General features: G+C 41.4%; 4 protein-coding genes across 6 annotated transcripts; 3 read left to right on the forward strand and 1 right to left on the reverse strand.

Moving 5' to 3' along the window:
• Positions 1 to 26,638: 26,638 nt before the first annotated feature.
• TSGA13 (testis specific 13) lies at positions 26,639 to 49,229 on the forward strand (the record flags this gene model as incomplete). The annotated part of the gene is made up of 6 exons (XM_080932437.1): positions 26,639 to 26,740; positions 32,022 to 32,093; positions 33,051 to 33,257; positions 38,777 to 38,919; positions 46,760 to 46,887; positions 49,060 to 49,229. The coding sequence occupies 6 exons, from the start codon at positions 26,639 to 26,641 to the stop codon at positions 49,227 to 49,229; spliced, it is 822 nt and encodes a 273-aa protein (XP_080788563.1).
• A 317-nt stretch (positions 49,230 to 49,546) lies between these two features.
• Positions 49,547 to 189,751, forward strand: COPG2 (COPI coat complex subunit gamma 2). The gene is made up of 24 exons (XM_080932516.1): positions 49,547 to 49,643; positions 50,729 to 50,781; positions 51,372 to 51,452; positions 55,235 to 55,306; positions 67,303 to 67,382; positions 85,623 to 85,698; positions 86,653 to 86,745; positions 89,128 to 89,214; positions 90,915 to 91,072; positions 129,626 to 129,759; positions 130,150 to 130,217; positions 131,267 to 131,455; positions 149,392 to 149,487; positions 151,258 to 151,501; positions 153,761 to 153,836; positions 154,240 to 154,343; positions 155,120 to 155,245; positions 155,846 to 155,908; positions 156,356 to 156,495; positions 157,103 to 157,274; positions 186,349 to 186,446; positions 187,068 to 187,206; positions 187,485 to 187,583; positions 188,006 to 189,751. Exons 1-24 carry the CDS (start codon positions 49,607 to 49,609, stop codon positions 188,134 to 188,136), a joined length of 2,616 nt encoding a protein of 871 aa, XP_080788642.1. The 5' UTR covers positions 49,547 to 49,606; the 3' UTR covers positions 188,137 to 189,751.
• An 11-nt stretch (positions 189,752 to 189,762) lies between these two features.
• Positions 189,763 to 199,513, reverse strand: MEST (mesoderm specific transcript). The gene is made up of 12 exons (XM_080932107.1): positions 199,288 to 199,513; positions 196,761 to 196,915; positions 195,486 to 195,565; positions 195,060 to 195,137; positions 194,832 to 194,968; positions 194,647 to 194,705; positions 193,432 to 193,472; positions 192,926 to 192,996; positions 192,661 to 192,762; positions 191,522 to 191,598; positions 190,629 to 190,692; positions 189,763 to 189,898 (listed from the first exon to the last, which is right to left on the reverse strand). The coding sequence occupies exons 1-12, from the start codon at positions 199,311 to 199,313 to the stop codon at positions 189,781 to 189,783; spliced, it is 1,008 nt and encodes a 335-aa protein (XP_080788233.1). The 5' UTR covers positions 199,314 to 199,513; the 3' UTR covers positions 189,763 to 189,780.
• A 42,342-nt stretch (positions 199,514 to 241,855) lies between these two features.
• On the forward strand, positions 241,856 to 278,030 carry CEP41 (centrosomal protein 41; the record flags this gene model as incomplete). 3 transcript variants are annotated; one of them, XM_080931945.1, is made up of 11 exons in its annotated part: positions 241,856 to 241,888; positions 254,281 to 254,344; positions 262,389 to 262,436; positions 266,305 to 266,366; positions 267,400 to 267,469; positions 272,865 to 273,009; positions 274,857 to 275,008; positions 275,370 to 275,437; positions 276,353 to 276,467; positions 277,057 to 277,272; positions 277,891 to 278,030. In XM_080931945.1, 11 exons carry the CDS (start codon positions 241,856 to 241,858, stop codon positions 278,028 to 278,030), a joined length of 1,113 nt encoding a protein of 370 aa, XP_080788071.1. The 3 variants fall into 3 exon arrangements, with proteins under 3 accessions (XP_080788071.1, XP_080788072.1, XP_080788073.1); XM_080931946.1 differs by lacking the exon at positions 277,057 to 277,272; XM_080931947.1 differs by lacking the exons at positions 262,389 to 262,436; positions 277,057 to 277,272.
• Positions 278,031 to 286,602: the final 8,572 nt, after the last annotated feature.

Below are 286,602 nucleotides of genomic sequence, written 5' to 3' on the forward strand. Positions count from 1 at the left end.
TTGTACTGGATGGTGGAGGAAAGGAACATGCCAGGGCCACTGTATCCACCACGTCAGAAGCAGCAGGGGGCAGTAGAGTAAACCACACCTGAGTTCTTAGAGGCAGCCTGGTGCCAGATGGAGCCTTCCGGCAGCCTGCACAAGCCTGGGATAAAAGGTTAAGCCACTTTCTTCTCCTTTTTTTTTCTGGCAAGTTCTTCTTTCTTTTCTTTTCTTTTCTTTTTTTATTGGATATTCTCTGTATTTACATTTCAGATGTTATTCCCTTTCTCCCCAGTTCCATCCTCCTTCCCCCTCCCATTACCTCCATGAAGGTACCTCCTCTCTCAACCACCCTCTCCCACCTCAGCACCTTAGCATTCCCCTACACTGGGAAGACAAGCCTTTGCTGGGCCAAAGACCTCTTCTCCCACTGATGCCAGAGAATGCTATCCTCTGCTACAAATGCAGCTGGAGCCATAGGTCTCTCCATGAGAACTCATTAGTTGGTATTTTTGTCTCTGGGAGCTGTGGTGGATTTCATTAGTTGATAATTTTGTTCTTCCCATGGGGTTGCAACACCTTTCAGCTCCATCCGTCCTTTCTCTAGTTCCTTCATTGGGGTCCCCATGCTCAGTCTGTTGGTTAGTCTACAAGCATTTTCCTCTGTATCAGAATGGCTCTGGCAGAGCCTCTGAGGAGACATCATATCTGGCTTCTGCCAGTGAGCAATTCTTGGCATCAGCAATAGTGCTTAGATTTGGTGGCTGCATATAGTGTGTATCCCAGGTGAGGCAGTCTCTGGATGATCTTTTCTCCAATCCCTGCTCCTCTATTTGTCCCTTTATTTCCTCCCATGAGTGTTTTATTCTCCCTTCTAGAAAGGACTGGGGCATTCACCTTCTGGCCTTTCTTCTCTTTGAGCTTCATAAGTTCTGTGAATTGTTTCTTAGTTATTTCCAGCTTTGGGGGCAAGTATCTGCTTATCAGTGAGTACACACCAGGAGTGTTCTTTTGAGACTAGGTTACCTCACTCAGGAAGTTATCTTCAAGTTCCACCCATTTGCCTAGGAATTTCTTGAAGTCATTGTTTTTAATAACTGAGTAGTACTCCACAGTGTAAATGTACCACATTTTCTGTATCCATTCCTCTGTTGAAGGACATCTGGGTTCTTTCCAGCTTCTGTTTAAGCCACTTTTTAATATTTACTGCAAAAAGGGTGGCCAAGTGATCAGGAAAAAAGTTATTTCAACTCTATCTTTGTATTTATTGATAATGTCCTAGCCAATTATAAAATTATATTAATAGCTGAAGGTAAACAGATGTAACTGTCCTCATACCTACGTATGACACATGATCACTGAACAACAATAACAAAACAGAATTATTAATAACTAGTTTAAACTAATAATTCATACCTAGAAATGTAATAAAAACAAGACAATATTCTTTTTTAAGTTAATTTAGATTTTATTAAAGGTGATATAAAATTAAAATACACGTATCTCAGATATTTAGATAATGATGTTCTTGATTACACAATTTCTCAGTCTGAATAGTTTTAAAGCCAGTACTTCTATCGGCCCCAGAGTTTCTGAATAACTAGAGGAGAATAACTAAACTCTACAAGAATTTATATCTTCAATAAAATGTGATTGAAGGAAAGTGGCCGTAGGGATGACAGAGTTGATAACTGAAGCTTATGGGGTTTTTATCACAAAAAAATCATATCCCATCTCCAAAATTGAAATAACATTATAATCTATAATCTTATTGTGATATTTGAATACAACTATTATCTAGGATACTTTACATTACATAATAGCATTTCTACTATGCCCCTTCTTTATATTTTGACTTTATAAAAAATAATATACTAGCTCACAAAAATTTGTTACATGATGATATATAATGAATACAAAAATTGGTTTTTTTCTTTTCTTTTTTCTTTTCTAAGAAGGACTGAGGCTTCCACATTTGGCGTTCTATCTTTTTGAGCTTCATAAGGTCAGAGAGTTGTGTCTTAGTTATTCAGAGCTTTCTGGGGCTAGTATCCAATTATCAGTGACTGCATATTATGTCTGTTCTTTTGTGACTGGGTTACCTCACTCAGGATGATATTCTCTAGATGCATCCATTTGCAAAGAAATTTCATAAAGTCATTGTTTCTAATAGTTGAGTAATACTTCATTGGGTAAATGTACTTCATTTTCTGTATCCATTCCTCTGTTGAAGGACATCTGGGTTCTTTCCAGTTTCTGGCTACTATAAATAGGGCTGCTATGAACATGGTGAAGCATGTGTCCTTATTATATGTTGGAGAATTTTGGGTTTATATTCCAAGAAGTGGAATAGCTGGGTCTTCAGTTAGTACTATGTCCAGTTTTCTGAGGAACCGCCAGACTGATTTCCAGAGTGGTTGTGCCAGCTTACAACCCCACCAACAGTGGAGGAGTGTCTCTCTTTTTCCACATCCTCGCTAACATCTGCTGCCACCTGATTGATGTGAGGTAGATTCTCGGAATTGTTTTTAATTGCATTTCCCAGATAACTAAGGATGTTGAACATTTCTTTAGATGCTGCTTGGCCATTCATTATTCCTAAGTAGAGAATTCTTTGTTTAGCTCTGTACCCCATTTTTAAAAAGGATTGTTTGATTTTCTGGACTCTAACTTCTTGAGTTCTTTGTATATATTAGATATTAGGTCTCTATCAGATGTGGGATTGGTAAAGATCTTTTCCTAGTCTGTTGGCTACCATTTTGTTTTCTTGACATTGTCCTTAGCCTTACAGAAACTTTGCAATTTCATGAGGTCCCATTAATCGATTTTTGATCTTAGAGGCATAGGCCATTGGTGTTCGGTTCAGGAAATTTTCTCCTGCGCCTATGTGTTCTAAGGTTTTCCCCACTTTCTTATCTAATAGTTTCAGTGTACCTGGTTTTATGTGGATATCTTTGATCCACTTGCACTTGAGCTTTGTACAAGGAGATAAGAAAGGATCTATTTTTATTTTTCTACATGCTGACTTCCAGTTGAATCAACACTATTTTATTAAAGAAGCTGTTCTTTTCCATTGAATGTTTTTAGCTCCTTTGTCAGAGATCAAGTGACCATATATGTAAGAGTTCATTTTAGAATTTTCAATTCTGTTCTATTGATCTACCTGCCTGTCTCTGTACCAATACCATGTGGTTTTTGTCATAATTGATTTGTAATATAGCTTGAGGTCAGGGATGGTGATTTCAGCAGAAGTTTTTTGTTGTTGAGAATAGATTTCGCTAAACTAGTTTTTTTTTTTTTTGTTATTGTAGATAAATTTGCAAATTGCTCTTTCCAATTCTGTGAAGAATTGAGTTGGAATTTTGATGGGGATTGCATTGAATCTGTAGATTGCTTTTGGCAAGATGGCCATCTTTACAATGTTGATCCTTCCAATCCATGAGCATGGGAGATCTTTCCATCTTCTGAGATTTTCTTCAATTTCCTTCTTCAGTGATTTGGAGTTTTGTCATATACATTTTCACTTGCTTAGTTAGGGTCACACCAAGGTATTTCATATATTTTGTGACTATTGTGAAGGGTGGCATTTCCCTAATTTCTTTCTCAGCTTGTATATCCTTTGAGTAGAGGAAGGCTACTGATTTGTTTGAGTTAATTTTATAACAAACCACTTTGCTGAAGTTGTTTATCAGCTGTAGGAGTTCTCTGGTGGATTTTTTTTTTTTTTTTTTTTTTTTTTGGATCACTTAAGTATGCTATCATGTCATCTGAGAATAGTGATATTTTTACTTCTTCCTTTTTAATTCGTATAACTTTGACTTCCTTTTGTTGTCTAATTGCTCTGGCCAGGACTTCCAGTACTATGTTGAATAGGTAGGGGGAGAGTGGGCAGCCTTGTTTTGTCCCTGATTTTAGTGGGATTGTTTCAAGTTTCTCACTGTTTAGTTTGATGTTTGCTATTGGTTTGCTGTATATTGCTTTTATTATGTTTAGGTATGGGCCTTGGATTCCTGCTCTGTTCAAGACCTTTAACATGAATGGGTGTTGAATTTTGTCAAATGCTTTCTCAGCATCTAGTGAGATGATCATGTGGGTTTTTTTTTCTTTGAGTTTGTTTATATGGTGGATTACATTGATGGCTTTCTGCATCCCAGGAATGAAACCTACTTGATCATGGTGAATGACCGTTTTGATGTGTTCTTGGATTCTGTTTGCAAGAATTCTATTGAGCACTTTGCATCAACGTTCATGAGGGAGATTGGTCTGAAGTTCTCTTTCTTTATAGGAAGACTATATTTCTATACTCAGTAATAAACTATAAACTAACTAGATTCAAATTTAAACTCAAATACATAAAATTTTTATTAAAATACTATAAAACTCCAAAAAAGAAAGAAAATACCTAAGTAAGATTAACTAAATTACCTGCATTTCATATTCTTTTAAAAATGGTTCATGTATATGTATGTATGTATGTATGTATGTATGTATGTATGTATATGAGTGTTTTGTCTACATGTAAGTCTAACATCAGAAGAGGATGTTGAACCCTACTACAGATCAGAGTATTGTGAGTTGCCATGCGGGTGATGGGAATTGAACTCAGGACCTCTGGAAGAACAGTCAGTGCTCTTAACTGCTGAGCCACCTCCGCATTGCAAGCATTTTATATTCTTAAATGATAAATTTGACAGTAGGATTACTTAGTTATAAAGAAAACCTCTAACCGATATGATGAAAATCTAAAGAGAAACAAAATCCGTGCTTGTAAACTGCACAGCTTGTGGGGCGGTGGGGCATACTTTACTCAATTCCAGCACTTGGTAGGCCGAGGGAGGAGGATTTACTGTGTGTCCTGGTCTACAGACTGAGTTCCAGGGATGCCAGAGCTACATGGAGAAACCCTATCTCTAAAAACAAAACCAACAAAACCAACAACAGAACAGCCAACAGCAACAACAAAAATTAAACGTGAACATAAAAGTAGCATCGAGTTTTGTAACAATTTGTTGTAAGAGTTATTAGCAGGTATGAGTCTCAGACCAGTGAAATAGAATTTAGCAATGAAGTTTCCCAAACTTCATTAGACATGATGTTTTCCCCAGGAGATGTTGGGGAAGCTGATGTATTCTGTAGGAAAAAGGAGTGGATTATAAGCTAATACTGCATTGTTGTTTTGTGGAGAAATGGGACCTGGGATCCTTGAGAGGCATCAAATACAAAGTGGCAATGAAGGGAACACAGAGAGAGAGGGCAGGGCCATTATCATCAGGACTCAGATGGCTGAGCTCCCAGAACAGCCTCGCAAGCCCTCTCCCAACCAAGCCCATGGAGACAGAACTGTGTCACTGCCATCAGAACTCACTGCCTGCCTGCAAAGAGCCAAACACCCAGGAGCAAACTCCCTCCTGAGCCCATGAGCCCTCAGCCCCACAGAAAAGACAAGCCCCAGTCAGAGACAACAAGATCACCTAGAATCACAGGTAACAAGAGGAAAGCGCAAGAACCTAAGCATTGGAAACCAAGACAATATGGCAACATCAGAACCCAGTTCTCCCACCACAGCAAGTAGTGGATTTCCCAACACACCAGAAAAACAAAATTTAGACTTAAAATCATACTTCACAATGATGGTGGAGATCTTCGAGAAGCTCATGAGTAACTTTGTTAAAAAATTACAGGAGAACTAGCAGAACACACATAAATAAGTGGGAGCCCTTAAAGAGGAAACACACAAAAAAAAAAAATCACTCAAAAAATTACAAGAAAATACAACCAAACAGGTGAAGGAATTGAAAACGGAAATAGAAACAATAAAGAAATCACAATAAGAGACAACCCTGAAGATAGAAAACCTAAGAAAGAAATCAGGAGTCAGAGATGCAGCATCGCCAACAGACTCCAAGAGATGGAAGAGAGGATCTCAGGGACAGAAGACAACATAGAAAACATTGACACAACAGTCAGAGAAAATACAAAAATCAATAAGCTCCTAACCCAAACATCCAGGAGATCCAGGACACAATGAGGAGACCAAACCTAAGGATAACAAGAATAGAAGAGGGTAAAGACTCCCAACTAAAAGGCACAGTAAATATCTTCAACAAAATTATAAAAGAAAACTTCCCTACCCTTCAGAACAGGATGGCCACGAACATACAAAAAGCCTACAAAACTCCAAATAAATTGGACCAGAAGAGAAACACCTCCTGACACATAATAGTCAAAACACTGAATGTTCAATACAAAGAAAGAATACTAAAAGCAGTAAGGGAAAAAGAACAAGTAACATATGAAAGCAGACCAATCAGAATTACACCCGACTCCTCAATAGAGACTATGAAACTAGAAGATCCTGCACAGACATCATATAGACCCTAAGAGAACACAAATGCCAGCCCAGGTTACTATATCCAGCAAAACTCTCAGGGACTATAGATGGAGAAACTAAGATATTCCAGGTCAAAACCAAATATACACAATATCTGTCCAAAAATCCAGCCCTAGACACTAGATGGAAAAATCCAACAAAAGGAGGGAAACTACACCCTAGGAAAAGCAAGAAAATAATCATGCAAGAAAACCAAAAGAAGAAAAGAACACAAACATAATTCTAACAACAAAATAGCAGGAAACAACAATCACTATTCCTTAATATCTCTTAACATTAATGGACTAAATTCCTCAATAAAAAAAACATATACTTTCAGACTGGATATGTAAGCAGGATTCAGCATTTTGCTGCATACAGAAAACTCATCTCAGAGACAAAGACAGACACTATCTCAGAGTAAAAGGCTGGGAAAAAATGCTCCAAGTAAACAGCCCGAATAAACAAGCTAAAGTAGCCATTCTAATATCAAATAAAATAGATTTTAAAGCAAAAGTTACCAAAAGAGAAAATGAAAGACACATTTTACTCATCACAAAAAAAAAAAAAAAAAAAAAACTATCAAGATGAATTCTCAGTCCTGAACATCTATGCTCCAAATACAAAGGCAAAAATCTCAAAGCATATATTGCACCACACAATAATAATGGGAGACTTCAACACCACACTCTCATCAATGGACAGATCATGGAAGCAGAAACTAAACATAGACACAGCAAAACTAGCAGAGTTTATGAACCAATTGGAATTATCAGACATCTACAGGACATTTCATCCTAAAACAAAAGAATACCCCTTCTTCTCAGCACCTTACGGCACCTTTTCCAAAATAGACCATATAGTCGGCCACAAAACAGACCGCAAAAGATATAAAAAGATGAAAATAATCCCATGCATCCTTTCAGATCACCATGGGCTAAGGCTGGTCTTTAATAACAACAAAGAAAACAAAAAGCCCACATACATGTGGAAGCTAAACAATGCTCTACTCAACAATAACATAATTAAGGAAGAAATAAAGAAAGAAATTGAGGATTTTTTGAATTTAATGAAAATGAAGGCACAATATACCCAAACCTATGAAAGAAGTACTAAGAGAAAAACACATAGCTCTGAGTGCCTCCAAAAAGAAACTGGAGAGAGCATAAACTAGCAGCTTGTAGGCACAGTTGAAAGCTCTGGGGAAAAAAAGATATACCCAAGAGGACTAGACAGCAGGAAATAATAAAACTCAGAGCAGAAATCAACCAAGTAGAAACAAACAAACAAAACTATAGAAACAATCAACAAAACCAGGAGCTCTTTCTCAGAGGAAATCAACAAGATGGATAAACCCTTAGCCAGACTAACTAGGGAGCACAGAGAGAATATCCAAATTAACAAAATCAGAAATGAAAGAGGAGATATAACAACAGAAATGGAGGAAATTGAAGAAATCATCAGATCCTACTACAAAAGCCTATACTCAACAAAACTGGAAAATCTAAAGGAAATGGACAAATTCCTAGACAGACACCAGGTACTAAAGTTATGTTGGGATCATACAAACCATCTAAACAGTCCCATAACCCCTAAAAAAATAGAAGCAGTCATCAAAGTCTCCCTCTCCCAAAAAAAAAAAAGCCCAGGACCATATGGGTTAATGCAGAATTCTATTAGAACTTCACAGAAGATCAAAAACCAATGATTTCCAAACTATTCCACAAAATAGAAACAAAAGGAACACGACCCAACTCATTCTTCGAAGCCACAGTTATACTCATACCTAAACCACACAAAGACCCTACAAAGAAAGAGAACTTCAGACCAACCTCTCCCATAAATATTGATGCAAAAAATATTCAGTAAAGTTCTTGCAAACTGAATACAAGAACACATCAAAACAATAATCCATCAAGATCAAGTAGGCTTCGTCCCAGAGATGCAGGGATGGTTCAATATATGGAAATCTATCAACGTAATTCACTACATAAAAAAAAACTTAGATGCGGAAAAAGAGGAACACTCCTCCACTGTTGGTGGGGTTGTAAACTGGTACAACCACTCTGGAAATCAGTCTGACGGTTCCTCAGAAAATTGCACATAGTACTACCTGAGAACCCAGCTATAACACTCCTGGGCATAGACCCCAGAGACGCTCCAACATACAACAAAGACACATGCACCACAATGTTCATAGCATTTATAATAGCCAGAAGCTTGAAAGAACTCAGATGTCCTTCAGTAGATGAATGGATACAAAAATTGTGGTATATTTACACAATTGAGTACTACTCAGCTATCAGAAACAATGACTTTATGAAATTCCTTAGAAAATGGATGGAATTAGAGAATATCATCCTGAGTGAGGTAACCCAGTCACAAAAGAACAGACATAATATGCAGTCACTAATAATTGGATACTAATCTCAGAAAACTCTGAACACCTTAGAAACAACTCACAGGCCATATGAAGCTCAAGAAAAACAAAGGCCAAAAAATGAAAGCCTCAGTCCTTCTTAGGAAAAAATAAATAAATGTATAGCACCCCCTCAGAGTGTGGCACACCAGGACCTTAAATCATTAATAATCCAAGAGCTAAGATAATAGCCTTGTGGCAATTTTTGGTATTCAAAGATCATTATGCTTAATCTATACTCACCAAGAAAACTGCTTCCATGTTACATTCTGTCCTACATGTATTTTATGCTTATGGTAAGTAGTGGGATTTCAATGCATGCTATCAAACCTCTAAAAGGATTAAGTACTGACAAAAATATTTATATAGTGTTATGCCAAAATGCCTTTAAAATATATATATATATTTATCCCTCCTTTTTTAAAATAAAATAGTGAGAGAGAAAAAAAATACTCAAAGAAAAAAACAACCACATGATCATCTCATTCGATGCTGAGAAAAATTTTGACAAAATTCAACACCACTTCATGTTAAAAGTCTTGAAAAGAGCAGGAATCCAAGGCCCATACCTAAACATAATAAAAGCAATATTACAGCTTTTATTGTAACCAGTAGCCAACATCAAACTAAATGGAGAGAAACTTGAAGAAATCCCATTAAAATTAGGGACTAGACAAGGCTGCCCCCTCTCACTCTACCTATAAAACATAGTACTGGAAGTTCTGGCCAGAGCAACTAGACAACAAAAGGAAGTCAAAGAGATACAAGTCTGAAAAAAAAAGAAGTTAAAATATCACTATTTGCTGATGATATGGTACTATACTTCAGTGACCCCAAAAATTCCACCAGAGAACTCCTACAGCTGATAAACAACTTCAGCAAAGTGGTTTGTTATAAAATTAACTCAAACAAATCAATACCCTTCCTCTACTCAAAGGATATACAAGCTGAGAAAGAAATTATGGAAATGCCACCCTTCACAATAGTCACAAAATATATGAAATACCTTGGTGTGACCCTAACTAAGCAAGTGAAAAATATATATGACAAAACTTCAAATTTCTGAAGAAGGAAATTGAAGAAGATCTCAGAAGATGGAAAGATCTCCCATATTCATGAATTGGAAGGATCAATATTGTAAAGATGGCCATCTTGCCAAAAGCAATCTACAGATTTTATGTATTCCCCATCAAAATTCCAACTCAATTTTTCATAGAATTGGAAAGAGCAATTTGCAAATTCATTTGGAATAACAAAAAATCTAGAATAGCAAAATCTATTCTCAATAATAAAATAAATTCCAGGAAATCATTATTCTTGACCTCAAGTTGTATTACATACAAATCAGTCATGATTTTTAAAAAAATGCATGGTATTGGTACAGAGATAGGCAGGTAGATCAATGGAACAGAATAGAAGATCAAGAAATGAGCCCTCACACATATGGTCACTTGATCTTTGACAAAGGAGCTAAAAACTTTCAATGGAAAAAGGACAGCCTCTTCAACAAATGGCGTTGGTCCAACTGGTAGTCAGCATGCAGAAGAATGAAATTAGAGCCTTTATTATCTCCTTGTACAAAAGTTCAAGTGCAAGTAGATCAAAGATTTCATATAAAACCAGGTACCATGAAACTATTAGAAGAGAAAGTGGGGAAAGCTTGGAATACATAGGCACAGGCGAAAATTTTCCTGAACAGAACACCAGTGGCTTATGCGTTAAGATCAAGAATTGATAAATGGGACCTCATGAAATTGCAAAGTTTCTGTAAGGCTAAGGACACTGTTAAGAAGTCAAAACAGTATCCAACAGATTAGAAAGGGATCTTTACCAATCCCACATCTTGTAGAAGGCCAGTATCCAATATACACAAAGAACTCAAGAAATTAGACTTCAGAGAATCAAACAATCCTATGAAAAATGGGGTACAGAGCTTCACTTCTCAACTGAGGAATATCGAATGTCTGAGATGAATCTAAAGAAATGTTCAACATCCTTAGTTATCAGGAAAATGCAAATCAAAACAACCCCGAGATTCCCTCTCACATCAGTCAGAATGGCTAAGACCAAAAACTCAGGTCACAGCAGATGCTGGCGAAGATGTAGAGAAAGAAGAACCCTCATACACTATTGGTGGGGTTGTAAACTGGTACAACCACTCTGGAAATAAGTCTGGTAGTTCCTCAGAAAATTGGACATAGTACTAACTGAAGACTATCCCACTCCTGGACATATACCCCTACGATGCTCCAACATATAACAAGGACACATGCTCTTCCATGTTCATAACAGCCTTATTTATAATAGACAAAAGCTTCAAAGAACCCAGATGTCCTTCAACAGAAGAATGGATACAGAATATGTGGTGCATTTACACAGTGGAGTACTACTCAGCTATTAGAAACAATGACTTCATGAAATTTCTAGGCAAATGAATGGAACTAGAGAATATCAACCTTAGTGAAGTAACCCAGTCACAAGAGAACATACATGGTATGCAGTCATTGAGAAACAGATATTAGCCCCAGAAAGCTCTGAATACCTAAGAAAAAAAATTCACAGACCTTATGAAGTTTAAAAGAAAGAAGGCCAAAATGTGGATGCCTCAGTCCTTTTTAGAAGGGAGAACAAAACATGGCAGGAAATACAAGGTCAAATAGATGAACAGGGATTGAAGAAAAGATCATTTAGTGGCTGCCTCATCTTCGGATCCACCATTGCTGATGCCAAGCAGTGCTTACTGGCAGGAACTAAATAGAGATGTCTCCTCAGGGTCTCTGCCAGAGTTATACAGATACGGTTGTGGATGCTTGCAGCCAACCATCAGCCTGAACACGGGTACCTCAATGAAGGAGCTAAAGAAAGGAGTGAAGGAGATGAAAGGTGTTGCAACCTCATGAGAAGTACAACATTATCAGCCAACCAAACCTTCCACAGCTTTCACAAACTAAAACACCAACCATTGAACACTCATTGAGAGACCTATGGCTCTATGTGCATATGTAGCGAAAAACAGCAGTGTCTGGCATCAATGTGAGAAGAGGTCTTTGGTCCAGTGAGGGCACGTTTTCCCATTGTAGGGGAAACCAAAGCACTGAGGTGGAGACGGTGATTAGGAGCGAGTGCATCTTGTGGAGACAAGTGGAGGGGGAGGAGGGATGGGAGCAGATGGAGGAAGGGGATAACATTTCAAAGGTAAATACAGAGTATCTAACAAAAAAACCCGTGAAATCCATTTTGTGTTGATCAACTCCTACACTCTAGGCCCGCCCTACCTAGAGTGTAGTTGAAATATCCAGTTTCTCTCCATTAGAGAAAATTGATTTTTACCTTCCCTAGAAAATAACAATTATCTATTTACACTATTTACATTTCAAATGTTATCCCCCCTTTCCATGCTCTCTCTCCCCTCCCCCTGTGTCTATGAAGATTCTTTCATTCCCACCTACAAAATATCCAATTAAAAATAATCGTTTTTTAAAGATGGAATCTAGATGGTCTAGAGATTCAGATGTGAGAAGAAAGTGGCCAGCTGAAGAAAAGAGTATTTTGTGTTGTTGTTCCAGAACAAGATCTCTCTCTTTTAGATTCATTTATTTTATATGTATGAGTGTTTCACGTGGATGTGCGTGTGTGTGGCATGTATGTCCCTGGTCCACAGAAGTCAGAAAAGGGCACTGGGTCCCCTGGAAGAGGAGTCACAGAGAGCTGTGGCTGGGAAACAAAACAGTCGAGCATCAAGTGCTCTAACCAACGAGTCGTCGGCATTTCCGGGACAGACAAATGTAAACCACAAGACAGAACATCAGGCATCTGACTGCATCAAAATGGAAGCTCTCCAATATCTCCAATGCATAAAGTACCACCTTAGACTCATGGAGCGTGGTTTTTGTTTGTTTGTTGTCTTTTAATAGCAGGTAGCAAGCGTTTTCAAGGACGTAGACTTCGAATTGTAAAGGAGTTGGAACCACCACCCATTGCTGGTGGGAATATACAATGGCCCAAACACAGTGATAGACAACTTACTGCTTCATAAAAAGTTAAACAGAATTACCAATGGATCAGTCAAGAAAGTAGAAACAGCTCAAATGTTTGTGGATGAAGGAATGGAGAAATGAATTACAGTGTTTCCACACAGAGAGATTACTTAGCTATTTCAAAAAGGATGAAATACTGATAAGTGTTCTTAGTATCCATGTTCAGAATATGGATCTCTAAAGTATGTGTGTCAAGTGAAAGAATGCAGATATGAAGGAATCAGATTAAATGATTCAATCAATATGAAATCATGGAAATTGAGCAAAATGAGGCCCTACTGTGACCCAAGCCCTCAATGGACACAGGAGGATCAGAAGTTAATCCTCAGGTACATAGCCCAAGTGTGTTCCTCTTCCCTTTCCCCTCCCCCTTCGTGTGTGTGTGTGTGTGTGTGTGTGTGTGTGTGTGTGTGTGTGTGTGTGTGTGCTTTAAAGAAACAAGAAGGAGGCAGGCTAGAGATAAAGATGTGGATTTGTTTTCAAACAAATCATTAAGGAAATCATCTCAGGTAACTTTCCAGTCATCTGCCGGATTTGCTGATGCAGCACACATACATGTGCTGCATGTTGCCACTCAAAACCATGCCTTTTTCTTGGTGTGAGATAGGCCAGTCCATTTAGGAGATAGCCTACATGCTTCAAAATTGCATCTTCTAGATATATAAATATAGGAGACCTCATAGTTCTTATTTTCTGCGTGTTTGTACTTAGTCAAAGCTTTGAAGATATGTCTTGCTTTTTAACCTCTCAGTGTAGTGGACCAGGGTTGTTTTCTATTCAATAGTGAGAGGAGCAAGAGTCCATCCAGTCAGTATGATGGAAACCACACTCTATTTCAAGTGAAGGGCATTTAATCAACTGAGTTAGTTATGCATGCACTAGAATACCAAGCAAGCAACAAGAGAAGTTGCAGATTCCAGAGATGAATATCTTTAGACACAGCTGTCACTCCAGACCTAGAAACACATGTGCTGGATAGTTTTATGTCAACTTGACACAAGCTAGAGTTATCTGAAAGGAGAGAACCTCAATAGTTTTTCAAAAATTGAGAAAATGCCTGCATAAGATCTGACTCTAAGGCACTTTCTTAATTAGTGATTAACAGGAGGGGACCCATCCCATTGTGCATGGGGCCATCCCTGAACTGATGGTCCAAGGTTCTATAAGAAAGTAGGCTGAGCAAGCCATGTGAAACAAGCCGGTAAGCAGCACCCTTCCATGACCCTTGCATCAACTCCTGCCTCTAGAGTCCTGCTCTGTGAGTGTTCCTGTCCTGACTTCCTTTGATGGTGACTAGTGATATGGAAACATAAGTCAGATAAACTCTGTCCTCTACAAGTTGCTTTAATTATGGTGTTTCATCACAGCAATAGTAACCCTAAAAGGGGACCGAAAGTTGGAAAGTAGGAGGTCAGAATCTAGACAAGGTGATACTAGTCTTGCTAAGATTGGTGATGGGTAGAAACCAGGCCAGTTAAGGGGCCATGGTGAATCAAATGGTAGGTCTGCTGTCTCAGTAGTAGATTGCTCCTGAGAATGTTTCAAGAAGCCTGTGGCTAGAACCATAGCTGTGTAGTGTAAATGGTTGCTACTGGACTCCAGCTAGACTCACGAAGAGCCTCCTTCCTTCCTTTTTCTGCTTCCCTCCCACACTCAGTAGCTTTGTTTCTGCCAGCTTCACCCCACTTTCCTTTTTTGAATTTTTATTAATCATTCCATTTCTTTACATCTCTAATGATACCCTACCTCCCACTTACCCCCTCCACCAACCCCCATCCCACATCTGCCCTCTCCACTCCCCTTTGCTGTATGAGAGTTCTCCCCCACTCTCATGCTGAGGCATCAAACCTCCCTGGGACCAAGGGCCTCCCATCCCGTTGCTGTCAGACAAGGCCATTCTCTGCTACATATGTATCTGGAGCCATGGGTCCCTCCAGGTACACTCCTTGGGTTGTGATCTAGACTGAGAGAACTGGGTGGTCAGGCCAGCCTATGTGCTTCTTTCAATGGGGTCTCGATTCCCCTCTCCTCCAGTCCTTCCGGCAGCTCCCTACCAGAGTCCCTGAGCTCAGTCTGATGGCTGGCTCTAAGCACCCATATCCGCCTTGGTCAGTTGCTGGCCAGACCTTCTCAGGAACCGCCACACTAGGCTCCTGTCAGCAAGTGCCTCTTGACCACAGCAATAGTTTGGGGTTTGGTGTCTGCAGACATGATGGATCCCCAGGTGGAGCAGTCCCTGGTTGTCCCTTCCTTCAGTCTCTGTTCCATTTTATGTCCCTGTTCGTCCTTTGAACAGGAATATTTCTGGGTTAAAAACTTTGAGACGGGTATGTGGCTCCATCTCTCCACCAAGGGCTGTGCCTATCTACTGGGGGTGGTCTCTATCTCCCCCTTCTCTGCATTTTGGCTAAAGTCATTCCCATTTTCTAAGGGATTCATCACCAGCTGGGAGCCAGCATTGAAAATGTAAGTCTTTGGAAAAGACTTCGGATTCAAAATGTAAGTCTCCTGTTGCTTGAACCTAACCCAAAGCTAACTAGCAAAGAGTTCTAGGAAATAGTTTGCCGAGTCTAGTTCTACTACGGAGGAGTTATAGGAAGTTATAGGAAGTTCACATCTGATACACTTGTAGCAAGTGGTCTGCTAGATGAAAGCAAGTAGTGTTTTACTTAGCCAAGTTAACAAAATATTGGGGGAGTCTTACCTTACCTCCCAAGGGGTTATCAGCAGCTCCTTGTGTTACAAGTGTAGAGGGCCACTTGCATCTGTCCAGAGCAAATAGATCCAATGGTACCGAAAGTAAGACAGATGTGGAGAGGATTTAAGAAGGAAGGGGATGAGAAGCAGTTTTTCTTCGGAACACATTCTATCTTAAAGTATTCTGTATACACAGTTTAAGTGCATCCATTTATATATGGTGTACACGAATGGAGGCATGCATATACCATTATACACACATGGAGGCCGAGGTCAACTTTCAAGAGCCGGTTCTCTCTTCCCATCTCGGGAGTCCTGGAGGATGGTCATCAGGCTTGGAAGCAACTCCTGTTGGCTGCTGAGCCATTTTGCTGGCAGGTTGGCTGGGTAATTTTAATCGAACCTGAAGTTATGTTCCTCACAGGTGAATTTAGTTTATTTTCTTATTGATTATTGATTTAAATTACATTTACTTCTTTTTAAATTCGGTTTCCTGTATTTCTACCTGCTTTTCTTTTCTTTCCCATTTCCTCATTTATCTTGCATTGTGTTTTCTTTGGCCCTTTCTATTTTATTGAAACGTGTAAAGTTATTTTCAAACATCTCCCTCCTAAATCTCCTTTCCTGAAAGAAACAGATGCTGTATATGAAAATGCTTAAGCATGATTTTATTTCTTATTATTTTAAACAACTCCCCTCTCCAAACAAGTACCTGAACCAAACCAAACCATGTCAGTATCACAGACTCTAGTATTAGAAAGAAGGCTTTTAAAGGGCATTAGAAACAATGTAATTGTTAATATGTAGCTGGTCTATTGCAACAATGTGGCTGGCCCCTTATCACCAGCTACATCTGAAGCTCCCACTCCTTTGTCAATACTGTGCTTTATAACTACAAACAATTTTTACAGTTTTTACCTTCGGCTAGTGATAGGTGGAATTTAGATAAAATTATCACTACTTACACATCTTTAAAATGCATGTTGCATTGAATTCAAGAGCCCTGAGTACCAGTTTTTCTTAGATAGAAAACATTGTATTGAGAGATATATTCCAAGGATATGAGTATTTAAAAATCCAAGGAATACAGTAGTGAACATGATAGTCAGAAGAAAATATTTATACATATATTTAGTAATGATTAAGAGTTTTCAACATTCAAATTTTTCAAAGTTCATTTCAGATGGCAAAAGAGGGGGACTGTGTCTGTCTGTCCACAATGGCCTAGACTCATTCTACTGGGTGGCTTTCTGGACCCACAGTGGATTTTGTTTCCTTAGAATCTTGTCCTCGGACATTACCTGGACATATTCTTTGGGACGTGTGTTAACCATGCTTTCCCATCACCAAAATCCATGGCATTTTGAATCCACAAAAGGATACCCAACGTATCTTTTGATCTTTGTGGCAGGCTTCTCATCGAAATCCTCTGCAACCAACTGTCTAGAGTTCCTTTGATGAAAGGAGAGTATCCCAATTGTTTTCACTAAGACATTCTACCTGTCGCCATCAGAGGGCGACTTTCAATAATCTCCTAGGTCTAGGCTTCCTCTTGGGGTATAATTTCAAGTTGGTACCTTGTGTCGTTTCTTTTGTCTTCTATTAAAATTCCCTGGAGTCCATTCCCATCACAAACATCCCACAGCCAGAAGGCATAATAGAGACAGGATGTAATTGGAAGGGGCTGATTTTAAGGTGTTCCAGAAGTAGCAAGAAGTGGAAGACTGGGCTGGGGAGACGGCTGGGTCAGCAAAATGTTTGCAAAGCAAACGTAAGAACCTGAGTCCCATTCTCAGTGCTCACATTAAAAAAGGAGAACACAAAATTGGGTGGGTGGGGAAGGCAGCCTAGATCCAGGAGTTGGGGGAGGGGCTGAATCCAATCATAATACATCGTACAAAATTTTCTATAAACTAATAAAAATGAGAATTTAGTGAATCAATCAAATGGGGCAACCAGATCCAGTAACACATGCTCCACATACACACTAAACACTAAATAAAAATAAAATGGTTAAATAAAAATTTCTTGGAAGAAATAAGAAGCCCTAATTGGCAAGAGTGGCTGACGTGATAGGGGACCAGCAGGCGATGAAGGTTAGGGAGAGGCAGGGAGAGTCAGAGAATTTTTATACAAACAGGCCTAGAGAGTATGCTCAGCAGTTACGAGCATCTGTAGCTCTTGCAGAGGACCTAGGTTCGAGCCTTGGCACCTACATCATCTGTAACTCTAGTTCCAAGGGATCCAACTCACTCTTCAGACCTCCACAGACACTGCATGCACACAGGTACACCTGTAGACAGAACACTTAGACATGAAACAATCATTTTTTTACAGAATAGCAGTCAGTTTTAATTTGTTGCAAAGGTTTTGAGCAAGGAAAGCTCATGATTCTTTTACATGGGAAGCAATCATAGTAGGGGCCAGTGAGATGGCTCAGCAGGGAGGGGTGATCGTGAGTGAGCCTCACCATGAGATTTCAGTCCTGGGAACCCACGGAAGGTTGAAGATAAGCATCAACTCCACAGAGTTGTTCTCTGACTTCCACCGGTGTGCCTGCTGAGGTGTGTGTGACTCCTTTTACACACACACACATACACACACACACACACACACACACACACACACACACACACACACGGGTCATTTTTTTAAGTGATCTATAGAAATATTTTTTTCCTCTGTCCTTCCACAAGTCAGGCAGAGCTGCAAATTATGGGAAATGGTGTTTGAGATTATAGTTTCAGAGATTTTGGACCCAGGGAAAACCATTCAGAATTCTATCTTATAAATGGTCCATGAGTTCTTAGAGGAAGCAGAGCCAAGAACCGCATCCAGCACAGGCACAAGCCCTGCCTGCTGTTCATTTCCCACCATCACTTCCCCTCCCCCCACCCTTCTACAGAAATTCACACCCGTGAAAGCTCCAGTGTGAGAGGGAGCTTTGCTTGGCGCAGAACGGCTGAAAAGCATCCTGACTCCAGATTTGGAACACATTTGAAGGCAGGATCAGCGAGACTTGACAAAAGGCTGTTTGGGCGAGTTGTGTGAAAGAATGAGGAAATGAAGAATAATGTCAGAGCTGTCACTGTCTACGTGGCAGAATGGGTGGCCCTGCCACCAAGACAAGGAAGAGTGCGAAGAAACTGGGTTTGAAGGGGGAAGGGAATCAAAGATTTCTTAAAACTCTTCAAGTCTTAGAACTCCGGTTGCTTGAAACTCCCACGCAAAATCTAAGCTCACACAAGAATGGGCCGTTGCCTCTCCTTGTTCCTATATCCTTGGAACCTACCAGAGACTCTGGCACACAGTAGGTGGTGAATAAATATTTCTTGGATGACTGCGAGAACATGCGTCTGAGGCTTTTGTAGTTGGGAGTCCTGGATTACAGCCCTTGCTGAGCAGAGAGGGCCAGTTGGCAGTGAAAACTATTTATCAATAACCAGAATGCTAAGAGAAATTGCAGATGATCCAGCTGCCTTTGCCAGAGGGAGGCTGACAAGAACTGGAAAAACAGGAAGGGCTTCTCTTCTCCTTCAGTCGAATCTCTTTTTGACAGAAACTAGTAGGAAGTTCACTGAACAAGAGAACCTGGAAAGCGTAGTATCGCAGAGTGGGATTTAAAATGGGGTAAGGTTGAGAGAAACAAACAGCCCAGAAGGCCAAACTGAAGTTAAACTCTGGGTGCAGACAAAGAGGAATGGGGACCAGAGCCGGGACATGGGGCTGAGCTATACACTTCTAGACAAACTTACTACCCAGAGGCCTCGACTAGAGGAAAAGGAGGTATAAAAAGCAATATGAATTATCCTCCTAAGAGCAGCCGAGTGGAAGAAAGAGACTTCCCTGAGAGGCTCTCACCCCAGCCCCCTAACTCTAACATGGGTGCCCTCAGGGCTTTTGCCGGTAGTAAGATTCAATATGCTGTGAAAATTCAAGGCATGGACATATATGCATGATAATAGTTTGGTACAATTTTGTATGACTGGGTTAACTGTTGGGGGTAGAGTATGCCACACAGAACCTGGAGCCCCACCCCACCCCCAGTTCTGCCCACAGAGAGCATCTAAAATAGTTATAGGCTTGATGGTGTGGGTTTGTAATCCAACACTGTGGAAGTAGAGACAGTGGCAGGCCAGCCTATCCCAGTTGTCCAGTCCCAGGCCAGCCAGAGGCCCATTCTCCAAAACACAAGGTTGACAGCAGCTGAGGAACAACTGAAGTTATTCTTTGGCCAGTGCGTTGTAGACAAGGGCAAGGATGGAAGAAGCTCTGTGTTTTCAGCATCACCGGGACACTGATTAATTATTTCTAGTTGCCTAGAGTCTCTCCTGTGAGCAGAATCAATTATGCTCACTTGTGGCACAGATGTCTCCCATTATCTGGGAAGAAATCTCTAAGATTAATAATTTTCTTTCTTCCTTAGACAGTGATCCGCACTGATCGTCTGTTTGCTAAAGCATTCTGTATTACAACCGCGCCTTTGAAGCTCGCATTTAAAGGTTAAGAACTGCTACATTGGTTCCATTAAATTAGCTCAAGAAGACAAGAGCACATTGGAAAATGGAAGAGATGCCTTAGGTGGAAAGTACACCCACTGTTCCTTTTCTGTCCATCTTCTGTATTAGAAATTGACAAATAGGCACCTCCAGTCCCAAAGGTTTGCCCATCCATCCCTCTAGACCTTTGCCTGTGCACCGTGTACTTTAAGAACTCAGTTTTTTCCTTTATGCTTTTTTCTTGTTCCTTGAACCTCTGAAAGTCCAACACTAAGCTAATAGTACAGTGAAGAGGGGAGAGAGAATCTACTCTCATGGAAGCAGATTTCCCCACTTGTTAAAAAGATAGACACACAAGTTAAGGGGAGGACTCAGTGGTTAGAGCACTGACTGCTCTTCCAGAGGTCCTGAGTTCAAATCCCAGCAACCACATGGTGACTCACAACCATCTGTAATGGGATCTGATGCCCTCTTCTGGTGTGCCTGAAGACAGCTACAGTGTACTTGTATAAAATAAATACATCGTAAAAGAAAAAAAAGATAGACATACCAATGTATTCCTGGTCCTGACATATTCCCGGTCCTGGTCCCAGGTTTTCAGACCTGCCTCCATCATCCTGCTCAGTCTCAAATGTTCTCCATTTCTGCCTCAGCTTCGTACAGTGCCATGCGGGCCGTTGCTGCTGCAGGATTAATCCTTACAGAATGTATTAGCTTAGATACTCTTCTTCCAGTCATCATCTCTGGATAATACTAATTCTCTTCAGATGTGGTATTGTGGTGAATGAATTTAAAAGCCCCAATTTCAGTTTTTTCCCACAGATGAAGGCCAGGTTGCTAAGCAGATCTCCTTGCCCAGTCTCCAGTTCCTGTGTGTTTCCTTCCTTCCTTCCTTGCTTCCTTCCTTCCTTCTTTCTTTCTTCCTTTCTCTCTCTCTCTCTCTTTCTTTCCTTCCTTCCTTTCCTAAAGAGACATCTATCTAGAACTTTCATTTTCTTACTCTACAGTGTCTGAACCAATGTAATACATTAAAAGTATGCTTTTCCCCCAGCCAGAATATTGCATTGAGCATTTAAGATGTTCCAGTCACTTGTCTTTTCCACATAGGCTCCAAAGTAATTAATATGCATACACATGATCACTTAAGTGCAAACTCTTTCTTCTTTTCCCTTCTAGAAGGTGGCTTTGATACTGTGACTGGGTTCTGAACTGGAAGGACTGAGCTCTCTCTGATAACAACAACAACAACAACAACAACAACAACTTCATATGTTGTCTACAGCTATTTGAAAACAGGAGAACCAAAATTGGGAGGAAACATTTAGTTCCAAGCATTTACATCAGGCAACTCATGAAAGCCTACAAGTCTAGCTTCAGAGGACCTGACATCCTTTCCTATCCTAGGCACTTACACATACATGTACACACACACACACACACACACACACACACACACACACACACACGCACAGAGTGAGACAGAGAGACACAGGCAGACAGAGAGACAGAGACAGAGTTGGTTTTGTTTATTAAGACATTGTCTCACTGCACAGCCTGGTTGTTCTGGAACTCACTATATAGACAAGGCTGACTTTGAACTCACAGAAACCTGCATGCTTCTGCCCCCAGAGTGCTGAGATTAGGTGTGAGCCACCACACCCAGCCACACAAAAGTTTTTTAAGAAGTTGCCATGTGCAGCGTCACCTCTGGGACCCCATCATTCACACACAGATGTTTCTGGTGTATGGACTATGCCTGAATGTGGAATGTTTTGAAGATAAAAGAATGAGGAGCTCTGCCTTTGGCTCTCTCTCTCTCTCTCTCTCTCTCTCTCTCTCTCTCTCTCTCTCTGGCTTTTAAGACAGGGTTTTACTCTGTGTCTCTGGCTGTTCTGGTACTTGTTTTGTAGACCAGGCTGGCCTCAAACTCAGGGGCCAACTTGCCCCGCCTCCTGAGTGCTGGTATCAAGGATATGCACCACCACAGCCAGCCCTTGAGCTGTTTGTTCTTTAAGGCTTTGTTATCTTTGTGAAAGTGCTTCCTTGAGACAGGATCTCACGTAGCCCAAGCTCTTCTCAGATTTCCTATGCAGCTGAAGATGACATTGAGCTCCTTGGTCTTGGAAAATCCATCTTCTAAATGCTCAGATTATAGGCACGCCCTCCATAGCTTGCCGATGTTTTCAGTTTTCTGTAACATCAGAAGCAGCTGTTGAGACTCTGCCTCCAAGACAATGTCTCTTCTACTGGAGGCCATCATCCGGCGAGTATGTAGCTACTTTTTCCTGCTTCTCCTCCCCAGGCCCTGCCTTTCTTCTTCTGGGTTCCATAAAGAAACCATCTGTTTAAGGTCCTCAACATGTTTGTGTAATTCAGGGCTCTGTCCTAAGCCTCTATCTTTTCAGCACAACATCCTTTATCTGTGTAGCCTATCAGTCCATCATTCCAACTAGCACATACCCTTGTGACTGACTCAGAAATATGGAGTTGTATCCCAAATGTCTTAATCCAGTCCGTTATAAACCACAGAAATGTATCCCTCATGGTTCTAGGGTCTTAATGTTTAAGATCAAAGTGATGGTAGATGCTGTATCTGATGAGGACTCACTTCCTAGTTCTCAGATGATATCTAAGTTATGCCTTCATATGGCAGAAGGGACATCAATGTTTCCTACAGCCTCCCTTCCAAGGGTATCAATCACTTCCCCCAAAGGCTGTGACTTTTGATACCCTCATGTTGGGGTTAGGCATGAACCCATGAACTCAGGAGATGTAAAATTCTAATCTGCAGCACAAAACTTGTCTCTTCTAAGCTCTAGATTTATATTATATTTGATCTTACTTTGATGCTAGAGACTAAACTGGGGGTGTCACATACATGCTAAGCAAGGGCTCTACCATTGGCCTATACCGTGACCCTCAGACTCATCTTTTGAACCAATTACTTCTTGTCGCAAATAGTCAGCTGACAAACCCAAGCCATTGTTCGTTCCTCTCACTTGCTCAGTCTCTCTTCTCCTTTAGTTTGCTGAGTTGTAAACCGTGAAGTGTTACTGTTCCATGGCTTCCCAGGGCTAGTAACCCTACTGTTGTGTCACATGCGTTCCTGACCCTACCATCCTGATACCTTCTCTTTCTCTCCACAGCCGCTGTGTACTTTAGTGACAATATCTATTTAGGTATTTTTGTGGTTGTTGTTAAAGTAAAAAAAAAATATGAACTTTGATTAATTTAGACTAAAAAATGTTTATTTAAAAGGATATTGTCAAAGCCCAGACAATTGAGGGGAAGCTTAATAATCATACTTCAGGGAACGCTGGGTCTTGGGCCTTCCTCATTACCCCATGGCACCCTGAGCTTGTCTCTAATATGATGTCACCTTTTGTTGCATTTTCTTTATGTTCCTGTCTGGGTTAATCACTCTCATTAAGGTTGAAAAATACATGGAATTTATGTTTGGATGACCTATGATGGTGTCAGATGTATGATCACATATTTTAAAATAAACGTTGAGTGCTTTTACATTCAAAGCACCGAGTGGCTGAAAATAAATACAAATGTGATGGTTAGAAGGGGTGTTGTTTAGGGTGGGGGTGGGTATGGGGAGAAACAAGCACTCCCTGTGTGTATAACACACTGTGTTGAGAGATGAAGATGTTGGTTAAGGGACAGATGGAGAGATGCTGGCCAGTCAGTGGGAGGAAGATCGGAAGACCGATCTATGAAGATTTTTTTTTTAAATGTGTGTCTTTGTCTTTTAAATTCTGTCTTTGGAACAGAGTACTTCAGCATTCTAGATTGCCAATCCTTCAGAATGCAGAAGAGAACTGTTGCCTTCAACATGGAAAGTTTCCCCTTTAAGGACTTGTCTCTTCCTGAGATTTCCTAATGTCCTTAAAGGTACCGCAGGCCAGGTCAGTCTTCTTCCTCCCTTTTTCCCTTTGCCTCCTTTTCTTTCCGGCTGTTATTGCCTGCAAACCCTTTCTTTCTTTGTCATGGCCTTAACCTCCCGAACTCATGGTGTCCTTCTCCTTCTACCTTCCTAGTGGGTGGGACAACAACTCGTGTCACCATGGACAGATGTATCTTTCTATCTTGAATGTAGTTTTTATTTCTGTGTGATTCTCCCCCTTCAGCCTGGACTGTACACAAACAAGACACACAACTTCTCGCTGGTAGCAAATTTCTTATTTCAATTTTAATACATACTTAAAACTACAGAGACAGTTCTTGGAAAGGTAAACATGAACAAAAGATAAAAGAACTTATTAGCTCACTTCCCAAGAAGGGAACTTTCAGGATTTAATTCAATCTAGTCAAAGTCTGGACTTTGTTTGTTTGTTTATGTATAGATAATCAAACTATAAATAAATCCTAATGTGGAGAACCTACTGATAAGAATTTGGAACATTTTTCCTAATGGTGGGTTTTACCAATGTTCTTCATTTTTAATCCTCCCATAAGTTACCTCCCTTTATTTCTTACTACTCAAAACAACAGCAGCTAACCTTCCAGTTTGGGGGCTTAACACACCATCCTACAAGACTCTTCTTAAGTCGTGCATCCTTGAGAAAACCTCCTTCCCAAGCCTCATTAATCTCCTCTTCTATCTTTACCTGACAGGTTCCCTAAGCTTGTACACACATTTCTGGTAGTCCATATTAAGAAGTATAGCAGTAACTGGAGAGGTGGTTCAGCACTTAAGAATGTGCTGTGCTCTTGAAGCTCTTGTGGAGAATCTGAATTTTATTCCCAACACTCATGTCAGGTTTAACGCTCACAACTACCTTCAACTTTAGCTTGAGGGAAATCAGAGACCTCTGGCTTCTGCAGACACCTGCACTCAGACACACATGTTCCTCACACATAATTAAAATAAATCTGTTTTTAAAAGTATAGCAGCTCTACCCTATACAGAAACACACACACACACACACACACACACACACACACACACACACACTTCCCAGCTTCTCAGGCCTTAGCCGTGGATAAGAATGGTTGTAAATAGAAAGAAAAAGAAACTTAAAAGTTGGAAGTTCCTCAGACCTTCCGCTTCCGTTGTACATATGATTTCATTTCATTTAGAATCCTTAAATAGGTAAATCTCACCACTGTCACCAGATTAAACTGTCACCTTTAAAGCCTCAGTTAATGATTTAACTTTACAGATGAAATTGAGACTAAGAAATGAAGTCACTAATGTATTAGTGCGTACACTTTCTTTTTATGTTTCAGGTTTCATAATTACTTCCCTCCTTCTCCCGTCATTGGTTAAATAAATTTAATTTCTCAAGGGCAAGGATCACCCTGCTTTACTCACTTCACACATCTACAATACTGTTTATTAATCTTCTCTTATTTCTCACACAGGATCAAGATTGAGTCTGGGCACGCAGTGTGTGCTAAGAAAAGAATAATTTATTGACTTGAAGCCTTATAGACTGTGACTCATTTAGAGGCACTGATTTTAGGCTCAGTGAATACTTGCTGCACGTTGGTCCAGTTCTCAGTGAACAGTCATGGGCCCAAAGAGATATTTCAAGTAGGTAATCTTCTTTGCTAAGCTGTAAATACCAATTTCTACTAACTTTGTCATTTATAGCATCCTTAATGTTGTGAATCACAAAGTAGAGCTTTATTAAATATGTTTTAGTTGACTGTTTGCAGAAAATAGAGTTGGATTCATATTTTACGTGACAACAAAAGATTTCTTGCCAAAAAAGAAAACACCAGGCTGCTCAAGATGAGTATTAGGGATAAGGAAGAGCTTTTCCTGTAGTTCAAGGTTTAAAACTGACTTTGCAGAAGAGTCTGAGATCCTGTGCATATTTGTAAACACCAATTTTTTTAAGTTCTACAATAAAAATGATACAATAGTATTAACTGTCATATAATTACAGTAAGAGAATTCATCAAAAGGACATAGACGTTAAAATATTTAGACAAAGTGAACTTATTTAAATCTACCCAATAGGCTTGGGAGTATTTTTAAGCCCTTTAATCTGAACTTGGAAGACTAGGGATGTATCTCAGTAGTAGCAGAGTCAAGAACTCCAAAACACTTTATAGTCAGGCATTGTAACTTCCTCCTCTTCCTCAAGAGAATGGGTATCTGGCGGAGGAGAGAAGAGTAAAGGAACAATGGTTCATCACAAATGGTTGCCACTGGTTATTAATCTTACTACCCTAGCTCTGGAAAAAGACACTTTTAGATGTGGTTAGAAAAGTGATTTGACCTTCGGTCTAAGTGAAGCCAGCAAGAATCAGAAATTTCGTTGTAAAGTTCCCTAGCTATATTTCTTTTCATGACCGACCAGTTGGCCATCACTGGCCAAAGTCAGGGCCACTTCAATTTGAAGGACAAACAGGTATTTAAAATAGTAGTAAGATAGTCTAGAAAGAATTTTCTTGGGCATTCTACTACATCAGCCTCTTTGAGTGATATAAAAAAATCAACTTATCTGATGTCCACTTACCTCAGAGAAGGCCATGTTTGTGTAACTCTGAATCCTAAGTTTTTCTTTCCTCAGCATACAAGCTAGTAATCTATCAAGTTAATCTCCAAAATGTAATCTGAGAGAGTCTGTGGACCTTCAGAAAGACAGGACTCTTGAGTCAGTGATGCAACAAAATGTCCCACTCCTTTCTCAGGCCTCAAGGAAGCAAGGGGCCAAAGACTGTGGGAAATACCTCCATTAAATTTGACAAACAACTGAATCCAGATGATGAAGAGGTAAGAAAAATGTCACATATGTCCCCGTGTCACCTTTCCTTGGGATTGCTTAAACATCCTTACAAGTAGTGTGTTTATAAATGTCCTATGTGAAAGCAAAGGGGGGCAGACATTTACACACAGTGAGGTTAATTTATTCCATTTTTAAAAAAGGAACAGAGAAGTTGAGGTAACAAGAACAAATCATCAACAAATCAAGACCCAAAGCTAAAAATTAGTAGCTTAGGAAGTATTAAATCCTAACTCACCTAGAAAGACAGCAAGCTTTTTTTTTTTAATGTAAAAGAATTTTTTTTTCTAGACAGGGTTTCTGTGTAGCCTTGGCTATCTTGAAACTTATTTTTTGACAAGTTGTTCTTGAACTCAGAGAGAGACACTTGCCTCTGCCTTCTGAGGACTGGGATTAGAGGCATGTGCCACCACCAACCAGCTATGTCACTTTTTAATTGATTTTAAAAGCTACCACATGAGCTAGAGAAAGGACTGAAGGGGATGAAGGGGTTTGCAATCCATAGGAAGGACAACAATATTAACCAACCAGACACCCCTCCCCCCAAAGCTCCCAGGGACTAAACCACCAAGCAATGAGCATATATGGAGGATGTAGGGAGCCATGGCTCCTGCTGCACATGTAGCAGAGGATGGCACTGTCTGCCATCGACAGGAGGAGAGGCCTTTGGTCCTGTGAAGATTCATTTCCCCAGTGTAGGGGAATGCCAGGGTGGTGAGGTGGGAGTGGGTGGGTGGAGTGGGAGCATCTTCATAGAAGCAGAGGAGGGGGGATAACATTTGAAATGTAAATGCATAAAATATCCAGTTTTTAAAAATGGGAAAAAGTTACCATACAAAGTAATGTTTAGTTTTAACTGTTTGTTTTGTTCTGTTTTGTAGAAACTACATATAGGTCCTCATGTGCACCGGTCAATCACTCAGTCTCTGCACTAGCTCCGTACCTCTTGTCTTAGTTGGGTTTTATTGATGCCACAAAACACCATGGCCAAAAATCGAGTTGGGGAGGAAAGGGTTTATGGAGCTTACACTTTCAGATCATAGTCCATCCCTGGAGGAAGTCAAGACAGGAACGTAAGCAGGGCTGGACCCTGGAGGCAGGAGCTGATGCAGAGGCTGTGGACATCTTACTGGCTTGCTTCATAAGGCTTGCTCAGCCTGATTTCTTATCGAACCCAGGACCACCAGCAGCCAGGGATGGCTCCACCCACCACGGGTTAGGCCCCACCCACAATGGGCTGGGCCAGGGATGGCTCCACCCACAGTGGGCTGGGCCCTCAACCATTGATCACTAATTGAGAAAATGCCTTACAGCTGGATCTCATGGAGGCATTTTCTCAACTGAGGCTTGTTCCTATCTGATGACTCTAGCTTGTGTCAAGTTGACACAGAACCAGCCAATACAGTCCTCTCTTTACCTTTTAACACAGGGGGTTCACAAAGATGCCCAGTATAACCTTAAATTCAAAATCCTTTGGCCTCCTCCTCTGTCTCCAGTAGCCAAGACCACAAGCCTATGCCACTAAATGTGGCACAGTAATCAGTTTCAATATGACATTGAATATGCCACATGTATGTGTCAGTATAATTTATTCTTGTGCCCTTCCTGCCACTGTTTCTCCATGTTATCTAGCTTCCTCTTGCTAAGCACTTTCTTTTGCCTTAAATAGCACCCTCTTCTGTGTTCATTTCACCTATATTGTGTCATCTACTGTCCTGGTTAGCTTTAACTGTCAACCTGACACAGCCTTGAGTCGGGTAGTCTCAACTGAAGAATTACTCAGATCAGATTGGCCCATAGGGGACTATCTTGATTGTTAACTGATTGTAGAAAGGCTTAGTCCACTGTGGGCAGCACCATTCCCTGAGTAAGTAGTCTGTGCTAGAAAGCTAGTGTAGCATAATCCTGAGAGTAAGCCAGCAATTCAGTCATGGTTTTCTGCTACAGGTCCTTGCCCTGGTGGCCTGTGACTCGGAAGTCTACGCCAAAAGAACCCTTTCCTTCCCTAAGTTGCTTTTGACTGGTGTGTTTTATCACAGCAGTAGACAAGAAACTAGAACACCCACCACCATGAGCTCTCTTTCTCTCTTTAATGGTCTCTTTTCTACTTTAACACGCACACACACCCTTAGATCTAGTTTCTGTATATGAAAGAAAACAAGTGCTTTTATCTTTCTGATTATGGCTTGTTTTAGTTAACATAATAAGTTCATCCATTTTCCTGAAAGTGCCATAATTTCACTGTTCTTTAAAGCTAAATAAAATTCCCTTCTGTATATGGCCCACAATATCTTTATCCATTTGTCTGTTGGTTATCTGGCCTGGTTTTCACCTCTCGTGACTGTGAACGCAGTATGCACGGTGCACACACAGATGGTATCTGTTGATTTAGGATGGTACAGCCACCGTAACACGATTTTTACTTCTTTTGAGGAACTTTCACATGGACTTGCAGGGTGACTACATTAGTTCATACTCCTGTCGGCAGGGCACAACGGTTTCAAGGGCACAACTTATAGCAAAATTTCATTAGATACATTGGTTGCTTTTCCATGATTATCATATTCAAGCGAATTTTTAAAGCCAACTTTTATCTTACCAATGATAATGCAAATAAACATAACAAAATTGAAAATATATTCTAATTTTTAAACTTAGTCAACTGCTAGAGCCTAGTTTGCAACAGAGGGTGCAATTCCTCAGAAAATCCTAGAAGTTAGACTATGTTTTTTAGAGACATTTCACTCTAAAGTTAATTTTTAAAAACTTTAAGAAAAAAAAAGTCTTCAAACCGTTTTCCAAAGCAAAATTTTCTTAGTTTTTTAATATGTTTATGTGTATTTATGTGTATATATTATGTATATATAGCATATGTGTATGTATGTAGTATATGTATGTACATATAAATACACATAAACATATACATATATATGTTTCATAAAATACACTTGTAAAGCAGACTTTTCATAACTTTTGTTTTGAACAAATAGAAATTAGTTTTTCAAAAGATAAAAAAATGAAATAATCAGCTCCTTGGATCTGTCCCATGTTTGTCTGCACCCCCTCCTAACAAGTGCCTAAGCTCCCTCTCTCTGTCCCCATCTGGCCCAAAGCTACAACCCCTGGCATTGTTTTCCTGGAACATGATGCATTCCTCCTTCCTCGGTTCCACACCATCCTTCCTGTCTCCTTCACCTTTGCTTCTAGCTTTATTCACTTTGCAATGTGTGCCTCCTTTCCCCAGAACCCCACCTTCCCATACCACCTCTCTGGAGACAGGGCGTCTTCAGAGTTGATGATCCAAACACAGAATTATGTTTGTCTCCTTTTATTCTGTCTTCCGAGTCTGCTAAGAATGTAATTCACACTCTGCCTGCTGTGTTGTTCTTACTTTCATTCGTCCTCAGGTAACCCAGGGCTAAAGTCAGGGAGAGGAGCTCCTCCTCCACCAGCCCAAATAAAAACTACCACCAGTACAATGAGTAGTAGACAGAGAGACATCAAAGTTTAACTTTTCCAGACTGGACGGATGGCTCAGTGGTTAAGAGCACCGACTGCTCTTCCAGAGGTCCTGAGTTCAGTTCCCAGCAACCACATGGTGGCTCACAACCATCTGTAATGGGACCCAATGTCCTCTTCTGGTGTGTCTGAAGACAGCTTCAGTGTACTATTTATATACATAAAATAATTTTTTAAAAAATTAACTTTTCCACATCTCTAGAAGAATTATATTTGCAGAGATATTTAGAAATGCAGAATGCTCTCTCTTCTCTCTTGTCTGGTGAGTGTCAGTCCCCAGCTTTGTTGGCAGAGTTGTCCCTGGAGGCCCCTGGAAGACACTTCTTGGGTGGTTGTTCTTTTGTAACTGATTTTCTTATTAATGGTTAGCTCCTGTGTTGATGTCATCTGATCTTAGTCCTGTTTAGGGAAAAGGAAGAGGAAGGGTATGATTCCACCTGCCTAGTGCCCTTCAGTTTCAAGTGACATCATGTGTGTTTGTGTGTGTGTGTGTGTGTGTGTCTGTCTGTCTGTCTGTGTCTGTGTGTTTGTGTCTGTATGTGATGGTTTTGTAGAGAGCATTGAGGATGTGTGTGTGTGTGTGTGTGTGTGTGTGTCTGTGTGTATGTATGTCTGTGTTTGAGGGTCTTGTGGGGATGGTACACATGTATGTGTCTATGGGGACAGAAAATCATGCTCAGGCTAAGTTTCTTGGGAATTGTCTGCTTTGTTTTTGGAGACAGTCTTTCACTGGTCACAAGTCAGACTGAGCTGACTAGGCAAGGAGCAACCAGGGTTCTATCTATGTTTGCCTTCTTGGAGCCGTCGTTACAGTCATGTGCCCTGACACACAGCTTTTTGAGAGGTTACTGTGGATCTCTTGCTCATGTGACAAGCACCTTTCTGCACTGAGTTATTAACCTAGTCCCCTTACGTGGAACTAGGAAGGTCCACATCACCAACTACATCCGTTCCACTCCAGAATCCTGCTCTCCTGGCTCTAGACCTTGTTCCTGAAACACCAGAATACTACCTAGGCAGAATAGGTTCTCCTCTGTTAATGTCCAGAAAAGATCCTTCTAGTGAGAATGGGATGAGGCCATACTGTTTTGTGGGTGCTTGTACCACAGACATGAAGGACCTGAGGTCAGATCCCCAGGTCAAGGTTGGGAATGTGGCTCATTTGGTAGAGTGCTTGCCTAGCATGCACAGTGCCCTGGGGTAAATTCCAGTCTTGAATAAACCGGGTATAATGGCACACGACTAGAATCCTAGCGCTCAGGAAGTTGAGGCAGGAAGATCAGAAGTTAGTTTGGGATACAGGATACCCAATCTTAATTTTTTGAAATGTGGCAATGTGGGCCCATAGCTCTAGTATTTTGGGGTAACTGGACAGAGACAGGAGGACCCCTGGGGTTTTCTTTTCAGCCAGTCTAGTTGAAGCAGTGAGCTCTGGGTTGAGGGAGAAACACTATCTTAAAATAATAAGGTGAAGAGATTGGCCTATGGCCACCACCACTACCACCAACATCACTACAACCACCAACATCACCACCACTACCACCACCACAATAACCATAACCACCACTACCACCACTACCACCGCCGCCGCCACCACAACCATCACCACCATCACCATTATTACTACACACGCACACACACACACACACACACACACACACACACAGAGAGAGAGAGAGAGAGAGAGAGAGAGAGAGAGAGAGAGAGAGAGAGGTGTGACTTGAGACCACTAATTCTGTTCCTTGTCTTTAGATGTATGATACAACTATGAAATCGAAATTTGTCCTAAAGAACCTCAGACACTACACAGTCCATCCAAATGTGGTAGGTGAAAAGCATCCCCAGAGACCACTAAGGGAAAATTCCAGCAATGGGTCCAGAGCCCCGACTTCAGAGTATCCCCAGTTTCCAGGATGGGGAAACAGAACCACTTCTGGGGATACAATGCTGGGACTTGGTTGTGAGATGGGAGGAGAGACCTGGAGAGAAAAGGGTTCCAGTTCATTTTACTCTTCAGCAGAGCAAACATACTCAGGGAAAATGTATAATCCACACTCCTTCCTCCCTTCCCCCTCTAATTTTCCTCTTCAGAGAAAAGCATGCTCAGTGGTGACTGTCCCTTCCCCACCCACACCTGCAGTGACTCACTCTGCTTCGTGACTGACTTTGTCTGTTAACATGCTCTGGAGTTGCAATCCTGTGCCTGGAGAGAGGTGTTGGTGCATATAAGAGAAAAACTGAGTCTGGCTCCCACTCCCAGGGGATCCCCTTGGCCTCAGAGACAGGCATAGAAAGGCCAATCAGGCTGAGCCACTTACAACTCCTATTTGTGCCAGGAGGCTGAATGACGGCTCTCTTCTCTTCTTTTCTCTCCTCTCCTCTTCTCTCCTCTCCTCTCCTCTCCTCTCTTCCCTTTCCTTCCCTTCCCTTCCCTTCCCTTCCCTTCTCCTCTCCTCTTCTCTCCTCTCCTCTTCTCTTCTCTCCTCTCCTTTTCCTTCCCCTCCCCCTTCCTTCCTTTATTTCTTTCTTTCTTTTTGTGAATGACTTTAACCATCTTGTTCTGTTACTATGGAAACCCCTCTGCTGCATTTTCCCCAAGCCCCTAGTATATTTGCAGCTCCAAGAAAAGGCTGTGACAGAGAGCTTCTAAAAGTTTCAAATCAACAAATTTAGAGGCAGGTTTGTTTAGGCCCTGCTCACCCTCTCAGTCTACCCTGTTGAGGTGGGGGAAAATAGGCAATTGATTCCTCCATCTGCCTGGAAATCTTTCTCTCTACTCAGGCCAAATACTATGAGCCTTTGAAGCCCAGTAAACTGCAGAGATTCCTGACTCAAAAGAAGAAAATCAATAGTTTCATGGTAAAGGTGGCTGAGTATGATCAGGATATGACGCTATTGCTCATGACTAACAACCCATCACCCTACTCCATCGGTCAGCAGGAAAAAGATGGTCTTCCAATATACTTTCCCCCAGAGTTTCATTTGAAGGTAATTGTGCCCAAGAAAGTCTTCTAGCAACCCATGTATAGACCAGAGGGAGGCAGGGGTTAGAGTAAACACAGAGAGAGCCAGCTTAATCTAGAGAAGGATTACTAGGATGCTACCTACTACCTCCTCCTTAGGCCTGGGTCATATACTGCATGAGACCAGAACTGCTGAGTTTGAAGTTGGTGGGAATTACATAGCAAGACACTGCTGTCTTAAAATGACACATGAAAAATAATTGCTGAGCATCTTCAGTAAGCTAGAATCCAGAACAAGATCATAAAGATAATCATAGGGCAAATTTTGTCCTGATGAATCTTGACATCTAATAATCAATAAACAGTACACATTAGGACAATTCTACTGTATCAGAACACGTGAATAATCCAAGAATACTTAAAATACAGAAATTACATATACTAGAGAAGAAACTCCCTGTTGAGGTAAAGGGAGAAGGAACTAATCAAGGAGTTGACTCACTAGGACTGAATAGGAGAAATGTTTCGATCTGAGGGATGTGGAAGGCTTTGGGACCCAAGAAATCGAGGCAGGAGATAAGAAGGTGCAATCAGATTTTCATTTTAGAAGGAACATTTGCAGGTTGAAGGAAAGTGCATCAAATGTAGATGAGACAAAAACCAAAGAGATCAGTTGTGATGATACGTTAGTACTTGAGGTGAGCAATGCTGAAAATCTGAACTAAATTCAAAGGAGCAGAGGAGGTGAAGAAAGTTGATTTAGGGAAGATTTGGGAGTCAGGAGCTGAGGAAAATGTTGACAGCCTAGAGAGCAAACCCAATCTAATGGGGAGACTCTAAATAAGCCGACAGAACAGACAAAGAATCTTACCGAGACTTGGGATGGGGTAGCCCAAAGACCAATCCTCAGAACAAACTGAGGTGGAAGTTGGTACTAGACGGATGGCAGTGGGAAATGCCAAAACGCAGTGGCCCATCCTGAAAAGACCTCCTGGGCTCGTTGTTTATGGTCTCAGAATCTGTTCCCTTCTTCAGGAGCTTCAAGTGCTAATCATGACAGTGGGTGTAACACTTCAGAGAAACAAATACAAACGTAGCCAGAGCTGCTGTCCTTAACATAAAGGACGGGGGGGGGGGGGGGGGGGGGGGGGGGGGGGGGGAAGCCAGCATGTAACCTGAGTGCACAAAGAGCTTTCTTTCCAAAGTTGTCCCTTATGGGTCCCTGAGATCAGGGGCAGGACCTGATTGTCCTCCCAAAGATGTGGTCCTGGTGGCACTTTATTAGTGGGTAGTATTAAAGACCCAATTCTAAAGACTGGAATGGCTCTTTAACATTCCTGATGCACACACATGCCTCCTCTACTCTTTTGATCCTGGATTACATCGAAGAAACGTATTCTTTACTGTGCCTGGGCACCGTGTAGAGTCCAGCAGGCAAGCTGAGGGATATGCACATAAATGATTGTTGCTCTCATTCCCTTCCTAATGCCTCTGGCCCTGCTACTGTCTCCTATGAGAATGCCTAAAAACCTGTTTTATACACTATAACCACATCTCTGCTCCGAGTATGGACCAGATATCAGATTCCATGAAACAAAATGTCTAGGCTGGTAACTGACCTGTGGTGTAGACTGGTACCTCTCTAAACTCAAACAGGCTAAAACTAAACCCACCCCACTCTATTAAACACTAAATCACTGAGTAAATCACAGATTTTTTTTAAGTTCTAAGCACCTGAATTAGAAAAAAAGGCAATGGGAATGAAAATTGAAAGACCACACAGGGTGATGTCCTAGAAGAACCAACCCATGGGGAAGAATGGTGGCACAAGGGCCAGGAATGTAGCCACTTGAAGTTATAGGGAAGGGAGGGGACAGAAGTGGGGGAGGGAGATAGACATAGTCTTATAGACTGTGTCTCTTGTATATCTCTATCTGCATCTATATATGTAGGTTAGGAAAGGGCAAAGGGCTACAGAAGTTTCAGAGTTTGAGAAGAAGGAGGAAGGAAGGGAGGGAGGGAGGAGGAGAGGCAGGAAAGAGGAGAGTGGAAGACAAAGAAGAGAAGTAAGAACATAAAAGGGACTTGTCAATGATGTGTTATGCTTAAGACAAGATGGCAGCTCTCCATTTGTGCCACCTTGGCTTCTCAATAACGTTCAGTTCCTGCTTATTTTATTTGCTTTTAATGTTAACAAAAGAAAAGGAGAAAAAAAGGCTTCATTTCTGTGAGGAGATGTAAAATGATTTATATTATTTTAGCTAGCCCATATAAAAGCCACAGAGTCCTGGTATTGTAACTTGCTTCCCAGCCATATGTCCCTTGTTGGATGTGATGGAACAGGAGCACGCGCCCAAAGTGAAATGGACCCAGGCGAGACTCAGACAACCAGTGCCAAGGGGCACACAGCTGGGAAGTGAGTTAGAGCAACTCAAGACCTGCCCAGACCAGGTTTACAGCCCATAAATAAAATACCAGAATTGTATGTCTTTTATACAGGCTAGGTCAGATAATACAAATCATTTTACAAAGAGAGAGCATGGCATGTGGAGGTCAGAAGAAAACTTGCAGGGTCAGCTCTCTCCTTTCATTCTGTAGGTCCTGGGAATCAAACTCAAGCTGTCAGACTTGGTCACAAACCCCTTTATCTACCTTTACCTTGGAGTTGTCTCGCCATCCATTTTGTTTTGTTTTGGTTGTTGTTGCTGTTCTTAGACCTCGTTCTGCTAAGGTTTCTGCTGTTTGTAACGCCAGGGTCACTATCTACGTCTTAGTCTTTTGGTTGTTCTGTTTCATTAAGTCACCTATTAAATGATTTGCATAAGGTCCTATATCTTCAGACTAGAACAGCTTAAAGAGAAGGAATTCAGAATAAAAATGCAATAAGGTCAGTGGCAATACCAAGTATTTTTTAAAGACTTTCAAATTACGAAAGTAAAAAGCTTAATGTGTCAATTGATAGCTTGGTCACTGGCTCAACATCTCTCCTCCATTCTGTGCCAGGCCCTACGAAAGCTCAGAAGCTAAGGATGTATTGATGACTAATCTAATGTCTTTGCTTTACTGAAGTATAAGTCTAATGATTTAACTATCCTTGCAGCCTGCAGGCAGAGAAGCAACCATGCAGATCATATGTAACGTGACAGGTGCTTTGAAAAAAAAAATCAGAAAGGGGGAATGGAATGTGAGTGGGAGGCATAGATGATAGGATTCAGGGAAATATCAGCAGAGGTTATGACTATTCAATAGACATTTTAAAGGAGCCAGGGGAAGCAGCATGTGACTGCTGCTCTCAGCATACTGGTCTCCTTTTCCATAGCCTCACGTTAGGAAAACATGACTTGTAACTTTTTCTAGTGAGATAAATCACAAGAATTTCAAACTGAGTCAGGTGATGAATAGTTCAAAATCTTGACACTGATTATCTTGGAACCTAAGTGGAACCTAGTGGATATTTTTTTAAAATTGAGCTTGCTGTATAAGGAGGCACTAGATTCATTCTGCTTGAACTATCTTGGGAAAAAAAGATACAAGGAGGTATGTATTAGTTGATTAACTAAGATGAGCATCATTGTTGTTATGATTAGTGTGTTACACAGAGAAGGCAGAGGAATGGAGTGTGTATTAGAATGTATGGAAGTGGGCTGGAGAGATGGCTCAGCCACTGAAGGCTCACAACCAAAAATATAGGACTGTGTGGACATCAGAAGACAGTTTTGTGGAATTAGTTCTAGGTTTGGAACCCAGGTTTCCAGACTTCTACAGCAAGTGCCTTTATCTGCCAATCCACTTTACCAGCCCGTTAGCTTCGCTTGGCTTTGCATTTAGGTGTAAGACAGTCAGATCACTTGACCGGAAATTTATGGATGGGGTGTGAGAGCCAGATGGACAGTCAGACTGGATGACTGTAGTCTGAAAGCTTCCAATTATGTAACCTTTAGGAAGGCTGAAATTATGACTTCATAAAGCTGTTTATTCTATGGCCTTTCCACAGCAGGAAAAAAAAAAAAAAAAAAGAAGAAGAACATAGTAGAGGCGGCTCTCTCCAAGGAAGGAAGGTAGAATTTTGTGGGTCTGTTTCCCAGTTTACTCCTAAATATTTGGTTTCCCAAGCAATTCACAGATTGGGCCTGTTGTAAGTGTGCTACGTCAGCGACACAGACAGCCACACCTGTGTCTTTATCCAATGTCAGAATTTATTAAATAACAATAAACTCAGTCTTGATTTTACTTGATAGCTTTAGCTGGGTGCTGGCAAACACAGATTGTTTTTATTACAATCTTAACTATTAATAAAAACTCTCAGTTTTGTGCACATTACGTGTCATATGATGAACATTCATCCATCCATCTCTCCAACCATCCATCCATCTATTTATCCACCCATCTAGCCATTCATTCATCCATCCACCCATCCACATACCCATCCACCCACCCATCCTTCCACCCACCCACCCACCCACCCACCCACTTATCAATTCATCCATCCATCCATCCATCCATCCATCCATCCATCCATCCATTCATCCATCCATCTATCCATCCCACAAATGTGAAAGTTTCATAATGGCTAGAAAAGGGATATAGAGGCTTCAGAGTTTAAGAAGTTCAAAAAGATCTTTCCAGAGGCAGAGGCAGAGAGCTAGTATGGATTCAAGAAAGAATCACCACAGGTGGTTAGATAAGGTTAACAATCTATCTGGAGAGGAACCCAGTTTGCAAGTTACTGGAAGCACAGAGCTAAGTGGCATTGTTTCAGGGTCCAGCTGAACCTCAGAGCATTGGACTGGGAGTGCAGCGTGGGGTCTGGATGAATGAAGAAATGGGTGGATAGGGAGGGTATCAAGTAAGCCTTGCCAAGTAGTGGAGACAAAGCTGAGCCAAAGCCACAGGGTCAGTCAGCAGTTGTTGAGCTATCAGTACCTTGGTACACACACTAGTCAGATGACCCGTCTTTGGGGCTGACACCAACCTGGTGTTAGATGTCTTTACGGAGTTCAGGAGAGTCCTATGCCCTTCAGTTTTAGGAATAAGTTATTTGTCAGTCTAGTTCAGGGTTGGTGCTGAACAGAAGATAATTTCTACATGTGCTACAAAACACAGAATCATCCTTCCTGACGTTTGCTCTCAAATGAAGCCAAAAACTTCTGTGTTAAATGGTGTCACCTGAGGAAAGGTACAGCCAAAAAGTCACTGTTTTATACAATATGGAGTAACTTAGAGCAGGACACAGTTTTACTGACATAAACTCTTCCAACCCAGGAACTTCTTCTGCCATTAATTTTTGTGGGTCCATGACTAAGGAGTTCAGCCAGTTAGTCAGGAAATTGACTCAGTTTGGGGAAATCACCTGAAGACAAAATGGGTCTTTCCCCACTTCCCCTTTTTGTGGCCTTTGTGGTTTCTGAGTTTCCACTTTCCCTCTGATGGGTTGGGTCCACCATTTTAGCATTTCACACTTCATTGTGATTTAGTCCAGGAACTCAGTTCCACGTTAAAATTCTAGAGACTCAGCTTCCTTCCCCTTTACTCTTTTTCCCTCAGGAAATTCTCTATCAGTGTACATCCAACAAGAATGACTTCCTTCCCACAATGTCTCAAAAAAAGAAGTTAAGACCAGATCTGAAGCCAATCTTCGCTATAAAACGGACAGGTGATCCTAACTTCAAGGGACAACAATGGTTTAGGTAAAGTGCTAGCTCTTATTGGGCCTGTTGTTTTCTGTTTTCTTTCCCTTGTGCACATTGCTATATAATTTAGCAAGCACAAATGGAAACCCAGGGAGATTTAGGATAAGGTCAACTGGAATAGAATGCGCCGGAGAAGCTTCCCTGTGTAGTTTTGGTTTTAAAATGTCAGAACACATAAAAACCCGTTCTTTGTGTTCCATGATGTAAGTCTTGTCTTCAGCAATAGGACTGTAGTGTCAGGCAAGGGAGACACAGTAGGACTGAAACACAATATGAGCTCATAAAGACTGAGGCATCTTAGACAAGATCTTCTCAGGTTCAAGACAGAAGGGTCCCAGCACTGAGAGAGAGAAGTAAACACCACATTCTAGTTTCATAACCAAGAAACTATCTGCGATTGATACCTGTTGGCAAAGGTGAAATTGATGTTTTCCAATGGTATCTCACTGGGTGTATCAACCACATTTCAGGGTAGGCACCATGTTCAGGAGTTGTTGGCCAACACAACAAAACAAATTTAATGGTATTTTTGTAGACTTTTAATTTTTCTTTTCTTTATTTTTATTTTTTTTAACTTTTATTTTAAAAAACAAAGAAAAATGTACAGATTTTTAAGCATTTTTGCATAAAAGTATACAAATACATTTTTATAAGGTTGTAATTAAGTATTTGTGGGTACATATACATACACATATGTATATATGTAGCAATAATATAGGAAAAGAGGCTATTAATTTGAGGAGACAGAAGAGAAACTTGGAGGGGCTGTAGGAAAGAAAGGGGGATGTGATACAGTTCTATTTTAATTAAAAAATATTTTTTTTCTTTTTTTCTTGATCTTCACACAGTCTGTGGGTTGTTTCTGGGGTGTTCAGAGCTTTCTCGGGTTAGTATCCCATTATCAGTGACTGCATATTATTTCTGTTCTTTTGTGACTGGGTTATCTCACTCAGGATGATATTCTCTAGATGCATTCATTTTCTTGAGAATTTCATTAGGCTATTGTTTCTGATAGCTGAGTAGTACTCCATTGTGTAAATGTACCACAATTTTTGTATCCATTCATCTACTGAAGGACATCTGGGTTCTTTCCAGCTTCTGGCTATTATAAATAGAGCTTCAATGAACATTGTGGTGCATGTATCTTTGTTGTATGTTGGAGCACCTCTGGGGTATATGCCAGAAGTAGAATAACTGGGTCTTCAGGTAGTACTATGTCCATTTTTCTAAGGAACCACCAGACTGATTTCCAGAGTGGTTGTATCAGTTTACAACCCCACCAGCAGTGGAGAAGTGTTCCTCTTTCTCCACATCCTCCCCAGCATCTATTGTCATCTGAGTTTTGGATCTTGGCCAATCTGACTGGTGTGAGGTAGAATCTCAGGGTTGTTTTGATTTGCATTACCCTGATAAGGATGTTGAGCACTTCCTTAGATGTTTCTCAGCCATTCTATATTCCTCCATTGAGAAATTTTTGTTTAAGTCTGTACCCCATTTTTAATAGGGTTGTTTGACTCTCTGGTATCTCGCTTTTTGAGTTCTTTGTATACCTTGGATATTAGGCCTCTATCTGATGTGGGGTTGGTAAATATCTTTTCCCACTATGTTGGCTGCCGTTTTGTTTTCATGATAGTGTCTTTAGCCTTAGAGAAACTTTGCAATCTCATTAAGTCCCATTTGTCAATCTTGACCTTAGAGATTGAGCTATTGGTGTTCTGTTTAGGAAATTTTCTCCTGTGCCTATGAGTTCTAAGGTTTTCCCTACTTTCTCATCTAATAGTTTCAGTGTACCTGGTTTAATGTGGAGATATTTGAGCCAGTTGCACTTGAGCTTTGTACAAGGAGATAAGAAAGGATCTATTTTCATTCTTCTGCATGCTGAGTGCCAGTTGAACCAACACCATTTATTGAAGGGGCTGTCCTTTTTCCATTGAATGTTTACAGCTCCTTTTTCAAAAATCAGGTGACCATATATGTGTGGGCTAATTTCTTGATCTTCTATTCTATTCCATTGATCCACGTGCTTATTTCTGTACCAGTACCATGCAGTTTCAGCACGATTGCCTTGTAATATAGCTTGAGGTCAGGGATAGTGATTCCCGCAGATGTTTTCTTGTTGTTGAGGATGCATTAAGCTATTCTAGGTCTTTTGTTATTCTAAATGAAACTGCACATTGCTCTTTCCAACTCAGTGAAGAACTGGGTTGGAATTTTGATGGGGATTGCATTGAATCTGTAGATTGCTTTCGGTGACATGGCCATTTTTAAAATGTTGATCCTTCCAATCCATGATCATGGGAGATCTTTCCATTTTCTGAGATCTTCCTCGATTTTCTTCTTTAGAGGTTTGAAGTTCTTGTCATACAGGTCCTTCACTTGCTTAGAGTCACACCAAGGTATTTCATATTTTTTGTGACTATTGTGAAGGGTATCTTTTCCCTAATTTCTTTCACAGTATATTTGTCCTTTGAGTAGAGGAAGGTTACTGATTTGTTTGAGTTAATTTTATATCCAGCCACTTTGCTGAAGTTGTTTATAAGCTGTAGGAGTTCTCTGGTGGAATTTGTGGGATCACTTAAGTACACTATCATGTCATCTGCAAAGAATGATGTTTTTACTTCTTCCTTTCCGATTTGTATCCCCTTGATCTCCTTTTGCTGTCTAATTGCTCCAGCCAGGACTTCCAGTACTATGTTGAATAGAGTGGGCTGCTTTTTCTACTCCCTTGTTTTCATGGAAATGCTTCAAGTATCCCACTGTTAAATTTGAGGTTGGCTGTTGGTTTGCTGTATATTGCTTTAATATATTTAGGTATGGGCCTTGGATTCCTATTCTTTCCAAGACTTTTAACATGAAGGGGTATTAAATTTTGTCAAATGCTTTCTCAGCATCTAGTGAGATGACCATGTGATTTTTTTTCTTTGAGTTTGTTTATATGGTGGATTACATTGATGGATTTCCGTATGTAAAACCATCCCTGCATGCCAGGGATGAAGCCTACTTGATCATGGTGAATGATCGTTTTGGTGTGTTCTTGGATTCAGTTTGCAAGATTTTGTTGAGTATTTTTGCATCAGTGTTCATAAGTGAGATTGGTCTGAGGTTCTCTTTCCTTGTAGGGTGTCTGTGTGGTTTAGGAATGAGGGTTATTGTAGCCTTAAAAAATGAGTTAGGTAGTTTTCCATCTGATTCTATTTTGTGGAATAATTTGGAGAGTATTGGTATTATGTCATCAATAAATGTCTGATAAAATTCTGCATTGAACCCATCTGGACCTGGGCTGTTTTCGGTTGGGAGCCTTTTGATGACTGCTTCTATTTCTTTAGGTGTTATGGGATTATTTAGATGGTTTACCTGGTCCTGATTTAATTTTAGTACCTTGTATCTGTCTAGGAATTCATCCATTTACTTCATATTTTCCAGCTTTGTTGAGTATAGTCTTTTGTAGTATGATCTGATGATTTCTTGAATTTCCTCAGTTTCAGTTGTTATTTCTCCACTTTCCTTTCTGATTTTGTTAATTTGGATACTCTCTCTTTGCCCTCTAGTTAGTCTGGCTAAGGGTTTATCAATCTTGTCGATTTTCTCAAAGAACCAGCTCTTGGTTTTGTTGATTCTTTGAATGGTTCTTTTTGTTTCTATTTGGTCTATTTCTGCCCTAAGTTTGATTATTTCTTGCTGTCTACTCCTCCTGGGTGTATCTGCTTCCTTTTGTTCTAGAGCTTTCAACTGTACTGTCAAGTTGCTGGTATATGCTTCCTCCAGTTTCTTTTTGGAAGCACTCAGGGCTATGAGTTTTCCTCTCAGTGCTGCTTTCATTGCATCCCATAGGTTTGGGTATGTTGTGTTTTCATTTTCATTAAATTCTAGAAAATCCTTGATTTCTTTCTTTATTTCTTCTTTGACCCTGTTATTGTTTAACAGAGTGTTGTTTAGTTTCCATGTGTATGTGGGTTTATGTTGTCTTTGTTGTTGTTAAAGAACAGCCATAGACCATGGTGATCTGAGAGGATGCATGAGAGTATTTCAATCTTCTTATATCTATTAAGGCTCATTTTGTAATCAATTATGTGGTAAATTTTTGAGAAGGTGCTATGAGGTGCTGAGAAGAAGGTGTATTTTTTTTTTAAAGGAGGCTATGTTCTGTAGATATCTATTAATTCCAGTTGGTTTATAACCTCTGCTAGTTTTACAGTATCCTTGTTCAGTTTTTGTTTCCCTGATCTGTCCATTGGTGAGAGTAGGGTATTGAGGTCTCCCACTATTATTGTGTGGGGCGCTGTGTATTTTTTGAGCTTTAGTAGGGTTTCTTTTATGAATATGGGTGCTTTTGTATTTGGAGCATATACGTTAAGGATTGAGAGTTCCTCCTGACAAATTTCCCCTGTAATGAGTAAAAAGTGTCTTTCCTTATCTATTTTGATAAGTTTTGGTTGAAAGTCTACTTTATTCGATATTAGAATGGCCACTCCAGCTTGCTTCTTGGGGCCATTTGCTTTGAAGGTTTTTTTCCCACACTTTTACTCGGAGATAGTGTCTGTCTTTGTCTCTGAGATGAGCTTCTTGTATACAGCAAATTGCTGGGTTTTGTTTATGTATCCAGTCTGATAGCCTATGTCTTTTTATTGAGGAATTGAGTACATTTATGTTAACAGATATCAAGGAATAGTGATTGCTGTTTCCTGCTATTTTTGCTTTTGGAGGTTGAATTGTGCCTGTATGTCTTTCTTCTTTTGGTTTTCTTGCTTAGGAGTGTTCTTGTTTTTATTAGGATGTAGTTGTAATCGGTTTTCCACCTATAATTCGTTGTGTTGTTGGGTTTGTTGTTAGATATTGTATCAATTTAGTTTTGTCTTGGAATATATTAGTCTCTCCATCTATGGTGATTGAGAGTTTTGCTGGGTATAGCAGCTTTGGCTGGCACCTGTGCTCTCTTAGTGCATGATGTCTGTCCAGGCTCTTCTAGCTTTCATAGTCTCCGTCGAGAAATCGGGTGTGATTCTGATTGATCTGCCTTTATACGTTACATGGCCTTTTTCCCTTACTGCTTTTAATATTTTTTCTTTACTTTGGGCACTTGGAGTTTTGACTATTATGTGTTGGGAGGAGTTTCTTTTCTGATCCATTCTATTTGGGGTTCGGTAGGCTTGTTTTATGCTCATGGTCATCTCATTCTTAAGGGTAGGGAAGTTTTCTTCTATGATTTTGTTGAAGATATTTACTGTGCCTCTTAGTTAATATTCTTCCCCCTCTTCTATTCCTATTATCCTTAGGTTTGGTCTTTTCATTGTGTCCTGGATCTCCTGGACATTTCGGGTTAGAAGCTTTGTGGTTTTTGCATCTTCTCAGACTGTTTTGTCTATGTTTTCAATGTTGTCTTTGGCCCCCGAGATTCTCTCTTTCATCTCTTGTAGGCTATTGGAAATGCTTGCATCTGTGACTCCTGATTTCTTTTTTAGGTGTTCTACCTCTAGGGTTATCTTATTTAGTGTTTTCTTTATTGTGTCAATTTCTGTTTTAAATTCCTTCTTCCATTCCTTCATCTCTTTGGTTCTGTTTTCCTCTAGTTCTTTGAGTTCTTTGAGTGTTTTTCTTGTTTCCTCTTTAAAAGCTTTTAATTCTTTATGCTTTTCCTCCCGTTCTTGTTTAAGGATCTCTCTCATCATCTTGAGGTATGATTTTAGGTGTCGATCTTCTTTTTCTGGTGTGTTTGGCATTCTGCTGTTTGCTGTGATGGAAGAGCTGGGTACTGGTGTTGCCAGGTTGTGTTGGTTTCCCTGGGGTACGTTCTTTCCCTTTCTTCTTCCATCTTGTTGTCAGTCTTGTGTCCCTGGATCACTGCTGGATCTCCACTGGGTCACTGCTGGGTCACTGCTGGGTCACCGCTGGTTCACTGCTATTCCAGACCTGTGTCCCTGGATCACCACTGGCTTACTGCTGGCTCACTGCTGTTCCTGGTAGTGGGTGGTTTGAGTGTGTGTTCCTCACACTGTGTTGTCCTGCTGGGAATAGCCTGATGCAGGGTTACTGGTTCCCTGGAGCAAGCTGAGGCGGGGAGGGGGAAGAGGCGGACTGCAAGCAGGCTCACTGCTGACTCACTCTTAGTTTTTCTTTTCTTTCTTTCTTTTCTTCCTTCCTTCCTTCCTTCTTCCCTCCCTCCCTCCCTCCCTCCCTCCCTCCCCCTCTCTCTCTCTCTCTCTTTCTTTCTTTCTTTCTTTCTTTCTTTCTTTCTTTCTTTCTTTCTTTCTTTCTTTCTTTCTTTTGAGGTATGATTTCTCTGTGTAGCCCAGGCTGTTCTGGGAGTTGTTCTGTAGACCAGGCTGGCCTGGAACTCACAAAGTTATACCTGCCTTTGCCTCCTGATTGCTAGTATTAAAAGCATGCATTAGCATGCCCATCTTGACTTTAATTTTTGTTGGTTGTTTTTTTGTGTTTGTTTTTTTTTTGCTTGTTTTGTTTTTGTTTTTTATTTTTATTTTTTTTGGAGACAAAGAGAGAAAGTTGGATGAGTAGGATCAGGGAGGAATTGGGAGAGGGAAATCACTTTCAAATGTATTTTTTGTATGAAAATGTTTTATTTTCATTTGGTGTTTAAAGATAGTTTTTTTTTTTTTTTTTTTTTCTGTGTAGCCTTAGCTGTCCTGGAACTTACTCTGTAGACCAGGATAACCATATACTCAGAGATGCACCTGCCTCTGCTCCCCAAGTGCTGGGACTAAAGGTGTGCACCACCAGTGCTTGGCTTGTGTGAAAATGTTTTATTGAAAACATTTTTCAATAAAAAATTTAGAAATCCATATAAAATATAGCTTCCCAATACAGCCTATATTATCACTTATATGCTAATAAAAGAAACACAGCATGCAAAACTCTAGTTTTTCACTGACAATAATTTCAAGACTGAAGAAAAATGTACTTAAAGTTCTGAGATTTTTGTTTTTTGTTTTATTTTTTATGTATATGAGTGTTCTATCTGTATGTACACCTGCATGCTGAGAGACGGCATCAGACCCCATTATAGATGGTTGTGAGTCACCATGTGGTTGCTGGGAATTGAACTCATGACCTCTGGAAGAACAGTCAGTGCTCTTAATCATAACCTCGGAGCCATCTCTCCAGCCCTAAAAGTCTGTATTTGGAGGATACAGAAAAATAAAAGTGTGAGGTAAGGACCAGATGAGTAGACGCTCTGAGGATACAAAGAAGAGCAGAGTTTTCAGAAGCTGGGGAGATGACTCAGTAACATGCTCACTCCACACATGTGAGGACCATGTTAAAAAGCCGGGTGCTGTGGTGCAAACCTGTTATGCCAGCACTGGAAACAGGAGGGTCCCTGGAGACTCCTGGCCAGACAGTCTAGCAGACATCACCCCAGATGCAGTGAAAAGCCCTGTCTCAAAAAATAACCTGGAGAGTGGCATGAGGAAGCCACCCAAAGCATGCCTCTGGCCTCCACATGTGCATACACACATGCACACGTGCATGAACAGATACACACATGCACATGTGCATGAACAGGTGCATGCACACATGGGAACAATTTTTTTTAGCAAACATAAAAATGTTTTATTTGAAACTATTAAGAGGAGGTTTTTATTTAATATTGAGAAGACAGGATTCTAGAATTGGCTGCAACGTTTGTAGTGTGCAAGCTCTCAAACCCTCTCCCTCATTTTTTTTTAAAACCAAGAACCCCAACTTTCTAGGTTTTGTCCTTCCTTCTTCCTTGGGATCTCTGAGAAAATAGCTGAATAGCTGACTTTTATGTAACCAGTGTTATTAACGTGCAGCTTTAGACCAACCAAGTAGACCTTTTTTCTTTTTCTTTTTGGTTAAGGTTTTCTACTGACAATGATTTCAAGATCGAAGGGAGGTATTCTGAAGTCTATGCTTTAAGGAAACAGAAAAAAATGTATCCTAACCTCATCTTTGCTCCACCCAGCCAGAGAGAGACCCGGAAGCATGGTAAGGCCTCCTATTTCTGCACTGTGGTTTACTAGACCTAGAAGTGAGCCGAGGGAGAGTCTACTTGTCTGAGCCGGCATCTTTTGTGATGGGTCCAATTTTTCTAGGAGAATGAAGTTAAGATTGTACTAGACTATTTTAACACTCAAATTTCAAGAAGGTTCAAGAAGGTATAAGGGTTTCCTGCACTGTATCATCTAACACTTTGACAGTTTTTGCCATAATGAGGTATTCTAAAGGCTAAAAGCAAACAAATAAATTCCCCTCAAACTAAATAATGCCGTAACTGCTGACAACATGATTTTGATATTTAGGCATCTATAGGTTGAAATGTTTATTTGTACAGAGCTCTCATACTCTTTGGAAATTTTCTTTAAAGGGCCAAAGGTACAAGTGTGTATATTGCAAGTGGAATGCAGTGGCTCACACCTTTAATACCAGTACTTGAGAGGCAGAGGCAGGCAGATCTTATGACTGTGAGGCCAACCTGGTTTACTAGTGAGTTCCAGGACCTGTCTTAAAACATCACCACCAGCAAAAATATGTGAGTCTCAAAGGCCCACAAGTCTCTGGGATAAAAGTGAGACTGGGGTAAAGGAGGGACGGGACCAGGTCATCTGGAAGGTCTAGTGAGAACCCTCATGTATGTCTCTCATTTCCAAAGGTACAAACAGTCTAGACCAAGAAGACCTTGTGTTTTATATAAACATCTTTTCCATTGCCAGGTTTCTTGTCCCTGTCCCTACCTAACTCCTTAATGACTATGGTCCAAGGGAGAAGAGGGTATCTCCTCCAAAAGCTTGTTTCATTTCCAGCCACAGAACATAGAAGAGGAAACATTTATTTCTTTCATGAGAAATTCCACATGATGAGTATGGATTGGACTTCATATAACTCAAACGAGGCAACAATAATCATTAGCGTAGTATTTAACAATTTAAATTCGATCTATTCATTTTATTTTATGTATGAGTATCTTGCCTGTATACATGCTTACCACTTACGTGTTTGGTGCCCACAAAGATCAGAGGAGAGAGCATCAGATCCCCTGGAACTACAGTTACAGATGGTTGTGAGCCACCTTTTAGATGCTGGGAATTGAACTCAGGTCCTCTGCAAGAGCAATAAGTTCTTTTACTCACTGAGTCATTTCTTCAGCCCCTAGCATAGTACTTTTAATCAGGATGGAGTAACATCTTAAGTAGCGCCATTATTAAGGTTTAGGTACATTATTTACCTGAATCTAAATTTGGGAAATTTTTCTTTTTTCTTTTTGGTTTTCCAAGACAGTTCTCGCTGTCCTGGAACTTGATGTGTAGACCAGGTTGTCCTTGAACTCAGAGATCTGCCCGCTGGGATTAAAGGTGTGTCCTGGCATGCCCAGCTTGGAATCTTTTTAAGGAAATGTAATCTAATCTAGGTAAGACCTTTACTAATTTTGTAAGAGCCCAGTCTGTGACAGGATGAGCTAGATCTACATGTATAAAGTAGTATGTCAGCCTTCAGCACTAGTGTCATTTATGGTGACTACATATTCCCTCTCAGATATGAGTGCTTTACTTTTGTACTGACAGGGACGGACAGCTATGGTGCATTTCCTCAGCAATAAACAAATCTGCCAGGGTGTTTTACTAGTGGTGCCCCATCATTGTGTGATTGTGTGTACGTGTATGTGATCTAAGTAGAAGTTGTGAAGTTCGATTAGAAGGTTGCCCAAGAGGCAAACCATGCCCTCGACAGAGGACTGTAGTTAAGATCTTAAAGTTGACAACGCCCTAAGAACTGGGGAAGCTGGAAAGACCAACTAGAAATGTGATGCTTCCGATGCCCACGGTATTAAAAAGCGTGTTTTTCATACTCTGAGACGAGGATAAAAATGAGAAAACATTTGGAAAAGCACTGAGGCACGTGGGTGTCCCTTAAATTACTTGAGTGTAATCAGTATGGCTGCAAATTGAATCACCTGAAAAGGGTGAAAGCTACGAAGACTACACTGGTTTGGGGAAGAAGGAATCATAAGAGATTGGGAAGGCAGTCCCCAAATCTACCATCTTGGTAAGAGTTTAAGGACCAGCTTTCTAGTCTCTCCAAACAGAACACGTCATGCCTTCCTTTTAGTACAAGTCTAGTACTCTGAGTCGAACATTCAATGTGTCCTGTGCTTTGCTGTAGTTTCCATGAAGTCAGAGGGTGAAACACCCACTTCGCAAGTTGTTTGGGAACCACTGACATTTTCCAAGCTTCTAGAAGAGAAGCCTACAAGAAGTGTGCCAGGGGAGAACTTCTTTCGCCATGGAAGGGCCCAGCAGTGGGTTGTCAAAAATGCGGCTGTCATTAAGTGAAGAGAAATCCTTCAAAGCCCCCTCTCCTCGCTCTCCAAGAACTGAGGGGGCCTGGAGAAGTCACCAACTAAATAAAGTTCCATGTTTGTTGCCTCAGACCTGGGTTGCAGAGGTTGTGAAGCGGGGCGTGGCGAACCTCCGGGCAGAGCCTGGCCCCGCCCCCGTGCGGCAGTGGGCGGAGCAGAGGGCGTGCCTGCGTCCCTAGGGGGCAAGGGCGGCCGCGGAGGCCCGAGGGGGCGGGCCTTGGCCCCGAGTGACGGCCCGACGGCCCAACCGGTGTGAGAATACAGGGCCTGCCTTCCTGCAGCGTCTTCCGCTCGCCGGCTGCAACGCCTGAGACGGTTGCGGTGGGTCTGGGCGCTGGGAAGCCGTCCAAGATGATTAAAAAATTCGACAAGAAGGACGAGGAGTCTGGTACGCGCGGCGCTCCGGACGCCCACCCTCAGGCGCAAGGGTTCCCCCTTCCCTCGCCCGCAGCCACCTGCTCTGGGGGCGGCCGCAGCGGCGGGGTCTGCCTCAAGCCCCTCCCCCGGCGCCGGGGCCTCCCCTCGGGCCGCGCGCTCCCGGCCGGGAGTCGCCTTGAGCGCTCGGCGGCTCCGCCCCGGCGCGTCCCCGCCCCCCTTCCCCGCGCCCGCCCCCGACCGAGCCCCTCAGAGTCAGCCCTCCGTGGGGCCCTGTCGGGGGTGGGGGGCGAGGAGGTGCGCGCGCATGTCTTGGTAGTCTGGGGTTGCTGGTGGGATTAGGTCCCAGGGCGAGCACCCCGTTTTAGGGGCTGGGGTCTACCGGGCCAGGGTTGTGTGTGTATGGACTCTGAAGGGCCTTGATTCTCCTGTTCCCAGGGGTTAAGACTGCCCGGTGGGACACAACTCATTGAATGCGCAGGCATCCAGAAGTGACTTGGCGTGTTGATACCTGTCTGTGGTGCAGTGCAAGTGGGAAAGATGCCAAGCCTCTTCACAAAAAGAAAAAAAACCCAAAAAACCAAACTTCAGCTCTTCAGTGGTAGCTGCTCTCCCAAGTGTGGTGGAAGGTTGGGTTAGTGGACCTCCATGGCCTCATCCTGCATGGCCTCTTTACATTTGTGATTCTCTGCGAAACTGTTCCTTTCTGCTTCAGTGAATGTGTGAAACACATAAAGTAGGGCTTGCTTTTAGGGAATTCCATAGTGTCCTGCCATCTCATTACTCTTGGTGGTGGTGGAACCGACACATTTGTTAACATCCATGGGCTGGGGGAGGGGAAGCGGAGAGTGAAGGCACCTATGTTTGGACAGGGCTCCTATGTCAGGAGAAGTCCAAGATCTCTCGGTGTGGTGATGATAGAATGTACCAGAGTCAAAATTACTTCATCCAACTTATTTGCATATTAGTAATGGTTGTCTTTATGACTTCCAAGGGATCATTCTGTTTAGGTGAGATTTCCCAAGCATGCAATACCCTCCTTTAGAAAAGTCTTGGTAGGGCAGCTACTGAAGACCTTCTCTTTTTCTTATACTATAGGTAGTGGTTCCAATCCTTTCCAGCATTTGGAGAAGAGTGCTGTCTTGCAGGAGGTATGGTGTGGATGTGTTCAGTGCCTTATTGATTCTGTTAGGACGGTGGGTCTGTGAGGTACTAAAGTCAGGATAGTCAACTAACAATGAAGGATGACAGACCCACCTGGCAGTCTGAAATCAGTCTTCCCCCACAGTTAATCAAAACTAGACATTTGTTTTCATTTATATATTAAAAGGAGTATAAAAGTGTGCAGAGAATGTCCAGTAGAGGAAAAAGGAGAGTCTGGAGCTAGAGAAATGTACAGACACACAGACTCTGTCCTGTGCTGGGGACTTTAATGAGATGACAGGAGTAGTAAGTGCAAGGTTATTGAAGAACTTACAGATATTAGGCTCGCGGTATTCATATTAGAGACTCTGGTAAAGTCTTTAATGTTGAACTTGTCGATTTAAGGGAATAAAGAATAGCCAGAAAAAGCAAGCCATATCTGGTAATTTATTGTACACCATACTAACTTGAGAGCATAAACAGCTTACTTTACTTGGCTATTGTACTAACTTATTGTTAATGTTACTAAAGATGATTTGGTGTCTTCTGTGATAGGAAATGCACCATATATAGAATCCTGTTTTGCATATTTCTGTAGGCACGCTTATTCAATGAAACACCCATCAATCCAAGAAGATGCTTGCATATCTTGACAAAGATTCTTTACTTACTCAACCAGGTAAACTATTCTGATTTCCTTAGATTTGGGTATTCGGATAGGAATATGTAACCTATAGTGAAGTACTTACTGAAAAGTAGACTTGTTTAAAAAAGAAAATCATGTAATTTGAAAATCCACAGTGTTTGGTTAGAACAATAATGTGTGAAAGTTCTTTAATACAAGGATTGAACCTATATTCCTTTCTAAATTCATGTACATTTCAATAATATGTTGATGTGAATTCAACAAATACTACTTTGAACATACTTGTTACGTGTATTTATTTTTAGTTTTTAAAAGGTTTATTTGTTTTTTATGTGTATGACTATTTTATCTGCATGTATGTATGTGTATCATGTGTGTGCTTGGTGTTCACAGAGGTCAGAGGAGGGCATCGGGTCCCCTGAGACTAGAGTTACAGAGGGATAGAGCCACCATGTGGGTTCTGGGACTCAAATCTGGATCCTCTGTAAAGTAACAAGTGTTCTTAGCTGCTGTGCCAACATTAGTTACATGTATTTTGAGATTCTTTGAAAATGAAATATAAATTCAAACAGACTTCAAGTATATTGTTTGCTTATTTATTTGGCATAATAATGAAATGTTAAATTTTTTTGTCTTAATGTTCAGGTCTTACTGCTACTGTCAGTATGATTTTGGACAAGTAATTTAACCATTATGTGCCTCATAATGTAAATGAGGGTTAGAATACTAATTTTTAAGTGTTATAGTTAAATGAAATAGTAGATATAAACAATTATAATAGTGCTAGGCACATAGTTTGTATTTAGGAATACGTTGAGTTTGTAACTCAGCCAATTTTATTGCATACCCGCTGCATCTTATGAACTGTTCTAGGCATTGGAGTTATAGCAGACAAAAACCAAAATTTTTTTTAATTCTGTGTTTTACTATTGCTATTAACTTTCCTTTTTGCTTTTGCCTCAAACTGTAGATACAATCTCAAAAATATTTAGAACCTTAGAAAACAGAATTTTATTTTGTAGACAATATATGTATCTCTACAGGTTTTTATCTACATCCATATATGTTATATATTGTGTATCTGAATTATCTATATGCAATGCAAAATGTGTTATACTTAACAACTTAAATTTTAAGAAAACATTTAGTTTTTTACATTTACTTATAACTTTGTGTGTGCTTACATCAAGTGCATGTGGAAGTCAGTTCTCTTTCTATCATGTAGAACCTGGGAATTGAACTCAAGTCTTGAGGCTTGATGACAAATGTCTTTATCCACTGAGCTATCTCATCAGTACCTCATCAGGAGTGTTTTATTAATGTTATTTTATAATTAAAGTTTTGTTCTTTTATAAATAAAGTTTAATTATATTTTAAAAACCCTAATTTAGAGCTTTAACAAAATTTTGTTGTTTGTAAATTGAAACATAAGAAACAAAAAGACATGTCTGTTCTTGAGCAGCATAATTGTGGTGGTGTGCTAAGAACATCTAAGCCAACACTGGTTGACTTAACTGTGCAGACATATTCTGTACTGTCAGAAGCAGCTGGTTCCGGTGTGCCAGCAGAGTGTGCAGTAGTGAAGGTGATTCAAAGCAGTCAGAGCCAGGGTTGGCCAATACCTCTTTCTTGGAGCAACTAACGTTGAGACAATTGTCTTGAGAAGGATATTGCCAAGGACAGCATAAACTCGGTCAAGGAGAAGGGTTTGGGAGCATTCATTTGTTCTTGGTAGAATGTTATGAGAAGAGAAAACAAACAAAACCCCAAACACTTCAAAGTTTCTGCTGGAATTGACAAAGCCACAAGTTCTGAATTGTAAGTGTAAAATTGTAACTTAGGATTGTTCTTATACAAAGAATCCTGTAGGCCTCTGGGCATTTAGTAAGTTTCACAGTAAGAAAGGTCTTTCTCTTGTTGATAAGCAAGTTGAACACTGACTTAAATTGTTGTAAACTCCAGTTATACTTTGTCCTTCATCCATAACTTAAGACTTTTTAAAATTTGATTTAAGTTTTTTTTTAAACTTACTCACTTTGCATCCTGCTCACTGCCCCCTCCCAGTCACCCCTCCCTCAATTTGTCCTCCTCCCCTTCTCTGTGTGGGTAGGAGCCCCCTGAGTATATGCCCCCCCCCCCAACTTCAAGTCTCTGCAAGGCTAGATGCTTCCTCTCCCACAGAAGCCAGACAAGGCAGCCCAGCTAGAAGAACATATTCCACATACAGGCAACAGCTTTAGCCCCTGCTCCAGTTGTTCAGGACCCACATGAAGGCTAAGCTGCACATTTACTACATATAAGCAGGGAGGCCTGAGTCCAGCCTGTGTGTGTTCTATGGTTGGCGGTTCAGACTCGGAGAGCCCAGAGGGACAGGTTAGTTGACTCTGTTGGTCTTCCTGTGGCATTCCTATCCCCTTCTGGACCCACAATTCTTCCTCCTATTCTTCCATAAGTGTTCCCAAGCTCCATCCACTGTTTGGCTGTGGGTGTCTGCACCTGTCTGAGTCAGTTGCTGTGTGGAGCCTCTCAGAGGACAACATGCTCCTGTCTGCAAGCACAACAGAGTATCATTAATAGTGTTAGGGATTGGTGCTTGCCCATGGGAAGGGTTTCAAGTTAGGCCTGTTATTCTTTGGCCATTCCCTCAGTCTCTGACCCCTCCTCCGTGCCTATATTACTTCTAGACAGGATAATTTTTGGGTTGAAAGTTTTGTGGATGAGTTGGTGTCTCTCTCCCACTGGCGTTCCTGTCTGTCTATAGGAGGTGGTCTCTTCAGTTTCATATCCTCAGTGTAGAGAGTCACATCTATGGTCACCCCCATTGATTCTTAGGTGTCTCTTTTGTCCTAGGCCATGCTAAAACTTTTTTTTTAAAACCAGAATTCTTATACTCATGGCAAATAGATGTAAAACTTGTATTTTATATAAAAAAAATTAAGCCCAAAACTTTATATAGGATTACTTTAGTGGAAGAAGTAAGTGCTGAAATGGTAATATTTTAAGAAGTTTATGACTAGAAATGTTTTGAAAATTATTGAATAATTTCTCTCTCCATGTACTGGTAGATCAGCAGTATTAGCATGCTTGGGAGCTTTACTGAGTAAAAACTGTTCTGTTTCCCCAAGAGTTCTCTGAAGAGGACTGATTTTGACAAGGTCTTTAAATAATCTGTTACTCACATCAAAGATTATAAGATCCAAATCATACTTTAAGGGTTTAAGGAGTTTAGGGTGAGTGTTTTGGGAACTATAGAAGCCCTTGAAACAAAAATAAGGGGACTCTTGATCCTTCTCTTTTGATTTGAATCCTGGTTTGCCATGTATTCTTGGATTCCTCATAAGCAGTCCTCTTCAGTTTTGCATCTATGATATACCTGTCCTATACTGGACATGTGTCAGGCATTTGACTGGAAATGTACAAGGTGCAAGCCATTCTTTTAGGTTGTGTGACCTTATCATGCAATGCAGATTGGAAATCCTCCTTACTATGGTATTCTATCTCCTAGTATATTCTTATAGGAAATATAAGCAGTTTCTGTTAAAAATGTAGACACCACAATTCCAAAACTTCTAAGAGTGGTGTGCTATTTTGAATTATTTTAAATAACAAATCTCTAAATGGCCCTGAGGTTTTTTTTTTTCTCCCCTGCAGGTTTCTAAATTGAAAGCAGAAAAGTTGCCAAGAGTCAGAATGTTTATAAAGACACTTCCTCTCGAATTCAAATGATTTTTGAATCAAATAAGAAATAAAGAGAAATTTCTTAATATCTGTATTTTTTAATTAAAAAAATTCTTTTAAATTTAAATTTTACTTAGGGTGAACACTTCGGAACTATGGAAGCTACAGAAGCCTTCTTTGCAATGACTCGATTGTTTCAATCTAATGATGTAAGTCTTTTTTATTCTTTTATAATGAAACAATTTATTTTCCCCAGGGAACATAGAGTGTTCCAAAGTAAAGAGGGTTACTTAAAATATTTTAAGTTGCTTTAAAACTGTTTATCTTTATAAAACTTATCAATGCTTTTAAAACAATATGTGAATGTGAAAGTAGTAAAGTATATAGTATAAAGCTGTTTTCGAAGTCATTGGGGCAAAGGTCATACCTATATAGGCCCACATCTGTCAGTTCCTAGTCAAGTTTTCAGTGGACCTGGACTGCTGGTCAGTGGGACTGGCAGTTGAGAAGACTGGACTTGGAGTGGGGGCTCAGCAAGCCTTTCGTCATCTCTGTAGCTGCTGCTGCTTTTCTTCTGTTTTCTCCCTGTGGCACATTTTGTCTCAGCACAGGTTTAATACAGAAACTTAGAGGGAGTCAGATTATGTGATACATATTTCTTAGTTTTCTGTTAGCATATATTTGCCCAATTCTTTTTATTTATATTGTGTAACAGCACAGGCTACATTTTGTGTCCAGTTCTCTGGACTATCTGGGACTTGAGTCTGCCTGTGTGACTAGATGATGAAGGATTTAGAAGTAGTTCTGATATTAAGGGAGGCCTTAGTATATGCCCAGGCAGAGGCAGTTTTGTGGCTTCATGGCCATGGCAAAAGCTTTCTGTTATATAGCAGTTAGGATCTCTGGCTCCTGCCTAGACTTTCAGCTGTCCATTTAAACCTCTTAAACTCATCATTTTCTTTTAAGAAAATATTTGTGTGTGTGTGTGTGTGTGTGTGTGTGTGTGTGTGTGTGATATACATGTGCATGCATGCCATGTGTCTGTGTAGTGGTTAGAGGACAACTTATAGGACTCAGTTCTCTCTTTCCACCACCAAGGCCCTGATGATGGAGCTCAGGCCTTTAATACTGGTAGCAAGTGCCTTTACCTGCTGAACCATCCTGTTGTCCCCTAAGCAAGTTATTTTTTAACATTTTTAGGGTTTTTTCTCCTTTTTAATTATTGGATATTTTCTTTACTTACATTTCAAATGTTATCCCCTTTCCTGCCAACCTCCCCCAGAATCTCCCTATTCCATCCTTTCCTTCCCCTGCCTCTATAAGGGTGCTCCCTACCTACCCACCCACTCCCTCCCTGCTTTCCCCCCTGGCATTCCCCTACACTGGGGCATTGAGCCTTCACAGGACCAAGGGCCTCTCCTCCTGTTGATGCCTAATAAATCCATCCTCTACTACATATTTAGCTGGAGCCATGAACATCTTAAGTTTTAACAACCTAATTTTTATTATAATGTACTCTGGCAACAACTGCTTATTTACCAAAAGCTTTGTCCTCTGTAGGTCTTTGCAAGTGATAATTTAAATATTTTTGCTGTTTAATACTATTGACTACTTAGATTCCCCCCAGTCCTAAAACAGTAGTGGTTTCACATTCCTAGCCTTCAGGACATGCTTTCTTTTAATGATTTCCTACACTAACAATTCAGGGATCAGTTAGAGAAGCAGAGCCACTATGAGTATTATGGGATTAAGTATTTCCTCCATGAATTAGAAAAGTAGGCATTTCAAGTTGTTGGAGTAGGGCCTACAGACTTGCTGTTATTAAAGTCAGGCAAAGCATAGGAGAGGATGGCCTTATGGGGATCAATGGGAGGAGAGGCCCTTGGTCCTGTGAAAAAGGCTCAATGCCCCAGTGTAGGGGAATACAGAGCAGGGGGAGGGGGATGGAGATTGGGGGATTCTGGAGGAGAACCCAGGAAAGGGGATAACATTTGAAATATAAATAAAGAAAATATCCAATAAAAAAGAAAGAAAGAAAGAAAAAAAAACCTCAGGCAAGGCTATATGTGGATCTGATTTTGCAGTCAGGACCTGAATTGGACCAGATAGGGTTAGCAAATGGTTATAGGATTAGTGGGTTATAAATGCTGACAGAATACAGTGTTGTGGGAGCTGCATGGTGGCTGTCATGGATAGAGGCCCTGACATTACACTGAGTCTCTGTCATTATGAAAAACAACAGGTAACATGGTGCAAAGGGCATAGCCTTTCAGACCAGAGCATTTTTGGAAGGAAGTGCACTGAAAGGAGGTGAGGCAGTAAGAAGTAGCTTCCTTGTCTGGAGGCCATGAGAAAAACACCACCATTTAAAAAGTTTCAGGACAATCTTTAGGGAAAAATTTAATTAGAAGGATAGGAACATTTTCGGGAGAGTTTGAAGATGCTAAGAGATTTTCCTGATGAAGAGCTACAGGACATGGCTTTGTCAATGTGTGTGTTTGTGGAAGGATGGAAAATAGAATTGTTCATAATCCTTTTTAATAATATGTATAGAATCTGTACTGATAACTATCATTTTGATATGGCTAATTATATATTCTTGTATTCCTTAGAGTTTTGTTTAGAGGCTTATACCTTATCAATATCTTCATGGAATAAGCTTTTTAATTTATGGACTGTTTTTTTTTTATTAATTTTTTTTCATTTTCCTTTTTACTTTTTTTGTACTTAAAACTTTATTAAGAAAACAGATACATGTACAGATTTTTAAAGGCATTTTGGCATAAAACTATATGAATATATTTTTGTCAGTACTTGATTTTTTTTTTAAAGATTTATTTATTTATATTAATACACTGTCACTGTCTTCAGACACACCAGAAGAGGGCATCATCTCATTACACATGGTTGTGAGCCACCATGTGGTTGCTGGGAATTGAACTCAGGACCTTTATTAGGAAGAGCAGTCAGTGCTCTTAACCACCGAGCCATCTCTCCAGCCCAAGTACTTGATTTTTTAAAAGGTTTGATAGTATGCATTGAAATCTTACTAGTTACAATGGGCATAAAGTACATGTAAAACAAAACATATCATGGAAATAGTCAAAAGTTTTCTTGGTGTGTATAGATTAAACATAATGATTTTTAAATACCAAAAATTGCTACAAGGCTATCTGTCTTCTTAGCTCTTGAGTTATTAATGATTTAAAGTCTAGCTGTACCCCTACTCTGAGAGAGTGCTATACACCTTTTTTTTTTCTTTTCTTTTTTTTTTTTCTAAGAAGGACTGAGGCTTCCACTTTTGTCCTTTCTTTTTTTGAGCTTCATATGGTCTGTAAATTATTTCTTGGGTATTCAGATTTTTCTGGGGCTAATATTCAATTATCACTGACTGCATATTATTTCTGTTCTTTTGTGACTGGGTTACCTCACTCAGGATGATATTCTCTAGATGCATACATTTTCTTAGGAATTTCATAAAGTCATTGTTTTTAGTAGCTGAGTAGTACTCCATTGTGTAAATATACCACAGTTTTTGTATCCATTCATCTACTGAGGGACATTTGGGTTCTTTCAAACTTCTGGCTATTATAAATAAGGCTGCTATGAACATTGTGATGCATGTGTCTTTGTTGTATGTTGAGGCATCTTTGTGTATATGCCCAAAAGTGAAATAACTGGCTCTTCAGGTAGTACTATGTGCAATTTTCTGAGGAACCGCCAAACTGATTTCCAGAGTGGTTGTACCAGTTTACAACCCCACCAACAGTGGAGGAGTGTTCCTCTTTCTCTGTATCCTCGCCAGCATCTGCTGTCATCTGAGTTTTTGATCTTAGCCATTCTGACTGGTGTGAGGTGGAATCTCAGGGTGTTTTGATTTGCATTTCCCTGATGACTAGGGATGTGGAGTATTTCCTTAGGTGCTTCTCAGCCATTCAATATTCCTCAATTGAGAACTCTTTGTTTATCTCTGTATTCCAGTTTTTAATAGGATTGTTTGATTCTCTGGAGTCTAACTTTTTGAGTTCTTTGTATATATTGGATATTAGACCTATATCAGATGTGGGGTTGGTAAAGATCTTTTACCAATCTGTTGGCTGCCGTTTTGTTTTCTTAACAGTGTCCTTAGCCTTACAGAAACTTTGCAATCTTATTAAGTCTCATTTATTAATTCTTAGAGCATAGGTCATTGGTGTTCTATTCAGGAAATTTTCTCCTGTGCCTATGTGTTCTAAGATTTTCCCCTCTTTCTCCTCTAATAGTTTCAGTGTTCCTGGTCTAATGTGGAGATTTTTGATTTACTTGCACTTGAGCTTTGTACAACGAGATAAAAAAGGCTCTATTTTCATTTTTCTGCATGCTGACTGCCAATTGAACCAACACCATTTGTTGAAGAGGCTGTCCTTTTTCCATTGAATAGAAATGTCTTCAGCTCTTTTGTCAAAAACCAAGTGACCATATATGTGAGAGTTCACTTTTGGATCTTCTATTCTGTTCCATTGATCTACCTGCCTATCTCTGTACTAGTACCATGCGGTTTTTAATACAATTGCTTTGTAATATAGCTTGAGGTCAGGGATGGTGATTTCCCCAGAAGTTCTTTTATTGTTGAGAATAGATTTTGATATTCTAGGTTTTTTGTTATTCCAGATGAATTTGCAAATTGCTCTTTCCAACTCTATGAAGAATTGAGTTGGAATTTTGATGGGGATTGCATTGAATCTGTAGATTGCTTTCGGCAAGATGGCCATTTTTATAATGTTAATCCTTCCAATCCATGAGCATGGGAGATCTTTCCGTCTTCTGAGATCTTCTTCAATTTCCTTCTTCAGAGATTGGAAGTTCTTGTCATACAGGTCTTTCACTTGCTTTGTTAGGGTCACACCAAGGTATTTCATACTGTTTGTGACTATTGTGAAGGGTATCATTTTCCTAATTTCTTTTTCCGCATGTTTGTCCTTTGAGAAGAGGAAGACTACTGATTTGTTTGAGTTAATTTTATATTCAGCCATGTTGCTGAAGTTGTTTATCAGCTGTAAAAGTTCTCTGGTGGAATTTGTGGGGTCGCTTAAGTATACTATCATGTCATCTGCAAATAGTGATATTTTTACTTCTTTCTGATTTGTATTTCTTTGATTTCCCTTTGCTGTCTAATTGCTCTGGTAAGGATTTCCAGTACTATGTTGAATAGCTGGGGGAGAGTGGGCAACCTTGTCTACTTTCTGATTATAGTGGGATTGCTTCAAGTTTCTCACTCTTTAGTTTGATGTTCGTTATTGGTTTACTGTATATTACTTTTATTATGTTTAGGTATGGGCCTTGGATTCCTGCTCTGTCCAAAACTTTTAACATGAAGGGGTGTTGAATTTTGTCAAGTGCTTTTTCAGCATCTAGTGAGATGATTATGTAGTCTTTTTCTTTGAGTTTATTTTAAATGGTGGATTGCATTGATGAATTTCCATATATTAAACCATCCCTGCATCCCAGGGATGCAGCCTAGTTGATTATTTTGAATGATTGTTTTTATGTGTTCTTGGATTCAGTTTGCAAGAATTTTATTGAGTTTTTTTTTTTTTTTGCTTAAAATTTTAAGACCGGAGAGGTGATTTCGTTGATAAATAGCAGGCTCAGAATGAAAATTACATGAGTTTAGCTACTAGCATCAACTTCTGTCTCTCCAGCCACTAAATAATAATTGATAATTATTGTTTTGTCATTTTTTTATTTTTTCTTTCAACTTTATTTTAAAAAGTGGGATACATATACAGATTTTTAAAGGCATTTTGACATAACATTATATGAATATTTTTGTCAGTACTTAATTCTTTTAGAGGTTTGATAGCATGCATTGAAATCCCACTAGTTACTATAAGCATAAAGTACATGTAGGACAGAACATAACATGGAAACAGATTTCTTGTTGAGTATAGATTAAGCATAATGATCTGTGAATACCAAAAATTGCCACAAGGCTATTATTATCTTAGCTCTTGGATTATTAATGATTTAAGGTCCAGGCATACCACATTTATTTTTTCCCAAAGAAGGACTGAGGCTTGCTTTCTTTCTTTCTTTTTCTTTTTTTCGCCTGTTTGGCCTTTGTTTTTCTTGAGCTTCACACAGTCTGTGAGTTGTTTCTGGGGTGTTCAGAGCTTTCTGGGGTTACTATCCAATTATCAGTGACTGCATATTATGTCTGTTCTTTTGTGACTGGGTTACTTCACTCAGGATAATACTCTCTAGATGCATCTATTTTCTTAAGAATTTTATAAAGTCATTGTTTCTGATAGCTGAGTAGTATTCCATTGTGTAAATATACCACAATTTTTGTACCCATTCATCTATTGAAGGACATCTGGATTTTTTCTAGCTTCTGGCTATTATAAATAGCTTTGCCATGAACATTGTGGTGCATATGTCTTTATTGTACATTGGAGCGTCTCTGGGGTATATGCCCAGAAGTGGAATAACTGGGTCTTCAGGTAGGACTATGTCCAATTTTCTGAGGAACTGCCAAAGTGATTTCCAGAGTGGTTGTACCAGTTTACAACTCCACCAACAGTGAAGGAGTGTTTCTCTTTCTCTGCATCCTCACCAGCATCTGCTGTCATCTGAGTTTTGATCTTAGCTCTTCTGACTGGTGTGAGGTGGAATCTCAGGGTTGTTTTGATTTGCATTTTCCTGATGACTAAGGATATTGAGCACTTTCTTAGATGCTTCTTAGCCATTCGATATTCCTCAATTGAGAAGTTTTTATTTAGCTCTGTACCCCATTTTTTAATAGGATTGTTCGATTCTCTAGTGTCTAACTTCTTGAGTTCTTTGTGTACTTTGGATATTACGCCTCTGTCAGATGTGGTGTTGGTAAAGATCTTTTCCCAATTATTGAGTATTTTTGCATCAATGTTCATAAGGGAGATTGGTCTGAAGTTCTCTTTCCTTGCACAGTCATTGTGTGGTTTAGTAATGAGAGTTACTGTGGCTTCAAAGAATGAGTTGGGTAGTGTTCCATCTGACTCTATTTTGTGGGATAGTTTGGATAGTATTAGCATCTGATCATCAATAAATGTCTAATAGAATTCTGCACTGAACCAATCTGGTCCTGGGCATTTTTGGTTGGGAGGATTTTGATGACTGCTTCTATTTCTTTAGGTGTTATGGTCTACTCCTTTTGGGTGTATGAGCCTCTTTTTGTTCTAGAGCTTTCTGCTGTGCTGTCAAGTTGCTAGTGTATGCTCTCTCCAGTTTCTTTTTGGAAGCACTCAGAGCTATGAGTTTTCCTCTTCGTACTGCTTTCATTGCATCCCATAGGTTTGGGTATGTTGTGCTTTTATTTTCATTAAATTCTAGAAAATCCTTAGTTTCTTTCTTTCTTTTTTGACCATGCTATCATTGATTAGAGCATTATTCAGCTTCCATGTGTATGTGGGCTTTTTGTTGTCTTTGTTATTATTAAAGACCAGCCTTAGTCCATTTGTATCTGATAGGATGCATGGGAGTACTTCAATCTTCTTATATCTGTTGAGGCTTGTTTTATGACCGACTGTATGTTCAATTTTTGAGAAGGTGCCATAAGGTGCTGAGAAGAAGGTGTATTCTTTTGTTTTAGGATGAAATGTTCTGTGGATGTCTGTTAATTCCAATTGGTTCATAACCTCTGCTAGTTTCACTGCGTCTCTGTTCAGTTTCTGCTTCCATGATCTGTCTATTGATGTGGTGTTGAAGTCTCCCCCTATTATTGTTTGTGGTGCAATGTATGTTTTGAACTTTAGTAGGGTTTCTTTTATGAATATGGGTGCTCTTATATGGAGCATATATGCTTAGGTTTGGGAATTCATCCTGATAAATTTTTTTTGCAATGAGTAAAAAGTGTCCTTCCTTATCTTTTTTGATAACTTCTGGTTGAAATTCTACTTTATTTGATATTAGAATGGTTACTCCAGCTTGTTTATTCGGGCTGTTTACTTGGAGCGTTTTTTCCTAGCCTTTTACTCTGAGATAGTTAGTGTCTGTCTTTGTCTCTGAGATGAGTTTCCTATATGCAGCAAAATGCTGGATTCTGTTTATGTATCCAGTCTGATAGTCCATGTCTCTTTATTGGGGAATTAAGTCCATTTCTGTTAACAGATATTAAGGAATAGTGATTGCTGTTTCCTGCTATTTTTGCTTTTAGAGGTAGAATTATGTCTGTGTGTCTTTCTTCTTTTGGTTGTCTTGCTAATTAGTTATTTTCTTGCTTTTTTTAGGATATAGTTTCCCTCCTTGTATTGGGTTTTACATCTATTATTCTTTGTAGGTCTGGATTTGTGTTCAGATATTGTGTAAATTTAGTTTTGTTCTGGAATATCTTGGTCTCTCCATCTATGGTAATTGAGAGTTTTCCTGGGTATAGTAACCTGGGCTGACATTCGAGTTCTCTTAGAGTCTGTTATGATGTCTCTCCAGGATCTTCTAACTTTCAAAGTCTCTTTTGAGAAATCGGGTGTGATTCTGATTGGTCTGCCTTTATATGTTACATGTCTTTTTCCCCTTACTGCTTTTAGCATTGTGTCTTTGTTTTGAACACTTGGTGTTTTGACTATTATTTGTCAGGAATGATTTCTTTTGTGCTGTAATCTATTTAGAGTTTTGTAGGCTTCTTTTATGCTCATGGTCATCTCATTTCTAATGGTAGGGAAGTTTTCTTCTATGATTTTTGTTGAAGATATTTACTGTGCCTCTTAGTTGATAATCCTCGGCCTCTTATATTCCTATTATCCTTAGGTTTGGTCTTCTCATTATGTCCTGAATCTCCTGGACATCTTGGGTTAGGAGCTTTTTGGTTTTTGCATTTTCTCTGACTGTTTTGTGTATGTTTTCTATGTTGTCTTCGGCTCCTGAGATTCTCTCTTCTATCTTTTGTAGTCTGTTGGTGATGCTTGCATCCGTGACTCCTGATTTCTTTTTTAGGTTTTCTATCTCCAGGGTTGTCTCTCTTTGTGTTTTCTTTATTGTTTCTATTTCCATTTTCAATTCCTTCTTCTGTTTGGTTGTGTTTTCCTGTAGTTCTTTGAATGATTTTTGTGTTTTCTCTTTAAGAGTTTCTATTTGTTTATGTGTGTTCTCTTGTGATTGTTTAAAGGAGTTAGTTATTCATGTGCTTCTCCAAGATTTGCATCATCATCATGAAGTATGATTTCAAGTTTGAGTCTTTTTCTGAACTGTTTGGCATTCCACTACTTGCTGTGGTGGGAGAGCTGGGTTCTGATGTTGTCAGATTGTCTTGTTTCCATTGCTTAAATTATTTTGTTTTTCTCTTCCATCTTGTTACTTGTGATTATATGTATACTTGTTGTCAGTGACTGGCATTGTCTTTCCTGTGGATCTGAGGGCCCTTGGGCTCAGGAAGAAAATTGCTTCTGAGTGTTCGGCTGCTCGTAGGATAAGCAGTGCGTTCTGGTGGCAGTGACTCCGCTCTGTCTTTGTGGGCTGAGGTGTGGGAGCTCTTGTGATGTCGTTCTGGGAGATCAGCCCTCTGCCCACAGGTCCTGAGTACTACTGGAGGGAACCTGGCTCTTTCTCTAGGCAAAAACAGACCCTTTTCCAAAGAGTACAGTACTCTCTGCTCTCCGAGAACTCCAGATGTGCTCTCTCTGGGCCTATGCGCCAGGCTCACCTCTGGTCCAGGAGTAAAAGCGCCTGTGGAGCTGATCTTTGAGCACCATCTTTCCACTGCAGACCCTAATTCCCTCTGACAAAGGCCTGGGCCTTACTGTGGGCTGGAAAGGAACCTTTTCCACAAGCACTCTCTGCACTCTGGGTCCTCAAGGTGCAATCTCACCAAGTCTTTGACCCAGGTTCTCTGCTGGTCCTGGTGGAAAAACTCCTTGGTAATTTTTATCTTCCAAAGTAATTTGGGGAAAATAGAATGAGCTGAGGATTTGCTTAGTTGGTACAGTGCTTGACTTGCATGCGTGAATCTCTGGGTTTTAATATCCACACCCTCCTAAACTAGGTAGGATGGTTTGCATCTGTAATTACTTGGGAGGCAGAGGCAAGAGGATCAGAAGTTTAAGGCTTTCTTGACTACCTGGTGAGTTCAAGTCTAGGCTCTGTCACCAGTGAGATCTATTGAGAAAGTGAAGGAAGAGAATGAGGAAACAAGAGCAGAGAATCTAAGAACATAGATGTATGTAACCACTATATATGTAAGTGAAGAGCACAATGTTTACAGAAATTGACTCAGTAAAACCAGACAAGCAATTTTAAAGGAACAAAATCACGCAGACTGTTGTTGAGCTGCATGTTAGCTCTACTGCAGCAGTGTGAGGAATCAGTTGTGACATCAGTGGAAAAAAGGGGTGGGAAGAAGAGTCTTATTGTATGAATTACTCCTTGTTTGGTGTTAAGAACCACATTTCTGTTTTGTTTCCAGCTGTATGAAGTGCTAGTTTAACTTGATATCATAAATCCTAGAGAACCAGCCACAGAGCAGCTTTCGGGCAGTGCATGCAGCATGCAAGGGGTGTGGTCTGAAGAAGGGAAGCGAAGGAGCCCTGGGATTGCGTCATTAGCTGCCTGGAGGCATCGGGTCGAGCTGGGAAAGCCAAGAAAGCTTGAATGTTTAGGGAGGATACCAGACAGAAAGGAGAAAAGTGAGCACAAAAATTAGTGCACTTGAAGATAGTGATCGAAACGGTCTGAAATGAGCTGAAGAAGAAAGAAAAGCAATCACATGCAGAACACTACTAATATATGAGATAATAGTTTCAGAATTTTTGGCCGTTATCCTAAATTGCTTCATGAACTTATCAAAATCTAATATTCATTTTTATTTTTTCCTGCTTTTGGGAAATTTGATACTCTTAGACACTTACCATATATAATGAATATGTAAACAGACATGTTTTATATATATATATATATATATATATATATATATATATATATATATATATATATACATATATATATATAAATGTATATATAGAGAGAGAAATATATTTTTAGCTTTTAGCTTTTTTCTTTCACTCAAATTTGTTTTTACTACTTTTTCTTCTTACTTTTCATTCCTTGATATATGTTCCCTCCCCTTCTCTCCTCTCTTTTTCCTTCCTTTGTTGTGTTAAATCATACTGAGAACCATTATTTTCTTCTCTTTTCTTACTTGGCTCATTGGTGTCAAGCAGTTTCTCTCTGTAGCTTACACTCTGAAACCGAGTCTGAAGTCTGTGACTCTCTGTACTTAAAAGACACTGAAGATATTAGGAAAGAGGCTGGACAGACTGAAGGAGCCTAGGGTCTGGAAGTAAATCAGAGATGCAGCTGAGGAGATTTGAGGGAACTTTTATCATTGTTACCTTCTCACTTTGGATCCTGATGTTCATCTGGATTTGATAACTTAAAATGGAAGCTGATTATCCAGTAGTAAGTCATTTTAGGAGAAACACTGGCATTCTCTAAGTGGAGGGAGTCTTAGGGTTTCTGTTGCTATGAAGAGGCACCATGACCATATTCAGCTTTTATAAAGGACATTTACTTGGGGCTGGCTACAGTTTCATAGGTTTAGTCCATTATCTGAATGGCAGGAAACATGGCAGCATGCAGGTTTGATGCTGGAGAAGGGACTGAGAGTTTTACATACTGATCCACAGGCAGCAGGAAAGCCACGCTTCATAATAGTGCTGCTACTCCTTAAGAGCCTTTGGGGACCAATTCTATTCAGATTGCCACAAGGGGAAAACATAATTAGCATATTTCTGCATACACATTTGTTAAAAGTCTTAAATATACATTTCTGAGACAAGTCATCACTTTAAACAATTTTTAAATAATTATATCTCAATAGAAAAGTAATGGAATTTTTAAGGCTTTGCTTTTTTGGGTTTTTTTTCCCCCAAGTATTAGTGCATCAAGTATTTGTGTTTAAGGAATAGTATTTTGAATATTTTTTATCCATATAGTTTTAATAGATTTTTTTAGGGGTAGCTATTTTGAAGAATTTTTCCTTATTTGTTTTTAATGTAGGTGTTAGGAGATGGTTCTCTGTTTTCACCATTTGGATTCCAGGGATTAAACTCAGGCTATCGGACTTGGTTGAAAGCACCTTTACCAATGAACCATCATATTGGCCCAAGAATACCTCTCAATATACTTGCTAGTCTTACTTAAATTAATTTAAAAGGTTTCTTATAATAATCTGTTACATCTATAAATACACTTTCAGCAAACATTGAGGAGAATGTGCTACCTTACCATCAAGGAAATGGCCACTATCTCTGAGGATGTGATCATTGTCACAAGCAGGTATGTGAGTAGTCAGAGTCAAGGACAAAAGACTTACTAATTATGGAATATTTGCTCTCTTTTTGTTGACTGCCAATAAGAATTTATAAGAATATTATATCTTCAATCATTCTTTCCAAACATAGTTGTCATATATAATACTGCTTACTCTCTTGATTTGATGTTTTTTTTTTTTTTTTGACTGCCAATAACAGTTTGCAAGAATGTTGTATCTTAAACCATTCTTTTCTAAACCACAGTTGTCATTATCTAAAAACTTGCTAAAAAAAGGTTACAAAGGATAAAGGTTGTGGATTTTTCTTTTTAAAGTTTATAAAAATAGGGACCAGAGAGATGTCTGAAGTGGTAGGAATACTTCCTGCTGTTGTAGAGAACCCACGTTCAGTTCCCAGTACTCATTTTGTGGTTCCTAACCATGTGTAACCAGCCCTCCCCATACACTTGCAAACAAATATTCATATACATAGAATAAAAAAATTTTCTCCTGTTTTTCTGAGACAGGGTTTCTTTGTATAATAGCCCTGGATGTCCTGAAACTTGCTTTGTAAATCAGGCTGGCCTTGAAATCACTGAGATCCACCGGCTTTTGTGTCCTAAGTGCTGGGATTAAAGGCATGTGGTAGCACACTAGGTATAAAAACGTTTTTAAGTTCATAAAAATAAATGCAAATATAAGCAAAACTAAAGTAACTGTTTATGGAAGTAAGGTATTAATGTCACAAATAGTATCAAAAGGTTATAATTTTACATATAAAGAACTTTTATCCTTAAAAAGTTACTTAGGGATAGTTCACAAAGTAATCATTCTAAAGATATTTAGACCTTTAGATAGTCACTATCACTAATACCCCAAATAAATAAATTTATGATTTAAGATTAAAGTTTGTGTGCTCATTAGGTCATCAGAAAGCAAAGAGTAGCAGTGACGCCTACAGGGGCTGACACTCTGGCACATAGGTTAAAGATTGACTTGTATTCCTAGAAAGCATTTAAGTTGCATTTATGACTAATGAATTCAATCCTCAGTAATATATTCTAGATTATTTATCTGTTGTATGTCTATAATTGTTAAAATTACTTAATTAGGGATGTAATAGTTAAATAGGAAATATTTTAAGCTCTTGGGATTATTTTTGAAAAATGTTCAATGATATGAAAAATTTCTTAGTAAATATAATGCTAAGTGGAAGTTGAATTCAATCTGTATATTATATATAGTCTGACTTTAAAAACTATTTTATGTTTATGTATGTAAGAATATGTTGGATAAATACAGTAATTGTATTAATAGTAGTTTATCTTTGGCTGCCTTGAATTATAACTAATATTTTGTTTTGATCTTTGGTAATTTCTAAATATCTTAAAGTGAAATCTTTATAGTTCATAGTGAAATGCATCATGTTACAATTTAATAGTTGCCTTGTAAGTGATTAAGTATAACTCATTTAATGGAATATAGTTTTCATAAAACAAACTACATTTTGGAGAAAGATATTTATGTTTAGTTATGTTTGGTACAGTTTCAATTAAAGCTTTCAGTTGGAACTATCAGAAAAGCAAATGTAAACAGTGATGTAAGCAAAATGAGAACTTATTTCACCTCATGTAACTGTAAGTCTGGACGCATAGCATAGCTGGTGTTGCTACAACCATTCTACAACCATTCTACAATGGCAGGACTAGTATCACTTGGATTCTTTTGGATGTACTCCATCATTGCAAACTAGATGCTTGAATTACTGGCAGTGACCCATGTTCAAGCAGGAGAACTACTGGGAAAGGGCCAAGGGGTGCCAGCACCATCTGCGTCTTTTATCAGGAGTGCAGTAGCATTTCCTGAGGCAATTTTTAGATTTCATTTGGCACATCCATATTATATGACTATCCTTAGGAGGCCAGAAAGTAAGTATTTAGCTTTTATAGCCCAAGTACTAGGGCCAGGCAAGAGAGAAGGGATTGAAATTTCATTTTGAATTAGCCAAATAGTGATGTCTGCCACAAATGAGAAACAGAAAGCCTTCAGTTACATTTTTCTTTTCTTTTTTTTTTTTTTTTGATTCCCTGAATGCTTGAAAAGTTAAAGACAAATAATGGTGTTTGTTTCAGTGGCTAATACTTCCCTCCGAGCCTTATTAGATATAATTAGAGTTTACTTTTAGTACTCTTAAGTGATTAGAAGGCATGGTAGGTTGGATAATTGTTCCCTGACTATGCCCATGTCCAAGTTCTCAGGACCTGTGAATATTTATATTCAATGGCTAAGGGCAGTTAAAGCTGATAGAAGCATTCTGGTTTATCCATGTAGTCCTTTAAAAAGTGAAGCATTCTTAAAAAATGAGTAGAAGGCCAGAGAGAGATGATTCAGAGTAAAGAGTGCTTGTTGCTTTCCCAGATAACCCAGGTTTGGTTTCTAGCACTAATACTGGGTAGCTTACAACCATCTGTAACTCTAGCTTTCTAAGGGCTCCAACACCCTGCTCTGGTATTCTCATGCCATTTAAACACACATGTGCACGCACACACACAAAATAATAAAAACAAGTGTATAAAAATGCAAGTGGGAGATAGAAGAAGAGTGTCACTTAAGAGATATGATGTAAGCAAAGTCAGAAATGCTGTTAAAGATTTGAAAATAAAGAGGGCTAGAGCCACAGAGCACAGGTGACCTCTGATGTTAGGACCTATGAGGAAATTCATCCTTTCTTCACTTTCTGTTGCTAAAAGCAGTGTCTTGGGCCAGGTTCTTTTAAAAAGTAGGGAGATTTCTTTAGTTCACTTGTGGCTAAAAATTCAGGATTGGTATCCTTGTTCTGTTGCTATGATAAAATACTCTGACAAAAGCAGCTTAAGGGAGAAAGGTATATTATTTCAGTCACGTTTCACACAGTTATAATCTGTTATGTGGGGAAATATGGTTGCAGGCAGGAAAGGCATGGTGGCAGGAGCTGGGGCTGGCTGACCACATGTCATCCATATCCATGAAGCTGACAGTAGAAAGGAAATGGGCTGCTGCTCCCAGTGCTCCACTTTCTTGGCAAGGCTTCACCTCCTAAAGGTTCCATAGCTTTCTTAAGTAGCACTACCAGTAAGAGACCAAGTGTTCAAACACATACCTGAACCGACGGAGGACATTTCTTATTCAAATTACAACACTTGAGTAGCTCCATTTCTTTGGCCTTTGCTGAGGGCTCCATGGATTATATTATAATCCAGCACCATAATGGAGGAATGTATAACATCAGGTAGTAAGACCAGAAATCAGAGGACTTTAGGGAGCCAGTATTTCTGTGTTTTGTTGTTGTTTTATAACAACTTGATTTCGAAGAAATAGCCATATTCTCAGAGAACTTTTAATAATTACTTCTGGGGGCAGTGTCTCCAGTGACTTAAGTACCTTTTACTGGGCCCATCACCTCCATACTGCCATGCTGGGCACTAAGCATCCAGCATCTGGACCTTTCCAGGTCATACTCAAACCCAGGAGCCCCACAGCTTTAAAAATACAGGCTGCAAACATCTTTCCAGCCCAATAAGACCTGTTTTGGAAATTAACTCATTAACTGTAAGCTAACTACAACATAAAATGAATGCTATTCTGCCCCTCTAACTTTGTGATATTTTGTTAGAGCAATAGTAGAGTAGAAAAAGTAATACAGATTAGGTTCAGTTAATGCTATAACAGAAAATCCAAAAGCAGTTTTGGAACCTTGAAGATAAGTTAGGAAAACTCTAGATTAGTGGTTCCCAATTTGTGGGTTATGGCCCCTTTGGGAGTCATCTAAGACCGTTGGAAAACACAGATAGTTATATTAACAATTTATAACTAGCAAAATTACAGTTATAAAACAGCAGCAAAATACTTTTATGGTTGGGGGCTCATCATAACATGAGGAACTGTATTAAAGGGCCGCAGCATTAGGAAGGCTGAGAACCACTGCCCCAGACTGTTAGTGGAAACATGGGTTTCAATCACTGTGCAAGACTCAGAAGTTAAAGGAGCAGGATAGAAAAAAAATCATCTTAAAGATTATTTAAAATCACAGGTAGATTGTTAGTGGAAACATAGGTATTAAAGATGCTCATAGTGAGAAGTCATTGAAAAATGAAGATGCTAGAAAATATAGGAGGGGAACGGATTTTATTATAGTGGCCGGAAACTTAGCAAGTTAGTTCTGTGATGACGTGAGAAATATGGCTTATAATAAATAAACTTAGATTTTAACTGATGAGATTTCCAAGCAGTGTTGAAGACGCATTCTGATTTCTTTTTATGTGTTTAGTAAAATTTGAAAGTCAGTAAATTGAGAAGAAACCTATTTAAAAAGAACCAGTTTTCTTTGGGTAGGATTTAGGAGTTAAAGAAGAATCAGGAGTTCAAGGCATTTTTTGGCAGCATAGTAAGTTTGAGACCCGTCTAGGCTACATGAGATCCTGTCTCAAAAACAACCACTATAAAACCGAAGAAATAATAACAGCAAAACACCAAAAAGTTATGACTTGGTCTGTCTAAAGGTGATAACACTAAGAGAGTAACTGTCATGAAAGTGAGAAACAGTAAAAGGAGTCAGTGCTGAAAAATTAGATCAAAAGGTCAGAGTCTTCATTTGGAACAGTAAAGAGGTCATCCGTGAGGCTCATGATTCCCTTAGCACTTAAGCAGAAGCTGAAAATAGAGATGAGACTGTCAAGGCCAGATCTGTGCTTGAGCCTCTGTCTAAAAGCAGCAAGTCTTTGTACTTAAATGGTAGACCCACAGATGCTTGGGTATACTATGCCAGCAGAAACACTGACTCTGACTGGAAGGTGCACAGAGGACAAAGTGAAAGAAGCTTTCAACACTTGAGTCCAGCATGGAGGAAACAGGCTGATGGAGCTGTTCAGTGCTGAGTACATGCTAGCTGTACTTTATGAGCAAGTGGAAGTGGCTGGCTGTATGGGCAGATCTGAAGAGTGCCACCGAAAACACGTTATATGTCTGCTAAAGCACTTTTCCCGGCTAGATTTTAAAGTCGTTTAAGGCCTAGCTTAGTGTTCTTTCCCGTTACTGTAATAAGATACCCTGAAAAGACAACTTAAGGGACAAACGGTTTACTTGGCTTATAATAGCATTACCAAAGCAACAGGAATTTGAATGAGCTGGTCATTATTTTTAAAGTTCAGAGTTGCAGCTTACATCCATCTGGACAAGAAAGTCACAGCAGCAGGAGCCTGAGGACCCTGATGACACTACCTCCACAGCTAGAGAAGAAAAACCCATGCTTAGGGCTCACAGTCCACGTTCCCACTCCCTAGAAAGTGGTGCCACTCACAGTGGGAAGGGCCAGATAATTCCCCACAGACACACCCACAGCTCCCTCTTTCAGTAGTAGCTATCACAGAGCCAGAGACTTTCTATTTTCTCTACTTTTAACTGCACACATCTGTGCTTGCTATACTGTGGCATTCTTAGGTCTTTTTTTGTCACGTGTTCAGAGATGGGGAGGATTGCTGCATCAGAAACAACAAGAGTCTTGTCCAGATCTAATCTGATGATTTGATAAGAAGATTGAGACTTTTAATTAGTGAAATTTAGCTGAGATTTTAGACTGATTTGATACTGTAATATGTTGATACTATATACTTACTTGATCCTACAGTCTGGGGAGATCTGGGGATGGGTGAATGTATTTTTCAGATGAAATGGATTCAGCTTTCCTGGCACAATGATTTTGTGGCATGATCTAATGGCATAATGAGAACTATGCTGGACTTTAATTCTACAGAACTGTAAGAAAATAGATTTGTGCTGTCATGTCTCTAATTGAGAAAATTAGTTATAGTAATACTAGGAAACAGGTAGTGCAGAGTCTATGTGTGCATAGTGTGCTAAAGGGCAGGGAAACCCAGGCAGCTACTGTATATATATATCAATTAATAATAACTACGTGAAACTTATCAGGCAAATACAGACTAAAATCTTAATAAGCCATTATATCATAGGGTAGTTTAAAAAAAGCATGGTAATACAAAAATAATAAAAACAAAACAATAACAACAAAACTTTTCTCTAGTATAAAGTATGTGGGACAATTCAATTTTTCACATACTGTGGTACAACTGTAACTTTAAAGTTAAATATGTAATAACCCTGCAGCCAATAATATTTATAGATACTCACCCCTATGTATAATATATAATGAAAATATATGCCTACGTAAAGAATTGTGTAAGAAGTTTGTAGCAACTTTGTGACATGTCTAGACCACAGGTAATCCAAGTTCTTGTGTATAGAAGAATGGATGAACAATATGATATACTCATGCAGTGATGTGCCACACAGCTATCAAAAGGAACAAATTGGTGATTTAACAACAGTACACATAAACCTCTAAAACTACATTTCGAAACAAAACAAAACCAAAAAACCCACAAATATGGTTTTACTTTTTCAAATCGCAAGGACAGTCTAAACTCATTTGTGTTGGGAGAAGCTACAAGTGTGGTGGCTTCGATGCATCTGCGTAGGGACGAGCATGAGGAGCTTTCTATGGGCACAAATATTCAGTGGTTTATTATTATTATGAGTGGTGACATGCTTATCACACTTGCCAAAACTCATCTAAATGAGCACTCAGATTGCTTGGTTTATGAGCTCTCAGCTAAAGAATAACTTAAAGAAATTTTGTTAATGGCTTAAAGTAGGTCATGTAGATTATGTTGGTGATACTGTTGTATGTGAAAGCCTATGTATGAAGAGTGTATAGGATTTAGGAGTTGAGTTCTAAAGAATGTCTTTCCTTTGAATCTTGGGAGTAGTATATGTATGGAGGGGTGATGGTAAATCTCCATTGCTGATCTGAGCAGATTTAGAAACACCTAGAAAAAGAGTGACATACAACTGGATGTGTCTAGGAAGTTGTTTCCTGGGATGCTTAAATGAGGAAGGAAGATACACCCAGCATGCGGTTGGTACCATCCTATAGGCTGGAGGCTCAGACTGAACGAATAAGGAGAAAGTCAGTAGAACGCTGTCCTTTTCCTTCTTTTTGCTTCCTGGCCCATCATGACTTCCACTGCTCTGCTATGTCTGTCCACCACTGTGGGTAGAATCCTCTGAAACCATGAGATAAAATAAAGCCTGTTGGTGGTGTCTATGAAGTATTTATTTACAGCAATGAGGAAAGAGAAGTAAGAAAGGGTGGGTACCAGTCTGTGTTAACATCTCTAATTTCCATACATAAGTAGTTCATAAATTGTGATTTGTTGTAGTGTTTATAATCATGTGAAATTTTTGAATTAGAGCTAACATATAGATTTTGGTTGGGAGATGAAATAGTTTTAGGAAAGCTAAGTCTTTCCATGTATTTGATAAGAACATTCAAATCTGAGCCAGTTTGTCTGGGTGAATGTCTCGGTTGTCCTTGGGTGATTAGTTTGAGAAGTGGCTGTCAGGGACATGGTCAGTCTTTTCTATGGTAAAACTCTTCTTAGAACTTCACTAACATCTTCATTTCAAATTTAAAAAAAATGAATTTCTAGCTGGTATTTGAAGTTCTACCATTTTGGGGCTGAGAACCTTTATAGTCCTAAATTGCCTCCCATCTCTGTTCTAGAAGTGCTTACTCATCTGCCCGTGGTAAGGGGAACACTTGAATCCTGGGAGTTCAAGTCAGTGCATTTCTGTTTGCTAAACTCATTTGCTATTTGATACCTTGTATTCTTTTACATGTTTCTTTTGGTGCCTAGAATTGTCTTGTTTCCTTTTCTTCATAGTCCAGACATCTTCCTCTGTGTTTTGGGAAAGTCCTATGGCAGAAGTGTGAAGGGGTTGCTTTAATAGGTGTTGAGAAACCTTTCTGTGTGTGCTTCCCTTTACTTTTCCACCTTGTTTATAAGCCTGATTGTTTAGATCAACGTTTATTCCCTTTTCCAATGAAATTGTGGAGGCTCTTGAAGAGAGGTGTTAAAATGATACCACATCATGAACATCCTTTCCAAAGCCTGGTGAACAAACAGCAGTGAATAGAAATGAAGGCCAGGGACTTTAGATTCTAGCCAAGATGAAATAAGGGCACTGTAGCCCATCTTTCACAGCAGCACAACAAAAAACTTCAGTAATAATACAAAAGAAACTACTGAGACCCCCAGAAAGTAGATAATAGCAAGTAAACTGGGGAGAGAAAGCATATATTTGAATGCGAAGTCACCAGAGAGTGGCACTATTTGAAAGAATTAGGAGGTATGGTGGTGTTGAAAGTGTCAATGGGGATGGGCTTTGTTGCTTCAAAAGCCCATGCCAAGCCCAGAGTCTATCAGCTTATGGATCTTGCAACTGCTCCAGTGCCTGCCTGTGTGCCACCATGCTTCCTGCCATAATGATATGGACTAAGCCTCTGAAACTGTAACCCAGCCCTCAACCAGATGCTTTCTTTGATAATAGTTGTCTTGGTCATGGTGTCTCAGCAATAGATCAGTGACTAAGACGATAGCCAAAATATACTGAGCGAAAAGAACAATGCTGGTGGTATCTGCAGTACTTGATTTCAAAATATAGAGTCCCAGTAGTAAAGAACAGCATGATACTAGCACAAATATAGACATGCAGAAGCCCCACAAATAAACCCATACATCTGTATCTAAGTGATTCTTGAAAAAGATGCTGAAGGCTTGCTTAGGGAAAAGCCTTTTTGACCACTGGTGCCTTATTTTGTATAAGAATAGATCAAAGACTTTAGTATGAGATCCTAAACTTTGAAACTACTAAAAGAAAACATTGGTCTAGGTAATGATTTTTCCAAATAGTACTCTAGTAGCCTAGAAAACAGAAGCAAGAATTGAGAAGCAGGGTTATGTCAAACTCAATAAACCTCATAGCAAGGAACCAATGGAATGAAGAGACAGTGCACAGAGTGGGAGAAAAGCTTTGCAGGTAACTCTCTGTCAGCAATTAATGTCTAAAATATATAAAGATCAGAAAACATAACAAAAAATCAAATTCAACCAAAGAAGGGCAAATGATAAAAAAAAGAGACATTTCTCAAAAGAATTGCAAATAGTCAATAAACGTGAAGAACTGCTCAGTATCTTCAGGCATCAGGGTAGTGAAAGTCAGAAGTACATCAAGAGCCAGTCAGAATGGCCAGTGTCAAAAAATTAAAGGAGAGTAAAGGATGAGTAAAGGATGCAGAGGAGGAGCCCTTGCGTAGTTCTGACAGAGTGCACTTTAGTACAGCCACCAGGGTGAAAAGATGAGGGTTCCTCAGAAAGCTGGAAATGTCTTGTGTATGGCCCGGATACACCACAGCTTCTTACTTGTTTCCCATTTTAAATCACTTACGTCTATGTAATTAAAATTTATGACTCTGGACATTAAAATAGGAATAATAAAAAATAGGAATAATAATAAAAGCTTTACTGGTAATATAAAGGAATATACAGCAACTTTGATATATATTATTTTACCGTTTGTTAAAAATGAGCAAATTTTTATGCTGTTGATATTCTTTTATGTAAGGAATTAAATTTTAGCTAAGTATTTGATACCAGAGGATGTGGATCATCTTCAATAATTTTTAGAGCTGATTAATATTTTTACTTTATGATTGTCATTTTTGGAAATGCTGCTTTGTACAAATGTGTAGTCCAAAATGTGTGTTTGCAGCCATTCTGGACATTCTAATTTCAATCTGAAAGTTAGTTAACAGTTTTTGTGAAATTCAAATCAACATCTCAGAGTGGAATCAAACATTATCATTTAAAACAACTCAAAGATACAATAATTTAATATTAAGATATAGAATTATGGTAGGAAAATATCAAAACTTGAGCTTTTCCATAAATTATGTTTTTATAAAGACAGATTTTATTTCTATAGGAAAAGCACTGCAGTTCATAATCCACAATGCTCTCAAATCTGAGCCAGTGTGTTTGAGGCAGTTTTGCTGACACTGATGATCTGTGTTGTGCAAGGGTACATATTTCATGCTCAGAACCAAGATTTCAGTCACATCATGCAGCATGGGTGAACACTGACAAAACGTTAACTCTGTCCTGATCTCCACCTATGCACTGTGACACACACACACACACACACACACACACACACACACACGCAAATACACATTTCTTTAAAGTGCTATAAAGGCACTTTAAATGCCTTCTCAGATATACAGAAGCTGAAGTAATTCACTTCTAGTGTATTAACATAAATACAAAAGTTTTTTTCAGTCAGAATAAAGTAATGAAAATGTGGGTCTACATAAAAGAATAGGATATTGGAAATAACTAAAAACACTGAAATATAAAACAGACCAAGGGCTTGATATAGGTCTGTCATACTGTATAACATTGCCACATATTTTATGGCAAAGCCGCGTGAAAATAGACATGAATATGAGATGTATTGGTTGTCATAATTTATTTTGCCAGGAGCAGGCAGCCCAGTAGATTTCTGGGATGCCTACTGAGGGGTATTAAATCAGAGACGTTTCCCAATGAGGTTAAGGAATTCTTCCTCTAGGACAGAATTTCTCAATCTGAGTCATAACTCCTTTCTTTGGGGTGACATATCAGATATTCTGTGTGTCAGGTACATTATGGTTCATAACATGGTAGTAAAATTACAGTTATGAAGTAGCAGTGAAATAACATATGGTCACCACAACATGAAGAACTGTACTAAAGGGTCGCAGCATTAGGAAGGCTGAGAACCACTGTTGTAGGAAGTAGTATCTTATGGCATGTGTATGGTGTGGTTTTAGTTCCAGTGCGGAATAGGAAGAAAGCATGATTTTAGGTGATGTTAATTACCTTACCTAAGAGACCAATGCTGTTCTAAGAGAAGCTCCATAGTGCTGCCTCTTTCTCTTCAGGCTTTTTGGCCATCGGAACCACTTATATAGTGTTATCTTTAAAGACCAGGCTTTCCCCACACATTCATCTATTAGCACCTGAGTTTCGACTCCCTATCCTCCATAACTGTAAGCAAAAGAATCTCTGTTCATTACAAATTAACTCACTCTAAAGTATTTCTTTATATCACCAGCAATAGATTGAGGTAGCACTCTCTTCCAGTTCATGACGTAGGTGAGAGATTCTTGTTAGTTGAGGGATAAAAAGGCAGAAACATTTAACTAATTGGCTTTTGGTACCTGCAGACTGTTGACTGTCCTCAGCACAGAAATACCCCCTATACTTCTCTTCTGTATAGCCCTGAGTGAGAACCTAATTACCAGGGGCAACCCACACTCCCACATCTGTGAAGGCTGGGACAGGAAGTAGAGTGTATAGTGTATCAGGAGTAATGACAACTGCTAGGCCACTTTGAAGTGAGCGTGTTAGTGAAGGTAAGCTAGTCCACTTACAGAGGTTAATGCATTGATCTTGATTCTGTGTCGTGGCAGCAGATGCCATTGCATTTCAGATTTGTTATTCACCTGAGTATGTTTTGGCGCTTTTATGCTTATGTATTTGGGAATAGTCCAACCAGGGTGTATCCAACAAGAGCTCATATCCTGTAGAATATAGGTTTCAATATAGTGAACATAGGACTCAAGTCACATCCTGGAGCAATAACGGTTGGATGAAATATATACTAAAGATGAGAGGAGGAATAGAATATATAACACAGAAAAGAAATGATGGACATCAGTTACAGCCTTAGAATAATTGTAGACACAAGGATTTTATAATGTGTTTTGCTCACTTTTCTGTGTTCAGGCTTTGGTTGAACTAGTAGGTGGTTACCATCATGAGGATTCAATAGTAGATTAGACTTAATACAGATGCATAGATTGAAAGATGCATAAATAACCTATATTAGATCTTCTTCCTAAGTCATGCTTTATAACTGTCTTAGCTTCCCTGTGGGCCACGGTTAAAACCATTGCTTAATCTTTTAAAATAGAATGTCATTTTAATATAGCTATTCCCACTTTTTATAGCTATTCCCATTTTTAATGTGTTGCATTTGAATGCTTTTAGACTATGAAAGATTTGAATAGTGTTGAGGAGATGTATAAACTACAAAATTTTAAAACTCTTAGAAATTGATCCTTTTCATAACAACAACAAAAAAGCCAAGCCTGTTTCCTAATGATGCTGTAGCAAATTACTACCTGCTAACTTAGAACAGGTAACTTGGTGGCTTAAAAACAGCACAGATTACTCTTTTTATAAATCAGGGTGGGAAGAGTTTGCTACACTGATATATAGACTTGGGTTTGAATCCGCAGAACAGATTAGCAGATGCCTCCCAATGTAGAGTGAGATGGGAAGCAGGGACAGCTCCTGCAAACCCAGTGGGCTAGCTCGTCTGTCATAGAGAGCAGTAAGACAGCACAGTGCTTTACACAAGGTAAAAGGCAAAGATCTCATCTCAGGTTTTCCTCTGATGTCCACAGGCTTGCTCAGGTACACTTGTGACTATACTTACAGACATGAATGTATGTGTGCACACGTTATATACACATATCATATATAAGTACACATCATATTTTTACACACAAAAAACATCTCTGAAAAGCAATTTCACTGGGCTGTAGTCAGAGGTGTAGCCAGAGCTAGCTCATTTTGGCCGCTCTAGGAAGTTTGCTTTAGCTTCTGCAATCAGCCGTATCTTCTCGCTTCATACTTCATTGTCACATCTTCTACATCCTGCTTCAATTTCCTGTTTCACTTTGAGAAGTATGCTTGTGATTGTATTGCAGCCCACCCCGCTATTCATCTTAAAGTCTAATAAAATCACATCTACAACAAACTTTGCTACATAAAATAAGTTTATAGGTTCTAGGAAATAGCACCTGAATATATTCGGAAGCTTTAGCTGGTCAGTCTTCCTCTAGTCCTCCCAAGTTTACATCTGCCCTACATGTAAAATACATTCTCCCTCTTACAATATCTTTCAAAGACTAAAACCCATGGTGTCAGCTCAGAAATCCTAGACGTCACCATTTAAATTGCCGAAACAGAGGCTGGAGAGATGGCTCAGTGGGTTAGAACACCAATTGCTCTTTGAGTGGTCCTGAGTTCAATTCCCAGCAGCCACATGGTGGCTCACAACTATCTTTGATGGGATCTGATGTTCTCTTCTGGTGTGTCTGAAAACAGGTGTAGTGTATATATGTAAAATAAATAAATAAATCTCTTTAAAAATAAATAGTCAAAATGTAGCATGGACAGATTTCTGGGTATGGTTTCTCCTGGTGCAGTCGAGTGTGCTTCATGCGCCCACAGATGTGTGCCCCCAGATACAGTGGTAGACTGGGAGAGCCAGGCAGCACTCGCTCTCTATCGTAAAGGAGAAATGGAGTTTAAATAAACTAATAGTGCTAAACAACCATGTAAACTTTGTTTAAGCTTAACCTCCATGTGTGTGCTCTGCTTTGATGGTTTTTTGTTAAACTATCTCTTAGATTGTCCTTGTTAGACTATATGCTGGTTGATAGCAGGAGTCTTGTCTTTTGCTCATTAACATATCCAAGTCTCTAGAATAGTACTTGCTGTATAATAAACACTTACTGTAAAGTAGAACAAAAAGTAGAGATTAAAGTGATTTAATAGAACTGAAGGAGCAGACCTTTGATATGGCTGAGGTAGCCCCAGTTTATAGATTTTTTAAAATTCAGCAATAAAATATAGTAAATTTTTCTTAGTTTATGAAGAAAGAAATTTACAATTTAAAATAGCATAGTTCATTCAGACAAAAATTGTAACAGAATGACCAATGATAAGATGTATCTTGGATATATTATATTGTTGAGGAAAAAACCAAACAAAACAAAGAGTGCTGGTCCCTTAGACAGAGGTGTGGTGGCATGTGCCTGCAACCCTAGCACTTGGTAAACTGAAACAGGAGGACTATAACTTCCAAGTCATCTTGGGCAATATAGCAAGTTCCAGGACTATACTACATAGTAAACGTGGGGGTCGGGGTGGGGATGATCAGGTGACAGAAACAGATACGGACTCTAGAGACTGACCACTTGACTAAGTCTGGTTGGCCATTCATGGTAGTTTGAAGTGTCTGAAGAATGGGAGCAGTGCAAAGCTATGAGAAAAACAATGCAGCTTACAAATAGTTAAGTACGTTACTTTTCAGATGCAGGGACAATACTCAGACTTTAAAACCTGAAAGAACATAGGGATCATAACATCAATGAGCTCTTCCTAAAATTAAAAGTTCAAATTACAGTAATCTCAAACTTAAGAGTGAATAAACAAGTTAACATTTAACGAGTTTATAAAAGTAAGTGTAAACCACTCCAGGAATTACTGTTAGATATTGAATATAAATATTATATATAGTTATAAATATTTTTCATGATAATGCAAAAATATACAAAAATTAAGGAGAGACGGGCAAGAGGACAAAAGAGATATTATATGCACATTAATTTTCTTAAGTTTCATAAGTTAATTTTTTAATCTAAGATAATATGGCAACCACAAAAAAAAGCTAAAGTTAAAATAGAAATTTTCTACATTTCAGAAAACATAACACTTAGCAGAGCCTGGTAACTGTAGCTCTATTTTGTAAGGTAGGGAGTAACTGTAGATAAGCCTACTAAAATTATAGTATCATTAACTGAGGTAAAGTTTAAAACTCATTTCTTTTGAATTATAAAACCCACCTTTGTATTATAAGTGCTAGGTAACCATGCAGAACCTACAGTTACTATAGTCAATGTTATAAAACATTTCCATCACCCCCAGAACATCTTGGAGAGCATTGGCTTATAAGGAACAAAGAAAGTATTCAAAACAAAGTATTCAAAACAAAAAAATGATTTGATAGAATTAACTCTAGATGTGGTCTGTTAAAAGAGCTATAGATTAGAGGTACAATGCAGTCAGGTGTTGTGGTGTACATAACTAATCTTAGCACTTAGGAAATGTAGGCAAGAAGATTGCAGATTCAAGGTCATCCTGGGCTATTTAGAAGAACCTGTCTCAAAACACCCCAACAGCAGAAGTAATGGACAAAACCCCAACCAACTATGCTAGATATTGCATATGTAGGAATGTAGATATGATGTAGGAAAAATACAAAGTAAAATCTGAATGTAGAAAAATACACAAAAACACTGGAGCCAGCTCAGAAGGAAGCTTAGGCTATGCTGTTAATACTAGGAAACTAGTTTCTGTGCAAAAAAAGCTTTGAATGAGACAAAAGAAAGTACCTTTTTTATCATGAAAAATGAGGACAGAATGGTAGTGAATTATTTAGTCAAATAATAGGTGATCAAAAGCCCAAAACACAATAATGTAAATAGAAGCAAATTATTATCAGTCTCATTATACTTAGAAGATTTAAATATACACAGATTTTAAATAGTATAATTTATTATGATTAATATTTGTAAAAATTACACTTTTATAATAGAAAAGTCATCTTTACATGTTGGTGGAATTACTTTAAAATATTCTGCATGCATTTAGGTCCTAAAAACATTTCATTTCAGAAAATGGAAATATAGTAGAAATTATAATTGCTTCTTACAGTGTAATCAGACTGTAAATTTATTTAGAAAACAAAACAAAAGTGAATAATTAAAACTGTGCTCAAAATTTTTCATAATCATTAGCCTATAAGTTTTATAGTAGCTGAAGGTTTTCTATAGTGGACAATCTAGTTTGTGGGTGTTCTTGAAAGTCTAGAGATTCAAGTGTATGTCCTACAGTATCATAGAGAAGACACCCCAGAACGTCTCCAGTAGCTGCTGCTCCAGTTGCCTAGTGGAGATACACTCAGTGAACTATGCACGTCTCTGTGGCAGCTGTACCAGGCATAGCAGCAGCTTTTGACTCCAGACCTTAGGGACCTGTGCATTGCCTGTTAATAACTTCAAGTCGGTCTGGTTCTGTCTGTGCTCTGCCTGTAGTTTAGGAACCTTGAGTTCTCTAGTCAGAAGTGGACAGCAGTGATAGGGCTCTGGGTCCAGTAGTATTCAGCGTTCTACCTGTAGGGCCTGTAGAATCCTCTCTAGTGGACACAGAAGGCACGTGACTAGGTGTTCTACTTGTAAAATTAGGAAAAAGAACCTGCAAATAAACAGGAAAAAATTAATAATGATAAAGCAGAAACTGTAAGAATATAATCCAGAAAGTGTAACACAAGCCAAAGAGCTGTTTGTTAAACAAGCTTAATTCAGAAAGAGAAATATTTAAGGAGTAAAAAAATTATTATGGGTATATTTCATAATCTTTAAAGCAAAAAAGTTTGGGACATGTTTGAAAGTGACATTCTGCCAGGGTGGAAGGATACCCAGGGGCCCCCCACCTGTTCAGAGGAGAAGGGGAGGGGGAGGGGGAATGACTGTAGGAACGGGTGACTGGGAGGAGGGCATTGAATGGGATGTAAAGTGGATAATAAATAAATAAGAAAGTGACATTCTGTGAAAATATAAATTAACAAAATTGTCTCTAAAACAGACAGAAAACTTAAATGGACCCTAACTGTAGAAATCAATTCTACTTAAAGGGTATCTGTTTGTTTATTTGTATGAAACAAGGTCTCACTGTGTAGTCCTGGTTGGCTGGTCTGGAACTCACTTTCTACATCAGGCTAGCCTTGGACTCAGATCTGCCAAGTACTAGGATTAAAGACATTTGCCACCACCTCCACTTTTACTTAAAAACTTGTATAAAAACCATATTATAGCCACAGACATAGAATACATTTCCACTCTGGGAGGCTGAGAAACAAAGATTGTGAATTTAAAGGTAGCCTGGACTATACAATGAAATTATAATAAATTATAATATTTCATATCTACAGAATAGTATTTCACATTTCTAAAGAAAGCTTCTTAAATTTTTAAATAAAATTTATCACAATAAGGAAGTTTCATATCAATTTTTAAACTATTTATGTATGTATTTATGTATATGGGCATACTCATGTGATAGCACACTTGTGGAGCTCAGAGGACAACTTTCTGAAGTTGTCTGCTTCCACTGTATGGTTCCCAGGCTTTGAACTTAGATCACTCCTTATCAGTTCCTTAAAACACAGAATTCCCTTTGTGTAGTGTCTTGGTTGATATTGAAAAGCACATGACTATATGTCTAAAAGGTACTTGTCAAAATTCATGCCTGTTTTTTTTTTAAACAAAAACATTGAGAAATAGAAAGAGGTGAAGCAATTAAGATATGTCATAAACTTAAGGCTAGGGATGTAGCTCAGTGGTACAGTGTGTTCAGGGTCCTAGCCTGATCCCATAAATGGCAGCATTTCAGTTAATCTAATGGAAAGTATTAAACAGCATCAAATACTTAGTATTACCATTCTTTTTAGAATTTTAATTAATACAGTTACTTGGTAAGAAGAAAGAGAATATTGTTTTGAAAAGAAAGTACTAATGATCTAAAATGATTCTTGTTTTATTAAGAAAGGTCAAAATCCAAGGGTGAACATTTTAATAAATATTGCAAATAAAACTTCCTTACTAGTAAAGTCTAGTTATCTCCAGTTAAGTGGTATTGAAAGCTTGGTAGGCGAGCAGATACAAATATTATGTTACCACCTTTCTAACAGTTAGAAGCTGTTTTGTTAAATTACTTTTATAATTCAAAGATAAACTCTTACTTTTTATACTTTTTGCTCTAGCTCTTCTATCACAATGAACCAGTGGTGCCATTTTAGATTTAGAGCTGAGAAAGGCAGAAGCAAGGAGTGTGAGTGACAGTTGGGCGTAGGGTAAATTCCTAGGACATGAGGAGAAAGGATAGAAGGCTACCTAACTTACGTATGATGTGGAGCTGTCTAGCTCAGGTGTACGCATCTGCCTATTTCTAAAGCCTGCCAGAAAGAAGTCGTTGATGTTTGCGGGTTTTGGAACCTGTGACTGAGAGGAAGATAAGAGGGAATGAATGAGATTATTATTTGTTGATTTCATATAACAAGTCTTTCTACTCTGATGGCTTTTTAGGATTTGGGGACATTTCGGCTTAGGACTTTTTAGAACATTGCCATCATCATCATCGTTTAAATGTATTTAAAACTATTTATATTTTCATTTGTTTATGTGGTTTAGTTTTCTTTTTCACTCTTGGAATGTTCCTTCCATAAATCAAAAAACTTGGTTATGTTCACCACTCTGTTTATTAGGGCTTAACACTTAGAGAATTCACCACAGGTAGCTTTTGAACTAGTAGTTGCTGTAAAGTCATTATGAAGACAATTGGGAATTAGTTAGATGTGGACTCTAGGAGAGAGAACATTTTGACTAAAATTATGCTAACCAGTTTGCCTTTCTTAAGTCTGACCAAGGACATGACTGGAAAAGAAGATGTGTACCGAGGCCCAGCCATAAGGGCTCTCTGCAGAATCACAGATGTAAGTTCTCTTTGTTTTAGTGTGTTGCTAAGGAAAAACTAACTGTGGATTTATGCTTAGGTGCATCTCTCTGGGTCCCAGTCTTCTCAAGGTTTATAACTTTTTTTGAGACAGGATTTTGAGCTAGACTTGCTGTATTCACAATCTTTCTGCCTTAGCCTCCTGAGTGCTAGAATTAAAGGCATGTATCCATATACATGGTTTACATTTTATAGTTTGATCCCAGATCAGACCGAAATTTTATAAATCTAGATCCTAAAAGAAATAATATAAACAGCATAATTCATTTTTGCTACTTTGTTATTCTGTTGTGCTTTTTTTTAGATGTAAATTTTTAAAATAAGAATTAGTCAATACTTTTAAATCTGAATATTGGTCCTAGTATGTTTATACATTTTTATCTGCTACTACCCTTCCAGGAGAAAAAGCTTTTTCATGTTAAAGTTTACAAGAACCTTACTTCCAGACAATGCTATGCTGAGGGATTGCTGTAGTAGGATATTATACATTTAATTTCCTATGTATCTTAAAATAATCAGAAATTATATTTGATGTGTAAGATGTGCTTTTTATATAGAACCGTTTAAGCATTTTTCAAAAAGGAGCATCCACTCTCATATAGGAATTCTTTTTTTCTTTTCTTTCTTTATTTTTGGGTGAAGAAGAGTCTTTATTTGCTCAGGCTAGCCTTGAAAACACACACACACACACAGAGTCTCTCTCTCTCTCTCTCTCTCTTTGCACTCACGTGTGTGTGTTTCTCTGTGTGAAAGTGTTGCTTGTACTGGATTGTTTGAACTCTGTTCTCTAGGATATGATTACTATATATAAAATCTTAATACAAAATAAATATGCAGAACATATATATATATATGGTCAGTTTTGTACATTGTTTTATGGACAGTAATTTTTCATGAATGGTTTCTAACAACCTTTTGTTTTTGATGCTATTAGGGAACAATGTTGCAAGCCATTGAAAGATACATGAAGCAGGCCATTGTGGATAAAGTTTCCAGTGTATCCAGTTCAGCACTGGTGTCTTCCTTAGTAAGTGATCAGGCAGCTTTTTGTTTTTTATGCGTGCTCTAGAGTCTAGTTTAAAAAGAACTTATTACTTTTGTTCTCTTACAAGAGAACCAACTAAAAATATGTGTATATTCTGTTACTTTATCCAACTATGTTCCATTTGGGAAAACACTCAACAGTTATAATGGGCAGTAAGAACTTGAATTTTCATGTTTAGAAGCTTTAGAGACTGAAGGTACTAAGTAGGATAGGAGTAATGAATAATAGAAACACAGGGGACTAGATTTAAGTTCCTCTTCTGTGCTCAAATGTTTACCTCCAACCTCTTTGTTTTCAGCTTCCCTTCCTTTCTAATATCCACCTATGTTCTTTAAAGTCTTCCTTATTACCTCTGAATTTCAAGAAGTGACCTTTTGTTTCAGAAACAGCTTTTCTTTCTCCTTTCATCAAAACAAAAGTGTATTCTTTAAAAGTTATTTTATAGCATCTAAGGAAGTGCTCAACATCCCTAGTCATCAGGGAAATGCAAATCAAAACAACCCTGAGATTTCACCTCACACCAGTCAGAATGGCTAAGATCAAAAACTCAGATGACTGCAGATGCTGGTGAAAATGTGGAGAAAGAGGAATACTCCTCCACTCTTGGTGGGGTTGTAAACTGGTACGACCACTCTGGAAATCAGTCTGGTGGTTTCTCAGAAAATTGTACATAGTCCTACCTGAAGACCCAGTTATTCCACTTCTGGGCATATACCCCAGAGATGCTCCAACTTACAGTAAGGACACATGCACTACAATGTTCATAGCAGCCCTATTTATAATAGCCAGAAGCTGAAAAGAACCCAGATGTTCATCAGTAGATGAATGAATACAAAAATTGTGGTATATTTACACAATGGAGTACTACTCAGTTATTAGAAACAATGACTTTATGAAATCCCTAGGAAAATGGATGCATCTAGAGAATATCACTCTGAGTGAGGTAATCCAGTCACAAAAGAATAGACATAATATGCAGTCACTGATAATTGGATACTAGACCTAGAAAGCTCTGAATACCCCAGAAACAACTCACAGGCTATATGAAGCTCAAAAAAACAAAGGCCAAAAAGTGAAAACCTCAGTCCTTCTGAGGAAAAAAAATAAGTATATATAGCACCCTCTCAGAGTGTGATACTCCTGAACCTCAAATCATTAATAATCCAAGAGCCAAGAATATAGCCTTGTGGTAATTTTTGGTATTCAAAAATCATTATGTTTAATCTATACACACCAAGAAAATTCTGTTTCCATGTTACGTTCTGTCCTACATGTACTTTATGGTTATGGTAACTAGATTTCAATGCATAATATCAAACTTCTAAAAAAATTAAGTACTGACAAATATATTCATATAGTGTTATGTCAAAATGCCTTTAAAAATCTGTACATGTATCTTTTTTTAAAATAAAGTTGAAAGAGAAAAAAAAATCTACAATTCCCAGAATTGTAAATTAAAAAAAAAAAGAGTTATTTTATATATGTTACTGTCACTATCTTCAGGTACAACAGAAGAAGACATTGGATCTCACTAAAGATGGTTGTGAGCCACTATGTGGTTGCTGGGAATTGAACTCTGGACATCTGGAAGAGCAGTCACTGCTCTTAACCACTGAGCCCTCAAAAATGTATTCTTTAAAATCTTAACACATTGTATTTGATTAAAGTCAGTAAATATGGGGCTGGGGATTGCTTGGTTAGTGAAATGCTTGCGTATGCATGAGGACATAGTCTCAGAACCCACATAAAAAGAATTGTGTAGTGGCACATGTAATCCAGCTCCAGGGAGGTAGAGAAAGGAAGATTTCATCAGCTAATCAGCTTAAACAATTGTCAGGCCCCAGATCCCATTGAAAGATTGAGCTTCAAAGGACAAGTTTGACTCCTAACCTCTACACACACACACACACACACACACACACACACACACACACACACACACACAACACCCCACCCCCAAGAACAAATATACCACACATCCATATAAATCATTAGGGCATACTACCTGATCTAGAATGCCATGGAACAGGGTTAGAACAAGGAGCATGCTGTACTGTTTCTTCTCCAGGGGAATCTTCAGCTAATGCTGACATTCCTTAAGACCCCTTCTGTTTGGTGCTTCTCTTCTTTCCCTTGTATTGCCCTTTTTCCTTGTCATGTGTCGGTATCTATTACTTTGCAAAGAGATAGTTAAGAAAAATTTCCTTTTATAGTTGCCTTAGAATAGAGATAATGTAGATTTAAAAAGCAGTTGTATTTTCAATGTTTGGGAAATATATTTAATAATTTTTGCAAGAATTTTGATTTGCATTTCTAATGTCTAGTGATCATGCATTATATATTCTTTCATTTTTCTTAATTTAGCATATGATGAAGATAAGTTATGATGTGGTTAAACGATGGATAAATGAAGCCCAAGAAGCTGCATCAAGTGACAATATCATGGTGCAGGTACTGTCTTTGATATCATCTTATGTGTCAGGACAGAGCATTGATTATGCAGCAGTGAAGGCAAATTTTTGACATATTAGTTCACTTAATAGTACATATTTTCAAGTAGCTATCATACAAATTTTTATTATTTTCATCAGCTTTCTGTTTGGTAGAAGATAAATGACCTTCAGTAGGAATGTTCAAGAAAAATTTCCTTTACACTAGTAGATTGAAATGCTTATTCCAAAGGGATTCACAATGCATTTGGTCTTTTATTTGAAAGATAAAAGGACCTTTGTCTCATCTACTTTGAGAATGAAGACCATTCTCAGCAATCAGATGGTCAACATTTTCTGGAATGTCTCTGAAGGGGTGTACAGTCATTGTGAAGGGCCCCAGGGGAACTCTGCGGAGGGACTTCAGTCACACCAATGGAGAGCTGAGTCTTCTTAGAAAGAAGAGGCTCCGTGCTGACAAATGGTGGTGTAACAGAAAGGAGCTGGCCACTGTCAGAACCATCTGCAGTCATGTTCAGAACATGATCAAGGGTGTTACGCTGGGCTTCCTTTACAAGATGGGGTCTGTGTATGGTCACTTCCCTATCAGCATCGTTATTCAGGAGAAGGGGTGTTTTGTTGAAATCTGAAATTTCTTGGGTGAAAAATAGCTCTGCAGGGCTCCAGAAACAAGATCCTGATTACAAGTACAATTTGGGGACAATACAAGATTTAGATATCTCTCCAGCCCCAAAACTGTATTTCTTATGCCCTTGATAATAAATAGTGTAAAAAATCAGCCATTTTTGCTATATAAGATATCAAAGAAATCTTTCAGAAAGCGCTTATGATATTTATTAAGCTATTATCAAAAGGAATATATATAATCAAAAGTCTAACTGGTAGTTTTATGTGAAATCTCCGTATGTGTTTGAAAAAGTATTAATGTTTATATTTTTCTTACATTAGAGTATGTGATAATGTGAAAACCAATCATTTCCTCTTGAGCCATCCATTGGTCTAAGTCTACCAGTATACTTTTATACAAAGTGTCTGATGATGATGCTCTCCTAGCCTACTTTAGGAGATTTGTCCTTTATTAAGGTGGCGACACTTGAAGACAGGTACTTGTAGTCCCAGTACTCAGGAGCCTGAGGTGTGAAAACCACTTGAGCTCATGAGTTTAAAACATAGCACAACTCTATTTTTATGGAAGTTAGGTCTGAGGGTTTGAGCCATTGTTAAAACCACTAGATATATCTTTAGGCTGTATGCAACTTCTTTCTTACTGGCTACTCTGAATTTACAACTTCTGAAGTAAATTTCACTTTTTTTTTCTCTTAATGATCCTGGTGTTTAGTTTCATATAAAAGGATACTGTATTTTATCTGTTTGACTTGTATATCTTAAAAAAAAAAAACAAAACAAAAACAAAAAACCTTTTGTCAGGGCTGGAGAGATGGCTCAGCAGTTAAGAGCACTGACTGCTCTTTCAGAGGTCCTGAGTTCAATTCCCAGTAACCACATGGTGGCTCACAACCATCTGTAATGGGATTTTCTGGTCTCTCTGAAAATAGCTATGACATACTCACATAAATTAAATAAATAAATCTTTAAAAAGAGAGAATCTATTTTAAAAAAAAAAACAAAACCATTTGTCTAGCACGGTGAGGTTGTCTTGCTGTCTTCCTGTGCACATGTTGCACTCTGTCTTGTTCCCAGTACCATGCATTAGGAGTGCTCTATCACCTTCGGAAGAATGATCGGCTTGCTGTCTCCAAGATGTTAAATAAGTTTACCAAATCTGGTCTCAAATCACAGTTTGCATACTGTATGCTGATTCGAATTGCTAGTCGCTTACTGAAAGAAAGCGAGGATGGGTAAGTATCCTTAACCAAATTGGTTTCAATGTACAAGTTAATATTTCCTAAGAACTTATTTTTATTTATGAATATTTTTAGGGTAGCACCGATTTTACAGATAGTTTAAAGTTTTCCAAATTACAAAGAAATTGACAGCCGAGCTTGGTAGCACATGGCTTTAATCCCAGCAATTGGGCAGCAGAGGCAAGTGAATCTCTTGAGTTTGAGGCCAGTGAGTTCCAGGACAGTCAGGGTTATGCAGAAACCCTGTCTCAAGCAGAGAAAAAGAAATTGAAGATTCTAAGTAACACAATATTTTTTTACCTTTATATATGCTTATATATGCAGTGGTTACTAATAATATATTTATGAACTGAACCAGAGGTAAAATGCTGTAGATACTAAGTTATACAGTTAATTAAATATGATAATCAGGAGGGACATTGAGAATCATCTTGTATATTTTATAGAAGAGAGAATGTTAAAATGCTAAATTGAATAATTTGCCCAATATCACCATGTGAGTGTGAGTTGTGTGAACTTACCAGCAGTACCTTAGCAGTCCTAGAGGCTGGGAGGAGACAGCAAGAGGACAGGGATCTTTCAGGGTGTAGTAAACTTGGAACAAAGAAGTATTCTCACCCTAAATGGTGTATGGCTTTCCTCTTTTAATTTAAAGACAGGATCTCTTCAGGTTGGTCTTTCTTGCCTCAGCCTCCCAAGTGCTGGTATTGCAGGTATCCACTACTACCTGGCCAGTTATGGTTCCATTTTAAAAGAGATCTCATTGGATCTGGAAAACTGAACAGTCAACACCAAGATCTCTATTGAGTAGCAAGGACTGCCAAGAAAGGAAACTTAATCTGTCTCTCAGTTTAGTTATAAATATAAGAGTGCTGAATTTGATTAAAACCAAAATAGAGCTGAACCCTGGGTTAGCTACTGGCTTCTCATAACAGAAAGAACTTGCTACTTTCTTGTTCTAACTATTGTTTTATGTCCATCTGTACTATACTTTTATAAGAAGTGTTTAGCAAACAATCAAAAAGGTCAGAGGCAAGAGTGTGACTTTAATGAAGGGAACAGTATTAGTGGAAACAGACTTACTGATGACCCATGTGTTGGAGTCAGTTAACAGAGACTTCAGTAACAATTTCACCATAAGGTACCTTTTCTAATTATGGTAGTTGACTTTTTCATCAAAGTGCTTTTTGGTAGTTGATACTGCCTTATTAAACTTTTAAAATGTTAGAATCAGGTTATAGTAGTCTTATGGTTTCCTGGTCTTTTTACTGGAATGGTTATGCTTTTTGATGTGTTACGCATGGCTAGGATTGTGTCCTGGGGGTAAATAGCTTTTGTTAAACAACAAAACATCTCGACTTTAACAACATCTCTAGAACTTAGTTTCCATAAATGTGAAGTAATTTATCTGTCAGAGTTATTTTAATGGTTTAAGTCATATGCATCAACAGTAAAGTACTTAGACAAGTCTCACTGTCCATAGCAAGAATCATGAAAATACTGCCATAGCACAAAGACAGAGACATAGCACACAGACTGTCCTCTGGGAGCGCTCCTCCCTCAGGGCTCTCAGCCTCAGCTGCACGCCGCTCCACTCATAACCAGACCATTTAGTCACTTTGCTCCATCTCATTTCTCATTCCCTCATGTCCCTGCTCAGGCCCTAATTATGTTGTGTGACAGAACTTTTCCTGAGGAGATGCAATATCTACATCTATTCTATGAGATAGGAAATTCATGACACCAAAATATGATGACACCAAAGTGCAATTTGGAGAACAAATGAGTTTTATTGGGTTTACTTACAGGAATGTGGTTGGAAGGTCACTTCCAGGAGCACAGATGACTCAAAGACAACTGTGTCACCAAAGCTGTTCCTAATCCATTTATTCCAGGACAGTGAAGGATACTATCTCAAAAAAAAAAAAAAAAAAGAAAGAAAGAAAAATTGACAAATGGCACTTGGTGAATGGTTCCTTTGTTTTCTGACTGCACACTCACACACACACACACACACACACACACACACACACACACTTTCTCTCTCTCTCTCTCTCTCTCTCTCTCTCACTCAATAATTATTAAAAAAATTTAAAGATAGTGAATAAAATGTATAAATTGGTAAGAAATTTCATAAACTAAGTGAGTCTTAAAAAACTGGATCAAAATACAATATCAGAAATAAAAAATTATCTGAAAGGCTCAGTAGTAAGTTGATTACTTTTAATTACTAAAAAAAAGAGATTAGAGAACTTGAAGATAGCTCGGTGGAAATTACTTAAACTGAAATATAAGAAGAAAAATAAAGGGAAAAGTGAACAGAAAACTTGAAACCTAGGGGGAAAAAAATCATAGTCTAATGTATCTGTGGTGTGACTAGGAAAGAGAGAAGGGAATGCAGCAAAGTATTTGGAGAGGTAAAGGTCAGCTGCTGATACAAGGAGGCTAGTGAGCTCAGGTGAACCGTAGTGTGAACTACATCTAGCCTTGTGTGTCATGTAACTAAAAGGCCAGAACGAAAGGAACCAACGAAAGCACAGCATATTAGAGTCAACGAGACAGAAGTAAGAATAATGGTTGCTGTGATGATTCAATATCATTGTCAGCTTATCTAGATTTAGAGTCACCTAGGAGACACCCTCTGGATATGTCTGTGATGTTGTCTCTAAAGAGGTTTAACTTTGTGGAGGAAAGATCTAGCTTAAATGTGGGCTCGACTGAAAGAAAAAAAGAGGTAAGAAGGAGAATGTGAATTGACATCAGGATTGCTCTACCTCTGCGCTACCTTGAAGAGAATGCTGTCATAGCTGAAGCCAAGCAGTGAGCCATCTTTGTTTGATTTTGTCATAAGAAGTAAGCAATAAGAAAAATAACTAATAGAAAACCGATTACAGAAAGTGGGGCTGTTGCTAGGACCATCTGATCATGTGTTTCAGGTTCTTCAGGTCCTTCAGAATGGTTGTTTGAGATGCATTCTCTTTATAGTCTTGGTTTTCTTAAAACTATGTAGACCAAGCTGGCCTTGAAATTATAGATCCCTCTGCCTCTGCTTCCCGAACAGAAAGATGTTCAGGTGTTCACCACCATTCTCAGTTTGTGGGAAGAATTTTGGCCTGTGGGATAGAGAAGCCCTGGAACGCTGTAAAGAAAGATATATTGTCAGGTGTATAAAAGACCAGGAGCTGATAGAAATTTGTACAGTGAAATCCTGGCAAACATGGTTTCAATGAATTAAAAACAATTGGAAATTATACCAGAGGCCATTCTTATTACATTCTGCAAAAAAAGAAGAAAAAAATCTGATTCCTTTCTACTTGTGTCCTGAAAACTTGAGTGAGGCTGAATTCAGAAATCAAGTTTTTTGGCAGAGGAAATTTTTAGACAAGTGTAAGGTAAGGCTTACTGCTTTTTAGTCAAATTCACATTGAGAGAGAAGAGAAATTCTTGGAAAATGTGCATTTGCCTTCCTTCTCTGCCCCTTCCTGAGTGTGTCTATCTCTGCTGCTCTTCCTCCTCTCTGCTTACGTCACATTCAATCCACACTGGGCCCCAACATGGACTCAGTGCAGGCGACGTTCTAGAGAACTAAGGCTGTCAGGGCTAAGCCAAGACGCTGAGACATCTCAGTTCATAAACTGAGCAGCTAGGAAGTTCTCTGCTTCTGCAGTGTGCATGTGACCATTGTTGGGCTGTCTTGTGCCTATCATCTGTTTTATAATACATATAGACTATAGGTTCTGTTCCTCTAGAAAATTATGCCTAATATAGGTAGACTGTTTTAAGTGTGTCACATATGTGTTGAAATTTAATTCCCATAAGACATACAAAAACATTGGAGCAGGATGTAATAGCTTATGTGTATAAATCCTAGTACTAGAGAGGCTGAAGCAGCAGATTGCCATTAGTTTGAGTCTAGTGTGGGGTTCATAATTAGTTTCAGGTTAGTCCGGTCTACAGAGTGAGATACTTTCTCAAAATAACTCACATATATGTACAAACATAGGCATACGTAAATAAAATAACAGAAGTAAGAACTTGGGCTGGGCAGTGATAGTACACGCCTTTAGTCCCAACACTTGTGAGGCAGAGGCAGATGGATTTCTGAGAGTTTCAGGCTAGCCTGGTCTACAGAGTGAGTTCTAGGAAAGCCGGGGATCTACAGAGAAATACTGTTTCAAAAAACAAACAAAACAGAAAAAGGAAGAGGAGGAAAAATAACAAAAGCTTGGAAGTTTTATTAACTATGATGTCTAGAGATGGGGCCTTTGAGGAGTGATTAGGACTAGATAAAATCATCCAGGTGGAGCCCCTGTGGTTGGACACTGGTACGCTTTCAAGGAGAGAACACCATCCCTGACTCGTGTTGTGCCTTAGGGCTCTCATCCTGCATTTTGACCAGTATATAGTGTGACTCTTCCTTAAAACATTGTATCTGTGTCATCTATTATAAATAAATCAAGAAATTTCTAGGGTTTCTAGACAAAGGATTAATATCCAAAATCAGTTTGTTTTTTACTCAATAAATAAATGAGAATTAAAAAGAATAGCATAGGAATAAAATTGCCAAAAATGCCTGTATCTCTACCCAGAAAATTACAAAATATTATTTAATGTTACTTGAAAATAACCAGTATATATTATGTTTTATACTGAACTATTCAATATTATAATAATGTCACCTCTTTTTAAATTGACCTCTGTATTCCATGAGTCTGTAGCAAAAACCAAATACCAAAAACCAAATAAATACCAAACAAAAATGAATATACAATTTTAAAAGACAAGTATAAGAAGGCTTAATCTTAAGATGGAGCAATCCAAATATTGATCTGTGCTAAGATCCAAAAATAAATTATGGTGTATTTATGTAAATAATACACAGTAGAAATGAACATTTACTTTTGAATGCAGCCACAAGGATAATTCTGACTGAGAGGTCATGGATAAAAGAATATATTCTGGACCAGATCGTAGGTTTGGTCTACAGCATTACAAACAACAAACACACACACACACACACACACACACACACACACACACACACACACACACACACACTTTGTGTGGGGAGAAGTTGAAATGGGGTCTCACTATGTATAACAGGCTAACCTGGAAGTCAACAATGACCCTCCTGCTGCAGTCTTTGAGTCTGAATGCAGGGATTATAGGTATATACCATCATGCTTGGCTCACTAGTATTCATTTCAGTCCTAGTAGATATAGCTAATACTAAAAGTTGATAGTACTTGAAGTTTGGCTCAGTAACAAAGCACTTGTTGAGCATTCATGAAGCCCTGGTTTAAGTTTAGTGCCATTAGAAAAAAGAGAATAGTGATTATCTTTGAAGTAGTGTTTGTGAGGTGGCCTGAAGGTGCTTAAGGAGTTTTTTAAATACTTATTTTTCTTATCATTTGAATCTTAAAATAATTCTCTTAAAAATTACAAAATGTATTATCAACAGTTCATAACAAATTATACTAGAATTTACCAAACTAAGATAACATTAAACAATAGATGTTTCCCCAAACAATCTCTCTGGCTTTTTCTTTTTTTCTTATTTCCTTTCTGTGGTTTGAGCTAGGGTCTCATGTTGGCCCAGATTGTCCTTGAATTCACTATGCAACCAAAACAGGCTGTGAACTAATGATTCACTTGCCCCTTCCTCCTAAAGCAACACAGTCACAGTCCCTCAAACTCTGTTGGCGCCTGTATGTTTGGGGTCTTTCTTACAGTTGTAGTCAGAATAATAGTTTGTGCTACAGTCGTCTTGGGAGCTGAAAAGCTCGCTTTCGCAGTATTTTACTAGTCGTCTGTTGGCAGAGGTATCTTCGTTTCTTACCATGTGTGCCTATCTTTCTATAGTATTGCTTAAGGGTCTTCATAGCATTGACTTTTTTCCAGAACGAGAGACAAAAGTGCATCATTTTTTTTCTGGCCTAATCTTGGAGAAACAAGCCAATATTTCTGTTGTATAGAAAGACAGCCATATTTGAAGGAACAGATAGAAGGATGCAAGAATCACTGGGGACTGTTGTCAAACTTGACTACTAACAAAATACTTCATTCAAACTAAAGGCTTGTATGACATGTTCTCTGCTGTTTAGCCACAGTAGCTAACCCATAAGCTTCCTGAGAGTTTCCTGTCTCTGCCTCCTATCTTGCCTTAAGAACAACAGGATTACTGAGGTGTGCTACTGTAGCTGACCTTATGTGTGTTCTAGGGATCCATGTTCAGGTTCTTGCACTTACATAGCAACTGCTTTACCCACCAAGTCATCTCCCATCCCACAAATTGTTATTTCTAAGTCAAAAGTTTTGAAAGTGGGGTGGTGTGTATGTGTGTTTTCATGCATGAGTGCATGTGAATTGAAAGTAGACTATGTACATGTGGGGGTCAGAAATTTACATCAGTTATCTTTCTTGACAGTTTCCACTTATTTACTGAGACAGTATCTCTTGCTGAACTGAGTCATCTAGTTAGCCAGCTTCCCCAGGGCAAATGAAACTTACAGGCCAGTGAAACTCCCACACAGCTTTTATGTAGGTATAGGAATCCAAACTTCGGCCTTCATACATGATAACAAGCACTTTATCCACTGAGCCATCTCCTTAGCTTCCCCCCCCCCATTTTTATAGGATATTCTCTGTATTTACATTTCAAATATTATCTGCTTCCCCCTACTCCCATTCTCCTCTCCCTCCCCTTGCGTCCATGAAGGTGCTCCCTTTCCCAACCAACCTCTCGCACTTCAGTGCTTTTGTGTTCCCCTATACTGGGAAAAAAGTCTTCACTGGACCAAAGGCCTCTTCTCCCATTCATGCCAGACATTGCTGCCCTTTGCTACATATGCAACTGGAACTATGGGTCTGTCCATGTGTGCTCATTGGTTGGTATGTTTGTCCCTGGGAGCTCTGAAGGGTTTGTTTGGTTGATAATATTGTTCTTCTCATGAGGTTGCAATCCCTTTCAGCTCCTTCAGTCCTTGGTCTAGCTCCTTCCTTGGGGTTCCCGTATTCAGCTCCAAGCATTTCATCTGTATTATTATGGCTCTGGCAGAGCCTCTGAGGAGACATCCATGCCAAGCTCCTGCCATAAGCACAACTTAGCATCAGCAATAGTGCTTGGGTTTGGTGGCTGCATATGGGGTGGATCCCAGGTAAGCCAGTCTCTGGATGATCTTTTCTTCAGTCCCTGCTTCTCTATTTGTCTCTGTATTTCCTTCTGTGAGTGTTTTGTTTTTTCTTTTTTTTCTTACAACTTTAATTTTAAAAAAAGAGGAATACATATACAGATTTTTAAAGGCATTTTGACATAACATTATATGAATATTTTTGTCAGTACTTAATTCTTTTAGAGGTTTGATAGCATGCATTGAAACCCCATTAGTTACCAAAAGCATAAAGTATATGTAGGACAGAACGTAACATGGAAACAGATTTCTTGTTGAGTGCAGATTAAGCATAATGATCTGTGAATACCAAAAATTGAGCAAGGCTATTATCTTAGTTCTTGGATTATTAATTATTTAAGGTCCAAATGTACCATACTCTAAGAGGGTGCTATACATTTTTTTTCATCAGAAGGACTGAGGCTTTCTTTTTTTTTTTTTTTTTTTTTTTGGCCTTTGTTTTTCTTGAGCTTCATATAGCCTGTGAGTTGTTTCTGGGGTGTTCAGAACTTTCTGGGGTTACTATCCAATTATCAGTGACTGCATATTATGTCTGTTCTTCTCTGACTGGGTTACCTCTCTCAGGATGATATTCTCTAGATGTTTACATTTTCTTAGGAATTTTATAAAGGCATTGTTTCTGATAGCTGACTAGTACTCCATCCTGTAAATATACCACAATTTTTGTATCCATTCATCTACTGAAGAACATCTGGGTTCTTTCCAGCTTCTGGCTATTATAAATAGAGCTGCAATGAACATTGTGGTGCATGCGTCTTTGTTGTACATTGGAGTGTCTCTGGGGTATATGCCCAGAAGTGGAATAACTGGGTCTTCAGGTAGGACTATGGCCAATTTTCTGAGGAACCGCCAGACTGATTTCCAGAGTGGTTGTACCAGCTTACAACCCTAACAGTAGTGGAGGAGTGTTCTTCTTTCTCTGCATCCTCGCCAGCATCTGCTGGCATCTGAGTTTTTGATCTTAGCCATTCTGACTGGTGTGAGGTGGAATCTCAGGATTGTTTTGATTTGCATTTTCCTGATGACTAAGGATGTCCAGCACTTTCTTAGATGCTTCTTAGCCATTCAATATTCCTCAGTTGAAAATTCTTTGTTTAACTCTGTGCGTGCCCCATTTTTTAATAGGATTGTTTGCTTCTCTGGTGTCCAACTTCTTGAGTTCTTTATATACATTGGATGTTAGACCTCTATCAGATGTGGGGTTGGTAAAGATCTTTTCCCAATCTGTTGACTGCTGTTTTGTTTTCTTGACAGTGTCCTTAGCCTTACAGAAACTTTTCAATCTCATTAAGTCCCATTTCTCAATCCTTGGTCTTAGAGCACAAGCCATTGGTGTTCTGTTCAGGAAATTTTCCCCTGTGCCTATGTGTTCTAAGGTTTTCCTTACTTTCTCTTCTAATAGTTTCAGTGTACCTGGTTTAATGTAGAGATCTTTGATCCACTTGCACTTGAGCTTTGTACAAGGAAATAAGAAAGGATCTATTTTCATTCTTCTGCATGCTGAGTGCCAGTTGAACCAACACCATTTATTAAAGAGGCTGTCTTTTTTCCATTGAATGTTTACAGCTCCTTTGTCAAAAAACAAGTGATCATAGGCGTGAGGGCTCATTTCTGGATCTTCTATTCCATTGATCCATGTGCCTATCTCTGTACCCGTACCATGCAGTTTTTAACACAATTTCCTTGTAATATAGCTTAAGGACAGGAATGGTGATTCCCGCAGAAGTTTTCGTGTTGCTCAGAATAGATTTTGGTATTCTAGGTTTTTTGTTATTCCAGATGAAATTGCACATTGCTCTTTACAGCGCTATGAAGAATTGGGATTGAATTTTGATGGGTATTGCATTGAATCTATAGATTGCTTTTGGTAAGATGGCCATTTTTACAATGTTTATCCTTCTAATCCATGAGCATTGGAGATCTTTCCTTCTTCTGAAATCTTCCTTGATTTCCTTCTTCAGAGATTTGAAGTTCTTGTCATACAGCTCCTTCACTTGCTTAGAGTCACACCCAGGTATTTCATATTGGTTGTGACTATTGTGAAGGGTATCTTTTCCCTAATTTTTTTCTCAGCATGTTTGTCCTTTGAGTAGAGGAAGGCTACTGATTTGTTTGAGATAATTTTATATCCAGCCACTTTGCTGAAGTTGTTTATCAGCTGTAAAAGTTCTCTGGTGGAATTTTTGGGGTCACTTAAGTATACTATCATGTCATCTGCAAATAGTGATATTTTTACTTCTTTCTTTCCAATTTGTATCCCTTTGATTTCCTTTTGCTGTCTAATTGCCTTGGCCAGGATTTCCAGTACTATATTGAAAAGGTAGGGGGAGAGTGGGCAGCCATGTTGAGTTCCTGATATTAGTGGGATTGCTTCAAGTTTCTCACTTTTAAGTTTGATGTTGGCTATTGATTTGCTGTATATTGCTTTTATTATGTTTAGGTATGGGCCTTGGATTCCTGTTCTTTCTAAGACTTTTAACATGAAAGGGTGTTGAATTTTGTCAAATGCTTTCTCAGCATCTAGTGAGATGACCATGTGGTTTTTTTTCTTTGAGTTTGTTTATATGATGGGTTACATTGATGGATTTCCATATATTAAACCATCCCTTTATCCCAGGGATGAAGCCTACTTATTCATGGTGAATGATCGTTTTGATGTGTTCTTCGATTCAGTTTGCAAGGATTTTGTTGAGTATTTGTGCATCAGTGTTCATAAGTGAGATTGGTCTGATGTTCTCTTTCCTTGTAGGGTCTTTGTGTGGTTTAGGAAGGAGGGTTATAGTGGCCTCAAAAAATGAGTTAGGTAGTGTTCCATCTGACTCTATTTTGTGGAATAATTTGGAGAGTATTGGTATGAGGTCGTCACTAAATGTCTGATAAAATTCTGCACTGAAACCATCTAGACCTGGGCTTTTTTTGGGGGAGGCTTTTTATTACTGCTTCTATTTCTTTATATGTTATGGGATTATTTTCTAGCTTTGTTGAGTATAGGCTTTTGTAGTAGGATCTAATGATTTCTTGAATTTCCTCAGTTTCAGTTGTTATGTCTCCACTTTCCTTTCTGATTTTGTTAATTTGGATAGTCTCTCTTTGCCCTCTAGTTAGTCTCGCTAAAGGTTTATCAATCTTGTTAATTTTCTCAAAGAACCAGCACCCTGTTTTGTTGATTCTTTGAATGTTTTTTTTTTTTTTTTTTTTTTTTTTGGTCAATTTCTACTCACAGTTTGATTATTTCTTGCAGTCTACTCCTCTTGGGTATATCTGTTTCCTTTTGTTCTAGAGCTTTCAACTGTGCTGTCAAGTTACTAGTATATGCTCTCTCCAGTTCCTTTTTGGAAGCACTCAGAACTATGAAGTTTTCCTCTTAGTACTGCTTTCATTGCCTCCCATAGGTTTGGGTATGTTTTGTTTTCATTTTCATTAAATTCTAGAAAATCCTTAATTTCTTTCTTTCTTTCTTCTTTGACCATGCTGTCATTTAATAGAGCATTGCCCAGTTTTCATATGTATATGGACTTTTTGTTGTCTTTATTGTTATTAAAGAATAGCCTTAGTCCATGGTGATCTGATAGGATGCATGGAAGTATTTCAATCTTCTTATATCTATTGAGGCTCGTTTTTTGACCTATTATGTGGTCAATTTTGGAGAAGGTGCAATGAGGTGCTGAGGAGAAGTTGTATTTTTTCGTTTTAGGGTGAAATGTTCTGTAGACGTCTATTAATTCCAATTGGTTCATAACCTCTGCTAGTTTCACTGTATCCTTGTTCAGTTTCTGTTTCCATGATCTGTTCATTGTTGAGAGTGGGATGTTGAGGTCTCCCACTATTATTGTGTGGGGTGCAATGTATTTTTTGAGCTTAGTAGGGTTTCTTTTATAAATATGGGTGCTCTTGTATTTGGAGCATATATGTTAAGGATTGAGAGTTCCTCCTGGCAATTTTTCCCTGTAATGAGTATAAAGTGTCTTTCCTTATCTATTTTGATAACTTTTGTTTGAAAATCTACTTTATTTGATATTAGAATAACTACTCCAGCTTGTTTCTTGGGGCTTGGAAGGTTTTTTCCCAACCTTTTACTCTTAGATTGTGTCTGTCTTTGTCTCTGAGATAAGTTTCCTGTTTGAAGCAAAATGCTGGATTCTGTTTATGTATCCAGTCTGATAGTCTATGTCTTTTAATTGGGGAATTGAGTCCATTTCTGTTAACAGATATTAAGTTATAGTGGTTGCTGTTTCCTGCTAGTTTTGCTTTTAGAGGTAGAGTTGTGTCTGTATGTCTTTCTTTTTTTGGTTTTCTTGCTTAGTTATTTTCTTATTTCTAGAATGTAGTTTTCCTCCTTGTATTGGGTTTTCCACCTATTATTCTTCTTTGGACTGGTTTCGTCTTCAGATATTGTGTAAATTTAGTTTTGTCCTGGAATATCTTGGTCTCTCAATATATGGTGATTGAGAGTTTTGCTGGGTAGAGCAGCCTGGGCTGGCATTTGTGTTCTCTTAGAGTCTGTATGATGTCTGTCCAGGAAATTCTAGCTTTCGTAGTCTGTGTTGAGAAGTTGGGCGTACTTCTGATTCGTCTACCTTTATATATTACATGACCTTTTTCCTTTACTGCTTTTAGTATTCTTTTTTTGTTTTGAACACTTGGCGTTTTGACTATTATGTGTCAGGAAGAATTTCTTTTCTGGTCCACTCTATTTGGAGTTCTGTAGGCTTCTTTTATGCTCATGGTCATCTCATTCTTAAGGGTTGGGAAGTTTTCTTCTATGATTTTGTTGAAGATATTTACTGTGCCTCTTAGTTGATATTCTTCGCCCTCTTCTATTCCTATTATCCTTAGGTTTGGTCTTCTCATTGTGTCCTGGATCTCCTGAACATTTTGGGTTAGAAGCTTTTTTTTTTTTTTGTATCTTCTCTGACTCTTTTGGCTATGTTTTTAATGTTGTCTTCGGCCCCTGAGATTCTCTCTTCCATCTCTTGCAGTCTGTTGAAGATGCATCTGTGACTCCTGATTCCTTTTTTTTTTTTTTTTTTTTTTTTGGTTTTCTACTTCCAGGGTTGTCTCTTTTAATGTTTTCTTTATTGTTTCTATTTCCATTTTCAATTTTTTCATCTCTTTGGTTCTGTTTTCCTGTTTATCTATTTTTTGTGTTTTCTCTTTAAAACGTTCTATTTGTTTATGGCTGTCCTCCAGTACTTTTTTAAGGGAGTTATTTACACTCTTCTCAAAGATCTCCATCATCGTCTTGAGGAATGATTTTAGGTCTGAGTCTTCTTTTTCTGGAGTGCTTGGCATTCCATGCTTGCTGTGATGGGAGAGCTGGGTTCTGATGTTGCCAGGTTGTCTTGGTTTTCATTGCTTATGTTCTTTCGCTTTCTTCTTCCCATCTTGTTGTCTGTGATTATATGTGGTCTAGTTGTTAGTGATTGGTACCCGTCTCTCCCATGGACCTGAGGTCAGCTCAGTCTCACCAGACCTGTGTCCCTGGATCTCAGCTGTTCCAGGTGGCAAATTGCCTGGGTGTTTGGTCAGCACTCAAGGGTTTTCAGGGTGGATAGTGAGTCCCTATGGCAGAGTTCCTGCCACCCCCACCCCCCAACCAAGCAGAGGGCTGCATTTTCAGTGTGCTCAGCCTTCCCCTCTCTGCCCTTTGGCTAAGCACAGCACAGTCTAACCAGACCTGTGTCTCTGGATTTCTGCTGTTCCAGGTGGCAAATGGCCTCCGCACGCAAGGGCTTTCAGGGCGGATACCGAGTTCCTCTGGCAGAGTTCCTGCTCCCCTGTACCAACTGGAGGGCTGCATTTTCCGTGTGCTCTGCCTAGCCCTCCCTGCCCTTAGGCTACTCACAGCATAGTCTCACCAGGCCTGTGTTCCTGGATCTCCGCTGTTTCTGGTTGCAAATAGCCTGAGCCTTTGGCCCGAATGCAAGCTTGTTTTCTCTTCTAAGAAGGGAAAGACTGAGGCATCCACATTCTGGCCTTTTTTTTTTTTTTTTTTTTTTTTTTTTTTTGATATGCTAAGCTTTTGGGGCTAGTATCCACTTATCAGTGTGTTCTTTTCTGACTGGGTTAACTCACTCAGGGTGATAGCTTCTAGTTCCATCCATTCGCCTAAGAACTTCATGAAGTCATTGTTTTCAATAACTGAGTAGTACTACCATATAAATGTACCATATTTTCTGTCTCCGTTCCTCTGTTGAAGGATATCTGGGTTCTTTCTAGCTTCTGGCTGTTGTAAATACGGCTGCTATAAGCAGTAGAGCATGTGTCCTTGTTAGATGTTGGAGTTTCTTTTGGGTATATGCCCAGAAGTGGTATAGCTATGTCCAATTTTCTGAGGAACTGCCAGACTGATTTCCAGAGTGGTTGTACCAAGTTGCAATCCTTCTAACAATGGAGGAGTTCCTCTTTCTCCACATCCTGACTAGCATCTGCTGTCACCTGGGTTTTTTATCTTAGCCATTCTGACTGGTGTGAAAATCTCAAAGTTGTCCTGATTTGCATTTCCCTGATGACTAGGGATTTTGAACATTTCTTTAGGTGCTTCTCAACCATTTGATATTCCTCACTTGAGAATTCTTTGTTTAGCTCTGTACCCCATTTTTAAATATGATTATTTGATCTCTGGAGTATAACTTCTTGAGTTCTTTGTGCATATTGGATATTAGACCTCTATCAGGTGTAGGATTGGTAAAGATTTTTTCCCAATCTGTTGGTCTTCGTTTTGTCCTGTTGAAGATGTTCTTTGCCTTGCAGAAGCTTTGTAATTTTATGAGGTCCTATTTGTTGATTTTTGATCTTAGAGTATAAGCCATTGGTGTTCTGTTTAGAAAAATTTTTCCTGTGCCTATGTGCTTTAAGCTCTTCCCAACTTTCTCTTCTCTAAGCTTTAGTGTATCTGGTATTATGTGGGTGTCCTTGATCCACTTGGACTTGAACTTTGTACAAGAAGATAAGAATAGATCAATTTTCTTCTGCATGCTGACTGCCAGTTGAACCAGCACCATTTGTTGAAGAGGCTGTCCTTTTTCCGTTGAATGCTTTTAGCTCCTTTGTCAAAGATCAAGTGACCATAGGTGTATGGGTTCATTTCTGGGTCTTTGATTCTATTCCATTGATCTAGCTTCCTGTCTCTGTACCAATACCATGCAGTTTTTATGATAATTGGCCTGTAATACAGCTTGAGGTCAAGGATGGTGATTCCCCCAGAAGTTGTTTTATTATTGAGAATAGCTTTTGCTATCCTGGGTTTTTTTTTTTTTTTTTTTTCTATTCCAAATGAATTTGCAAATTGTTCTTTCTAACTCTATGAAGAGTTGAGTTGGAATTTTGATGGAGATTGCATTGAATTTGTAGATTGCTTTTGGCAAGATGGCCATTTTTACAATGTTGATCCTTCCAATCCATGAGCATGGGAGATCTTTCCACCTTCTGAGATCTTCTTCAATTTCCTTCTTCAGAGATTTGAAGTTCTTATCATATAGATCTTTACTTGGTTAGGGTCATTCCAAGGTATTTTATAGTCTTTGTGACTATTGTGAAGGGTGTCTATTCTCTAATTTCTTTCTCAGCATGTTTGTTTTTTGAGTAGAGGAAGGCTACTGATTTGTTTGAATTAATTTTGTATCCAGCCACTTTGCTGAAGTTGTTTATCAGCTGTAGGAGGCCTCTGGTGGAATTTTTGGGGTCACTTGAGTATACTATCATACCACCTGCAAATAGTGATATTTTTACTTTTTCCTTATCAATTTGTATCCCTGTGGCTTCCTTTTGCTGTCTAATTGCTCTAGCCAATACTTCCAGTACTATATTGAATAGGTAGGGAGAGAGTGGGCAGCCTTGTGGAGTCCCTGATTTTAGTGGGATTGCTTCAAGTTTCCATTTAGTTTGATGTTGGCTACTTGTTTTTTTTTTTTGTTTTTTTTTTTTTTGTTTGTTTGTTTTTTTGTATATTTCTTTTACTATGTTTAGGTATAGGCCTTGGATATTCCTGATCTCACCAAAACTTTTAACCTGAAGGAGTGTTGTATCATTGAGTAGAGAGCAATATTCAGCTTCCATGTATCTGTGGACTTTTTGTTGTTTTTGTTGGTATTGAAGACCAGCCTTTGTCCATGATGTTCTGATAGGATGCATGGGAGTATTTCAGTCTTCTTATATTTGTTGAGGCCTGTTTTGTGACTGATTATATGGTCAGCTTTGGAGAATGTGCCCTGAGGTGCTGAAAAGAAGGTATATATTCTTTTGTTTTAGGGTCCGGTCTCAGGCAGCACCAGGACACCTGTACCCTGAGAGTTTCTGTTGGAGAGAAGGTGGGGTCAGGAGGCAGTGGGTCCTTGGAGCTCAGCTCTCTGTACACGCTGCGAGTGTCTATGACAGTGGGCCGTCCATCCTCCTTAGTTTCTAAACCATTTAAATAAACAATTAAAATATAATGATGAGCTCTGGGATTTGAGAGGATTGCAACATATAAATTATGGTTAGAGTGTGGTATTAGAAATGAAACTATGTTAGTTTTGTTTGGGAAGAAAATTATAATTAAACTTAGACCAAAAAATGTTTTGGTTAGTAATTTTTTAGTCCATCTTGTGCTTCTGTCACAGAGTATTAGGAACTGAGTCAGTTATAAATGGTAGTGGGTTTGGCCATTGTTTGGGAACTGGCATGTGGAAGAGCACAGCACCAGCACGGGGTAAAGTTTCTTCCTGCTGCATTGTAGCAAGGCAGAGCTGGTAAATCATGAGCCCATGTCAATTTGAGAAAGAAGAAGAGGAAAAGGAAACAAAATTTCTCCATCTGTAAATCACTTCTTTGTTAACAAACAGCCCTTTTAGATGGGAGGACAAGGTCTGTGCTGACTGGATGAAGTCTTTAAAGTTTTAACTCTTAACAGTTTTATATTTGAGCCTAGATTTCCCATTCGTGAATTTTGGTGACTATTTTCAAACTATAGCAGTAATTAAGAGTGGAAATTGAATAAAAATTCTTGAATATTTTAAAAGCAGAAAACTGGTATAAGGATATGACTGAAGTTTGTTAGTAGGAAAGATAATTAAAGTGATGCATGTGAGCAGGAGACAGAAAATACATTAGGTGGAAGTGTCAGTGTATAGATAGTGCTATATTGATCTCACACCTATGGCCTGAAACGGGTGTTTATTTCACAGTTACCATGATCAGTGATCTAGTGGCAGCTTAGCTGTGTGGTTCTGATGTGGGTACTTGGTGAGTGTACAGGCATGTTGGCTGGGCCTGCACCATCCAGCACTGAGAGTCCACTTTGTACTTCACTCACGTTTTGTTGGCAAGCCTTACTGTTTTCCTTTCTATTGGCCGGGTGCCCCACTTTCCCACCTTTCAGAGCTTTTTATTGGCTGTCAAATGTCCACTTAGCACAACAACTACCTCTTCCAAAGCAAGTGTGTAAGGGAGAGGACCTACCTTGGGAACAGCAGTGTCTGTAACCTGATATCAGAAGTGCTGTGCTGTCACTCCACCTACGCCTTCTTGGTTATGATGAACAATCCTGGCACTGATGTTTGAGGAAACTACACAGGGTTTGAATATTCAGCAGGTTTTGTTGAGCCCATCTTTGTGGGCTGCCTAGTACATAAAAATACATCATTTATCATAATAAACCTGACAGTTATTTAGTGAAAGAGATTCAGATTGAATAAACAGTAAAATATAATTGATCTGTATGTCACTATTAACAAAATTGAACTTATATTTGGAATGCTATATCCAATTCTTTTATTTAAATTAAGAAAGATAAGGTACAAACAGAAAATGAAAAAACTTAGTTTTATGTCTATTATGTGTATAGGACTGAGTGATTGTATACATTAAGAAATGGTATATTATTTCTAATGCCCCCAGTAATATGCATATATCATTTGATTATATCCATTGATCTCCAGAAGAACAACTAATAAGGCATTTAAAGTGCTCATTTCTTGGAATTCCTTTTTCTTCTGTACTTCCTCAATATCATCCCATAAACACTGAAGTCGCTCCATCTTAAAGGCTTGGTGACAAACTCATGCTGCAGTTTGTGCCTTGTTTTTTCACATAGAATTTGATTGTAAGGATCACACTTGGTTTTGTTTATAAGCTGTTCATTTAGCTCATTCTTCTAAGAGTAAACATCTGGATTGTTTTCTGGTTTTGGCGCTGATGAATAAGCCTGCTGTGAATAGCCTCCTTGTCTCACATCTTCATCCATTTTTGTTGCTATAAAAATACAGATGGTTCTCAGTTTATAATAGTTGGAGTTGGGCTTTTTGTTTTTAATTTATTGTAGTACGACAGCATTATGCATGGGGTAAACCTTCTTCCTCAGGTCTTCAGTGGGTGTTGATAATGAACAGCAACAACAGTAGTGAGTCATAGCTGCCAATATTTGAGGGTGCAAATCTACATACACTCCAGGTATGGTGTGCTGTAAGCTACAGTGTTTGGTAGATAGGCATAAAAGCATTTTATAATTATATTGTTTTCATATTAGTGGATTTGTTAGACCATACTACATTGTAAGTTAAGTGCCATCTTTATCTAAGACTAAGACATTTTTTATTTTTTTAAAAAAAATGTTGAATTTGGCTCAATTCTAGAGGTTGGGAAGGCAAGAGCATGCTTCTGGCATTTGCTCAGCATCTGGAAAGCCTTCTTGCTGTCTCACATGGTATTACTTGAGGTATCTTCTCTTATAGCATTCCTCATATTGTTAAATGGCCCAGCCCCCATGATACCATCTAATCCTAATTATCCCCAAGGGCTTCACTATAAATAGCATTAGCATATGGTTTTGAGGATCAAGTTTTTGATGCATGAACTTCTGGGGAACACATTCAAACCACAGCAGTCTCCATCTCTATTTTTATGTTTAAGCATACACTTCTTTACTGTATATGTAGAATTACAGAGTTGCCATATATACCTCTGCATTTTATAGGTAACACCAGACTTTGTTTTTCCAAAATGGTTGCTTCAGTCACATTCCACATAAAGATGTGCACCACCACTGCCCAGCTATAGGAATTCTTAATATACAATAATGGTTCTGGATTGATTATAAGTATCACAGATACTTTCCCCCATACTTTATTGGCTGTTCCTTTTCTGATATCTTTGATGAACAGAAAGAGCTACTTAAATGTAAGACAGTTAAGTTTATCGGTCTTTACTGAAAAAATATTATTTTTGTTTTGCCTGAATTCCAAGTTCACAAATATATTTTCGGTGTTACTTCAAGCATTATAGTTTTAATTTTTATGTTTGGGTCCATATCTTACCAGGGAATTTGTTTTTTAGATATGATATAAAATCGCCAGTTAATTAATTTTTTCCCTCTTCTGAAAGCTGATAAATTTAGTGTCATTTGTTGAAAGGAGTCTATATCTTTTGCTGTATAATATTAGCTTTATTGTAAACTAGATTTTCTTACATGCTTTGGTCTGCTTATGGGCTCCTGTTTCCCTGTTGTATCAATTGCAGTACCTGAACTGCCACCATAGTGATTTTTAATAATATTACAATAATGTAGGTATATGCTGGAGGCAAATCTTCTGTTCTTCTGCGTGAGTTTTTTGGGGTCTTCGATATCTGTTTTTCTATAATCGGAACAAGAGCTACTTATCTTTCCTTTCAGTGGAGTTTGTTTATTTTTAGGAGATTTATATGAAGGCCATTGTAACAATCAGGAGTTCTAACTGGTCTTTTACTCAGATTTTCATCACTGAGACAAATATTTCAAAACAAAAGAAAGATTTATCTTGGCTTATGGTTTCAAAGGTTGAGTCTGTGGTTGTGTGGTTCCATTGCTTCTGGGCTCAAGCATGGTAAGACAGAAGATTCTGGTAGGGCACATTTGATGGGGAAAACTGGCTCAGGTCATGGTGATAGAGCCAAATATACAGGAAGGAGCCAGGACAAGAAACACCTTTTAAAGGCATGTCCCTACTGGCTTACTTTCTGCAACAATGAACTCCATCTTTGTAGTCCAATCAGTATGAACTCAAGGGATGAATCAGTTGATGAAAGTACCCTCAAGACCCAGTCACCTCTCAGTATTCAGGGATAAAGCATGAGCCTTCCCATGATTCTTTTGTGGGAATATTTACTTCCAACTCACAATATCTTTACATTCTTACTCACAAATGTTTTAACCACTGGGACAGTCAGTGATAAATCCTAGTGATTGGTGCTGCTAAATAAATCTTTCATCTCTGATCTTCTAATTTACTCTCAGAAATTCAGGGCAGAAATCCAACTTGATGCCCAGTTTGTTATGGCATTTAAAAAATTCAATCCAATCACAGCCAAGTAGGACTCACAAATCTAACAGGTATAACATGCATGGAAAAAAACCTCATACAGGACAGATAGAAGTAATATTAGGTGTTCTGTCTTCTTTATTGCCCATTTGTTGTAGGTCAGTGTACAGAGGAGAGGGGAGGGGAAAGGAGAGGGAAGAAAGGAGGTAGACACAGTAACACTCACTTATAATCCCAACACTTGAGAGGCTGGACAACTGGCTGCATAGCAAGACCTTGTCTCAAAAACTAAAAGCAAATTGTACACAAATGATTTTTACCACTTTTCAGTAAGTAAAGTCAGTGTTTTACTATTACAAAGATTTTGCAATAGATTTTTAAAAAAAACTTTCATCTCACTAATAATTAGAAACATATGGATCAAAATAAAAATACCATTTTTCAGCTGTCACTAGATTGGCAAAATATTGAATACTTTTCAGTATCAAATCTTGGCTAGAATATGAATATTCTCACACAGCATTGCTTGGAATATAAAACTGAACAGATACTTTGGAGGGTCATTTGCATGCCTGTTAAAAAGTAAAAGCACATACATTTCTTGCCTGTAATCTAGAAGTTTCCCTTTAAGAATTCCACAGAGGAAAACTTGCACATATGCACAAGGAAACAAGACATCAGTTCCTTTATTATTTATAATGTCTGAATTTTGAGAAATATTTTAATAGTTAGCCAACAAAGGATTTTACAAAAAATTTAGTTATAAGATATCCTAAAACATTTTTTGGGAATGAATCCTATCCATATGTCTTCATCTTTTAAAATACTGCTTCAAGGGAAGACAACATGGTAAAGTGAACGTGAAGACCAGCATAATTTCTGTAAAGAAAATGGTTATTTTCTGATTATAGTCTCTTGTGCTTCTGTGTATGTGTGTTCATAGTGCATGTGTACAAAGGTATGTGTGCACACGGAAGCAATAGGTTAACTTCATACAGGTGCTATTCATTTTAATTTTTTTGTGATAGGGTTTTTCAGTAGCTTGGAGCTTACAAATTAGTCTGGACTGTTAGAAGTGTAAGATCTCTCCACTCTCCACTCCAAGTTGCTGTTGGTCAGTGTTTTATCACAGCAGGAGAAAGCAAACCAGGACAGTATCTAATAGGATATTAGAAATGGGTTTTGTTGTTGTTTTGTTGTTTTTTGTTTGTTTTTAATAAGAAAACTTTTTATTGATTATTTTTTAATCTTTTATTTAATTTGTTTTTAAACTCCAGATTTTATCCCCCTTCTGGTCCACATCCCATACCTCCTCCTTCTCCCCCAACCCCACCCTACCACCCCCCCCCCCAGTCTCCACTAGGATGTTCTTAATCACCCCACTCTCCACTACACCAGACTTCCCCACTCCCTGGGGCCTCCAGTCTCTTGAGGGTTAGGTGCATCTTCTTTGACTAAACCCAGACCTAACAGTCCTCTGCTCTATGTGTTGGGGCCTCATATCAGCTGGTCTATGTTGCCTGGTTGGGATCCAGTGTCTGAGAGATCTCAGGGATCCAAGTTAATTGAGACCTCCTACAGGGTCACCCTCCTCTTCAGGTTCTTCCAGCATTTCCCTAATTCAACCACAGGGGTCACCAGCTTCTGTATATTAGTTGGGTATAAATATCTGCATCTGACTGTTTCAGCTGCTTGTTGGGTCTTTTGGAAGGCAGTCATGCTAAGCCCCTTTTTGTGAGCATCCCATAGCCTCAGTAATAGTGTCAGGCCTTAGAGCCATCCCTTGAGCTGGATCCCACTTTGGGCCTGTTGCTGGACCCCTTTTTCCTTGGCTTTTCTCCATTTTTGCCCCTGTAGTCTTTCAGAAATGAACAATTATGTTTGGTGGTCATTTGGGTTGCTTAGATTTCTATTATGGAAATGATACTATTGATAGGCAAGTACAAATCTTCACATGAACATATATTTTCTATTTTCATGGGAAGATTCTTGTAAATGGATTATGCAGACTACTTACTGTACCTAATTTTAAAGGAAGCTGAAGATGATTTTACAAAGTTGCATACATTAACATGCCTATGAGGACACCATGTCTTCATCAGTGTGTGATGTTGTCTGCTGATCCCTTCATCTTTGAGGTCACTTCCACTGTGTATCCAGTATTCTGTCTACTTTTCGAGTGCTGGGATCCCAGATGGACCTGTGTACCTGGTGTGTCTGTTGAGCAGTTACTGTTTATCCTCGCCATTCCAATAGCTATACAGAAGCCTCTCCCCACTCCTAGTTTCCCTTTCCTAATTACTAGACATTATTTTGTTTTTAGTTGTGTGTTTGCTTTACTGCTTTCTTCCTGTTTTGTTAGTGTTATTAAGTATAAGTTATTCCAATCTCTTGTCCATTGTCTAGTAGAGTTGTTGCATTTGGAAGACTTCCTTACCCATTTTTTTTTTTTTAATAACTCAGATAGCAAAGTTTGACAATTTCATAAGAAATCTACAAATATGTCCCTTGTTGTCCCAAAATGTTAACAAATATTTTTATACACAACTTTTTTGCATGCTGCCTGTCTTTTCTTTCTTTATTTTAACTTTTTGTTGAAGTTTGTTTTATCATCTTTCTGAGAGATTGTGCTTTGGGTGCTATGTCCAGTAGCTGCCTAATTCAAGTTTACAGTGATTTTCTCAATGTGTTCTTCTAGTGCTATTAACAGTTTTCGTTTGCAGCCTTTAAGACTATCTTCCATTCTGATTTAAGTTCTGCATATGCTCATATAATGGTGTACGCTCACTTAAAATATATAGATATTAATTTGCCCAGTGCCAGTTAGTAAGTATTCATCTTTTCCCCTTTAAATTGTCTCCTCTTTGGGAAGTCAGCTGACCATGTGATAAAACTCCAAGTTTTCTTCATTTGTCATGATTGCTGCAGGCGTATAGGAAAATGTGAATCTGGAAAATGTGCTTTGGAATTCATTGCTTATCCATATGCATTCTAGAACAAGCTTTGGATTACCACAGTAAAACCTGCTGTCATTTTGGTAGGATTTGCACTGACTGGAATAATAGGTGTATCTTAAATCAGTCCATATGGGAGTACTGCCATCTTGATAATAAGTCGTTTTCAGAGCACAGACAAGGTGCTTTTTATTCATTTAAAGTCCTCAAAGATTTTTAAAGATTTTATACTTTTCAATTTAAAATCGTGATAGTTTTATTAAACTTATTTTTTAAAAGTATTTAAGTTGTGTGCATATAGAAATCAGATAGGACAACTCACAAGAGTTAGTACTCACATCCTACCATATGGATCCTGGGGAATCAAACTCAGACCTGACAGCAAGTACCTTACTCCCCCACCCCCCACCCCATCTGTCTCTCTCACTGGCCCCTTCGCTCATTCTTCAGCTATTGTAAATGGAATTGTTGCATCATTTTCACTCCTGGACTGAAATCTAGTTGTTTGCTATTAATCTGGGAGTTTATAACTTGGTGTGCTCCTAGCCAGCGCATGCTCACTCCCTCTTTCCCTCCTCCCTACAACCCCCTGCCTGGTGCTCTCTTGCTTTCTCTGCCTCTCTCTTGTTCTTTGCATCTGGATACTACTTTGGATTTTCTGTGTGTAAAATCATACCACTTGTAAATAAATATGGTTTCACTTCTCTGTTTCTAGAGCCCTGTGTTCTATGCTGTGCCTGTCTCACCACCTCAAGCCTTTAGTGCAATAGTGAGTGAAAGGTGAAAGGAGACTTCTTGTCTAACTAGTTTTGCAGGAAACTGATTAAGCATAATGTAGCGCAGATCTTTAAAGATCTCCTTATCCAGTTGAGGCTATGCCCTCCAGCCTTAGTTGTTTGTTTGTTTGAATGTTGTGTGTAATAATTAATGTATATTAATATGCTATATAACATTTGATCTATGTACGTTGTATTGCTTCTGAGAACTACCCACTCAGCTCATTTAAAATTCTCAGCTCTTTATTTTAGTTATTCATACCCTGCCTGGTGAATAGCTAACAAAGCTTGTCTTCTGTCTCATAGACTAGCTTCTCAGTTTGTTGTTGTCTTTGTTGTGTAGGAGCTTAATTTGATGTTTGTCAGGCCTAGCTGTTATTTCCTGAGCCGTTGGAGTCGTACTCAGAAAGTCTGTGCTTGTTCCCGTATCTTGAAAAGTTTATATTTTCCTTTCAGAGTTTCAAAGTTTCAGGTCCTATATTAAGGTCTTTAGTCCATTTTAACTTGTCTTCTGTACAGGGTGAGAGGTAAAGATTGTAGTTCAGTCTTTGTCACATGCATGTCCAGCTTCCTAGCACCCTGTGTGGATGAGGCCACCTTTTCTCCAATAGGCACTTTGGCACTATGATCAATAATCCATTTCCTATAGGTTTTCTAGTTTACTGGAAGGTAATTCTTCAGAGTACTTCTTAGTGAGCCTCTGGATTTCAGTGAATATTTGTTGTTATATTCTTTTACCCCACTACCTCTAATGTTGTTGATTTAAGTCTTTCTCTTGGTTAATTTGTGTAAACATTTGTCTGAGCATTTTTATCTGTTCAAGAACGCAACTGTTTTCATTGATCCTCTTATAGTCTTCATTTCATTAATTTCTACTCTGCTCTGCTATTTCTTCTTTCTTTTCTTACAACTTTATTTTAAAAAGAGAGATACATGTACAGATTTTTTAAAGCATCTTGACATAAAACTATATGAATATATTTTTGTCACTACTTGATTCTTGTAGAGGTTTGATAGTATGCATGGAAATCCCACTAGTTACCATAAGCATAAAGTACATGTAGAACAGAACGTAACATGGAAACAGTTAGAATTTTCTTGGTGTGTATAGTTTTAAAATAATGATTTTTGAATACCAAAAATTGCCACAGGCTATATTCTTAGCTCTTGAATTATGAATAATTTAAGTTCTACGCTTACTACATTCTGAGATGGTGCTATACACTCATTTCTATTCTGAGAAGGACTGAGGCTTTCACTGTTAGGTCTTTGTTTTTTTCTTTTCTTTGTTTTTTGTTTTTTTTTTTTTTGTTTTCTTTTTGTTTGTTTGTTCATTAGTTTTTTGAACTTCATATGACCTGAGAATTGTTTCTGGGGTATTAAGAGCTTTCTAGGGCTACTATCCAATTACCAGTGACTGCATATTATGTCAATTCTTTTGTGACTGGGTTACCTCACTCAGGATGTCCATTTTCCTAAAAATTTCATAAGGTCATTGTTTCTAATAGCTGAGTAGTACTCCATTATGTAAATATACCACAATTTTTGTATCCATTCATCTACTGAAGGACATTTGGGTTTTTTTCCAGCTTCTGGCTATTATAAATAAGGCTGCTGTGAACATCGGGGTGCATGTGTGCTTATTGTATGTTGGAGCATCTCTGGGGTAAATGCTCTGAATTAGAATAACTGGGTCTTTAGGTAGGACTATGTCCAATTTTCTGAGGAACCGCCAGACTGATTTCCAGAGTGGTTGTACCAGCTTACAACCCCACCAACAGTGGAGGAATGTTCCTCTTCTGCTGCATCCTCTCCAACATCTGCTGTCATCTGATTTTTTGACTTTAGCCATTCTGACTGGTGTGAGGTAGATCTCAGGATTGTTTTGATTTGCATTTCCCTGATGACTAAGGATGTAGAGCACTTTCTTAGATGCTTCTCAGCCATACGATATTCCTCAATTGATGTACCCCATTTTTTAATAAGATTGTTTGATTCTCTGACATTTAACTTTGAGTTCTTTGTACATATTGGATATTAGACCTCTATCAGATGTGGGGTTGGTAAAGATCTTTTCCCAATCTGTTGGCTGCCGTTTTGTTTCCTTGGCAGTATCCTTAGCCTTACAGAAACTTTGCATCCATCCATTTCACCATCCTAGGTCTTAGAGCACAAGCTATTGGTGTTCTGTTCAGGAAATTTTCCCCTGTGCCTATGTGTTTTAAGGTTTTCCATACTTTCTCTTCTAATAGTTTCAGTGTACCTGGTTTAATGTGGAGATCTTTGAGCCAGTTGCTCTTGAGCTTTGTACAAGGAGATAAGAAAGGGTCTATTTTCATTCTTCTGCATGCTGACTAGCAGTTGAGCAAACACCATTTGTTGAAGAGGCTGTCCTTTTTCCATTGAATGTTTTCAGCTCCTTTGTCAAAGTTCAAGTGACCATATGTGTGAGAGTTCATTTCTGGATCTTCTGTTCTATTCCTTTGATCTATTTGCCTATCTCTGTAACAGTACCATTCGGTTTTTAACACAATTGCCTTGTAATATAGCTCTAGGTCAGTGATAGTGATTCCTGCAGATGTTATCTTGTTGTTGAGAATAGATTTCAATATTCTACGTTTTTGTTATTCCAGATGAATTTGCGAATTACTCTTTCCAACTCTATGAAGAATTGGGTTGGAATTTTGATGGAGATTGCATTGAATCTATAGATTGCTTTTGGTAAGATGGTCATTTTTACAATGTTTATCCTTCTAATCCATGAGCATTGGAGATCTTTCCATCTTCTGAGATCTTCTTCAATTTCCTTCTTCAGGGATTTGAAGTTCTTGTCATACAGTTCCTTCAATTGCTTAGTTAGAGTCACACCAAGGTATTCATATTGTTTGTGACTATTGTGAAGGGTATCTTTTTTCCCTAATTTTTTTTTCTCAGCATGTTTGTCTTTTGAGTAGAGGAAGGCTACTGATTTGAGTTAATTTTATATCCAGCCACTTTGCTGAAGTTATTTATCAGCTGTAAAAGTTCTCTGGTGGAATTTTTGGGGTCACTTAAATATACTATCATGTCATCTGCAAATAGTGATATTTTTACTTCTTTCTTTCCAATTTGTATCCCTTTGATTTCCTTTTGCTATCTAATTGCTCCAGCCAGGATTTCCAGTACTATGTTGAAAAGGTAGGGGGAGAGTGGACAGCCTTGTCTACTCCCCTGATTTTAGTGGGATTGCTTCAAGTTTCTCACTGTTAAGTTTGATGTTGGCTATTGGTTTGCTGTGTATTGCTTTTATTATGTTTAGGTATGGGCCGGGAATTCCTGCTCTTTCTAAGACTTTTAGCATGAAGGAGTGTTGAATTTTTTTAAAAGGCATTCTCAGCATCTAGTGAGATGACCCTGTGGTTTTTTTCTTTGAGTTTGTTTATATAGTGGATTACATTGATGGATTTTTTATATTAAACCATCCCTGCATCCCAGGGATGAAGCCTACTTGATCAAGGTACAAGATCGTTTTGATGTGTTCTTTGATTTGGTTTGCAAAATTTTTGTTGAGTATTTTTGTACCAGTGTTCATAAGTCAGATTGGTCTGATGTTCACTTTCCTTGTAGGGTCTTTGTGTGGTTTAGGAATGAGAGTTTTCTGGCTTCAAAGAATGAGTTGAGTAGTGTTTTTTCTGACTCTATTCTGTAGAATACTTTGTTGAGTATTGGTTTTAGGTCATCAAAAAATGTCTGATAGAATTCTGCACTGAACCCATCTGGTCCTGGGCTTTTTTGGTTGGGAGGCTTTTGATGACTGCTTCTATTTCTTTAGGTGTTATAGAAGTATTTACATAGTTTATCCGGTCATGGTTTAACTTTCCTATCTGGTATCTGTCTAGGAATTCATCCATTTCCTCCAGATTTTCCAGCTTTGTTGATTATAGGCTTTTGTAGTAGGATCTGATGATTTCTTGAATTTCCTCAGTTTCAATTGTTATGTCTCCACTTTCCTTTCAGATTTTTGTTAATTTGGATACTCTCTTTGCCCTCTAGTTAGTCTGGCTAAGGGTTTATCAATCTTGTTAATTTTCTCAAAGAACTAGCACCTAGTTTTGTTGATACTTTGGATGGTTCTTTTGTTTCTATTTGGTTAATTTCTACTCTAAGTTTGATTATTTCTTGCAGTCTACTCCTCTTGCGTGTATGAGCTTCTTTTTGTTGTAGAGCTTTTCAACTGTGCTGTCAAGTTGCTATTATATGCTCTCTCCAGTTTCTTTTTGGAGGTACTCAGCTGTGAATTTTCCTCTTAGTACTGCATCTCATACGTTTGGGTATATTGTGGTTTCATTTTTATTAAATTCTAGAAAATCTTTAATTTCTTTATTTATTTCTACTTTGACCATGCTATCGTTGAGTAGATGTGTATGTGTCTTTTTGTTGTCTTTGTTGTTATTAAAGAACAGCCTTAGTCCATGATCTGATAGGATTAATGGGAGTACTTCAATCTTCTTATATCTATTGAGGCTTGTTTTGTGACGGACTGTATGTTCAATTTTGGAGAAGGTGCCATGAGGTACTGAGAAGAAGGTGTATTCTTTTGTTTTAGGATGAAATGTTCTGTAGATGTCTGTTAATTCCAATTGGTTCATAACCTCTGCTAGTTTCACTGCGTCTCTGTTCAGTTTCTGCTTCCATGAAAATCTGTCTATTGATGTGGTGTTGAAGTCTCCCACTATTATTGTGTGTGGTATAATGTATTTTTTTGAGCTTTAGTAGGATTTCTTTTATGAGTATTGGTGCTCTAGAAGATGGAACATGTATGTTAAGTATTGAGAAGTCATCCTGATAATTTTTTTCTGTAATAAGTAAAAAGTGTCTTTCCTTCTCTTTTTTGATAACTTTTGGTTGAAAATCTACTTTATTGGATATTAGAATGGCCACTCCAGCTTTCTTTTTGGGGCTGTTTGCTTGGAAATTTTTTTTTTGTAGCCTTTTACTCTGAGGTAGTGTCTGTCTTTGTCTCTGAGATGAGTTTCCTGTATGCATCAAAATGCTGGGTTTTGTTTATGTATCCAGTCTGATAGTCCATGTCTCTTTATTGGTGAATTGAGTCCATTTCTGTTAACAGATATTAATGAATAGTGGTTGCTTTTTCCTTCTATTTTTTTTTTTTTTTCGAGGTAGAATTATGTCTGTGTGTCTTTCTTCTTTTGGTTTTCTTGCTTTTTCTACAATGTAGTTTCCCTCCTTGTATTGGGTTTTCCATCTATTATTCTTTGTAGGGCTGGATTTGTGTTCATATATTGTGTAAATTTTGTTTTGTCTTGGAATATCTTGGTCTTTCGGTCGATGGTGATTTATAGTTTTGCTGTGTAACATAGCCCGGGCTGACATTTATGTTCTCTTATTGTCTGTATGATGTCTGTCCAGGATCTTCTAGCTTTCATAGTCTCTGTTGAGAAGTAGGGTTTCATTCTGATTTGTCTACCTTTAAATGTTATATGACCTTTTTCCCTCACTGCTTTTAGTATTCTTTCTTTGTTTTGAACACTTGGCGTTTTATGTGTAGGGAAGAGTTCCTTTCTGGTCCAATGTGTTTGGGGTTTTGTAGGCTTCTTTTATGGTCATGGTCATCTCCTTAATCGTAGGGAAGTTTTCTTCTATGATTTTGTTGAAGATATTTACTGTGCCTTTTAGTTGATATTCTTTGCCCTGTTCTATTTCTTTTATCCTTAGGTTTGGTCTTCTCATTGTGTCCTGGATCTCCAGGACATTTTGGGTTAGGAACTTTTTAATTTTTGCATCTTCTGTGACTGTTTTGTCTATGTTTTCAATGTTGTCTTCGGTCCCTGAGATTCTCTCTTCCATCTCTTGTAGTCTGTTGATGATGCTTGCATCTGTGCCTCCTCATTTCTTTTTAGTTTTCCATCTCCAGGGTTGTCTCTTTTTGTGTTTTCTTTATTGTTTCTATTTCCATTTTCAGTTCCTTTATCTGTTTGGTTGTGTTTTCCTGTAGTTACTTTTGTGTTTCCTCTTTAAGAGCTTCTATTTGTTTATGTGTGTCCTTTTGTGTTTGTTTAAGGGAGTATTCATGTGCTTCTCCAAGATCTCCATCATCATCATGAAGTATGATTTCAAATCTGAGTCTTCTTTTTCTGGATTGTTTTCCTTTGGTGGGAGATCTGGGTTCTGATATTGCCAGGTTATCTTGGTTTCCATTGCTTAAGTTCTTTCCTTTCCCTTTCCTCTTTCCATCTTGTTGTCTGTGATTATACGTTGTCTTGTTTTCAGTGACTGGCACCTGTCTCTCCCGTGGATCTGAGGGCCCGTGTGCTCAGGAAGGAAATTGCTTCTGAGTGATGGGCTTTTTGTGGGCAAGCAGTGGGTTCTGGTAGCAGAGACTCAGCTTGTCTTTGTGGGCTCACGTGTGGGAGCTCTTGTGAGGCTCTTCTGGGAGCTCAGCCCTCTGCCTACAGGTCCTGAGTACTACTGGCAGGGACCTGGCTCTTTCTCTAGGCCACAATGGACCCTTTTTCAGATATCACAGTACTTTCTGCTCTCTGAGGACTCTCGAAGTGCTCTCCCTGGGCCCATGTGCCAGGATCACCTTTGGTCCAGGTGTATGAGGTCCTGTGGGGCTGATCTTCAACTACCGCCTTTCCCAGGCAGACCCCAGTTCTCTCTGACAAAAGCCTGGTCCCAACTGTGGGCTGGAAAGGAACCTTTTCCACAATTACTGTCAAGCACTATCTGTGATCTGGTTACTCATGGCGCAGCCTCAACAGGCATGTTCCCCAGGATCTCTGTTGCTCCAGGTGGAAAAGAGCCTGTGCATTTAGTCCGAGACCATGGCCTTTCATTTCTAGGATTTCTTTACTGTTTTAAAACCATACTTTATATATTGCAAACATAGTTTGCATATTCCAGTCTCATGTGTTTGTGTGGCATCTATAGTTTCTTGTAATATTAATTTTATTCTATTATAATCTGTATGATAAAAGGATTTTTTTTTACTCATTTTACATCCCTGTCACCTCCTCCCACATTTCTCTCCCCACTTCTCCCTTCTCTTCTCATCTGTGTGTCCCTCCACCCTGACACATCAAGTCTCTGTGAGTCTAGGCACATCCTTTCCCACTGAGGCCACAGAAGGCAGCCCATCCAGAAGAACTATCCCACAGACAGGCAACAGATTTTGGGACAGCCCCCCTCCAGTTGTTCAGGACCCACATGAAGACCAAGCTGCACATCTGCTACATATGAGCGAGGGTTGGGAGGGGTGCTAGTTACCCATCAATCCAGTCACTTACTTCAGGTTTCCCTTTTGATTATCTTATGAAGCAGCATCTCAGCTCTTTGATTCTTAAGAGACCCAACAAGCACATTTCTTTCTAACATTGCTAAGAATTTAAGTTCTATGTCTGTCTTTGTTAAGCACAGACTATAAGCTAGTTGGATGGGACCCTACCCTGAAATTAACATTTCCACCATGGCTGAGGCTAATTTTGCTCTGTCCTAGGCTGATCCTGAACTCAGGATTCTATGTGCCTTTGTAAGCATAAACAAGAAAACTTGGCCGGGTGCATGTCCTGTGACCACAGCTCCCTAACCTTCTCCACCATGTCCTGTGGTCACGGCTCCCTAACCTTCTTCACCTCCTTCCTCAGTAATTGTCTAACAAGTGGGCTCACGGCACAGCTGCTTTTGTTCCTTTAGAGTCATGAAGCCCCTCATATAATTTATAGTGTATCCTCATTTTTTTACATATTGAGAAATTATATATTTTCAAACTCATGTATTTAGAGCTCTTTCCCATATCTTCAGGGCTGTCCTGAAAGTCCCAGAGTTTACAGTTTTGCTGAGACAGCCACATTCCCAACTCCTGGCTGTTTCTAATTATCATGGAGTCATTAACTTTAACTGGGAGGACATTCCTTGGAGGAATGTGAAATGTGTACATTATTATACAAACAAGCCTTATGCCCACAGCACCCATCTTGGAGGTTCACACCAGGGAACATGTCCCAGGGGCATGTCATTCTGTCTGTACCAAGGCCAGGCAGGACTGGGCTCAGCAGGGCAGCTATTGCTTGGCCATTCCCTCAGTCTCTGCTCCATCCTGTCCCTGCCTTTCTGTTGAGAGCCATTTGTGCTGCACCCAAACATGGCGCCGGCTTCCCGCCAATGACTCAGCAAACAGAGCTATTGCCCCACCCAAGAGACATAGTGCACGTGTGCCACAGACGTCACAGCCCGCTCTCGGGGCATGCTAATGAGTTACTGGAGGGCGCACCAATCAGGTAGCGACACGAGTCTCCGAGGCATATATAAGCAGTGCATTTTACTTCCATGGGGTCCCCTGCTCAGAGTATTGTACAATAAAGGTTGTTCGCAGAAGAATCCTGTTGTTGCACGCCTATTCCTGCCGGCGGGAAGTGGGGCCGTTGGTGCCGCACCCAAACACCTTTCTCGTAGACAGGATGCATTTGGTTAGAAAGTTTTTACAATAGGTTGGTGTCCCTATCGCTCCACTGGGGTTCTTGCCTGGCTACAGGATGTGGCCTGTTGAAGTTCCATATCCCCAATGCTGTGAGGTCCTCAGAGCTGAAGTCGCCCCATTGATTCATGGGAGCCTCCCCTACCCCAGGTTTCTGGCATGTTCTCGAGATACCCCACCACCCCCAGTTGCACTCATTTCACTCACTCATGGCCACCTGGCTCTCTCCTGTTCCCCTCCCCACACTTGGTCCTGAATTACCACCCCTTCCTCTCCCCATCCCCTCTCTCACACAGATCTCTTCCTCTATTTACCTCCTATGACTATTTTGTTCCCCCTTCTAAGTGAGATTCTCATTTTAACCTTCCTTCTTGTTTAGCTTCATTGTGTCTGTGGAGTGCAACCTGGGTATCCTGTATTTTACAGGTAATATATCTACTTATAAGTGAGTACATACCATGCATGTCCTTTTAGGTCTGGGTTACCTCACTCAGGATGATATTCTCAAATTCCATCCATTTGCCTGCAAAATTTGTTATTTTTAATAACTGAATAGTATTTTATTGTGCAGATGTACCACAAATCTTGTTCCATTTGAAGGGCATCTGGGTTGTTTCCAGTTTCCGGCTATTATGAATAAAGCTAGGAACATGGTTGAGCATGTGTCCCTGTGGTATAGTGGGGCATCTTTTGGGTATATGCCCAAAAGTATTATAGCTGGGTCTTGAGGTAGAACTATTTCATGTTTTCTAAGAAACTGCCAAATTGATTTTCAACACTGTTGTACAAGTTTGCATTCTCACCAGCAGTGGAGCAGTGTTACTCTTGCTCCCCAGCCTTACTAGCTTATGTACTATTGTTAGGTTCTGAAAATTGATGAAGGAAGACCACAGACTCAGAGAGTATGCAAAAACAAAGAGCGTTTAAACAACCAGCATGTACGGGTCACCATTCTTTGAAATGGCGACCCCAGATAAAGGCACTCAGGCCTTCTTATGGGGAACCATGGAAACTCTCTAGAAGGATTGGGTAATCTAAAATTTCATTGGTGGGTGCTAGGGGGGTCACAGGTAATCAATGGTTTACAATTCTATGTCATAAGCATTCAATCATGTGATGGAATAAGACTGCCCAGAGCAGACGGCTTGTTCTGAGATTAGATATTTTCCTGTTTTTGTGATTATCCCTTGGCTGTGAGGTTTTATATTCTTGTTCTGGATTTTATGGTCTGTTCTTAGAGCTCCTGTCTGGTACTTATGGTTGATTCCTGAATCTGGTCCCTTACAGCCTCTTTTGAACTCAGGCCTGGTTCTTAAGTGGAGACAAATGGGCTTGAACTATCCTTTCACTATCTCCTGAGCTTTTTATCTCAGCCATTCTGCCACTGTGAGGTAGAATCTCAGAGTGGTTTTCAATTGCATTTCCCTGATGACTTTGAACATTTATTTTAAGTGTTTCTAGGCCATTTGAGAGTCTGCAGTTGTGCATTCTCTGTTCAGGTCTTTACACCATTTTTTAAATTGGGTTATTTAAGTTGTTGGTGTCTAACTTCTTAAATTTTTAATGAAATGGATGATTTTCTAGACAGATAACACCAAAGTTAAATCAAGGTCAGGTAAACAAGAAATTATTTTTTAAAGATGTTTTTTATTTCATTTATATGTATGTGGATGTATATGGGACTGGAGTTAGAAATGTTTATGAGCTATTTGACATGAACTTGACCACTAAGCCATCTCTCTCTCTCTCTCTCTCTCTCTCTCTCTCTCTCTCTCTCTCTCTCTCTGTGTGTGTGTGTGTGTGTGTGTGTGTGTGTGTGTGTGTCTTAAACTTGTTTTATTATCTAAATTGTAATCTACTTTGGAGAAAGTATTATAGACTGTTGAAGAGTATGTATTCCATAGATTAAAATACTCTGCAAAATGTAATTTAAATCCATTTATTTTGCAGTGCAATTGAACTTCAACTTTTATGGGGGGGGGGGCTGTCCGTTAATGAGAATGAGATTGTTTTTCTCTTTGAGGCAGGGTCTCTCTCTGTAGCACTGGCTGTCCTTGGAAGTCCTTATGTAGACCAGGCTGACCTCAACTCAACAGAGATCCACCTGCTTCAGTCTCCCACATGATGGCAGAAGTGCTCCCGGGAGCTGTTCCCTCCCAAAGCATGTAGCACCTCACTCAGCTCGAGTGAGCTTTGGAAAATAAGTGTCCATTGTTGTTATCTCTTCATGTCTAGTTGTGCTTTGTGAAATTGGATGCATCAGCATTTGATGCCTACATATTTATAATCATGATAGATTCTTAATGGGCTATCTCTTCATTAATATGACACGAGTGTCCTTATTTCTGTGGATAGATTTGACCAAAGTCTGCTTTTTCAGGTATAAGTATAGCTCTTCTAGCTTGTTTTTGAATTCTACTTACTTGGAATATAATTTTCCATTTTTTTCTCTTTCAGTCTTTGCCAGTAGGTGAGTTTCTGATAGAGAGCAAATAGTTGGATCTTGCTTGGTCAATTCAGCTGACCTATGTTCCAAGTTAATACTTTAAATTTACTGTTATTAAGAGATATATGCCAACCTTTCTCATCTTTAAACATTTGCTGGTTTACAGAGCTAATTGTGTTTGGTTTCTTCCTATTTTCCTTTTTGCTGTTTATTCTTTTAATGAGGCTTGTTCTTTCCTGGGCCTGTATATTTGTGTATGTTTCTTCTTCAGTCGTATGTAGTGTTTCTTTAAGTGTATTCATCAGTGTAGCGTAGTGGTTATGATTTGCCTTAATTTATACTTCTGAGAAGTCTTTATTTCTGCTTCAATTTTAAAGGGTAACTGCCCTGGATACTGTTGTCTGGGTTAGCGCTGGTTTTTGTTTCAAAGCTTGAAATACATCAGTCTATCTCTCTTGGTCTTCCAGGGTTCTTTTGTGAAGTCCTGTTATTTCAATGGGTTTCCCTTTTTAAGTAACACCACATTTCTTTCTTTTGGAATTTTATGATGCATAAAGTGTTTATCTAGCTCTATTTGGGATTCTCTCTGCCTCATGTGGCATGTCCATGACTTTTTCTAGATTTGAGAAGTTTTTTCTAAAACTTTTATGAATGAATTTTCAGTCACTTTAGTCTGTTCTTTTTAGGTCCTTCTGTACACTAGATTGGTTGGCTTGGTCTCTTAATAGTGCACCACAGGTATTGAATGTTATTTTCATGATTTCTAGATTTTGTTTTTTGTTGTCCTAACAAATGTTTTGTTTGAATATAGATTTCCCTACTAGTCACCAACTCCCAATAGCTTTTCTCACACCTGGGCTAGTCTGTTGCTGATACTTTCTAGTAAGAGTTTCTATTTGACTGAGTTTTTTATTTTTAATATGTTTTTGGCTGATTTTTTTTTATTCAATGTACTGGCTGGTTTTGTGTCAACTTGACACAAGCTGGAGTTATCACAGAGAAAGGAGCCTCCCTTGAGGAAATGCCTCCATGAGATCCAGCTAAGGCATTTTCTCAACTAGTGATCAAGGGGGGAGGGCCCAGCCCATTGTGGGTGGTGCCATCCCTGGGCTGGTAGACCTGGGTTCTATAAGAAAGCAAGGCTGAGCAAGCCAGGGGAAGCAAGCCAGTAAGTGACATCCCTCCATGGCCTCTGCATCAGCTCCTGCTTCCTGACCTGCTTGGGTTCCAGTCCTGACTTCCTTTGGTGATGTACAGCGATATGGAAATGTAAGCTGAATAAACACTTTCCTTCCCTTCTTGGTCATGATGTTTTGTGCAGGAATAGAAACCCTGACTTAAGACATTCAAGTTACTGAATTTCTAGTCCAAGTTGTTGAATTTTTTGTACAGGTATCATATTGACATATTCACTCATCTCTTATTTGAACCTTCTTATTAATCTCTCTCTTTTCTCTGTGAGAGTGTGTATTTGTGTGTGTCTCTGTCTTGGAAGCACATGAATATGAGAATGTGAGCCTGTATACAGAAACTGAGAACAAGATGTCAAATGTCTTTGTCTATCACTCTTTGCCTTACTTTTGAGCCAGGAACTCCCAAGTGTGTTTCTGTTTCCAATCCTGATATGTGCAGCATGCTTGGCTTTTTATGTGGGTGCCAAGGCTCCAACTCAGGTCCTCATGCTTACAGAACAAGAGCTCTTACTCACAATGCCATTTTAGTAGCCCCTCGTCGATCATTTTTTAAATCAGACTTTAAAAATATTCCTTCTGACTTTTTAACCATTTCAGTATCTTTAGGTTCAGTTATTCAAGCATTGCAAACTTTTCGAGAAGTCACGCTGCTTTGTGTTTTCATGTTTCTGATTCAGGTTATCTATCTGTTGAGATGGCAGTTCCTTTTTAGTGATCTCTTAGTAAGCAGCCTTCTCTTAAGGACTCCACTCACAGAGGACAAGAACTATGATAATAGCATTAACACCAAAATAGACAATGTATTAAATACATTTAAAGGGGCTGGAGAGGTGTGGCCTAGTGATTCAGAGCATTTATGCTGCTCTTCCAGAAGAGTTTGGCCCCCAGCATTATATCAGGCAGCTCACAGCCACAGGTCTGCTTCCAGGGGACCCAGTGCCTCTGACCTCCGCATACCTACACTCACATGTACGTGATCATGCACATGCACATAATTTAAAGTAAATAGGCTTTAAAATACAGTTAAAAATTATAGGCCTGCTGCGACTAGATGTCCAAGGGTGGGATAGTACCCAAGGAGGGGTTTCCCAGAGGAGAAGGAGAGGGGTAAAAGTGGAAGAGGGCTTTGTAAAGGGACGAAGACTAGGAAGAGAAGAGGGAGGAGGGTCTGTGATTAGAATGTAAAGTGAAAAAAAAATTATTGTAAAGAAAGGAAAAATTAAAGTCATTTATTACTATATCTTAAGTGAAAATAGAAAAGAAAATGGTAAAATTAATGTGTAATAAAAGTATGAATTTAGAGCCCAGATGTCCTTCAGAAGATGAATGAATACAAAAATTGTGGTACATTCACACAATGGAATACTACTCAGCTCTCAGAAACAATGACTTAACCAAATTCTTAAGAAAATGGCTGCATCTAGAGAATATCATCCTGAGTGAGATAACCCAGTCACAAAAGAACAGACATAATATGCAGTCACTGGTAATCAGATACTAACCCCAGAAAGCTCTGAACACCCCAGAAACAACTCACAGACTGTGTGAAGCTCAACAACAACAACAAAAGAATATATTTTAATTAAAATATCACATCCCCCTTTCCTCCCTACAGCCCCTCCTAGTCTCTCTCCTATCCCCTCAAATTAATAGCCTCTTTTCCTATATTATTGTTACATGTATACATATGTGTATGTATATGTACCCACAAATACTTAATTACAACCTTAAAAATGTATTCGAAAAAAAATAAATTTAAAAAAGTTTTTTTAAAGTATGAATTTAAGACTTAGTAGAGGTAAATTAACAATGAATGAAGTAAAGAAGGGGTTTTCTCTTTAGAAAAAAGAATTAAAAAGATGTAATGAAAAAGAGATAGGATGTGAGAGGAACAAACAGCAGCATTAAAAATATTTCAGATTACAAAATATAGAAAAAATTAAAACCAAGAGGAATAGAAACAAAAAGATAAAAATAAAATTAAAATACTAAAATATCAGAACAAGAAAAATATAAAGACATGAAATATCATAACGAGTAAAATTAAGGAAGGTAAGATAAAGAATGACTAAAATAATAAATGAAGAGTTAGACGCTTCTTTCTGTGTGCTCTGGTTCTAGGCTGGGAGGGGAGGTGGCAGTGAAGCAGGCCAGTGCTGCCGATAGGGTTAGCTCCCCGTAACGTTCACTGTGTGAGCCTGTGGACTTCTGTGAAGTGTGGTGCATTTGTTTATCTCTGCCCTGTCGCTGTCAGAATTCTTCTGATCACTTGTTTACTTAGTATCTCAACAGCACTGTATGCTGTGTGTCTATCCTGCTATGATTTGTTGAGCTTCTCTGGCATGTAGACTTGGTTTTGATTAACCGGTGTAGAGGATTCCAGTCATTGCTTCCACCTGGTAGGATTCTTACTCTGTGGAGCTGACATGCATGTCCATGCTGCACAGGTCTCCTGACAGTGTTCAGCTCCTCCTGTTTTTCTTTATTTCCCTCTGCTGGTTATCTGTTTGCTGACAATCGAACCTCCTTAATTAAATCTTTAATTCCAATTGTTGCTTTTTCCAAATCTCTGGCTTTTATTTACTTTTTTAAAAATCAATTCTAATCACCATATGTACGGATCTATACGGTTTTTACATGGAGTTTCCTTTAGTTCTTTGAGCATGTTTGTATTAGTTGACTCGAAGTGTTTGTGTAGTAAGTCTAATGTCTAGGCTTCCTCAGGAATAATTACAGGTGACTATTTTTCTCTCTTGTATTTGGACAGTATTTTATTTTATGGTTTATTTGCATGTATTGTGATTTTTGGTTAGAAAAATAATTCTGTAGTTTTCAATTTTTACATTTTTTTCAAATTTTACATCATTAAATGTGATATATAACATAATTTGCTTGCTGATATTAAACTGATTCCATAAAGCTTCTAACATTTCCAGAGCTACAGTGATCTAGGAAGGAGGGATGAAAGTCAGGAATCCAGCAAGTTAAACCACCAGAAAGGTCACTATTCTGAACGGAGATCTATGGGGGTTTTTTGTTTGTTTGTTTGTTTGTTTGTTTGTTTGTTTTAATTGCTCATTTACAAGGCCTTAGTTAAATTTAAAAGTTCCAAAAATTTTCAGTGGTCTTTTATCCATTGTTCCAGAAGAATATTTCAATTTCTGTAACCATTTTGATCTCAGTACTTTTAACCATTGTGATTATTACCCTGCTGTTTGATATGTGTCCATTTATTGTCAGACATGAAAGTCCACTCTTTGACTTCATTGAGAGCTGCTTGCGAAATAAACATGAAATGGTTATTTATGAAGCTGCTTCTGCCATTATTCATCTTCCCAACTGCACTGCAAGGGAGCTGGCACCTGCAGTCTCAGGTCAGTTGTGTTTGTTAGCTGACCTTTGTTTATTCTCTTACTGTCTTTCAATCAGGGGCTTGCAGAGTAGCTGTTAAGAGTGGCATTTAGGCCAAGAATGCTCAGTGAATAAAAACGCTTGCTAATGATTTCAGCTTTCTTTAATGTTTAGAAAACACATTTGCTTTCATAACTAGCACTATTTCTCTTAGTTAAATGCAAATATTAATTGGAATATTAATTTTTAGAGGGGAAAAAAGTAAACCTTTCTATTAAAGCTTTTATAGCTGAACAAAAAAGTAGTGACTAATTTCCTGATGCACAGAATGAACATGATTATTACTATAATATTCATCTCTCTGCTGAACAGTATCCACAGTGATTTTTGTCTGTTTGTTTCTCTTTTTCCAGTTCTTCAACTTTTCTGTAGCTCTCCTAAACCAGCCTTGAGATATGCAGCTGTGAGGACCCTGAACAAGGTAGGTACCCCTTTGATAAACTATAATTAAATATATATAGACATATATATTTAATTCAGAAACATGAAATACGAAGCATTTGGCTTTCTCTTCAAGTTTCGAATGTAATTTATGGGCCTCTCCTCTGTAGCATCTCGTTTGTACTTGTGGCCTTAATCACAGCTATTTATACTGTTAGTCCATGGAGGACCATTTACTTCTGACTTCTAGTGCCTTATGTTCAGGTGTTAGACTGTTCAGTATGAGGCCATTCACAGGTGTCCATCTAAAGTAATTAAAACTAACTAAGCTGGCACCTTCAGTCTAGCATTCCAGTCATCTTGCCTGTGCTTAGAGCACTGTGGTTATCAGGAACCATACAAGCCAGTGCGGAGACTGAGCGGTCTTACCAATTCCTCGTCGCTGATCTTGAAACCAATTGTGTCTTAAAATTCATGTGTTTGCGATGCTGAGTTTTATATAGTAACTCCAGTGGGCCTGAAGCAGTGCCCAACCACTAAAATACACAGAAGGATTTCTACACCAAACATCTAACTCTTTGCTGCATGGATAAAGACTTTTTCATTAGTCTGGGTCATCTTTTCCTGTTGAATGAGTTTTACTGACAATAATTTGCAGAGTATTTTCACATTTTCAGAATTTTGGGTCAGCCCAATGTGAGATAGAGAGACGGAACAACATAGATATAGAATAACAGACAGGAGTTTATTTAATTGCAGAGTTGATTTTAAAATGACAGAAAGTCTTTGTTGATCAACATTTATCATAACTTTTTTCTTAAAGTCTCTGATGTCTAGTAGAATAGATCGCTGTGGACTTATAAACTGTAACGTGATGGCACCTGCAGTAAAAGAGACAGTGCTGTTATAAAGGTATATGGGTGTGGACATCTACCCGACCCGACATAATGAGTACCTTTGACCTCTATTGCTCCCTTCCCATTGGCACATACCTTAATTAAAGCTTAGGTTCTGGCCTTTATCAACAACGTGTTTTTGTTTTGTTTTGTTTTGTTTTGTTTATTTTTTTTTCTTGCTAATTTCTACAAGGTGGCAATGAAGCACCCCTCTGCTGTTACTGCCTGCAATCTGGACTTAGAAAACTTAATCACGGACTCAAACAGAAGCATTGCTACCCTGGCCATTACAACATTGTTGAAAACAGGAAGTGAGAGCAGTGTGGACAGACTTATGAAGCAGATATCTTCTTTTGTGTCTGAAATCTCAGATGAGTTCAAGGTAAGAAATTAAACAGGCTTTTGCTTGGTCTATAGCTTGCCTCAACAGTGTCTTTTAAGAAGTTCTTAATTTTTATGAAGTCTACACTCGCATTCTTTTCCTTCCTAGGCATTGCTGTATTCTACATAAATAACTTTTTTCTCTCTAAGTCATAAAGGTTGTATTTTATTTTAAATATTTAGCTTATACATGTTGGTTTGTAACTATTTGATTAATGTTTGTGTGAGTTATTCCAACAGAATTAGTTGAAAAGATTTCTTTTCTTGTTGGAAATGGAGAGCTTCCTGTTTTGAATCCAAAGACCTTTCCATTCTTTTATCTTGCCTTATTAAAACGGCTAGCATGTATCAGGGTGCTGGAAATGACCAGAGGACAGTGGAAGGCGGCCGTGTCACTCTAACCTCAGCCAGGTAGCATGTTTGCTCTCTACTCAACATGCTCCAGACTGAAAGGGAAACAAAAGTAGACATTTCAAAACATTGGGGGGGGATTATAAAAATTGCTTTGCATCTGTTTGTAAAAAATAAACTGGAATAGTAAGGAAAATATATTGGTAAGGATAATGTTTTAGAATGGAAGTTGTCAAATCTTTCTAAAGCACCATAGAATAAATACTTTATGATCTGGGCTGCTGAAATGATCTGTTTGCAGAGTCTTGATTCTCATTCTTTACAGTTCTTTAAAACTTTAAAACCATCATGGCTGTCAACTCCTATAAAAATAGGATGTAAGTGTGGAATGGTGCTATGTGCCTGTGTTCCTAGTGTGTGGAAGGCTGGTGCAGAAACACTATGAGTTATGGCCAGCCTGATCTACATACAAGTTCCAGAACATCCTGAGTGAATAGCAATATTCTTACCTCAAAACACAATCCCATTCTTTAATACCTTCTGAAGGAAACTTCTGTATACATGCATGGTTTGGGGAAGGAAATAAAGACATGAAATAGATACTGTTGAGTAGCTTGATGAATCAAGGATACACCCTAAAGTCTGATTATATCAAATGCCCCATCACCAAACACTTAGCAATGTAAATTTGTTATTGGTGTTTCAGTGCAACTGGGAGTGTCCACATATTAAAATCCCAGTATATTAAAGAGAGGATCAACATAAAAAGCAGAAAAGGAGATTGAGTCAGTGACTACATAGGGTTGGTTGTTGTCTCAGTCCGGTTCAATGAAATGGTTCAGTGAGGCTGTTAATGCTTGGGTGGGGGATGAGCCCGTTGTTCTCATAGTGTGGTTCTTCTGCCTGAGAATCATTTCATAATTTAGTGACCTCACTTTGAGGTTTTTCTGTTTCTTCAATCCAAGATGACTACAGATTTAGGACATGACTGGAAACCTTTAAGTTCCTTTTTGGAGATGTGGAATGGGACTTATAAAGTTGGTACTAAGATGCCTCAATTACTGTTACCTTTGTATCTTCAGCCTTAAAGGGGATGAGAACAGTTAGGTATCACAAGTGTTTTTACTTCTTAGGTAGATTAACATGTCTCTGTTCAAATCAAGCAGGTAGCTGAACCAAAATTAAAGGAGACAGATATAAAATAAGGCAGATTCCAGGCTTTTATCTTGTTCCCTTGTAGGCCCAAGTCAATTATTTGGGGTGGAAGCAGCTTTTAACTTCTAAGTGCCTGTTACAGATCTGTGTAACTATAATTATACGTGAGACTTGTTGTTCTTTTAATAAACAACTAAAAATTACTACGATTCACACTGCTTTTTGTGTTTTCACAGGGGCAGGGTCATTTGGGGTTGAAAGATGACTGACATAGGTCACACTGAATTAGCAGCACAACTGAGACCCAAACTCTTATTTTTTAATTTAATTTTATATGTATTTATTTTGGTTTTTTGAATCAAGGTTTTTCTGTGTAGCCCTGGCTATCCTGGGTCTCCCTTTGTAGACCAGAAAGGCCTCAAATTCAGAGATCCTCCTGTCTCTGCCCCCATAGTGCTGGGATTAAAGGTGTGTACCAAGACACCTGGCTTGCATTTTCTAATTTAAAACACACTTCCCCAGTTTATGGTTCTGTGTCTTCATCTGCCACCAAACATTTAATGTCATTTTAATGGGTCTGTTTAAAATCTTTCTGTTTCCCTGTCTTGTTGACTTTTTCTGACATCTGTGATATTTCGTTGAATATGATAAAACATTATTAGGATATCCATCTTAACTGCCTCCCTCACACCATAGACAGAAATAAGTTTTGTCTGGATTGAAGATTTGATTGTACAAAGCAAAAGAATAGATAGTTTCAAAGAAAACACATGAGGACATCTTTATGACCCCAGTGTAACACAGACACGCATAGATTTAACTACACATGCATACTTTACCATTCTTGTTAAGTGCGAGCTAGGTTGTCATTACCTCAGTTCTGCTTCTACAAAGAGATTCAAAGAAGGCTTTTTGTTGCTTGTTTTTGTTTTTTGTTTTTTGTTTTGGCTTGAAGGGGCAAGCCAGTTCCCTTAACATGATTTGTCCTTCCTGAGAGTGATTTCTTGATGGAGCAATTATGAATGTCTGTGTGTATCTATATGCACACACACACACTCTCTCTCTCTCTCTCTCTCTCTCTCTCTCTCTCACACACACACACACACACACACTTAAATATTAAACATAAAGTAAATTTGACAGACTAGAAGTAGTAAACAACTTATATTTTATCTTCCATATCCTGAATCCCAGCTTTATGTGTACTCAGCACAAAGCAACCATTCCAGACCCCATCCCATGCAGTAGTGTCAAGCATTGCTGCTGGAGAGTGTACAGGCAGAGGTCATATTCACACTGAAAATGGGGAAATGTAGGAAACCCTCGGAACAGCAGATACATTAAGTTCAGGAGCTGGGGATGTTAGCTTCCTTGTCTTGGCACTAGACTTTTGTTAGCTTCCATCTCCCCTTTCCTTCATCTGTTTTATTAGTTTATATTAGCAAATACATATGTATACATTTCATACATTGTGTACAGAATCATTTTCACACCTGTGCCCTCTTTGCCTCCCTCACTTCCTGCTAACTGACTTCCTATCCCCAACTGTCCTTCTTTCCACTTTCATTTCAAGCATGTGTATATGTGTGGAGGGATGATTTGATTCCCAGTGAGTTTCTTTAAGGTTATTTACAGGAACATGAGCATCTTCAGTAGTGGCTACACTACTGAAGAAAATTTCTCATCTTCCCCTGTCAGAAATTGTGAATAAATCTTAAGAGATGGCCAAAACCCCATAAGCCTCTCTGCTTTTCATGACAAGGTAGTGATGGGCCCAATCTTGTGCAGATGACAGCTACTATGAATTCAAGAGAGCAGCAGCCCGAACAAGCCTAGAAGTCAGCATTCCACACCACACCCTCCTGTCCTGACATTTTTTTTCTCTCTTCTTCCACAGTGTCCCCTGTGGTGAAGGGTGTGTGTGTGTGTGTGTGTGTGTGTGTGTGTGTGTGTGTGTGTGCGCGCACACACACGCTTGCTTGCACACATGCACATGTGCACACATGCCTTTAAGGGGACTGTATATTCAATAGCCATTTATTCCCAGGACTTTGACCAGTTATGAATTGTCTGTAGTCCCTGCCAGTCATTACATTAAGAAGCTTCTCTGAGCACAGCCAACAGCAGCACTGCTGTACAGACATTGATAGCAGTGTTATCCCCACAGCACACTTGGACTTGCCACTGCTGCACCAGTGGCTCATCACTGATGGGCCAGTTAACACTGCCTGTCCTTCATCTTTTAAAGGTCCATTCTTGACACATAGTTTCCTCTTAGCCTCATTCTTCCTCAAGGCCCCAAACTGGTGGATCTAAAAAGAAAGTGCAGGTGGCACCCTAAGAAGTAGTTTCGGATCAGCTTTGAAGAAAACAGATGAAGATGGCTTCTAAAAAGAACATCCCTGCTCAGCCCATGGATTTCCTGCATATGGTCTTACTGAATCCTGTGGCTAATGAAAGCTCTTTCTATACTCACTGTGCCCCAGAACATAGAAACTTGAGATGAAAGGGTCAACTTGGTTCTCTTCAGAGTCAGTCTTAAATAGATCTGCTTTCCTTCACCAAAAGAAACATTTAATATGACAAAACTAAAACCATAAATAAAATATAAACCTAAAAATTGCTTTTGTTAAAAAAGTATTGATCCCTCTCTTGAACCCACAAAATAACTACAGAAGGACGAAAGCCAGGCATTCGAAGTGTGGTATCTTCAGCAATAGACTCTTACCTTGACGTTTCAGGAAGAAGTCTAGGGCAACAGCGCTGACCTATATTGTGCTGGAAGTTTCTTAGACACTCCCTACCTTGATGAAGATGGAGACAAAAACTAGCATACATTGAGTGGGATATACGTACAGTCATTTTGAAAAACTGACATTCCCAATAGAAGTGCATGTACAAGATTTATTTTAAATGTCAGAACAAGCAGTTAATTTTGGAGGAATCTGTATGGTTATGAAATTGACTGTAGAGAGCCTACCTGCCAGGCGGAACGGCGGCTCATAGAGGCTGAGCAACTGGTGAGTGGGAGACCAAGACTGCAGGGGAGCAGAGAGATCTCTTCAGAGTGCACACGGAAAGTGCACACCGTAACTTGCCCTGCCCCGCCTTGCCCGATCCAGCCATTGGGAACAGAAAATTAGAACTTCTGTTTCCACCCGGAGGCGACTTCTGGACGCAGAGCGGAGCCTGGCCTACCTGCCACCCGGATCGGCGACTCATAGAGGCTGAGCAACTGGTGGGTGGGAGACCTGGGCTGCAGGGGAGCAGAAAGATCTCTGTGGAGTACACAAGGAAAGTGCACCCCCCTACCTTGCCCTGCCCTGCCATGCCTGATCCAGCAAACAGAAACAGAACTTGGAACTTCTGCTCACACCCGACGACTCTGAGGCATAAAACAGGGCTCAACATCTGACACCTCAACCAGTGGAGAACCAGGGACACAGACCAGATACAAGGGAAAGGTAAGAATATATCACTGACAACAAAATGGCAAGAGGAAAGAGAAAGAGTATATCCCAAGGGAACCAAGACAATCTAGCAACACCAGAGCCCAGCTCTCCCATAACAGCAAACATCGGAACTCCAAACACTCCAGAAAAAGAAGACACAGACCTGAAATCATGCCTCAAGACGCTGATAGAGTTACTTAAACAAGAAAGGGAGGAAAAGCAAAAAGATTCAGAAGCTTTTAAAGAAGAAACAAGAAAAACACTCAAAGAACTCAAAGAACAAGAGGAAAACAGAACCAAAGAAATAAAGGAATGGAAGAGGAAAATTAAAACAGAGATTGACACAATAAAGAAAACACTAAAAGAGATAACCCTAGAGTCAGAACACCAAAAAAAGAAATCAGGAGTCACAGAAGCAAGCATTTCCAATAGATTACAAGAGATCGAAGAGAGAATCTCTGGGGCAGAAGACAACATTGCAAACATAGACAAAACAGCCAGAGAAAATGCAAAAAACAAAAAGCTCCTAACCCAAAATGTCCAGGAAATCCAAGACACAATGAGAAGACCGAACCTAAGGATAATAGGAATAGAAGAGGGAGAAGAGTATCAACTAAGGGGCACAGTAAATATCTTCAACAAAATCATAGAAGAAAACTTCCCTACCCTCAAGAATGAGATGACCACGAGCATAAAAGAAGCCTTCAGAACTCCAAATAGGTTGGACCAGAAAAGAAATACCTCCCGACACATAATAGTAAAAACATCAAGCGCCCAAAGTAAAGAAAGAATACTAAAAGCAGTAAGGGAAAAAGGTCAGGTAACATATAAAGGCAGACCAATCAGACTCACACCCGATTTCTCAACAGAGACTATGAAAGCTAGAAGAGTCTGGACAGACATCATGCACTCCTTAAGAGAGCACAAGTGCCAGCCCAAGCTGCTATACCCAGCAAAACTATCAATCACCATCGATGGAGAGACGAAGATATTTCAAGACAAATCAAAATTCACACAATATCTGACCACAAACCCAGCACTACAACGAATTATAGGTGGAAAACCCAATACAATGAGGGAAAATACAGCCTAGTAAGAACAAGAAAACTCCTAAACAAGAAAACTAAAAGAAGAAAAAAACACAGACACAACTAAACCCAAAAAAGCAATAATGGCAGGAAACAGAAACAACTATTCCTTGATATCTATTAACATAAATGGTCTCAACTCCCTAATAAAGAGACATAGACTATCAGACTGGATACATAAACAAAATCCAGCCTTTTGCTGCATACAGGAAACTCATCTCAGAGACAAAGACAGACACTATCTCAGAGTAAAAGGGTGGGAAAAAAACTTCCAAGCAAACAGCTCCAAGAAGCAAGCTGGAGTGGCTATTCTAATATCGAATAAAGTAAATTTCCAACCAAAAGTTATCAAAAAAGATAAGGAAGGACACTTTTTACTCATTACCGGGGAAATCTGTCAGGAGGAACTCTCAATCCTTAACATATATGCTCCAAATAAAAAATCACCCACATTCATAAAAGAAACCCTACTAAAGCTCAAAAAATACATTTCACCCCACACAATAATAGTGGGAGACTTTAATACCCCACTCTCACCAATGGACAGATCAGGGAAACAGAAACTGAACAAGGACACTGCAAAACTAGCAGAGACTTTGAACCAACTAGAATTAATAGATATATACAGAACATACTATCCCAAAGTAAAAGAATACACCTTCTTCTCACCACCCCATGGCACCTTCTCGAAAATTGACCACATAATTGGACACAGAACGAGCCTCCATCGATATAAGAAGATTGAAATACTCCCATGCATCCTCTCAGATCACCATGGTCTAAGGCTGGTCTTTAATAACAACAAAGACAACAAAAAGCGCATATACACATGGAAAACTAAACTGCAATTCGTTAAACGATAGCAGGGTCAAAGAAGAAATAAAGAAAGAAATCAAGGATTTTCTAGAATTCAATGACAACGAAAACACAATATACCCAAACCTATGGGATGCAATGAAAGCAGTACTGAGAGGAAAACTCATAGCTCTGAGTGCTTCCAAAAAGAAACTGGAGAAAGTATACACCAGATACTTGCCAGCACAGCTGAAAGCTCTAGAACAAAAGGAAGTAGATACACCGAAGAGGAGTAGATGGCAAGAAATAATCAAACTTAGGGCAGAAATAGATCAAATAGAAACAAAAAGAACCATTCAAATTATCAACAAAACCAAGAGCTGGTTCTTTGAGAAAATCAACAAGATTGATAAACCCCTAGCCAGACTAACTAGAGGGCAAAGAGAGAGTATCCAAATTAACAAAATCAGAAAGGAAAGTGGGGACATAACAACTGAAACTGAGGAAATTCAAGAAATCATCAGATCCTACTACAAAAACTTATACTCCACAAAATTGGAAAATCTGGAGGAAATGGATGAATTCCTAGACAGATACAAGGTCCCAAAGTTAAACCAAGACCAAGTAAACCATCTAAATAACCCTATAACACCTAAAGAAATAGAAGAAGTCATCAAAAGCCTCCCAACCAAAAAAAGCCCAGGTCCAGACGGGTTTAGTACAGAATTTTATCAGACTTTTATTGAGGATATAACACCAATACTCGCCAAACTATTCCAAAAGATAGAATCAGATGGAATATTACCCAACTCATTTTTTGAGGCTACAATAACCCTCGTACCTAAACCACACAAAGACCCTACAAGGAAAGAGAACTTCAGACCAATCTCACTTATGAACATTGATGCAAAAATACTCAACAAAATCCTTGCAAACCGAATCCAAGAACACATCAAAACGATCATTCATCATGACCAAGTAGGCTTCATCCCTGGGATGCAGGGATGGTTTAACATAAGGAAATCCATCAACGTAATACACCATATAAACAAACTCAAAGACCAAAATCACATGGTCATATCACTAGACGCTGAGAAAGCATTCGACAAAATCCAACACCCCTTCATGTTAAAAGTCGTGGAAAGAACAGGAATCCAAGGCCCATACTTAAACATAATAAAAGCAATATACAGCAAACCAACAGCCAACATCAAACTTAATGGCGAGAAACTTGAAGCAATCCCACTAAAATCAGGGACTCGACAAGACTGCCCACTCTCCCCCTACCTATTCAACATAGTACTGGAAGTCCTGGCTGGAGTAATTAGTCAGCAAAAGGAGATCAAGGGGATACAAATCGGAAAGGAAGAGGTAAAAACATCACTGTTTGCCGATGACATGATAGTGTACTTGAGTGACCCCAAAAATTCCACCAGAGAACTCCTACAGCTGATAAACAAGTTCAGCAAAGTGGCTGGATACAAAATTAACTCAAACAAATCAGTAGCCTTCCTGTACTCAAAGGACAAACATGTGGAGAAAGAAATTAGGGAAAACGTACCCTTCACAATCGTTACAAAAACTATGAAATACCTTGGTGTGACTCTAACTAAGCAAGTGAAGGACCTGTATGACAAGAACTTCAAACCTCTAAAGAAAGAAATTGAGGAGGATCTCAGAAAATGGAAAGATCTCCCATGCTCATGGATTGGAAAAATCAACATCTTAAACATGGCCATCCTACCAAAAGCAATCTACAGATTCAATGCAATCCCCATCAAAATTCCAACCCAGTTCTTCATGGAATTGGAAAGATCAATGTGCAATTTCATATGGAATAACAAAAGACCTAGAATAGCGAAATCCATCCTCAACAACAAAAAAACATCTGCGGGAATCACTATCCCTGACCTCAAGCTATATTACAAGGCAATTGTGCTGAAAACTGCATGGTACTGGTACAGAAATAAGCACGTGGATCAATGGAATAGAATAGAAGATCCAGAAATGAGTCCTCACGTATATGGTCACCTGATTTTTGACAAAGGAGCAGTAAACATTCAATGGAAAAAGGACAGCCTATTCAACAAATGGTGCTGGTCCAACTGGCACTCAGCATGCAAAAGAATGAAAATACACCCGTTCTTATCTCCTTGTACAAAGCTCAAGTGTAAGTGGATCAAAGATCTCCACATTAAACCAGATACACTGAAACTATTAGATAAGAAAATAGGGAAAACCTTAGAACACATAGGTACAGGAGAAAATTTCCTAAACAAAACAACAATGGCTCAAGCTCTAAGGTCAAAGATTAACAAATGGGACTTAATGAGATTGCAAACTTTTTGTAAGGCTAAAGACATTGTCAAGAAAACAAAACGGCAACCAACAGAATGGGAAAAGATCTTTACCAACACCATATCAGATAAAGGCCTAATATCCAAGGTGTACAAGGAACTCAAAAAGCTAGACACCAGAGAATCAAATAACCCTATTAAAAAATGGGGTACAGAGCTAAACAAAACGTTTTCAGTTGAGGAACACCTAATGGCCGAGAAACACCTGAGGAAGTGCTCGACATCCTTAGCCATCAGGGAAATGGAAATCAAAACAACCCTGAGATTCCACCTCACACCTGTCAGATTGGCCAAGATTTAAAACTCAGATGACAGCAGATGCTGGCGAGGCTGGGGAGAAAGAGGAACACTTCTCCACTGTTGGTGGGGTTGCAAGCTAATACAACCACTCTGGAAATCTGTCTGGCGATACCTCAGAAAATTCGATATAGTACTACCTGAAGACCCAGCTATTCCACTTCTGGGCATATACCCCAGAGACACTTTAATACACAACAAAGATATATGCACCACAATGTTCATAGCGGCTCTATTTATAATAGCCAGAAGCTGCAAGGAAGGAACCCAGATGTCCTTCAGAAGATGAATGGATACAAAAATTGTGGTACATTTACACAATGGAATACTACTCAGCCACCAGAAACAATGACTTAACCAAATTCTTAAGAAAATGGCTGCATCTAGAGAATATCATCCTGAGTGAGATAACCCAGTCACAAAAGAACAGACATAATATGCAGTCACTGATAGTGGGATGCCAACCCCAGAGGCTTGTACTCCCCCAGAAACAACTCACAGACTGTATGAAGTCCAAGAAATAAAGAAAACAAAAAAATACACATATATTTACAAAACAAGAAGACTTTGACTATTTCCATGTTGCGTTTTGTTTTGCATGTACTCTATGCTTATTGTAACTATTCGGTTTTCAATGCATACTGTCAAGCCCTTGAAAAAAATCAAGTACTGACTAAAAAAATATATTCACATGGTTTTATGTAAAAATTATTTCAATGTCTGAAAAAACAGTACTGACAAAAATGTATAATTTTAAGCAAAAAATGTTTAAAATCTGTACATTTATCTTTGTTTTGTAAAATAAAGTCGTTTAAAAAAAATGACATATCCAAAAAAAAAAAAAAAGAAAGAAATTGACTGTAAATGCCTAGGTTTGATTCTAGGACTTCTTAGATATGTGAGTGGCTGCCCCAGTTTTTTTGAGTATACCAAAGAGAGGATAATAATTCTAATCCCATAGAGTTGTTGTGAAGTATAAATAAAATTTGAAAAGCTAAGAGTACTCTAGTGTTAACTATTGCTGGTTTCTCCGTGAATCCTGAGAACTAGAATGTTCCATATTGAATGGTTGAATATTGTGTATATTATTTGAATTATTTTATTTTAGTGCAATTGCCAGAAATCTTTTATAGTACAAATAGATGAGTTTGTTTCAGTTTGCTTTAAATTTTACTATTGCCCCTCTCATTTTAATTATTTTGTTATTTCATTTTTGCTACGTAGAATACTATACTATTCAGGACCCAGGCCTGGTGAGACTGCACTGTGAGTAACCAGGGGGCAGAGAGGTCTGGGCCGAGCGCGATCTCCACCCCATTGGTTGAGGGGAGCAGGAACTCTGCCATAGGCACTCGGTTTCCACCCGGAAGGCCCTTGCGTGCTGAACAAACGCTCTGGCCATTGGCCACCTGGAACTTCAGAGATCCAGGGATGCAGGCCTAGTGAGACTGCACTGCTAGTAGCCAGGGCACAGAGAGGGCTAGGCCTGATGTGCAGAAAGCGCCCCCCCACATTGGTCCAGGGGAGCAGGAACTCTGCTGTAGGGACTCTGTTTCCACCCAGAAGGCCCTTGCGTTCAGACCAAACGCTCAGGCCATTTGCCACCTAAAACAGTGGAGATCCAGGGACACAGGCCAGGTACACGGGAGAGAATGGAACCAATCACTGACAACAAGAACACATATAATCACAGAAACAAGAAGGCAAGAGGAAAGCGAAAGAACTTACCCAATGGAAACCAAGACAACCTGGCAACATGAGAACCCAGCTCTCCCATCACAGCAAACAGAGGAATGCCAAGCACTCCAGAAAAAGAAGACTCAGACCTGAAATCATACCTCAGATGATGATGGAGATCTTTAAAGAAGAACGGGAGGAAAAGCATAAAGAAATAGAAGTTTTAAAAGAGGAAACACAAAAAACACTCAAAGAAATCAAAGAACTACAGGAAAACAGAACTAAAGACGTGAAGGAATGCAAGAAGGAATTTAAAATGGAAATGGAAACAATAAAGAAAACACTAAAAGAGACAACCCTGGAGGTAGAAAACCTAAAAAAGAAATCAGGAGTCACAGATGCAAGCATCTCCAACAGACTACAAGAGATGGAAGAAAGAATCTCAGAGGCTGAAGACAACATTGAAAACATAGACAAAACAGTCAGAGAAGATGCAAAAGCCAAAAAGCTCCTAACCCAAAATGTCCAGGAGATCCAGGACACAATGAGAAGACCAAACCTAAGGATAATAGGAATAGAAGAGGGCGAAGAATATCAACTAAGAGCCACAGTAAATATCTTCAGGAAAATATTAGAAGAAAACATCCCTACCCTTAAGAATGAGATGATCATGACCATAAAAGAAGCCTACAGAACTCCAAATAGAGTGGACCAGAAAAGAAATTCTTCCCGACACATAATAGTCAAAACGCCAAGTGCCCAAAGCAAAGGAAGAATACTAAAAGCAGTAAGGGAAAAAGGTCATGTAACATATAAAGGCAGACCAATCAGAATCACACCCGACTTCTTAACAGAGACTATGAAAGCTAGAAGATCCTGGACAGACATCATGCAGACCATAAGAGAATACAGGTGTCAACCCATGCTGCTATACCCAGCAAAACTCTCAATCACCATAGATGGAGAGACCAAGATATTCCAGGACAAAACTAAATTTACACAGTATCTGACCACAAACACAGTACTACAACGAATTATAGGTGGAAAACCCAATACAAGGAATGAAACTACATCTTAGTAAAAACAAGAAAATACCTAAGCAAGAAAACGAAAAGAAGAAATACACACAGGCACGATTCTACCTCTAAAAGCAAAAATAGCAGAAAACAGCAACCACAATAACTTAATATCTGTTAACAGAAATGGACTCAATTCCCCAATTAAAAGACATAGGCTATAAGACTGGATACATAAACAGAATCTAGCATTTTGCTGCATATAGGAAACTCATCTCAGAGACAAAGACAGACACTATCTAAGAGTAAAAGGTTGGGAAAAAACCTTCCAAGCAAACGGCCCCAAGAAACAAGTTGGAGTAGCCATTCTAATATCGAATAAAGTAGATTTTCAAACAAAACTTATCAAAATAGATAAGGAAAGACACTTTATACTCATTACAGGGAAAATTTGCCATGAGGAACTCTTAATCCTTAACATATATGCTCCAAATACAAGAGCACCCATATTCATAAAAGAAACCCTACTAAAGCTCAAAAAATACATTGCACCCCACACAATAATAGTAGGAGACCACAACATCCCACTCTCAACAATGAACAGTTCATGGACACAGAAACTGAACAAGGATGCAGTGAAACTAGCAGAGCTTATGAACCAGTTGGAATTAATAGACATCTACAGAACATTTCATCCTAAAAAAAAAAAAAATTACACCTTCTTCTCAGCACCGCAGACTACCTTCTTCAAAATTGACCATATAGTCGGTCACAAAACAAGCCTCAATAGATATAAGAAGATTGAAATACTTCCAAGCATCCTATCAGATCACCATGGTCTAAAGCTGGTCTTTAATAACAACAAAGACAAGAAAAAGCCCACATACACATGGAAACTGAGCAATGCTCTATTAAACAATAGCATGGTCAAAGAAGAAAGAAAGAAAGAAATTAAGGATGTTTTAGATTTAATGAAAATGAAAACACAACATACCCAAACCTATGGGATGCAATGAAAGCAGCACTGAGAGGAAAACTCATAGCTCTTACTGCTTCCAAAAAGAAACTAGAGAGAGCATACACTAGCAACTTGACAGCACAGTTGAAAGCTCTACAACAAAAGGAAGCAGATACATCCAAGAGGAGTAGACTGCAAGAAATAATCAAGCTCAGAGCAGAAATTGACCAAACAGAAACAAAAAGAACCATAAAAAGAATCAACAAAACCAAGAGCTGGTTCTTTGAGAAAATTAACACGATAGATAAACCCTTAGCTAGACTAACTAGAGGGCAAAGAGAGAGCATCCAAATTAACAAAATCAGAAAGGAAAGTGAAGACATAACAAGTGACACTGAAACTGAAGAAATTCAAGAAATCATCAGATCCAACTACAAAAGCCAATACTCAACAAAACTGGAAAATCTGGAGGAAATGGATGAATTCCTAGATAGATACCAGATACTAAAGTTAAACCAGGACCAGGTAAACAATCTAAATGATCCCATAACACACAAAGAAATAGAAGCAGTCATCAAAAGCCTCCCACCAAAAAAAAAAAAAAAGCCCAGGTTCAGATGGGTTCAAAGCAGAATTCTTTTTGTTTTTAATTGAACAACTTTATTTTAAAAAACAAAGATAGATGTACAAATTTAAGCATTTTTGCATAAAAGTATATGAATACATTTTTGTCAGTACTTGGTTTTTTTTAAAGGTTTGATAGTGTGCATTAAGTTTGTACAAGTTACAATGAGCATAAAGTACATGTAAAACAAGATGTAACCTGAAATTAGTCAAAGTTTTCTAAAATGTAAAGATTAAGCATAATAGTTCTTCATTTTCTTTCTTTTTTTTTTTTTCTTGAACTTCATATAGTCTGTGAGATGTTTCTGGGGTGTTCAACGGTTTCTGGGGTTAGTATCCAATTATCAATGACTGCATATTATGTCTGTTCTTTTGTGACTGGGTTATCTCACTCAGGATGATATTCTCTAGATGCATCCATTTTATTAAGAATTAAATAAAGTCATTGTTTCTGATAGCTGAGTAGTACTCCATTGTGTATACCACAATTTTTGTATCCATTCATCTACTGAAGGACATCTGGGTTCTTTCCAGCTAATGGCTTTTATAAATAGGGCTGCTATGAACATTGTGGTGCATGTGTCCAAAAATTCCACCAGAAAATTCCTACAGCTGATAAATAACTTTAACAAAGTGGCTAGATATAAAATTAACTCATATCAGTAGCCTTCCTCTACTCAAAGGACAAATATGCTGAGAAAAAAAGTAGGGAAAAGATACCCTTGACAATAGTCACAAACAATATGAAATACTCTGGTGTGACTCTAACTGAGAAAGTGAAGGAACTGTATGATAAGATCTTCAAATCCTTGAAGAAGGAAATTGAAGAAGATCTCAGAAGATGGAAAGCTCTCCAATGCTTATGGATTGGAAGGATCAACATTGTAAAAATTACCATCTTACCAAAAGCAATCTACAGATTAATGCAATCCCCATCAAAATTCCACCCCAATTCTTCATAGAGTTGGAAAGAGCAATGTACAATTTCATCTGGAATAACAAAAGACCTAGAATAGCGAAATTCATCCTCCACAACATGAAAATATCTGCGGGAATCACCATGCCTGACCCCAAGCAATTGTGTTAAAAACTGCATGACACTGGTACAGAGATAGGCACATGGCTCAATGGAATAGAATAGAAGATCCAGAAATGAGCCCTCACATATATGGTCACTTGATTTTTGACAAAGGAGCTGTAAACATTCAATGAAAAAAGGACTGCCTCTTCAACAAATGGTGTTGGTCCAACTGACACTCAGCATGCAGAAGAATGAAAATAGACCCTTTCTTATCTCCTTGTACAAAGCTCAAGTGCAAGTGGATCCATGATCTCCACATTAAACCAGGTCCACTGAAACTATTAGAAGAGAAAGTAGGGAAAACCTTAAAACACATAGACACAGGAGAAAATTTCCTGAACAGAACACCAGTGGTTCCTGCTCTAGGGTCAAAGATTGACAAATGGGACTTAATGAGATTGCAAAGTTTCTGTAAGGCTAAGGACACTGTCAAGAAAACAAAACGGCAGCCAACAGAGTGGGAAAAGATATTTACCAACCCCACATCTGATAGAGGCCTAATATCCAAGGTATACAAAGAACTCAAGAAGTTAGACACCAGAGAATCAAACAAGCCTATTAAAAAATGGGGTACAGAGCTAAATAAGAAGTTCTCAATTGAGGAATATCAAATGGCTGAGAAGCATCTAAGGAAGTGTTCGACATCATTAGCCATCAGGGAAATGCAAATCAAAACAACCCTGAGATTCTACCTCACACCAGTCAGAATGACTAAGATCAAAAATTCAGTTGACAGCAGATGCTGGCGAGGATGTGGAGAAAGAGGAACACTCCTCCACTGTTGGTGGGGTTGTAAACTGGTACAACCACTCTGGAAATGAGTCTGGTGGTTCCTCAGAAAATTGCACATAGTACTACCTGAAGACCCAGTTATTCCACTTATGGGCATATACTCCAGAGACAGTCCAACATACAACAAAGACACGTGCACCACCATGTTCATAGCAGCTCTATTTATAATATCCAAAAGGTGGAAAGAACCCAGATGTCCTTCAGTAGATGAATGGATACAAAAATTGTGGTATATTTACACAGTGACAATGGAGTACTACTCAGCTATCAGAAACAGTGACTTTATGAAATTCTTAATAAAATGGCTGCATCTAGAGAATATCATCCTGAGTGAGATAACCCAGTCACAAAAGAACAGACATAATATGCAGTCACTGATAATTGGATACTAAACCCAGAAAGCTCTGAACACCTCAGAAACAACTCACAGACTATATGATGTTCAAGAAAAACAAAGACCAAAAAAATGAAAAACCATTATACTTAATCTTTACACACCAAGAAAACATTGACTATTTCCAGGTTACATCTTGATTTACATGTACTTTATGCTCATTGTAACTAGTAAGATTTTAATTTTTTTAAAAAATCAAGTACTGACAAAAATGTATTTATATTTTTATGCAAAAATGCTTTTAAAATCTGTACATTTGTCTCTGTTTTTTAAAATAAAGTTTTTCAATTAAAAAAAAAGAACACTGTACCATTCAAAGAAGTAATAATATTTTTAAAAGTGCATGACATCTTCATGTGTCCCATACCTCCTTATAAAACTTTATTTGCCTGAACATTTGTCTTCTATAGTGTACCTTTTATAAATATAAGACATGCATGTTTCTCATTTTATTATATGTCAAAGGTAGCATACTGCTGTGCTCTTTTTATACTGTACTTTTCTTTATTTTTAACCTTAAGATAAATCGAAGTCTTGTTAGGTTTTTGAAGGAGGTAAGACTCGTTTTCTTTACAGCTGCATGATATCGCAGCAGTTACATATGTAGCTTGTTGAGCAAGGCTTCTGTCTGGGTGCTGTGCAGTTGGTGGGGAAGTGCTGCAGTGGACACCCTCAGCTTGTGTTTTTAAACATCAGATCTGCGTGTCAAAGCATATTTGTTATGAAAGCTAAATATAATAAATGCACCATTCATAGAGCATGCTAAGTGCTGCCAGCAGTGTATAAAAGTGTGGCTTCCAATGATCTTATCAGTAGTGTGTGTGTTGAGCTCTTGTAGTTTGCCAACGTTTTGGACGAGAAATGATGTCTCAATGTGAAGTTTTAATTTCAATTCTGTTATGAGGAAAATTAAATATCTTTCTTTTGTTAAATTCCTATGTGTGTGTTTGTGTAATGTTTATGTGTAAGTCAGTGTACGCGCATGGGTTCACATATGCTAGAGTACATGTGTGAAGGCCAGAGGACAATCTCACGTGTCTCTCCTTCTGCCTTCTTTCTTGTTTGAGGCAGGTTCTTCTTGCTACTGCATTCACCAAGCTAGCTTGTCCACTGGCTTCCCAGAATGCTCCTGTTTTCTCCTCCTATCCTGATCACTGGAGTAGCATGGGATTACAGATACTCACACTGTATCCAAACTTGGGTCCTCACACTTTCTTGGCAAGCAAGTCACCCATTGAACCATCTCCCCAGCCTGACTATTTTCTGTGTTACTAAAGGTTATTTAATACCTCTCTGTTAAGTGCCTGTTGAGTTTTTCCACCACATTTTTTTTTACAGGATTTTGTCTTTTGTTTCCTCAGTTAATTAAACACTTCTTGTATGCTAAAGATTCAAACATATGAAACATGTTTCTCCCAGTTTTCCATCTGTCTCCTGTGTTGGAGTGGGTTATATTGTCCTCGCAGTCATCAGTCTTTTTGTCTGTGCCATCTGATTTTAGTCCTTGCTAGAATCCTTATACTTCACAGAGGAGAAATTCACTCATGCTCACTTCAGTACTTAGACATTCGTGTTTTGTTCAAGTTCCCTGTGTCCTTGCTCCTCTTCATTTCTCTATATAACCTATTTGCACACACCACAGCCACAGTTTTTGAGCTCAGTTGGCCCTGTTAGCAGCTGTTCTTACTGTTTTCCAGGCTATACGTGTATGCTTGTTTTCCTTATCAAAATAAAGCTTCCTTGTCCATAAAATGTGTATTATTACTTTTATTGGAACCATACTAAATGTATAAGTTATTGTAGAGGAGAACAAGAATTAAGTGTCTTATCTATGTTAAAAAGTCCTAACCAAGTACAAGGACTGTGTTCAGCTCTTTGACTGCTGTTTGCTTTTCTACAGGTGGTTGTTGTACAAGCAATTAGTGCTCTCTGTCAGAAGTACCCTCGGAAGCACAGCGTCATGATGACTTTTCTTTCCAACATGCTTCGAGATGATGTAGGTAGTAGTCTACTTTTTAAATATAGGAAGCTGTTCTTTTTAATTCCCGTGATTGCTATTAAATACTACAGTGTTTTGTTCATTGTTTTTAATTCACTTCTTCATGGTTTGTATTTTTATTTTTTTATGTTTTGAAATTTTAATACATATATTCAGTGTATCTTAATAATGCCTAACCCTAGAGGCCTTTGGTCTAGTGAAGGCTGGTTTTCCCAGTGTAGGGGAATGCCAATGTACTGAGGTGGGAGAGGGTGGTTGAGAGAGGGAGCACCTTCATGGAGGCAATGGGAGGGGGAGGGGAGGTGGGAGTGGGGGAAGGTGATAACATCTGAAATATAAATGCAGAGAATATCTAATAAAAAATGAAAAAAGTAGAGACTAGCCATCAGCACTTATAGAAATACTTCAATAATCCTTTATTTTCTAAGTAATCCAAAATAGTTTTAAAACATATAAGTAATTATAAAATTATTGTATGTAGGAGTGTCTTTCTGCACCTTTATGACACTGCTCAGTCAGATAAGAGGAAAATTGGGCCCCAAGGCCCACCAAAGATCGACACAGTAAACAAAGCAAGTAAGGTTGCAGGACAGCAGAAGAGTATTTGCCTAAGGCTTTGGGTTTGTACCTAGAATCTCAGTAAGTCTGAGGGAAAAGGGGGAAACAAAACCTGCAACAATACAAGAGACAAGCAAATTCAGGAAAAACTGAGGAAAGGGAGAAAATTTAAACAACAATAAAAAAAAGAAAGAAAGAAAGAAAGGAAAAAAAAAAGGAACGCCCACCCCTCATCTGCCCCTGCAGGCACTCCAACTCAACCCAGGACCTCCCATTAGTATTTTAAGCATATTTATTTATCAAGCATTAAATATATTTCTTTCTCATTTCTGTATACCACTCAAACATATAAATAATTCCAATTGCTGTATTTTTCACAGCTAATTATTTTTCCACTTGAAGGGGAAAAGCTTTGTTTTTATTGTTATATTAAATAAAGGAAGTTAGTTGAAATTTTAATAGTATAAGCATGAATCTTGAAGTACAAGCATTTCTTTAAAATAAAAAGTTTTAAAGGTTCTTATTTTTAAAAAAAAGTGGGCTCTATTTATAATAGCCAGAAGCTGGAAAGAACCCAGATGTCCTTCAGAAGATGAATGGATACAAAAATTGTGGTATATTTACACAATGGAATACTACTCAGCCACCAGAAACAATGACTTAACCAAATTCTTAAGAAAATGGCTGCATCTAGAGAATATCATCCTGAGTGAGATAACCCAGTCACAAAAGAACAGACATAATATGCAGTCACTGATATTGGGATGCTAACCCCAAAGGCTTGCACTCCCCCAGAAACAACTCACAGACTGTATGAAGTCCAAGAAATAAAGAAAACAAAATATATATATATATATATTTACAAAACAAGAAGACTTTGACTATTTCCATGTTGTGTTTTGTTTTGCATGTACTTTACGCTCATGGTAACTATTAGGTTTTCAATGCATACTGTCAAACCCTTGAAAAAATTAAGTACTGACTAAAAAATATATTCACATAGTTTTATGTAAAAATTATTTTAATATCTGAAAAAACAGTACTGACAAAAATGTATAATTTTAAGCAAAAAATGTTTAAAATCTGTACATTTATCTTTGTTTTGTAAAATAAAGTCATTTTTAAAAAAAAAAGGGGAACACCATTGGTGGTGGTTGGTAGTTAAATTAAAAAAAAAAAAGACTGAAGTTTTCTCTTCTCTTTTGTCAGGGAGGTTTTGAATACAAAAAGGCCATTGTGGACTGCATAATCAGCATTGTGGAAGAGAACCCCGAGAGTAAAGAAGCTGGCCTAGCCCACCTCTGTGAATTCATTGAGGACTGTGAACACACCGTTCTGGCTACTAAAATTCTTCACTTATTGGGCAAAGAGGGCCCTAGAACTCCTGTCCCCTCCAAGTATATCAGATTCATTTTTAATAGGGTAGTCCTGGAGAATGAGGCTGTCAGAGCTGGTGAGTCATTAGAACACAACTAACGATGTAATTACTGGTCTTTAAAAATAGGTGATTCAGGAGAGTAGTAATGAGTTGGAAAATTAAGTTGCAGGGTCTCTGGTGTTGTGCTATGACCTTGGAAGACACCCTGGTTCCAGATACATAGCTCTTCCTTTGTGTTTCAACTTCCAAACACATTTTTGCCTTAAATGAGAGACCTACAGCCCTTGCCTTTCAGTGTGACAGGAATACTATAGTGGGGTTTCTATGTTTTCATTAACCTAAGTAAGAACATGCATAGGACTGATGTATAGATGTGTCCATATATACATCCTAAGTGGGCCTTTCTAGTCCGTTACACCAGAATCGGTAAATTGTCCCATGATCCTTTCTCTCATTAACTCCTGACCTTGTCCTATCCTTATGCTGTTTCCTGACCAGTTTAAAGACAACATCACTATTTGCTTTCATATGCTCTTTGTCCATTTTTTTTCAGCTCAATAAAATTTGGCTTTCTTCTTTAAATTCTTTCTTTCTTTTTTTTGAATTCCATATAAGTTAGCTGGCAAATTAATATTTTTATCTTAGTTCACATTCTTCTAGATTGCTTTTTGGAGCTTTGTTGACTCCTAAATAAGAATGTCACCACCTCTCAAATGTAATGTGAAATTCAAACTAATTCAAACTGAAGTCTCCACTTAATCCTACTCACAAGACAGACTTAGGTCACATCTTTGAACCATCCTGTCATTTCTCCTCCTTACTGATTCTTCATCTTCCTGTCTTATGTCATTGTATAGGGTTAGGCTTTCATTCATTCTGATCCCTAGCTTGTCTGTTTCCAGTCTCACAGATATTATTCACTTATTAGCTCAATGTGAAAAATGGTCATTTAAATAACAAACTTGGACCAGAGAGCTGACTTAGCATTAGGAGTACATAATGCTCCTACCAAGGACCCGAATATGTCTGACAACCATCTGTAACTCCAGCTCCCAAAGAATCTGATAGTTCTGGCCTCCCCTAGCACCTGCACTCATGTATATATACCTACACACAGGTAGATACACTTATACATAATTAAAAATAATTTGTGGGGCTGGAGAGATGGCTCAGTGGTTAAGAGCACTGTCTGCTCTTCCAGAGGTCCTGAGTTCAATTCCCAGCAACCACATGGTGGCTCACAACCATCTGTAATGAGATCTGATGCTCTCTTCTGGTGTGTCTGAAGACAGCTATAGTGTACTCACACACACGAAACAAATCTTTAAAAAATAATTTATACAAAATCTTAAAAAACAAAGTACAAATATATCCTATACCTATGTGGGATAATGTAACCTTTAGAACCTTGAGGTCTGTGTGGCTTTTAGTTTATCTCTAGTCTTTTACTTTCACTCTCTTAACATGGGTCCAACAATTAGCCTTTCTCATTCAAGTCTAATAGTAACACTTTCTGCTCTGTACACAGAACATTTTTATTTGTCTTTCTTTCTCATACTCTTGTCTTGCCTTTTCCCTCTGGCTAAACTAAATATTCTAAAAAATTAGGTGTGGTAGTGTCTCAAGTCCTTGTCTTACCTAAGCCTCTATCACTGTACTTCCTAAGCATCTTGGATATAGTTTACCAGAGATCTGCTAGGCAAGACAGTCTTTACTTACCTGTCTATCTTACTACACCCTCATGCCTTACATAGGAGACCATGTCTTTTATCTTCCCACCCCTCAGCTCTTGCAGCACTTCCAGGTAAAATTTAGGTGAACATTGAAGCTTTGTTGAATGAAAGGAATTTTAATAGTTTTTTGGCACTAGTTGTTTAAGATTTGAACTCAGTCATGTCAGAGGATATATAAGAGGCTGTCATGAGGTAGAGACAGTTCACACCCTGTGTGTGTGAGAGAGAGATAGAGACAGAGACAGACAGAGACAGAGAGACAGTCTTCTTTCTTGCTGAATGGAAAATCCTCCTGTACAGTGTAGTGAGGCCGAATACTTCACTATTCTAGTTATGCTTACATAAGATCAAGAAACTGTCAACACAACAAGAGACTATTTCTATAGAATACCAACTGCTTCTCTAATTTGCCTTTTAGTTTCAGTATTTTTATTTTGTTTTGTTTTCTAATAGAAGATCTTATTCTGTAGTCTAGACTGGTCTCACATTTTGAGTAACCTTCCTGCTTTGGCCTCACACGTGTCTGATTTGTTTTTAAATGCTTATTGCTTAGCTCTGAGAAGCCAGTATTCACATTGCTTCATCTTGTGTTTCACAACAGCTGCTGTGAGTGCTTTGGCTAAATTTGGGGCTCAGAATGAGAGCCTTCTCCCAAGCATCCTTGTACTCTTACAAAGGTATGTAAAAGAATGAATGCTGGCTGTTGAAAAATAAGAATTCCATATAGCTAAGTAGTAAAAATCCTCTGTACTGTGTCAGATAAGTGGAAGAGCTAAGAGGAGAGTAAGAGTCAAGGGCAAATGGAGTTTGGGGGCATGTTCAGGTTTTTTGTTTTGTTTTGTTTGTTTTTCTTCCTAGTGATTTCAGTTCCTTCTCAAATAGCAACATTTCTTTAGTAATTCATAACAGTTTAAGAATTGTAGAAATTTTAGGAGCCTGTGGTAGCTATAAATGAACTCTTGTCATAAAAGTCACATCAGGTGACCTCAGCTGCACTGTCGAGGAAGAGGGTGAGACTGTTGGACATGTCTGTATGCAGAGGCAGAGACAGAGCATGCCTATACTGTTTCTTCTGACCAGGTGTATGATGGACACTGACGATGAGGTACGGGACCGAGCCACCTTCTACCTGAATGTGCTACAGCAGAGACAGATGGCCCTGAATGCTACATATATCTTCAATGGTCAGTGAGAGTCAGGATTATGGACACATAACTCATTTGTTTGTCATATGATCAATGATTTTATGGTGATTCACATATTAACTGACTCCTTTAGGCACTTGAGTGGTTTTAATCTTTAAATGCAATTCTATTTCTAGAGAAACCCGTATTCATAAAGGTATTTTCTAATTTGGTTATAGCAGTTCCTATAAAAATAATGCAGAAGAATATATATTTTAAAATATGAAAGAATATTGCCTATGCCTGGTTCTTCTTAAGCCCCTTCTTAGCTGGCTGTCCCCATTTTTGTTTTCTTCTACCTTTCTTATTCCCATATAGCCAAGATATTTTATTTTCTGAAAAATGCTTGCATTCTGTTGACTTTTTTATACTTTGCTCCCATGTTTCCTTGAAAGAAATAAGGCAGCTTTTAAGTTTATAAGGCATATGTCTGTAATAATTTTTAGTTTGATTAAGTAGGCTATAGCTTCCTAATGCTGCACCCCTTCAATACAGTTCCTCACATTGTAGTGACCCCCAACCATAACATTATTTTTCTTGCTACTTCATAACTGTAATTTTGCTACTGTTATGAACTGTAATACAAATATATATGTTTTCTGATAGTCTTAGACAACCCTTCTTAATAAGCTCTTACTAAAGAAAGAGTCCTTTGATCCCCACAGGTTGAGAACCACTAGCCATAGTTTCTGTTATGTGTTTTATTTTCCTTAGAATGGTTACCCATTACAGACTGTTGAGACTAGATTATAATGCTAAGATTTCCCTGTTTCTAGGTCTGACGGTCTCTGTACCAGGAATGGAAAAGGCCTTACACCAATATACATTGGAGCCTTCAGAAAAACCCTTTGATATGAAGTCAATCCCTCTTGCTATGGCTCCTGTCTTTGAACAGAAGTCAGGTAATAGAACTTTTTAACTCTGTTAGTTTTTCTGTATGTAAGTAATTTCATTAAAAACTGGTAAATATTAGCATATCGTTTAACCTGAAAAATAAAACTAGAAAAAGATTTTTTAAGATAACATAGTTTCTCTTTTTTTTTTTTTTTTTTAAATTCTTGTTTGTTCTTTTGAAACTGGGTCTCTCTACATAGCCCTGTTCTGAAACTCACTGTATAGATAAAGCTGACCTGGAACAGAGATCTACCTGCCTTTATCTTCCAGTGTTGGGATTAAAGGCATAAAGTACCACCAGTCCAGACATATTTTTTTTTCTTAGTAGCTTTTTTTTTAATTCTTTGAGATCTTTTAGTACTAAGATAGATGACATTTTTTTATTTAAGATTTTCATTTTAAGCCTCTTGGGTTTTACCTAAAAGCCAGAATAAGAAATATGTCCTAAATTGAAAAAAATTTTAATTATTTAATACAAAATATTACAATACTTGAAGCTGTTTGCCACTGTGTATCTGCTAGAAGTTATTACCTTCATTTCTTTCTGTATGAAAGGTCAGTTAGAAGTAGAAAGAAATTCACTTGATTGCTTATATCCGTCTTTCTAGAAATCACACTTGTGACTCCTAAGCCAGAGAAGTTGGCTCCTTCCAGGCAAGACATTTTCCAAGGTATATTTTTATGAATACAATAATCTTTAATCCCTAAGCATTATAAATTAATAACATCTACTCCTTTTATTCAGTTTGATTAGTTCTTAATTCGGTATATTTTCCTGTGTCATAGGTTATAGTGGCTATAACTACCTGGTGTCCACAGACTTTCCAGTTATTAATTTACTACCTGGATCTTTTTGTTATTCTTGTGCATATTTTATTGGTTAAGAGAGAAAGAAATTGACAATTTAGTTTCGTCTTCTCTCTTACATATAGGAATCTAGTATATAAATGGTTATTTCACAAAAGCTTGGAGATCCTTAAGTTGACTTTTCAGTTTGTTAGTAAAACCATAGAAATGAAACCATCTTTCTACTCTGTGGTAACTAAAGCATTTTAATAAAGTTTCTCCCTGTCTTCTTCATAGTGTACTTGTACTTTCTTTCCCTTCGTACTTAACAGAACAGTTGGCTGCCATTCCTGAGTTTGTGAACCTGGGACCCTTATTCAAGTCTTCTGAACCTGTGCAGCTTACAGAAGCAGAGACAGAGTATTTCGTTCGCTGTGTGAAGCACATGTTTACTGACCATATTGTATTCCAGGTGAGACAGAAAACTAACTCTTAGTCCTTTTTAAGCTTTTATAAATACAAGATGCTGTACTTGGAGCCACACTGTACTTCCCTTTAGTCTATGATTCTAGTTCCTTTCAAAAAGGATTGATTTAGTAACAACTTGAGTTTTCTTTTCAGATGGATGAAGTTTCTTCCTCTGATAGACTATTTTTGATAACTAAAATCTCAAAGATTATAAAATTAAAATGTTCCAACAATAGACATGTAGCACAATTATTTTAAAAATCAGCATTTAAATAACAAGGTAAACTAAGTGTGTTGTTCACAGAACTTAGATTTGGTTGTTGTCAGATTTGTAACACCTTGATGTAGAGACAGTCTCAGGGAAAGACACACTGATGACTCAACACAGAGCACTCACACTAAGCCTATCTCTGTTTCACAGACACAGTTGGGAGCACTCTCTTAGCAGCTATAAGGTCTGAGTTCAGTCTCTAATGTAAAAAGAAAAAAAAGTTAGGAGACTTACAGTGCTGCTTAGTGTTGACCGTAGTAGAGTCTAGAGCTGAACTGCGCGTAGAACCAACTTATTGGAACATTTCTTATTTACAACTTTTCTGTTGCTGACTTTTCAGTTTGACTGTACCAACACTCTGAATGACCAGCTGCTGGAGAAGGTGACAGTGCAGATGGAGCCGTCTGATTCCTATGAAGTGCTGTGCTACATCCCAGCTCCCAGCCTTCCTTACAATCAGCCAGGAATATGCTACACACTTGCTCGCTTGCCAGATGAGGATCCCACAGCAGGTACTGACTCTCAACAGTCTAAAATAAATCACCTCCTGAGCTCTTAGAATGTCTTGACCAGTTTTTAATTTTCAAGAATGTCGTTCTTTCCGGAATTTAATGTTGGGGGAGGGTATGTTTATAAAATTGATTACTATTGTATACATATTACTTTTAAAAGTAAATTTGTGAGGAAAAACTTGCTGGTGATAATGTTAAAAAAGGAACCGAATGTGTACAGTAATAGCTCAAAAAAGCATTCAGGTTTTCTATTGAAACAGTGTAAGCATGAGCGAATGAATACCTGATATTTCTTACAAGAATCACAATGTTTCTTTCCAAGATTCCTGGGGAAGATGGTTATTTAGCAGATGGCTGGCATTTTAAATACTTCACTGTTAAGCATCTTGTAGCAAAAGACTGCAATCTGCAGTGTTTCAGCTTAATTAGCCTAGTCAATCATTTTGTGTTCCGTATTTAAGAAAGGCTTTATCGTTTACGTGACCTATGGTCAGTCTTGGGGTGGAAGTGGCCTAGGGTCTAAATTAGAGACAGTTGCTGGTTCGAGTGATAGGATTTATACCTGGAGGATTTTTGGATGCTCTTGGTGGTGTGTCCTTTATAAATGTTGAACTCTACCCCACTCAGTTTCCTTTATCATTGCAGAACTAACCAAACTTTCACAGAAATAATCACACATACCACATTAATATTTAAAGTTTTTACTACTTGTAAGTACAGGAAATACAGAAATTAACAATATTAACAAACATCAGAGAAGTTACAGAGTTACAAGAAATCATAAAAGTACTAGTAAATAGTAATCCCTGGTCATCATTCAGTTACATTTAGGGCTTATTCAACCCTTCTCCTAACTCCCTTCTTCAGTGTTCATTCATAGGAACTGCTGACCAGTCTTAGCTGGGTTGGGTGCTAGACTAGGCTACTCAGACTCTGACACGAGGTAGATTCATGTTGGCACCATTACTGAGTCTGAATCCCAGGATGTTCCCTCTGATCCTGTGGAACTGTGTTTGTGTTGTACAGCCACGTGGATCTATAACCCTAACCCTGGGTGGAAAGGCACTTTCCTATCTGGACTCTGACATTTCTCCTTCGAGCTTCTGGTCATCTGTCTGAAAATTTAATAACTTTGCTTATTCCTTTGTGAACTCTCACCTTTATTTTTATTTATTTATTTATTTATTTATTTATTTTGTGGTTTCACTTTATTCTCCTGGTCTGATTTGCTCTCCAGGTATATATTTGGTCCCTTAGGCAGAAATTAAACTTTCTGTTCTCTCAAATAAAGCTAGTTTTGTTTGCTGTTGTTCCAAACTTATATCTGGGTCCAGCCTTAATATGGCCTTATGTCTTTGCCATCATCCTGGGAGACTCTGTTTTTCCAACAGCTATCCTTTCTTTCTTCAGAATTCCTCCACAATTACTGTACTTCTCAGTAAAATTGTAGGTTGTTAATTTTTAAGGGATGCCATTACTTTACACTTAAATACAATAGGAAGCAAATCTGAACCCATTGAAAACTCCAGCCCTTCCCAGTTGAGATTACTAGTTCCTCTGTAAATACTCAATACTAGCTCCTCAGGTGGACTCTGATTTTGGATAACTCAGAACCACACCCCAGGGAATAGGGTTAAAAGAATAAGTACAGTTTTACAATACCAAAATACACAAAACAACAATATTGAAATTACAGTAGTTACATATATTATAGGAAAACAATAGTAACATTAAACACTTCCACCAAGAGAGGAAGAATAGATAATCACCTCAGCTCCCTTCACTGAGCGGGTAACTTCTTCTTAAACAGATCTTACATGTTATTAGCCCAGAGGTTTTAATGTTTGGTCTGCTGGCTGTGGACTATTCGGCTCTATTTGTGAACATTTGGCAATTAGAGACATTTCTTTCTTTAAGTTAGATTTAGAGGGTTTTCTGGTCAGTGGCAGAATGTGGTTACAAACTCTAATCTTGTTTCATCACTTTTGTGTTGGACCCACCATGTGCTTGATTACTCCTTTCTGTTCTTTATTGTTATTAGAATTTGTGCATTTTAGACTATAGCCAATCTCAACTCAACGTTGTTATGAATGATGTGAAATACCAGGACACAGGAGGTAATGGAGTCTGTGCCAATCCTCCCGTCTTTCTTTTCTTAACATTAAACTCTTTCCATTGCAGATATTCTAAAACTTCCTGGTCACTTAAAATATTATCATTTCTAAAATGTATCTCAGAAAAATATTTTTCCTTATACTCACAGGAAAAATATAGAAATTCTTATTTGTGATATTCTTCAACTTGAAAATAATGAAGTATACTAGAAAGGAATATGGGTTTAATAGACAGGTCATAATTTTAATTCTGGCCTATAACACACTGATGTGAATTGGACAAATTATTTGTGTATCGTTTTACACCATACATAATAATAATACATAATATTTTGTTTAATTCTGGGCTTCCTTAATATTTTTATTAGCATCTTTAGAATCAGTTCTTTGGCAGTTCAAAAGATATGTGCCCCCTGGCATTCTCCAGAATATTATTCATTGATTATAACTTTGTTTTCTCAATATACAAACATCCTTGGCTATCAGATACTGGTTTCTGAAGATTGTTGATCTGTCCATTCACAAACTCATCTGTATGTAACCATTGAGTCCCCCTATCCAGCCCATTCATTAAATGACACCTGATGAAGCTTTTAGGGAGCCAAATAGCCTCCTTTACCACTGGGCTATGTGAATTTTTAGTTCATTTTTTTTCTTTTCCTTTTTCTTTATTTCTTCCTTTTTTTGTTCCTTTTTCTTTCTTTTGTTCCTCTTCTTTTTTCTTGTTTTTTTTTTTTTTTTTTTTAATTTTTCCCTAAGGCAGGGTCTCCCTCTGTATCCCAGGCTGCCTTACACTTGTAATCTTCTTGACACTAAACCCAACTCACATTTTCTGATTACATATTTAACTGTGTGATGGTCCCACTACTTGTCTTTGTTTGTCTTTAATATTCTTCTGTTTTCTAAACTAATGAAGTTGTTTCTGGACTAAATAAAGGCTGGGTTACTTACTGACTTGTTTCTCTTATAAAGAAATCTCTGCTTAATCATTGAAAATCTGCCTAATATTTTTTGCTTAACCTGGAGATATGTTAACATCTCCCACTTTGGAAACCCTTAATTCTGCTTTTGCTTTCCTGCCCTGGCTCCATTGTAAGGGTGACCACAAGTTCCATTGGTTTTACCCTCTCCTAGCCCTTTTATCATTCATCAGCAGTGTGACCAGTTTGATTGAAAATGTTTGTTACTACCCTATGGCTTCCTACTTCCTCCTCAGTAACACTTCCTAGAACCTTCAATTAACACCTGGACTCAGGAGTCTTTCCAGCCCTCTCTCAACACTTCCTCATTTCCATTTACTGCTCCCACCATTGTCAGCCTCAGCATTTGGGTCAAGTGCTAGTGAGTACAGGTGCTGTCTACCTACCTTCACCTAGCTCTAACCAGCCTAGCTAGCTGATAAGGTCTATTGTTGTGGGGAAATCATGTTTTTTGAAACATTGTCTGAGCCATCTGTCCATGGTTTTAATGACACAGTGCTCCCAATGACTTTGTAGGGACTGTTTCTCTTTCACTCCATCTCCATGATTGGTACAGATGAACTGAATGCCTTATTTTCTCTTTTCTTAGTCCTGAGTCTACATGCTGCATATGGTGCCTTCTGCTGAGCCTCTGACAGGACCTTTCCTCCCAAGTCTGACAGTCATGACTCTGCCTCCTCCATCTGCTCACCCTTCCTTCTCTGTAGCCATCCCCCTCCCCCTTCCACCAGTGATTCTCACCCGGGGGTGCATGGCCCCCAGCAGCCTATCAGAACCATCTTCTGAGCAGGGTTGTTGTTAATGTTTGTGAGCAGGTCACCCCTGCTCCCCTCTGATGTCCTGATAGGCTACCCGGGGGCCGTGCCCACCCCCCCCTCGGGTGGAACCCCCCACCCCCCACCCCCGGTTAAGAATCACTGCTGTGGGTGGCCCCCTGTCCTCCCTGGCCTTTGTTCCCCCATTCCATGTCCCCAGCTCTCTGGTGGTGACCTTTAGATCCCCTCACTCAGGCATCCTAGCCTGCCCTCAGACACTCCCTATTGGAGCCACCTTCTCATTTGTTTACTCCTTCTCCTTTCCCACACACTGGCCCTTCACCCTACTTCTGTCCTTTCTTCAGCTGCTCTCTTCCTCTCGGCATGACTCCAGTATACTCTCAAATCATCAGTGTAGACACAGGACCTAACTGTCCACCAGCCAAGTTCAGTAAGATGCCTTCCCAGTGCCTAAAACAAGGCTTACATCTCCACCTCAGTCTCCACTGCCCCAAAGCTGCCCTTCTGTTCAGGCCAGTGAGCTATGTCTTTGCTGGCCCAAAGCCTCTACCTCTCACCGTCCTCACTGTCCTCTCTTCTCTGCCAGGTCCAGAGTAAAGAGGTTGGCTCCAAATTTGCACCATTCTAACAGTATTCCAAGGTAGAAGATCACATTTCTACCCACTGCTTGCTTCCCATCCCTGGTTGGTTTGGTTCTCTTTTTCTTCCCCAAGTATTGGGGAAGTATTTCAAGTTAACTAGAGCATTCTTAAGGGCCTCTTCCTCCTGCCTCTGGGACTTCTTACTTCCTTGTTCCTGTAGTTGTTCAGCTTGTATCCCTGCTTCCTGCTTCCTTTTCTCTGCTCCCTGCTTCCTGCTTCCTTTTCTCTGCTCCCTGCTTCCTGCTTCCTTTTCTCTGCTCCCTGCTTCCTTTTATCTGCTTCCTGCTCCCTGGCTTTCTGCTTTCAGTTCCCTGGCTCTCTGCCCCCCTATTCCCTGCTTCCCTGCCCAGTTCTCCCTGCTATCTCCTCTTTCCCATCATTCTATAGTTGGCTCCACCATGTGCTACATCATCTTGATATACCTACTTACCTTCCTGCAGCTTTCCTGCTTGAAACCTGTTTCTTCTTTTGCCCTCTGGTTAATGGATGGAAGACTTTCTGCTTCCTTCTGTTTAGCTGTTACACTCAAATTTTATCCTACTACTGCTGCTGCAGCTGTTCAGATCACTAGTCTGGGTCTTTCATTGGTTCTACCTTCCAACCACTCTCTTCTTCTTTCAAGTCAAAAGAGTAAAGCCAGGCCTGCCACTCCTGCTCCTCAACTCCTCATCTCCACTGCAAACTTCATCAAGAGAATATAGCCCTGTTCATTTCAGGCACAGTCCTTGAAGCCCACTTGGAAATACAATATTCATTATACTTGTATTTATATTTGAAGCCATTCTCTTTATGTAAGTACCACACTATGCTCTCTTCTTTATTGCCTTACTTTTATCCTCTCGATCAAACACTCGAAGCCTAAGCCCATCCTGTCACCAGACCCTAGCCTTCTAGGCCAGGTCATTCCACTGCTCATGGACTAGTGACCTAACTTCACTCTAAACCTATGAGAGTCCCATGGTGTTAGAAGGTCCTTCCTACCTGGGCAGTTAGAAGGTTCTTCCTACCTGGGCAGTTAGAAGGTCCTTCCTACCTAAGCGGTTAGAAGATCCTTCCTACCTGGGCAGTTAGAAGATCCTTCCTACCTTGAGTAGTTAGAAGGTTCTTCCTACCTGGGCAGTTAGAAGATCCTTCCTACCTGGGCAGTTAGAAGATCCTTCCTACCTGGGCAGTTAGAAGATCCTTCCTACCTGGGCAGTTAGAAGATCCTTCCTACCTGGGCAGTTAGAAGGTCCTTCCTACCTGGGCAGTTAGAAGATCCTTCCTACCTGGGCAGTTAGAAGATCCTTCCTACCTGGGCAGTTAGAAGGTCCTTCCTACCTGGGCAGTTAGAAGATCCTTCCTACCTGGGCAGTTAGAAGGTCCTTCCTACCTGGGCAGTTAGAAGATCCTTCCTACCTGGGCAGTTAGAAGGTTCTTCCTACCTTGAGTAGTTAGAAGGTCCTTCCTACCTGGGCAGTTAGAAGGTTCTTCCTACCTGGTAGTTGGAACATCCTTCCTACCATGGGCTTCACCAAGAGCCCTGCACAGTCTCCCTGTTGTACAGCACACCTCTCTCTTTTCAGCCAGTCTTGAACAGTGGAAACACAGGTTCAGAGGTCAACTACGAAGTGGCTGTTCCGCATTGGTACCCAGCTGTGCCTCCACCATTTGCATACATCCTACATCTACACTCTTACTGGACTCTCCGAAAGAGTCCAGTCCTGCATTTCTGAGGTGGCCTAACAGTTGTCTATGCAGGAGTCTCTAAGGTGTACCTCACTTGGTTTCCTCTGATTAATTCAAGTCACTCTTGTCCCTTTGCTAAAACACCATTCGATTCCATTCTACAAACTCCCTGGGGCTTTTGCTCATCTTTTCTGTCCTGCTAAAATCTGACCTTAATACCATCTATTCAACAAACTTGTCCGCTGAGATCTGACAGGGATCTCAGTTAGGGAACTCTACTGTCTGCTTTATTGTTTTCCATAGTGGCCCCTCAACCTTTACTTGATTTGCCACAAACTTGTGAAATTTGCCAGCTGCCCTAAGCCAGTTCAGCATCACATGTGAGTAGCAAGCCAGAGGTCTCTATGCTCCTGCAGGTGTTGAACTCTGTACCTTCTATCCTCCCTGTAGATTCTTCCTCTCTCCTTTGCCAACACTACTGCGCTTACACTACAGCATATGAGCTACCTCTCCATCAGTCTTCGCCTTCTCTGCCCCTTCCCAACTTTACCCATCCCTGACATTGTAGTAAGCCTCTGTATCCAAAGTAGCTTTCCTGAGTCCATGCTATTTGAGTTGTCATCCAGCCAGCTTCCTAGTTCTGTCACACTAAAGCAAGTCAGTTACTGGATTCAGACTTTATTTCCAACTGATGAACTGGCTGTGTCCTCCAATAACATCCTGTCCCAGCATTTCATGAGTACCTTGTTAACAACAGCCAACTGTAGGTGTTTCCTTCCTGTTTTCATCCTACTCTGCTTCCTCAGAACATGCTTTGTTCCTCCCTGGGCTGACTGATCTACAATCCACACGCTCCATCTTTTTCCCTTTTTCTTCACTCGTGCATCATCCCTGATAAGGTGCCTTCTGCTGAGCCTCTCTGCACCCTCTGCTCTCCCAGCTCCTCTCACACGCTACCACCTATTACAAATTCCTCACAATTCTCCTGGGTCCCAGCTAACCCTTTCTCCTGCTCTACCTTCCACTGCTCAGAGAAGTAGAGTCATCCTGTCAACACCTAAAGCTTCTTCAGATGCCCTCTGTGATGCTCAGGTGAATGCTACAGACCTGTGCATCAACACCCCCAGCATAAGCTGGCTTCCACACCCACTGCTTCACCACACTTGGTCCTCTCTGCATCAGACTGGTTTTAGCAAATCTGCACCTTCTACCCAGCAGACCCTGTGGCCCAGACTTCACAGTTCCTTCTAGAACCGTGTCCATGGCTCTCTGGGACCTGTTTTGCTTCTTTTCACATCCTTTGATTCACACACTGATGAAGCCCTCAAGGAACATCTGACTCTGATTGTGATCCTCTTCCTATCCTGTTTTTGGTCTTCTTCTGTCTCCAGGAGCTCTAACTTCTACCCTGTCTTAATGATGCAGAACTGAAGCTCTCCCTGGGGACTCTAGTCCCTGGGTAGTCTTTCTAGTCCTCAGCACTCACCTCCTTCCATGAGCTTCCCTACATCACTGGCTCCATTTTTCTCTGCCTTTGATTCCTACATACAACTAGCTGTGAACACCTTTCACCTCTCTGCATCACCCCTCTCCGTCCACCTCACTGCCCCACCTCAGTCCTCAGCAGTGCTCTCCCTGCCCCTGACAGGAAACCCTCTCACTCAGCTCTCACCCTTCTCACAGCTTCCTTCTGCCCTGCATCCAGTTACTCACTGTCATCCTCCTGCACTGACAGGACCTTTCCTCCCAAGTCTGACAGTCATGACTCTGCCTCCTCCATCTGCTCACCCTTCCTTCTCTGTAGCCATCCCCCTCCCCCTTCCACCAGTGATTCTCACCCGGGGGTGCATGGCCCCCAGCAGCCTATCAGAACCATCTTCTGAGCAGGGTTGTTGTTAATGTTTGTGAGCAGGTCACCCCTGCTCCCCTCTGATGTCCTGATAGGCTACCCGGGGGCCGTGCCCACCCCCCCCTCGGGTGGAACCCCCCACCCCCCACCCCCGGTTAAGAATCACTGCTGTGGGTGGCCCCCTGTCCTCCCTGGCCTTTGTTCCCCCATTCCATGTCCCCAGCTCTCTGGTGGTGACCTTTAGATCCCCTCACTCAGGCATCCTAGCCTGCCCTCAGACACTCCCTATTGGAGCCACCTTCTCATTTGTTTACTCCTTCTCCTTTCCCACACACTGGCCCTTCACCCTACTTCTGTCCTTTCTTCAGCTGCTCTCTTCCTCTCGGCATGACTCCAGTATACTCTCAAATCATCAGTGTAGACACAGGACCTAACTGTCCACCAGCCAAGTTCAGTAAGATGCCTTCCCAGTGCCTAAAACAAGGCTTACATCTCCACCTCAGTCTCCACTGCCCCAAAGCTGCCCTTCTGTTCAGGCCAGTGAGCTATGTCTTTGCTGGCCCAAAGCCTCTACCTCTCACCGTCCTCACTGTCCTCTCTTCTCTGCCAGGTCCAGAGTAAAGAGGTTGGCTCCAAATTTGCACCATTCTAACAGTATTCCAAACAGTATCTCTGCTTCCTGCTCCCTGCTTCTTGTTCTCTGTTCTGTTCTTGCTGGTGTTTCCTCTGCCCTGTCCTATAGTTGTTTCTTTCTTACATCTTTCTTGTAGCTGTGTACTTTCTTGTCCTCACTAAGAGAAACAGGAAACTCTCCATGCTCTGCACTCCGACCTGTGTGTTCTCTGCCACCTCGTCAGCTGTGCATTCCTCAGTGGGTCTTGAACCTGACGTCACTGCGCAAACTCTTGCCTCTTTCTCTTTTTTACATTCTACCTGCTTTCCCCAAATCATCCTTTTTACTTTTCTTGTCATCCACTCGTTGTTCAGCATCATCCTAATTTCTTCTTTTTTCTCTGTCTGTTCCACTAAAATAGCTCCCGCCAAACCCCAAATTCTCAGCAGTACTTTTCCTACTTTTTCCTTTGTGTCACTTCCATGTCCCTACCTGTTTCCACAGACTCCACTACTCATAGCATGCACATCTCCCGGTTCTTATCCCGTTTGCCCTGCCTGTGTCCCAACACCTGTATTCAATATTTAAAGTCCTTCCTTACACAGTGCCCACTCCCCAGCCTCCTCTTCCTACATGTTTTCCTTTAGACCAAACCTCTCCAAAAAGAAGCTGAGCCTAGACACACTAACCTTCCACCAAGGTGTTGCTCTCTCTGGCAGAATAAGTTTACTTTCCCACCACCTTCCTGTAATTTAATTATACTTCCTTGCTAGATTTGGTGACCTGTCCACATCCTTTTGTCATTTTCACTGGCTGTGTGTCTACTAGGCACTCTCCTCCCTCCTGGCAGATACTTTTAAATAGCTGAAGCACAGGCTCAGTGGTCACTGCAGAATGGCTGTTCTGCATTGGTTCCCAGCTGTACCTCTGCCATTTGCAAGTACTTTGCTGCTGACTTAATGGTCTCAGTCTATCGTGCTCCTTTCCCAAGTACCTGAGGTTACCTGTCTGTGCTGTCTATGCAAGTCTCATCTTTAAAGTGTGATGTTACCTGATTCATAGTTTTGAGCACTGTGGGCCTTTGCCTATTCTCTGCTCTGCACCTCATGTCTGACCTGTCACAGCCATCCTGTCTAATTGACTTGTCGACTAAAATCTGAATGCCTTCATTTGGAAACTGCTCTCCTTCACTTTTTCCATGATGCCATCACTCTGAGCTCAGTTTCAGTGTCGCTCATGTCTGTCTTCCTATCAGCTGGGGCATTTTCACATACCACTCACACCTCTTTTCCATAACAACCAATTGGAGTGACTGGGTGTCTGTTCAATCCTTCCATTTTCCACATCTTCTGTTTCTCCTTTTCTCAGAGCCCCTCTATTCCCCTGAGGTTGTCTAGATATTCCTGCTGTCTGCCATCAAGCTATTGACTGAGAAGCCTGCCCAGAGTCTGCCCTGTCCTCACCTCCTCCATGACCTCATCTCACTGCTGGCTCTCTTCAGTGCCAGCCTGACTTTACCAGCATATTCTACCAAACTCATCAGCTGTCCGAATTCACCCCAAATAATGTCTTAGCTTCTTGATTCCACCATTTTGGACAATTGTCAGCTCTCTCAGAGTTGTTCCCCTTCACTGAGCACCACTAACCTAGAATATTTCTGGGGTACCACTCTTTATAGCCTCACTACCCTTGGTGTTTTTGATCTTTGCCATATTCTTTGTCTTCCACACTTTCATACTTGGAAGAAAATGTTTCTAATTCTTTATGTTCACTCCCTGTCTTTGAAGTCTGGCTTATTTTCTTGGTGTATTGCATTCAGTATGCTCACAGCAGCCCTCTCTTCCCAGATATTAGTGCTTCCTTATGTGCTCATTCTTGTTCCTCTGTGTCTTTCTATTTTTTCCTGAGGCATGGTCTCATACAGTCTTGCCCTCAAACTTACTGTATACCCAAGAAAGACCTTGGACTGATTCTCCTGCCTTTTTCCCTCCAAGGTATACTGCCAAGCTCAGCTTTATCTGCTGTCAGATAACACCTTACCAACCGAGTCTATTCCTAGGCTCTCCTCCTTGTCTCCTTGTTCTTCTTGCCCAGTACATTATGTTACCACGCTTCCATCCTGTTCTCATGTGATTTGTAAATCATTCCAAGACCCCAGTAATCATTTGGCCTATGATTCTTGTGTGTTGTCCACTACAGTATTGACATCCCTTCACTTGTTCTCCTTTCCCAACTGTCTCACTAACTCTGTAGGGATCCCAAGAATGTACTTTCTTCCTCACCTTTACCTCATACAACTGTTCCAGCACACTCAGACACCTTTGCTCAGACTGTCTCAAATACACATCCCTGTCCCCATGTGCTCAGCCATAACATTCCTGCTGCCCAAGACCAGGTTCTTACTTCATGGAAACCTTTCAAGAATACTTCTATGCATTTCCTAACATCCTTCTAAGACTATACTTCAGAAGATGTCTATTTCCAGCTGTGTTCCCATCCCCCATAGACTTGTCTCCTACTCCCACAGCCCACACCATCCTAACACATAAGTGTACATCCTTTCCACCTCTCTTCCTGGGCACTCCAGTCCCTGATGACAGTGACCGCTGCTGTCCCTCTTCTCTCCTCAGAACTCATCTCCTTCCTTGAGCAATCATGAACTACTGGTTCCATTTTCCTGTCTCTGCATCCCCTGCACAAGTATCGCACACCCCTCTCCGTCCACCTCACTGCCCCACCTCAGTCCTCAGCAGTGCTCTCCCTGCCCCTGACAGGAAACCCTCTCACTCAGCTCTCACCCTTCTCACAGCTTCCTTCTGCCCTGCATCCAGTTACTCACTGTCATCCTCCTGCACTGACAGGACCTTTCCTCCCAAGTCTGACAGTCATGACTCTGCCTCCTCCATCTGCTCACCCTTCCTTCTCTGTAGCCATCCCCCTCCCCCTTCCACCAGTGATTCTCACCCGGGGGTGCATGGCCCCCAGCAGCCTATCAGAACCATCTTCTGAGCAGGGTTGTTGTTAATGTTTGTGAGCAGGTCACTGCTGCTCCCCTCTGATGTCCTGATAGGCTACCCGGGGGCCGTGCCCACCCCCCCCTCGGGTGGAACCCCCCACCCCCCACCCCCGGTTAAGAATCACTGCTGTGGGTGGCCCCCTGTCCTCCCTGGCCTTTGTTTCCCCATTCCATGTCCCCAGCTCTCTGGTGGTGACCTTTAGATCCCCTCACTCAGGCATCTTAGTGTTTTCCCATCTCATATGGACAGAATACTCCCTACTTGGAATTAATTCCTTTGCTTCTGTTCATTCCTTCAGCACTGATACAAGTGTCCAACCTCAGTCTGTATGAGTGAGCTGTTTTCTTTTTCAGACATTTCTCCTCATGCTAAATCACCCCTACCAAATATGACTGTCTAACATTATGATGTTATTTTGCCTCAGTCGTATTATTCTATTTGCTTAACATTTATTATCTCTTTTAATTTCCCCCTGTTCTTTTCCAGAAACATATAGTGAACCCTAAAGAACTATCTCATATTTTTATCTATCCTTACTTTCTACAAAATACTCTTTGACCCTCATCTTTCCTTTCCTCTCCACCTGAAGATACTCCTCCTTTGGGTAGCTCCTGTCTTTTCCCAGCAGGTGTCCATTCATTTGAACACTAGACATGGAATTGTTTTCCAGCTCAAAACAGTAGAATTATTTTCTCAATACCTGGCACTTGGCTCGTGTCCCCTACCCAAATCCCATCCCAATCCTCCCACTCCCATTCCCACCCCACCCCACCCCACCCCACCCTACCCCACTACTCCCAACCCTCCCCTCCCCACCAACCCAAGTAAGCCCCATCCCTTACCCTCCCCACCCACCCACCCTTCCCCGCCGGATCCGTAGTAAAGAGCCTGGCCTAAATGTTACTCCTGCAAGAATACTTTATTCAAGAGAATAATTCAGCCATTTCACCTTACCTATCACTGACTACCCTTCTCTGCTTTTCCTTCCCCATTCTGAGGCTTGCAAGCAGTCCTGGGCATGCTAGATTGCCATCATTATGACTGTGGGACCTCCCGCATGTCTTTATTCCCTAGCGGTATCCAGCTTGTCTCCTTCTACCTTGTTCTCTGGTGTCCATCCTCCCAGGTATGTCTTGTGCCCTGTCTGTCTTCCATGTACTGCAATATCCTACTGTAGCAATATTTTTCCTTGCTACATTTTTTGTCTTTCCTTCCTGGCTGACGTAAACTTTCTTGCTTCATTGCTGTGACTCTTATGTTGTTGTTCAGCTACCAAGTATTGGTCACTCTATCTCCTGTGTCTGTAGTCTATGGTCTTGTCTTTGATCGGCTTGCTTGTTCATGTTCTTCCCACCCTCTATCACAGTCACCGGTCTGGACATTCAGTGGATCCTACTTCATACCTAACTCAAGGCTGCCTTTTTTTTTTTTCACCTCTCACACCAGCTTATTTTATTTCGTTCCCTTCCTTCCATCAAAAAGAAGCACAGAACATTAGAGCCAACTTCCTGTTCTTTTCCTGTCTAATTTGCACTTCTCCACAAAAGGATTCCTTAAGCTAAATGCATCCTTGTTACTTGTACTTGTTTCTGCATGGTTACAAGATTGTCTAGGTCACTCTCCTATCTCCTTCCATTTCCAGCCAGTTCTTGTCTGCACAATAGTGAAGCTCCCATTTTAAAGCCCTCTTCCACAACTACCAGTTTCCATTCTGACCTGCTCTCCACTCACAAAAAAAAAAAAAAAAAAAAAAAGATAGAAAGCATTCCAATTGAACCCCTACTCTGCACTACAAACTAGCTTCCCTATTCATCCTCTGCATTAAATCTACAAACCCTGCAGAGTTTAGAAGCCCTCTACCCAATTTCACTTTATTCCTGTTCCCTGCACAGTCTCCCTGTTGTACAGCACACCTCTCTCTTTTCAGCCAGTCTTGAACAGTGGAAACACAGGTTCAGAGGTCAACTACGAAGTGGCTGTTCCGCATTGGTACCCAGCTGTGCCTCCACCATTTGCATACATCCTACATCTACACTCTTACTGGACTCTCCGAAAGAGTCCAGTCCTGCATTTCTGAGGTGGCCTAACAGTTGTCTATGCAGGAGTCTCTAAGGTGCACCTCACTTGGTTTCCTCTGATTAATTCAAGTCACTCTTGTCCCTTTGCTAAAACACCATTCGATTCCATTCTACAAACTCCCTGGGGCTTTTGCTCATCTTTTCTGTCCTGCTAAAATCTGACCTTAATACCATCTATTCAACAAACTTGTCCGCTGAGATCTGACAGTGTTCCTGTTAGGAAACTCGGCAGTCTACTTTTCTGTTTTTTATTGTTGCCCCTTGACTGCTGCTGAAACTACCACAAACTTACAAGTTCTCTTCTGAAATGTACCCTCTTCTGTTTTTTCAACTCCCCTAATTCGGTTTGTCTCTCAGTTGACACTTTCCCATGCCATCCACCTCCAGAATGACATTCTGCCCTGAATGTAAGTGTAACCCTTGCACATCCATCTCCTGAACTTGCACACTCTGTGGTTGCTAGAGACCCTTCAGTTCCTCTCCATACCCCACGGTAGTTCCCATGCTAGCTCCCAGTCGGTCCACGGACCCAGGAATTCTTCCCTCCATGTCTACTAGATTCTTACCTCCCCCTAACTAGTGCAGTTATTGCCAGTCTCTGTTCCTGCCCAGCTCTGCGGAGTTCTTCTTTCTGTGATTCTTCCCAGACCATGCTAGCTATGCTATTTTGGTGACAGTTTTCTCTGCTAAAGATGGTCCCTGAACCTTTTCTCACTCCCAACAAATGATAATATATTAAGTACTTTTTTCTTTTGACAGACTTGCACCAAACCACATGTTCTACTTAGCCTCTCAGGCACACCACCCTGTGCCTACAAAGTGTGTATTGTTTCTGACTCCCAAAAGCCATGGCTCTCCTTCTTATCTTTCCGGTGTCCCTTTTATATTTTTTATGAAACACACTCTTACCATGTATGGCAGGCTAACCTTCAACTTGATATTCTATACCCTGAGCCTCCTGAGATTGGAGGTCATGGGCATGTGCCGCCATTCCCAACCTTTCCATTTATTCTTTCAGATCCTTCTGAAAACACTCTTAGGGAACTACTACCTTATTCTTATCCTAATGCAGTTGTCTTCTGCCATCAGCCCACAGAAGTACCCACCTCACTCTGATTTGGCACTCCAGTCCCTGAATCCCTCTCCTGCCTTAGCAATCCTCTCCCTTCATGAGCTCCCAAGCACTGCTGACTCCATTCTCTCTGTTCCTGCCACACCTTCAGTACTCCCCTTTCACAGTACAGGAACCACAGGTGGCAGTGCTCTCCCTGCCCCTGACAGGAAACCCTCTCACTCAGCTCTCACCCTTCTCACAGCTTCCTTCTGCCCTGCATCCAGTTACTCACTGTCATCCTCCTGCACTGACAGGACCTTTCCTCCCAAGTCTGACAGTCATGACTCTGCCTCCTCCATCTGCTCACCCTTCCTTCTCTGTAGCCATCCCCCTCCCCCTTCCACCAGTGATTCTCACCCGGGGGTGCATGGCCCCCAGCAGCCTATCAGAACCATCTTCTGAGCAGGGTTGTTGTTAATGTTTGTGAGCAGGTCACTGCTGCTCCCCTCTGATGTCCTGATAGGCTACCCGGGGGCCGTGCCCACCCCCCCCTCGGGTGGAACCCCCCACCCCCCACCCCCGGTTAAGAATCACTGCTGTGGGTGGCCCCCTGTCCTCCCTGGCCTTTGTTTCCCCATTCCATGTCCCCAGCTCTCTGGTGGTGACCTTTAGATCCCCTCACTCAGGTATCTCAGTGCCTTCTCTCTGTCATACAGACCCAACACTTGGTAGTTGGAAACACCTCCTTTTCCTCTTTTAACTCTTCACACACAGTGTGCCCTGAGCCTCATTTCTATGAGAGAGCTGAGTAAACAAATGTATTTCTCCCCAGATAGGTCTTTCAGGCATTCTGGCAATCGTTTTGACTTTGACCTGTCCTTAGGTTTCTGTATTATCCCCTCCCCACTTCTGATTCTTCCCTCTTCTTTACAACATCACAGAAGATTGGGCAGAAAGTTACTATTGTCATGTCTGTCCTATTGCTACAAGTCAGCAGGCTACCATTGCTGCCCTTCCCACCCCTCCCTACTGCAGTTACTCTTTGTCTTTTTGTAATCTCAGCTTAATCACCAGCCTGTACTTATACCTCTGTACTCAGGGTGGAATCTGCTATGGGCTCAGCTCAGTACAAATCCTAAGTTGTCTCTTTGTCCCTTTCACTTCCCATGGTTCAGTCCCACTGCTCTCCGTCCCCTACCTCCTATCCAATCTAGCAATCTGAAAATAAACCTAACCCTATTCACCCACCTTTATCCACCAGCCACCCTTCCCTAAGAGTCTGTAACAGGGAGCCTGGCCAAAAATTGCAGTATCCAAGCACATTCAATACTTTAAGAACGCATTTTCCTCTTCCCCTTCACCGTGCCCAACCATGAAGGCTGACTGAGTCCTCCAAGTGATTTTATTCCCGCTCTGGCACCTTTCTTCTCTCATCCCAGCCTGTTGTCGATCAGCCTGCCTCCCTTCCACCCTACCCTCGTTGTCATTTGTCTTCCATAGTGACTGCCATACTACCCTGCATTATTGTCCTGTAGTCACATGTTTATTTGCAGTCTTTCTCTCTCTTACCTTCCCTTCATTGCCACCTGCATTACAGAGTTCATCCTCCCATTGCTCTGAGCCTTGTAGTACTCTTGACTGCCTAGTATCTGCCACTTCATCCCATCCCCTGCCCTGTTCTCCATAACAGTCTAATCTGGACCCACTTTCAGCCTCTTTCCATCCTCTCTCTTCTCTTCAGCAACCAGTGGCTGTCACTCATCTGGATAATCCAGTGGTTTTGACTTCAAACACTTAGGCTGCCTTAGCTTCATTATTGCAATGATTTGGTTGGCAGGGGAGGGTGTTTCTCTTTCCATTATAGTAACTGAGTTCCTCAGTCTACGGCAGGTCTGCACACTGCATACTTCCAATTTCCCTTCCTCTTCCTCCGCCGTTTGTAATGGACCAGGATCTTTTTCCAAAGAGTAGGAATGCACCACTCTTAGTGGAAGATGCCTTCCTACTCTCAATCCTGTAGTCCAGGTCACTCTTGCTTCCTCTTTCTCCTTTGGGCCCACTACATTATCAGATTGAAGTCCTTCTAGTCATACATATACCAATCTTCATTCTGTCTCTCTTCATCTCTTGTCTTTTGACAAGAAAATAAAACAATGAAAACCCAGCCTCTGAACTCCTGAGCCTCAAACCCCTGGAACCTTGCTGTATCCTGCAAAAATATTGTTACCTAGTTTCTTTACCCTCTCAAACTAAACCTACAAACCCAATGAGTTAAGAAGATGCCCTACATGAAGGCACTAACCACCTCTTCCCTACAGTCAGTCTCTCTGCTCCACAGCATACTCTTAAGCCCGTCTTAAACGGCAGAAGCACAGATGGAGTGGACACTGCGAAATGGCTGTCTCGCATTGGTGCCCAGCTGTGCACCCACTATTTACTTGCCTCCTGTGTCTACCCACTTGCTCCATTCTTTGAGTCCATTCCCATATCCCTGAGGTTGCCTTCTAGAGCCATCTGCTCAGGAACTGTCATAAAGTATATGTTTTGGTTTCTTCTGATTAACCCAAGCCATTATAACTCCTTTGCTTTACTTTTTCTTAAGGATCCCATTCTGGAAACACCTGGAGTTTATCCCTCTTCTCCTAAGGCTTGACACTGACACTCCCACCCTGCCACCTTGTCCTCTGAGGGCTTTCAGTGCCCCCGTCTGGAGAGATTTACATTCAGACCTCCCCTTTGGTATAGTGGCCCATTTCCTTTTGCCCAAACCACCACACAAGATGGTTACATTTTCTCCTGAATTGACCCCTCTTTTCCTATCAACTCCTCTGATGCACTTTGAGTCCTCCTTGCCACTTTCCAATAGAAGCCCAACCTCAGCCTTTCTTTCTACCCTAAAGATGAATTTAAATTTTACATGGTGTTCACCCTGTGCTTCTCCCTGTTGTTGCTTTCCAGAGAACCTCCATTCCCACATCACCATCTAGCCTTACTTCTGCCACCTCCCAGTAAGTCCACGGACTCAGAAGTTGTTATCTCGCTGTCTGCTCAGTTCTTGACCTGTCTCACCCCTGCCACTGTTTTCCCTATGGAACAGTGCTGAGTCCATCTGCTGTTCAGATTCACACCTAATTTGTTTATATTAAAGTCAGTTACCTGGAACCTTGACTCAGCCTCTCCTTACTATGCACATGAGTGCAGATAAATTCTATGGCCACTCGACTTCATTCTGCTTTGGGCTCATCTACTGCTTCTTCGCTGCCAATTTCTCATTTACTTCTGCCCATGTTCTTGTCTTCCCTGAGCTTCTTTTATACTTTGCCTGCATGAAGTCCAAGTTTCTGCATGTTCCCTATTCATTCTTCATCCCCACCCCACTATTCTTTGCCATGTCTCCATAGATGCAATGCTCTCCTTATTCCACTCTCCATGCCCTTCCTTTTCCACCTTCTGGGCTCCATTTTATTCTTTCTCATTCCTGCAAATGGAGCATCTTATCTATCACAGTCTCCCTTGCATTGAAAACCTCTAACTTCTTCTGGGCCCTGAGTAGCCATTTCTTCTGCTTTTCTCTCTAGTGTGTAATAAAGAATGATCTTACTACTATGTGAGCTACTGACTATGAGCCCTTTAGCAGACCTTATCCTGAGTCCTTCCCTCCTGAGCTACCCTTGATGCTCCGTGTTTCACTGGATTCACTAAGCTGGAGTCATACTATACCACTACCCTCCCATCCTTAGGCATGACCTAAACTATGGGCTCCTCCCAGCATCCCACCTCTACAGCATGAGGTGACGTATCGCATTGCCTTTCACATTCTTCTTTTTACGTTCTTCTAAAAACATGCACAGGAAAAATGAGTCTTTCATTCTCTACTGTGTCTATGCATTTTTTTGTATTCTGCCACCATTGTTGTTCCCATACAGAATACTCCATTCCTACACAGGTACCCACTTTTACTCTGATCTGCTGGTAGGCTGACAGTTCTTTTCCTGGGCACTCTAAACCCTTACTCCTTTCCCCCCTCTTATAGCACTCTTCTCCTTCCCTGCGTTCTTCCTGCCTCCCCTGCACAAGTATCGCACACCCTTCTCCGTCCACCTCACTGCCCCACCTCAGTCCTCAGCAGTGCTCTCCCTGCCCCTGACAGGAAACCCTCTCACTCAGCTCTCACCCTTCTCACAGCTTCCTTCTGCCTTGCATCCAGTTACTCACTGTCATCCTCCTGCACTGACAGGACCTTTCCTCCCAAGTCTGACAGTCATGACTCTGCCTCCTCCATCTGCTCACCCTTCCTTCTCTGTAGCCATCCCCCTCCCCCTTCCACCAGTGATTCTCACCCGGGGGTGCATGGCCCCCAGCAGCCTATCAGAACCATCTTCTGAGCAGGGTTGTTGTTAATGTTTGTGAGCAGGTCACTGCTGCTCCCCTCTGATGTCCTGATAGGCTACCCGGGGGCCGTGCCCACCCCCCCCTCGGGTGGAACCCCCCACCCCCCACCCCCGGTTAAGAATCACTGCTGTGGGTGGCCCCCTGTCCTCCCTGGCCTTTGTTTCCCCATTCCATGTCCCCAGCTCTCTGGTGGTGACCTTTAGATCCCCTCACTCAGGCATCTCAGTGCTTCCCCTTCTCATTTAGACCCACATTCTCTTTTTCCGTCCACCTTCTTCCTGTTTACCCCTTCATACAGGTAACATACTGCAACCCTAGTCTTCATGGGGATTGTTCTCTTGAAGGCCCTATCTCCTGCCTGCTTTACTCTCCCTCCTTTATGTCAGTGCCTTTGATTTCATTCAGATCCTCTCCAGACCTTTATCTCCTTTCCTTAAACCTCCCTCCTCTTTGTGTGCAGTGCAGAGACACAGACAGTCCTTGCAAAGCCTACTGTGGCTTTTATGCAAATCTCTTGTTTTTCTTTTTTAAATGGTCTCTTGCTTTTTGCCTTTCTTCCTCCTGCACTTCAAACTCCTCTAGTTCCTTCTCTTCATAGGATCAGTAAACTTCAACTTGCATTTATCATCCTTACCACTCAAAACAGAATCTTGTTCAGTTCTAGAAAATTATTACCTCTTGGCCTATGTCTTCAACCCCATCCCCACCTCCAACATTACAACTCTCCAGGCCAGCCCAGTCTGTCTTCACTGAATGCCTACCCCAAACCCAATGTTAAATCCAGGAACCCTTTTATACTAGATCTTAAGCACCTGGCCCTAAATCTGTACCCTTGGCAGTGCTGTTCACATTGCTATCTAACATTTGCTTTCTCTTTCCTTCTCCCACTCTGTCTCTGTCTCTCTCCCCTTCTCCCTCCCTCTGTCTCTATGTATGTCTCTCCATCTATCTCTGTCTCATCTCCTCTGTATCTCTCAGTTTCTCTCTCTCCATCTCCCTCCCTTCCTCCCCCGCCCCCGTCCCATTCTAGTGCCTCATCTCTATCTGTCTTCCATAGCTGAGCTCTTCCTTTTCAAAAATCTTCCCACCTAGGTCTTTGCTGGCCTCTTCTCTTCCCAAGCCCTGCACAGGCTCCCTGCCTCATGGGCCTGCTTCTTTGTATTCACTCCTTGTTTCTTCATGGGGTCAACTCACTGTTCTCACTGCTCCACCATTTTTCTTCTTCTGCTTTCCCCTTTCTCTTTAGGAATGTTCACTACCAGTTTTTCCATTAATTCCCGCCTCTTCTTTTTTTTTCAGCTGTCTTTGCCCCTGCTAATAATTCAGCCTCTTTCCATCTCATGAGACAAGTTCCTGCAAAACATTTTCTCCTTTCTTCCCTTCCTTTCTATTCCCCCCAAAAGAATCCAATTGATTATAGGATGTCCACTTTGGGTGTTTCTCCTTTCAGCCTTGACATACAATCTTCACACTCATTTTCAGAGTTAAAACCATATTTCTGTTTAAGTACTGATTCCTGTCCTGTTGATCTCCAAATTCTCTTCATCTTTGAATCAGCTGACCCAAAAGAGAAGCTCACACACAGCCCAAACTCCTAGAACCTGTTTCTTTTCCTGCTCTGCCATTTGTCTAACGCTCTTTACCCCAGTTCTAATCCCATAATGCCCAATGGGTTCCAGTGTCGGTTCCCCACCCCACCTTGCTTTCTGTGTCAGCCAGTACAGACTTCTAGCCACCCTGGAAAGGGGAAGAAAGGATCTAGTTAGCCCTGAAAAATGTCTTCTCAGCACTGATCAGTAGATGTTTCTATACCATTTACAAGCCCTTTACCCACATCCTGGACTTGTTGTGCATAGGTCCATCCATCTCTATGTTCCTAAGATGATTACCAGCCTGTCCTATCCTTGCAACTTACTATTTGTGCAAACATTGTTCCATTTTCTGGATCTAACCAAAGTCACTGTGATCCTTTGTGCCATATTTCCTTAAGTATGCTACCTTGCAAGTGTCTGGGCATTGCATTTTCTTCTCTGCTGTGCTCCTATGGTTTGACATTGATACTGACTTGTTCCCCTCACACCTGCAAATAGCTCCATATGGAAACTTGGGATCCCACCTACCTTTTCCTAACCAGCTTCTGTTCAAGACTGACCCTCTACAAATTCTTAACTTACTGATCCTATGTGTCTTCCAAGTGTCTTTTCTATCAGTTCTTCTACCTAACAAATACTCTGCCTGTTGCCTTTTAATGGCAGCTAAATTCTAATAGCATCTTCCTAGCTGGATATAAATTAACCCTTGCCTCACCATCCTCTGCATTTTCTCCCTTGTATCTTGCCTGAACGATTGTGCTTACACTTTAGCATGTAGACCTTCTCTACCACCTTCGAGTGTCTCTAGAGTCAGGCATCTTTCCCTTCTTGTCTGCTCCCTTCCTAAAATTCTCATTACCGACTTATCAGCAGCCTCTTCCTCTCTAGTGTGCTATCTTGAGTCCACTTCCTCTCTAGTCTCACCCTTAACCATCCTAGCTTCTTAGTTTTATTACTGCATTAGACACAGTTGTTTCCTCTCCTTGGAGATTCCCCACAAAGCAGTTACCATCTCAGCACGTCTCTCATTAACATGGTAGTCCTGGACTTTCCTAGCTGCCGCCCCTACCTCTGCTCCCTGCTCTGGCTAGCCTACCCATACTCTCTTTTATCTCCCAACCTTGGCTCAGTTGTCTGACTCTTGTCTCCCCCTCTTCTTTGGTGTAGTGTGGTACCTTTCCCTGAACTCTCTGTACTCTCAGTTCTCCTAGCTGCTTGTTCCTTCCATTACTTTTTCTCATTTTGACACAGTGGTCTGGCTCTTCTCCTATGTTCTCATGTCTTTCCAAACTCCTCACCTCCTCTCCCCTTCTCCCAAGCCGAAAGATCTTTACTCTTGCTGGACTTTCTTCTGCCTTAAGTCACACCATTAATGTCTGTAACTCTCTCAGATGCCCTCTGTGATGTTCTGGTGTATTCTGCAGATCTCTAAACTTGCGCCCCATCTTAATCTGTTCTCCACACCCACTGCTTCCCTACCTTTCGAAGCAAAGGTCCTTTGCATGTAACGGGTTGTACCAAGTCTGCACCCTCTATCCAGCAGTCGCTGTAGCCCAGGCTTATGATTTCTTTATAGAACTCCATGTCCATGGCTCCCTGCAACCTGCTTGTTTCCTTTCACACCTGATTCTCACCCTGATAAAGGTCTCAAGGAACATCTGCTCTCTATTCCTGTCACTATGAAATTTTCTATTCTGTTCCATATAGTCCACCCATCCTGACATAGCAATGCCTTCCTTGCCCTAACTGTACGATATACTGACTGCTTTCTTCCTGGGCACTTTAGGACCTGACAACTACTCTTCCTGCTCGTTTTCCTCCTCATCACCATTTTCCTGTCTCTGCCTCCCCTGCACAAGTATCGCACACCCTTCTCCGTCCACCTCACTGCCCCACCTCAGTCCTCAGCAGTGCTCTCCCTGCCCCTGACAGGAAACCCTCTCACTCAGCTCTCACCCTTCTCACAGCTTCCTTCTGCCCTGCATCCAGTTACTCACTGTCATCCTCCTGCACTGACAGGACCTTTCCTCCCAAGTCTGACAGTCATGACTCTGCCTCCTCCATCTGCTCACCCTTCCTTCTCTGTAGCCATCCCCCTCCCCCTTCCACCAGTGATTCTCACCCGGGGGTGCATGGCCCCCAGCAGCCTATCAGAACCATCTTCTGAGCAGGGTTGTTGTTAATGTTTGTGAGCAGGTCACTGCTGCTCCCCTCTGATGTCCTGATAGGCTACCGGGGGCCGTGCCCACCCCCCCCTCGGGTGGAACCCCCCACCCCCCACCCCCGGTTAAGAATCACTGCTGTGGGTGGCCCCCTGTCCTCCCTGGCCTTTGTTCCCCATTCCATGTCCCCAGCTCTCTGGTGGTGACCGTTAGATCCCCTCACTCAGGCATCTCAGTGCTTCCCCTTCTTGTATAGACCCTGAACCCTCCCAACTCCTCTCTTTCACACACAAGTTCCCATCAGTCTTCACTGTATGGTTGACATTTTATCTCATTTCCATTTTTAATAACAATTGTTAGAATTTTAGAAGACCAATATCTGTTTTCCTTTGTATGCTTAAATTTAACCTTCTTTTGCACACAACCTGGTCTACTGTGCAACTGAATGCTTGCTATTCAACCCTGTACTCTTTCTAACTCTGAAAGAAGCCTTAAATTCTCATCTATGCAAGTTTTCCTCATTTCCTTTTTCTCGTCCCCCAAACCCCCATAGCATGCTTCCACCTTTTCTCTCCATTCATAAGTTTACTACTTGATACCCAGGCCTGCCTATAAGATCTAGGTTGTAAACCACCCTTTTCATAGGCTTGTATATAAAAGGTGCTCACATTTCTAACACTTTTCTTGGCAGCCTGATGACTTTCATTCTCATACAGCTTTCTCTAGTCTGTCGTCAGAGTCACACACTACACCATAGGTCCCTAGATTCTGTGTGGGGGGCGCTTCAGTTCCTGCTCTTCCTCTTTATCCCCGAGAGTACATTCTTTGAGAACACATAATGTGCCCACGTTATGTACTCTTAATCCATGGACATCTCTTCTCCTTTGTTCTCTTTTCTCTCCATTACTTTGCAAGGATATTTCATCTCATCTATTGGTTTTCTTAGAGTTCACTTTAGTCCCACTATGCCCTACTTGGGCTTACCCTTTCTAACCTTCTTCTTTGATACTTTACACTGCCTCCCACCTCCTCTCACCACTGCTAACGTCTTTCTGAAGTTTGGGGTGAGGGGTGTGCATTTTTGTGTTCTTTCCATCTCAGTTCGGTTTCTCTGCTCATTTCTCAGGTTCTCCTTTGTTTGCAATTAGACTTAACTATGCTGCACAGCCCTTTCCATCTTCAGAGCGAGGACATTGGTGTCCTCACACTTGCCTCCTTCCCGCTTCACCCTCCTTCCAGTCTTCAGCCTCTCTCTAGTCCCCTCACCCTCCTCTCAGCTTACATTCTTGCTTCACTGCCTCCTTATGTTGTCCTTGGTTCCTACCTCCCAGGCTGACCTCAAACTCAGTGATCTACCTCCCTTGGCCATTAGGCAGTACCCCTAGCAGGCACATCCCTTACACATGCACGCACAAACCCTAATTTTTAACTTTTCTGTCAACTAGCCTATCTTTGTATGTGTGTGTGTCTACACACACACACACACACACACACACACACACACTGAACAACCCGTCCAATGTCCTGTTTTCAGTTACCACTTGATCTTCTCTCTCTCATTCTTCCTTTAAGATCTCCCTCCCAATACCACCTTCTTCCTGCTTTGTAAATACCAGCAATTCACCCCATGCTTTTTATACTAAATACAGTACATTCAGAGTTTGAAGCAGCCTTTACCCAGTTCCCTTTTGAGGGTAGGGGATATGCATTTTCACAACTGTCATTAAAATGCTCATAAAAACTTTTAAGAATGTTTTAAATATAAACTATGTCTAAGGAAGTTGTCTAATAATTTTAAATGAAATTTTCAGTAGGAAACACATTTGTAGGCATTACAGAATAATCTCATACTATAGCATAGAAGTGATGGTTTTACCATAAATAAAAAGTTATTATACATTGCATACTAACTATATATAAATAAATATTTTGGAAATGTTTACTTACCAACTGATGAGTTTCTTGAGTTATCTCGCCCATGTTATTGGGAAGATGACAGGAATATTTCACAGCATTTTTTAAAGGTCCTTGATCATAGAAAGTGAGCCTACTGATAAAGTACTATGGCCATAAAAGGACTATGCCCCGCCCCCCAAGCAGGCATGTATACAAGGGAATCATCATTAGCAAACTAAATTTAACTCACTGCCAGCGGGCTTTCTATGCAGTTTTTGGTAGTGGTATGGTGGGCCTAGATGTGTGTGTGTTTGTGTGTATGCATGGGGGGGACTTTACGTGCTAACTGCTTTTACTTAGAGTTCTAAACACCTCAATTCATGTATTTTATCTCCACTCAAGTACCACCCCACACCTGATATGTTTTTCTGATTGCTTCTCACTTCTCTCTCTTTCAGTTGGTTCTACAAGATTCTCTAACACTACCACAACCAATCCAACTTCACACTTACCTGCCTTGCTCCTACCATACCATAAACATTCTGCATATCTCATTCAACCTGCTGAGATTTCCTGAATTTCTGATTCAGGTCTTTGACTAGGGGAGAAGTTACAGAAACACTGTCCATGCCTTTCCCTCTGTCGAGCGCTTTAATTAAAAAGTTCACACCCCACATAGAGAGCAAGCTTACCCACACTCTCTGCCTGTTGTGTGTACCACGTGCTCATCATTGCCATCTGAGAGTTTAGTTCTAGAAATCTCTCTCATTACCATGTTACCTCAGAATCTCTCCAGGTCACACAGTTTCTCCTGGACTTTAATCTCTCTTCTTATATTGTCTTTGACCCACAGAAGGGGCTTCTCTGTCTAGCCAGTACCTGCCTTGATTTTCATCTTTTGTTTTCCCATTCTTCCCCCTCACCTCCTTCCCACACACACTCTATCTTTTCTTAAAACAGTATCAACCCCTTATGCAGAACCCACCTGTGTTTGTGCAGGTTTCTGCCTCCTCCTGAACTGGACATCCTAGCCAGGCTCTCTCTACTATATCTGTCCTCTTCAAAGGTAAGCCCCTTAACTACATAGCACAGTCTGTACTTCCATGTCTTAATAGTATGCATGCTCACCCCCATTTCTCCTTGGACACAAAAATAAAGTTTTACTTTTGAGTTGGGTTCTCATCATGATCTTTGACCTTTCTCCTAGTATTATTTATTCATTCTATGGACAGACGACTCAGATCTCCTGGTGTCGTTTTATCCAGGTTTATCCTAGTCCAGCTCTCTTGATTCCTTGAATTAAAACTCTACCAAAGCCTCCCTTAACTCAATGTCTTATTCTTCTCATGCTACAAATGCCATTTTTAAAATCTGGCTTTGAGATCCATCATGTAGTCTGAGACCCACATTCTTTCAGTCCTACAGACTGACACTGTGCCAACTACATCATTGCTGTTACCCCCGGTGACTATGTCGTTATGGGTTCAGCAGTCCTTCTCTTCATCTCCCTTTCCCCACTTTTCAGTCTAGGATTTGTCAGAGGGTCCTTGCAATTGGCCATAGTTCAGATCTATCCCATTTATATACTACTTGACCCTTAAGTCTTGGTCATCTTGGTTGTTTGAGATGCCAGCCAGGGTAAGATTACCAGACACCCTTCATTACAGTGCTGCTTAGCTTCATTCTTCTCTCCATTTTTGATTGCAGTCTAGCATAACACATTTCTCTACTGCAAATTCAACTCTTCATCTGGCCCTCAATAGTGCCCTTCCCTACCCTCCCTCTGTACTCGCTGCCCTTCTCCCCTCAGTGCTACCTACTTTTCCTTCTTCACATGTGGCTCACTGTCAGCAGTGTCGGTGCTCAGCGCGCAGCAGGCTACCTGCTGCACTGTCTACTTCCACCCCACTGTAGTCATCATGGATGCACACTCCTGCAGATGTATTTGCTTCCTCATAATATTCGTTCTCCATGTTGTAACAGTAACCTAGTCTCAGGACAAGCTACCTGCCCACACCACCCACTAAGCAATTCTAAGACCTCCGTAAAGTTATCACTTTTTATCAGCAATCTGGCACCTTAATCCTTATAAACTTTCCCTTCCTTAACAACCAGATGCCACAATTTCCTTTCAATACTTCCTGTTCATGTCCTTCCTCCTTGTACTGTTCACCACGGTCTCTATGTCCAAATGTGGCCAATTAGATGTACACCGAGCTCTGCCAGGCTTACCTGTGAGCCCTGTACTCTACACTGTCTCTGCTTGTTGGTCTTCTCCGTGTTTCCTTCCTTTTGCTTCCAGTCTACCTTTCCATTTTCATCCCCTCCTGATCTGGGGCCCAAGAATACAGTCAACTTTGATTTGATGTCTGCCATCATTCCTTAGTGCTGGCTCTTTTATATCTAAGGTTAACTTTAATGTTGGTATTCTGTACTTTATCATCCCTTCTGTTCTGTGTGCAGCATTCCCATGAATTCAGCACTTCTAGGTAAACAATCACTTTTTTATGTTCATTGCTTAACACACTTTTCATACTCCTTCATTTCCTGTGTCCTGTATTGTATGTTTTCAGCTCAGTCTAGACTTGCGGATCACTGTGGGTAGCCTGTTTCCTTTAACTCTCTAGGAGTCTTCAGATCTGTGTCTTTTGCCATGGTCTTCCCTCTGTGGTTAACTTCTCCAACTTTCCAGTCTGGCATGTCCTCCTCCCCATTCAGCTTCCACGGTTATTGGCCCAACTCTGTTTCTGTCCTTACTAATGTCCTTAGCAGTTGGCTCTCATTGTCAGCAAGTCCTCATAAAATATACCTTCTCTTAAGCTTCTCTTTAACAGAGAGGGCTGCAGGTTTTCTTTGCCTTTCCTATTTCATGAAGCCTAGTCTTTATGATAGTAAAGTTCTGCTCTTGCCCTGAAGGGACCCTCTGACTTGCTTTCATTTCTCCCAGTGTCTGGCTTTTCTCTAGCTGTACTGATTATTACTACCACTGGCTTGTTCTGTATGTAGACCTTGGCAAGTTCCCTGCAAGTCCTCACTGTGTCACCCAGACCATCATTTTCCTTTTACACATTCCTCCTCAGTCCTGTCCTGTCTATCACATCTGCAGTACTGTTAAAAGGCCTTTGTCTTCTGCATAAAGTCCAACCACTTTGCCCCAGTTCATGATCTACCTGTCTAACATTAATTTTGTCTCTAATTTACCCCCAGGCTTCTAATCCTGCAGCTTTACATAGCACTCTGTTAAAATTTATATTGAAGGATTTATGGCATTGAATTGTAGTATCAATAGATTACTCACATATATCAATTTTATAAGGGAAAATGGGAAGGAGAGAGGGAGGGATGGATGGATGGATGGATGGATGGATGGATGGATGGATGGATGGATGGATGGATACATGGAATGTCTACAGACTGGACAGGTACCTCTTAGTGCCCATACCATCATGTTTACATTTGAGTTTCCTTTTTTCTCTTGCTCATCCCCCACAGTAGTATTGTGTGCATGTGAGCCCTTTCCAGATCCCTGACTCACCCATACACACCTTTCCTCAATCCATGCTGGCCAGTTGTCTCCTTCACACTGTTTGGAAAATCCTGTCTTCACCAAAATTTTACTTTCCAAAATAGTGTCAGTTTTTTATTACTCATTTCTTATTTGTCAGTCATCTGACACACATAGTGCCTCTTTGTTTTTCCATTGTGAAAGAGACTTTATCAATAGTGAGCCTCACATTCTCCTACTCACTGCACATTGCACATTTTAAAGCAGTTTATTCTGATGTTCTATGGATTCACTCAGTGCAATCTAAAGACAGTGTTGAGACCCTGTGCTTGGTCAGTCTTAATCTGATGAGCTGTCTGCTTTCCTGTGACTACTGTTTGCTTTGTTGCGTATTAGAGCAGTGAGTGATTTTAAGTTTTGACTCTTTGACCAGCATAACAAAGAGTCCCACCAAAATCTGTCCCCCTCCTTTTTCCACATCAACACAAAAACAGTGTCGTCTCTTCTTTGCACTGTTCTAGTCCACAGTATAGAAATATTTTCACATTGTGTTTTGTAAAACTGACTTTTTGACCAGCTAGCAAGCTGCTTCAAGAACTACTACCTTAAAACAGGGCATGCACATACAGGTTAAGACTAGAGAGTGGAGCACAGTGCTGAGCACAGGTGTGCTTCCTCAGTAGTGATGGAGTGTGCTTACTGTCCACTCATGTGGGCTTGTCTGCACCTCTCTCCAGTTGCAGGCACCTTTAGCTGTACCATGAAGTTTACAGTCCGGGATTGTGACCCTAATACTGGAGTTCCAGATGAGGATGGATATGATGATGAATATGTGGTGAGTCTTCCCTGCAGATGTTCCCTTTGCAACACTAAATGACTTCTTGTCATAAGAGCTTTTCTTTCTATAAACAGCTGACAAAACTCATGGGACCTAGACTAACCCTCTCTATAAAGGAACCAACATGTACTTTTAAATGGAGCACTTTAAAACTATAGCAAAGAAATTCAGTCCCCCCCCCTTTAATTGGAATAACTAAGATAATTGCATAATTTTTAATGTGATTGAGTTTACTTAGAAGTTTTGGTTTTGCTTCAGTGGCCTTTCATTTGGTTAGTTTTAATACTGCCAAGTCCTGGACTAGAAAGCTTTGACAGAAAGGAGGGGTGGCGTGTCAAGTTTAGAAGGTGCTATATGCCTTCAACTCAGAGCTCTAAGTGTGGGAACATGACTATTGTGCACCTCAGGGATATTGGCATTCAACCTACACTTAGCTCTTGCCAGATTTTTCTTGCTCCTCTGTACTAGGACCTATAGATAGCATCAGGCTCAGCCAGACCACATTAGTGAGGCCCTTTGTATGGTTTGTAGATAGAAGAATTAAGTGATCAGTTCCTTCTGTCCTTGTTGTAGACTCAAAGGACTTTTATTTACTGACCCCTGCTTGTTGCCCACTAGCTGGAAGATCTGGAAGTGACTGTGGCTGACCATATTCAGAAGATACTAAAACCTAACTTTGCTGCTGCCTGGGAAGAGGTGGGAGATGCCTTTGAGAAAGAAGAAACCTTTGCCCTGAGCTCTACAAAAACCCTTGAAGGTAAGAACTTTGCTGCCAGTGGGTGCCTGGGGCCAGTGTCAAACCCAGAGGCATACATGCAGTTTGGAAAGAGCTCCTCTCTGCTGAGGGCATTTTAAGTCATCTACTCAAAACCAAGTACCTGTCTTACCCACCTGACCAAATCAGCTATTTTCTAGGCTAGTAGCCTCCCTCCAGTCTACAGGCTGTGCACCTACAGCTCTTAGGACATGTGGGACAGGGGCAGACCCGCCCACGTCAAACTTTTCTAATTCTTTTTACATTAAATTTCTCCACAGAAGCTGTCAACAACATCATCACATTTCTTGGTATGCAGCCATGTGAGAGATCAGATAAAGTACCGGAGAATAAGAATTCCCATTCCCTCTATCTAGCAGGTGAGAGGCTTCCATCAGGGCTGGGGATAAACACTCCTTGCCTGGCTCCTTCTGTCATCTCATTGTGTAACAACTGGAAAGCTAGTCAGAATGAGCAACTGAATGTATAGGCTCTCCTCAGGTTATTCTTTAGGAGGCATATCTGGCCTAAAATACTTCAGTGTGTAACAGATGCCCTTGGCACTCCACCTAACCACGACCTGAGTGCACCAAGCCAGTTTCACTCCATGTAAAAACCTCCGTGTACCTGGTTTTTCATACCAACATTGAAAAAGTAGGATTAATTTGTAGTATTAATTTCCTGTAAATTTGTATAAAAGCTGAACTAAAATAATAGAAAGGTACAGGAAAAACATAATAAATTCTATTAGTCAGAACTTATTTAAAGTCCTTACTATACTTTTCTTCACTTTTCCTCTCAGGAGTTTACAGGGGTGGCTCTGACTTACTGGTGCGGTCCAGGCTTGCCCTAGCAGATGGAGTGACCATGCAGGTGACTGTGAGAAGCAAAGAGAGAACACCTGTGGATGTTATCTTGGCTTCTGTGGGATAAGTTCTTGCTGTGAAGGGTGATGTTGCTATGCCCTCCCTATTGGTGGTTTTTAGGCTAATGGCATGAACTTCCCAGAATCACACCTAAAGATTAGTAATGACTTTGAAGAAGCAAATCCAGTGTTTGGCCCTGAGCCAGCAGATCAAACAAATGTCTGTCTTTACGCATGGACTTTAGTGTTTCTTCCCTCTTCATTGTCTACTCGTTCAACCTTGGTATGACAGTGCAGTTTCGAGTGGGCTTGGAAGTCAGATCCTGCTTATGCTGTTCCACAGCTGCTTAGCTTCATTACTTATTGTGTGGAAACTCTTGGCAATGTTGGAAAAATTTTATCCCAGAAGGGTGGAGGGGGAGGGGAAGCCAGAATCCATTTTTGTCACAGTTTGTTTTTATTAATAGAAAATAAACACTCATTCATTCCAGTTTCAAAGTTGCTATACTTGAAATTTCTAGTTTAAAAATGAATTTAAAAGAATCAATAATGCTTTTAACTAAGTTAAAACTGTGGCTTAAAAAAGTATTCAGCACCATTTCCTCTTAGGTCTTTCAGAATTTGTTCTTAAAGTATCTGGGAACTTGCCTGTCTAAGTACAGGAGTTATGTGAGAAAGCCTTTCTGAACAGCCAGTGGATGCTAAGCAGCCATCATAAGAGGAGTCAGTGGACATTCGGCTGTTACAATGGTCCCTCCCCTTCACTTCAGCCCTGGAAGAACATGCACCTAAGCTCTGAGATGCGAGAAAGCAGGCTGTTAGTTACTGCTCGTTTGACTTTCTGATAGTAACAGTAAATCTCTGGCACAGATGCAATCGGTTAATACCTTGAGGTTTTAGGAAATTCTGTAAATAATTTTAACTTGTTTATTCACAAATTCTATGTATAATGAGGTTTTCTTCTTAGCAAGGGCCAACTGTTTGTAATATATACACGAGTATGCAAATCAGTCTTAGACGCATACTCAGAACACTGTATTTATGCCAGTGTCTATTATGGTTGGGGGGGAGGGGTTAAGGAGGGTGGGAGCACTGCTGGGGATTGAACCCGAGGGCTTTAACATGCTAAGCAGGCGCACTACCCCAGCTACCCCTGATGAAACTAAATGTAAAGGAGTGACAAAATATTCCCTCTCACAAGCTGTTTACAGGTCTTGAAAGGGAGATAGCAAACTCCTCCCTCACTCTTTACTCCAGTATTCCAATTAGGATTGGGCCAGAAGTTAGCATTTCTAAATATTTTTATAAAGTCCACAGAAACTGGGTTTTTATGTTTTGGCGGGTTTTGGGGAGGGTTTTGGAGTATTTAACACCAAAGGGGGGGGGGGAATATCTAATGCTGTCTTTATACATAAATGAAAAGTGTTATTAGTCAGAATGTCCTAATAACACAAAATGACAGCAGATCTGTTTACTTGGTCAGATGTCACAGAAATGAGAGGATTATCATGTCACCCTTAGAGATGAGGTGGGTTAGCCTGTCACCCTTAGAGTTCCAGCTGCCTGTTTTCTATAGTTTGTTCACCAGTGTGAATGAAATGGACATTTATGAAATGATAGTATTTGATGGCCAGGACCTCTTTGGGGCATTTCTAAGTGGAATACACACATAGGAGAATGCGGGATAATACAGGGAAGCTACGCTTTCCAGCTCAGAAGGAGTTGATGAAGCCCATATATGCATTCAAGAAGCCCATGGGATCCTCTAGCTGTGGGTAGTGGCTAATGTGGTCATCCAGAATCGACACTGTGGACCGCGGCAGCGTTTTCCTAGTGGAAGAGAACAGCATGGAGGTGAACTTAAGGCTGGTGGGTGAGAGTATGTAAGGCAGGGGAAGACCCGCAGATGCCCTACAGACACACAACACTAGAAGGACCAACAGTTACTCATCTCCTACTTGAGACTACCTTAGGCAGATAAACCTGCCAGTTCCACTTACATTGGTTTCAATTATTCAGAACCCAACAGACAACATCTTGCAAATACAATACTTCTGTAATAATCTTCAAAACATGACTTTCAGCTCCTTAGAGAAGCATCAACAGGTAGCTCACTCAGCAACTCACTGCCCAAGCAAAGATAAACAAAGAACCTTCCTTAATCTCATGAGGAGATTGTGTTTTTGCCAGGTTGTATCTACTAGGGCATTAGGAAGGTCTGAAACATTCTTATGACAGATAAGCACCTTCTAAGTAAGTACCGTAAAGGAGTATCAACCAATGAAGAGGTATTGCTCATGGTGATCTGGTGATAACTGCTCAGTTGAGATGAGGGGACTGGCGCTGATTAACAATGGAATGGTGACAGTCATGATGATGAAAACAGGATGTATGAATCCAGAAAAAGCATAATCAAATCTCTTCATCGTCCTCTCAGTAAGAACAAGGTTCCCTTCCCCTAACTGGTCTATTTATTTGGTTCCAATGGTCAAATGCAATAACTAGTGCCAGCGCCCTGTCAGGTGACAGACTGACAAAAGGAAGACCTCCCAGGACTCACCTGTACAGCTCCAAAAACTCTGGGTACGGATTTATAGGATCCAATGGCCCATAGATAAAATGAACTAGGAAAAAGAAGAGGAAGGAATTTCTAACAGCTCACATCTGTGCTCCTGCTGCTACCCTAAAATTAATCTCCATTCATTTAAAAAAAATTGAGACTAAAAATTTTATGATGGAAATCCTTACTTCCTGTCAGTTGAGCTTAAAGAACATATAGAGCAAATCAGTCTTCTAAATAGAACTATCTGGTCCCTTCTTGCTCCACTGTGCGCCAAACAAAGGAAGAAACAAACTTTCAAGATCTGCTTCCTATAAATGTAGCTAGAACCATCACTCACTGAGGTTTCCTCTGTTGTAACTGACCTCTGGCATCTCAAGTCTGCCAACAATCTGTGGATCACTAACTAGAGTGTGGGAGGCGCTGTTCTGTTTGTTTCCTTTTTAAATGTGGAAGAAGAGAGGGCAGGGCACCAATACCTACAGCCTCAATGAAAGAATGGCCTCCCCAGCCTCCTGTCCCAACAGTCTGGCAATCCCATGCTGCCATTCCAGCCGCACTCCACCTTTCACCCTCACTCTAGGGCTCAGGTGTTTGGAAGAAGGGTGCCAAGGAATAAAGAGTGGCCAGCTAAATGGGCCAGGTGAACAGTTTGTGTTTTGGGGTTTTGTTTTGAAGTGTGAGGGGTAAATATCAGAAAGCATATACTTAGGCCAAACATAGCTTTTTTTTTTTTTTTTTTTTTTTTTTTTTTAATGGAAGACTCAGTTACTTGAGTGCATGTTTTGATTTGCTAAATCTGGCAATCCCGCATGATATGAGTTGTAATTATGTTAAGTCACTATTTCCCAAATGTTCCTACCAAGAAGTAACAAAAATACACAAATACTCACTGGGGATGGTCACAGAAGCAAGTGCTCCCACCCAGCGTCTTCTAAATTTCTTCCTTTGATTTATGTACTGTAAAAGACTACAACAAAGGTGAGTCAGCAAGAGCAGAGCCAGAGCCACAGAGAAGTATCGTCATACAACAACAGCCCTGTTAGCATGTGAACACAAACACTGACTGACAACATAAGCACATGGTTCTTTGCATTTATCACATAGGAAATGAGCTCTTCAGAAGGATTAAAGCTGGTTCATTTAAAACCTTAGTCTAAGAATCCAGCTTTGATTCCACTACTTACCAGCTCTGTGACTCTTAAACGTGTTTCTTTAACCCTAAGTTCCTCATCTCTGAGTTGATAGCTACCTCTAAAAATGCAAGTATAGAAGTTTATGGGACAAGGGCTTTATCCCTGACATCATCTGACTCCTTTTCCTGTAGTTGGAAGCTGCCAACACACACTGCAGCCTAGAGGGCATTCTGACTGCTCTCCTCAACTCCAGCGCAGTTAAAATAAGGGAATGCTTTTTGTAAAGAGGCATATTTGCTTTTCAGTCTTGCTTATATTAAAATATTAAGGATTCTGTGGGTTAGTTTAGCAAGGGAAGAATATTCCTCATACAGAGTTGCCAGTAGTTGCAGCACGGGAGCTGGCAGAACGCAGGGCCTCAATGAAGGAGCGATTGCATGTGTTACCAGCTACAGTCTCATCCACACCTGAGCCTTTGCCTCTCCAACTCTGTTGCTACTGAACAAACAGGCAAAAGGAGGAGCTTTGGACTTAAGAGAGACACATTCATTTCTTTCAAAACTATGAGTAAGCATTCTGTAGCATTTAATGTTAACCAAAAGTCTAAAAAGAAGGATATGCCAAAGTGAATGAGTCGTTTTCATGCAACTAGGCATTAAGAGTTGTAGCTGTTTATCTAAATTCTCAGTGCCAAATTCTTTAGGAGCAAGGCTCACCCTATATGCTTGATTTCTTTTCTGGAAAACACAGACCAGGATTGATAAGGTTTGTCTCATAATCCCTAACCAGCCTTCTTGTGACAGAGTGAGCCAGCAAGGGGCAGAACAAATCATCTTACCTCTGCCCCTCCCTCCAAGAGAGGCTCACTGGGGCCTGGAGTGGGGTTCCTGTCTTACCTGTCGATGACCAGGTTCCCGTCGTTGTTGCGGATCACAGCCCACATGTCCCACAGCTCACTCTCAGTGGGTCGAGTGTATGGTCCAAAGACTGGAGTGAGACTGAAAAGAGTAGAAACACAGGAAGGTGAGACTGTGTGGGCGGTTCAGGGTGCCAAACATCCACAGAGTCTCTTAAGCCCAGGCTAGTGGTGGGTGAGGACTTCAATAGCCACATTTAATTACAGTGCTCTCAGTGCATAGCCAGTCTTTGATAATGACTTACCCTCGAGAGAACACAAAGAAGTTCATGAGCCTGGTGAGGATGGGTGAGAGCACACCTCCATCTTTGAGGAGCTGCAGGTAAGAAATGACAATAAAAATCAAAGACCCAGAGGGAGCTGACAACTTTAAGACAAAATCTTTTACATCAGAAACTAAAATAGAATTTAGCCATATCTTCTGAAAAAATGTACAATTCCTTATAACTGATGAAGTCATCAGCTTATTTCAATATCACACTTAGACATAAATCTTACAGTTTTGTATTTTGGTCAATACTTGTTCGTCTTTTATTTCTCAGAAGTGTTTGGTTTTATATAGCAGAGCCTGCTTTATTTGAGATAAAAAATTAACTTGACTAAAGTGAATTCATAATCAAGAAGATTTCAATAGACTGGCTCATCACCACAGGTGTGTGTGGTCCTTAAAAAGTGCCAATGTTTTTTGTTTTTAGTCTTTTTTAATGTCACAGATGTCTAAACCAAAGAGCTATGAAGTAAGACTGCCAACCTTTTGGAGAAGGAGAGGACGGTGGGTCTCAGGAAAGATACCTGTGGAAAGAGAGGCTTCTTAGTCCTAACCCACAATGCAAGGTAAAAGCACAGCCATTACCAGACACATTACCCATTCAATGTTGCATTTGAGGCCTTTGCCGCTAAATCAGAATTATAAATAAAAACAGCTATGCACTGTACAACTTGTGCTCAACACAGAACTGAGTGTGCACGTACCAAGCTGAGGCACTATCCTGCTAATTACTACAAGGTGCTCTGTTTAATAGACAAATTACAACATGCTGGGATTACTTTTCTCATTTTAAAAGTACAAAAATGGAGAGTAATTTAATGCTCCTCCATGATGCGCTGATACCTAAGCTCCCTTCAGCACCTCCCCCTCAATGCTCAGCTCGAAGAGGTAATGAACTCATCTGCAAACACATGTATGTCTCAGTAGGTAGGTTCTTAAAAAAGAAAAATCACCTTTCCATTGATAGAGGGGCAGATCCACTACTCTTCTCCCAGGCTGCCCTTCAGGTTGGAGCACTTGGGCATTTCTGTATTAAATGAGCATCATGATGACGGGAAAGAACAAAAAAAAAAATCTCCAAATGGCTGGTATCTGGCATTGCAGCTTACCAGCCAGACCAAAATCACATTTGTGATGCCCTTATTTTTTGTTTTTGTTTTCAGGACAGGGTTTCAGGCCCTGGCTGTCCTGGAACTCATTAATGTAGACCAGGCTGGCCTTGAACTCAGAGAGCTGCATGGTTCTGCCTTCCCAAGTGCTGGTATTAAAGATGTGAGCCAGAGCACCTGGCTCTTTAGAAACAAACAACAAAAAATGTGTTCATTGTACTTATGTATATATGTGTGCCAAGACATATGCAGAGGTCAGAGGATAGCCCGTAGGAGTCAGTTTTCTCCTTCCACAATGTGGGTTCCAGAATCAAATTCATATCCACAGACTTGGCAACAAGCCCCTTTACCCACTGATTCATCCTGCCACCTTGGCTATCCTTTTACTTTCTATATATTTAAAAATATGTATTCCATAAATACCATCAACCATGAAAACTACTCATGGCACAATGAAGGTAAAAGATGCCCTATGTATGCTGTCTGTTTATAGTATCAGATTTTTTTTTTTTTTTTTGGTGTTTTTGTGACTTAAAAGGGTGGCCTTTCAAGACAACACCCCTCTTTCCACCTACATCAAGACAATTACCTCCATTCGACAGGCAGAGACTTTTTATGGTGAGCCGGCCAGATCGATTCTGTTTGTACCTGGAGCAGGGAAAGAAGAAACACACATTTCTCAGTCACTGACCCCCTTGCAGGGGCTGCAGGTGACCCAAGAACAGCTCAGTCCCCATCATCTTGTGCAGAGGACAGAAGTCTGGTCTCACTGACCTGTACAGCAGCTCCTGAGCAACAATATCTCCATAGTCGTGAGACAGCAGATTGACTCTGCGGTTCTGGAGCCCCAGGTGCCGCAGAAGGGACTCTACAATGCTGGCCTGCTCAAATATGGAGTACTGATGTGGTCTCTAGAGAGGGAAGCCAGAGACCCCGTGATGACAACAGAGCCTGCATTTGTGACCAGCCACCCCGTCACTTCCCCACCCAGCTGCTGCTTACCGGTTTGTCACTGAAGCCAAAACCTAAGAAATCAAGGGCAATCACTCGGTGGAACCTCAGGGTCAACCCTTCCCAGATCTGTAAAAAAGCAGGCATGGTATTCATTCTGCTTCCACTGCCCAGCCAACAGCACACAGGCCTACATGCCAGCCTGGGTAAAGTAATAGTCTCCTGAAACCACCTCAGGCCTGCTGAGCCTCATGGGAAATGTGCCCCCTCCTTGAATCTACTGTACGGAGAGCGTAATTCCAGCCTTTAATTTGGCAGTGCTCTTTTCTGGACAGTCGGCATTGTACTCCCCTTACAGTACAGGAAAAGCAATTCAAATCTGCAAGAACATTCTAGGGCTGACCAAAACAACCCCAAAATCTTGAACTTGAGCTTTTTATTAGGACATAGCAGGATCTAGAATAGGTCATTCATTACCTTGTACCAGTCATAGCTGGATGTTGGAAAGCCGTGTAAAAGCACAACTATCTCAGGGCTTCCGACCACACCGACAGAGTCTAGGAGGAGAATGGGAGATCAGGCAAATCACAAGGCTGCATCAGAACACAGGCTGGCAGTCCTCTTAATCTGTGGTTTAAATTGTAATGGCACACTTGACATGAAAACCCTTAGTTTTTTGTTTTTTTTTTGTTTTTTTTTAAGAGAGGCAGTCCCACATTTTAGCTGATACTAATATTAAAACATGAATTATTTTTTAAAAAGCAAAACCAGTTAAAACATGATCACAACAAGAAAAACTTGTTTGTACCTTATCAATACTTATCACGTCTAAGCTCTGACAGTCCTTCTCAATGGATCACCAGAGCTTTCTGTTTGTCCAGTACTAGCAGAAGACATGCAAGTCACAATTCAAACTACTAGAAAATTCTGTCAGTTACAAAAGCAGGCTAATAGTGATAGGAACTTTTTCTGCATTTGACAAATTACTGATTATTCAGACAGTAAAATACTTTGCCAACATACTGATTTAAATTAATTCTGATAGTGGCATAAGAATTTGAAGTTTCCAAAAATTATTTAATTAAAAGCAATTAAAATATCATGTACTGGATTTAGCCTGAAGAATCTATTCAAATAAGATGTAACACTGAATATTAAGTCTGAGAAAAAGCCGACATTAAAAAAAAAAAAGCATACTTACTTCACTGGCTATAACAAATGAGAGGGGGTCAGGAGCAATAATGAAAAACGGTTTCCAAAAAACAAACATTTTTCGTTATTGCTCTTGACCCCCGCCCAAAAGAATTCTTTTCCAGTCTGTTTCTCGGTGTCTTCGCCTATAAAGTGAGGTTAATGGCACCTATCTCCAAATGCTGTTGTAAAGATTAAGTGGAAATGAAAATATTGAGGTTAAGATGCAGCTGGTGTCCTGAGTGTGACGATTAAGTAGCAGTCGTCACTTGCCAGCAAACCATACCAGGGCTACATGCATAGAACAGATCGTGACCTAGTAAAATGACTTCGGAAATGGGTTGGAAGCTGGGGAATAAAGGTGTAGACAGATGTCTAAATACCATACATCTTACCTGACAGTAGGGGCGCTCAAAGTACAAATACAAGTGGGGCGGAAAGAAATGACTAATTCCACCCCCACCTTCACTGTGGAGCAACAGACCAACGGACACAAAGTAAGTACATCAGCTGAAACCCACATGACCCATGTCGTTGGGACTCTCTCAGTTCAGTTCTCACCTTGGTAGAAGATGCGTAGTCCCTTGTAGGTGAAAAACTTGCCGGAGGTCTTCCATGAGTGCAGAGCAGGGGAGAGCTGAGGGGGCGGGATGTGCAGGTACGCAGCCAGCAAGGGCACAGCCAGGAGCCCCACTTGGACCCACCACTCCCTCATCCTGTGAAAAAAGCAGCCAAGGTAACATTGAACACTTCCAAAAATTAGAATGGAACATGGATGAGAAACCGGGGCACTATGAATTTGACCCCACCCACCCACCCCTCCCCTTCCTCCTTCCTCCTTCCTCCCCCTTCTCTCCCCCCTCCACTTCTCTCCCCTCCCCCTCCTACCCCTCCTCTCCCCTACCCCTTCTCTCCCCCCTCCCCTTCTCGCCCCCCCTCCTACCCCTCCTCTCCCCTCCCCCTTCTCTCCCCCCCTCCCCTTCTCTCCCCTCCCCACTCCACGTGGCAATGGCATAAATTTTACCAAGAAGAATGTGACAAACACCTCTACCCTTTGGCTTTTGGCAGTCACTGTTTTAGCTCATTACCATTCTTTTCCAGCATATATGTAATTTATTACATCGCCTTAAGCAGAGAGCTGCTCCTGGCTTCTAACACGTAGCCTCTGGTAAAGCGAATCTCCACTTGGAACTACTGTCTTAGAAACTGGAGAGGGGAGTGACTGGGAGCATTCCAGTAAGACATTCCAGTAAGCAGCTTTGCCCTGACCCTAAAAATCTAATCTCTTAGAAGTCTGGGCAGCAGATTATATTTGTGCATTCTTAGCAGACTCTTGAGGTGGTTCCCTTTTATTTAATTAAGACCCCACCCCCACACTCAAGACTTTCGTCTGGGGCTGGGGGGGACGGGGGGAGGGCAGGGGCGGGGCACAGATTTGTGGCCCCAGCTTGCTATGCCTGGATTTCCCAAGGTCCAGATCAATTTATCTACACTGGAGATGAGAAATAAGGCAGGATTAGAAAACATTTCCTTTATTTGTGACTCGCCATAGTCACCAAGGAAAGGTTCTCTAAATTGGGATAGTGCCTCCTAAAGCTATGGGCTTCAGGAAGTGAGCTACAAATAAAATTAATAGCGAGAGCCCTGGTGGAAGCATTTTGTTGGCTCGCTGTCTTTGTCTGTACATGAGTGCATCCTATATATAATACATTACCTGCAATTTCATGAAATTGACTGGGCGGGGGTCTCTCTAGCCGTAAAACTGAAATGGTGGGTAAAAAACGACACCCCCGAGGAACCTCAGCTGACTACCTGAACTTTAGACAGCGCTTAGACTTTTTTTTTCCTTCCTCCAAAGTCACTGTCCAATAAAAGTCACAATGATGGTTGGATTTTTCGAGGCTATACGAGAAATGATTGGAACAGTGCCAGAACGAGATGGTTTTATCTCAGTCCGTTATCTGCTAACGGGTTTTACCGCTGAACCTCCTTGAAAAGCAAATAAAAGCATCGGGGTCGGGTTTTTTTTTGGGGGGGGGGGCGTCTTTTTGTTGTTACAGTTCATCTTCTCAGAACCCGTTTGGTCCTGTTACCTGTACGTACATTTTCATGTAGCCTCAGGGGCATCCTTGCTGTGCTCACTGAATCCGCAGTGACTCAGCACAACGCCAGGGAGGGGCGCCTACCGCAGAGCGAACGGGGGCTTCCCGCTGGTGCAGGAAAACAGAGGTGCCACACCCACACTCCAGAGCGTACCTTAGTGCACCTCCCCCAACCATTCTCAGCTTTAGTTACCTTGGTAAGAATAGCCCCAACATTTTAAGGCTCTTAGAAATCAAGCAAACTAGCAATCGGATGAAAAGGTTTAAATATTTGTAAATCAAATCCCCATTATTTGATAGTACCGTGATTTAGAGCAAAAATTCAACACATTTCCATAACAAACTTTACGTGCCTTGATTTCTTATTGCTTTAAATGATGTAAAAACATTTATCTAGCACCACCTAACCAAAGCAAACAATTCCCTTTACATTTTAAGAGCCTGGCCACGTGCCGGCGATCCCCGGGGTTTCCATTTCTGGCGCCCAAACAACACTTATAGCCGCGGCCACATAGCGCGGCAAGATCCAGTAACACCTTTGCGGTAACCACGCCACAGTGAGGCCAGAACCTGGAAATCTTAAGTCGCTCTGCAGCAATCTCGGCTCCTGGATTCCTAAATCACATACCGTGGTCTCGAAATCCTAAATCACGCCACAACAATGACCAGCTCTGAAAATCCAGAACACACCGGGGCGTTACCAAGGTTCACGAATTCTAAGTCGCTTCACTGCTACCTTGTAAATCATACCACAGCGAAGACCGAGACAAAAAAAAAAAAAAGACTAATTCTCACCATGGTAATGCAAAGATCCTAAAATTCTTAAATCTCACATGACTAAACACTGGTTCTAAAAATCATCAGTGTGGGCGATTCGGAGTTTGGGCTGTGCGGCCACCTTTGGGTGAGGTTTTTTTTTTTTCCACCCGATCTCTGGGATGCGGGCTGGCCACACCCCCTCTCCCAGCACGGCTGGCAGCACCCACCTGCGCAAGCGATCTCGGCGCACCATGGCCGCATTATCCCATGCAGCCCGCCGCAGGATTGCGGATCACGGGGCGCGCCGAGGCGCCCACAGCGGCACAGGATCGGAGGAGGCGTCGGCGCAGCCCACGGTCCGCGCAGGGCGGCCCGCGGCAGCGTCAGAGGCAGAGGCAGCAAGCGGCAACTCGGGCGAGCCTGCAGAGGAAGGTTGCTGCGCTGGTTAAGATGCACCGGGATGTGCTGGTGGCCGAGGCAGAGAAGAGCGACCGGGCACCGACTTTTAAAGCCCATGGAGCCCCGCCTCTGGCCCGCCCTCCGTGCTGCAGCGCCCCTCCTTCTTGCTCCCGCCGCAGAGCCCCTCCCCACCCCTGCAGAGAAGGGGGGCCTCTCCCGTGGGCGCCTTCAGGGGTATCAACCCCGCTAGCCCTTTTTTCCTCATAGATTTCTAATTCTGAACCCCAGATTCTGCTGTGTTAATGCCTCGGGCAAGGATGAGAAATGTCTGAAATATCCTTCCCCAACCTATCCCTTGTACCACGCACAGGTCTCCAGCCCCCCGGAAGGTATAACTCACCCCAGAGCTGGGGTGCTTGTTGCGACACCCACTTCTTTTCTATCTCGTACGTGGGTTCTGAGCCCTGAGAGTGACTACGCATCCAAAAATGCGAGTTACCAGTGCGCGACAAGCCCAAGCCCTTAACCCATGATAACAAAGAAGGAAGGCCACACTAAATAGCTAGGGAACGGACAGATTCTGTGGTATCTGTGGCCAAGTAAACACATTCATGGATGGGTCACGGTCACTTAAAATGGGCCAAAGTCACCACCGCAGTGGCACCGGTACACTTCCTTTGCAGCACACGACGTGGTCCACACGCCAGAAGCTGCTGCAGCGCCCGTCTGGAGCAGCACTGGGGACCCTTCAGCGGGGGCACAAGCCTTCTTTATTTACGTCCGACACAATCACAATGCAAACACCCTAGAGGTGGGGACAAAACTAGAGATTTTTAAAAATACAAATCCTATAAAAGTCATCTTTCACGCCTTCGCGAAATGCGGAGCATCCTGATGCTCGTGTGAGGTTTGGAACAGTACCTGGAATTCTAGCAGCCCAGGCGCGAGCTAAGGATACGGCCAACGCGGACCGGCCCAGCGGGGGCGCTGCAGGACTCTCTTTGGCGCCTGATTTGCTGCAGCTTTGGCTTTGCAACATCTAAGCCCAACCACGCAGCCCAGTAAGATTTGGACAGAGGACCGCAATGGGTCAACCTTACTCGTGGAGATCTAACCTACGGGTATCTACCCTGTCCCCGGAGTTCGGGACTACCCAGCTGACACTGAAAATCTCAGCACCTGAGAGAGGGTCATCAGAACGCTCACCATGGTCCAGGGTACACTACTTCAGGGATTGCAGAGAAAATGCTCGTGCAGAGCTTTCGCAGGGCGATACCCAGGATTATGGAAGTGAATGAGGGGTCGATCAGAGGGTGGTACTTTTTATATTTTCTTTTTGATTTCAGAATATTTTCTAACATATCGGGCCCTTCTTTCCCAGCCTAAGACCCTCAAAGTCTGAAGCCACATCTCTTTCACCTTTTGTATCCCAGATCCCGCCATGGGGTGGGCAACAAAGCAGACCCCTAACAAATACCGCATGAATAAGTTCAAGAATCTGAGGGCGCACAGGAGAGGAAGTAATTAAGGGGAGGGAGGAAGGGGTTGTCTTGAGTGATGAATAGACATTTACCAGAGACAAAGAACATTCCAGCCCGGGGGGGGGGGGGACGGGTGGGGTGGGGGTGCTCTGCACCGTAACCTTTGAGTTTTTTTTTTTTTTTTTAAAGAAAAGGGAAAAAATGTGTTTCCTTTGGGCGCCAGCGCTGCCGGGCTGGAAGGGGGGTTGAGGGGCCGGGGGCCGAGGGGAAGGGTGGAGGGCAGACCAGAAAGAGTAGTTCATCAAAAGAAATGTGGAATTTGTCCTAAAAGAGAAGCTACGGATGTTTAAATCCTGTAAGACCACGATTTAAATTAGCCCTTTTTCAAGTAGAGGATTACCTACCTATATTAACTAACCACCAAGCCTTTTAAAGACTGAATTACTTAGCAAAATTTGAACTGATGTTTTCTAGAGAGTAAAGCCATTCTGATTTTAGCAACTGCCCGTGCAGAAAGCCTCTGCATTGTATATTTTCATATTCGCTGTCAATGGAACCTTTGAGCCTTACAAACAATTCCACTTTCATTCTCACCAGGCCAAAGCACCAGCATCTAAGATGAGGGCAATTTTCTAATTAATGGATTGAGTCCCCCACAATGGATCTCATTCTGAAGGAGGGTGGGGGGCAGTCTATCCTTAAGGAACAAGAGGGTCATGGGGGAAGGGGGGCATGTTTAAGCCTGGAGGGGAGGAAAGTCGCTGAAAGCTCTGAACCACAAAAGCAATTCCAGTCCAGGCCTAGGGGAATCCTTCTTGCTCGAGGTGACTTGGAATAATGTGGGTGGTAAAGGGCGGGATGCGGTTGAAAGGGTGTGGAACTGGTTAGGGAGAGAAAGCTGGTAGCAGCTCAGACACAAAGGCTGAACTGCAGGAGTGTGTGCTCTGCTGAGGATCCGCTGAGGCTGGGGAAAGGCTTTTTAGAGTCCAAAGGGTTAGGGAATCTTGTAACCAGGACTGACATATTTCTAGAGGGAGCTTCTTCCAAAGCGAGGAGAATCTGACCTACGTTCTAAAATCCCTTGGAGCACCTGAGAAACCGTGAAACTTGACAAATGAATCCGCTTCAGAGCTTGCTGCAGGTCCCCTCGCTTCTAGCAAACATTTACCATCATTGGCGGGCGTGAGCCACAGCAGAGCTCCCTGGGCCAGCCACACATCAAATATTGCCTTCACATCCTTCTCTAACATGATTCACATCAGAGCAGTACCTCAGACTTGTACGAAAATCAGCAGTGTAGAAACTTCCCTATCACAGCGCAAGCAGGGAGAGACCAGCCCGGCTTCTACCGTAGGTTCAATCGTCGCTTTTTCTAACCCATTTTGAGCACTTATAACAGGTTGAACAAATCCACTTTCTAAAATCACAGTTACAGATTGGAATGAACTACTAAGGGCAGAAATGAGAGCAACTCATTTGACCCAATAACACTTCGTTAAAGAGAGTAGAGCTTGATTTTTTTTTTTAAGGTTTCATTGACTCTGTGAAAGATGGCTTTGATTTTTTTTTTATTTTTAAACTGCTGTGTGTCTGCAGCTACACAAATATACTTGGAATAACCTAATCCTGTCATATTTTGCTCCTCCAGACATCAATGAGAGTATTTTATTCTGCTCTACAGAGTCGATATTAAGAAACATTTAGACAGGCAGGAACTTAAACCTAAAACGCTCTGTAAATCATGTGAGGTAGCTGGTTTAGTTGAAGTTCCAACTATGGACACATCACACACACACACACACACACACACACACACACACACACACACCCCAAACGCCCCATTATCACAGAAGCTGGCTAGGTGAGAATTCCCATTCATCCCCAGGAAACACTAGCAGCTCCGTACCCTGTGCTAATACCGGGGAAGCTGAACACCGATGCGCCCGGAGATCTTTGCGCTGCCTCACACTACTTTGCTGTTTGAAATAACTGGGCATGTTTAGTCTAAAGAAAAGGAGCTTTGTGGCGTATGTGGAAGGAGGAAATGTGTTCGCAGTCTTCAAATATTTGTGGAAGCAATGTTAGACATTTTATTCCATATGGCTCCAAGGAGCAGGAACAGCACAGAAACAGATATCCATTCAGCATAAAGAATTTTTCCAACCCTGCTAAGAAGGGTTGGGTGGCTCGTGACAAGCTCCCCATCACTAGGGACCCAACAAGCTGGCAACAGGTATGTAAAGCCCAGGTCTTTAGCTCAATGTATGGCCTTGCAGGGGTTTACCATTGGAAATGAAGGCGGAGAGGTGCTGACTTGGCCAAAGCGATCCACCCGCCCGGGCGGACAAATGTACTACCCAGCCCTGCTCAGTCGCGATCCCCAGCCAGGGTCTGCGCAGCAGGCTGCTTCGTGTCGGAGACCAAACTCCAGGAGTATCAGTAAACTCACAGCAACTCTCTCTTCCCACTCCCTGTCCCTCTCCGTCTCGGACTCACTCCCTCCAACAACTGTCTCTAATATATTCCTAAGCAATGTTTTCCTCGCGTTTTGGACTCTTTTTTTTTTTTTTTTTTTTTTTCTCTCTTTGCAGCAAAGAACTCCAAAATTGAGCAGGAGAGGAGAAATAATAACGACGCCGAATTATCAAATTAAGATGAGCCAAAAGGACAGACAGCAGCTGTTCCCTCGTGCTGCATCACGGTGTACCCCTAAACGATCCTCGCACACTCACAACTCCACACCTCCCATAACCCCACACCCGTCACGACCGGAAGGCCGGCCATCTTAGCCACTCAAATATCAATGGGCTTGAAGGACTCTAATTAACTAATGGTATCTTACATTTCTCACAGCTCTTTACCCTTCTCACACACATTATCTCATTTGCTGCTCGCCACAGGCCCTCTAAGCAGCGGCGACCTCCAAGCCAGCCAGCATTCTCGTCCCAGCTGCCCAGGAAGGACGGCTACACGGCAGCATTCCACACTTTCTCTGTCTCTCCCCAAACCTGCCGCCCCGCTGTGTCTTCTTTCTTTGCTGTCTGCCACCGAAGGATTTCCCTCCCGCTTGGACGGCCCCTGGGTCAGGTGTTTTGGGTTGCCTCCTAGCTCTCAATTTACACCTTCCTCAGCTGCCCTTTCCCTGGTCCTGCTAGGGCCCCATTTGCACTTCTGTCTCGTGGGGGAAGGGGGCCTCTTAATCCCCAGCCGACTGCACCCCCTACCTCCCTGGCTGTCCAGGCCTCACTCTATCCTCTAGCTATTCCCGAGTGTCCCCGATCTTCCATGCCCTGGGCAGGCGCTCATTCGGACCAGCACCAGCTCTTAACCGGAGAGGTGCGCAGCGGTCTGGGCTTTGTGCTCTGCCCGCCCTAGTAGGGGCATCCACGCCATTGTCACTCCCCGTGGTGCCAGGGTTGTTAAGGTCCACATTCCCACCCCCACCCCCACCCCAAAAAGTACCAGTGTCATTCGTGGGCGGCCTACAAGGGCGAGAATGGGACCAGCCCTCCTCCTACCTGATTCAGATAAGACCTGTGCTACAGAACCCCCGGTGATGGCGGGGAGGAGGGTACACGTGCACTTCCAGGGACCAAAGGTTTGTTCTCTCCTTAGCCCGGTTCCCAGGACCTATTGGGCCATGCCATTGAAGGTCCGGCTCTGGCTAGCGCGTCTCCATCTCGGTGCAGCAGCTCATCTCCCCCAGCCCACCAACGGGCTGCCGCCTTCCCCTGCCAGGCCCCAGCGCCACCTGTTGCGAGGGGTATGAAATGGCAGGTCTCACCTTTCCTGTCTAAGGCAATGGGTTCTCATCTGAGTACTTTCAGCATTCGATCAGGAAAAGTGAAAGCCAAGGAAGCAGTACTTTGATGACTATTAACTGTGGAGCCATCTTGGTGGGCCTTCCGCGTGTCAGCCTTTCTCGCTTCGTAGTTACCCTTAAGACTCCCATGTGTGTAGCTCCCAACCCCACGGTTATCATGACCTCTGTCCATCTTTACAAAGGTACCAAACATTTCATACTCAGCAAAGTCTGGGTTAAACTTGACTCCAGTCCCTGCCTCCTTCTGTATCCTGTTTTGACCAGCACCATCCGTCCCCATCTTCCACGCACACGCAACAGAAACTGGGCATGATGAAAGAATCCCCCACGTCTAGGCAGCATGGAAACGGATCCCAGCGATTTCCCTTTTTCTTTGCATTTTACCTCCCAAGTCCCTCTTAAATGTCCCTGACGCCTTTCCACTGCTACTACTTTTTTCCTTAGCTCAGGCCTCCTTACCGTCTATCTGGATCCTTGCTTCCTAATTGGCTCTCGGGGCTCCATGGCCACACCTTGTCTCCTCAACGTCACACACCTGCCAACGTGATTTTTCTTAAATGAAAATCTGACGGTGTGTCTTTTCTTCTTAAAATGTGTTACTGGTGTTAAATCCAACCTGTTTGGACTGGCATACAGAATGCTTCATGCTCTTCAAAGTCTGGCCCTTGGTTTCCTCTAGAATCTTCTCTTACCTTCCTAGTTGTCCTTTCTCTTCATCACTTAACCAACCGTTACTCATCAATAATAGCATGTGGTTTCCTTTCCCCAAGCCTTCCTCCGTGCTAATCAAATGTATCCTTTCCCTCTGTGTCTACCTTAAAAAAATCCTACTTACTCATCAAAAGTCCATTTCGCTACAGCATCTCTCGCTTGCCTTCCTACAGAAGTATCTCCCTCCCTCCACCGAGCCTCTCTGTCCCTTGGGCACACTTTAACAGATGCACGTACCATATTCTCTTGTCTCCCCTGCTACATATCTGAACTCCTTAAGATCAAGGGACCATACCATTTATTTGGGTCCCTTCTGTCCACCTAATATTTTATAACAATGGCCAAAAATGAATAATAGCGAAACACTGTTGACCATTTTGTACTAAACCCTGTGTATATCCAATGAGAGCTTCAAACAAGGCGTTGAAGGCATAAGAAGCCTAAGTAAACCGGATTGGTGGCGGGCTGAAGGAGGAAACAGCTCTACGTTGTCTCAGAGCATCTTAACGTATACATATGATGACTAATTTTTGCTAATAATCTCTGTTTTCTCCAAAAACTCATGGGTAAGTCGGAGAACAGAGATCTCATTAAAAATTACTAGAATGTTCAAGAAGTTGTCAGAGATGGGGTTACCAGTATTTTGTAAGGTCTGATGAGTTCGTGCGTGACACACATGTGCCTGGTACACAGGAAACACTATATTACCCTAATCACTGTTATCGTTAATATAACCCGTTCTCAACCCAGTGTTGGGGAAACAGAGGTGTAAAAGGATGGATTATTTAATACATCCGTTATCAAAATTCAAAGGGAGTGTAAAGTGTGACCTACCAGGGAACAGGGAGAGGGGAGAGAGAATTAGCATCCAGAGGTCTCATGATGGTAGAATTTTCTAGAAGTATGACTGTACCAAAAAGATACTAGAGAATCAGAAGGGGGAAGAGGCCATTGAAACCTATGCTGGCCTCGCCCAGTACTCAAAGGAAGTTCCAGATGCAGCCAGAAGTCCAAGTAGGGGCATCAGACTCCAGGACAGAAGAGCCCGTTTCCATCCCCCGCCCCATCCTCCCTAGCATAGAAGGAACAGCCAAGCACAACACACAGTGGTGTGTACATTAACGGGGAGGTAAAGGGGAGGCCAGGGACCTCTAGAGCCCACCCCCTTTCTCCCACCCCTGCCAGGTGTCTAGCACACTGCTCCACTGTTTTCCCCAGCCAAACAACATGGAAGGCTGCTTAGAAATCAACATTCTTTCACACAGGCCATTAACTTCGTGTAGGCAAAATATATTTATGTTCCTTCAGTTCTTCAACAAACGGAGTAAAGAAATTTTCTGTGAGTAGTTCACACTGCCCACCCCCTGATGAGGGGGGCTGAGGGTGGAAGGGCACAGCCATTCTGATGGGAGCCCCTGCTAATGAGGCACATGGCAGAGGTGGGCTTCAAAGTTAAACAGAGCAACTCTGTTGGTAGAATTCAACAGATCCATCCTTTTTTTCTTTTTTTTTTGAGGACAGTTTGGCACTATCAAAATGGATCCAGCAATATTACTTTGTCCTACATGTATGCTCCCTGGCATACGTCCAAGGTTAAACAATACTGCCTTATTTAGGAAAAAAAATTTTTTTTCTAAACCGGAAATGAGTTCAGTATCCATTTATAGGGTAGACATGAAGAAGTCCTCTAAGATGCCAGATTTCTCCATGTGGTGTGAAAAAGTAAAACTCAAAGCAGCCTGCACATTGTAATCCTGCTTGCAGAAAAGCACATAAGGCCTATGTTATTAAATGTAACGTCAGTCAGTAATGCTGATAGCAGGGTTATCTTCAGTCATGCAGCAGGAATGCCTGTAAGACCCTGGAGGTGAGGAAGTGGCTCAGACACCGGTCTGTTCCTCTGGAAGGTTTGGTTGGCTGACTTTAGATTTAAATTTGAACATCTTAGGAGGGTGTCCCCTGTGGACTACCCGTTTGCTTCTGCTTCCCTCCCCACCCAGTCTGTGTGTGGCCCCTCAGTATACAGAAAAACAGGGCAGAAGAGGAGGGCCAAAGGGAAGCTTAGTCCTCACTTTCCATTCTAATACCCCAAGGAAGGTCGAGGCTCAGACCCAGGTCATCCCCATAGGGAAGTAGGCTGGGGTTCCTGGTTAATAGTGGGTCTGAAGGAAAAGGCGCCGCTGTGGGAGCTGGGGCTATCGTTCAGATGAAAAGTAAAGAAGGGCCATCTGAACCAGCCAGGGAAGCCAGACATTGATTTTTTATTCCATCCTCGACAATAAGAGATGGTCTGAACATTGTCTCTTCTTTCTCTGCCATCAATACGGCAGGCAGTCTATGGTTCATCCCCTGGGCTGCTGGGCAAGGATCTAGCTTCCCGGGGAAGAATAACTCGGGTCCTGCCTCCCAAGTCCCTGAGAACATTTCTCCCTCTTTGTTGTGTTGGCACCAGATGTATAGGAAACAGGAGTTGTCCCAACCAAAGTACCATGGAAGTCAAATTGGAACATCTCTGAGCCAAGGTCTCCAGAAGATTGCTGCTGTCCTGGTTAATGCAGCCCACCACAAAGGATTGATGGCTTCTATGGTTTAAAAAAAAATATCTTCACGTCTGCAAAAGATTTACCTTAAAATAAGAATAAGAAGCATTTCCAAATGAAACATACTCTTGGTTTTGGCAGCAGCTAGACAGACTGGCATGGGAATTCTGAAGCCACGCCATACTGTTTCGTCTACTGGAAAGTCTGCCACAGAATAAAACGGTTTATTTGAAAAAGTTTCACTAAAGGAAACTGGGTAATTTGGAGTCATCTCTTCTGTGGTAGTGTTGTGGACCACTTTCCTCTCAGAATAAAACATTCTATCCTGCAGTACAGAAGGAAAGTAAACAACTCAAATTAGCTTCAGGAAGTCCCTGAAACTGACTGGATTTACTAGGACACTCCTTGCTATAGTAAGCAATAAAAGCTGAGAGTCCCTCTCTGAGAGGAGCCTGGGACAGGTTTAGACCAGAGTCACTTGGGAAGAGACCTACTCTCCAACCTGCTGAGGAGTGCACTGTGCTCCCAGTTCCCAACTTTGGTAAGCTGTTAGCCACACTGGAGTGGGCTTTGGGGATGCAGCTGTCTAGAAGTCCTTTCTGCTCCTGTGACCCCTCAGCCATATCCCTGTAAGTAACCCTAACGAAACACATTGCTCACCAAGTCAGACCTTGGTGCTGTCCATACTTTGGTCTGTTATGGGACCCTTATCTGGGGTGAGTAGACACATGTGTTGCAGCTCCCTAGGAAAAATGTTGTCACACACAGGGATGAAGAGTGGGCGATGCACCGTGATGCTGAGGTGAATTATAAGGAGGAAGTCTGATCTGCATTCACTTATCATTTTTGTTCACTTTCATGGAAAAAAAAAAAAAAGAAAGCAAAACAAAACAAAACAAAAACAGGCATAGAAGCAGCAGGGGTAATAGCCACCTGCTACCCTGTGCTTCCATTTCTATCAAGAATGTTCAAGTTCTTCAAGGCAAACCTGGAAGGTCCATCATCTGATGCCTGGATACAGTGCACCATATCTACAGAGTGGAATACAGCTGACATGTAGCCTCAGACTCACAGAGCTGCAGCCCCTGTGCTGGTATCAAAACTATGAGCCACCGTGCCCGCCTCTTTTGACCTTTTGACCTTTCACGGTAAGGCACATCTCACTAAACTGCCAGGCTCTGCAGTCCAGGAAGGGCCTGCGACTTGTGACCCTATTGTCTTAGGCTCAAGAATAAGTGTGATTAGAAGTCGGTGCCACCGGAACACGTGGTTTTGCTTGGTTTTTGGGTTGGAGGGGATTTTTTTTTTTGTTTTTGTTTTTTCTTTGTTTGGGGTTTTGTTTTAGTTTTTTGGGTTGGTTTGGTTTGGTTTGTTTAGACAGAGTTTCTCTGGGTGGCCCTGGCTGTTCTGGAACTCACTCTGTAGACCAGACTGTCCTCAAACTCAGAGATTCTCCTGCCTCTGCCTCCCAAGTGCTGGGATTAAAGGTGAGCACCACCACCTCCCAGCTTAGCTGAAGTTTTAAGTTTTCTTTCTTGAGCACCTATAAAAAAATATAGACAAAAAAATCAGAATGTGAAATTACATGAGCAACTATATCAATTTGAACCTATTTCCATTCAAACAAACAAAAACCTTTCAAGCCACTAAAGTTGAATACAAATTATTTTTAACATGTGAAATATTCTGGACAATATTCTCAACAGTTTTTAAAACTCATGTGACCTGTTCAAAAAGTACTAATAGAATCAAATTAATAAATTTATTATGGAAAAAAACATGTGGGATTCCTGAAATATTTAGAAATTAAAAAATAAACTAAGTGACCCATGGCTCAAATAATAAATCATCTGGACCAGAAACAGGAGATGTCAGCTGTAGCCCACCCTGGGTTAACACAGCAATTTGAATAATGCCATGTTTCAAGAGGATGTGTTTCGAATGAAAAACATCTTCTACCTAAAAGAACTCTAGCAAGAACAAAGCAAACTTAAAGTAAATAGAAGAAAGGAAATGTAGAGAGCAGAGTTAATAAAACTGAAAAACAATATTTAAAAAAATCATTGAAAATGAAAGCTAATTCCTTACAAAGGTTAATGCAATTAAAAACCTCTAGAAAGCAAAGGGAGTGGGAAGAATTACCAGTATCCAGAAGGAAATTAGAGAAAAAATCCTTAAACAAAAAAGAAATGTCATGTTGATACATCTGATGAAACATCAATGAAATTCATTTCTTTAATCCAAACTACCAAGATCACTGAGGAGGGGGGCTGAGGGTTCCTGAATCTACTCAAGAAACCGGAACCAGGATTCGAACCTCCCCCCCCCCTCCCCAACAAAGAAAATCCCAGTGACCTCATTGCGTCCTTCCAAATGCCTCCCAAAAGAAGTAACCCCGGTTTTCCCAGTGTCCTAGAGCCAGAATAGGCTACTCTCTGCAGCTTGTTTGTGAGGAAGTGTCACTCAGCTCAGACTCCGAAGGCAAAGCAAGGGATCTACGCACCAAAGAGTCCACCAAGCCCGTTTGCAGAAATCCTTAATACGTTTTTTGGCAAAGTGAGCCCAGCAATATATAAAATGGATGGCATGTTATAACTAAATGGAGTTTGTTACAGAAATGCCAAAAATCATTTTAATATTCAGAAGTCAATTAATATAATTCGCCACGCTGAAAGACTGAAAGTGAAGAGTCATCGCCATAGGTTTAGAAAAGCATTTGGCAAAATTCAAACCCCACTCTTGATTAAAATCTATCAGAAAAGTAGGAACAGAAAGAACCTCTCAAATCTAACAAAGCCTCAAAAACGCAGCCATCGAGGGTCAGACTGGGCAAGGCTTTTCCTCCTTTCCTCCTGTATGTTCTAGAAGATAAGGTAACAGAAAGAAAAAAACAAACAAGAACCCCATAGATATTAGAGAGAAGAGGTTGGGTGCCTCCATTTATACATGTGACACTGAAAATCCCCCAGGAGCCAACATAGAAACTGCCAGAAACAATCATCTGGTAAGTTTGTGAAACACAAGGTTAATAAAAACAATCAGTGACGGTTGTCCTTTTACCAACAAGGAGCAGTGGAAAATTGTACTTCAAAGATAGCATTTATAGACGCATCCACAAATATGAAATGTTTGTGGATGAATTAAATATGCTAAACAAGTGGTGCCCTAAAGAAAAACCAACTGTGTGAGTAAAGAGAGCATTGTATCCAACGCCTGCGCTAAGAACAGTCATCGTTATCCTCAAACTGATGCGCACATTCAATAAAGTCATCGTTATCCTCAAACCGATGCGCACATTCAATAAAATCACAAGAATTTCAAGTGTTTTATGATAGAAAATAGCAAACAGATTCAAAGTTTATGTGAAAGGCAAGGGACCAATAGAATGATATATACACTTGTAGTCCCAGCACTCCAGAAACTATGGCAGGGGACCATAAGTTTGAGTCCTGCCTGGGTTACATGGTGAGTCTCAAGCTAACCTAGGCTATAAAGACCCAGTCTCACAAACAAACAAGCAAATAAATAACTAAATCAAACAAGAAATGCCAAGGATAGAGACAGCCAATTTTTAAATATAATGGATAAAGTCAGAGGGCATCAGCCTCCCATTTTGAAATTTATTTTTATTAATTTTTTTATATATTACATTCTGATCATGTTCCCATTTTAACACTCACCATAGTTGTAGGAACCTTGCAAAGCTAATGTCAGAGGACAATGTCACAGTAAAGAGTTTAGAAATCTACATCTGTACGATCATTTGATTCCAGAGAGAGCCAGAATAAAAGGATAATGTATGCACGAAATTGAATACGTGGGATATGTGTGTGCAAAACATGGAAAAAAGTAAAAAGCTTTGAACCTTTACATCATTTACACACCTTAATTCAAGATGAATCATAGGCAACATTAAAATATACTCAGAATGACTCACTGAGCTAAATATAAAAGCCACAGGGCTCTAGAAGAAAATTCTCAGTGGGCTTTGGTTAGGCAAAGCTTTCTTAACTAGAACATAGAAATACTTTTAAAAAATCTATTGTACCCTTTAACCCTATATTTCTACCTTTTCATAAAAAGACTTCTTTATCAGTTTTTGGGTTGCTGCAAAGAAACAGGAAAAGGAAGGACCTGCCACTTTTTGTACTTAGAGGATCTGAAATGGATTTCCACGATAGCTCCAGACCTTGGGTGAACCCATCCTGGACAAGGCGTCTCATTGATTGGCTGCCTTTCGCTTTATGTCGGTTTCCTTTGAGGGCCATTGCATTGTTTAGTCTTTGTGATGGAGCTCTGCAAATCCAGAGAGACAGAACGAAAGTCCTGGACCAACTTTTCATGTCCCAGCTTGGAAACATGGCCTTCCCTGATGGCCAAGCTCAGGTGTGAGCTTGCCCTCCAAACAGAGGAGGGATAGGGAGGAATCAGCCTGAGAAGGGAGAACAAGAGGAGGGCTTGCAGCCAGGCAAGGTAAAGCAGCCAGTGCCTAGTAGAAGGCACTACTTTCCAAATCAGAAAATAACGCGGTTGTTTTCTTTTAAGTCTTTAGGATGAGCCTAAGGTGCCGCCTTCGGTGGGTCTCTGAGAACATAGCCGGGAGGAGGAAGAAGCTGTCCTTTGACCCGAGGTGCCAGCACCTTGGAGATGGGGTAGAGGAAAGTGAAAGAGGGTGTCATCTGTGGGCTCCTCTTCTTCCCTTCTGGCTGAAACAGAAGATAATTTCCAGAAAGAGGTAGAAATGAAATTGAGCTGGAAGGGTTTAGAACAACAGTCCATTGAGGAAAATGCCACAGGAGGTTGGCTGGGTGTAAATGAAGGACTCATGGGCCAACTTGCAGGTGGGCCAGCGTCTTAGACCACTTGTCCCCAAGCTCCAGGACAAAGCTATTGTACTACTTCCAAAGGTCAGACCTATTGTGCTTGATGGTAAGTCACTTGAAGCACACATTTATGTTAATACAAACAGGAACTCATTATGAAGTCAAATACAAGCATTACATGAATTTTAAGATCAAATGCAAATTTCGTGCTTACAATAATCCCTCAAAATTGCTTTTCACTCCCCACTTCATGCAAATTCAGGCCTCTCTGCTGTCAGAAAGATTTTGATAGGAACATTTGCAAAGTGCCATTTTAAAGAATAAAGGCTGGACCAACCCCCCCCCCCCACCCCCCGCAGTGTCCAGACACTTTTGCAGAAGAAGCCAGGCAAATATCCCTCCCAGTGGATAGATTAGGACCATAAGGACCAAACTGACCTGTGGCTGGTTGGGAGAACCAGTGCACGTGTGTGACATACTGGGGTTTGGGACTGCTCATGCTCCTGGGTAACATTTTCACAGGAAAGTATGGAATCCTGCCCTGGCCTGGGGTCTGAATGAGTGTCTCTTGGTAGAAGTGGAAATCTGGTGTTCTTGGAGAGGCAGATTTGTTGCTGGCGTCAGAGGAAGCTCATCTAAGAACAACCAGCTCTAGCAAGCTGGCTTTCAGCTTCCCAGTCAATGAGAGAGATGGCGCCTACAGGTCTTGAGTTCACAGGTCAGTCAAACAACTCAAGTGCCACAAGGACTTCTCTCTTCACAGCAGTAGGAGTGAGAGAGGGTGGGAGAGAAACAGGACTGATGGTCCTTTCCCAGGAGCCATGTCTGTTAGCTGCCCCCCTTTCTACACCTCCACACGGGCTCCATGTCTTGATGAGAGGCCGCGTTATTCAGAAGGACTGGGAGTCAGTGCTGGGCAGTCATATAAGAATGACTTCAGGAGAGTTGGGGAGGCTCAGGAAGTGCTCGCCAGGTGGGCGAGGTGAATTCTAGCCCAGAATCGGTGGTGGTGCTTACAAGTATGCTTACACACACATCCATGTGCACACATACAAGCATGTGAACACGCATGCACATACACACAAAAAGAGAGAAATGGGGAAAAGAGGAAACCGACAGACTGACACGCTGATGCAAAATGTCTTCCTAGAGAGTTTGGTTGCCTCCACATTTCTGAGAGTGAAATATGAACCAAACCAAACTGTAATTGCTGCTAATATTTTTATACATTAATCATGCTAAGTTAATTTAAATTATGTCAGTCTACAGATTGTAAGAGGTGTATTGTACTTACACACACACACACACACACACACACACACACACACACAGGTCAAAGGATCAGCTCTTGGCCATCAACACAGAACCTGCAGCTTGACCACAAGATGTCCAAGGACCCAGTTATTTCTGTGTCTCTTAGCTGGGTATCCTCCGGAAATGTTAATCAATATGTCTCAATTATCACAGTGCATTTGAAAGGGCAGAAGAAAAGGGGTGGAGTGTAATGAAAGAATGAAATGGGCAATCTAGCTTCTTTGACCTAGGTAATTGGAAAAAATTAAATAAGTACAAACCCAAAGGAAAAAGAGGAAGGGGGGAGCAAACAAGAGAAAAAGAGAGACGGGGGGGGGGGGGAGAGAGAGAGCATCATAATCAGCCACAGCACCTGGAGCATTAGGCTCAGAAAATCCAATTTGCACATAGCAAGTGGAAGAACCTTCGCTGAGGGGGCGGGGCTGAGGACCTTCGAGGGAGCAGAAGACCGTTGCCCTGGAGACAGTCCTAGCTTGGAAATGGCAAATAGGAAAATAACAAGGACTTAAGGGAGAATAGGAGGGAGGGCAGACTGGGCAGTACTTAAGATGGTTGAAATCCCAGAAGCCAGACTAAACCACATAAAAGGACAGTGCTTAAAAGGAGACACACAGATTTTAACCACTTTGAAAATGAAACTGGGGGTGGGGGTGTCTTGTCTCCATGTAGCATTTAAGATTAAGTTTTCAGACTCTAAAGGGATTTTTATATTGGGAAGGAGGGAATATTTGCTCAGAGCACAGGTGGCATATGCTTACCTGTGTCTGCCCCAGAATGTCCTAGCTAAGGTGTTCTCGGGAAGCCATGAATAAAGAAGACTAAAGCTGGCTGCATAGGCTCCTCCCCGGTGCCTACAGTCATGTCAGATGTAAAGGGGTGTGTGTGGAGCTGTTAAAGCAAAGGACTTCAGGTTAATTGACTAGTTTCAAGGCAGGATAACCATTAGGGGAAAATGGTTTGTCCAGTCATCAGTGGGACAGATGGCTGAGCGGTGACGGTTTTTCTGCTCTTCCAGAAGAACAGAGTTTGGTGCCCAGCACCCAGCCTGGACCACTTACAACCACCTTTCTCTTGTGGTCTCCAAAGGCACCTGCCAAGTGTAAACACACACACACACACACACACACAAGACACATACAATAAAACAAATCTGGAAAACATGGCCAGGAAGCTTCTGAGCTAGAATTTGATTAGAATTGATCTGAATAAACCATGTATGCCTTGGGATTCTGGTGCTAAATCTGGGACCAAATGACACAGAGCTTGAAAAGGACCCAATGACAAAGAACAGAAAAAGTCATGGAGATAAAGCAAAGGGTTCAAAGATGAGAGAAAGAGTCTCAAGCTGGAGAGGGGCAGTACCAAGGATGGATATGCTAAAGAAAACACCAAGAAGGTGGTTAAATAGAATACCCAGGAGGGCCCCCACTTCCCTGCACTCCGCTGACAGTGACCGAGCCACGGCTCCAGACATACTAATGCCTCACACAGCAGCAACAGCTAGAACATACACAGTTCCCCTGAATCAGAGGCTCTGAGACAAGGACCGAGAAGCACCCTACTCCAGCCATCCTGACTTGTCTGTGAGGATACTAGGTTCACACTTGCTAGGGAACAGACCTCTTAAAACCCACAGGTCTGTTTGGACAAGCAGAGAAGGGGTGAGATTCCCTCCCAGAGGGTCCTATCTGGGTTTCAGGAAGAGATGATGAAGAGATTTTAAATGCAATTAACCAGCTCCCCAAAGAGAAGTATTTGGCACCAGATTAAGTGATAGGACTCGGGGAAGCATCAGAATCCACCGCCACCTCTGTGTCCTATCTAGAACTAGCTATGGAAAAGTACTGGGTTTGTAACAGATGAATTAGTGAGCCCAAAGAGAGAAAGCAAACAAAGATAACCCGAAGATCTCAGGACTGACCAGGTGTGTAGTTGAGAAATGAGAACAGAACCTTTTCAGCTTAGGGAGACCAGGTAGTGATGTAACAAGAACTTTCAGACGTCAGGAGCCAGACATGTGGACATAGTGGGCTGGGGTCAGGGCACTAATGGAGGAGGCTGCAAATGACTGTAATTTTCAGAACTGTGAAACCATAAATCGCACCAAGAGAGCTCTGCCTGCTGTTCCTACAGCATCTGCTCTCACAAGGAAACAGCTGGAGGCTGTGGAGTTGGTTAAAATGACTCCTGGAAAAAACAGAGAAAATTGTACAGAGGATCAGAAGAGGAGCCCAAAGGCCTGGACGCAGCGGCCTGCACCGGCGCCAGGGGTAAGACGTGCTCATGTTTCAGCAGTGCATACACAGATTTTTTTTTCTAACAGCTAAAGAGTCAAGGGCATTTTAAACAAACAAAGGAACTGCCTGGTTCGGTTCTATTTTGGCCACCATTAAACTTCTCGTTTTACTCATCAGCCTTGGAAGGGGCCGAGCTTTTCTAGGGGAGAACAATGCTCAAGAGTATGGGGCAAGCAAGCTGTTACTCTCCCAAGGGCCTTTGGGGTTGCAGCAGGGCTCAGGAGAAAGACCTAAAGACCTGATGTCTTCTCCAAGTTCCAGTCCCGGAAACTGGTGACAGCGCAGCGGGAAATCAAAACTGAGACACAGAGTGAGAGGAATCAAAACACAAGAAAAATTCCAGGCTGAGAGCAGGCAAGTCTGGGAGCCAGAGCTTCTGTTAGCCATCTTGGGTTTGAGTGTATGTGCTCCGTTGGGTTACAACCAACATACAATAACTTGCCAAAAAGTATGTCTTTTCACAAATCCCAACAAAGGTAGAGTCAGAATTAACACCACATTCAAAATAATGGACATATCTGGTGTCTGCCCCCCACCTCCATGCACTCATGCCCCATGATACAGGGCAGGGGGACATGTATACACGTGGTACCACTCACACATGGACACATCTGTGCTTTTGAGCTCATTACCATCTCATAGCGGTGGAAGTGGTGAGATTGGTGGAAGTCTGGATAGTTGCCAGCACTTCCTGGTCTGGTTCTGGTTTGGGAAGCAGCTGTCTGTCAGGGGAAGCCATTTTGTAGTTCTTGAGTTTCATTTCGATGTCTTCTGCCACGCTGCTGTCTCCTAAAGAGTGTCCAGGGGCAGCATTACTTCAAAGTGACCCCTAGCAGATCCCGCACTAACACATCTTTCTAACCCTACATCCCGGCTCTCAGCTATTGTCCCCACCCCAGGAACTCACCTCTTGGTTCAATTCCTGTTTCTATGGATTAATCAGTATATTCTACAATTGCATGTAAACTGTGCCATGTGGTAGTGCCCTTTAAATCTGTTTATTAATGTATATGTCTATGTGTATAATTATATGCCATACATGCATACAGACATCAGAGGACAAATTTTGAAAGGCAGTTTTCTTCTCCTGTGTGGGTCCCAGGAATTGAACTCAGGTAGACAGTCTGGGAAGCAAGTTTCCCTACCCACTGAACCACATTGCCAACTCCCAACAAGCTTCCTTCTGACAGACCTCTTTTTACTTAACATAATTATTTTGATATCCATGAATGTCCTTTATTTCTCATTGCTAAGTTGCATTTTACTATGTGTAGATAGAGTTCTCTTAGACAAATGCAATATTTGATTTTCCTAAGATGAGTTTTTCTTAATTCTTGTACCTAATTAATGCTGACCTAAAAGCATGGCTTGTGAGGTAATCCCTCTTCATCCTATGGAAGGAGTATTATTCCTTCATTAAATATTTGGTAGAATTATCAGTGAAGACACTGTGGCCTCAAGGGTTTGTTTTGAAGTAATTGAATTGGTTTTATGGAAAAGAGGTTTTAGTCTTTACATTGGATCTCTTTAATAAATACATGACACTTCTGGACATCTGTTTCTATCTTGAATGGGGCTGGGTAGAATATTTTTTGAGAATATTTTTTGCATACTTTCTATTCATAAATATTAATGTCCTTTTGACACCCGCAGGGTCCACAGTGATGCCTGTCTGTCATTCCTTACCAAAGGAACCTGTCTCTTCTCTCTTTTCTTCTTGACAAAATAGCTGCAGACTTATCCCCTTTATTAATAAACCCAAATAACCAGGTTTTAAGCCTCTCAAAATGGAGGCGCTCTTTAAATGTTTTTGGGACAAGGCTATTAACTTTCTACCACAAGGACAGCCTAGTCCAATGTGTTTAAAGACTCACTGAGCCACATGCGGTCAGTTGGGAGGCTGAGGCAAACAATTGCCTCAAATGTATGGCCAGCCTGGAATAGAAGACAAGTTTCAGGATGGCCGTGAGCATAAATAAATAAATAAATAAATAAATAAATAAGCTCATCCACTAGCGATGAGACTAACCCAGGCTGAGGGGAGTGTGCTTGCATGCTCATCAATTCTCCATCTTCTAACTACCCGAGTCCACATCAACATCAGGACCAGTAATGCTGCCTTCATGATGCCAAGAAAGCCAATTTTTTCACTCAGAGTAAAAAAATCTCCAGGCATTCTTAGGCCAGTACCTAAGTTTACTGATTTCCTGTGCTTCTTGGAGCTTCAGAATATTGGAACTGGAAGCCAGGTTTCTCACTGTTGGAGAGAGAAGTGTCAGGAAAGCAAGATAGGGCAGTTAAAATGAACTCTGTGGGACCACACTGATGTCAGAGCATCAATACGGACTCATTCATCTACCTATGTACCTCTTTCCCTACACACATGTGTCCCCATAAACACATGTTTATGGAAAAGCATTTAGAGATATAGTTATTTTATGAATTAACTTTCTAGATCAATGTGTTGTGAAATCTAAACATGATAAGCAAATGTAGGATCAGCATCTAGCTTCGTGCATAACATTTTCAAATTAATACAAAGCCAGGCTCAGGGGTAAGCAATTGCCTAGCACATATAAGGCTCTGAGCTCAATCTCCAATGCTATAGAAGACAAAGGAAATTGAATAAGACAGGCTTCTTGAAAAAACTGATGCTGGAGTGGGATGGGACAATCCAAATCAAACCTGGAGCAGGCACTTTGTAATGCCAGAGGTAGGAGATGCTCAACACTAGGCAGAGAGGCCAGAAGGATCAACCTACAAGATTGACCAACCTACAACTGCCTAAGGGTGGAAATCCCAGACAATTCAAGTAACAACAGGACCAGCATTGAATGTGAATTCAAAGTAAATGTGTATTAAGTCCCAAATAAACAGATAGATGGATGGATGAAGGATGGATGGATGGATGATGGATAGATGGATGGATGAATGATGGATGGATGGATGGATGGATGATGGATGGATGGATGGATGATGGATGGATGGATGAATGAATGATGGATGGATGGATGGATGATGGATGGATGGATAGATAAGGTGCCACAGAACTCAAGCTCTTCATATCACCCACCCAAATAACATCTGTATATGTTCTCTGACTCAGCATACAAAATCAAACTCTTTCTTCCCCCGACTCCCTTGGAAGAATCAAGTATGAAAAAGAAAACTATCAGCCACATCGTAAAGAGAGCAAGCACAGACTACTCCACCCAAAGACAGCGAATACCCTCACTGGTGATGTCACACAGACAGAATGTGCCTCCTGCTCTTCCTGACAAAATCCAATAACCTCAGTCTCATCGCAAGAAATAGCACCAGGGAAACCTTCAGAAGAACCCTCGGTCTTGTGAAAGGAGAGAACAGGCTAGAGACCAGAAAGGACGGACAATTTCAAAAGTGCATGAGCAAACTCTGGCAGGAAAGCAAGAGGTAGGTTGGAGCAACGGAGGAATGCATTAGAGCTGGGAAGAGGAGCTGTAGAGGAGAAAGGGAGAGAAGACGGCCATACATACGATGTCTGTGTATGAGATCATCAGTGAGTGAGTGGGCTAGGATCCAGGAACAAGAGACTGAGTGGGTGGCAGAGCTGCTCCTGTGCAGTGCTTGCCTGCACAGTGCCGATGGAGTCTGGAAGGGAGGCGACAGTGCGGGCTGCTTGTTTGGACAAGGGTGCCCTGTAATGTAAGAGCTGCCAATGGAGGGAAGAGGAAGGACTACTAACATCCTCTGCGTTATCCTTGTAACTTTTCTGAAAGTTCAAATCCATTTCAAAATTAAATACACAATACAAACGAAGGGGGAAATAAATACACTTTTTAGATGAATACATCTGAAAGCATTGAGCTCCAGCGCTTCTTAACCCTGTTAATAAATTCTTTCGGTCTGAAAGAAGGTGGTACCTGAATGAAAAATAGCTAAGCCTAGGAGAAAGATACCTCATACCCACCTCTCTCTGATGGCATGGGTTCTTTCTGGACCATCCGCCACAGGCTGTCCTCAGCACTGGCCCCAGCTTGTGCTGGAAGGCTCTGGGGGTCTGGCTGGAGGAAGCAAGTCCCTGGAGGTGGGCCTTTGATTTGTTCTCATCTATGGGTATAGCTACTTTGAAAAGGTATTTTATAAGTGTTTGCCTACACGTATGTATTATGTATGTATGTATACATGCATGCATATATGCACACCATGTACATACTTAGTGCCTAAGGATGTCAGAAAGGCATTGGATCCCTGGGACTGGAGTCAAGGCTGCTTGTGAGCCTCCATGTGGGTGCTGAGAACAGAACCTGTCTTCTCTGCCAGAGCCATCTCTCCAGCTACTTTCTCTAACTCCTGGTCAGCTACCACGTGTAGCCTCATATTCCCGCCTTCGCAGACTGAGCTTTCCTACCTCCATGCCTTCTGCACCATGATGGACTGAAATCCTGAAACCAGAAGCATCAAACCTTTCTTCCCTAAGCCCTTTCCCTCACATCTATCAAGATGAAACAGTCACCACTGCACACCCAAAAGAGAAAGGTATGTGAGTTAAAATAAATATCTTTCTTGTTTATAGTTTCCTTACAGTATAATCCATTAGACCAACATGTTCACAGCATATTACTGAAATTTCGTGTGTACACACACAGTTTCGTGCATTGCAAGAACAAAAAGGACAGAAAGGTATGCTACATGACCTAATGAATAAAAGCATTTGCCACAAAGTCAAACTGTCTGAGTCCAGTGCCCAGAACACACTGGATAAGGAGAGAGCCAACAACCAGAAGTCCCATGACACACACATGCCCACACTCCCTCACATGTAACATGCGATAATGAACACACAAACAAACAGAAACACAAGTCATTTGATTGTACACTCGCACGCTTAACGTAAAATATCAGTTGAAGGGACAATGTAAGCATTAGGAATGGGCATTAAATGACACCAAATGACCATGGGGAAACAGAGCAAAGAGCAGTAACATAACAAAGGACGTAAAATACAGCGTGAAGCATCTCATTCAAACCAAAGAAGGTGTATGTGTGTGTGGGGGGGAATAGCAGCTGCAGATAAAAATAGATAAAATTCCAAGTAAGAGTAAGTAAGACACCAAGAGTAGATATGGGTTAAACCATAGATGATTATTATCTAAACGAACAAAGATTTCTGTCGTGAGGCAGACATGATTCCAGTGAAGAATAAGACTTAACCAGATGGTGGCTACAGAAACGAACAGACATCTAAAGTCCAGGATACAGAAATGACTGCAACGTGCAAGCCCTAAGCATAAGAAATCTGGAGAACCATATGGGAAGTTCAGCCAAGTAGACTTCAGGATAAAAAATATTACCCGAGATAAAGGAATGTGTCCACTTTTTATTGCTTTATAATAAATGACCACAATGCTATTAGTTTAACTTTAAGACAATCCCCATGTGCTAGCTCCCAATCCTGTCCACGGGAAATCTGCCCAGGCATTGTTGAGTTTTCTGCTCCGGTTATTACAAGACTGAAACTCACGAAGTGAAAGCTTCATTTAGAAGCTCTAGTGGGGAAATCTACTTCCAAGAATCCAATTCCTTGTGGTTTATTACTTAGTCCTGCATATTTTTGCTGCCTGTCGGCCAGAGGTCACCCTTGGTTCCCACAGATTGTCTATCATAATTGACGTGTGGCCCCTCCCACCTTTAAGCCAGGAATAAGGTGTTAAATCTTTCTTCTGCTTCAAGCTGCTGGCTCAGTTTCTGGGACCACTTAGAGAAAAAACTCCACTAACAAGTGGTTAGGTCAGACCTAAACAATTCCCACCTTAAGGGCAATTAGCAACCATGTAACAAAACCAAAACTCTAAAATCAGTTAGAATAGCTACCGTACTCACCAGCAGGGCACGACACCTGTGGTTGTTTTAGAACACAGCCACAAGGACATCTCATAGTGATACAATAATCAATTTTCAGACTAATAACAGAATCTCAAGACACACAAAGCAAACACTTATAAGGCTAAAAGAAGTGGGCAAGTTCAACCCTTCTCAGGAATCAGAGAACAAGTAGAGGGAAGACTGAATGGCTTGAGCGATACTATGAACTAAATTGCTAACTGACATCTGTAGAGTGCATCCCAATGGTTTTAGGATGTCTCTTTCCATAAATTCACTTTCACTCGCCAGTTTGGACAGTGTGACTGCAGTGTTACAGGATGAACATCACACAGTGTATTTTCAGACCACAAAGCCACTCAACTGGAACTCAATAAAATCCCTGTCACTGCAATTCCACCATGACAGAGAGAACATGTTTGGATGTCATCAGGATGGTATTCTTTTGGCATGATCAAAGAAATAGTAATATCATAGGAGTGGAGGTCTCAAATTGAGTCGTAGAGAAGGGGTCTTTCCGGGACAAAGTTCAAAACAGGAAGCGAGGAACAAGCAAGAGTCCAAAGTTTTATAACGGGAAGGTCCTGTCAGTGTGAATCCTGAAGGAGGCCTCACCTACCATGAAATTTCAGAGACAGCAAACACATGTGCTTGTGAGACCGGGGAGTGGGTGAACTTTACAACATCCTGCAGAAAGCAATGGACTCGGGCAGAAGATGAACCTCAAAGATCTGATGCTAACAAAAGTCCCAGGAGTCTTGATATGGTCCTCGTAACCAAACGGAAAGGACGCAAGCAGCACATTTATAGCTGCTTCGAGGTCAAAGCGATCACGAAGTGAAAAGATGTTTTGAGCTGAACAACAATGAAACTCTATCCGGAGCTGGGGAGTGCAGCTCGATGGGTAGATGGCTCACCGTGTGCAGATGACACCCTGGGTTCAGTACCTGGTTATCACATAAAACCAGACATACAGTATATGTCTGTGATCTCAGCACTGACTTCACAGTGGGAAGAGACTCACTCGTCCGGGGTCATCCTTGGATAGACAATGGCTGACACCAACATGAGAACCTGCCCCCCCTTTTAAATAATAAATCAGACTTTGGGGGAAAATCTTTTCCGACTCTAAGAATGTCTACAATCTAAACCACTACTTTAATAAAACACTGGGAGAAAAGGGGCAAAAAAAAAAAAAAAAAAGCCTATAACCCACAAAATAAAGAAAAAAATAAAGAGAAGAGAAATTATTAAAGAAAAACTAGAAGGAAAAGTTTAAGGGTGAACAAGACTGGTGCAGGCTGGACTTGATGGGTTGTAAAGCGGGCCTGCTGGATGTCAGAGGAAGGGTCAGCAGCAGAAACAGAACAGTCCTTCGGGGATGAAACTGCCCTGGTCAGACGTTTATGCTGAGTTTGACATCCTAAACGAAATGGCATTCTTTAAAATATACAAGTTGTAAATTAAACCCCCCTCCCAAAATTTACAACATCTGTATAAGAAAAAGGATTTGTATTCAGCATGTAACTTTTAAAATCCTCTAATAAGAAAACCAAAGGTCTGAAGAGCTTCTTTCAAAATAACATATCGAACACAGAAAAAGGTACGCTATCACTAGTTCTCAGGGAAATGCATCCGGGGCTGCCATCTTTACCGATATCCATCCATCACAATGGCTTTGACTTCCAAACTTAGACCGCTCTGGGCTGGGAGAAATATAGACAAAACAGGAGTCTTCCGTGGGGATGCAAAGCGTCTTAGTCACGTTCAAAGAAGTTTGTCATTTCCGCACACAGATAAGCACACCCTTATCCAGCAACTCAGCCATCCTGTTTACAGGAAGGGTGTAAAGACACAAGTCACATAAAAGCCGGTTAGGAATGTTTACACAGGTTTTACACAAAGGCTCTAAAAATCCAAAATTATCTGTCAATTAATGGGTCAGTGGAAACAGACTGTGGTATATCTATTCTAAATAACAAAAAGCAACAGAGTCCTGAATCCTGGGAAATTGATGTTCTGGGGTGAGGGGTATGCTAATCGCCGCAGTCAGATCATTGTGTATATGCGCTGGAATGTCACCCTGAACCCCATAAGAATGTGCAATTGCCGAGTCCAAATTTAAACTAAGCATATATTTTAGGACAGTATGGTTAGCAGCAGTAACCGCACCGAATGGTTTTATAGGGATGAACCAGAAAAGAAAATCTAATCTGTAGTAGAAAAATCAGATCTGCGGTAGGCAAGAAGTCCAGCACAGTGGGCTGCCCGGACACGGGGACCGTTCCAAGTGACACAGTACTGACCGCAGCCCTGGGAACGTGGGCACATGCGCCTTTCAAGATTCCTTGAATCTTATGTTTGGAATCAGTACATGTTACTGCTTGTAAATTACGACTCAATAATGTTTCATAGAAACAATCTTCTTAAAAGAAAGATTTATGGGCTCACTATTAAATGGTTAAGGAAGAAATAATACCAATTTTATCCTAACAGAAAATAGAGGCGGGGACACTTTTCAATTCACTTCATGAGACCCACAGTACCACAACACCAAAAGTACATACATTACAACCAAGCAAAACTCCAAGCCAGTGTCCACTCATCAACATATATATGAAAACAGACTAAATATTAATACATTGAATGTAACAATAAAAGGACACTATATTGTGACCAAGCAGGTGGTTATCCCGAGAATGAAAAATTGGCTTAATGTTTGAAAATCAATAGATGTAATTCAATACACTCTTGGGGTAAAAGTAGAAAGAAAACCCCCATAAATGAGGCAGATGATTCTGTGTGCGCACACAGAGTGTCTTTCAGAAAGCCTCCTTTCAGCAGACTCTGGTTCAGCATGGGTTAAAGTTATGTGTGTGTGGTCTGACCCTCTGCTGGTTTGCCTCACACCTAATCACCACCTCGGTTTGGGGGGGGGGGCACTTTGGGGGAGGGCGAGGGAGAGAGCCAAGCAGGATAGGATAGCGTCTCCTCAGCCTCTTTGTTTTTCTGAAGTTTCTCTTAGGGAAGGTTTATACTACTGTAGTAATTTCACTGAATTAAATTTTCATGTTTTATTATCTTAATGAACAAAATTAAAATATTTGTTCCAGACGAGGAGAATTTCCTCCCGGTACTCCTCTCTTCCCCAAACAAGAAGGCAGTGAGTGAAAAGTTGACTGTCTTCATCCCAGAAGAATCCAGAGTTCTCTCAACCGCAGCCAACCGGCCTGTCTCCACGCTGGCCAGTCCTATGGCTTACCCAAGGCCTTGAAGCTGTGTGTGTGTGTGTGTGTGTGTGTGTGTGTGTGTGTGTGTGTGTCTGTGTGTGTGTGTGTCTGTGTGTGTGTGTGTGTGTGTCTGTGTGTGTGTGTGTCTGTGTGTGTGTGTCTGTGTGTGTGTGTGTGTGTCTGTGTGTGTGTTTCTGTGTGTGTGTGTGTGTCTGTGTGTGTGTCTGTGTGTGTGTTTCTGTGTGTGTGTGTGTGTCTGTGTGTGTGTCTGTGTGTGTGTGTGTGTGTGTGTGTCTGTGTGTGTCTCTGTGTGTCTGTGTGTGTCTGTGTGTGTGGCGGGGTGTCTTTTACCTTGCACCTCTGAGGAACCAGATAGCAAGCAATGCACCAATCCCATCTGATGGAAGGAGTGTAGTGACGGAGGTGAGGTTCGCAGAGTCAGCTCTAAGGGGAACTGCCCTCCCAAAACACACTTTGTTGTTGCTGCTGTTCAAAAATTACTTAAGAAGCCCGTGGCAGCCCCTCTCTACCTTATTGGGGAGCTATGCCGAGGAGTCATCTCGGGCTCATTTCTTGCAGCGGCCTGGCTGCCCCACCCCCCTGCAGCTGTTGACCATTAAGGTGGCCATAAAATAGATCTCCCGAACTGGGGCTTTTTGAGGTATAAAGTGAATGATATTAGTTACACTGTGTTAACCAAAAAAATCAACTGGGTTGTTCCAGGGGACACGGGCACATCGCCCTCTCAAAACCAGCCGGAAAGCTGCAACCAGCACACGGTGCCCTTCTCAGCGCCACAGAAATCCAGGCGGGTTTTCCTTCTAAAGACTTTCTTTTTGAGACACTAAGCTGAGAGTGAAAACGGAAATGACCAATAGGAGCAAGTTAAGGCAATGTTCCTGGGCCATCAAGGTAGATCACCCCGGTAAAGGTGGGAAAGGCGTTCCCTGCGAAGCCTGCCGCCTGCGTTCAATCCCTGGGACCCACACGGTGCAAGGAGGGAACGTTATGATGTGTGTGTGCAAGAGCGCGCGCGCACACACACACACACACACACACACACACACACACACCACCACCACCACCACCACCACCACCACCACCACCAGCAATAACAACAACAAATAGATAAAACTATAAATTTAAAAATTAAGAGAGAATGTTTCTAGCTTATGGTCCCCAGTTTAAATAGCCAACCTCAGTCTGAGAAGGTAAGTGAGGTTTCATGGTTTTGGGTTTTACATTTAATTTCTTTTTGTATGTTTAAACGTCTGCTTATTGTTGTAACACACATCACATATATTGTGGAAAAACAGAAAGTTGAAATCAACTTTAAAAAACTAAATTATCCTGTCTAACTTGTCCAGAAAAACGTAAGGAGGATGAGAATTCACCAAACAAGCTCTACCCATTGTTACCACATTCAAAAATCTGCAGAGGCCATCAGTGTGGATGAGATCTAACCTGCTGAATCTCAAATAAAGTCGCAGAACTGCCAAAAAATGTTACATTATTATTGTACGGTGGTCACAGTTACCATTGCAGAGTAAGCGGTGTTAGCAAAAGTGGTAAACTGAGGACCTCGAAATCTAATTCTCCGCGAAATGAAATGGCTTCCAATTAGCTTTTTCAGAGCCAGACACTCAAGCCTGGTCTTTAGTAATCCAGGGAGCATTTATTCAAGAAAGGCTCCTGAATCACCATTAAAACCAAGATTCTTTAACTTGCCCTGTTCCCATAACCCTGATTCTAACTCCACGGTAGCCTTAAAAACAAAGGGGCCACACTTGCAATAAACCCAGAGGCCTCTTTAGAGGAACTGGGACCTCTCAAGGCCTCATTCAAAAAGAATTGTTATTGTTTCAGCTCTCAGGAGTTTCCCTGGGAGACTCCATTTGCAAGGCTTTCTTTATTTGATTAGAGTTCATCAGTGCAAATAAAACCCACTTTTCCCTAGGATGTTTGTCAAAAACAATTAGAGCTAATTGTTTAACTTCATGGCTGCTTGAGTTGGCAAATAATGGCTGAGACAAATAATAGAGGATCCAGGAAACTTCACAAGGAAAGTCTTGGGGATGAAACGCTCCTGGGGGAATCAAAATTTATATATCCACGGACTATCAGAAGTTCTATGTGGGCACACAATGCATTGCTGCTTCAGGTCATACCCGTGGTCAGCAAGACCACTGAAGTCCGCTTCTTCTGTCCTTGAAGACGCACCCAGGGAAGACTTCGGCACTGCAGAAATAACCCAAGTAACCTTAGAAAATGAAATGAAGGCTGCTGAAAAACTGGTCGATGCTTTAGTTCAGATGGCAATGCTCCCTAAGTTGATTCCGTAGGTTTGGTTCTGTTTCGAACTACATCCCCTCCTGTAGGTTCCCCCCCCCCATATACAAACAAGATGATCTTAAAATTTTAATGGAAACAAAGGGGACTGAGAAGATCCATATATTTTCGTTTTATTTATGAGTGTGTGAAGCTTCATGAGTTTATATGTACCACATGCTTTTGTGCCCACAGGGGACAGAAGTGGACTTTGGGTCACCTGCAACTGGAGTTACAAATGTTTTCAGCTTTTATGTGGGTCCTGGGCACTGAACCTGGGTCCTCTATGAGAGCAGCCGGTGCTTTTAACACCGAGGCCTAAACCTAACCCCACGACCTTAAAAAGGAACAAAGCTACACTGCTCCTATTGCTACTTTTCCAAATTCACATCATGAAAGTCGCAGCGTGCAGCTTCCTGTAACTGATGGAAATGCAGGTGAACAGAAGAGATGAAAATTCAGAAGTAAACCCGGTCACTTAGGGCCCACTGATTTTCGCTTGTTTGTTGTTTGAGACAGTTTCTCTGTGAGGCCTGGGGTGTCCTGGAACCTGCTCTATAGTCCAGGCTGACTTGAACTCAGAGATCTGCCTATCTCTGCCTCCAAAGTGCTAACATGAAAGGCCTCCTCGTCTCCCTACCAAATGCTCCTTTACCACAAAGGGCCAGGCTGAACTGTGTTAATGTCCACATTCGGAAGCAGAGGCCATGCTGATACCAGCAATCAGGCAGATGTCCGTGGTCCATGCTGACACCATTGGAAGTCTGTGGTCCACATTGTTGCTGATTGTGAAGATGAGGATGCTTCTTCTGCAGTGGTACTGGTGGCTACAGACTCGCAGTTGAAGGAAAAAAAAAAGATGTAGAAGGCTTCTATGAAGCACCCCATTATTACCTACTCCCAAAGCAATAATCTAGACAGGAAGCCATGGAAGAGAACTGTTAAAAGAACGTGCTGAGGATGCTGAAGTATTTCTCCCCATAACAGATGGCTTTGGTGGAGGTAGGGATGGAGAAGGACTCACTTTTCTTAAGGGGCTGGCCACTGAGACTTTGACCATGCTCCAGTGACTTTATGGACAACACAAATTGGACTTAGTCTTTTTTTTTTTTTAGGTGAAGGCCATGAGGTGGGGGAGGGAGCAGATCTTGGAGGACTGAGGAGAAAGGGAAATTGGGGTGCCTTATATAAAATTCCCCAATAATAACAATATTATGTTCAAAAAAAGAAATATTTCTTTCAGCAAATGTTTCTGGATCACCTGGATACAGAGGCAAAAAGGTGTCTCCTCTCTTATATTCTATGTAAAAATTAACAATATTAATAAAAAAATTCAAGTTCAAATTTTAAAATTATTAGAAGACAAGGTAGAGGTAAAACTTCATAAATTTAGGACAGACACAGATTCTTAGATTCTTAGAATTAACACCAAAGGGCAAACGGTAAAAGAAAAACACAAATAAATTTGACTTCACAAAAAGCATAAAGTCTTTTTTCTTGGAAAGATACCATCAAGAGAGTGAAAAAAAATTGTATAAGAGTCAGATAACCTTTCTGTATGGAGCAGGGACTTGGGCACAAAGCCCCACCCTCAGCCAAGAAGCTATTTGCAGCTGGTACCTGCTGGGACAGGGAGTGTCAGCTCTTTCAAGGAAGTGAACCCCAGTGCTTCAACCACAGCCCAGGGCAGGCCTCAGGCTCAGGAATGTTTGATTGTTTTCTGCTTGTTTTTCTTGTCTGTTTTATCTTTTTTCAGTCTTGCTTTTGAGAGGGAGAGAGAGAACATAAAGTTGGAAGAAATGGGAATTATTTTTAAAATAAAAATGGTAGAAAAGTGTAAAAAAAAAACATATCTCTTAAGTATTTTATATGCAGAATCCATTTAGTATTTTCCTTGATTATAAAGCACTCTAATCTTCAGATCGAATACACCTGAATAAATGCCTCTTCAAAAGAAAAATATAAAGAAGCCACTACACTCCCTGCTTTTCCTGTTGTATGATTCTTGGTCCATCTTGGCTGGTGCTCTGCTGGAGACTCTCCTCATTCCTCATGTGAAAACCCTGCCCCAACTTTTGTGTTGGAATTCCTCAGTGTGGTTGATTTGGAGAAAACCTATAACAGGCAGTCTTTGGGCTTGGGCTCCTAAGGGAGCCCCACAAAGGGGGGATGTTTTTCTTGAAAATTGAGAGGAACCAGCATAGGGCAGGTTTCTTTCTCATTGGGGGCGTGGGTGTGTTGTGGTTTTGACAGGGTCTTACTATGTGGCACTCTGTCCTAGAACTCACTCCACAGATCAGGTGGGCCTCAAACACAGAGATTCGCCTGCCTCTGCCCCTGAGCACTGGGATTAAAGGCATGAACCTCCACTGCAGTCATTTGTTTATTGTTTTTTTATGTGTTTGTCTTAAAAATTTTAAAATTACTTGTGTGTGTGTGTGTGTGTGTGTGTGTGTGTGTGTGTACCTGTATGTGGGTGCCTGAAGAAGCTGTAAGAAATTAGAGCCCAGCTCTGGGGCACCTGATGTGGATGCAGAAAATTGAAGTCTTGTTCTCAGCAAGCACTTTTTACCTTGTTTGCCATCCCTGGTCCCCAAACCCCGTCCACTCTTTCTTGAACTTTCTTTGACTCACCCTTGTGCCTCCCATTACAAGGTTAAGCAGCATGTGGCCCTCACCAGGAGATGATATGGTGCTGGTGCCTAATTTTATAACTTCTAGACCTGTGAGACAAGACAAAGCTCCTGTCACAGTCACAGAAAGTGAAAAAGAAATCTGTGTAATCTGTCCTGGGAGCTGAGCATGCTGGCCCGTGTCTATAGTTCCAACACCGGGACAGCTGAGGCAGGAGAATTACCTTACATTCAAAACCAGCCTCTAGGCTACAAAATGAGTTCCAGTTCAGCTGAATGTGTGTGAGATCAGAGACAGGATAAGAGTGAGGTAAGGGTGAGGTTGGGAATATTTCAATGAATTTGCTAATTTGATTTTTTTAAAAAAAGTCCTACACTCCTGGCTCTTCTGCCTCAGCCCCCAGGTGCTGGGTCTAGAGCGGTACTACCTTGCCTGGTCTTCCTGACACTTTCTGTGGATCTTTGTGTCCGTTTGAAAATGCTCACAGGACTTCTTTCCTGCCCAGCTTTGATCATTTGAGATGTCCTGTCTGTGGTCTCATTAACTTAGCACCAGTTCAGAGGTTCTCAGCCTTGCTGTGGGCCTTAAATACAGTCAGCTCCTCATGGTGTGGTGACCCACAACCATAAAATTATTTTCTTTGCCACTTCATTACTGTAAAATTGCTACCATTACAAGTCATAATGTAAACATCAGAATTTGTCAATGTTTTTAGGTGATCCCTGTAAAAGGGTCAGTTGACCCCCAGGGGGTGTGTGACCCACAGGTTGAGAACCTTTGAATACCATTCCTAGAGGTGCAATAGCTCATCAAGACAGCACCCAGAACAACTATAGTTCCAGGGGAGCTCTGGAGCCTCCCAATCTGTCAAAGCATCCATTCCAACCAGACAGACATTTGTTTTCAGCCTCTGTTCCAGTTCTGCTTGAACTCTTGTTGAAGTGAGTGACTCCTCAGTCCCCAGACCTAGCTCAAGTCTAACTGTCCCTCTGAAAGTGAGACTCCCCTCAATCTGCAACCTCTGAAAGTGACCACTAACGTTCGTGAACTTAGTGAGGAAGAGCCCTGGTGTGGGCAGATACGAACTGTGGATGAGCAGGGACCAGGTTTCTGAAACGGGGGGAGGCCAAGGGCAGACCCTGAATGTGAGCGCTGGCGATACAATGGCAAACGTGAGTGAGCTAAACGTGATGTGCAGTTGCTGTGATGGAGAAGAGGTGAGCCCAAAGCAAGATGCGTTTGACTCAACAGGAGATGGGGCTCGTTCGAGAGCCTTTGTCCTCTGTCTACCCTAAGCGAGGCAGAAAAACCAGGGGGAACAAGGGCCCTGCTGACAGCCTGAGCAAGGGCTGGGAGAATGAGCACCCCTGCAGCCCCTGGGGTGTATAAACTGACTGATATATAAACCAGAACACTAATACATTCATATACAAAGAGAACTCTTCCTGCCAAATGGACCAGATGTTCGTGCTGACTGGTCAGCGCATTCTCTCCTGTTGGAAAATCGACATGGGAAGCCAAATTATAATCAGGAGGTTGTTGTGAGCATGAAATCAGAACAAAGGGAGGGAGCTGGATGAGTTCTGTGGCATCCATGGGGATATAGGGTGGACTGCATGCTTGTGTCTAACGGTCAGAGAACAGCTCTTTCCCTTGGCAGGACTGGAGACGTAATGACAAATGTTTGTTCCTTGGCTCCAGTCTTCAGCACTCCCTGCAGACTACCCCTCCTGTTCCCATAGTCTTGCTTCAGCTGTTAAGACCATTGATTAGGTTACAGCTCTCCACATTCCGTCATGCCTTGATTAGATTTCCAGGCTCGGCTGCATCCTGTTACTTAGGATGACATTTGCAGACATTTGTGTGTGTGTCATGTGTAGGTCTTATTGGACTCACAATTAAAGAAAAGTATTATCACTTTGAGAGTTGATTTATCCTCATACCTTATCGATACACTAGATAGTAGATAAATAGGTTGAAAACGTCCACAGTGACAAAGGAGGCCGCTTTCGACACAAAGTGTTGGTCTTCGAAGGAATTGTCACACTTCATTCTTGACAAATATTGAGCAGCTATCTAATGCCAGACACCAAGCCAGGCAGGAGGAATGTGAAGAATGAGGCTTGACTAACTGTGAGGTGGGGGCTGAGGATGAAGGAAACAGATAAAGAGATCACAGACCCAGGCATGTGGTGCCGTTTGAAAAGAGTCTCTCTCCCAGTCCCGCATCAAGACAAAGGCAAACATGGAAGGCTCCCAGAGAGAGATGAGTAATCAAATGATCCAAAGTCAGACTTACCAAACAAGAAGCAAGTAAGGGTAAGGGACCGAGAGGCAAGGGACAGCATGGAATGCGGGAAGAGCCATCCTCCAGGGTGACTGAGACGCTTAGGATGATGGGAGGGAACAGAAACCTCAAGAGACTTCACTGTGGAGAATCGCCCACTGGCTCTAACGCCTAGCATGGTTTGAATGTACCCTCCGAAATGCCAGTCTTTGGAAACTTGATAGCCAGACTCCTGTGTCCGTAGCATTTGGAGTCGGAGCATTTGAGAGGCAGAGGATTAAGTGGAGTCGTGAGAGTGGGGCCCCGTGACATTAGGAAATTTATAAGACAGAGAGACTCTGCACTCTTGGCTTTTCTTACCACATGACCCTTGGAAAAGACCCTGACAGGTGCTGAGCAGATGCTGGTGCGATGCCTTTGAACTTCTCAGCCTCCGGGACATCAAGAGTTCATGAATTACCTGCTCTAAAGTATTTGGTTATACACCCTATAAATCACATGAGACATTGTTACCACTTGTACTTAATGAATTTTCCTTTAAAGACAATAAACCTTGATGGGAAAGGTCCTTTGTATTTATCCTCAGTACAGAATTATTATTCCCATTGTTCCTCCTGCCTTTGTATTTACCACATGATCCTACTGTGATCACACTTTTTCGGCAAAGAGCTTCTTTAGTATTTTGTTGAATGCAAGACAATTGCCAATGAATTTCCCAAATTTTGTCTGAAAAGTATCTTTTTTTATAAATATTTGCCCTGACACTATGCTGTGAGACTGCTCCAATACAAGCTCCTTGTCAGGATAGACAGAGATTCCCAAAACTATGAGCCAAAATCAGTCTTTTCCCTTAGTAACCAACTAACCAACCAACCAACCAAAGTGTACCCTGATTATAGAATTCAGAGTTGACCCACCCTTTTTCTGTATTTAAAACAAACCCCTTAACTTCCTGTTTTGATTTTTTGGTTTTTGGAGCTGTCGTTGCTCTCAAAGAGAAGTTTGTTGTAACCGTATCCTTGTTCTGCGTGTAATATTCCCTTTCTTTCTGAGCACATCGACTTTGTCTCTGTGCCTACACTGTGTAGGTGGCTCTGATTTCTGCTTTCATTTGGCTGCACCTACAACGTTGCGGTCTCAGACTTCCACCTTGGTTGCCTTCTACCAAGATTGTCTTTAGACAATCTCTGTCATCTACAACCATCTTGCTTTTGTGTTTTCTAGACGGCATTCCAGCATTTAAAAAAATTAACTCTTGTGGGTACATGCATTGTGTCTGGGTGTGGTCGTATATGTTCGAGTGTGTGAATACGGGGTGGTGTGCCAGGAGCCGAGTTATCAGCTAAGACGTGGCCCAGGCCCTGCAAGCTTAGTTCTCCTTCCTGAACTCCTTCCCAGACTTTCCCTGCGTTTCATTTTGGATGGTTCTTTCACCATCTGCAAGGTCACATCTGCTCTAACTAGGTTGGTTGCTGTTGATTTTAGAAAAAGTCTTCAGCCTTTTAAGAGATACGTGTGTATTTAGTGCATGTATATTTTGTGGCACATGTGTGGAAGGCAGGCGGCAACCTGCAGGAGTCAGGTCACTCCTTTTACATGCTTGGTCCCAGGGATCAAACTCAGGCCATCAAATGTTCATAGCAAGGGTGTTTTACCCATTGAGCCATCTTTCTTGTCCCAATTTTTTCATCGCTGATCTTATGATTTTATTCTTCATACTCCAATTTTCGGTTTCTCCCTATTTGCTAACATTCTCTACATGTTAATCCACACGCTTTCTACCTTTTTCACTAAGACTTTTAGTATGTTAGTCAGGCTTTGTAGAATCCAGTTCTAATGGGTCTTTACACTAAGCGTCCCTTTCTCTCTTCTTTGTCTCCACGGCACAATTTGGTCCTGAGTGGCAGCCAAGATGGCAGTTCCTAGGGATGATGTAACTTGCATTTGCATCAGGGCAGCATGCTCCAGCAGAGGAGGGCTGCTCTTGAAGAGTCTAACTCACTAGTCAGTAGCGGGTTCCTGTGCTGGACTTGCTTTCACTTACCTGGGTACCAGAGAGGGCCACAGCCCTGTACGTGGAGCTGGCAAGGTTTCTTTGATTTGCAGGTCACCTCTGGCATCCTTGATACCCTGCACACTGGTGCTCAGGGACTTTGCCCATAGCCCTTCCTTTAACAGTGTCTCCCAGTGCATGACAGAAGCCACAGCTTATCTCTGGGCTGTAGTAAGAGCAGGGAGGTGGTTCCTCTGGTCCAGACCCCTCAGTCTCTCACAAGAATCGTTAACCTCCTCCCTGGGGGCCTACTCGGTCCCTCCTCTTTTACCTGGCCAAACACTGTCTGATACTCTTGGAGGGCCCAGGCAGAAGCACATCCCCTTGGCACTCTTATCTCTGCAGTGTATTGGTACAAGTTCTTGGGAGTTAGAGATTTTCTTGGCCCATCCCATCCTGCCCCTGACACAACCCATGCCTCTTCCCTCTCTCTAAAATGGCAGATGTCTGTGGGATTCCTGGGAATGGGAAGGCCAGCTTCCTTCCTGGCCCCAGATGTTTCCCCTCTTTGAGGGGCCCCGATCCTGATGGTCTGTTTTATTGCTTACATAGGAGCCACAGGATACAGGTACTGTTTGTGCCTGTCCCCAGCCATGACCAATCACTTCCTAAAAATCCACTCCACCAAGTAGCTTCCCTTTTCTTGCTCCAGTCTTTCTGTGAGTGACCAGAGGACATGGATGGAGAAGAGAAGTGCAGATGTCCTCTTGTGATAGGGTCTGTATCCTGGTCATTATTCTCAGCAAAGCAGAAACAGTGTATGGATTATCTACAAGAATATTTCTCTGTATGAGGGGAGGGAGAGGACAGGAAAGAGTTAACTAGTCTCTGTAATTATAGAGGTTAGCAAGTCAAAGAAAAAAGATCTGCACTAGGTGTACAGCTTCAGACAAAGGGAAGAGAGTCCAAAGACAGCTTGCTGGCAAATTTTCACTTCCTTACGGGTGGTCAGTCTTTTTTTCTCTTAAGGTTTTCAACTGTTTAGATGAAGCCAAACCACAGCCTAGAGGGTTATCTGCTCTGCTCAAAGTCAACCAATTAATCTCGTCTTTTAAAACACTTTACAAAAATACCCACATTAATGTTTGACCAAACATCTGGGTCCCTTGGTCCAGCCAAGCTGAAAACCAGCACAGGCTCCCCAGTACTCCACTCTGGTCTGCGAACCCACAGGCAGCCTAAGGTCATGGATTCCTTCTTCCCACATCTATAACCAGAACCTTTTGCGTCTAGCCCGATGGACAGAGTGGGAATCCACAGGACTTTGGAGTTAGTTATGAACTCACGAACATGAGCTCATCTTTCTACGAGCTTCAAGAAGGTATGATTTTTTTTTTTATAGAAGAGTTACTTTTCTATTTGTTGTGATTGAATGATGTTCCCTTGAAGGTTTTCTTGGTTCGCTTTTGTTGTTTTGTTGGTATACTAAATGGAAGCAGAATGACTGTCAGGATGTTTTGTTTTACCATGGGTATGATCTTTATTGTTTAAAAATTATGGACAAGAATTATATTTGGAGGCAAAAGAGAGACAAAGAAAGCACGGAGAGGGGGTTGCAAGCTGGCAGCCTCAAGTTTTCACATGAAGCCTTGAGTTCTAATTTCATTCTGACAAAGATGATCACCAGACACACCGGTACTCATGGTGCTCTCACACCCACAGTGCGATAGGCGCCTCCCAGCTCTGCCTCTGCCTCCATTCTGACCCAGGCCAGATCTTCAGAGGGCCCTTGGTATTTACTAGATCTGTGGCTGGGCATTGTTCCCCCAAAATCTCGAACCCAAGACCAAACATTCCTTGTACTACCCTTACATTCTGGAGTCTGTCACAGGTGGAAGATCTTCTGGGAGGGAGTACCGTGTCTGACATGTCTGATACATTCTGTCAGAGCAAGGCAGGGCTTGAACATGTCTCCAAAACTTCAGACATTGACAATTGTAAACCCCAACTTATATATTTATACTTGGCTATGAGATATTTCTTGTCACTGATGGATTAATAGATGAATAGGTTACCCTCTCTGGCAAAGAAGCTCCCCAGGGCATGCCCTCTGCCACGTTACAATGCAGAAAGAACCCCATCACCAAGTGCTAAGCAAGTACAGGAATGTTCTTGGAGTTCCCAGCCCTTAAAACTCTAACTTAAGTAAGTTAAGTTGTAATTTATTTGGCCTCTTTATTTCATTATAAGAACAGAAAATGGGCTAAGACACAGAGGTGGCTTCAGAACTGCACAAGGAGGAACACAGACTCTAGCAGCAAATCAACCAGGGCATCATTTATGCCATTATTTTGTTACAATGGAAAGTAGTGCAGTGTGTGACGATAGATTTGGGTACCACCACTCTCCTTGGACTGGCTGTAGGGGTGTAGACAAGGGACAACATTCCACTCAGATATGGTGTGCTCTTCCTTTGAGCACACTCCACACAGATAGGACGGCACCCAATCGTTGCCGCTGTCCCAGGAACCTTTCATGGGGTAGAGGCTCACTACTACCTCAGCCATGACTTCTAGTTCTTGGGACCCAGGAAAGGATCTCAGAAGTGGATTAGACTGGGTGGGACTATTTCCTTAACATCTGGACATGTATGTCATTTGTGAATTAGGAGCAAATAAAGCCAAGGAATAGAGCCAAGGCCCATATCCAAAAAGGAACATCATGAGACAGGTCTGGCAAAGTGGGGAGTTTGGACTTTGATCAAGAAATAGACTTGACACCCAAGGGAGGCACAGAGAGCAGTTGGATGGAGGATGCAGAGCTGGACAGTAGAGAGTTTCGCAGTGAAGGAAGGTACAGAAAGTTTGAAGCATGTGAAAGGACCAATCTGCTGGGTCCCAAGATGCCAATTTAGTTTCAGAGAGAGAAGTCAGGAGACTGAGTGGGCCCAGGGACACCCATGCTGGCCTTACCTGAGGCTCCCTCCCCTCAAACTCAATAGAGACTAAAAGCTTCTGGGAGCCCACAGAGGGTGAAAAAGGAGGCCTCAAAGAAGCAGAAGTTCATAAGAGCACTTGTAACTTTGGAGAAAAATACGATTAATCAGTGGGAGTAGGAACTTCTAAAGAAAAGAATCAGAACTTCTTCTCTTACAAACAAAGCTTGAACCTCTCAGCAATCATCACTCTGATTGCAAGGAGCTCGCTCCAGAGCCTGGAGAGCCTTCTCCTGCCAAGATCTGCAGCACTTCACATAGGGGAATTACCCAGAATCCCGCTCTGCGCTAAATCAGCCGAGACAAAAGCCACAGACAGCTTTCAGGATACAGCCGGCATCAGAGGGAGCTTTGTTTCTTAGGGGAGGAATGTGATCTTTAAAGTATGGAATGAGTTCATAATCACTAAAGGAAATATGTGAAGCTCATAAAAATCTCAACCAAATAAAACAAATATCTATATTTTGTAATCCAGACATAGCCTTTATTAATTTTTTTCATTTTTCCTCTAAAGATACCTGTATCTTTTTCTCCATACACATCAGGATCATCTTAAGGAAGTTCTTTTCATTTATGTGTCAAGACATAATTTTGTATTGACCTGGTTATTCCTTAAAATAAATATTTTCACACTTCTGTAAATTGCCTTTTATGAATATGCCAGTATAGAGTTTAACACTATTTTTACTTGAGACCAATTAGGCTGGTTCTAATTTTCCAGTGCTTTAGGTGAGAGTCCAGTTAACACCACGAGTGCCACTGCCCAACAGTATTTTGATTATTTCCTCAGGTGAAATCCTTAGGATGTTAAGATTTGAGCATTTCTTTTGTCGTTGTTATCAAATTATTCAATAGGTCACCCTTCTTCATCTGCACACAAGCAATGCCTGACGGAGTCTGTTTCAGGAACCACTGGGCACCATGTGGTTAAATTAAAAAAAAAAAAAAAAGTATCTTTTGTCTGTCAGCTGAAAAATGAGGTAGCTCTTTGCCTTGTTCGACACGTCTATGTTTACTGAAAGTTATCGCCCATGGATTATCATTTGATAAGCATTTAGCTATTTTTCATACTGAGAGTAAACACCTCCCTTTAATGTCAGTTCAGTTTTGACACCGTAGGGTCTGAAAGGAAATCTAAAAGCCTTTCAGTTTGTAACTTGACACTACCAAAGAGACCATGGAGGCACAAATTAAAAGCAAGTGCGGCTCTTCCTGGGCAGAGTCTCTTTGAGAGCCGTTGGGCTCTTCTTCATCAGAATCCAGAGGATGGAAAGAATCATGTGTTTTAGTTGCTCCATCCCAGTAACAAGGCAGCAGCAGGCTGAAGCACTCTCTTCCACAGTCTCGCTCTGTGCCTTGTATGCGGCCCTCATTGATAAACACAATAGCCACGAAGGTCACTAAGCCACAGGTTTCCGTACCCACTGGACTAAGAGTTCACGGCAGTCTTACAAAGAGGTGAACCCCAGCACTGCAGAGCAGACATTACAGTTTCTGTTCTTGGGAACTTGGTTGTTGTTCTGCGCCTTCTTGAATACATTATCACCCACCCGTTTGCTTGATTTCCGAGTTTAAAGACTTATAGCTGCTCTTGACGAAATCCAGGTCATCATCCAGTGTGTCCCTTTTCATGCACACCTATCATTGCATCTACAGATGTCGTCAAGTTTCTCCCTTCTTCCAGCCTCTGGGCTTTGGCCATTAATTACTCTTTTCCCCCCTCACTTTACTTATTTTGTAAGTATGCCTGTGTGTGCACATGTGTGGAAGCCACAGGACAACTTGCAAGTAGTTGGTCCTCCCCTTCCACCATGTAGGTTCCAGGGACTGACCTTCGGTCACCCACTTTGGCAGCCAGGACCTTTGTCCACTAAGCCGCCCCACCTGTCCCTTTTTAAATTTTCAACCCATTATCTCTATGGTCACTTGAAGTAGAAACTTAAGGGTCTTTCGAAAGTCGCTTAGATGGTGTTTTGCTGGGACAAACACGTGAAGGAACGCTGTGTGAAAGTGGACACGGGTGTGAAAGGCTAAGGCAGACTTGTGAAGGAACAGTTCACGGAAGCAGACACAAGACAGAGGATGTTCTGCCAAAGCAAGCTTGTGAAAGGACTCGTGAGTAAGGTCTCTTTGCTAATGACATGTGTATTGGCCTTATGTCTTACACTGTGTAGTTGAGGTGCATTTGTCGGGACTCCATAGAGAGAAATAAACCAAAAAGAGTCTGCCGGTGTGCTGCCGGTGTGCTGCGGTTTGTTGCACAAGGACCCAGGCTGATAGGATGCCCGAGCTGAGGCAAGAGCCATGCTGAGGTAAGGCTCAAGGAGGACACTTTGGAGGGTATAAATAGGACTCCCCGGGGTGACGACAGAGACAGAGCCTGGCTTGCTGGGACAGCTAACTGTGCAAGGCTTGTGGGTCTCACATCTTCACTGATCTTCGCTTTCCTGAGAGACACAGCTAAGAACTCCTGCTGGTGTTCCTGTTGGCCCCTCCTACTAACTCGAACAGAGGCCAAGGCCTGGCTGTCTCTGCTAGGGCTCGTCACCGCGGCTGCTAACCAGACTCTACAGAACGTGACTGCCGGTGCATCCTTGGGGTGTTTGTGAATGGATGGAGCTGCCACTACCTGCTGACCTGTGTGAACTGAACTGCTGATTTCCAAGCAACACTGAGTTGCTCCAAAGAACCTTTCTAGACAGGTCCACTTCCGTATCCTTTCTTTTCCACGACCTCTAGTGGGTGGTGGGTTATGAGAAAGGTTAAAGTGTTTAAGAGCCACCATTAAAACTAGGACGTGAAAATTTAAAGTTACTCAACTCCAAGCTGCAGATCTGATAAATATTGCCCTACCTACTCCCTTCTTCCTTCCTGTGTCCCCAGTCCTTTATCCTAGGAGAATGATAGGTGGGGATGTTAGAAGAGTAAAAGAACTAGCCATGATAGAGGAACTTAACATAAACCTTGGTAAGTATTAAAGACTAAACACAGTACAAGCGGACATACTGACATTATGGAGGTCCAGTCTGAATGACTTGTTCCTGAAGTAGCTAAGAGGACAGGATATGAGAGACCATGTTGTTGAATGGGTCATCTGCACAGACCCTGCCATAGTTCACATGAATGTTGTCATTCACGCAGAGCTAGCCAGCATGAACAAGCCAGTGTAACCTTTTCCTATTCCTGGAAAAAACGACTTCGGGCAAAGGACAAAGGGTTACTGTGTGGTTCCTTCCCTGTAAAAGGAAATAATAATTTTGATGGATTTGGTGGGACTTTTAGGAGCCGAGTCAAACTGTGTGGGTAATTGTTTTGTAAAGGTGCTAGGACTTAATTTTCAGATCTGGAATGAGAACAGGTGGTGGTTGGTGGCAGGAGTCACAATGGTTTCCATGACAACGGGATCGGGTTTTAGTCATCTTTCCCATCCTCCACAAAATGTAAGGTGCTTATTAAATACTTGTTAAATGAATGATGAGCCACTGAACGGTTTCTGCTCTTTGCAATTAAGGCTGCCGTTCTTTAGCTAGACTAAAAGCTTTTAGAGCAACAATAATTACTGTGTTTACTCGTGATATTTTGCATAATTTGCATAATAACTTAAAAACCTGAACATAATAAACTATGTACTCTCGTTCCAGTTGAACAACCATGGCCCAAATTATGTCCTCTGTCAGGGAGGAAGTAGCCCAGATGTGTGGTTAGAATGGCATTACAAAGGGGTTTAGGCGACCTGTGGTGAATTTAGGTTCTCTCTTCAGCCTGAGGCCCGACCCTCTGGTCAGGTTTGCGCAGGCGCCAACCCCCCCTTCTTCCCGCGTTCAGGCAGGAGCTGGCCGCCAGGATTCAAGCTGCCCTAGCAGGCGTCCCGCGTTGCCCTTGGCAACCATTGAGCGGCTTCTCGCTCTCCCTCGCCCGGCCGAGGCAGTAAAGGGAGCCTCTATTGGCTGGCCTGGACAGCCAGGCCAATCGGAAGGCAGGTTAGAGGGAGGCGGCTGAGTGGGATTGTCGGGGTAGGAAGCTAGATTAGTGGCAAGACGTGAGGCTAGAACCCAGAGCGTGGTCGGTTGGAGCAAATATGTCTGCCCGGAGGCACATTGGGAACCCTGAGGTGAGGGCCAGGTCCGGACCCGAGAGCCGGAGGGGGCGGGCGCACCGGAAAAGGCGCCACGTGGGCAGGGACGAACAGCCGGCCACTTCCGCCGCCCGGAAGGCGGGAAGCGGCCAGCGTGAGGAGGGGGCCGAGCGCAGGGCCTGGGGCGGGGCAGGTCTAGGCTCTGCGTCAAAGGCACCCCGAGGTGCCAGGCGTGCTACCCCTCAGAAGCCCACCTGACACCAGTGTTTGATGCTTGGAGGAGCCAAGTACATAAAGACACAGCCCCTGTCTTCAAAGAGTTTGCAGTTTAGGAGTGACACTTGCAAAAGAAGTAAAAATAAAAGTCCTCCAGAAACAAGCAAGGAGATAAAGGGTCACGTCAGTCACTTCTCAGAGTCGGGGTACCCCAGACCAAGCCGCCATTGCAAAGGGAACAAACTAGGACGCTTTCTATTGTATCATCTCGTTTACCTTCAGTGCCCTGTGCATTTGTAGCAGTTTAATGTCACCCAGTATTATTTGACCCTTACCAAGCAAGTACCAGACCTACAAAGAGAATGACAAAGTCTACAGTAGAGTTCAGTCTAGCGATGGAAACTTGTGAACTGGAGTTGAGTACAGTGAGGTCCAGGAGAGAGAAAGAGCACTCAGCTGAGAGAAGGAGGGAGGTTCTTGATCCGGAAAGGTCCCAACCCATCAAGGGCACTCATGGGTCAGGTGAAGAGCCTGCTGACTAGCACACCGCAAGTAAACTCCTACCAAGTCCCAGTAGGAGTCTACGGAACAAAAGGCAATTTCAGAGGGGCCTTCTGTACCTGCATATCAACCACCAGTTGTAGGTCTTCCATTTCCTGGTGAATGCCCGGTGTTACAGGAAACTGTGGCATGTGTATTGGAATACGATGATAGTAATGTCTGTTATTTTATGGTTTTGGTGGGATTTTTTTTTTTTTTTGTTGTTGTTGTTTGTTTTGTTTTCCTGAGACAGTCTCACTATCTAGCTCTGACTGTCCTGGAACTCAACATGTAGACCAGGCTGGCCTCAAACTCCCAGAGATCCACCAGCCTCTACTTCATAGATGCAGGATTTTAAAAGCATGTACCTCTACTACTGAGCCTTGATGGTAATGAATAAATATTGCACAGTGTCACATTTGGAATCTAAAGTCCTACTCAGTGGAGTAGAAATTAAAATAATGGTCACCAGAAGTTAGGGATGGAGTGTCTGGGACAAAGAGATGCTGGTTGCAGAATAGAAAGTTTGTTCAGAGAACTCAAACTTTAAGACAGCACAGCAGGATAGCTAAAATAGAAATTTAATGTATTTTTCAGATTAGCCAAAAGAAATTTCCAAAAATCTCCTCACAAAACGGGAGGTAATGACTCTGTTTACTAACAGTGTGTGCATGCCAATACTATGTCCTAGAAATAAATTGTTTGGTCAACTAAAATAATATCAATATTAGATGCCTATGGTGGTGGGTGAGGTAGTTGAAAAGTGGCAACACCATTATTCTGCCTATTGGTCAGCACTCAAGAGGCTCTTAAGGAGTTTTAGTCATGTGGTTGGATTTGCATTTGGCGTGATAGCCACACTGTGACAGGTGGAGTTGGGCAGGCCAAGGTAAGCAGGGGAAACATTGATTAGGTGGTTTTATTGCTATGTCTGAACTGGTGCTAGGAAGTAGGGACAGAATTAAGGGGAAACGTTAAGTATAAAGCCCACCATCAAGCAGGATGATCCTTGAGAGGTGACATTGAGGTCGAGGACTTCCATTCCCAGCTGGGACCATTCATGGGCTCTCACGTAGGAAACCAGAAATATAGGACAAAGAGTCTGTCAGGAGAGGAAGGATGTAAATAATTGCTGTCTTTACTGCCTTCTTTGAGTGGTGGGCAGCTTCCAGGAATTCTTAAGAAAGAATGCATATGTATTTTTGTACCCAAAATATCATATCTAAAACTGTTTCTATTCTACATTCTCTTTTGTTTTCTTTCCTGAGTGTGTGACTGAGGATAGACTTCTTGGTTGGAAAACAACATCTTGAAAACATTGTCCGGTGACCCGACAGCCACTGTGTCTATAGAAAAATCCAAAGCCATCCTGTTGCTCTGTGACTTGTTCATTTCAGGAAGCTTCCTTTTGTTCCCTGTGGAAGGACATTTCACAAAAGCCTCCCTTGTTATATCCTGTTCACATCCACATTCTCTCTGGTGAACACCAGAACCTTCTATCTTTCTAGTCTGTAAAGTTTTTCTTGAGTTATTTTACTGTTGACTTCATTTCCTCCACCATTTCGTTCTTGGGTTCAGTATTTTGATATTATACCCATGTAAACTGTTTCTGATTTTTATTCCCACTTCTATCTCCTGTCAGTCTATTTTTGTCTTTCTGCTCTAAGAAATTTATGTTGGGTGGTGGCTTATGCCTTTAACTCCTACCTGAACTACAGAGTGAGTTCCAGGAAAGCCAAGGCTACACAAAGAAACCCTGCCTTGAAAAGGGGGTGGGGGAGGGGGAACTTTATTTTCTAATTGTTGTATTGATTGTAATTTCTGCTGTTTGTATGAGAGGGAAAGAGAGAAAGCCTCTATATGTGTGGGAGCATGTGTATATGTATGTTTGTGTGAGTTCTGTGTGTATAGGCACATGTGCAGGATCCATGTGTATGGGTATTTGTATACGTGTAGGTCAGCAACTTCAGGTATTCCCCGCAGATGCTGTTTACCCTGGGTGGGTTGTTTGTTTTGAGACAGAGTCTCTCTCTAGCTTGGGATTCAGCATTGGGCTAGGCTGGCTGACCATACATCTCAGGGACCTACCTGACTCTGTGTCTTTAGCCCTGGGATATCATCCCAGCTTTTTCACATGGGTTCTGGGAGTCAAAGTCAGATCCCCATGCTTGCCCACCATGCTCGCCCACCACCATTTTCTGAGTTATCTCCCAGACCCCCATCATTTTAATTTTTAATCTGATTTCCCTTCAAAAAAAAGACATATTTACAGAGGATGTGAGCCCTTCATCCAGCTTTCCACAGTGTAGTACGACATCAGAACTAGACTATTTAAGCTTGTACAATCTGTATAGGTCTAGGCCATCTTCATCACTTACGTGCTTATGCATAGAGCTATAGTTACAGTAAAGAACTTCATTACCACAATAGGTCCCTCATGGTACCCCTCCCGATCACATCAGTTTTTTTCTCTTACTGCCCTCATCTCTGGCAACCACAGATATTCCATCTCTGCAGTGCCAGGTAAAGAATGCTATAGGAATAGAGTCATGTGGTGTATGACCTTTGTGGATTGCTTTCTCTTCCTACTCAGGATAGTGTCCTTGACACCCCAGGATGATACATGCAGTTGACTCCTTAGTTGCTGGCTAGTACTCTATAATGTGGGTAGACCAGTACTCTATATCGTGAGTAGACTAGTTTGTTCACTCATTAATTCATCCAGTCAGTGTAAAACATTTTGATTGATTTCAGCTTTTTGATGGACATTAATCTTCATTTCTGTAAAATAGATAAGTACCCTGGTGTGTAGTGGCTAAGTTGTATAGTAAGCATATGTTTAGTTTTCGTGGAAAATGTTGTGTGATTTTTGTTTTCCAGAGAGGCTGTACCACTTTTCATTCTTGTTAATAGTGCATGAGAATTTTAGATTTTGCAAAATGTTAGTAACATCTGATATTGTCACTGTAAATACATAGTGTTATCTCATTGTGGGATTAAAAACATTTAGTGTGTGTGTGTGTGTGTGTGTGTGTGTGTGTGTGTGATATGGTGTGTGTGTGTGTGTGTGTGTGATATGGTGTGTGTGTGTATGTGTGATGGTGTGTGTGTGTGTGTGTGTGTGTGTGTGTGTGTGTGTGTATGAGAGATGGTGTGTGTGTGTGTGAGATGGTGTGTGTGTGTGTGTGTGTGTGTGTGTGTGTGTGTGTGTGTGTGTGTGTAAGAAAACAACCTGTGAGAGTTGGTTCCTCCACCAGGTGTGTTGCCAAGTTTGGTAGTGAGTGCCTTTCCCAATGAATCGTCTCGATAACCCTTGTTATATATTTGGATTTCCCTAATGGACACAAAAGCTGACAATCTTTTCTTGTGATTGTCTTTCATCTAGATAACCTCCTCAGCAAAATATCTTTGTGTCTTTTTTTCTTTTTGAGATTGGGCCTCATACTGGAGCTCACTGTAGTCCTCCAGCCTCAGCCGCTTGAGTGCTAGGGTTACAACTATGCACCTCCACACTCGGCTTTCTGCTCTAAGGCTTGAGCCTTTTATCTCCTTTATGTTGCCGTTGTTGGTGACTGCATAAATCTGGTTTTTTATTTTGTTTTTGAACAACAGATAATAATTAGGATTTAAATTCTTTACTCCTTTTTGTTTTCCTGGAGTTTCTGTATGCCTTTGACTGTATACTTCTTATGAATAATCTGTCTACATCATCATCACTGTAATTGTTACTATCAGATTTTATTTTCATTCTACATGTTTTTAAATAACTTAGACAGTTTTTCTATATCACTATAATTTTTTCATAATTATCTCTTCCAAAACTTTCTGTCCATATACTATGCTGAAGTTTTTATGTCGGGTGGCAAAGAGAGATTTGTATTGTAATTTTGTTTTCCATAAATGTTATATAGTACATATGGTGTTTTGACTTGCTTTTTTCTCACTTGACAATATGTCTTGAAGCTCTGGATGCAGCTGCTCCCAGTTCTGCTAAGGACTGCCTTTGGTTGTAGATGGCTACCTCCTTAGGTATCCTCACAGTGAATGTGAGAGGAGACATTCACTGGTGCCTTTTTTTAATGTTATTTTGTGTTTTTTTAAAAGTTGACCTGTGAAGCCAGGCACAGTGGCCCAGGCCTTTAATGCCAGCGCTCAGGATGCACAGACAAGGGTATCTTCGTGATTCAAGGCCAGCCTGGTCTACATAGTGGGTTTCAGGACTGCCAAGGGCTACATAGTGAGACCCTTCTCAAAACAAACAAACAAACAAACAACCAGACAACAAAAAAAGCTCATTCATGGGTATAGGTGTGGTGTAAGCATGCGCAAGCACACGCACGTGTTCATTCCCATGCATGTCTGGTTAAAACTCAGCATGTGGTGTCTTCTGTTCTGAGACAGGCTCTCGTTGAGCTGGGAGTTCTTTGCTTGAGCTCAGCTGACTGGTCCCTGAGCTCCAGGAATCTGCTTATCCCATCTTGTTGCCCCATATCTCCCATTCTAGGCTTACAGGGGCATACGTACCAGCATACCCAGCTTTTTATGTGAGGGCTCACATAGCAAGCACGGTACCAACTGAACCACCTCCCCTACCACCTGTGTCTTTTCATAAGGACACTGGTACTATTCCCGAACTTCTGTTAACCACCCGTTGTCCATTTGTGTTTCTGAGTAAAATGTAAAAGTTGATGGAAATATTGAGTTTTATTTTTTATTGAGAAGAGGCCTGCCGATGGTGAGCTTCATACAGATGGTGACATTTACGGAGATGGGCAAGGGATAATTGTCTGGTACAGTGGCATGTATATGTGTGGGGTGGGGTGAGTTTGAGAACCAGCTCCTAAGAGCTTTCATGGACCCTTAGTCAGCCACTGAGTTTATTTCCCTGTGTAGGGGACGGCCTGAGGCAGCCGATTGACCTTTTAAAAACTGTCCCGGGCTCTCCCTGGCACTCCTTTCCCTGCAGCTATCCCCAGCCAGTCGCTTTGAGTTGTTGACCTCTAGTAATGCAGGGTCTATTCCTCTGCCAGCCGAGTCACTATGTCCACAGTCACTGGCTTCTCTGTGTGTCAGAACACTCCAGTGCACAGTCACCATCACACCCTCGCTGCATTCTCGGGGGAATCTTTCTCCCCTTCAGATACTTCTCAGTGAAGTCCCTCTCAGGGTTTTGGGAGGAAGTGGTAGCCGGTATGCCATTCCGTTCTCTATTCCAGTTTATCCACATCCTCAAAGACCTTATGTCCTCGAGTGTTTTCTGACACGCTCACAGAATGGGCAGGAAGGCTGCCTTACCTCACCCTCACTGCCCTCATCAGCCAGTCTCCACGCTTTTGAATAAGTGAGTCTGAAACCGAAAGGAGAAGTTAAGGGTGAAATCCCACCATTTAGAGATAAAGCCTATAAAAGGAAATCCGTATAAGTCTGATTCAGAGAGCGTCTATCGAGTGAGAAGGTGGAATCCCTAGAAACACAGTAATTAAGGAATGAGTCACGTATCAATGGAATGTCAGTGCAGTAGAAGGAGGTGGGGTTTGTTGTCTTTAATATTCTCTCCTATGGCATAGAAGGGTCGAGAAGGTTTCAGAAGTGTGCTTCCTTAGTGTCTTTCCTATTTCTTCTGGCTCTGCTGGATGGTTCTCTCATGAAAGACTCATGTGATGTTGCAGACAGTATGAAGCTACAGTTGTGTCAAAACCTCCATTTACGTGTATGTCTATTGGTGCTGCCTGTTGGCTGGAGGGAATGTCCTTTCCATACTTGATGTCTGAGTTCTAAAAGCAAGTGGCCCAAGAGTGCCCTGTGGAAGCCGTACTGTCCTTTACTGGCATGTCACTCCATCAGCATCCCGGGCTCACCAGAATCTGGAGAGGAGGAAAGTGAGGCCTCATCTCTGTCAGCGGAGGACTGTAAAACCACAGTCTAGTGGGATGGGAACTTTTGACTCCGTTGTGAAAAATAAAGTCTGCCACGAGTAGTAGCTACTGAAGAAGGAATCAGTGTACATGGGGGTCTTGGGCCAAGATGACTGTTTGATATTAACATAATAGGATCAATTAAGACATCCATCTTTAAAATCTCTTTGACATAAAAACCTGTTTTATGTGAGATTACCTCAGGACCAGTGCTCACTCTCCTCATTTGTGGACATACATACAGGTAGAGACATTCTGAAGCAAATGTACAGTGACTTAAAGAAAAACCACAAGTGTACCAACCAGCATATGAGTCCTCTGTTGAGAGATGGTGACTCAGAAAAGCACCTGTGGCTCAGGCATCTGCTGCTGGTGGTTTGCTTTGTGTTGTTGTAATTTTTCTTCAGAAAAGTCCCACACAGACATCTCATTAATCTTTCTTCTACAGCATTCATATCTTCACAAGGCTATGTCTCACTTTGCATAATCTGTTGGTATGCAGAGCAGTGGTCTACTAAAATACTGTTGTGATTGTAGGACGCGCCTCTCAGTATCTTCAGTATGTCCCATTGGTGAAAAGAGCTGGTCCTCACTCCTAATCTATAGTCAGCTCATCACATGGAGCCCCATTTTCCAGGTCCAGTGCTATAGCCCAGCACTCCACATACTAATGCCTATGGAGGTTTTGGGATTACATAACCCTTTGGAAATTTGGTGGAAACCCAGGACCCCAGTATACACAGAATTTTTCACAGAGCTTCATGAGATTCATGGAAACTTACCAGCGAGCTCCCGTAAAAACCCTGGCAGGAGTTCAGACTCACCGTGGCTAACAGTTAAATGCTTAGTCAGGTGTCACACAACATAGGACATGCCTACTAAATGAAAGGAGCAGGAGCCATTCTGCTGACTTCCAACTCATTCTAGCAAATAGAACAGTTTCTTTTTCAAACATACTCTTAAAATGGCTTTCCTGTTAGAATTTATCTCTACTTGGAATACGTTTTCCACCTCTCTCATTATCTAGTACCCACTCTTCTGTGAAACCTGTTTTCTCAACCCAGTGTCTGAATGACTTTCTTTTCAACTTCTAAGAGCCCCAGATGGTGTGTGTGTATGTGTTTATGCATGTGTCTATGTGTGTGTATATATATTTATGCATGTCCCTCTGTGTGTGTAGGTGTGTGTGGGGGGGGGTGTGGGTGTGTGGTGTGTTTTTGCATGTGCTTCTCTGTGTGTGTTGAGTTGGGGGGAGCGTCTTACAAAGTTACCCTGGTTGGCCTAGAGCTCACAGTCCTCCCACCTAACCCTCCAAAGCAGGTGTGTGCCATTGTGCTCAGCTTCACTGTATTTGGTGGGCATTTCCTTAGTTAGCACATGGTTTTGTAACAGATACTGAGAGAGGTACAAGGTTGAACCCCTGTTCCAAGATGGACAATGATTAGGACATGTAGTCAAATGAACCTCTTCCTCTTGAAGTGGCTTTTGGTCATGGCATTTATCACAGACAGAGAAAAGTGACTTAGACACTGCCGATGTGTCCTTTGAAGGGCCTTTGACATATTTGGTTATTTCCAAACAGCCTGTAGTAATTTGTGACCATGAACTTTCTCAACTTCTTGCTCTCTCATGATGAACTTCAGGATGACCACAGATCTTGTCTTTATTTTAAATATGTATCAAAAGTTGCCCTTTCCATCTGGGCTCTAGGCCTCTGCTCATTCTCCTGTAAGCATCCTTAAATCTCTTTTCTCCTCCCAAAACACATAAACAGTGCCAAGCAGAGAGAGACAGAGTGAGCTCACCTTGGCAACTCTGGAGAGTAAATCAAAAAGACCATCAGTCTACTTACTGCCCCCACCCCTTCTCAGACATCTGACCCTTTGATTTTGTTTTTGTTTTTGCCTACATCACTTTTATTACAACTGCTTCCATCGGGACTCATCAACCATGTCCTGGTTTGTAAACCCAGATTCACCTTTCTGTTCTGTTGCTTGACCTGGATCCCTGTTTGCCTGTTCTTTTGTGACCTCCTGTTGTTGGGTTTGACAATGCTGTTCTGTGTCGGTTGCTTACTCCTTTCTATAACTCTTCTGTAATTTGTGTAATCCACTTTCTTGGCCTCTTCTGAATCCTAGCCAAGGTTTCCCTTTCTCGGGGACCCAACTGTTAATGTTGGCAAGTTTCTTCTCAGTGTACTCTGTTTCCTAGAGTGACATTGGCCAGTGCCATGGCGTCAAATGCTACCTCTAGTCAGATTATTCCCAAATCATTCTTTAACCTGGCTCTCTCCTGATCTCTGCGCCCATATTACCAGCTGCACATTGCACTTTTGATAACCTACGAGCAGCTCATACTAATACACCTCCACATGTCACAGTGATGCTTCTGCAAATAAGCTTCTTTCATGGCCTTCTCTGGGGGTCAGGGTGCCACTGCCCTCTTTTGTACAGTGGTTTGTGAGCAGCCATGTTGACTTTGCATTGTAAAGATGGTGCTGGGGTGGCACTCCACACCCACATTACCACAGAGCTACAACCCCAGGTTCACATTTCAAAGATTTCTCGAAACTTCTTTCTAGGGCCTCCTAGCCCCTTAACATAAGTCTCTCAATTTGTGTTTTTGTGCTTCTTTTCTTGACTATGATCATATTCTCCACATTATGCAGATCCACCATCCCAAGAGGTAAATAAGATCTCATCACCCCTCCGTAAGCCTCCAGTGGCCTCGCATCATCTTCTCTTGGGCTCCTCAAGTTCCTCACTGTAAACATCTGGGCTGGCTCTTGTGTTGTGCTATAGGATGTTAACCAGTGCCCCTTGTCTCTTCTAGGAAATGCTACTACTCTGTTGTGACAACCCAAAGTGTCCCAGACCTTGACAAATGTCCCTGGTCACAGAGCTGGTGAAATTGCATCTGTTGGAATTTGCTGGTTGACAGCACCATGGGATAGAAGGCCCTTTGTGATGTGCCCCAGCCATGGCTCTCCGAGTGCCATTTGTTCTCCCACAGCCTACAGTACTCCATGCCTTCCCCTGACCACTAGATTTCTCCAGAAGTCGCCTGCATGTTGCTTTCATGCTTTTCTCTGTCAGGGCCTTAGAGTGCCCGCCTTCTACTTTTGACACGTGACCAACCCTTGGGACCCTCAGCATTTGGTTCAACAAGTTCTTTCCTAAGTAGCAGTTCTTGGCCCTTGGTCTTGTTAAGGCACTGGTCCCACTCCCCTCTGTCCCCCTCTTTGTTTATCACATTGACACCTATATATTGGCCGGGAGCAAGAGCTGATGGCCAGGCCTGTTTTTACCTCTGTGTCCCATATAGGGACCTACTTCTACTCAGTAACAGATGTCCATGGAATGACTGTGCTCACTACGTCTTTGTAGAAGGAACAGCTTCTCACAGTGCTTTCAGTCCCTACCACTCCAGCCTGTGTATATCCTGGAAACAAAGCCACTTGGTCAGTAGGTCAAGAAGCGCCATCCCCAAGACAGGAGTTTTCAGTAGGAAAGTGTGCCTCCTCGTCAGAGCCTTTGGCTGGCAGTGCAGCACACAGACCTTGATGTGGATTTGGGTCCTAGAAAAGACTAAGCAATTGAACTGAAAAGAGAACTCAGGAAAGAAACCTGACATTTTTCTCGGGCAGCATATGGATTTCTCATTAGTCCATGTAAGGGAAAAGCGGGGGCGGGAGGCCTCAGCAGCTGCAGCTGTCCACACTCCCTCCCCTCACTCACCATTCTGCCCCACCACACCTGGTCCCCAGAGGCGCCCTCCCTTCTCAGCTATTTTGGCTTAGGTATGGACAAATCTCCATGGTTCAGCAGAGACTAGCCTGGAATTTTTCAAAAGAAGCTTTGCTAGGAAACAAAAGTAAAAACAGGAAATAGGGTATAGAAATAATAAAAATATAGACTGGGGGAACTGTTCTTTAGCTTAAGATAAGTGAAACAATGTGTTGTGGTGTGTGTGAGTGTGGTGTGTGTGTATGTCTGTGTGTGTGTGTGTGTGTGTGAGTGAGTGTGTGTATGTGTGATGTGTATAGTATGTGTGAGTGTGTGTGGTGTGTGTATATATGTGTGTTGAGTGTGAGTTTGTGTGTGTGGTGTGTGTTATTTTGCTGGACTTAGTTCACTATTTAATTTTTCATGACATTGTTTGCCTCTGGGAACTCTGCCTAAGTCTCTCTCCATGTTTGTGTGCCTTCCTTTCTCTTAAGAGATTGACATCACAGTCGCTTGCTCCTCTGGCAGCCATTACAGATCACAACGAGAAAGAGTTTCTACCATTTTTTCTGAGAGCAAGGCAGCTTAGTGATTGCAGACACTAGCAGAGGATGGTGCTCAGTGTCCACATTAAAGATTGTACTTGCCTGGTATGAAATGAAGAACACAGACAATATCATTTTAATAACATGAGGGAACTGACCTTTTTACCCTGAGGGTTTTTGTTTTTTTTTTTTCTTTTTTACCTTTTAGGTAATTGAAGTAGCAGATGGTGGAACTCAGAGTGTTACAGCGTGGTTGCCTAGCATGTGAGGGGCTCTGGGTTCAATTCTTAGTGCTTAAAAAAAACGCAGATGGTTTTATGTTTCATATGGTGAAAAATAAATTTAATTAAAAAGTAAATATACCTCAAAAAACAAAATAGCAAGTGGAAGTTGTGAGGATTTTATGTACTTACTTGGCAAAATTTTAAGTGGATAATTGTTTTATAAGCTTCTAAAAATGGCGTTGTGTGCACACTTGTGTTTGTGCATGCCACAGTGCTGAGGTCAGAAGACAACTTTCTGGAGGGATGGAATTCAGGTCACGGGGTTGGTAGAAAACATCTTTTCTGGTGCCCTCAGTTTTTGAAAATTCCTCTTGGTCTCTGAAATCCAAACACTGGCCGGCAGGTACTTCTTGAATCACAAATAGGATGAGCAGGCTGCGGCTCTGTGCTTTGTAGGCCATTTAGAAAGGTATTTTGATGCCCGTGATTTATTTCACAGTCCCTCCAACAGTATGCCTGCCTCTCCCCTTCAAAGGGAAGGGATCCAGTCTTGTAAGTTTGCTGGTTCTCCTTACGAAGTAGATAATGTGGGTCAGTCCTCAGACCAACTGCAGCAGTAATAAATGGATGTAGGCACTACGTCCCACAGACATGGTTGTCTCGTTGTCCCTGCCTTCAAGAAAATCCTAGATGAAGGGAAAAGATGTACTTTTAGAGGATGGGATGGGGCTCTATATTTTGCTGGCCCGGGGGTGAGTGCCGGCTCCTACCTCAGTGTTCAAAGGTTTTGCCAAGGAAAAGCAGAGGAAAGGCACTTTTGGCAGTTATCTGAGCCCATGAGCCTCAGCCGACATCTGTAGGGCTCCAGAGGGCTTGCAGAGGGGATGCTGGCCTGCCACACTGTAGGGAGCCGTGGGCAAAACCTAGGAGAGTTCAGAGGAGAGGGCCCTGAAGCCGTGTCCAGAGAATGACATTGGAAGAAGACAGTGTAGTTCGTTCTCGGAGGACACCCTTTTTAAGGTTTTCTTTTTCTGTGCACACCGTACTCTGAGATTATTTTAGTAAAATGCAAAAATTCTTTGATAGAAACAAGGTAACTGCCTCCACCCAAGGAAATGTCATTCTTGAGAGTCCTGCCCATGAGAGACAGTTGATGCTCTGAACCTCACTCATCTTTAGAGTCTGAAATTTTAGCATGTGTTCCTCTTGCCCACCGTGATCCTCATGTTAACCTCCTTCCTTGTCAACTTTCTTCTTTTGCAGTATCTGACCAGACGGATACCACAGAACCCAAGGTATCAACATGTCAAGTCAAGACTGGATACTGGTAAGTGAAAACCGGAAACAGATTTTTTTTTTAAAACTTCTAGTAGCTATTGATAAACAGGAAAGTGCCCATCAACCTGGGATCAGCCATAGCTGGAAGTGCCTCATTGCCTCGCCTGATGTCTCCGAACACTGTTTTCAGGATGTCAGTAACCATTCTGCGCTCACGTAAACTCTAAATCAAGGAAAGGAAATCCTAGGAGCTGAAGCCATTGCTTAGTAAGTTACAGGGCTGCCCCTGAGCAAACACCAGGAGGTCACATTCTAGTGTGGAGTGCTTTAAGTGTACTCCATCCAACTGGCAGCGGCAGATTATACGTGTGCGTGTTTGTTCGGCCCAGTGTTTGCAGAGTGCTGACTGCACGTGTAAGGGTGGACTCTGGGAGACAGGAGGATGGCAGCTGGTTGTGCCTTTTGCAGTTAGAGAATGAGGAACAGCAGGGCCAGCTGAGATTGAATTAGTGCTGCCGTTCAGTGAGAGGCAGTGGTAAGAGCCGTCCTGCTAAGTCCCACGCTGAGTTCTCCCAGTGGCTCCACAGGGCTTGTGAGGCTTGGGTAACTTGTTTCCTTTCCCTTCAGCCTTCTCCTCACAATTGAGTCTTCTGTGTCTGGAGACTTCCAAGGAGGGTGAAGCTGTCTCTGTTCTCTTGGCCTTACCCTCTGAACATTCCCGTGCTACAGATAGTTATTCTTGCACATATCCTGGGATGGGCAAGCAGAAATAGTATTACTGCTTAAGAGGAGAAAACTGTGACCTGGAAATTTTGTGATTTGTTCGGTTCTATTTCTTGTACCACAATAAATAAAATAATATTTAAGACCCCAGGTTTATTTCAGACATCTTGGTTTATCTATGCCTTCCTAAGTTTTTTCTCGTGGAAATCTAACAAGAATTTGTACCATCCTCTTCTTTCCCTTCAATTCAAGCCATAATCAAAATCTGACTTAATAATGCTATCTGAAATTAGTTTTAATATTTAATGCAGTACTTAACATCTGAGTTTGTAGTGCATATTAAATGTTGGAATCCTTTTATATCCCAAGAATTTTTTAAAATGCTTTTTGTTAATTAAACTTTTTATTTTGAGGTAATTGTGGATTCACGTGTGCTTGTAAGAAATGAGATGGAAATTCCACACACTCTTTACCCAGTGTCTCTGAACTGCTCTAGTGCCTTGGTGATGACAAGGTACAGCAAGCTGGGGCACCGCCCCTGCCCCTCGGAGGCCGCCCGCGGGGCCACCATGCTGCCCAGTCTCTCCCTCCCTCTGTAACCCTCACAACTGTAGATCTCCTGTCTCCCATTCTATCTGGAGCGCCCCAGATGCGCTCCTCTGTCTCTTTCCTTGCTGTCTTCACATGTGTATCGCTGAGGAGCGAACAGAGCTTTGAACATGCTAGGTTTTTGCTCTGCTATGGAGCCATGCACGTCCAGACTGGATGGGTATTTTTGACTGGGCCAAACTTTCTGGAGCTTAAGTTTTGTTGTTGTGTAACCACAGCTTGTCCTTGTAACTGGCTTGTATTCCCTGGTATTGGCTATACTTGATTTAATTACTTACTTGTTGAAGGACATTAACACCTTTTCCTATTGGGGGTATTTTTTTAAGTGCTGTAGGCACTGATTTACAGATTTTTGTGTGAGCAGGTCTTAGATTTTTTTCTGGAATAACTGCTTGGAGGCACAGTTGCTGGTCATATTGTAGTTTGGTTTGGTTCAATTGTTTTTTTTTTTTTTTTTGTTTGTTATTTCTCTTTCCAGAGACAAAGTCTCAAGTAGCTGAGACTTGACTCATCTTCCTTCTAGAGCCCATGCTGGCCTTGAATATCTCCCCCCTCTAGAGATCTTCCACCCTCTGAAGGTCTGTCAAGCTGTTTTCCAGAGTGGCTGCAGTGCTTTCCACTGGCAGCACCAGTGAGCGATGGCTGTCCCCACACTTTCACCGTCCTGATGAGGCTGTAGTAGCATGTCACCTTCTCACACTTGCCCAGCAGCTCACGAGGAGTCTTTTCACCTGCTTGTTTTTTGTCTTTGCTAAAATGCTGTGCTGATTGGATTAGTGGCATTTTGACCACTGAATTCCCAATGTCTTATGTCTTCTAGACACCGATCATTTGCGAGCGGCATGATTTGCAAGTGTCCTCTCTCCTGTAACTTGTCCTTACCTTCTCCTGATGATCTTTGAAGAAGAAAAACGTTTCATCTTGATGAGGTCCATTTTTAATCCGTTTTCTCTTAGTGATCATAATCCCATCATCTACTTTAAGAACTTTTAGCCTAAACTACAGCCCAGTCATGGTTTTTTTTCCCTGAAAGTCTTTAAGTTAAGTTCGGGATACATTTTGTACTGCTTTTATGTAAAGTCGGCTGAATTAAGTAAAGATTAGCTTTCTAATTTAGGGGTTCCTCCTGCTCTGACACCTTCATCCTTGTCAATAGTCAGGAGAATATTTATGAGGGCTTATTTCCTGGTCTCTGTTTTGTCCCTTTGATCTCTGTGTGTAACCTCTTGCCAGTACCACACAGTCTTGATGAATGTGGCCTCACAGTAAACTGGATGTCTGGGTGGGTTAGCCTCTGCATTCCCATTTCATTTTTCTTTTCAGAATTCTCCTAACTAACTTGCCTTCCCATATCCATTTTAGAATATTTTATTTACATTTATAAAAGGCTGATTTTTATAGGAATTACTTATCAGTTTTTTATGCAGGTTTTTGGGTACATGTGTTTCTAGTTCTCTTGTGTGTACATTGAGGAGTTAAATTACTAGTCATATGATACTTGTTTTTCTCTGAAAGCATGCCAGTTTTTTTCTAATCATGCCACATCACTTTACCTTGCCATCGGCAGTGTGGGAGGGATGTGACCTCTCCACGCCCTCACCAGTGCTCTGCCCTTCGTCCTGGTTGTGACCACCATGATAGCCATGGAGTATCCGAGGTGATTGTCACTTGTGTGCTCCTGACGGCCAACAGTGGTGAACACCGTGTGTGTACTTACTGACATTCATACATTTCCTATGGAGAGATGTCTAGTCGGATGATTTGCTCGTTTTAAAAGTGGTTACTTGTGCTCACTTCGGCAGCACATATACTAAAAGTGGTTACTTTTCCACATTGTACGTTCTTTTGTTTATTCTGGATCCTAGACTCTTAATAGAAATATGATTTTCAGATGTGTGCTCCTATGCTGTGGTTGTCTGGGGTTTTAGTGGGACTTTAGTAGAGGGGTAAATTACATCTACCCATCTTTCCTAGAAGCAGAAGCTTCTCAAACTAGTTCTGTAATAGCTTTTGGAGGGGCCAAAGTGTGCCTTATTGCTTCAAGCCCCCAAATATTCTATAGTCAGTGTGGGAGCAAAATTCTTTCCTAGCATTTGTTGTTTAGTGTTTCACATTTAGCCATCAATGAACTTTAGGGAGAGATCTTCAGTGTTTGCATTTTCAGGTACTTTTGTGTGCGGAACTTGTGGGTTATAAGCTAAAATGGACACCCTGCCAGCCTTGGGGGCTCTCAAGGGGTGCAGAAGCCCCAAACACTTCATTGTGCACAACATTTATGGTTGCAGTAGGTAAAAATGTTGAAAAGTCCTCCTTAAGTAAACGCTAAGAGGGACCCGATAGCCCATGCTGCAGGGAGAAGGTCTCACCCTGGCATGTCTTTAGGCTAAGTACACAAGCCTTTAATCCTTTCTTATGGAATAGTGATCAATTTAGAATCAATTCATGCACACACAAAATCAAGAATTCTTGGCGTGTCTTCTCTTCTTGAAAGTCTGGTCCCTTCCCTTCCTCTTTGTCTCTGTACTGACTCCACTTCTCACAAAAGCCTGTATCCTGGCAGAGCTGTGGCTAAGATTAGGATTATGCTGAGCTTCCAGCCCTTCCTTTGGTTCCTAGGTACCTAGGTAGATTGTCAGTCCCTGCTGTCGCCAGACTGTGCCTGCGGCTGGCCTCTGAGACACCCCTACAGGCATTTTGTTTAGTCCCAGCTCTGTGTCTGGGTTTGCGTACAGCCCACAGGCTTCACTGAGGAGCGTTCTCCCTGCTTGCTCTCTTTCCTTGTTGCAGCATCGCCCCTGCTGTTCTCAATCTCACACGTTTCCGCAGCTCTCCTCCATCAGTCTCTAGCCTGGTTTTTCTTTTTGTGGATATCACCTTCCTTTTGTTACATCTGCACAGCTAATCACTTCCTTTTCTCTTCATCAGTCCCTGCTTTTCCTGAATGCTCGCTAATAGTTTTGATCTTAAGCTGTCAAGCTCATTGCAGGCTACACGCACTTCATTTTTATTTGGTATTTGATTTGTCTCTTACGTCAAAGGAAGGAATGTATGTGAAAGGCTTTTTCAAACCAGAAAGCTGTAGACCCACATTTAACTCATCTGGGTTAACAAAGGACCACTGTGCCTCTTTTCACGCTTCCTGCTCCTTCTGAGCCAAAAGAACTTCTCCATCGAGGAGGGAAATATTGAAGAAAAAATAAAGCCGCGGAGCTGTCTCTTAGCAACTGAATTCCTGCCTTATAAATCTTACCCTCTAGATTACTGCTGCTCAGAATCATTTGCTTTTGTTACACGCTCAGTACAAATAACGTTATTAAGTTATAGGAACACAATGGGGAAAACAAACCAGCGAGTCACTCCGTGAATCGATTGTACTCTGTCTCTGCACAGGATACTGATGGAGTTGTTTCTTTCTCTCGATTCAAACTGGGGAACTCTTGTTAGATATCTTTCATCGAAACTTCAGTGGTAAACAAGGTAGAAGGTAAATACCACCTTAGGCACTTCCGGGCTGCCTGAGTCGATGGCTCCTATGTATACCTGTAACATGCCTGTGGATCACTCACGTTGTACATTGTCAATTAAAGAAAGTCAGAAAATGAGGTATGTGAAACACCAGCCAAGTTAGGATGTGATCGTTTACATTATAAAATACCTTACTCTAAGGACGTTTCAAACGGCAGTGTTTTGTAATATATTTCAACCAGCCAATGTTTTTTAGTGTGAGTGTGCGTGTGGATGTGCACAGATAAATACCCTTGGGCTTGCTTTCTGTTGAAGAAGGTAGATAAGGCCGTCCAGTCAGTGATAAATGCCTTGTGAGCAGCAAGCTGCTTGCCGCAGGAGTGCGGGCAGGGAAAGACTACTTCCTGCTGGATAGGCCGGTGTGGGACACTAGAAAAGGAAGGCTGTGGAGCTCAAGGAAAGCCATTAAAGCTGTGCTGGAAAAATGGGCAAGCTGCTGGCTTCATCCACACCAGCACCAAGAGCCCTGTTCAGTGTTGGGCAGTGGACGGCTGCTGAGCTTTTATCTTTCCTTTGTTTGCCTTTTTAATTAGCCTTATTTAAGAAAATTTGGAAATAATACTTGATTTTTTTAAAGTCTTAAAAGATTAGTTCTCCAATAGCTTTTCAGGCTCCTCTGGTATAAAAGACATGTTTGTAAATAAATGACCTATGAAGTTCCTGCTTTTCCAATGATTTTGTTGCAATTGGATGTAGTAAGGCAAAGCACTTACTTGACACAGTGCTAGGAAACGGTGTTACAGGGCCACTGTTCATACGTCCTCAGATGTTTACGGGGCTGGGCCAGGGCTCCTCTCTTTCCATCTGAAGCCGAGTGGAAAACCCTCCACTGTTGTCTCTCCTCCATACCTGGAGAAGAGCAGAGGGCTCTAAAGCAATGAGCCTTTGTCACTGCCCCTTTAGACTTGCTCACAATTTCCCCAGGTATTTCTAGAAATACAAGAGGGTTTTGTTTCCCTGCCTTTTTCCTTCAGTGGGAAAAACAAATGATGAGGGTTGGGGCAGCCCTTGTCTCCAAGTGACCTGGTGGAGGTCTGCTGGTGTAAGGTGGGGTGCTATGCAAACCTACAGGAGATGCTCACAGTGAAGAAATTAACTTTCAGAACCAGGCACATAGCTTAGTGGTAGAGCATTCACTTAGTATGTTCAGTGGCCTTGGGTTCAATCCCCAGCATTGCAAAATTTAAAACACACACACACACACACACACACACACACACAAATAAAGTTCAGATAGTTTGTTAGTAGAAACAGTATTAATTGTAACTACAGTATGTTAATAAAAGATAAAATGAATGAGGCTGGCTGTTGTTTTCTATCCCTTAGGGAATTTGTAGCATCAGATGGTCCTGTGACCAAAGAAGGAACACTTCCCACAGGTTATAATGTTTTTAAAACCACAGGAGAACCGTGGCCACTGCTTAGGGTAGAGTCCTTGTCTAGTATGCAGAAAGCCTGGGGTTCAGTCTTCATGAGCACTTGCAATAAAACACCAGGAGAAGAGCCAGGTGGCTCTTTGGGGCACACAAGAAGCCAGGGGATTGGGAGCACTAATCCTCGAGTCATTGGTAAGTTGCTGCATTGCTGGGCACATTGATGAGGCTTCCCCTACCCACCCCCGCCACGCTTTCTTACTAGATTGCATGAAGCTCCCCTAGCCCTAAAGAAGCTGCCACTTCAACCACACAAGGCCAAGGAGATGGGAGAGGCCTGCCACTAGGGTTCTTGTGTCAAGGGTTTTAAGGATAAGATTGCAAGACACTGAGCAGCAGACTAATTGGCTTTTTCTCCAGAACCTCGTTGGGTCGACTGGCAAGCCTACACTTGAGTTCAGAGCTGCAGTAGGAGGAAGGCAGGGATCCTGGAAGAGTTGATGGCTTCTGCTGTGGGATTCCCTGGTTAGCTCGCCGGTCAAAAGGAGTATTGGCTCTTTTCTTCTCTCCCTTTGTATGTCCTCCCCCACAAAAGGAGGCAGAGAGCTTTGACTCAAGGAAGAAAAACCCAAAGCTCCTAAAACAGATTTGTTTGGTTTTTGTCTGGTTCTTGGTGATTTGGAAGGATCTTCTGAAACATACTTAGAGTCTCTCTTGAGAAGGCTTCAGGCCAACTTAGCAACCCCAGTTGCTTGCTGAGCTTCTAGAAGGGCACCATCTGAGTTTAGGGGTATACAGCATCCTTGCTATCGTGATAGAAAGTGTGTCCTAAGATAAAAAGAGACTAAAATAATAATGATAATAATAATAGTCTAAAATGGTGGGGTTTTATTTTAAAAATACATTTGGGGGTTTAAGCAGAATTTTTTTTCCCTCAATTTCTGACCCAAACATGAAGAGAAATTCAAAATGTGTTTTCTTTGCAGTGTGAGTTTACATTATTCACGGGAAGCATTACTTTGATCTGAAGTTAGGCTAAGTCTCAATGTTTAAAGAGGAGCAAAACTGTAGAAATGAAAATTATTCTGAGTGTTTTTCATTCACCGTATTTAGGTTCAAGTTAGAACTTGCCATGTTAAGTCAAATCAAATGGCAGCACACTCGGTTCAAAATAATAATAATAATAACAGCCCTGGCTTGAAAGTTAGACCTTAATTCATTTGGAAACCAGCATGACCATGGAGCAGTTTAAAAGCATGAAAACACTCCAAACCACCTTGGCTAGTGCTGAGTACGGTAGAACCGGACCATAAAACATGAGGGCTGGGCGTGCTCCACAGCAGTGGGAACCGCGGCACACCGCGCCCACGATGAGCACCAGTGCCCAGATTGTGTGGTCTAGTTCAGGCTGCAGCATCAGTATGAAGCTCAAGGTCGGGGGGATGGAAAGGGGAAGCCGCAGAGACAGAGCCCAGTGGGAAGCGCTGCCTGGGCAGCCACAGAGGCAGATTTTTAGACATTCAAAGATGATTGCTTCTTTCTTCATCTTCCTCTTATATCTAACCACAGAAGGCTATGGGGGATGGAAGGAGGATGAAAACCTCTGACTCTAAAAGGAAACACAAGAGAGTGCGGTTATAAACGATATTGCCTGAGGCCAAGAGGGCTGGGGCAGTGCGCAGTTGAACAGAGCACTTGCTGAGCTGATGCGACCTAACCCAGAGGTGTTTACCATGCACACACAGCTTATTTGCCTGTTCTCCCAAGTTCTCTAGTAACAGGACAGAGGATCTCAGCCTGATTTCACAATGGTTCCCATTTCCTAACAGTAAAGCATATCTAATATTTGCCTTCTCTTTCTAGGTAACAGCATGACCAAATACATTGAGAAGCTAGAAGAGATTAAAAAAAGTGAGTACCGCCATTGACGGCCTGGGAGAAGAGACGGGACTCTGGAGTTGTCTATCAGCTGATATCAGTTGGCCATCACAATTACAGCAGCCATGTATGGTGGGCTGTGGGGGGTCAGGTGAGCCTGGCAGACACCCCTGCGGCTAATCAACTTATACTCTGAAGGGGATCTTAATGTTTGAATGTGGGGACGACCACAGCCCAAGCTGCTGGTTTTGTTGGGGTGCAGTCTGTGTGGTCTTTCTGTCTGATGCCCAGTCTTCCTATTCAGTCCATACCTGAGTCGGGGTATCACAGCCCTCTTTATCGTTCCTGTGACGTGAAGACTAAGGTCTGAGGAAGCCAACCTGACCTTAGTGCTCTACACTGGCCATTCATTGCAGTCTGTTTTCATTTAAAACCATATTTCACAAATACCCATTTTAGAAGCCAATCTTCTGCAGAGATATCTGACTGGTCACTGAATGCATTGCCCTCACAGAGAATTGCCATTTTTCAATCTGTATCCAAAACCAGTCAATATAAAATGTACATGTTGGGGCCAGAATTAAAGAAGACGTAAAACAGCTACTTTCTGAGATGGATTTGATTGGTGTAGAAGAACCCAGAGTCAGGGTATTTGGCCTATAACAGGAAGAGGCTCTTTTACCTCAGTTCAGGACTTGGCTCTGCATCTTCTTGGGAGGGAAATTACAATTCTGAAATACATCAGAATTCTTTTGATACAGTAGATAATTTTAAAAAATAATTGCACAGTGTGAGAGAGGTCCACAGCAGATGCAGCCTGGGAAGCTTACTGCACACTGTATTCCGACACTCAGCTAGAAGACCCAGTTCTAGAGAGATTGTAAAATACGTATTTAATATGAAATAATATATATAATGTTGCAGGATCCTTCTGCATCTTACATGATGTCACTTACATGTCTTAATCTATATACGATGCATTCAATGTCTGAAGTTTGAGAGAAAATCCTGTTTACTCACCGACACTGCCCTGTCGTCGTGTGAGGCAGGCGGCACCCAGCTGGCCTGCTTCTCTTGGGGTCTCCAGCCTCCTTCAGCTCCCTTCCGTCTGAAGCTAGATGGGAGCTCACATGTCCTTACCAGGAATCTGTCCCATAAGAAATGTCCTGTTCCACTCAGATCAGCTAAACCTTGCTTTAAAACATTTAAGAGCTCAATGTGGTTTTCGGAGTCTCTAGACTTTAAGTGGAGACTATGTCCTGCGAAGAGCCATTCTTGGAACTGAATCCGTAAGCACACTCCCTCTTTCCTTCCGTTGAAGTAACAGGCTTCCTCTCACTTCCCCTGACGCTTTGTGTTTGTCCCAAAAGGAACACTTTAGATTCAGTTTGGTCCCTACATCCCCCCATCCCCATTTTCTCGAATGTGTTCTCTTGGGTCTGGAAGAGGAGAATGCTGCCTTGTTTCTTGACATCCTAGACCCAGCTCTTTGCAGGCCTCACCTCAGATGCCACATTGTGAAATCACAACCCCTGTTCTGTTACTTTCTTTGATTTGTCTTCCTCTGTGAGTTCAACTTCCTTTTCTTTGCTAGGAACGCATTTTGACCGAACCCTGGAAATGTAGAATCCTTTGTAATCTGAACATTCTTTGGCCCGCACTGGAGAAAACGATGCACTCTGCTATTGACCACTGACAAAGCCCATTCTTGGGCCTGGTGGTTAGATGACACTAGTTGGACACAGTGTGAAACATCCTAGATAGTCAGGTCTCTGTCCTTCCAGTAACTCGAGAGAGGCCGACTCAGCCCCCTGGACTCACTAGAGAAGCACAGCTGGACCGTGTACCTGGGCTGGGGATCTGTGTCCCACAGGGTCTGAGAGGAGACCAGGCAGCAGAAGCTCCATTCTTAAAGCCTGTTCTCTCCTGAGAAGACAGACTAACAGAGTTGTCCAAGTTGTCCTTTTTTACAAAATTTAAAACTCTGCATAAGGCTTTGGTTTGATTTTGTACCTCCGAGTAACCATGTCAGACAGTCCCATTGACGGCTCTCCTCAGCCAGAACCAGGTATGTGACACCCAGGCTGCAGGATGTGGTGGGCTCCAAGGGCTGAGCAGAAGACAGTCAACAGACTATAGCAAAGCACAGTACTTATTTGGTGTACTCTCTGCTTAGCTAGAGGGGATTTTAGTATATACATTGTGTACTTACAGGCATTTCAAGCTTTGTAATGATACCAAAAGAATATCAATGAATAGATATCAAAATTCAAGCTCCTTGAAAGATGTTGGCTCCTTCATTGTCTAATTTATTGCTATTTTGGTTTACAAAAGTGACTTTGGGTGGGCAGGTTGGTAGCAATTTGGAGGAAATGTTGTAGCAACCAGCTTGTTCTTTTGAGGACTCTACTCAGCCTGTTTGGATTTGCATCCAGGCACATTTATTAACTATCTTATCCAGCAGAACCTGCTCTAAGATCTTTCTAGAAATAATAGTAAACTTGCCAAATTACTCTCTTCAAGACATTTTAAAATAAAAAAGTTTTAATTCCCTGCAAGAAGGAGCTATAATATATTTAACAGATGGTTAGTTTTAAGGTAGTATTATTTCCTGACTCTAATTATTAAAATATTTGGTAAATCAGGCTTAGATTACCCTCCAAAGCAACCATCCGGTTTGTGCTGAGTTTTTGGGGAATTCATGGAACTGATTAGTAGCACCAAGTAAATAATCTTAAACACCTTTAATCCTTTCCTTTGTTGCTAGGAGTCTCAGTTTATGAGACATTCTGTGAAGGCCGTGGCAATTATCCAGCTAACCTGTAGTAATTCTGAAATAATGAGGCGGTCTTTAAGGGGTCCTGGGCAGCAGCGTAAAAACCAGGAACAGGAAGGAAGGATGGAGGCGGGCAGAGTTCAACAATGTGAGCTTTAAAATTAGCATCCTTGTTAGAGACATTTCAGGAAGTGAGTTTCTGCGGAGAGTCTTGGGAGCAGATATTAGGAAAGTGGGGTTGTTGAGTCTTCATGTTTGTTCGATGAGATATAGAGATATGTTGTTCTTTGTTTGAAGACAGGGTCCTGCTGTTCGTTCAGGTTGATCTTGGATTCAGGATTCTCCTACCTCTGCCTCCCAGTTGCTGGAGTGATGGAATGTTCTACCAAGCCTGGCTGATACAGAAAGCTGTCGATATAGCAGTAGAAGCAGCCTCACTTGAGTTATATTTCCAAACTGTAAAGATATTACTGACTGAATACAGATTGCTTAGCTTGGTTTTGATTTGATTTGACTTTTGTTGTGGTAAAAACACAAAACATAATTTACCCTCCGAATCATTTTTAAGTGGGCAGTTACTACAGAAGTGTTATATGTTCTTGTTGTTGTACAGCACACCTTTAGAATGCACACACACACACACACACACACACACACACACACACACACACACACACACACACACACGACGTTTCAGATCTCCGGCACAGTTTACAACCGCAGGATAAAGTGTTTTCTCTTTTTGAAGTCAAAGTCAGAACGGCAGGGTATAAATGCCTTACCAGCTGTTTGGCCTGAGGCAACTCAGCTTCTCCTACTCTGTCATCATTTGTGAAACGTAGACATTTATCCCTTGCTTTGTTCTGCAAAGGATTTGAGGCATCTCAGAAGAATGCATGCTACACAGTGTGGCCATGGTAGAGGCAGCTGAGAGGAAGGCTCCTCAGTCAGCCAAGGCACAGGAGGATGGAGAAAACACCACCTTGTGAAAATCAAATCATCTGTGTAAAAGCACACTCAGTACTTGGAAGTGATATCGTGTAACTTGATAACTAGGAAAAAATGTATAGCCCAAAGAGAGCAAAGCGAACCCACATAAGTGCATGTTGTATTTTGCTTTTTCAGATTATAGATACAAAAAAGATGAACTTTTCAAGAGACTGAAAGTTAGCACTTTTGCTCAGCTGGTAAGTTTCATGGTTTCCTGTTGGGGTGAAGCCGGGTCTGTGCTATACTGTGGTAGTTCTCGGGGCCTCGGGGGCCTTCTGCAAGGAGTGGCTTCTGGCCTTCATATTTCACCACGAGGGTATGAATTGGGATGTATGGGGGTAGTGTTCACCAAAGGAGAGTGTGGCTTTCCTCTCTGTAAGGGCTCCATAAAACACACACGTCTGCATTCGTCTTAGTGACCAGATCTGTGGTCTGCACTTTATATTACTTTGTACACTTAAACTTAGGAGCTAAAAATCCTCAATTCTAGGTTGTTTGATTTGACAAACAAACAAACAAACGAAGGACTCCCCTTGCTCTGTCCCTGGGCTTCTTTCCAAACGGCTCTGCTGTGAGTAATGTCCTCACTTTGGGCAAAGCAGTCTCTGAGAAAACATTGGTTCTTTGTGAAAAATAATGGGCAGGCTGCCTCTATGACCTCCAACCAAGGCTCACCCATGGGGCTCCAGTTGGGTTTGGGGCCCCACAGACAGTGCTTCAAAAACCAACAGTGTTAAGACATGTCTGCAATTCCTCTTATTTCTCAGTTGTATAGGGAAATGTTGACACCGTTTTGTGTTGTTATAGGTCAGTATCATGTTTTCAGGAAATACTGTGCTGTGCTGAAGCTGACTTTCTATAAAGATGTGGCTTTAAACTCTCAGCCAGGTTTCTCATCCTAACGGAACCTTCGGGGCTTCTTCGTTGAGACCTTAACATTTTTGTTCCTTGGTCTCTTTGTTGTGCCGTTTGTGTTTAATGTTTTAAATGAGATTTGATTTTTGTTGATATTTTGCTTTTTTTCTGGAACACTCAGAGGAGGGATAATTACCACCCCGATGGTTAAGAGGCCTGAAATTCAATAAGATTTGCCAGTCAGGACACTGACAGCTTCTTAAAACAAGGTGTCTTTGATGTTTGGAGTTTCCTGGTCTTTTGTAAAAGACAGAATCACTTTGTTTAAAATAAAACTATGCACACATCTCTACACATCTCGTTCTTTTCTGCCAGGTCATTCAAGTTGCTTCCCTGTCAGATCAAACACTGGAAGTGACAGCTGAGGAGATCCAGAGGCTGGAAGGTAATGGGGCTGAGGGTCCAGGAAACTGACAGATTGACCAGTGACAAGCGCTCACCCTGTACATGCATCGCTGTGCTCATGGGGACGTGGTCACTGGTCAGTTTGCTGTCACCTGCTTTCAGGGAAACTCTCTCATTATACTGCTCTCATTATACTTGTCCCTTAAAAAAAATTCTGACACACAGTTTTACTATTTAAGATGTTTAAATACACACTTTTTTTTCCAGCAAATATTTCTTCTCTCTCTCTAAGTATAGAATAGAGTTTACTCAGGGCATGGGGAGGGGAGTTGAGAGGGTAGTAAAGACAGACAGACAGGGGGCGGGGGGGGGGGGGGGAGAAGAGGCCAGACATGAGCACAGAGGGGGAGAGGGGGGAGGGGTGGGGAGAGAAGGGAAGGGATGAGAGGACAGAGTGAGAACAAGAAAGCAAAAGGTCCAGCAAATGTTTCTAATGTCTTCTGCATAGACACAAGTTACAGAATTTACGTGGTAAAAGGCTAAAAAGCTGAGCAAACATCTCTGCTTCTGTGGGGTTTGTAGCAGTCCTGTGCACACACAACTATGTATATACGTCAGGGAGAATGGTAACAATGCTACAAAATTACCCAGAATGCTGGACATGGCAGGCTCATTTTAGGAAGGTAGTGGTCATTTGTTAAGTGTGTATTGCTGGGTACTTTGTGTGAATTTTATTGTTTGACGCTCTCAGAAACTATCAGGAAGGTGCATTTCATAGATGGGAAGTTAAGCATCAAAAGTTAAGCCCCTGGTGGCGTATCTGGTGAGTGGGCCAAGGACACCAATCTAAACTTCTCCAGTAGTAACTTTCTCATTGTATCACCAAGGGATCCTGCAGAATTCCTTTGAAAATATGTGAGATACCATGGGAGTTCCCAGGAAGGATGTTTACCAGTTAGACAGAAACAGACTTCCTGGAGGCATCTAAACCAGGCCTCAGAGGGGTGCAAGTTATTAGGGGTGAGCAGCCTGATCAAGGTTTGGACATAAACGGCCAGTGTGTGTGCCGGGAATCTGGTAATGCAGGCTGGTTCTGTTCTTCAGGGACCGGGAGATACTGGGTGTGAGATAAGGCCAGGAGATAAGCAGGCTCCAGATTTCCTTGCTAAATACCAACTGGAAAAGAAAACCCGTCTAGTTGTACACTCATGAAAGGAATCCACAGACTTCAGGTCTTGATTTTATCCTGAAGCACCCTGCAATCAATGCGTGCCTGTCTGCTGAAGAGGAATGTGTTTGTTAAGGTTGATGTAGGTCAGGAATTTAACTTCTGATTTCAAGACAAGGTTCTCAGGAAGTCTGAACACTGCAACTCACCTGCCATCGCACTGGGCTGCTTTTTGTTAGGGAGGATAAAGAGAGCCTAGCGCGACGGGAATTATCTTTGACAGATGCCTCTCACGCAGCAGAGAAATGGGGCTCATTGTAACGGAGATAATCGTGTCTCCTCATACAAGCACTCCCAATTTTAACTGGGTTACATAAGCACCTAGATTTGGCCTTTAATTCATTGTTGAGATTGCTGCACCAGAACATATGGGCACATGCAATTTTCTCTCTAAGATAAATTTGCAGAGCAGAATAGGCTCTTGTAAAGTAGAACGCCATAATGTGTGAGTAATATTAGGGTTTCTCTAGTGCTCTACACGGATAATAACACAGTCAGAAGGGCCCAGAGAACAGTCTGCACCGTGCATGTGTTGGTAACCTCTGAAGGATGCAAGCCTCTCTCCTTACAATGCTAGTGCTGTTTCCTGACTTAAAAACTACATTTCAGGAGGGCAAAAATATATCCAGAAGAAATATGATGATAAATGCTACTCAGTGTTGATGTTTGGGTCCATTTCCCGTATCCCCCACCTCACCCCGGACAATGTGTGCTCTGTGGATAGCTTTGCTCTGCACTGCCATAACATTTTTCTCCAGGCTTATTTTCCATATCATTAAACAGACTTCAAGAACAGGATTGTAAACGTTGTGCTCTTATCTGTATCGCTCCTTGGGACATACCTTAATTTAATTATCCTACTGCAGGCTGTACCAGGATTTTTTCCGATTTGTCACTTTGATGACAGAGTGCCACACTGTATATGTGGAAACAGGCATGTGTCTCATTGTTCCTTGGAAAGGAATTGCTGCAGATGGTTGAAGACAACCACTCTTACACCATCTCCAGAGTAGTTGTGACCTGTGCCTGTCAGGAGTGAATGGGAACACCTTGTCACTGACATGGAATAACCATCCCTTAGAAACTACTCGCTCATGAACTGGATAAAATGTAGCTAATTATATTAATTTCTTTAGTAATGAGATGGAGCTGTTTGTATATGTATGTGTATGTGTATATGTATATACCACACACATTCATTTACTGGACCTCTCTCTTAAAAATGTTTTTATATGCTGTTTCCTATTTTTCTAAAACAATGCTCATCTCTATCTTATTGATTTGTGAGTGCTCTCAATAATTAATATCTACTGTGAATGATGAGAAAGGTCTTTGATTATTTGGAACCCGTCCAACTGAGAGCAGTATTAAGGATAAAAGCCCATTTCTGACAGTCAGTCAGGAACCTCCACTAGTGCACCTCTTTACTGAAGTCTCCCATGAGACCAAAGTCCAGTGCCTGAGACTGGGGAGTCTCCGGGTCTGAAGAGACACTGTGGGCACCATAGCTGTGTTCCCACAGGAGTGCTTCATTTCTGCAGTTGCTCTGAGACCTTTCTTGTGGTTCCTAATCAGTGTTCAGAAAAGATGTTCTATGTGGTTAGTAATATCTGAATCATAACCTCTGGTTTATTTGTCCAGTTTCTAGGCATATTATCACATACAAATTAAATTTTAGTCTTTTTTTAATAGTTAGACCTCTTATATTTCTTCTTTCACTATTTTTGTTAGAATAGAAAATCCACAAATGTGGTAGCCTCATTTTCCCTGTACATTTTTTTAAATAAAAAAATTGTATTTACTTAGAAGCATTCAGAATGTCAACAAAACAGCTGAAAAACATTTTTTTTTGTAATTACAGAGTGATATTCAGTTAACAGAACCAATGATTATTTTCATGTAAGCTGCATCAGAGACAACTGAAGATGAAAAAAAAAAATAACACCCCAAAATAAAACCAAGAAAACAAAACAAAAAACAACCAAACGACTGTCCCCATATGTAACTAATCTGTGCTGTGCACCAACAAGCACCTGCTTTAAATCTCCATGCCAATTTACAACCCCAGACCGTAGCAAGCAAGGTTCGTGGCTACTGAAAATACCACCGTCCCCTGTACATTCTTAAAGATTATCGAAGACCCAGAAGGCTCTGGTGTCTGGAAACTATATCTATTCAAATTTAGCATATAAAATTTTAACCTGAGAACTTAAGTAACATATACTGTGGATAAAAAATTCAATCCTAACCCCATCACAAACAAAAACTCTGTGTGTGTGTGTGTGTGTGTGTGTGTGTGTGTGTGTGTGTTTTATACTGGGGATCAAACCTATGGCTATAAACATGTATCTTAAACATGTGTTCTTCCACTGAGTTGTATCCCCAACCCACTTTAATATAAACATTTTTATATTAAAAAAAATCTGTTAATTTCCTACCCAGAATTTTACCAAGTGGCTTAAAGTATTTTGTAGATTTCCTTTGTCTGTTTTAGCACACAACAGCTGACTCTGATGCCTGCTTTTGCCTTCAGTTGGTGCAGTGTGCTGTTTGGGTTGAAGTCTGTCAAGAAAATACGGGTCCCACAGACCTGTAGTCAGGACACAGAGCAGTTGACTACTCCTTTCTATGAATTTGTGCTGTCTTTGATATGACACTACAACCTGCCAACTGGTTCATCGTCCCTCCCTCTTCCCCTTCCTCCCCCTCCCCTTCCTTCTTTCTTCCTCTCTTTGCATCCTTCCTTTCCTTTCAGCCTAGCTTCAAACTCTGCCTGCTGCATCACAGACGTGCACCAGCTCAGCCAGTTGTTTCCTAAGGGCCCGCCATAGTCTGGCTTCTGACGCCCTACCAGGGGCCTTTCTGCCCTGTTAGTCTTTGTCTGTCTCAGGGTCCCCTGCTTATCTGCTCATTCCTCAGCTGTCATTTTACTGAGTGTCACTGTAGGGTCAGGGGGGACTCTTCCTGGTTCACCTCTGGATCCCAAACACAGATTTCAAAATTATTGCCTTTGTTCAAAAGTAAGCCACTGACAAGAAATACCATCAACTGTTTTCTTTAAGAGAATTTGTTCACTCTGTCTCTGAGACAATTTCTCCGAAATACACAAGTCTAAGGATCTAGTTTTTCTTACCAAAAAAAGATACCCAAAGCAAAATAGCTGGCTCAGCTACAGCCTAGCAAGCCTTCTAATACTTACCCCTGCAATTGCCATAGTATATGGGCATCTAGAAAACTACCATTTTGTCACACAGAATATTCCAGGCATATACCTATTTCAGAGACAGAATTTGCTCCTTTTTTTTTTTTTTTTTTTTTTTTTTTTTTTTTTTTTTTTGAAGTAGGGTTTTACTCTGTAACTCAGGCTGGCCTGGGACTTGCTGTGCAGCATGACTTGTTTCAAACTTACATCAATCCTCCTGTCTCAGCCTCCAAAATGCTAAGACTACAGCCGTGAGCCACCACACCCAATTAAGGTGAGATTTAATGAAAATTATTAATCACTGTTTTATGAGAGACACTTTTCAATATGACTGCCAACTTTATTTACTGTAAGAGCTTGTGCAACAGGAAAAAATATGACTGCTAATAAATGTGGTGCCACTTCCTCCACGCTTACTGGAGAGCTAGAGTTTGCACACTGTCCTCTTTGTACCCTTAGAGCAAATATAAATACAGTGAAACATGCTGGATTGTGACTTTAGCTCAGTTGGTAGAGCCCTTGCCTTGAAGGTTTAGGGCACTAGGGTCTGTCCTCAGCTGGGTTGGGGTGGGGCACATAACATTTTAAATTGTTTTCACTGTTGACCCCATGAAAAGGCCGTGGGAGAACTTCTGGGGTTTACTTCACTGCATTTTAAGAGTTCCTTGTGTTACAAGTTTAGGATGACTTAGTAAGAAGGATGTGATTTTTTTTTTTTTTTTTTTTTTAGCTTTGTATCAGTGGAAATAATAAGTTACTTCAAATTCTGAGATTCCACTTAGTTACTTTTTTAATTTTTTAAACTTTACATTATTTGTGGTGTGAGTGGCTGGACACACGTGTAACTGTGTACATGTGGAGGTCAGAGGGTAACCCTTGGGAATTGGTTCTCTCCTTTCACTGTGTGGATTCCAGGGATGAAACTCATGTCCTCGGGCTTGACAAAGGCCTTCACCCACTGAGCCATCTCACCAGCCCTAAGTATTTCTTCATTGCAAATTGTAGACAATGATTCTGCAACTTCAGAGGCTGATGCTGAAATCGCTGCTAAGACCAATGGGAAAGGGAGCCCTGGGGAACAGTCACCCAGCCCTGTTCAGTTCATCAACAGCACAGGAGCAGGAGACTCCAGCCGGTCCACTCTGCAAAGGTACTTGTGTTGTTTCTTAATGTCATAGAGGAAATGTGCCAGGGACATCAGAGACTAAGAGGACCAGTCACTGTGTGCTGTTCTTACCTCACTCGAGCAGCTGGTACAGTGACCTCACATCCTCATCCCAGACCTCGACGTCCTTTCTGCTTACATGCTGCCTGAGCCAGTTCACTTCGTGCTGAGTTCAAGTGTGCGCAGATGAATAGGCGCGGACAAACGGTCCCTTCTTGGTTTGGTTCTTCCCGGCCCTTCTACCTGTGGGATAATTAGGGTCTAACTTTCTTGGGTTCTGGGTTTCTATTCTAAGTATGAGTTTTGTCCTGTCTACTGAAGCTCATATTATCGTATCTACAATAAGACACAGTGCCACAGAGTGCCCTGGCATGGGACAGGTACAGAGGAAATTGATGGCAGCCACTGGCGTTTATGCTAAAACTGCACACGGCTCATCTGTTTTATTTACAAGAACCTTATTCCGTGTGTTACTTCTCACAAATATTAACTGTTGGTTATAAGTAGGTGCTGGTTTTCAACACATAGTACAACTCAAAACCATCTTCTGATCTCTCTGAGAACTTCTGCAAACACACGCTGCTCTCTCGCTCGCTCTCTCTCTCTCTCTCTCTCTCTCTCTCCCTCTCTCCCTCCCTCCCTCCCTCCCTCCCTCCCTCCCTCCCTCCCTCTCTCTCTCCCTCCATATTAAAAAAGCAGAATTTTTTTTCCACCAAGAGCGCAGGTTCTCATCAAGTAGGTCCTCTTCCCTTGCACAGCTGAGATGTGCACTGTGTAGTATGGAGTCACAGTGTCTATTGGAAATGCAGACCGTGACGTCCTGTGACAGAGAGGGTTCAGCATCACCTTAGATGTAGGAGAACAATAGCACGTTCAGACTTCCTTACCGTCATTTTGTTCACAGCCCCTGGTCTTAGTCTCTGATGTTCTTGGCACATTTTCTCTATGACATTAAGATGGCAGCTCATGTTTAATGACCTTAGAAACAGAGCTGTCAGTGACGAACTCCCTCATTTTAATCCAGCTCTTCCACTGTCTCATTATATGAATGGCACTAACTCTGAAAGCCTCTTGAGGCTCATCATCATCCTGTGTAAATTGAAAGTAAGTGCAGATAAGTATTGAAAATAAGGTCCAGTGTCCACACTAGATAGGTTGTGTGTAAGTACAGTCATGCGTCACTTAATGATGGGACAGTCTGGGAAATATGTCATTAGGTAGTTTTTGTTTCCCGTGATGCATCAGAGAGTGTACTTACCTAACTAAAATGGCTCCCATATCACTGCACACTGTCTGATGGGGATGCTAGGATAGTCTGTCCACCTTTGACTGGATTGTCTTCATATGGTCCAAAACTGGGCGTGAAACATAAAAATCATTGCTGGTACTTTATATTGTGCTTAATAGACATAGAAGTCATTTGCATTTCTCTTCTCCTGCAAACCTTATTCTCCGCCCTTTTATTCTGTTTGTGTATTCCTTAGATCCTGTTGGATTAACTGTCCTCTGTCTGTCTTCTGTCTAAACGTTAGCTATGTGCCGGCGGCAGCACGTACCCTGTACTTTCTACCCCTCAGTCCTGTAGTGACTTGGCTTTATTCTCTGAGGATACTAATACACAGTAATTCCATCTTGGGGTTCAGTAGTAGAATAGCATCTACACAGTCTGTCTTCTGAGCAGAACTGAGCCACTCTGGTCATTGACTTTTTCTTTAGGGTGCCCTTTGAACAGACAAGGACCCCTCATCTCTCCATTCTGAAGACGTGCATTTGAGCTTTAACCCTCTGACCCCTGACTTGTTTCTGGTAAACTATTTTTTTTCTGCTTACAGCGTCATCAGCGGTGTTGGGGAACTGGATGTAGACAAAGGGCTCGTAAAGAAAGAAGAGCCCAGTGGTAAAGACAAGCCTTATCCGGACTGTCCCTTCCTGCTGCTTGATGTGCGGGACAGAGATTCTTATCAGCAGTGTCACATTGTCGGGGGTAAGAGAGGAGGGTCCCTAACCCAGATGCAGAGCCTTGCCTCATTCCGGGAAATGTAACCAGCAGGAAACTGCTGGCTCCTCTTGGACATCCTTGCAGTGAGCGCCACCCTGACCTCCAGTGAGGCTGACTGTGCTTATAGCGCCTCACGGGCCGGGCACAGTGCGCTGAGCACTGCCATCAGGCCTCCTGTGCTCATGGGGCCCTTTTTCTTTCACGTCTCTCATAACATATTTAGGTGTATTTTGGTTTCTGGCTCATGGGCTGTGAAGGTATATTTACTTCTTAGACACAGCCAGCTGGGCAGTGGGGTCGGATGGTGAGAGCTCTAGGCTTTCTGATCATGTTCTCCTCTCTGTAGCTCACAGTTACCCCATTGCAACCCTGTCCAGGACAATGAACCCCTATTCGAATGATATTCTTGAGTACGTATCCTTTGATGTATTTTAAGGAGTTGGATGTTACCGGGATTTTAAGACTCAAAGTTAACCGTGAGCCACGTTCTTAGTGTGAAAACTGCAAGGGACCTTTGGCACTAACCAGGTTAGCATATGTTAGATTTTTGGATTCCTAGCAGGTACTGAGCATCCTAACTGTTCAGACAGGTTGTTTTAAATCATGCCTCACTGTTCCAGAAAACGCTAGGTTGAGCATTTATAATCTGTTGAGAACCCTGGGCTGTGGTTCCTCTGGAAAGCTTAAACTGAACTTAAAGGGTTTTCTATTTTCTTTTTAAATTTTTAGGTTTTTTTTTTTCACTCATAAAAATTATACAAGTCAAAAAAATAATGAAAGTGTTAAAAAAGAAGAGTAAACTCTCCTGTTAACAGACAATTGCTACCACCACACTGAGACATTTTGTTCTAACTAGTCTCTATAAGTTTGTCCTGACAAACTTGAAGTCACTTATGTCTGTGATTTCCCCGTGCTAATGCAGCCTGTTTAGAAGCTCCAGTTTTGACAGTATGTAATATCTCTTTGTCAAATGTACTTTGGAAACTGCCCCCTTTATTTTGGATGTTCAGGTGGATCTATTGTGTTGTGGTAAGGAAGCCTTCAGTGATGTATTTGACAAACTTAAAATGGAGGACATAACGTTTCCCTCCCAGTATTATACAGGTAAAAGAGTAAGAAGGTATCGAGTATGCTACGGGAGCCATCAGGACTTCGGTAATGGTGGTTCCGAAAGCAGAGCAGCCACGTCTCAGTGGTTTCTGGGACAAGGAACCCGGGGTAAGAATGAGGCCTGGTATTCCCTGCACTCTGCAGGATGGACCTTGGCCATTCAGTGCTTGTTGTCTAGAAGTCTTAGCTCTATGCTTGGAACCTTAACTCACCTCACAGAAAAATGCTCATGGCAAGATCATCATTTTATATGATGAGGACGAGAGGCTGGCCAGCCAGGCAGCCACCACCATGTGTGAGCGCGGGTTTGAAAACCTCTTCATGCTTTCTGGGGGTGAGCAAAGTTCCGTCTGTCTTACAGGTTGGGTTTCTACACTCAGCTGCCCTTAAGACCCACACTGCTGCCTCAATGCTAGGACCCGAGTGCTAGGCAGAGAGAAAGCTTTGCTCTCTGAGGGAACTGGGAGTCAAGAGAAATGTCCTCCAGTTCTGTCAGCGTGTTGGGTGGGTTTGGGTTTTCGGGAAAATGGGAAGTTTATTTTTTTTTTCTCTGTAGGTTTTGTTGATTTGAGGCTTTTAGGGTTTTTGAGAAAGGATCTTGCTATATAGTCGAGGCTGGCCTCAAACTCTTAATCCCCCTGCATCAGCATTCTGACTGCTAGGATTAAGGCAGGCACATGTTTTTAATTCCTAAGATAACAGCATCACTGCAGGGTTCTGTAAAAATGCTAAAAACTTGAGCAAACAGCTTCCTGTGGAATTCTCAGCTGAATTCCATTTCCAGTTTAGGTGTGGGCACAGCAGTAAAGGATGATTTCAGATCTCTGACTTGGTGGTGGAGGGCTAGAGGACACCCAGTCCTCATCCAGCTTTGCTGTGTCCTCACTCTGTTAATCCTTTTTCCTGGTGTTCTCCTGTGATAGGTCTGAAAGTCTTAGCTCAGAAGTTCCCAGAAGGACTGGTCACTGGTTCCCTGCCAGCCTCTTGCCACCAGGCCCTCCCTTTTGGTTCTGTCCGAAAACGACCTGGCCCCAAAATGCCAGCCCTGCCAGCTGAGAACAAGTGGAGATTTACCCCAGAGGACTTAAAAAAGATAGAATGTTATCTGGAAGCCGACCAGGGGCCAGCAGACAACCCGAGTAAGAGATTCTGATCTTTGTTTCTGTGGAGCTGAGCTGAGCTAAGCTCCCTTGAGTATCCCTCATCATGAAAAAAGTATCTTTCTATCCATGTTCCTAAAGTGCTTGAGGCTCTGTGCATCACACAGGTCCTGGGGGTGTGGGTGGCACTGGTAATGGCAGTGATTGGCCATTGAGAACAAACACGGGAAGCATGTGTCTTAGGCGAAGAGGACAGACAAGGTGTAGGCACTCAGATTCCTTCTTGGAGCTTCTGGGTTTGCTTAAAGCCCTGCCCAGAGCCCCCTGCTTTGTCTTCCCGTTTTTACCTTCTGCCTCCTCTTCTCTCTCTCCTCAGTCACTCAAGAAAGGGGTAAGAGACCAGATTTGTTGAGAATAACAAAGGGGAAGAAGATAGAGTGTGTGGGCTTCTCTCCATCCCCACCATTTTCCCCAAAGTCAAGTTGATCTCAGGGTTGAGCAACAGATATCTCTGGCCCACAGGAGATGCTGCAGAGGGGGCTTCATTAGCGTAACAGTGGCCATAGACCAAGCATCATTAGCTTAAAAGTGTTCTTGGCTGATTTTCCCTGGAACCCTTCTTGCAGCCCTGCTCCCTCTCTCTCTTGCCCCTTTCAGGCCGACTGAACCAGAATAACTCTGCTGGAAGAGACTTGAAGGTGCGCAGTGGCCAGAACCTGCCCACGAGTTGTCCCGCCGGCCACTCAAACCCTCGCACACTCAGCAGTGGCCACCTGCAAGGCAAACCCTGGAAGTGAAGGCCTGTGTTGATCAGTCAAATAAATGTCCCCTCCTTTTGGAACCCCCAGCACTCCCAACTTGGTCCTTTTCAGAACTGCTGTAGACAAACAGCCATGCTATGTGGGCTGGACAAGGCCCTCTTCTCCCTGTCTGCAGCTCCCCTCCCTCCACTCAGGAAGGATTTTGACAGATGACCACAAAAACCAGAGGCTCCAGAGGCTCTAGTTGCCTTCCCTGTTGTTTACTGAAGACTCCTGTCTTTTGAAATTGAATAGGGAAAAAGAAAGATACTTTCTTTTAAATAAGGTCCAGCCTGTTTGGTCTGTAACCAGTGTTGTTCTGTAAATAATTCAGTCACATCTGCTGGTGTGTTCTTCCCAGACAGCTTTTTTCATTCACTGTTGATTCATGAAAGATTCTCCAGGTGGGCCAGGCCTGGGTCACTGTCCCCAGGGGTGCAGATGAGTTCTTGGTTCCTGCAGCCCACAGGCCCCACGCTGGGCCAGGGGACTGGCTGTGTCTTAGCTCTCCATGCCGCAGGCTCTGCCGGGCATTTGAAGCTGAGGGGTGACCCATGAGCACGGGTCCATCTTACTGGTTTAGCAGAGAAGCTCAGTGCAGAACGATCCCCTCCTTTAATGGTTTCCCGGGGCCCAAAAGGTGTGTACTTAGCTGTCCTCAACAGGAGGAGGGCCTAGTACAGGGAAGCCCCAGCATCCTACAGGTCTACGCTGAGAGCCCGGAAGGACACGCAGCTGGCCTCTTCATTATGAGCCTTCTATTGATTAAAATTTCCCATCGCCTGATTGGAGCCCAGCTATGTTAGAGGGATAGAAATCATGGCCACTCAAAAGCGTCAGCTTCAGTTAGACAAGGGACACACAGGTGAGGAGGACTCTTTGAGTCCTTTGTCAGGGCTGACAACCCCTTAAGCCCTTGCTTAAAAATACAGTATTAGTATAATTGAGTAATTAGTGCAATTTCCTGCTTGCTTTTCATTCTCACGGCTGAGCTGTGATTAGAAGGCCGCGGTTATAGATTCTGGTTTGGGCCGGAATTTTGAATTGGCATTAATTGTTGCTAGATGACTAGCATCTATTCTGTTTAATTGGGGGAACAAAAGGCCTCAGGTAAGGATGAGGCACATGAAGTCATAGGGAAGGGCAAGCCTTGTTAATTTGTGTGGTCTGTGATCGGAGCTGTGATAAGAGACTAAAGAATAAATTGTGCTCTTTGTCATGGCAACCAGCTTCTGAAAAGCCAGCTGAAAACTGCTCGTCCTTAGGTGGTTGATGCTGGGTGACAGTCGCCTAACAGTACTATTTTCTCACCACTTAAAAAAAAAAAAAGGCCCACAGTATTTCTAGCATGGAGGCCGTGTTTGTAAGAGAAAAATAAACGTAATAAATATCTCATGGAGACATATGGAAAAATAACGCAGTCACCCAGCTCTGCTTCAGAATGTGTTTATTCTTCTCTACTTGATTTCCAAAGTGCAACATTTTCCAATGCTGTAGAAATCAAACAAACCAGGGACATTGTTCAGATGTCAAGCCGTGCCCAAATTTCCACAAGATTCGAGAATCGTGTGTAAAATTCAGCCAACGTACACATAGCTTTAATGAGAAGTCTGTCGTGTTTCCCCATAAATTTATTGCCTGAGAACTGAGTTCAGCCTTTTCCTAATGCCAAAATGCACTGGCTTTTTATTTTCTTTACAGCAAAGACAGAAAAATGCAATTTTTTCCACTCTCAACTTTCCCCTAGCATGGACAAGATTTTCAGTCATCTTTGACACATATATGTCTTTAAGGAAAATACTTTTCCTTGGTAACAACGTTCTGATTTGTGAGTTAAACATCAGCTAGTCAGGAGGTAGACCTCTTCACCTGGTTCTGTATTGAAGTCTCTGTCTGTTCCTGTTCTGCCAATGGATGTTGGTGTTAGAAATGATTGTATGTATGTACAGAGTCTGTTTCAGCGAAGTCGTTAGAATCACTGTGTATTTACTGGCGTGGTCTAGCAGGCTGAATATATTTCCGTGTGTTTCTCCATCGCTCTTTGCCCTGTTAGCAAGGATTTCAAACTTCCAAGAGAGTTGATCTTCTTCTGCATTCAGTGTTCTCTCGACGCTGTTACTCTTAACATTCCACTTTACCAGTTTCTTCCTTAGATTATTTGACATGTATTATTTAAATGATCAGTGATACTTTGTGCAATTATGAATGTTGAAGATTAAAGAATGTAGTTACTAATTTGTCATTTGCTATTAATGTGCTAAAACCTGCCAACTCCTTTCTTCCTTTCTGTCAGAATGATTTGGGGGAGCCCCAGGAGACTAGAGTGATTTGAAAATGTACCTCTTTACTGCATTTCCCAGAAAGGCGTATGCTCTTTGCATCAATGAATCTGGAAGCCATTCCAGTTTAGAGCAAAAGACCATAGCTTTCTAGTCAGGAGACCAGTGTTTTTCCTGGAACCCAGGCAGGGCTGGATTGCTACTTTGGCCGACTATCTCATGGCTTCGTGTCATTGTGTTGGGGACTGGCTTGTCCCCCTTGTCTGGAGGTGGGCAGTCAATGATACATGAAGTCCTTAGCTCTGCCCAGTGTCCTGTCAATAAAATGCTTATCTCCCCAAAAGGTGTGTGTTTAAGAAAGGGAGGCCATTTAAGGGGTTATGCTATTTACGAGGTCAGGCAGGAAGGAAGCCAAAGGAGGGAAAATGGAAGAGAGGCAGGAAGTGCGGGAGAGAGGAAGGAAAAAGCTACAGTGTTCATTCAAAAAAAGGGGGACATCCTGGGGTGTAACCTCAGGCCCGGTCTATTGAAAATCCATGGAATGAGTAAATAGCCTAAAAGTAATTTTCTTTTTTCTCTGTGGTGGGAGGCCAGAGCCAGCAGTCATATTGGACTTGATGTAAACAGGAATTCGAATAAATAATGTCCGTTACTTGCTCAGGGAGTTTTTCCTGTGGTGCTGTTTAAATTCTACAGAACTTAAGACTTTAAGCTACTCATAAGCAAACAGAACAAAACAAAACCCTCCTTCTCTAGTTCCCTTGTGGAACATAAGTTGTCAGAATCCTGGTCTGGAAGAAATATGCCAGTGATTTTTCATGTTGGTTTTCATTCCTGCCAGGTTGTTTATTGTCTACAGAGTCTGCCTTTTATGTTGTCTGACATGTTTCGGAACAGAACCAGTTTCAGTCTGCTTGCACATAAATCCATGACTACCTCTTCTCAACCCGAAGATAATCAGTCATTAAGAATATTTAACAAACTGCTGAATGTCTTTAATGTACATTTTTATCTTCACAGTTCTTTCAAAGATCTAATACTTCTCTCTCCAAAACAAAATCAGAACCACGTGCATTATAATTCATCGATTAAATTATGTGAGCATGTTGAGTACTTATATCAATTCAATTATTTTTATTAACAAATATCTTTTTCATGTAAAAAGTGAGAAGAACAAGACCCAGTGAGCTACCTGGTGTTCAGAATTTGGGTAGTTAGACTTTTGCAGACTTTAGTAATTATTGAAATCAGGGGCTAGAAATGGCTCACTGGGTGAAGCGTTCACTGTGCAAACATGGAGACCCCACATAAAAGGCCAGACCTGCCCTTACCTGCAGTCCCAGCCCGGGGAGGCCGAGACAGAAGGATCCCTGTTAGCCAGCCTGTTTGCCAAGTCAGTGAGCTCTAGGTTTGGTGAGAGAGGGTGAGCCTCGCTCCGCCCCATAAAACAAGGCAGAGGACAACCGAGAAAGACCTCTGGTCTCCGTGCACATTCATGAGTACACCTACATGCACATGTCTGAACGCACGTACCACAAACGGGTCAGATAATAGCATTGAGAAATGCACCCGCAGAAGTACAACCAGCTTAAATTCTGACAGAGCAGGGTTCCACACACAATTTTATGTCAGTTCACAAGCCTCATTATCTGTCCCCCTGGTCCCCTTGTGGGCTCGCTCTGGTGCTGAGCCCTTTTGCTCAGATGAAAAGCAAATTCTGCCTACCTGTACTGTGTTCTGAGGCTTCTGGTAAATTTCGTTGTAAACAAAGGTCAGTTACTTAAGGGCCATTGACTGCTAGACCACATTTTTACAAGAAAATCAGTATGGCTTTCTTTTGAAATTTAAACAAGAAGCCCCCGAGGGGTCCAGTTCACGTACTCTGTGACAGCGGCCCTTAGGTAAATATTTGGAATAAATAAACTGTCGGAACTGTAGCTGGCTGGGGTGTGGTGGCCTCTCAGTGTCAGCTCGGAGCTTGTCTTTTGTCCCCTGTCCAGCAGATACCCAGAGAGTCTGCTAGCAAGTGATTTACCTGGTTTCGCCCATTCTCACTGTCCTTTTAGTAACCTTCAGAAGTCATCATCACAGGAAGCCCCCACCATCTCCACCTGAGGGTTATTTTCCCGTTTGCCTCAAAGATTCCAGATAGGACCAGCTGTTTGTGCTAGGCAGCACACACATGCAGTGTTCACAGCAGTCCGGTGCGATGGAAACCCCCCGTCATCTTTAGGAGACCGGTAGGCAACTCACAGTATGTTACTGAATAGATGAGAAGTTGGTACCCAACCCAGGAATGGTAGCTCCCAAGCAAAACCGTGCAAAAGCTCGGCTGTGCAAGGTCTTCCTGAGTGACTCCTCAGTTTCCCTCATAGAAATATAACTTCTGCTTGGCTTTGGCTTCCCTGCCTTCTTCATCAGCGAGATTGTTCTGGGAACTGCCTTCTTCTATCTACCTATGCAAAATGCAACAGAGCTCAGGCAGGATGCTCCTGGGAAGACTTTCCCATCTCCACTGCCGGCGTCGGTGTTTGACCCAGACACATGGTGAGCTTTGACTAATGGGATAAGAGTTCCAAATGTTTAGCGGTCTGTAGAAGGGGAAGAAGACCATTGCTTTCATCGTTCACGCAATAAAGTGCAGTGATGCATGTGATTGCTGTCTAATCTCTTCTTTGATAACATTTCTGGTGTAGGCTGACACCAGTTTCAACTGGCCAATGGCCCCAGGCCCATGTTTCATGGGGAAACAGAGGCACAGCTGCAGCCTGTGTCAGCATAAGCCTTACCTCACCACATTCTTCTCCAGCACAGCTGGCACTGTGACCATGGCTAAGAGGGAATTTTAATTTTCTCCTTTTACTTTGGCAGTGAACACTTGGCCGGCTCCATCTCTGGGGTTTCTAGATGATGCTCACAGTTTGAGTTGCCAAATGAATGCGGATTCTGAAAGCTTTGGGGAAGAATTCGTTTCCCTCTGACGCGTTCTCAGGTTCGATGGCGCTCTGCTTTTCCCAGAGTCCTTCTTGGCTAGGACACTGCAAATGTTACGGCTGTTCATCTCAAGTTCCTCCAGGCAACATCTGGGGCTCTTCCAATCTACCTCGTCCCCCTTGGCCGTACAGAACAATTGCCGGGATGATGAATGGTTCTGCGCGGTGAGGGGTGGGTGAAGTCATATCTGGAATAAATTCAATGGCACTTTAGCTAAACACCTGCATCTGAGTGTTAATTCAAGAGACTACCTAAAACTTCTCATGGAGTATCGATGGCCCCTGGGCTTCACCAAGAGCCACCTGTAATGGTCTGAGAAAGACATGAAATGAGTTCACTTGAAATAAAGCCCTTCAAGGGGCCCTGGAGACTCGGCCTCAGCATAATACATTCCCACAACTGCAATGGAAACTGAATGTGAGCAGAAAGGGCTCTTGGGAGTCTTCCCTGGAGCTACAGCTGAGGATTTAACAGATGTCCCTACTGGGAGCCTGTGTGGTCCCAGCCTCGTTACAGCACAGCCATCCAGAATGTACATTTTTCTAAATGTAAAGCAGGGAAAGTCAGTGAAGTGAGATGTCAGAACAGGGGCCTGGCGTTTAAACAAAAACAAAGACTAAGGCTGTGAGATGCTTGATGCTGGTCAACTGCGGCTAAGTAACTACACAGGTTTGTCTCCTGGTGTGTCAGACAGCCCTCCCCAGCCCAAAGCTGACTTACGGTGGAGAACGGAAACAGCAAATTTCCGCATTCGGTTGTATGTGGGGGTGTGCATGCATACGTGTAGATATGTGCGTATTTGTGTGCTGTATCTATGTGTCTTGTGCCTGTGTATGTGTATCTTATATGTGTCTGGTGTGCATCTGTGTATCTTTGTGTTTGTGTATGTATTTGTGCATGTTTGTGTATGTGTGTGTGTATATGTTTGTAGCTGTATCTGTGTGTTTGTGTCTCTCCACGTGTGTTTCTGTATGTGTATATCTGGGGGGGGGTGTTCACATGTGCTTGTGCGCATGCACCTCTGTGTCTATCTTGGAGGGAGGCGTTGGCAGTGTATGTGCACCTGTGTGTCTATCTGTTGGGGGGGGGGTTTGAATGTATGTACACATCTGTGCATGTGTATCTGTGTGTGTTAGACAAAATGATATTCATAACATCCTGGTTTTTAGCTCACTTTTTAACAGAAACAGCTATTGGTATACAAATCATATACCCTGCATCTCAGCTATTTGAAGAATGCAATGATTTTAGTAAATTCACAGAACTGTTCTACCATCAGCACAACCATGTTCTAGAACATTCCCATCTTGTAGCCAACATCTTTCACTTAATATGCTGTGAACATTTTTCGCAGATGAATGTAGACCTGGATAGTTTTATGACATGCCTCTGTGTGGCTGTGTCATACTAGGAATGCCATCGGTCCTTACAAAGAAGGTTCCTTTTGATGTACTTTGTGTTCCTTTGCTACCCCAGTCCAGTCTTTCAATGCGGCCCAAGTACTTTCATAAAATAAATTCCTGCACATGGATTTGCTGAGTCAGAGGGGCACCATGTCTCATTTTTAAAGCCAAATTGCCAAATGTACAGAAAGTTTCCCTCCTGCCCGCAGCACAAGGCCGTGCTGATTAGCTTCTGCCCTTGATAGCCCTGTGTGGCCGGTCTCATGTCCTCTATCTGATGGAAGGGGGTTCACTGAGGCTCACAGTGTGTGTAATTGGCTTTTCCTATCTCATCTTTTTGGTGATAGCTGCTTTTCTTTTGAAATGTTGGTTTTGGTTTTTGGGTTTTGGTTTTTTGTTGTTGTTTGGGGTTTTGTTTTGCTTTTTTTTTTTTTTTTTTTTTTTTTTTTTTTTTTGGGTTTAGTTTGTTGGTTCTGTTGGTTTTTGGAGACAGGGTCTCTCTCCTTCCGTCTGTTTTATTTACTTTTACCCACTCAAGGTTATTAGTACTTACTTAAGTTGTGGCATTTCCTAAAATTGTTGTCTTTTAGCTTCATATTTATAAATGTATACAAACTGTACTGATGGATTTCTACCTCTGAGAATAGCATAAACCTCTTCTCACAGCTGAAATATATTTCAGTATGAGCAAGCTTCATATAACTAATATTCATTTAGTATCTAAATTGCTGTTAATATAAATATAAATATTACTTGTGCTCTTGGCCTAGCAATGGAGACTAAACGAAGCGACCTAGCGCAGCTTCCCCCCCCCCATAGAGTCTCATGTATCCCAGGCTGACCACCAATGACCTTGAATGACCTTGAACTAACTGCAGGTCCTCCTGCCTCCATCCCCCAAGCACTAGGATTAGAGACCTGCAAGTGACATTTGGTCTTAGGAGGTGGTGAGGAGCAAACCCAGGGCTTTGTGCCTACTGAGTGTGCTTTCTGCCAACTGATGTAGATCTCCAGCCCCAACTTTTTTTTTACATTCTATTCTTCTCTCTTTCTTTCTCTCTCCCTCTCCCCCCCCCCCCCGTAAAAGTAGATTTCTTTCAACAGTTACTAAGCACTTGTATTCCAAGAACTGTTGATTGTTAGAGATGGAATGGCAAGGTGGTTCTTAATAGCAAGGAGAGCATGGCTTATTTCAAATTAAGGAGTTCTACTGTCTGTTATTTATAATGTCCTCATATTCACTTAATATTTCTTTCTTACCAGTTTTTATTTAGGAAGTGACCAGCTAAAGCAGTTAAAACACAGCTTTGACTACCTACAGCCTCTTGTCGAATGGCTTAAAGGGAAGATAAAAAAGAGTCTTGCCAAATCTTCAAGCTAAAATACCTAGTTTGTTTGTTTGTTTGTTTGTTGAGACAGGGTCCTTCCAAGTAGTTTAAGGCCTGGTCCAAACTCACAATCCTCCTGCCTCCGTGTCCCTCATGCTGGGACTACAGGGCCATACCCTCAGTCTGGCTGGGAAGGCCTTTCTCCTGGTCTCCTAATCTTAGTATGCAGATGTTTACGTGTAATCAGCCTTGGTCTGTTTGTTTTTAAATATTTGGTAGGGAAAACTATTAAAATAGAACTCCAAGACAAAAAGCTTTTTAACCTTCAAGCCATTTTCTATGAAAAAAAAAAAAAGATTTATGTCCTAATGCTGGAAGTACCTTGAAATCTAAGTGGCAGCGAGAGAAAGGAGCTGCATGTGTCCTTCTATGGCAGTACCTCTAGCCCAACACTCCTATCTGAGGGGTCAGAAGTAACTAAGGCAGGTGACTCATGCATTCTGATGCTTACTAGTAAGTATGCTGTCCCAAGCCTGGTGGTCACCGTGCCAGGGAGGTCTGCTTT

The sequence above is a fragment of the Micromys minutus genome, assembly GCF_963924665.1.
Source record: "Micromys minutus genome assembly, chromosome: 18".
NCBI classification, from domain to species: domain Eukaryota; kingdom Metazoa; phylum Chordata; class Mammalia; order Rodentia; family Muridae; genus Micromys; species Micromys minutus.

Coding starts and splice junctions, on each gene's coding strand:
- MEST (XM_080932107.1), bottom strand. CDS start 199,313: ATGGTGCGCCGAGATCGCTTGCGCAG. Junction 192,763..192,925: donor TTCTTTGTGTTCTCTCGAGG/GTAAGTCATTAT, acceptor TACTCTTTTCAG/TCTCACTCCAGTCTTTGGAC. Junction 191,599..192,660: donor GGGAACCTGGTCATCGACAG/GTAAGACAGGAA, acceptor CCTTTGTTGTAG/TCTTTTACAGTACATAAATC.
- COPG2 (XM_080932516.1), top strand. CDS start 49,607: ATGATTAAAAAATTCGACAAGAAGGACGAGGAGTCTG. Junction 131,456..149,391: donor AAATCTCAGATGAGTTCAAG/GTAAGAAATTAA, acceptor GCTTTTCTACAG/GTGGTTGTTGTACAAGCAAT. Junction 154,344..155,119: donor TGCTACATATATCTTCAATG/GTCAGTGAGAGT, acceptor CCCTGTTTCTAG/GTCTGACGGTCTCTGTACCA.